Here is a 288,358-nt window from a genome sequence, read left to right on the forward strand (position 1 = left end):
GATCAGGAACAGCTTTATACCAGTAAAACCTCCATCCTGCAGATGGATGTTCAAGCTCACAGCTCAGATTTACTGAGGCTCCAGGACTCAGCCATGATGGAGACACAGAGAGGACAGGTTGACCTGTTGAAAGACATTTTGAGATGGTAGATTACAGTCAACATGTGAGTCTTGTGAAGCATTATTTATCTAAATATGGTTGTCCGCTATCTGAATATATGACACAAATGTTAAGTTACACAGTTAAATAACAGTCATGAGAGGTGAAATATGATGTGACTTACTGAATACAGTCAGTCTGAAGGAATCACTCCACTCTGTTGAAGACTGTTGTCCACTTTTCATTCTACCTTTACACTTGTAGTCTCCAGTGTGGAGTGAAGAATCAGATTTAATCCTGAATTCCTTTAGATTTGGAGGTTTGTATGAACTGGTAGATCTCCATTCATACTCCCACTCAGTGTCTCCTCCATGGATCTCACATCTGAGAGTAATCTCCTCTCCACTGTAGATCTGAGGCCAGTTGGGTTGGAGAGTCACAGTCACCTTGTTTGGAACTGTCCATGTTCAAGAATCATAAATAAAGACACAAAAATCAACATCAACCCACTTTCATAAATCCACACTGGGTGTTTCCACATTTATTATTAATCTAAAACTCTCCAACTCAACCACCAACTCACCATTTCTACTGATCCTGATTGAATCACTGTACTCTGTGTAGTAAACTGGGTCTCCTCTTCCTCCTCTGCACCAGTAGAGTCCTTCCTGTGAGACTCTGGTTTGTCCATTTGAATAGAAACCAGCATGTTGTGTGGTCAGAGGTTCAGAGGACTTCTCATCTCTGTACCAGTAGTATTTCCATCCAGATGATGGCTTCACTGAGCAGGTCAGGGTCACACTGCCTCCTACTGGAATGTCTCTGGTGTCAGCTCTCAGTTGGGCCTTTGGTTTAGTTGCTGTTGAGTTTAGGATAAATTGTCACTGTCTCCAACTTGTGTAAATGACAATTAATCATAGCAAAGTATGTAAATTCAAAGTCTCCATTCATTGGTTTATGTGACCCCACCAGTTAATGTACTTTGAACACAGAATGTAATGTTATTCTCCTGTTACCATTTGTTTAATGAACTTGTAGAATAGAACAGAAAAATATAAAATAATCTCTACTTTTAATGTATTTTTGTTTTCTCAGGTCCTTCATCTGTCTTACTACCTCTACTATCATACTGTGAATGGACATTTGTTGCATCAAAATACTGGATAGATTTTAGACCTTCCCTAGAGCTTGTGTCTAATCTTTACACAACTCATTCTCTGATATCTGGTCATCACAGAGCCAACACTGTTTAACAGTTAAATGTGTGTTTTGTGTAATAAAACTGTAATTGTAATAATTCCTACATTTATTTTAACTGAAGTGATGTTGTTGTCATCCCTATGCTGACTGACCATTCATTCTACAGACTGGCTGCCTTCAGGACAAACTATTTATCAGCTACTGACGATCAGGTGCAACTCATGGTTAGACTGAAGACATGACACACTTTTGACACTTTGAGTGTGACAATATTTTTACCCATAAGGAAATCAATATGCACAACAAACATGACTTACCAGATACTGACAATGTGATGGCTTTACTCCACTCTGTTGAAGAATATGAGTCATCTCTGCGTCTACTCTTACACATGTAGTCTCCACTGCTGGACTCAGAAGCAGTGAAAGTCCAGTATTTATTGTATGTCCAGTGTATAGATGACCTAGGTGTTCTCCATTCATACTTCCACTCAGTGTCTTCACCTCCCTGGACCTCACATGTCAGAGTGATCTCCTCACCTCTGAATATCTGAGGCCAGTTGGGTTGTCGTGTTAAAACAGCCTTGTTGGAAACTGTTTCCACCAGATATGAACAGTTGGGACACAAATAGAAACATGAAATCAACAGAGAAAACTGAACATTGTAGGTTCATCACTAATTCTAATGATAATCATGAATACTTCAAACTAAATAACTGAACTCACAGGTTATCTCAATGGTGACTGAATCACTTTGATCAGTGTAGTAAACTAGTTCTCCTCTTCCTCCTCTGCACCGGTAGATTCCTCCTTGTGATACACTGATAACTCTGTTTTCTCCATCATTTGTTCTGACTTGAACTTCAGAGGTGTCTGTGGTACGTCTGAACCACTCATATTTCCATCCAGCAGAGGTCTCCTCAGAGCAGGTCAGTGTCACTCTGTCTCCTACTGGTATGGTTGTTGGTCCTGCTGTCAGTGTGGCCCTGGGTCTATCTGATGTTGTGAAAAAAATACATTAAATGTAATATTTATGGGATTTGTTTAATATTTTAAAACTTTTTTGAACTCTAAAATATGTAACTGCTCGCCACCCTCAGAATCCCTCAAGTCAAGTTCAGTCACATCTCAGTTTATTTTTCACATGTTTATCAACAATACCTTTTATTTTATATCAAAGATCATACGTGTGGTCATTCTAGATAACAGTATCAGGAACTGAGAAAAGTAGCTCAGGTCCTGGTCAAAGGTTCAAGTTTTACAGTATTCTAATAAATGTTTAGAGTGTAGAAGTAATTAAATGTTCAAATTATTACATAATTAATATGCATATTTCAACAGGAATCATTAATTAGTGTTGTTGATCAAATATCCAGGTCTTACCAGATACAGTTAAAGTGACAGTATTACTACACTTTGTCTGATTTGATCTCTTGTGGAGACCACAGCACTGATATCCACCACTGTGATCTGTAGACAGAGGTTTTAATGTGTATCGTTGATGTGTGTTGCAGGGAATAAATTCTCGTCCATCCTTGTTGATTTTATAATCCCAGTCAGTGTCTCCTCCTTCCTTCATGTCACATATGAAGGTAACAGACTCTCCAGTGAACAAAGGTGACCAGTAGGGGTCAGTAGTCAGCACAGCATCTAGAAGCAACATGAACATACAGTTAGGAATGAAAAACACTTTTAGGAAATATGGTAGACACAATCTGTGTCAGTACATACAGTAAAAAGAAACATGATGCAGTAGGTTGATATTAGTTTTTAGAGAATAATTAAAAACAAAGACAAGAAAGTTCAAACTGTTTAATCACCTTGAGCATGTCCTTTGTAGAGGAGTGTATAGAGCACTACAATAAAGGAGGAAATGTCAGACATTAAGAGACTAAAACAAACTAATATTTAATAAGAAATATTTAATGTGTAACATGAGCATGAAGGATGCATTAAAGGATCACTACTACAAACATAACCAAGTGTTCCTGAGATATGAGAGGAAAACTCTCTGAGGAATCTGAGCCAATGTGATGGCAGTATCTACAGCTCCACATTTGAAATAAAATATAGAGACATGCATCCACCCTCACAACATTCAATAGAGGAAGATATGTTTATGGCTGCAGACCCTCCCACACACTGCAGTGGACCAGGAAATGGATCAGACCATCACCTGTGACGTCATGGGGGGGGGGGGGGGGGGGGGGTCAGTAACATACTCACAGAATAAGCCCAGCTCACAGAGCAAAGTGTGTCCCATCCTCACATCAAGACTTCATCTGATGAAACTGCAGAAAACAAACAAAAAAATATAAATAACGTTCAGATTGTTCTGTCTCAGCTTCCTTCCTTTTGCACAAAGTTAAAACTAACCATAGTCTGACCACAGCCAACCCTCTCATGGCACTGCAGAAATATATAACTATATCAGACTGCATCTCACACAAAGGTCTGTGCATCGCTTTAAATAAACTTAAACATGATAGCAACAGACAACAAGACATGAACAAAACAACTTGAGCATAGAAACATCAAGAGGTCAAAAACAGCCAAGAGGTTTCTGACACCAGAACATCCACATGAAAGAAACACCAAGTAAAAAACTAGAAATGTCAATTTATACACACAGTATACAGGATGGAAGTCACATGAAGGTTCATCTATGTATCCATCTTTCTACATTTATATCTTTGTCTTGACCATTCAGACAAGTTCAACTGCTGCTGACATGCACGGAGTACTTGATTACTCACAGAAAGTGGTGGAAGTGTTAGAGAGGTCACATACAATAAGCTACAGAGAAATAGATTTGAATTTTCTTCCTGCCACAGATATGATCATCCTGTAGACTACTGCTGTCTTACAAAGAGACAGTGATTCTTGATGCTACTGTAAAGGCTGCTGCATAAAGTCATTACAATCACATGTTTGAAAGATACAATAAATACTTTCCCATGTAGAATGAATAGAGGACCTACTGATAACAAGAGGTGTCATACTCACTAAGTTCAGCACAGCAGCTGGAGGGAATCCATGCAGGTTTTAAACTACAATCTGAAAATATGATTATTCTTCATCTTAAATCCCAAAGCTGAGCTTCACCAGTGTAAAGTCTGTCAAACTGAACACTCTCTACATGTCTTCTCCTTCTACTGAAACTCTGGAGTCAAATGTGGCCATGACTTCATTCACAGGAAGTGATAAAAATAGAAATAGTGTTGAGAAAAAGGAGTGAACATGATGATGAAGTCCTTCCCCCTCTCCCAGCTCTGATGCATTACAAGTAGCTGAACCTGTAATCAAATGTGGTTATCATTAAGATGAGAAGTGCAGAAGAACCTGCAGAAGCTAGACTGATTAAACTGATGAACCCCTCTATGAGAAAGTACACCAGAAACAATGACACCATTTACACCAGAAACAACCTGGGAGACTTCTTCTCTTCTTGTTTTCATGCAAATCTTGCCAAATGTTTCCAGAATCACTGTTTTCACTGATTAAATCTAATTTCTCCTGCTTCAGAGAAACATTTACTGTTTGCATTTGAGGCAACAACTCATCTGCAGCATAAGAAGACAAAGATAGAACTGAGAAATGTCTCACTTCCTGTCCAGCTACTGCAAACTTACCTCTTGATGCAAAAAAGACAATGAAATAAAACAGATGTAGAAACTGATAAATCATGATGGAACAGAGAATATGTAGTTTGAATATTGTTACAAAATGTTTTTGCACTCATTGCATCAAATCCTATTCCCTGTTGTGTATTTAACGTTACACCCACTCCACCTGCACCCATACTGCTGATTATCTAAAGGGAGGTGTGTGCAGATACAATATGTGTATGCATGCAAACAAAAACAGTAGACAGAGTAGTTTTCTAAAACGTCTTGGATGAATTGTTGGCCTTCCTGGCCATGTGTTGGCTCCTGAGAACAATAGTTTCAACACAACTCTATCACAGTGGTTGATCTGAGCACACGTCACTTTCACACATCAGTTAGGAAGTGCTGCTCTGTATAAATAATATCAGTGAGAACAAAGAACATGTGAACCATGGGGGAGCACTTTGAATGTGTTTAGAGATATGTGAGGAGGATCTTTAAATCTGAGGCCTTTAGAGACTTTGAATGAAGAAATATCTCTCCAAGAGATTTAGTGATGCTGTCATGTTGTCTGCTTGACAAACTGAATTAATGAATGTTAAGAAAGAAATGTTACTGAACCCTGTTATTCTAGTTTAAAGGCATATTAAATGATGACTGTGCTCTTTGTCTGCATTCCTCATTCCTCTCTGCTGTGAGCTGAAAGCTGATAGTCAACTAGTCATCTACTGAACGGCAGACATTTAGTTTGAAGCACAGGCTGCATTTCCTCTTTTCAAGGTGGCTCAGTTAGAAATGATGAGGTCATTGATTGTCAGTAGATAGAAATAAGCCTGGAGCAGAATGGACAGTTAGTAACTCCATTCTTTCTACTCATGGAGACACCTACAGGTCAGAAAACAATGGGCTCTAACAAAAGTCTTCCAGTCTTCAGCTGAGCTTGTTGCTGCTGACTGTGACCATAGACTGTTCATTGTGACACATGGTGGCAGTGCTGCACACAACAAAAGCACTACAAGTAGAAAGGACAGGAAGAATGCAGTGAGAAGGCCTAGCTCACAATCTCTGTTCCAGTTCATCACAAAGGTGCTCTGTGGGGTTGAGGCCAGAGCTCTGTCTGGGCCAGTCAAGTTCTTCCACATGGAACCATGTCTTTATAGTCCTTGCTTTGTACACTGGGGCACACTCATGTTGGAATAGAAAAGGGCCTTCCCCAAACTGTTGCCACATAGTTGAAAATATATGTGGCAATTGTCCAAAATGTCTTGGTATGCTGAAACATTAAGATTGCCCTTCACTGGAGATAGGGGTCTAACCCAAACCCTAACAAACAGTCCCATATCATTATCCCTCCTCCACCAAACTTCACAGTTGGCACAATGCAGTCAGGCAGGTAACATTTTCCATGCCTAGACTCCTCCATCTGACTGCCACACAGAGAAGCTGTGGAGAAGATTCATCCCTCCACAGAACACGTTTCCACTGCTCCACAGTCTAGTGTCAGTGTGCTTTACACCACTCCATCTGACGCTTGGCATTGGACTTGGTGATGTGAGGCTTGCATGACGCTACCGCTGCACAGTTTATGTGCTTACATTAATACCAGTGGAAGTTTGGATCTCTTCAGCTATGGAATCAGCAGAGCCTAGTTAACTTTTAGGAGCAGGGCCACGACTCAACCACTCTTCCTTTAATATCCGTCAGCTAACTTATACCAGGTTAACTCAGTCAGCACTGTTTGTTTGGGGTCTTTGCTAGTGAATATAACATGTAGCTACATGAATTCAAGATGGTGGCGCGTATAGACGCAGCGACCCGGTGCTCCTCTATAGTTAGCAGCTACACATTGAGAAGGACTTACACCAGACCAAACTTATCAGCCTGAAAATACACTGGACCGTTCCTGGAGAGGATACACCGGACAGAGAGGAGGCGACAGCGCGTTGTGAAAAGCACCAGAAGCGGGGCAAACGAGCCAGCATCAGAGCTAGGCTAACCACGACTCCACATAAACCAGCGGTTCGAAGTGTTTTTCTTGCCAACGTCCGCTCCCTGGTTAACAAGATGGACGAGATTAAACTACGTTAACAATCGAATAGACGGCTGCATCATGGTAATAACAGAGACCTGACTGCATGAGAACATCCCGGACCTGGCTGTGGAGCTAGCAGGCCGTACAATTATTACATTTCAGACTCTGGTAAGACGAGAGGAGGGGGCTTGTGCATCTATATTAACAACAGTTGGTGCACGGACACTGCTGTTATTGAGAGACACTGCTGTCCAGACCTGTAATTTTTACTGTTAAAATGCAGACCTTTTTATCTGCCCAGGGAAATCACTCAAGAGTCCACAGCTGCTGTGTATATCCACTAATGCTAATGTAGCTATGAGCAGGCTGCATGACAGCATCAGCAGAACAAACACCTAGAGGGCTTCTTCATCGTGGCTGGAGACTTTAATCATCTTTCCCTGTTCCTGACACCAGCTTACAAGCCCCTCATTTGCAGGTCTAAGCCACAGTACAAGCCAGTGGAGTGCTGGACTGAGGAGGCAACACCAACATCAGAGCACTACTCCAGGCCAGGGATGCAGCACTGAGGTCAAGAGACAGGTAGGCCATCAGGAAGGCTAGAGCAGACCTGAACAGAGGCACCAAGGCTGCTAAAACAAGGTACAGAAAGCAGATAGAGGCCAATTTCAAGGAAAACAACCCCAGCTCCATGTGGAAAGGCATCCAGCACATTACGGACTACAAACAGTGCTACAACACCCCCTCTCTACCAACACTTCTCTCCCAGACCAGCTCAACGCCTTTTTCTCCTGCTTTGAAGAGGACGGCAGACAGACAGAGGACACACAGCTGACACCATCAGAGCATGACCAGCCCCCCACCATCCAACAACATCATGTACTGCTGGTCCTGCGTGGCATCAACATCAGCAAAGTACCAGGACCGGATGGAGTACCAGGGAAGGTGCTGAACTCATGAGCCCATCAGCTTGCTGCAGTATTCACTAACATCTTTAACCGTTCAGCCTGAAAACTGCCACCATAATCCCTGTGCCCAAATCCTCTGCCATTACAGGGTTGAATGAGTACCAGCCTGTGGTCCTGACACCAGTGATCATGAAATGCATGGAGAGACTGGTGTTACAGCATGTCAAGGCCCACATCCCACCTGGCTTTGACCAACACCAGTTTGCCTACAGGTCCAACAGATCCACAGACGTTGCCATCTCCATCACCCTCCACACTGCTCTCAGCCATAGTGAAAGACCCCAAATATACATCAGGATGCTGCTTGTTGACTTCAGCTCTGGATTTAACTCCATCAGCCCCAACTGCAACTTGGAACCTCCCTCTGTCTGTGGATCAACCTATCATCCTTAATACTGGTGTACCTCAGGGCTGTGTACTGAGTCCAGTCTTGTACACACTGTACACCTTTGTCTGTGTCTCAACCCATGGCTCCAACACCATGGGGGGGGGGGGGGGGGGGGGGGATTATCAACAACAATGACGAGACACCATACAGAGAAGAGGTCCAAGCACTGGTGGCCTGGTGCAACAACATCCACCTCAACCTCAACACCAAGAAGACAAATGAAATGTTCTTTGCACTAGTTTTAATACAGACAGATCACTGAGTTAATAAAGAGGAAGTAGAAAATAAAGCAATCAGCAAAATAAGGTTTTGAATAACAACACACAGTAACATATTCTGTACATGCATTGAACAAATATATTAGTGTAAATAATCACTATTAAAGTCCAGTAGTGTATTTAACACTGAAGCAAACCAACTCAACAACCAACATAGAAACCACAAGTCTGTGGTGTTCAAGCTTTCTGAGAGACAAACCTCTGACACTCTGTTCTTCTCCTTTGAAACATTTTCCTTCATGTATACAATTCAAAGTGAGAAAGTGATGTACTTACACAATAACCCCAGCACACAGAGCAAAGTGTGTCCCATCCTCACATCCAGCTCTGACAACGTGTCACTCTGCTTCAGAGAAAGATTTCAACTTCATACCAGGAAGCAACAACTGCAGCATCTGAAGAGGAAGAAAGAACTGAGAGACAAAAATAAAGTTGCACTTCACACCAATATGAGATCATCCTCACATCCAGCCCTCACTACGTGTCTGTTCTATATCAAGATAGTCTCTGTCTGCTTCCTTCTTTTTTTCAACAAACCTCAGACCTCTGCAGTGGGTTTAAAGCACTGATGCTTCTTGTCCTGTTTCTGATAAACAGTATTGATCTTTGAGCTTTATCTAATTCATGCAAAAAATATTCTACAACAGAGAACAGTTATCAATACTTTGTTGCACTATGCACATAGTCGTATGATTAAGCCTTTAAGAATGATGCATTAGAAAACCGTCTGCTTCAGAAAGTAAAGTAGTAAAACTCTAATTAAAAATATTTTGTGCAGCAATAAATGTACCTCTCTGCTGTGAGCTGAAAGCTGACATCATACAACAAGTCATCTACTGAACGGCAGACATTTAGTTTGAAGCACAGGCTGCATTTCCTCTTTTCAAGGTGGCTCAGTTAGAAATGATGAGGTCATTGATTGTCAGTAGATAGAAATAAGCCTGGAGCAGAATGGACAGTTAGTAACTCCATTCTTTCTACTCATGGAGACACCTACAGGTCAGAAAACAATGTGCTCTAACAAAAGTCTTCCAGTCTTCAGCTGAGCTTGTTGCTGCTGACTGGGACCATAGACTGTTCATTGTGACACATGGTGGCAGTGCTGCACACAACAAAAGCACTACAAGTAGAAAGGACAGTAAGAATGCAGCAAAAGCAGCACAAGAGACACACACTGATGGATACCAAAAACACTTCCAGAAAAATGCCACCAGAAGTGACAACAGCACCACAGAAAGAAGAATCAGAACAAATAATGTGTTGCAGTATTTCTACTGCCGTTGCATCCACAGTGTCTGTACTGATGCAGTGTGTTGTGTAGACATACCTACATACAGTATGTATATAGAGTTACAATGCACACAGATAATTACTGAAAGGATCAGTATTGACCAAATTAACGTTCCAAACTAACCTTTTAATCCTTCTACTCACGTCTTACTCTGTTCCCTTTGCATTTATCTGCATCTGGCCCATCTATAAAATGGGGGTACTGAGTAGAGAGTGTAGACATTCCTCAGTGTTTAACTTTTATTTCTACAGAAACTTAGAGATTAGATACATAGAGGGGAAATCAATTAAACAAAGCACTGAAATAAACCGTGTGTTGCTCAGTTGTGCCGTCCAGTTCACTTGGTAAGGATGGCCTGTAAAGAAACTGATAGTTCCTCTTCACACATAGAGGAGTGATAGCAAGTATTAGGCATCATCACATTTAAACCACAGCTAATGTGTTCACAAGAAGACAAGAGGCGTCATTCACTGTGCTTACATACGTTTGCATTTCCTGCTTTATGCTGGTGCTAAACTGTCAGCCTCAACAGTTGCCTCACAGCAGTGTAGTGTTCTGTTGAATATGTTAAACAGTGGGTGCTGAACAAAATGTCTATATAAAACAAATAAAGATTGAACAGTGATTTAGAAGAACATATTTTTTTTATTGCAGTGAAAACCAAACACAAATATACAGGATATTATGGTGAATTGTGCTGAAAGATTAGAGTCCAACGAACCTTGACCTTGAATAATGACTTGGTGTTGATCTGATACTGAATAAAAGGCTGAGGTAATTACTATTTTTCACTATTAAAATAGTAATTACTATTACTTTAAAAACTCCACATCAGTAAACTGAGTCTCTGAGGAAATGGTAAGACTGAACGAACTGGATGAAGATCGTTTCTGTACAGATTTCAGAAAAGTCAACTGTGTGACTAAACCTGAGTTATCCACTTCCATGGATGGAGGATTGCATGGATCGTGTTGGAGCAGCCACATTTGTTACAAAGTCAGATTTGCTAAAGGGATGCTGGCAAGTATAATGCAGCAGCAACTTTTCAGTGACTGATGAATGTTGTTCTTTGTGGTTTGTCGTATTGTGAAGCATACCTTGATGATATAGTTGTTTGTTCTGACACATGGGATGATCTGCTCACGTTTGTCTCTGCCTGAGGAGTCTCTTCAGCAACATTTAGAGAGGAGACTGACTTTTCATTAGATGTTATCAAAATGACAGAAATATAAAATAAAGAGAAGAAATGATCAATGGCAGCTGTTATTTAGTAAGAGGCAGATATGAACATAAGCAACTTATAAGGGGCTACGGCGCATGCTCTGCTGCGACGACACTGTCATGTCTGCCGGTGTCCTGTCGGCGTCTCGTTTGGTTTGGTTTGTTTGTTTTGTTTTGGCCTTCGTACTGTCTTACGTCTGTTACTATCCAGTCCATTATTATTTAGTTCTTCAGTCACGCACTCAGGATGCCAGATCTGTAAAGGATTTTCTGGATTACATGTACGATCCTGGATCTTCAGTAACTGCTCGGCGCTGCAACCAGATGTTGGCGAAGACACACTACTCACCTATGGCCGACTGGAGCTTCTCCAACTACGCTCTTCTGGCCTCTGCAACGTAAAACCGGCAGTCAATCTTCCCCCAGAACTCCGTCCGAGGAAGAGAGGCAGGCGAGGAGGTGTACGTACCAGGCTGAGGAAGCGTCCCTTCAGACCCCCTCTTCCCTCCATCGTACTAGCAAATGTACGTTCCCTCCGGAATAAAATGGATTTATTACATGCTAAATGCCGGGTGGAGCGGGCCTTCAGAGATGCATGCATCATCGCCCTGACAGACACCTGGCTCGACGGGGATGTCTCGGACTCGGAGGTCAGTCTTGACAACTTTTCCATCCTGCGGGCTGACAGGACCAGCCAATCGGGCAAGGACAGGGGTGGAGGTGTCTGCATCTTCATTAATAAGCGGTGGTGCACAAACATCAAAGTCCACCGCACAGTCTGTACACCTGACGTGGAGATGCTGACGCTGTCACTGCACCCCTTCTACCTCCCGAGGGAATTCCCCGCTGTCAATCATTATCAGCTGTGTCTACGTCCCACCAAGTGCTAATACCAGGGCAGCAGCGGAGCTGGTAGCCGAGGGTGCTAGCTACATGATGGCTAAATATCCCGATGCCCCGGTGTTCGTGGTGGGTGATTTTAACAGCTGTAGACTTGACTGTGTAATGCCATCACTTCACCAGTACGTGGACATTCCCACTAGGATGCACAACACTCTGGACTTATGTTATGGGAATACTTCTGATGCGTTTATTGCTCACGCACACCATCCACTTGGCTACTCCGACCACAATGTTGTTCTCCTACTGCCACACTACAAATCGGAACTGAAACGCAACAAGCCACACATTCACCGTGCCACCCTCTGGTCGGAGGATGCCATTGCACAGCTACAGGGATCACTTGCATGCACTGACTGGGACATTTTCCAGGGCGATTTGGATCACAGGGTGGCAGTGATTACGGACTACATTGACTTTTGTATCTCATGTACCATTCCCATAAGAACTTTCAGGAGATATCCAAACTCCAAACCCTGGATCACCTCTCATATCAAGAACAGCCTAAGGGAAAAGCACAAAGCTTTTCAGCGCGAGGACTGGAATGCTGTCAATTTACTCAACAGACAAATAAAGAATGACATCATCAAGGCCAAACTTCAATACAAGGACAGACTGGAAAAGGAATTCAACAGCATGACCGGTCAGTTACCCAATCATGCTCACTCCGTGTTCACTGACCCCACCACTTTTGCTGGTATACTGAACACCTTCTACACCCGGTTCGACTCCCAAGACCACTCTGCCACATGTGAGGAGCTGCTCAATGCCCTCCCCCCGGACGCACCTGCACACCCTCCATTCACTGCGGAGGATGTACGGCAGCAGCTGAGCAGGTACAAGGCCGGAAAGGCACCCCGGCCTGATAACATCTCAGCCAAGGTGCTGAAGTTGTGCGCCATGGAACTGGCCCCTCCTCTTCACTCCATCTTCTGGGACTCCTACCGGTCAGCATCCATTCCCACTATCTGGAAAACATCAACCATCATCCCGGTACCCAAGAAACCACGCCCCTCCGAACCAAATCATTACCGCCCGGTTGCACTCACCTCCATCATAATGAAATGCCTGGAAAAACTTATCCTCCACATCATCCTGCCAGCTGTCAGACCACACCTGGACCAGTATCAGTTTGCGTACAGGGCCAAGCGGGGGACGGAGGATGCTGTAGCATGTCTCCTCCACCCCCTCCTACAACATCTGGAATCACCTGGCACCTTTGCATCCATCCTCTTCATCGACTTCAGCTCAGCCTTCAACACTATTCAACGCCACCAGATGATCAAGAAGCTCCTCAACCTCAACATATCTCCACTCCTCATCCGCTGGGTTCACAACTTCCTCACCAACAGACCATAGGTTGTAAGGAAAGGGACAGTTACATCATCAACCATCATCACCAACACCGGAGCCCCACAAGGTTGTGTCCTCAGTAGGGCTGAACGATATATTGCATTTGCGATACTATCGCGATTTGATCAAGTGCAATTTTCGAACCGCAAAGGCTGCGATTACGGCTGCGATTATACCCTGTTCACGTTGTAGCGCCCGCAAAATCGGACAGATGAGCCAAAAAACCCTCCAAATCATTCAGCACCTCTGAGTTTTACAAACGAGCGGCAGGCATCAAACCACTTTTCTCCGACAACCCGTCGTCAGAAAGATGTTACTGGAGAGGAGCAACAGATACGAACATCACAGGCACCGGAGGCAGCGGGGAAACACTCTCTCTGGAAAAGTAACGTTTTAGCATGTTAATGTGACAAACTCTGGACTTTCTCTTTTGATCGGGGGTTTGGACCACAAGATCTGTGTCGCTAAGTTTTCTTTCCACCGTGTATGGACCGGAAAACTGGGACTGTAAACTGGATCCAGGTAGTGGAAGCAGCACCAGAACTTCTTCACCTGGGTGAAATACACAGAGGACAGACTTCTTGTCATATCGACGCTTCATTTTTGTTTGGCTTTGTGCCAGATTTTCACGGGTCAAAAGACAGGCGTGGTGGAGACGCTCATGAAAGGTACTAACATAATCCAAAACATTATGCTCATTTTTTGGAGACTCTGACAACCACATTTCCTCAAGGAGCCTAAGGGGACCGCACACTGTATGGACGAAGACCAGATCACAGGGACTGAAACCTAAAGATTCTTGAGGAGTTTCCTGCACAGCGAACAACAGGAGAGGGAGACCCTCATCCCACTCTGTGTTGGACTCCAGACAGAACTTTCACAACATGGATTTAAGTGTTTAGTGGAACCTTTCAAGAGCGCCTTGGGACTCTGGATGGTAAGGGCTTGATTTCACATGTTTAACTTTTATCTCCTTCATCACCTGTGCGAATACTTTAGACATGAAGTTTGTGCCCTGGTCAGTTTGAACAACTTTAGGCAGGCCAGAAGTTGAAAAGAACTTAATAAGAGCTTTCACAACAGGTTTTACTTTGATGGTGCACAGTGGGATGGCCTCAGGATACACATCACAGTCAGAATATACTGATGTCCAGATTTAGTTTTTGGCAGTGGACCCACACAATCTATGCATCAGCAGGAAAAAGATCGGACTGGACACATTTAGACGCATTCTGACTCTCAGTGGTGGGGGACACTGAAGAGCAAAGTTCACCCTCAGCTAATGTAGCCATGAACGACTCAGACAAATCAACAACTTCTCCCAGTTTACGAGCCTGTGCCACAGGAAACACATGTAACACCTGTCTCATGTACCTATGGGGCAGGGCCTGGGTTACTCTTATGATATTCCCTTTTTTAATGCTTTTAAATAAAATATGAATATTTGAATAAAACACCACACAACAAAACTTGAAATGTAAAGACTCTTCTTTAGTTATAAATAAAATTTAAGTTCCAAAATGAATAAAATAAGATGAAATAAACCACCTGAATAATAATGTTTAACAGAGATGGTACCTGCTTTACTATTACTCAGTCTCTTATGTTTAAATCCTCAAACAAGACGAAGCAAGAAAAACAAATGATGGACCCACACACACTCTCACACACACACTTGGTCCACAACAGTCTCTATTAATCACTAAAACCCCTGGTGCAGGCCTGTGTCGTAGCTTGGGTGCGTTGAGGCCTAAAACCAACTGACCGCTTCACTTTTAACAAGCAGAAAATAAAATGGACGTGCAAAATCATGTAGGTCCTCACGGCTCCTGACAGTTAGTGGTGAAAAGGGGGAATGACAATGTCACCGACAGGGCGCAGCAGCGATACACAATCCACACGACCAACACCATCCACAGCTCACACTCGCAGCAGCAATGGACGCAGTTCCTACGTAGTTCACAGGAGCTTCATGCCGTCAAAATGTCCGTCTTTCTTTCCTAATTAGATACACAAGCTAAATACCAAGTCCATATGTTGTTTCAGAGTGATTTAGCAGGAACACAATCCAAGTGAATCGCATACAGCGCTAAACGAAAGCTAACGGCTAGTCACGATTAGCATTAGCAGTTCGGTTTACACTGTTCCGCTTAGTCACAGTTTTAAAACACTCACATGCTCATATTTACCTCTTTGTTGTTCACAAAGTTCTTTGCGTCAGGTAACTGGCTGTTCACCATAAAAACAAGAACCTTGGTCAGTAAATCACTCCAACATTGACTCGGTCACGGTAACTCGTGTTTCTCTTCTTCTCTCCTTCACCTAAACCAACACCATTCCGCTATCTCCCGCCCTCTCACCTCAGGCTGCCCTGTGATTGGTCGGAGTCACCGGAGCTCTAAACATGCCAATACGATTAAAGACATTATTGATTGACAACTCATCAAACAAGTAATAATGAAGTGACCGTAACTATCATGCAATGACTCGTGTCTCACAAGAACTACATAAATGAATTTAACTCTTGTTTTTATATGAAATGACTTATTTTAACATCACTTATTAACATTTTTAAACTGTTCTGTATTTTAACTCTATTTATGAATTTTTACACCCTTCAACAATAATAAACTTTTATGAACTATGAATTCATTCATTCATTCATTTTCTATACCTGGTTATTCCTGTTAAGGGTCGCAGGTCTGCTGGAGCCTATCCCAGCTGTCATTGGGCGAGAGGCCCTGGGGTACACCCTGGAGAGGTCTCCAGTCCATCGCAGGACAAACAACCATTCACATTCACACTCACACCTAGGGCCAATTTAGAATCACCAATTAACCTAATGAGCATGTCTTTGTGTTAACTGTGTGCTCTCAACTTGTATTATGTTTTTGTTTTGTGGAGCAAACATGATAATGCTGTTTTTGTTTTGTTTTGTTTATTGATTGATTTTAGACTATCCTGAGTTGATTGAATGATTGAACAAGACACCTGTGATAATGTGGGTGTGTACCTGTACTGTGATTGGAGTGTTGAATAAATCACCTTGAGTGAGCGCAGCTGTAGCTGTGTGTTCGAAGTCAGTCACGTCGCTGCGTCTACTCTGTTAACACTTTGGATGGTGGGAGGAAGCCGGAGTACCTGGAGAGAACCCACGCAGACACAGGGAGAACATGCAAACTCCACACAGAAAGGCCCAGCCGGCCATGGATTCGAACCGGTGACCTTCTTGCTGTGAGGCATCAGTGCTAACCACCTCTCCACTGTACCGCCTGAACTGTGAATTTCGTTATCAAAATAAATCATTTGATTTAGCAAGGGTTACACACATTTGGCACACATAAGTCAGAAGAGAGAGAGGCAGGGCAGCAGGCAGGCGCAGCAGAAACGGGATCTCCACGACTTCGGGCAGAGGAAACACCTTTCCTCCGACCAAATCGTTACCTAAAATAAAGGAAATGCCACTAATCGGAAACCGCGGGACCACGGCGACTTTCACATGTCCCAACACAAGGGGTGAATGCAAATGAATCATATGTAGGGAGGTATTAAATTCGCTCAGCTTAATTCCCCACACTACCAAATCAGCATTGCACGAAGTCTCTTTCAAGAGCGGTAGGACACTAGCCAGCATGACAATGAATGGCTAACGGTAGGCTACTTTATCTGCTTCCTCCTCCGTCAAGGAAACAAACCCGTGAGATATAAACGGTTTAAAACGGTCGTCAATCTCCACGTCTTCCTCCAGGTCAGGTACAGGCTCACTGTGTGTTACAGGCGGGGACGTGGTGTAAATAAAACCAACACCTGTGGGAGTTTCAGCAGTCTTATATTGTCCCTTTTTCCTGAGAAAAGGACAAGCGGCAATCAAATGACCTGGCTCATGGCAATAAACACACTCATGGCTCCCACTCGCAGCTGGTAATGTGTTTTTACGCGCAAGCTTTGGCGACTGGTTTCTGCGCTCAGGTATCCCATTTGACGCACGCGGTGCCCTCATAGAAAACACGCTTTTAAGAGTCAACATAAACTCGTCCACCAGCACGGCTGCCTTAGTTAGCGAGGACACCTTCTGCTCATTTAAATATACCACGACTCTGTCGTCAAACACTTCTTAAATTCTTCCAACAAGATGAGCTCTCTCATTTCAGCCACCGTTTTAACATTACATGCTTGGCACCATTTATCAAATAACACACTCTTGTCGCGCGCAAATTCAACATATGTCTGGTTGACAGTTTTATCACTGTTTCTAAATGTTTGCCTATAAGCTTCAGGGACAAGCTCGTAAGCCTGCAGCACAGTCCTTTTCAAAACATTATAATCTAGGCTGTCCTCAATGAATAAACTGGCACAGACTTCCTGGGCCTTCCCCACCAGCTTACATTGCAACAAAAGTGACCAGAACTCCTTTGGCCACTTTAATGCAAAAGCTATACGCTCAAAAGTGCCGAAATAGGAGTCCACCTCAGACTCATGAAATGGAGGGACTAGCACAATGTGCTTACTAATGTCAAAAACAGGAGCAGAAACACTCCGGTTAAAAGATACCGGGCTGGAGACTACAGGTGCTGCTCTTTCCAGTTCTAGAGCCCTGACATGGAGATGCATCGCTTGCACTTCAAGTTGTTTATTTCTATTCTCCATCTCCTTTATTTGAAGGGCTAAGTGAAGATCCTCTGTGGACACATTATCAGAAGGATCACAACTAGGCTCAGGCTCCACACCAGACGCGAGCACGCCAGCAACCTCCGCCGCTTTCGCCTCCGTCACCAGTGCGTCACCAACAACCTCAATAACCTGATAGAAACAACAAATTGATTGTCCAGTTAATAATAAACACTCTCAAATAGGATGCTGCTTTCCGAGCACTGTAATGCACTTGTACCCCACAGAAATATTTCTATGGGGTGCAAGTGCAAGTGCACAAAAGCACTTGATACATACCTCCCCTGTCAACCACTGGTGTGGCCTAACTGTGCTCTGGAAGATTCTGTTGCATGATGTGCTCAATATATCTTCCCTGCATTGAGGCATACATTTTGGATACAAACTCTGCTGGTCACAAGTATCTCTTCTGTTGCAGGATGGAATGCTTCACTAAACTAAACCACAGCTCAACGTGGCAGTTTGTATCTCTTGTTTTAGGCTTTTCATCACTTATTTTAATTTCTGTCTTCATGTGTCGTGAGAGATCCCCAAGAAGCAAACCACTCCATAAAGGACAGATCCCCATGTAGTTCTTAAGTAGCACATCGATAACACCAGAACAGTGGTAATGTTTTTTTTGTGCCAACAGCATCATCAGAAAGGACGTCACATTCTGCTTGGTCCCTTTGGAGTTGAAGAACTCGTGTGAAAGGCGACTTTCCAATCATGGTGTTTGCAGTTTTGTCCATGGTGATCTTCTCACCTTCCATCATTTGGTCACTTTCTTCCACCTTAAGGCCCTTGTTTTCCAAAACACACACATCAAGATATCCTTTGCTCTGGTTCACCACTTGTGTGTCCTCCTCTGAATCAAAAAGCACACACATGTGATAACAAACCTCCACAGCCATCTTCATGCTAGTGCAGTTTAGAAGGTAAGCAAAGGCATATTCCTTTATGGCTTTGTTGGTAGTTTTCTTCACCAATGCTTGTAATACAGCCTTCAAAATGTGGCCAGAGCAAAGATGAAGCACTGTAAAGGTTGGAATTTCTCCCCTACCTGTCACAAGTTCTGTGACAGGTAGGGGAGGGATGTCCTTGCCCATGCCGGGCAAAACTAGAGCACAATACAGAACTTTCTGGTTTTGATCTGGTATTTTCTGGACAACACTGCCTGTAGCATCAAGGTAGAGAGTGACAGGTGATGGTTTTTTAGGTGTTCAGTCAGAATGTTAAGTCCACCCTCTGTGTACAAAGCAAATGGATCAATTTGTAGGTGCTGAAGATAACCTTTAAATGATTCATGACTGCTGCTCTCCCAGATTACTTTTTGAGTGAGCATTACTTCCAGCATTACATCATTGTGAAGCCTTGAACTCTTCTTCACTTCAGAGGATATTTTCTTTAAAACATCCTTGGTCATGCTGTGAGTTATGTTTCCAGCTGTTATTTCGTCAACCGGTGTATTTTTCAGCATGGCGTAATGGAAATTGCTGACACCTTTGGTTATAGCTTTTGCTATTTTTCCTCTTTGCAGGTTGAAATCTCCTTTGATTTTTTTCTGTGTGTAACCGCACCAACGCGAATCACTTGAAAACATATTTTTGTATCTGTTGATTTTGGCTTGTTTCTCTTAGAGAAAAGGTAGACAGCTTCACACTCATCAAAAGTGCATTTTGCTTTTGCACTGTAATAGTGACATTTCTTTTTGTGGCTATGACGTTTTTTTAACATGCTGGTATTTAAACGCAAGTGTGCAACATGGGTTCTCTTTCAAAACCTCATGATATAATGTGTCTGCCCATGGAGATCTGAGTTTATTCGTGTCATGTTTGAACTTTTTTCATCCTGGTTTGCAATGTCTGTTGTCAATCTCTTCATCCTGTGCTCCTTCATCATCCACTCAACTGTTACCTTCTTCTGCAGCTGTGTCTCCAGTGTAACTTTTCTCCTCTTCATCCTTCTTACCATGTCTTTCCCTTTCCATGGCTTTTCTTTGCCTGTTCTTGTGTCTCATCTACAATGAAAACAAGTTTTTGCTTAGATAAAGTTAATCATAAGTTGAATTTAGGTTATAACGTGATAAGGTAGTATCATGTTATAGTGTGATGTCGACAAATTTGTTTTTCTGGCATGGTAGCAATAAGCTTCCATACGAGAAAATGAATGAGTAAATGGAAAATGCATTTTCTCCGTAAAATGCGTCGAGGAGCTGTTAGCTGTTGCTGCCATTTCTGAATTATTAAGTACAGTATGACATTATGTACTATTTCAGCAAAATAAGCCTTCACATCTACAAAGAGTTTCATATTAAGTATTTGTTAAGCAGAATTAACCATTTAAAGTACAAGAAGTTTGACATTAAGTAATATTTTATCCGTATAACTGTCCATGGTGCTGAACACTTTGGCAACAGTAAACAATGTGTCCATATAATGCTATATGAACAAAAGACTGCATTGATGTGCTTTACATATATACTGTATGATATTTTATACGTACAATGTAGCTGTATGTCCCTCCCATTCACTTACATTGTAGACACTTGAATAAAACATCAGAAAATTTATGAAATGTATAAATAAGAAAACTAATAGCACATATCAACGTTTTAGCTACATGAGGAGACAGCAAGCAAAAAACACACAGAAGAATGACAAAAAACAAAAAAAATCAAATCAAATAAAATTAGTCCAGCAGCTGGTTAAGATACAGATGTAGGCTATTTTTATTAACACACGGTCATCATGTCAGCTGGTGGATGAGATACACCTTTTGTTTTTACATTTTAAATCTCTCTCTCTCTATATATATATATATATATATATATTTATTACATATTATGATATATTTTATTTTTTATTTTTATATGTAAATATTAGCATCTTAGCTCAATAGCTTCCAGGTCACAGAAAACGATTTTCACAGAAAACGATTATTTCTAAAAACTCCGGCCAAAGTGGAGATTTCTGATAACGCCGGTTATGCGTTGCCGTGTCAACTGGGAGAAACGGGGTTCGGAGAAAACGATGATGTCATCGCCACACCCCTCGAGCCTTCCACCACTTATATCCCGCGAGACGTCTCATAACAACATCAACAACAATGGCGGACTACATGCTCGTGTTCCTGCTGGAGAAGATATTGAGCCTATTAGGGTTACCAGGGCAAAATATCATTTCTCCTTGAGTTTGTTTTCTTCTAAAGCCGATTTGTAAACAGCGCTCAAGCTTTGTGCGCATGCTCCGCCTCTTCCTCTCCGTTTTTGGTGAATTTCTGAAACTGAAACAGCGGCACCTATAGGCCTGGAATATGAAGTAGCGTTTTCAGTCGTACTGAAACGGATCTGTGTGGACGCGGATATTTCTTGAAACGATGCCATCGAAAACGGAGAGGGAAAAGATCGTTTTCGTACGTGTAAACGTGGCCTTAAACACACAGCATCTCTGCTTTAAATATACCACATTTTTATTTTGAAAACAGGAAGTTTGTTACATGCTGTAGCCGTCTTCTATCTCCGTGTGTTTACTCTGCAGTAGGGGTGCACTTGAAATGTTGCAGTGGCTTGCTCGGAATCGCACTGGAGCTGTATTCAAAAAGAGGTTTACCTGGAGAGAATGAATGCCGAATATCCAAATTAAAACTAACTTCGCTGCGCTAAGGAGCATAAGGCTAATAAATCTAGCAGCAGTTAAAAGAGTAAGCCTACGCCAGCGAAGAGAACTCAACACATGTCCACCAATCACTGTCTCGCGGTGAAGTCTGAGAGCAGACGCCACACTCCCCAAGATCCCGACGAAGCTGCACACAAACAGCAAGGCCAACCCTGCTTACAGGTCGCAACTCGCTTCCCATAACCAGAGCATGTTGGACAGAACCCTCGTCAGGTGAACGCCAGACAACGGTGTGAGCAGGTGACCAGTTAAGCAGGTGGCACCACTGAGCAATCAGGCCCAGGTGTTACTAATTGAGGGTGGAGGTGGAGCAGCACTCAACCTGCCACAAGAGGAAATGAGTTTAGGGAATGATTTCTGCATCCTGTATTACTCCAAACTAAAGCTCTAAGGACCTTTTAACACCTATACTTTGTTTACTCTCATCCAAATCAGTTGATCTGATCAGTGTTTCTCCTTAGTTTGGTATCACCACAAATAATGTAAAATGTTGCCTCCACTTATTGGTCAGATGTAGCCATGGTGGGAGCAACTTGGCAACTACTTTCTGTTTGTGTAAAATGGTTTAGTGGGCTGATTCCTTTAAATTGTACCAACTTAGTTGTTATCACAGAATTATCGATACATAGCACGCCACTTCAGCCACTATTTGCTTGTCAGGTCTGTTCACATGTTATTTTACAGTGTTAATGACACTGAGGATGGTTAGAGTCTGAGGTAGGTAGTCCTTCATCAGAGTTCAAAAACACACCAACACAGCTAAATGTATAACACAGTTAGATGATACCAGGACATAATAACAGCAACAAATATGAAATAATAAAGATTAATACGGTAAATAAGGTAACTATATCCATCATGTGTGAGACATTGGGATACTGGATTAAACTTTACAAATGTTGTATTTGTTTAATTCTTGGTTTTATATTTGAGACAAAAGTGAAGAAAAACACATACAAGCAAATAAAATGTCACGACTACAAATACATTGCTGCACAAAGTGGTCTCAACTAACAAGCTTTTAAAATGCTAAATGACCTCCATACAAAAACAAAGCTCATCAAGGATCAATTCATTTCAATGGACAGAACATCACACACTCCTCTCTGTGGACCTGAAAACCACAAGAAGAGAGAAAAGATGATATATTCTGGTGATTACTCAGAATTAAAGACACTTTGACAACATTCACATTGTCTGGTACCTTTATTATCAGGAGCTGTTCCTAGATTTTAACTTGATAATAAACAGTTTCCTCCATGACTGCAGGAGATGGACTTCCTGTGAATGGAGAAACGATAAGGTGGAAATGTTCCAGATTATATTTATTACATTTCAGTCAAGATTATTGAAGAACATTGTTATATATTAATAACAGATAACCCTCCATAGGACAAGCGGTTACAGAAAATGTTAAAAGTTGACCCCCTGGAATAATCCCAGCTTGTGTTTACAGCTGAGGACCAGCAGAGGGTGCCATTAAGTCATTCATTTCTCTTCCTGGTCATGTGTTGCAACCAAAGTCAAAGCAGAGCCCGTCTACGGAGAGCCTTCCCACTCTCTATTAAGTCCCATTGTAACGAATTTTGGTTGCAGTTCCACCAGATTTCCACTGGGGGCGATCGCCATGAGTGCAACATGAATGGGACTCTATGGAGCTAAACGGCTAAATGTGTCTCTTTCACCCGATTGTCGTTGAGAAATCTCAGATTTGATTGTAGGTTTTGCAAGTTCAACATGGGTTATAGGTCAAAAGTTGAATGAACGAGAACTTATGTCCTTTCGTTTTCTTACAGGTTGAGTTGTTGTTGCCCATAACACGCTAGCATTGTGCTAATGAACGCTGATTGGTCAGTGAAGGACTGATTACGACCAGATCCCGCTTGACGGCATCGTGGCATCCGAAGCGGGACCAGAATGTTAAGGCGGACTTTTTCGCCCAAGTTTTTTTTTTTTCGGCCCGGTCTTTTAAAACAACAAAACAGAAACTCTTCTAGCACGATTATTTACCCGTGTCAACTGTGTTGTCCATGCCTCGAGAGAAAAGAAAGTGCAGAGCGCGAAAGCACCAAAGCGGTGACTGAAGAATTGCCGTAAAGCAGTATCTGGTCGTACGATGTGTATGACGTCATTGACATTTTAAAATACTTTTTAAAGCAAAATAAGTGACTCTAAAAAATCTAACACCCAGCAGTGTGTAATTTCTTTGCATCTCCTTTCAAATTCAATATTCAAATTACTGCACAAAAATTTATATCCTGAGAAAAGTGGATTTTGAGGGGTACTGCTCCATAGACCGCCATTCATTCTGCACTCGTCCTGAGAGCGCCCTCATATGGAATCAGAGTGGAACTGCAACAGTTCAGAACCCGGAAGTTCAGTGAGAGTGGAACTTCTCCCCATATTAGACGTTCTCTGGTCAAAGTCAAAGTCAAAGTCAGCTTTATTGTCGATTCTTCACATGTTCCAGACATACAAAGCAATCGAAATTACGTTCCCCTCCATCCCACGGTGAAGACAAGACATGTAGTTAAAAAAGTAACCTAGAGTTAAACATAACTAAAAAAAAGATAGCTAAAAAAGATAAATACAATAAATAGACATTTGAACAAGTTTGTGCAGTAAATGGCATTGTAGTGCAAAGACAGTATGGTCATAGAAGCATAATGGCATTGTAGTGCAAAGACAGTATGGTCATAGAAGCATAATGGCATTGTAGTGCAAAGACAGTATGGTCATAGAAGCATAATGGCATTGTAGTGCAGGACAGTTCTGTCGTAGCAGCATGGGTGTGCAAAACAGTCATTCAGTCATTTGGGGGGGGGGGGGGGGGGGGTCATCTTCTTGACAGCCTGGTGACTGAGGGGAGAGAGTTCAGCATCCTAACAGCCTGGTGGATGAAGCTGTTGCTGAGTCTGGTGGTACGGGAGTGGAGGCTCCTGTACCTCTTCCCAGACGGCAGGAGGCTGAACAGATTGTGAGCTGGATGACTTGCATCGCTCACAATTGTGGTTGCCTTGCGGATGAGGCGGGTGGTGTATATGTCTTTCAGGGAGGGAGGTGGGGCACCAATGATCTTTCCAGCTGTGTTTATTATGCGCTGCAGAGCTTTTTTGTTGTATTCAGTGCAGCTCCCGCCCCACACAGTGATGCAGCTGGAAAGGATGCTCTCAATGGTGTCTCTGTAAAAGGTGTTCATGATGGGTGGTGGGGCATACCCACCTGAGATGATAATATCAGAGCTTCACTCCAACCTGTCTGCTGGATTGTGCAGTATCACAGTGAACTGCTCCATTCATTACAGAAAATGAATGAATGAATTAGATTAGATTACTTTAGATACTTGATACATTAACTCCATAACATTACCAGTGAAATTGAAGGGTTTGAGACACCAACACTGACCAAGATCTCTAACTTCATGAACCTGATGAAGCCTTGTGGAATTTTCATTAATGTTAGTATTTGTATATGATTTGCTATTTATATAAAAATCTATTTTTTATTTATTTTTTCTCTATTTAGTTGGTTTTGTTGATAACAATCTGTTTACTGATCAGGAGCCAAACCAAAGAACGAAAAGATACAGGATTATTCAGTAAATCAGAATGAAGACAACTGACCCCTATGTTCTGCTGGTTTGACTTCAGAATAAACTGTTTCATCAGTGGTTGCAGGAGCAGATATTCCTGTCATGAAAGAGAATCAGTTTAAAATGTTTGACAGTAACAGGCAACGCAATGATTAATATGATTTGCTTCTGTACAAAAGTGTATAATAAACATGTTGCACAGAAGAAAATATAAGAGACAAGATGTTCTAAGTTCTAATATTAGCTAAAGTAGGTTCCAGTGAGTCATATTACTTATTAAGATCAACCTGTTACAACCATCACTGCTGCAGGTGGACGGAGACTTGACTCACCTTTGTCTCTCTTGGCTTTACCTTTATTGTGGAAGAGAACCTGTTCATACATCAGACCGTCATCTGAAACAAAAGCCACACTTCAGGTTTCAACTGTTCAACACAGAAGAAGGATCATTGTCTAGTCAGGACTGTTGGAATGAATCATACCTGCAGATGAACCAATCTTCACAGCAGAGTAAACACAGCTCTCCTCTGGTTTCTGTTTCTTCTCTGTTAAAAGGATCAGATGATATTATCTGTTATTTAGATGCTACTGGTCTAGAAAAGTGTCTCAGCTACTCTTTGTTCTATATCTTGTATGTGGTTGTTTCTACATAAAACACTCACCCTTCTTAGTGATGTTTTTAAGCTCAATCAAAGAATATGTGGCATCCCTGGATTCATCTGAAATATAGTGACATGTTTGAACTTCAGTCATTTACAGAAAATCATCTCATTCTAGTATTTAAAACTGATTCATGTTCAATATGAATCACTGACTAGAAAAAGTGTGTAAATCCTTTAAAATTCAGTTTGTTGTAAAATGTTATCTGATCTTTAAGTTTAAAAACACACAGAGCTTGAACTAATAATAATTGTAATTTTCACACACAAAACAAGGAATGTACTGGTGGAACAGCTCTTAGATTTAATAACTGGTCAAACCTCATCAGCTGCATTAAACTCAAACAAGCCTTAGAGCAGATGTGGATCAGACCTGCACAAAGTTCAGGAGGAACTTTGGAGCATTCGTCCAGAAAGAACTCAGCTTAGTCATATTCTTAGGATTTCTGATGTGAACGACACAGATTGTCTATTGAATTAATTTGATTTCAAAACACTAATGCATAAATGAACATAATTCTAAAGGGTTCACTTCTTTCCTTTCCTCACTACTGAACATACTGTACATCTTTCAGTGTCTTCAGGGCCTTTGATTGATTCATAGAGACAAGCATCACCTACAGAGTAAAATCAAGCCAAGGTTGGATTTAATATCATGATGTGAGTTATGTAATGGTTCAGATCAGATCACAAGAAAAATGGAACTGTTCTCTTTAAAGATTTGTCAGAAACAAAAGTCAGGGTTAAGGCTGACCGTGGAGAGGAGAAGCATATTCACTCTGTTGACCTTCATCCTGGTTGATCATGTGGTCTGTAGCAGAGCTCTGATTTGTGCTCTGAGACCTGGTGAAAGCAAAACATTTGAATACAGTAGATTTAACAAGAATCACTGAAAGTAATTCTAGTACGTTGTAAATGAGACAGAGGAGTGTTGGACCAACCTGATAAAGCAGGAATCTATTCACTAGCAGATACACCGATCAGGCATAACATTATGACCACCTTCTTAATATTGTCTAGGTCTCCCTTGTGCCTCCAGAACAGCTGTGACTCATCAGAGAATGAGTCTTCATCAGTTTGGGATCTAGCGAATTTGGAGGCCAGGTCAACACCTTGTGCTGTTCATGTTTTTTTAGTTGTTCCTAAAGCGTTTTTGTGTGTGTGTGTCTGTGTCAGGCTGCATCCTGCTGGGGACGGCTGCTGCCATCAAGGAGTGTCATTGCTATGGGGTGGGGGTGCCTGGTCTGGTCTGGGTGGGTGCTACATGTCTACGTAACATCCACATGAATGAATGCCAGGTCCAAACGTTTTCCAGCAGAACTTTGAATTGTAACAAGATGGTCAATGTTAGTCACTTCTCCATCATAATGTTGTGGCTGATCGGTGTATGTAGCCATACAGAACTTGTACAGAAAGCCACAGAGGTTAGACTCATAAAAGACATCCTCTATAAGAAAGCTGATCACACCAGAAACCAATTAAAGTGGAACAGTGTGGATTTTATTTATTTTTTAATACAAAACAGAAATATTTTTAAAAATTAATGACACTTCCATGAGTAATTTTACATTGAGAACAACAGGATTAAATGTTAATATAAAAAGAAGCGACACCAAAGTGCTGTGCATCTGTAATATCTGGAAAGCAGAGCACAGCTGCGTCAGCTGTATCAAGCTGCCTAACTCTAAATAAAGCAGAATGTGGTTTAACTGGCTGTCATTCTTGGATCTTGTTTGTCTCTTTTTATAAATGTTAAACATAATCACAACATAGCACAAGTGTGTGTTGTCTGTAACACATTTAAGTAGAATAATTTAGCAGATGATTAACAAACATCCTTTAGGTCAAAGTTAAACCTATACACATACTGGACAGTTCATTAGGAACACCATACAAATCCTAGGTAGGACCTTCCTTTTGTCTCAGTACAGCCTCAATCCTTGGATTCCTCTAAAGGTGGAAACATTGATATGAGATTGTGGTTGATGCTGACATGACTTCATTCCATGGTTTCTTTAGATTTGTTGGCTGCGTATTCTGCTGTGTTCTGTTGAATTCAGATCTAATATAGGTAAGGCTGCTGAAGTCCAAACAACTCATTGTCCAGTTTGGTAAAGAGTGGTAATATCTTTGACCACAGCGCTTCTGTAAACTCCAACCAGTCTGACCATTCTCTTCTGACCTCAAGAGGGTGGTCCAGTCCACAGAAGTGCCCCTGACTAAAAGGTTTGTTAAACCACTTTGAGTAACATCCAGAGCTTGTTGTGGTGAAAATCCCAGGTGAAGTCCGTCTGGCATCAACAATCACACCACTATCAAAGTCACTGAGAACATATCTTGGCCTCATTCTGTTGTTTGACCCAGACGTTAACTGAAGCTCTTTAACTGTATCAGCAGGATTTAATGAGCTGCACTGTTGACACATGACTTACTGTTTGGATAACTGCATGTGATAGTTGGGTCTTTATCTAGTTTGGCTACCAAGTAAATATATACTGAACACATAAAATGGTCTAAAAGACAATGTAATAAAAGCATTAAAAACAAACAGGAGTAAATAAAACACAACATCCATCATATTATACATTTTTAAAATCTAGAATATGTAGAAGATCATTGGCTATATAGTGAGATAATAATTGGAGCTTACTCTTGTAACAGTTCAAAAGCTGCCTACCTTAAAGCTAACAGAGACTCAAGATCCTATATTTCAAACTACTAAGAAAGAACCAAACAAACTAAAGAGACTGTGAAATAAATGTAAATAATAATAATAATAATAATACATTTTATTTAAAAGCGCTTTTCAAGATACTCAAAGACACTTTACATAAAAAGGACATCAAATTAGCAAAACAATGTGAAATATAACATCAAAAACACAATAAACTGAGCTAAACATTAAAAGCAATTTTAAAAAGGTGTGTTTTTGTCAGAGATTTGAAGGTAGGAAGGTCGGTACAGTCGCGGATGTGTTTGGGGAGAAAGTTCCAGAGGGAGGGGGCAGCTGCAGAGAAGGCTCTGTCGCCCCAGGTTCGATGCTTGGTCTTGAGTGGTGGAGTAAGGAGGTTTGCGTCACATGAACGGAGGCTGCGGGATGGATTGTGGCGATGGAGCAGGTCAGTGAGATAGGAAGGGGCCTGGTTATGGAGGGCTTTGTGTGTGAGGAGGAGGATTTTGAACTGAATACGCTGTGGAACTGGGAGCCAGTGGAGTTTCTGGAGGACAGGAGTGATGTGATCACGGGAGCGGGTGTGGGTGAGCAGACGTGCAGCAGAATTTTGGATGTACTGAAGTTTATTTAAAGTTTTGGATGGTGTGCCATAGAGGATGCTGTTGCAGTAGTCAATTCTGGAAGTGATGAAGGCGTGAATGAGGGTTTCAGCAGCAAAGAAGGAGAGTGATGGACGGAGTCGGGCAATGTTCTTGAGGTGGAAGAAGGCAGTTCTGGTGATTTGATTGATGTGATGATCAAAGGAGAGGTTACTGTCAAAGATGACTCCGAGGTTGCGGCTGTTGGGGGATGGAGACAAGGTGGAGTTGTCGATGGTGAGGCGGAAACTGTCTGTGGTGTTGTTGAGGGATTTGGGGCCGATAATGATTAGGTCTGATTTGTCACAATTTAGTTTGAGGAAGTTGATATGCATCCAGGATTTGATGTCAGCGAGGCAATTGGAGAGAGTGGAAAGAGTGGCGGGAGTGATGGAGTTGGTGGAGATATAAAGCTGGACGTCATCAGCATAACAGTGGAAATGGAGACCGTGGTGGCGAATGATGTTGCCAAGGGGGAGCAGGTAAAGTATGAAGAGGAGAGGACCAAGCACCGAACCCTGGGGGACACCTTGGGACAGAGGAACAGTGGAGGAGGTGCAGTTGTTGATGTGGATGAATTGTTGTCGGTCTGAGAGGTATGATTTGAGCCAGGAGAGTGCAGTGCCAGTGATGCCGAGGGAGGACTCAAGGCGGGAGAGGAGAATGGTGTGATTTATGGTGTCGAAAGCTGCAGTGAGGTCCAGGAGGATGAGGATGGTGAGCTGGCCGGAGTCTGCGGAGAGGAGGATGTGTCTAATGTCTATATTGAGTCTATATGAATGCTTCTCTTTGGTGCTGTACATTCAACTCTCTTCAGAGACCTGGAGGACAAAGACAACAACAAAAACAGAGCCAGAGTTATCCAAGAAACAAGAATGCTTCTATGTAATATATCTAAACCAATAGATCATTTGTAGAATACAAACACTTCCAGCTTGTATCCTACATGGTAGCATCACTACCAAGAGCTCATCCTAGTTTGACTTCACAGTAAACCGCTTCCTCGGTTTTTGCAGGAGTTGATTTTCCTGTAAATGGAGAGATGATATATTTAGCACAATTGTCTGATATCCTGATTAAAAGGCAGTATAATAGAGTTAATGTATTCACTAATACAATGAATGATACTCTATGTATGCACTGCCAGTTTATATCAATCACTGAGTAAAAGCTATGATACACTATCCTTCAATAAAAACAGCTGTAGAATTTTACGTACCTTTATTTTTCTTGGCTTTTCCTTTATTGCCGTGGTTCATCTGGGCATAAACCAAATTAGGATCTAAAACAGAACCCAGATCTCAACATATATTTGTTTGTCAGGCATAAAATATACAGCAGCTGGATGAATGGAAGGACTCATAGAATTAGGATTTTCACAACTACTGTGACAGATATTGAAATAAAAATACACACAAATTACACTGACTCTTTGTGTATTATACTGTGCAAAGGAAATAGACAAAATGTGAGAGCAACCCACAAACTGGCAGCAAAATTTGTACAAAGTGCTAAATGACAGACTATCATCTATGATTGTGCCACTTGGTTTATGTGAGACAACATTTAGAAGGTGGAGGAAATCGTTCTACATAAAATCTATTTTGTAATCTGCAACAGCATGACTTTAGCTTCATGGGATATCTCTGAGACACAAACACATGGTAAACAAACTCCAAGAGGCCCTGGGTGTGTGTAAGAGTTGACCATTTCCAAAATAAATTCAAAGATGTGTCTACAGAGACCATCATCTATGATTCCACCGCCTGGTTTGTGTGACTTTTATGGTATATCTCTGAGACTGAAATATAAAAGGAACAGACAGAAAAGGTGTGTGTGCGGTTTGATCATTTCCAACTCTGGTGACATCTAGTGGTAGTGTAGCAGTTAAACAAGGGAACTGATAAACCGACCTTCAGTGATTCACCACCTGGATTTAACTAAGCAAACAGGTACAAGCCTCCTACTGGATAATTACTGCATGGGTGATTATCTTTCAGCTGGCAACAAGTTATTTAAGCCCAACTGATGTAATGAGTAGCTTCTCATTTCTTAAACAACCATGTCTAAAGACACATCCTGTGGTCGTGGAAAAGATGTTAGTCTGTTTGAGAAGGGTCAAATCATTGACATGCACCCATTTACTTGGCGTGGTGACTTTGTTTTGGCCAGACAGTGTATGATGACACATTTCAATAGAGTGCATATGCTCACTTGACAAATCAAGTACTCCAGAATAATATAACAGTCCTGCTCTAAATCCTCCTTCATGACTGTTATAATGGTCATTTTATGTTGAAACATGAAAAAAGGTAGTAATTCAACTGTTTGATCATTTTAGAGGATGTAGTTTGTGGTGCTGTTGAACTGAGTTGAATTAAAAACTAAAGAGCCCTCTGACTACAACGGGTCAAAATAATAGAAACATGTGTCAGTACAACACAATACAACTCCAAAATGAAAACCGTTGAATAAACAGCTCTCAGTTCTCCAAAAAGCTGAAACAAGGGCATCTGGACATGGAGAGTTTCTTGAAGACATTCCACCACTCATCCAAGTAGCTTCTTCAGGTCTAAGACTGGTGGGGAGGTGTGGTTTAAATATGAACATCTGTGGGTGTTGCTCATCACAAACACATATGACTAGTGTCTGTTAAAGACCAGATACTTTCCTGTAGTTACTACAGTCCAGTTGCAGTTGTTTCAGCTTCAGAGGACCTTCAGACAGCTCTGTTATTTTAAACAAATGCTGAAAACCAGAACCTTCATGAAGCTAAAAGGAATGGAAGACTGTTATATTAGAAAACATATGTTTTAACTTTGTGTACCTAATGAACTGGCAAATGAGTATGTGTTGGAACTGACCATACCTGCCCCCTTTGTCTTCACATCATCATAAACAACACTGTCCTCTGGTTCATGATGCTTCCCTGTTAGGATAATCAGAAGAATCCACAAAAGAAAACAATGAATTCATATTTGCAGGCTAAAACATTTCTGAACTATTTATTTGTATTTTCTATGTATCTGGAGTACTCACGCTTCTTTCCAATTTTTTTGAGTTTAATGACAGAGTAGTTAACATCTTCTCCATCTGAAATAAACATAGTTTTCTTTACAGGATTTCATGTCAATCACTTGTATTTAGTCTTTAATAATCATTAGTTACTGACCATGGAGGGGAGATGTGTTTTGTCTGACTCCATGGTTTGTGATGGAATCTGGACTCGACCTGAAACATAATTATTAAATACTGTAAATACACAGAACAGGAAAACACTGCAGTATGTTTAAGAGGAGAAAACAAGGGTGCTGTACTGACCTGGGAAAGCATGAACCTGTGAAAGACACATTAGTTATGAGATTCTTTAGTCATGAGATCAAAATGGAGTTTGTAGTAAATATACTTTAGAATACAGACTCAGAAGAAAAAAGGTCTCACCCTTGGACCGTCTGTATCGATACAACAAGAGCAGGAGAATGATGAGTATGATTCCACAAAGAAGTCCAGTAATCAAAGGCACTGGGGAAGAAGAACTTTGAGCTCCTGGCACAGCTATTAGAAACAGAAACATTAAGTATTAATACTGGACTGTTCATGATATAATTCATCAGATGACTGATGAGTTTAGGCTTTAGCACAGAAAATATCTACGTAAATACAATGTTTGTTTTCAAACTGACATGATGTTTACAAAAAATAAAATGCATTAAATGTTTTCATCCTGCTCACGTTTAACTGCCATCCAACTCTGTGGTGATTGTTTTCCTGAATGTTCACACTTGTAGAAGCCTTCATGTGTCTTTGACACTGCAGAGATATTCAGCTCCCCTCTGGTATCGCTTTGGATGAGTTTGTCATTGTGATAGAAAAACACATCGGAAAGTATTTGTTGTCGTCTCAACCTGCAGCTCAGAGTAACAGGTTCTCCCTCAGTCACAGGATGGACAGGACTCACCAGGATGATACCATAAGAACCTGGAAAACAGTCAAACAATGATTTAGTCAGACTTTTCAAACAGCTGACATACAATGAGGAGAATGGTTTCTATATGCATACATATTATATCAGACATTTGGTTTCTGAATAATTCCAAACTGCAGTATGAATCTTACAACTATCCCTTCCCACCAAATAACCAACAGCTTATTACAATGTCCTTTAGATCACGTTGGACCTGTTGAGCCTCAGAAACTTCTGAACACTCCAAACCTCCACTAAAACAAACCCTCATCGTGGTAAGTACCAATATGTGCTTGGAAAGTATGAATGTGATGATGAGGATGTTTTGTTGCAGCCACAGATGAGAAGTCAAATACGGGCCCATTAGCTACAGAACAAATATGGACATACAGTATTTAATAGGCTACAGTGGTTTTAGTTCAAAACTCAATCAATGCCTCCATTTGGAAAACAGTCAAAGCATTTTAAGTTCCAGTTTCAGAAAGAGCTCTGTATTGAACTAGAAAGGGAAAACTTCAATCAATACCAAGAAGTCTCACGTTGCCCAAGAAGTTTGGTTTTAATCCTGAGCCCTGCAAATGTTTCACACCAACCTAACTAGAATATTTTAGTCAGGTTCCTACTTGACTACAGCGTCTTTACATAATAGGCTGAAGGAACACTTTGGTGGTAGAAATGTTCTGCTTTTTAGTGATTTATTACAGAAATAACAATAAAGAAAGAGAGATTTATTGTGGGACAGTTTGGATAGAAATAGTTTTGTAAGCAGATGATGGGAGTAAAGTAAAGCCTCCAACTAAAAGTAGCATGATGCTTAGTTTACTCTGATTGCATTAAAACAGGACAGACTATGAATAACTGTTGTCTGTTTTGTCACAATTATGTAACATGTCACATAACTGGGTCATCATGATGTGATGTTTTAATCATTTACAAAGAAAAGAAAAGAACTATTCTAACATACCATGTCCAGTGATGTTGACTGCGTTGCTGAACTCTCCTGATCCAGACTCACACCAGTACACTGTATTATTAGACTGGTATCTGGATAATTTACATGTGAATTCTGTCATTCTCTTCCAGTCAGAACAGGACAGGTAGAGGTCCTCAGGGAAGCTCCCCACTCTCCACTCAGTAGAGTTTCCCTCACAGCTCAGAGAGACAGAGTCAGAGGTGAAGTGCTGCACTCTGTCAGGATTCACTGAGAGAGACGCTGCTGAATGGAAATCTGAAAAAGAGTCAAAGCAAGAAGAGTGATATTAATCTGAAAAAGGCCACAATGCAAATATTTATTTGCTTTCATTTTTTAATTGCTGAAAATCAGTGCAAGCATGACAAGGTGCAGTGTTTTGGTCAAACTATGAATAATACCATTGAAGTATATTTGAATTGATATGCAACAAGCAGCAGTCTGTCAAATTAGAAACTGCATACTTTTACCTGACATCTATACTCTGACAATCTGATAAGTAAGAGCAGTAACATGAGCTGATGAAGTATCCAAAGATGAAGAGGAAACATTCAAACACATGCCATTCCTTACCTACTGATACCAGAATATTCAGATTATATTATTAGTATTATTGGACTTTCTTTTTTCCTCTTTCATTAATTTGTTTATTTTCTTCTCCTTTTTCCTCCTGTGCATACATATACTTTCTTCCAGACTCAACATATACCCACACAACACAGCACACCCTGAGACACCACATATAACCTCCTATGTTTTAGAGACGTCCTGGACCAATTTATTTTGTCCCTGTCATGTAAGGATTTGTGTTTGTAGGTTTGTAAAAGTCTTATAACTCTCTTTTTGTGTTTTTCATATTATCCAATTCAATGAAAAGAAAATGTAATGGTAATAAGATAATTAGTTTGATGGTAACAAAAAAGAAAGATCCTGCTGCATTAGGAGAACATAAATGTGAACAGTCAGTGAATTGTAAGCATGTGTTTTAGTTTTCAAGATACTGCATGTAGGTCACAGAGAAAAAATGAAAGGTGACATATAATCTACTTATTGAGAGAACAGATGGAAACAAACTGACCTCCAGACCAGACAAACTGAGGTTGACTGGAATCAGTGTAAAACACTGGGTCTCCTCTTCCAGCTCTACACACATATCCTGCTGTGTGTGTCTGTCCATCAATGATGTAGGAATCTTGTTCAGTTCCATTGATGCTACCAGGAAGCAGCTCATAGTTGTAAGATGGATACTTGTGTGATAGATCAGGAACAGCTTTATACCAGTAAAACCTCCATCCTGCAGATGGATGTTCAAGCTCACAGCTCAGAGTTACTGAGGCTCCAGGACTCAGCCATGATGGAGACACAGAGAGGACAGGTTGACCTGTTGAAAGACATTTTAAACAAGTTATGTCTCATCTCTTAACATAGAATACAACTTCTATGAGAATATTCACTTTAAATTAGAAACTTTGTGAATATCTAAATATCATATTTCACATCTCTTCATAATAACAAAAACATACTTCAATAAGCTGTTATATAATTTGACTTACTATCAGTTACTGTCACTGTGACTGAATGGCTCCACTCTGTTGTTTTATGTTGATCTCTTTTCATTCTGCCCCTACATTCATAGTTTCCACTGTGGGACAGAGAACTAATCCTGAATTCATTTTGACTTGAAGGTTTCCTGGAGCTGCTTGTTCTCCATTCATACTCCCACTCAGTGTCTCCTCCATGGATCTCACATCTGACAGTGATGGTCTCTCCTCTGTATATCTGAGTCCAGTTGGGTTGAAGAGTCACAACAGGTCTGTTTGGATCTGGTCATGTTCAAGAGTTTCCAGTTAGAACATAGAAATACCAACAGAAGGTCGTAGATGTATTTATTTATTTTTTAACTTTCATGTTGAATCATGGGGTACTTGGAGCCAAATGTAGGAAACCACATAAGAACAAATAGGAATACAATCATTCAGCTGCCCTGAACTTCACATCTTAATTTTGTGCTTGAGACCTGTTGTTGTGTGACAACAGCCTTGTTGAACACACTTCTAGATATAGACAATGTAGAAAGACACAACAAACAAAAAACTTCTATAGTTACCAGGTGTTAATGTAACATTAATCATGATGTTATTAATCATGAATGCAGGTCACATGTGGAGTTTGAAAACAAAACACAACACTCACCTGGTTCCTCTATTGTGACAGCATTACTGTCTGCTGTGAAGAACTCTGGGTCTCCTCTTCCTCCTCTGCAGTGATAGATGCCTCCTTCTGAAACACTCTCAGTGGTGGATGATGTTCCAGCTCTTACTGTCTCAGCTCCATCAGACTCTGATCTACGTCTGAACCAGTAGAACTTCCAACCAGAAGAGGATTCCACAGAGCAGGTCAGTGTCACTCTGCCTCCTGCTGCTATGACTCTGTTGTCTACTGTCAGTGAGGCCTGAGCTTGATTTGCTGTTCAGTTTGAAGTCAAACACAACAAGTATATGATCAGGATTAGACACAGAAACAAATGGTTTCACTACATTGTTATAGAAAAGATTTAAAACATTCCAAGATGGCGGCGAGCTGAGTCGTATGTTAACCTGCTGATCAGCTGATCTCCCACAAATCATAGCCATTATATATTCAAGCTTACTCCTGTTTGGTAAATAATACCCAGGGATTATAACTCTGTCTCTTCTCAAAAACTGTTAGGATCCATTCATTTCCACGCTTTTCCATAACAACGTTTTGAGAGTGTGCCTTTACAATTTAGTTCACAGTTTATTGAAAATGCCTTAAAAAGCCAGATGTGTAAATATGGTAGCACCAGAGTTCAGGGTTAGTTATATAGTTATTTTTTCTGGTAGCTCAGTGGTACTGGTCCAGCCTTTAGGGGGGAACAGTTAACAGCTATTTGGAAGTCAACAGATTAAGGGGAATAATATTCAGGTCAAGGGACCTGAAAGGGTTATGTTATTTTCTGTCATTGTATTAGTTGTGGTAATATTGTTCGAGTTTACCCATGTTTGTTTTGTTTTTTCGTTAGTTTTTCATTTCTTTTTTTTTTTTTTTTTTTTACAAATCCTTTAAGATGGTGGGGACATTTAATGCCAGCCACATAAAATGTCCACTGAAATATAAATTAAAATGACATCGTGGAACTACAGGGGGCTACAAAACATTATTAAAGAAGGTTAAACAAGTCATGAATAGGATTAAATCATTGCAGTGTAATATAGCTTTTCTGCAAGAAACCCACCTGATGCATAAAGATGATCTGAAAGTTAGGAGGAGGTGGAGAGGTAATATCTTCTCAGCACCATTTAACTCCCCAAGAGGGGTTATTACTTTGGTTCATGAGTCGATCCCATTACAGGTGAATTAGGTTATTAAAGACAAGTTTGGATGATACCTTATCATTCAGGGAAGTTTACCAAAGGAGCAAATCATTTTGGCAAACATTTAAGCACCAAATACTGATGATCCCGACTTTTTTCAAAGGCGATTTTAACTGTACATTAGATCCACTGTTGGACCAGAGCACTGGAGATGACCAATCTCACCCTCGCAGTCAATCCATAATATCATCTGGATTAATAGAATATTAAATAGAATTAAAGAATGCTCTTATGCTGCTATTCTAATTTCAGATCATGCTCTAAACTCAATAATATATCAGGACTCAAAATTGGTGAGAGACGCTACTACTTGGCGCTGCAAACTAAAATGGTTGGCTGATCCTGGTTTTATCACCTTCCTGGATGAGCAAATCAAAGTCTATTTTAAAATGAATACAACAGAAACATCACCAGCTATAAGATGGGAAGCCTTCAAAGTCTTTATCAGAGGCTCTGAAGCAAAACAGACATTTCAAAGGGATAAAATTCTAGAAACTAGAATAAAGGTACTTGAACCTGAATACTTCCGTTCAAAGTCCCCAGAAGCTCATCAGAACCTTCTACTGCTTAGAGCACAACATAATGAGCTATCCGCATCCAGAGCGATGGCCAGTCTTCTGCGACTTAAACAAACATTCAGGTAGAAAAACCTGGAAAAGTGCTGGCCTGGCGCATCAAGCAGTGACAGACTGAGAGATCTGTCGCCTGTCTGCAGAACGATCAAGGAGAAACTATTGTAGACCCAAGAGAAATAAATGAAAATTTTAGAACATTTTATGAAGGACTGTATAGTTCAGTAATAACTCAGGACAATTCGGAATTAAAAGTCTTCCTAGATAGAATAAATATACCCATTGTACCTGAAGCTCTGAGGGCTGATTGAGAAAAAGATATGACAGTAGCGAAAATATCTGCAGCAATTGATAGTATGAAAACGGGGAAATCTCCAGGGCCCGACGGGCTACCAGTTGAAATTTACGAGAAATTTCAATCTAAACTACCGACTGCACTTTTACAAATGTTTACTGAGTCCTTTCAAAATGGAATCCCGCCGTCCACTTTAAGAGGAGCTTTAATCACCTTGATTCCAAAAGCAGGCAAGCCAAATAATATATGTGAAAGGCCAATTAGCCTAATATATGGGGGGGGGGGGTCTTCGACAGAGTCCAGTGGCCTTATCTGTTTGAAACTCCAGCATGTTTTGGTCTGGGCGTGACTTTTTGTAATTGGATTAGATTACTACTACAAAGAACCATATGCAGAAATTTTAACAAATAATAATATTTCAAAAACTATCAAAATAACTCGAGGTTGGGGGCCCTTTGTCCCCGCTGTTGTTTATCAGGGCTTTGGAACCATTTGCAAGTGCTGTAAGATCACATGATAATATTTCAGGTATAACTAAAGGAGAGCAGGAACACCGTCTGGCTTTGTATGTGGACGATGTAATTATCTGTCTCAACAACACAAACACATCTATCCCTGCCCTGTTACACCTGATCAGGGGATTTGGTAAGATTTCAGGCTATAAGATTAATAAGTCTAAAACATCAATTATGCTATTAAACCTTAAAGAAAGAGAAAACCCACCTACAGTAGCTGCACACATTTAAAGTTGCTGATTGCTTCACATATTTAGGCATTCAAATTAAAAAAATAAAAGATTTAAAACTGTGACCAGACTTGTAACATTAACAGTTATTACACATGTATTCTGGGAAACTCACATCTTTGTCCACATTGTCTCTAAAATATTTATGAATTGATTTAGAAACTACAATAAACTAATTCTAAATAAAAGGAGCAAGTGACACATTGTTAGAAGGGTAGATAATATTTGTTCTACTAGTGCAGTGAATTTGTCATGTGTTAGAACTGTCTGACACATTATTAAAACACTGTAAAACTATAACACTGATCTAAATGAAAGATGTTCAACTTACCTGATACAGTCAGTGTGATGGCATCACTCCACTCTGTTAAAGAGTAGTCCCTTCTGCCTCTACATCTGTATTCTCCACTGTCAGTCTCAGTAGCTCTGTTGATCCTGTATTCTCTGGATGTTGGAGGTTTGTTTAACTTGTCTTGTTTCCATTCATACGTCCACTGAGTTCCTCCACCTCCCTGGATCTCACATCTGAGGGTGATTGTCTCTCCTCTGAATATCTGAGGCCAGTTGGGTTGGAGGATCACAGAGACCTTGATGGAAACTGTTCACATAAAATATCCAGTTAGAAGATTAAAAGATAAATAATCAAACTCTTTTTCTGCTCCGTATTGGCAATTTAATATTCAAAGAAAAAGATTATTAAATGTACAAGAGTACAGTAACTCCAGTAAATAATAATGATAAACTGTAACATCATCAACACCCAAAGGAGACTGACAGAAACATCACATCAACAGTATAACAGTGACTTTTCTTACCATCTCTAATAATAATCCTATTTGTTATCCTTAGCGACAATTAGATTTTTAAAATAAAAAGTAAAAAAACACAACATGAAGTGACACATAAGCAACACAAATCAACACCTAAACTCACAATGTCATGTTGATTTGACATTGTAGTGTTTAACTGCTATTTAAGGAGGTTTTCTATTGGGACGTCCCACTATTTACATTGAACATGGGACTAAGTAATACTGAAGGAAAAAAAGGTAACAAGTAACATAAAGAATAAAATGTAAAATAAATCACATTTTTGTTTGGAATTTCTGAACACAACATGAAGAGATGTTAATGTTGTTCTCTACTGATAAACAGATGAAACATTTAAAGAGTGAATGTTGTTTTATTCGATAATAAATGACTAAACTCACCAGTTTTCATAACAGTGACTTCTCTGCTGTTTCCTGTGTAGTAAACTGGTTCTCCTCTTCCTCCTCTTCCTCCTCTGCAGTGGTACAGACCTCCCTCTGAGACACTAATAACTCTGTTTGGTTCATTTCTTATGAGCTGAGCTTGAGAAGAGTCAGACACACGTCTGAACCAGTCAAACTTCCATCCAGCAGAGGGCTCCACAGAGCATGTCAGAGTTACTCTGCCTCCTACTGGTAGGACTGTTCTTCCTGGTGTCAGAGTGGCTGTGGGTTTAAGAGCTGTTGAGTTTAGAGGAAAACAAAACAAGGAAATAATTTTAAAATAACTCACTCCAGGAATGAACTTGTTAAAAGAACCACATTTTAAACATCCACCAGGTCATTTAAACTTTAAATATTAATCTGTATCTATCTGTAACACATTAGACTGTTACTACAAAACTAGACGACACATTCCCTCTGATTTATACAGTGGGGAAAATAAGTATTTGATACGCTGCCGATTTTGCAAGTTTCCCCCCTTATAAAGAATGGAGAGGTCTGTAATTTTCATCATAGGTACACTTCAACTGTGAGAGACAGAGTCTAAAATAAAAATCCAGAAAATCACATTGTATGATTTTTAAATAATTAATTTGTATTTTATTGCATGAAATAAGAATTTGATCACTTACCAACCAGCAAGGATTCTGGCTCTCACAGAGCTGTTAGTTTGTCTTTAAGAAGCCCTCCTATCCTCCACTCGTTAACTGTATTAATTGCACCAGTTTGAACTTGTTATCTGTATAAAAGACACCTGTCCACACACATAATCGATCACACTCCAACCGCTCCACCATGGCTAAGACCATAGAGCCGTCTAAGGACACCAGAGACAAAATTGTGGACCTGCACAAGGCTGGGATAGGCTACAGGACAATAGGCAAGCAGCTTGGTGATAAGGCAACAACTGTTGGTGCAATTATTAGAAAATGGAAGGGACTCAAGATGACTGTCAGTCTCCCTCGGACTGGGGCTCCATGCAAGATCTCGCCTCGTGGAGTGTCAGTGATCATGAGAAAGGTCAGGGATCAGCCCAGAACTACACAGGAGGACCTGGTCTATGACCTGAAGAGAGCTGGGACCACAGTCTCAATGGTTACCATTAGTAACAGACTACGCTGCCATGGATTAAAATCCTGCAGCACATGCAAGGTCCCCCTGCTCAAGCCAGCACATGTCCAGGCCCATCTGAAGTTTGCCAATGGCCATCTGGATGATCCAGAGGAGGCATGGGAGAAGGTCATGTGACCAAAAGTGAACTTTTTGGTATAAACTCCACTCGCGTGTTTGGAGGAGGAAGAAGGATGAGTACAATCCCGTCAACACCATCCCAACTGTGAAGCATGGGGGTAGAAACATAATGCTTTGGGGTAGTTTTCTGCAAAGGGGACAGGATGACTGCACTGGATTGAGGAGAGGATGGATGGGGCCATGTATTGAGAGATTTTGGGCAACAACCTCCTTCCCTCAGTAAGAGCATTGAAGATGGGTCGTGGCTGAGTCTTCCAGCATGACAATGACCTGAAACACACAGCCAGGGAAACTAAGGAGTGGCTCTGTAAGAAGCATTTCAAGGTCCTGGAGTGGCCTAGTCAGTCTCTAGACTTAAACCCAATACAAAATCTTTGGAGGGAGATGAAACTCCGTGTTGCCCAGCTACAGCCTTGAAACCTGAAAGATCTGGAGGAGATCTGTGAGGAGGAGTGGGCAAAATCCCTGCTGCAATCTGTACTAAATATTAAGTTCTGTTTTTCTAGTGTATCAAATACTTATTTCATACAATATAATGCAAATTAATTATTTAAAAATCATACAATGTGATTTTCTGGATTTTTGTTTTAGATTCTGTCTCTCACAGTTGAAGTGTACCTATGATGAAAATTACAGACCTCTCCATTCTTTATAAGGGGGGAAACTTGCAACATCTGAGGTGTATCATATACTTATTTTCCCCACTGTAATTCACTTAGTGAGGAGCACAAAAATGCATTTTCTTGTCTTTACATTTTCAGTTCCACTACACTGCATGGAGTCTCCTCTAAACATGTTTATTCCTGAGATTCCTGGAGGGACTGGATCAGTGTTGGATGGAGAAGTGGACAGCACATAATAAGTTACTCTGATATTCTTGGTTCTTTCCCAGATTCAATGTGAATGATTTCTGTACATGTTAATGGTTAAACCAAAAACTGCCTCTCAGTTCTGTTGCTACTAGATTAAAAAAGACAGCTACAGTATTGTTGAAAGAAAAAGTGTTTTGTTGATTTATTTACATTAAAACACTGTAAAACTATAACACTGATCTAAATGAAAGATGTTCATCTTACCTGATACAGTCAGTGTGATGGCATCACTCCACTCTGTTAAAGAGTAGTCCCTTCTGCCTCTACATCTGTATTCTCCACTGTCAGTCTCAGTAGCTCTGTTGATCCTGTATTCTCTGGATGTTGGAGGTTTGTTTAACTTGTCTGGTTTCCATTCATACGTCCACTGAGTTCCTCCACCTCCCTGGATCTCACATCTGAGGGTGATTGTCTCTCCTCTGAATATCTGAGGCCAGTTGGGTTGGAGGATCACAGAGACTTTGATGGAAACTGATCAGAGCAGTAGGAGTAAAGAAATATTATTAGTTGTTCATTGCAGTTTTTTCCTTTTGGAACGAAAATCTCTTTTCTAAACTACTAATAAACAGATAAAGAGTGTTTGATGTTTTATTCCTGAACAAATGACTAAACTAGTTCCTGGTGTCAGTTTGATTGTGGGTTTACTTTCTGTTGAGTTTAAAACAAAGACGCCATGACAATGACACTTAATTCATAACAAACCTTGTTAAAATAATCACAGTTTAAAAATCCACTAAGTCATTTAGCTACTAGAACCAAACACAAATCAATAACCCTGAATGAGACACATTAAAACATTTCCCCACAAATACACAATGTGGTTCAAATAAAGAACAGAATCAACAGATAAACCTTCACAGTTATCAGGTGGTACTGTTAAACATGGATCCAAGATGCTTTATTTCAGAACAAAAACACAACACTCACCTGTTTCCTCTATTGTGACAGCATTACTGTCTGCTGTGAAGAACTCTGGGTCTCCTCTTCCTCCTCTGCAGTGATAGATGCCTCCTTCTGAAACACTCTCAGTGGTGGATGATGTTCCAGCTCTTACTGTCTCAGCTCCATCAGACTCTGATCTACGTCTGAACCAGTAGAACTTCCAACCAGAAGAGGTCTCCACAGAGCAGGTCAGTGTCACTCTGCCTCCTACTAGTATGACTCTGTTGTCTACTGTCAGTGAGGCCTGAGGTTGTTTTGCTGTTGTGAAAAAAATACATTAAATGTAATATTTGAGATTTATTTTATATTTTTAAACTCTAAATTCTTCCTCTTCTTCATATTCTAAAATATGTAACTGCTCTCCACCCTGAGAATCTCTCTGTGTTAATTAATGGTTATTTTCTCTGTACTTTCAGATATTTTGAATCATCTGTGATTTGTCTCCATTTCATCAAGGTGTCAGAGCTCCATCAACTTTGGTTTGGAATCTCAAAACAAACACAGTATGACTGCTTCTGTAATAATTAGAACTAAAAAGTTACCTTGACGTGTAATTCTTGATATGTCCAGTTCAGTCACATCTTTTCTCAGTTTATTTTTCACATGTTTATCTACAATACCTTTTATTTTATATCAAAGATCATACGTGTGGTCATTCTAGATAACAGTATCAGGAACTGAGAAAAGTAGCTCAGGTCCTGGTCAAAGGTTCAAGTAGTGATGCACCGATGTAAAAATTCTGGCCGATACCGATAACCGATGTTAATATTGCTGTTATGGCCGATACCGATATTTACCGATGTCGATATATATATATGAAACACATTTTTATGATAATCAAAATCATTAATCATCAATAAATCATTTTTTTCTTTTACTTTTGCATTTTATTTTCAGAAATGACTGATACTGTATTCTGATAACACTGAAAAATATTTAAGGTACAGTAGTAGGCCTAAAAAATGGCCAAAGCCACTTAGCAAAATAAAATGACTGATACTGTTTTCTGTAAACATTGAAAAATCTTTAGTTGAGCAGAGATGTCGTCTGTTTGGTCATTTTTCAAAGTCTTTGAAGAGGATCCTATGCTGTATGTAATGACTCCTCGCTATGCTGTATGTAATGACTGTGAAGGCCGGGTGATGCGAGGGGGAGCTCGTGTCAAATCGTTCAACACAACCAATTTGATCACCCACTTAAAAAACAAGCATCCCGAAGCCTACAAAGAATATGAAAAACTAGCTAATGCTAAGCAGCGGAAGAAAGCTACTGCTATCAGAGCTAGTGAGCGGAGCGCGAGCGAGCGAGGGGCGGAGCGGATGGAATTTTGGTGGAGCGCGGAGAGCTTGTTAATTTAGAGGCCGGAGCGGGCGCTCTGTTCCGCTCCGATACCGCTCACACCACCAGCCTGACGCGTGCCCAAATCCACCCAGAATTCATTTCTTCCTAATAAAACCAAAACCGTTCATTTTCAAAAAAATTGCCATGGCAAGATGGAGTTCGTGAAATATTTTAGAAAGGAAACTGATAGGGTTATTTCTCCCTCTTTTAAATTGGAGCGAGCGTGGAGCGATTTCGCTGCAGCGGGGGAGGACTTTTAGGTGGAGTGGGGAGCGAAATTGAGCGGAGCGGCCTGACGTGAATTTGAGCGGAGGAGCGGCCGACTGAACAGCCACCTGAGCGAGGAGCAGGACATTCGCACCGCTCAGCTCCGCTCACTAGCTCTGCACACACATCAAATACACAGGAATAATTATCGGCCTGTTCACATCGGCTCTATTTTTACACCTGACCGATACCGATGTGTAAAAAAATGACCATATCGGCCGATATTATATCGGCGGCCGATATATCGTGCATCACTAGGTTCAAGTTTTACAGTATTCTAATAAATGTTTAGAGTGTAGAAGTAATTAAATGTTCAAAGTATTACATAATTAATATGCATATTTCAACAGGAATCATTAATTAGTGATGTTGATAAAATATCCAGGTCTTACCAGATACAGTTAAAGTGACATTATTACTACATTTTTGATATATCTGATATAACTTGTGGAGACCACAGCACTGATTTCCACCACTGTCACCTGTAGACAGAAGTTTTAATGTGTGGCGTTGATATGTGAAGTAGGGAATAAATCCTCGTCCATCCTTGTTGATTTTATAACCCCAGTCAATGTCTCCTCCTTCCTTCATGTCACATATGAAGGTAACAGACTCTCCAGTGAACAAAGGTGACCAGCTTAAGGGTCGCGGGTCTGCTGGAGCCTATCCCAGCTGTCATCGGGCAAGACAGGTACTCCCTGGACAGGTCGCCACTCTGTCGCAGGGCTAACACAGAGAGACAGACAACCATTCACACTCACATTCCCACCTACGGCCAATTTAGAATCACCAATTAACCTAATGAGCATGTCTTTGGATGGTGGGAGGAAGCTGGAGTACCTGGAGAGAACCCATGCAGACACAGGGAGAACATGCAAACTCCGACCTTCTCGCTGTGAGGCATCAGTGCCAGTGTTGTAGGTAACGCCTTACAAAGTACAAAGTAACGCGTTAGAAAATAACGCGTTACTTTTTTCATGTAACTTGTAACGTAACGCGTTAGTTTCGTGCATTAAGCAAGCAGTAACTTCGTTATTTTTTTTTTTTTAAAAGTAATCCGTTGCTTTAAGAATTTCTCTGGATAAGGAAAGAAAAATTCTGACTACAGCCTGCTTTTTGTCAGACAGTACTGTGCTGTGTCAGCGAAAGCGCAGTGCTGTAATGATGCGTCTGTGCCCTGCTGACCTACGTTACCTGTATGTGTGTGTGTGTGTGTGTGTGTGTTTTCGAACCGCCGGCAAGATGGCAGAGAGTACAAAGCTTTTGAATCGTGGAAGTACGCACATTATTTTCAATTCGCCAGCGAAAAGGAAAAGAACAACATAACGGTGAAATGCACATTGTGCGTTGGTGAAAAGGTTCTGTCGACCGCAAATAATTCCACTTGCAATTTTAAAAAAACATCTTGTATCCAAGCACCATCTATCACCCTGGTATTGTTATCCTGCAGAGTTAATTTGGTTGGATGAATGACATTATTCATTGTCAGGACTTCTCGGTGCATTTAAAGGAGGCTGTGTGTCGCTGAGTTGCAGCATGTGCGAGGCGCTGCAAACGGCTTTTAATTTTTGGTAACGCATGAGTACTCTGACGCGTTACTTTTATTCATAGGAAACGCGGTAACGTAACAGATTACTTTTAATTGATGGTAACGTTGTAACCTAATTAACTACTTTCCAAAGTAACTATACCCAACACTGATCAGTGCTAACCACATCGCCACTCTGCCGCCTATTTGTTGCATCAAAATACTGGATAGATTTTAGACCTTCCCTAGAGCTTGTGTCTAATCTTTACACAACTCATTCTCTGATATCTGGTCATCACAGAGTCAACACTGTTTTAACAGTTAAATGTGTGTTTTGTGTAATAAAACTGTAATTGTAATAATTCCTACATTTATTTTAACTAATGTTGTTGTCATCCCTATGCTGACTGACCATTCATTCTACAGACTGGCTGCCTTCAGGACGAACTATTTATCAGCTACTGATGATCAGGTGCAACTCATGGTTAGACTGAAGACATGACACACTTCTGACACTGTGTGCGTTAGAATGCCAAAATAATTTTACCCTAACGGAAATCAATACAGACAACAAAAGACATGACTTACCAGATACTGACAATGTGATGGCTTTACTCCACTCCGTTGAAGAATATGAGTCATCGCTGTGTCTACTCTTACACATGTAGTCTCCACTGCTGGACTCAGAAGCAGTGAAAGTCCAGTATTTATTGTATGTCCGGTCTATAGATGACCTGGGTCTTCTCCATTCATACTTCCACTCAGTGTCTTCACCTCCCTGGACCTCACATGTCAGAGTGATCTTCTCACCTCTGAATATCTGAGGCCAGTCGGGTTGTCGTGTTAAAACAGCCTTGTTGGAAACTGTTTCCACCAGATATGAACAGTTGGGACACAAATAGAAACATGAAATCAACAGAGAAAACTGAACATTGTAGGTTTCATCACTAATTCTAATGATAATCATGAAATCATGAATATTTCAAACTAAATAACTGAACTCACAGGTTATCTCAATGGTGACTGGATCACTGTGATCAGTGTAGTAAACTGGTTCTCCTCTTCCTCCTCTGCACCGGTAGATTCCTTCTTGTGATACACTGATAACTCTATTTTCTCCATCATTTGTTCTGACTTGAACATCAGAAGTGTATGTGGTACGTCTGAACCACTCATATTTCCATCCAGCAGAGGTCTCCTCAGAGCAGGTCAGTGTCACTCTGCCTCCTACTGGTATGGTTGTTGGTCCTGCTGTCAGTGTGGCCCTGGGTCTATCTGATGTTGAATAAAAATAACATATTTACATCAGATTGAAGTTATGTTTAGATGTTGTGTTAGCACCCTTCGTCTTGCAATTAATTACTTTTTCTAAATTCAGCGTCTTCACACTTGACAAATTTGAATTTGTGGCTTTATGCCTCATCCAACTGGTCAAGATGTGAAAAACATTTTGCTTTTTAGCATGAAAAATACAGAGATCCTGAAGGTATCAAGTTTAATGTTATCTTCAAAATAGTTTAGACTTGAATGATTAAATGTACACTGAGTTACATAACTGCTAAGCATATATTAACATTGATCATAAGTGAATGTTGTTGGCCAATAAAATATCCAGGTCTTACCAGATACAGTTAAAGTGACAGTATTACTACACTTTGTCTGATGTGATCTCAGGTGGTAACCACAGCACTGATATCCACCACTGTCACCTGTAGACAGAGGTTTTAATGTGTATCGTTGATGTGTGCTGTAGGAAGTAAATTCGCGTCCATCCTCGTTGATTTTATAAACCCAGTCAGTGTCTCCTCCTTCCTTCATGTCACATATGAAGGTAACAGACTCTCCAGTGAACAAAGGTGACCAGTAGGGGTCAGTAGTCAGCACAGCATCTAGAAGCAACATGAACATACAGTTAGGAATGAAAAACACTTTTAGGAAATATGGTAGACACAATCTGTGTCAGTACATACAGTAAAAAGAAACATGATGCAGTAGGTTGAGATTAGTTTTTAGAGAATAATTAAAAACAAAGACAAGAAAGTTCAAACTGTTTAATCACCTTGAGCATGTCCTTTGTAGAGGAGTGTGTAGAGCACTGCAATAAAGGAGGAAATGTCAGACATTAAGAGACTAAAACAAACTCTAATATTTAATAAGAAATATTTAATGTGTAACATGAGCATGAAGGATGCATTAAAGGATCACTACTACAAACATAACCAAGTGTTCCTGAGATATGAGAGGAAAACTCTCTGAGGAATCTGAGCCAATGTGATGGCAGCATCTACAGCTCCACATTTGAAATAAAATATAGAGACATGCATCCACCCTCACAACATTCAATAGAGGAAGATATGTTTATGGCTGCAGACCCTCCCACACACTGCAGTGGACCAGGAAATGGACCAGACCATCACCTGTGATGTCATGGGGGGGGGGGGGGGGGGGTCAGTAACATACTCACAGAATAAGCCCAGCTCACAGAGCAAAGTGTGTCCCATCCTCACATCAAGATTTCATCTGATGAAACTGCAGAAACCACAATAAATAAATAACATTCAGCTTGTTCTGTCTCAGCTTCCTTCCTTTTGCACAAAGTTCAAAACTAACCATAGTCTGACCACAGCCAACCCTCTCATGGCACTGCAGAAATATATAAATATATCAGACTGCATCTCACACAAAGGTCTGTGCATCGCTTTAAATAAACTCAAACATGATAGCAACAGACAACAAGACATGAACAAAACAACTTGAGCATAGAAACATCAAGAGGTCAAGAACAGCCAAGAGGTTTCTGACACCAGAACATCCACATGAAAGAAACACCAAGTAAAAAACTAGAAATGTCAATTTATACACACAGTATACAGGATGGAAGTCACATGAAGGTTCATCTATGTATCCATCTTTCTACATTTATATCTTTGTCTTGACCATTCAGACAAGTTCAACTGCTGCTGACATGCATGGAGTACTTGATTACTCACAGAAAGTGGTGGAAGTGTTAGAGAGGTCACATACAATAAGCTACAGAGAAATAGATTGGAATTTTCTTCCTGCCACAGATATGATCATCCTGTAGACTACTGCTGTCTTACAAAGAGACAGTGATTCTTGATGCTACTGGAAAGGCTGCTGCATAAAGTCATTACAATCACATGTTTGAAAGATACAATAAATACTTTTCCATGTAGAATGAATAGAGGACCTACTGATAACAAGAGGTGTCATACTCACTAAGTTCAGCACAGCAGCTGGAGGGAATCCATGCAGGTTTTAAACTACAATCTGAAAATATGATTATTCTTCATCTTAAATCCCAAAGCTGAGCTTCACCAGTGTAAAGTCTGTCAAACTGAACACTCTCTACATGTCTTCTCCTTCTACTGAAACTCTGGAGTCAAATGTGGCCATGACTTCATTCACAGGAAGTGATCAAAACAGAAATAGTGTTGAGAAAAAGGAGTGAACATGATGATGAAGTCCTTCCCCCTCTCCCAGCTCTGATGCATTAGAAGTAGCTGTAGCTCTAATCAAATGTGGTTATCATTAAGATGAGAAGTGCAGAAGAACCTGTAGAAGCTAGACTGATTAAACTGATGAACCCCTCTATGAGAAAGTACACCAGAAACAATGACACCATTTACACCAGAAACAACCTGGGAGACTTCTTCTCTTCTTGTTTTCATGCAAATCTTGCCAAATGTTTTGAAAACCACTGTTTTCACTGATTAAATCTAATTTCTCCTGCATCAGAGAAACATTTACCGTTTGCATTTGAGGCAACAACTCATCTGCAGCATAAGAAGACAAAGATAGAACTGAGAAATGTCTCACTTCCTGTCCAGCTCCTGCAAACTTACCTCTTGATGCAAAAAAAGACAAAGAAATAAAACAGATGTAGAAACTGATAAATCATGATGGAACAGAGAATATGTAGTTTGAAATTGTCACAAAATACAAAATGTTTTAAACATATTTTTTTTGCACTCATTGCATCAAATCCTATTCCCTGTTGTGTATTTAACGTTACACCCACTCCACCTGCACCCATACTGCTGGTTATCTAAAGGGAGGCGTGTGCAGATACAATATGTGTATGCATGCAAACAAAAACAGTAGACAGAGTAGTTTTCTAAAATGTCTTGGATGAATTGTTGGCCTTCCTGGCCATGTGTTGGCTCCTGAGAACAATAGTTTCAACACAACTCTATCACAGTGGTTGATCTGAGCACACGTCACTTTCACACATCAGTTAGGAAGTGCTGCTCTGTATAAATAATATCAGTGAGAACAAAGAACATGTGAACCATGGGGGAGCACTTTGAATGTGTTTAGAGATATGTGAGGAGGATCTTTGAATCTGAGGCCTTTAGAGACTTTGAATGAAGAAATATCTCTCCAAGAGATTTAGTGATGCTGTCATGTTGTCTGCTTGACAAACTGAATTAATGAATGTTAAGAAATAAATGTTACTGAACCCTGTTATTCTAGTTTAAAGGCATATTAAATGATGACTGTGCTCTTTGTCTGCATTCCTCATTCCTCTCTGCTGTGAGCTGAAAGCTGATAGTCAGCTAGTCATCGACTGAACGGCAGACATTTAGTTTGAAGCACAGGCTGCATTTCCTCTTTTCAAGGTGGCTCAGTGTGTGTGTGTGTATATATATATATATATATATATATATATATATATATATATATACATACATACATCACAAAATTTAAAATCAGCATGGAAATGTACATTAAAAAAAAAAAAATTAGATTAATCGATAATTAATCGTTTTAGAATCGAATTGTTGACCTCTGAATCGGAATCGAATCGAATCGTGAGGTGCCAAGAGATTCCCACCCCTATTGCTTTTAATCAATATGTCATCCCAAATAATCATTTGTATTTGATTTGAATTCCACAGACCTTACAAACGGTGTAAGTCTTGTCCATCTTGCCTCCAACCTCATAGAATCCAAAATGCTGCCATACGGCAGCTTTTAAAGAAGCCGGTGCAAGTCGTATGAGTCTGGCGCTCGCCATTGCAGCCATTTTATCGCCGCTTAAACTTTTTTGCATGTAAACAACTCACACGTGTGTTAAGTGCGCATGCGTGTATAGCAGAGAATCAGCAGGCCAGAGAGTAGTTTTCTGTTGAGCTCCGCAGCAGGCGCACAGAATATTGCAGCGGGCGAACTAATTAAAATTTTTAATTTTAAAATTCCGATTATGAACTTATTTGAATCGAGACAGAATCGTTCAAGATAGAATCGAAATCCATCGGAGAATCGATTTTTTTTCCCACCCCTCAAAAGCAATGAATGTTATTGTTTGTGGCAGTAAGGTGTACTCTCCTCCCTCCTCAGGTTGCGAGGGTGGGGCTTAACCTTTAACTTTAGAGTTTGAATGGAGACGCGGGTTTCTGGATGGCAGCAGTACGCAGCGATACTGTCATTGACCGCAGCATCATGTTTTGCTTTATTTCTTTGTTTTTCCTGTTTTCATAATAAATTTCTTTTTACTGGAGAACATCACAGCTGACTGGATTTTTATGGCTGCGCGTCAGACACACTGCTCATCCACCTTAGGAAAAAAGGAATAGGACAGACGCACAGGACATGCATCTGAAAGTTTTTTGGCCACTACAGTGTGCTTTACACCACTCCATCTGACGCTTGGCATTGGACTTGGTGATGTGAGGCTTGCATGCAGCTGCTGCTCAGTGTATGTACTTACATTAATGCCAGTGGAAGTTTGGATCTCTTCAGCTATGGAATCAGCAGAGCGTTGGTAACTTTTAGGAGCAGGGCCACGACTCAACCACTCTTCCTTTAATATCCATCAGCTAATTTATACCAGGTTAACTCAGTCAGCACTGTTTGTTAGGGGTCTTTGCTAGTGAATATAACATGTAGCTACATGAATTCAAGATGGTGGCGCGTGTAGACGCAGCGACCCGGCGCTCCTCTATAGTTAGCAGCTACACATTGAGAAGGACTTACACCAGACCAAACTTATCAGCCTGAAAAACACTGGACCGTTCCTGGAGAGGATACGCCTGACAGAGAGGAGGCGACAGCGGCGCTGTGAAAAGCGCCAGAAGCGGGGAAAAAGAACCGGCATCAGAGCTAGGCTAACCGCGACTCCGCATAAACCAGCAGTTCCAAGCGTTTTTCTCGTCATCGTCCGCTCCCTGGTTAACAAGATGGACAAGATTAAACTACGGTATGTTAACAACCGGGTAGACAGCTGCATCATGGTAATAACAGAGACCTGGCTGCATGAGAACATCCTGGACCTAGCTGTGGAGCTAGCAGGCCATACAATTTTTGGTTGGTGCACGGACACTGCTGTTACTGAGAGACACTGCTGTCCAGACCTGGATTTTTAACTGTTAAAATGCAGACCTTTTTATCATACCAGGGAAATCACTCAAGTGTCTGTAGCTGCTGTGTATATCCACTAATGCTAACGTAGCTATGAGCAGGCTGCATGACAGCATCAGCAGAACAAACACCTAGAGGGCTTCTTCATCGTGGCTGGAGACTTTAATCACACCACCTTAAAGACTGTGCTCCCCAGATTTTACAAGAATGTGGATATTAAATCAAGGAAGGGCAGAACACTAGACCAGGTCTACACCAGCATTGCGGGAGCCTACAAAGCCCACCCCTCCCCTCACCTCGGACACTCAGACCATCTTTCCCTGTTCCTGACACCAGCTTACAAGCCCCTCATTTGCAGGTCTAAGCCACAGTACAAGCCAGTGGAGTGCTGGACTGAGGAGGCAACACCAACATCAGAGCACTACTCCAGGCCAGGGATGCAGCACTGAGGTCAAGAGACAGGTAGGCCATCAGGAAGGCTAGAGCAGACCTGAACAGAGGCACCAAGGCTGCTAAAACAAGGTACAGAAAGCAGATAGAGGCCACTTTCAAGGAAAACAACCCCAGCTCCATGTGGAAAGGCATCCAGCACATTACGGACTACAAACAGTGCTACAACACCCCCTCTCTACCAACACTTCTCCAACCCTCTCTACCAGCTTAACGCCTTTTTCTCCTGCTTTGAAGAGGACGGCAGACAGACAGAGGACACACAGCTGACACCATCATAGCATGACCAGCCCCCCACCATCCAACAACATCATGTACTGCTGGTCCTGTGCGGCATCGACATCAGCAAAGTACCAGGACCGGATGGAGTACCAGGGAAGGTGCTGAAATCATGAGCCCATCAGCTTGCTGCAGTATTCACTAACATCTTTAACCGTTCAGCCTGAAAACTGCCACCATAATCCCTGTTCCCAAATCCTCTGCCATTACAGGGTTGAATGAGTACCAGCCTGTGGTCCTGACACCAGTTGTCATGAAATGCATGGAGAGACTGGTGTTACAGCATGTCAAGGCCCACATCCCACCTGGCTTTGACCAACACCAGTTTGCCTACAGGTCCAACAGATCCACAGACGTTGCCATCTCCATCACCCTCCACACTGCTCTCAGCCATAGTGAAAGCGTCCAAACATACATCAGCTCGATTATTATTTATTTTTTTGTGATTTTAATATGCAGATGACACATTTCTCAGCGTGACTTAACTAAATCAATGTCAAAACATCCTTGAGGTTAAGAGGGGAAGAAAGAGAGAAATAGAGTGGGTTAGTATTACTATAACTCATGATCAGTGGCGGCTGGTGAATTTTTTGTGATTTTCACATACAAACGAAGCATTCTGGTGCATTCTGACAAAATAATAAAGACACAAGTTAACATTCTCTTCCTGTGTCTGTATGTGTGTTTGTGAGAAAGTGAGAGGACAGCACGTTCGCCAGAGTGTTTATCTAAATAGCCCTATGTTGTTAGAAACTGTTTACCAGGTATTAGGGGTTTGCACGGACGTCACGTTCTGGACGGTAAGCTGCAACACGGTCGCCAAATTGCTTTATGTTACACTTACTCTCGCATCAGCTGTTGTCTAAACAGTCACATTTACCCACATCAAGAATGACTGCCTAACGCACACGACAACATCCGTAATGAATATTCAGGTTAGCTCAGAATTCGAGTAGTAGCCGTATATTGCGGAACTCAGGGCCGAGTACCCAGCTAACAATAAGCCTAGCTAACGTTACTAACGTTGAGGTTACAACCTCCGCTTGTCTTGCTAGCTAACATTAGCCATTTAGCTCGAAGCATAGGCTAACTTTATGCAAGGTCTACGCTCGTCTACGGTCTACAGCCAGACGTCTCAAGGCGTCAAAGGCGAGCTCAGTTGGCTCAAGTTTCTGAAGCAAGTGCTAAGATTCCGATTGGCCCAGAGAAATATGAATTATAAGAATGATCCAATGTTTTCGCAATTCTAGCCCGCATGGCATGCAGATGAAGGGCAGCCTCGGACCAGGTATGAATTGAGCGTGGAAGATAATGCGGCCAGTGGCTGTGCAGAATAGAGGGTGACAATTTTTCGGGACTCGAGTCTCACAGTACGGGAGTCAGTTTCACTGTTGGTAACGTGATAGGGACGGGATAGAGCAAATAATCAACGGGAGCGGGACGGAGCCGAAGATTAAATTAAAAAGTGACGCCGCAACGCGGTGAGTGCACCCAACTTTCTCTCGTGATTTTGCGGGACAGGATTTTTGTTGGGGGGCAGTCACGTGATCGGGATATGACGGGAGTATTTTTGTGGGCTTGGGATGGGAGCGACAATTGATTCCCGTGTCACTAGTGCAAAATCTGATTTGGTGCCAAAACATAAATCATCTTCCATTATTTGGAGGTATTTTGGATTTAAAAACGATGATGTAAACCAGAGCGAGGTGTTGTGCTGGTCGCTTGGCGAAAATTGCGACGAAGCAAGATAGCACAAGAAACATGTTTCACCACATGAAACAACACCATCATGTGCTGCACGAAGAGTGTATTGAGAGAAACACCGGGGACTTCTCAGTCATCCCAAAAGAAGCCCAATCAAAGTTTGATTGCTAATGAGTTCAGTAGCGTTACACCGTATGAGTCGACGCCCACCAGACATAAACACATTACAGACACTATAACATACCACATTGCAAAAGACATGGTACCCGTGTACACAGTCTCGAAAGAGGGCTTTAAAAAAATGGTATCGATATCGAGATATCTGGCATAATTATTGAGATATGAAATTTTGTCCATATCGTTCAGCCCTATTATCAACAACAATGACGAGACACCATACAGAGAGGAGGTCCTAGCACTGGTGGCCTGGTGCAGCGACATCCACCTCAACCTCAACACCAAGAAGACAAAAGAAATGTTCTTTGCACTAGTTTTAATACAGACAGATCATTGAGTTAATAAAGAGGAAGTAGAAAATAAAGCAAAATAATGTTTTTGAATAACAACACACAGTAACATATTCTGTACATGCATTGTACAAATATATTAGTGTAAATAATCACTATTAAAGTCCAGTAGTGTATTTAACTCTGAAGCAAACCAACTCAACAACCAACATAGAAACCACAAGTCTGTGGTGTTCAAGCTTTCTGAGAGACAAACCTCTGACACTCTGTTCTTCTCATTTGAAACATTTTCCTTCATGTATACAATTCAAAGTAAGAAAGTGATGTACTTACACAATAACCCCAGCACACAGAGCAAAGTGTGTCCCATCCTCACATCCAGCACTGACAACGTGTCACTCTGCTTCAGAGAAAGATTTCAACTTCATACCAGGAAGCAACAACTGCAGCACCTGAAGAGGAAGAAAGAACCGTGAGAAAAAAATGAAGTTGCACTTCACACCAATATGACATCATTCTCACATCCAGCCCTCACTATGTGTCTGTCTGTTCTATATCAAGATAGTCTCTGTCTGCTCCTCCTTTTTTTCAACAAACCTCAGACCTCTGCAGTGGGTTTAAAACACTGATGCTTCTTGTCCTGTTTCTGATAAATAGTATTGATCTTTGAGCTTTATCTAATTCATGCAAAAAATATTCTACAACAGAGAACAGTTATCAATACTTTGTTGCGCCATGCACATAGTCGTATGATTAAGCCTTTAAGAATGATGCATTAGAAAACCATCTGCTTCAGAAAGTAAAGTAGTAAAACTCTAATTAAAAATATTTTGTGCAGCAATAAATGTACCTCTCTGCTGTGAGCTGAAAGCTGACATCATACAACAAGTCATCTACTGAACGGCAGACATTTAGTTTGAAGCACAGGCTGCATTTCCTCTTTTCAAGGTGGCTCAGTTAGAAATGATGAGGTCATTGATTGTCAGTAGATAGAAATAAGCCTGGAGCAGAATGGACAGTTAGTAACTCCATTCTTTCTACTCATGGAGACACCTACAGGTCAGAAAACAATGTGCTCTAACAAAAGTCTTCCAGTCTTCAGCTGAGCTTGTTGCTGCTGACTGTGACCATAGACTGTTCATTGTGACACATGGTGGCAGTGCTGCACACAACAAAAGCACGACAAGTAGAAAGGACAGTAAGAATGCAGTGAGAAGGCCTAGCTCACAATCTCTGTTCCAGTTCATCCCAAAGGTGCTCTGTGGGGTTGAGGCCAGAGCTCTGTGTGGGTCAGTCAAGTTCTTCCACATGGAACCATGTCTTTATAGTCCTTGCTTTACACTGGGACACACTCATGTTGGAATAGAAAAGGGCCTTCCCAAAACATTTGCCACATAGTTGAAAATATATGTGGCATTTGTCCAAAATGTCTTGGTATGCTGAAACATTAAGATTGCCCTTCACTGGAGATAGGGGTCTAGCCCAAACCCTAACAAACAGCCCCATACCATTATCCCTCCTCCACCAAACTTCACAGTTGGCACAATGCAGTCAGGCAGGTAACATTTTCCATGCCTAGACTCCTCCATCTGACTGCCACACAGAGAAGCTGTGGAGAAGATTCATCCCTCCACAGAACACGTTTCCACTGCTCCACAGTCTAGTGTCAGTGTGCTTTACACCACTCCATCTGATACTTGGCATTGGACTTGGCGATGTGAGGCTTGCATGCAGCTGCTACACAGTTTATGTGCTTACATTAATGCCAGTGGAAGTTTGGATCTCTTCAGCTATGGAATCAGCAGAGCTATGGTCATTTTTAGGAGCAGGGCCACGACTCAACCACTCTTCCTTTAATATCCGTCAGCTAACTTATACCAGGTTAACTCAGTCAGCACTGTTTGTTTGGGGTCTTTGCTAGTGAATATAACATGGAGCTACATGAATTCAAGATGGTTGCGCATGTAGACGCAGCGATCCGGTGCTCCTCTATAGTTAGCAGCTACACATTGAGAAGGACTTACACCCAGACCAAACTTATCAGCCTAAATTTTCCGGGCAGACCGCACATCAGACTTGGGTAAGACGAGAGGAGGGGGCTTGTGCATCTATATTAACAACAGTTGGTGCACGGACACTGCTGTTATTGAGAGACACTGCTGTCCAGACCTGGATTTTTAACTGTTAAAATGCAGACCTTTTTATCATACCAGGGAAATCACTCAAGTGTCTGTAGCTGCTGTGTATATCCACTAATGCTAACGTAGCAATGAGCAGGCTGCATGACAGCATCAGCAGAACAAACACCTAGAGGGCTTCTTCATCGTGGCTGGAGACTTTAATCACACTGCTCCCCAGATTTTACAAGAATGTGGATATTAAATCAAGGAAGGGCAGAACACCAGACCAGGTCTACACCAACATTGCGGGAGCCTACAAAGCCCGCCCCTCCTCTCACCTCGGACACTCAGACCATCTTTCCCTGTTCCTGACACCAGCTTACAAGCAACTCATTTTCAGGTCTAAGCCACAGCTGGACTGAGGAGGCAACACCAACATCAGAGCACTACTCCAGGCCAGGGATGCAGCACTGAGGTCAAGAGACAGGGAGGCCTACAGGAAGGCTAGAGCAGACCTGAACAGAGGCACCAAGGCTGCTAAAACAAGGTACAGAAAGCAGATAGAGGCCAATTTCAAGGAAAACAATCCCAGCTCCATGTGGAAAGGCATCCAGCACATTACGGACTACAAACAGTGCTACAACACCCCCTCTCTACCAACACCCAGACCAGCTCAACACCTTTATCTCCCTCATTGACACACAGCTGACACCATCAGAGCATGACCAGCCCCCCACCTACAGGTCCAACAGATCCACAGACGTTGCCATCTCCATCACCCTCCACACTGCTCTCAGCCATATTGAAAGCCTCCAAACATACATCAGGATGCTGCTTGTTGACTTCAGCTCGGGATTTAACTCCATCAGCCCCAACTGCAACTTGGAACCTCCCGCTGTCTGTGGATTAAGGACTTCCTGATTAACAGACCCCATCATGTCAGGATAGGCACCCCCACATCCTCCACTATCATCCTTAATAAGATAAGATAAGATAAGATAAGATAGGACTTTATTCATCCCCGTGGGGAAATTAGGGTGTTACAGCGGCAGGAAACAACAGTGCAAGATGCAAAAAAGGATAGAAAAAAATAGAATACAGCAGACAAATATGTTATGTACAAAAAATATTTACATACTGCATCAGGTAAAAATGACAGTGACTAGTCAGAAGTTGAAACAACCAACTTGTGTAGATTGAGGGTTGAAGTGTTAAGGAGGTTAAACATATATATATTGACATTGACATTCATGAATATCATGAGTAAAACAACAAACTCCAATGGGAGTTGTATTACCAAGTATTGCAACTAGAAAGATGTGAGATAATGGTTGTGTATACTGTGTGTTCCTCAGGGCTCTGTTCCGAGTCCAGTCTTGTACACACTGCACACCTATGTCTGCGTCGCCACCCATGGCTCCAACACCCTCATCAAATTTGCGTACGATACACCCGTTGTGGGGCTGATCAGCAACAATGATGAGGCACCATACAGAGAGGTGGTCCAAGCACTGGTGGCCTGGTGCAGCGAAAAACTTTTACCACTGCACAACAGAGAGTGTCCTGACCTACGGATGTACAGTGTGGTATGCCATCCGGGCCACAAAGATCCAGGATGACCCCACCCACCTAGGACACTCTCTTTTCACCAGCCTTCCCTCTGTCAGACACAGAGTCATGCGAGACCGCACAAACAGACTTAAGCACAGCTTTTTCCCCATGGCTGTGAAAAGACTGCTGCTGGAACCAACAAATCATCCCTCTAACACAAACTGATCATTGAGTTAATAAAGAGGAAGTAGAAAATAAACCAATCAGCAAAATACATATTCTGTACATGCATAGAACAAATATATTAGAGTAAATAATCACTATTAAAGTCCAGTAGTGTATTTAACTCTGAAGCAAAGCAACTCAACAACCAACATAGAAACCACAAGTATGTGGTGTTCAAGCTTTCTGAGAGACAAACCTCTGACACTCTGTTCTTCTCATTTGAAACATTTTCCTTCATGTATACAATTCAAAGTGAGAAAGTGATGTACTTACACAATAACCCCAGCACACAGAGCAAAGTGTGTCCCATCCTCACATCCAGCACTGACAACGTGTCACTCTGCTTCAGAGAAAGATTTCAACTTCATACCAGGAAGCAACAACTGCAGCATCTGAAGAGGAAGAAAGAACTGTGAGACAAAAATAAAGTTGCACTTCACACCTATATGACATCATCCTCACATCCATCCTCACATCTGTTCTATATCAAGATAGTCTCTGTCTGCTCCTTTTTCAACAAACCTCAGACCTCTGCAGTGGGTTTAACACACTGATGCTTCCTGTCCTGAACTGAGTAGTATTGATCATTGAGCTTTATCTAATGCATGCAAAAATATTCTACAGCAGAGAACAGTTATCAATACTTTGTTGTACTATGCACATAGTCGTATGATGCAGTCAATAAATATAAAACAATAACAATTAAGAATGATGCATTAGAAAAACCTTCAGAAAGTAAAGTAGTAAAACTATAATTAAAATATTTTGTGCAGCAATAAACCTTCCTCTCTGCTGTGAGCTGAAAGCTGATAGTCAGCTAGTCATCTACTGAACGGCAGACATTTAGTTTGAAGCACAGGCTGCATTTCCTCTTTTCAAGGTGGCTCAGTTAGAAATGATGAGGTCATTGATTGTCAGTAGATAGAATATTCTGTCCTGGCTGACAGTTAGCGAACAAAATGAGAGACCCAGTAGATGTGACTGAGGTTGCTTTACTGAATCTTCTCAGATATTTTTTGTAAAACTGAAATACAAATGAAATATACAACATGTTACAGTACAGAAATAAACACTCATTACATTAAACATACACCATTATCACATAAATGCACCCATATAAAAGCAATCATAATCCAGAAATGCGATAAAGATGCAAATTAACCCATACAAAACAAATGAAGCTCAACAATGAACTCAATTAGCCAAAGCAGCCTAACTAGCCTCTTGCTAACGGTTAGCTTCGCGATTAACGTTAGCATAGTTAGCACGGTTTTCGTAACTTAAACATAAATGCCTCAAACACCACCTTAAAGATCACAGTGCTGTGAAACAACTAAAATAAATGAAGTGTGTTTTTACTTACAGTTGGTTCCACTACAAGGCTCAGACAACTAACTCTCTGTGGTGTGGAGTACGTGTAACCGATGCATTCACGATGGGTCTGGTACTTAAAACTGCAATAACTCAAAATCACCACCAGGGGGACACTTAACCTTTTTTCAGTCACTGACAGGAGTCAGAACACTCCCCGCTTGGTATAAATATGTTATACCACTATTTACTCTTTTTTTTGTGGCATAAGTAAAACAACATCGCTAATAGGTCTAAGATACTCCTTAATTACCCCTTGGCTAAGAGTCTTCACTATGACCTTACGGACTTTGTCGTCCAAGCTGGCAATGGCCTTAATTATCCGTCCAAGAGGCCACTCGTTACGTTTTGCTTGAACGTCCTTTATCAAAACAATGTCCCCTTCCCGGAGGTCAGGTTTCTCCGAGGTCCACTTCCTCCGTGGTTGAAGTGTTGCCAGATAATCCAATCTCCACCTTTTCCAGAAGGAGTCTGCCAAGCTCTGGACCTGGCGCCACTGTACCTTGCATGGATGGTCCAATTCGAAGTCTCCTGGAGGTGCAGGAGTAACACTTGCCTTCTGGGTAAGCAGAGTTGCAGGTGAGAGCATTTCAGGTATGTCAGCATCGTAAGAGACTGGAACCAGTGGTCGCGCATTCATAATGGCCATAACCTCGGCCATCAAGGTTGATAGGACTTCGTGAGAGAGTCTGGTAGCACCATCTTTCACTAGCAGTCCATCTAGGATGCGTCTTGCCACTCCTATTAGCCTTTCCCAAGCTCCTCCCATGTGCGAGGAATGAGGCGCATTAAAGGTCCATGTACATCCCTGCTCCTGCAGATAGTTCTTGATCTCAGGGTCATCTGTGTTAACTTGAAGTTCTCTACATGCACCAATGAAATTTGTTCCTCTGTCTGACCTTAGGTGTCTGACAGGTCCACGTATGGATAAAAAGCGCCTCAAGGCGTTGATGAAGCTCGAGGTTGAAATGGATTCTAAGACTTCAAGGTGCACAGCTCTTGTACTTAGACAAGCAAAAATGACAGCCCACCTCTTGCTCTCAGCAGCTCCACCTCGTGTCCGCCGAGTGATGACAGTCCACGGGCCAAAAACGTCAAGCCCTACATGAGTAAAGGGTGGGTCCGTTGCCAACCTGTCAGCCGGCAGATCAGACATCTTTTGTACTTCTCTCTTGCCTCTCAACTTCTTACAGATGACACATTTGAATATGATGCTAGTGATGAGTCTCCTCCCTCCTACTATCCAGACACCGGCGGTGCGTAACGCACCCTCTGTGAAGTGGCGACCTTGGTGGGCTACTTTATCATGATAGTGTCGAACCAGGAGAGTTGTCACATGATGGCCTGCTGGTAGGATGAGTGGATGTTTCTCTTGGTCTTGCAAATCTGCCGTGTATCCGACCTCCAACTCTAATCAAACCGCTCTTGTCGATGAAGGGATCCAGCTTTGCAAGGGGACTTTGGCAGCGCACTTTGGTACCCTGCGTTAAGCATTTTAGCTCCTCCTTATACACATCCTCCTGTACAGCTTTGAAGATATCCACCTTCGCTTGAGAACGCTCTGGGCTGAGCAGCTGACTGCATTGGTGCCAGCCCTTACAACTATCAGTCTTAGCCTGTCTTGAGAATGACTTGACAACATGAATGAGAGTTGCTACACCTCTTACTAGACTCTTCCAAGCAGAGAAGCGTTCAAATCTTGATGATCCAAGAGACTGCTCTGTGATCTTGGTTACAAGAGACGTGACTTGGGGCCGAATGTCTTTGTCTTTGTTTGGGTCTACAAGCTCAAATATTTCTGCTTCACCATTTTGATCTGTGTTTAACTGACTGAGAAAAGGGGGGCCAAGCAGCCAACTGGATGTGGACAGGTACGCTGCTGGAATTGGCCTGGTTCCCTGGTCTGCAGGATTTTGGTCAGTCAACACATACTGCCACTGTTTTGGTTCAGTGGAGCCTCGAATGCGAGCTACTCGGTTAGCTACATAGGTATAGAACCTTCGTGAACTGTTGTGGATATAGCCCAGCACGATGCGACTGTCTGTGAAGAACCTGACTGCTTGAAACTCTACATCTATTTCAGTTTGGATAACTTCTGCCAGCTCGACTGCCAAGACTGCCGCGCACAACTCCAGGCGAGGTACAGTATGCATGGGGTAGGGTGCTAACTTTGATTTTCCCATTACAAACCCTACATGCCACTTTCCATCAAAGTCCAAGGCCCGCAGGTAGGCAACAGCAGCTATCGCCATAGTTGAAGCGTCTGCAAAGACACATAGTTCTATCCATTTCACACATGACATGGAGACTGGAATGTATGCTCTCGGAATGCAAACCTGTTCAAGCTCAGCTAAGGAATCAGTCCATGCCTTCCACTGTGTTTCTTTCTCCAGTGGGAGAGGTGCGTCCCACTCATGCTGCTCTGAGGAAATGTCTCTTACCAGTGCCTTGCCTTGGATCGTGATGGGAGAAGCGAATCCAAGGGGATCGTAAAGACTGTTAACAGTGGACAGCATGCCTCTCCGAGTGAATGGTTTAACATCTCTCGACACTCTGAAGGTGAAACTGTCAGTTTGGAGTTCCCAGCTTAAACCCAAACTCCGCTGGAGGGGCAAAGGGTCTGCTCCCAAATCTAGATCTTTAAAGTCACTTGCTCGTTCTCCCATAGGGAAGGCCTCCATGACCCTTGTGCTATTCGAAGCTATCTTGTGAAGTCTTAAGTTGGACTCAGCTAGCAGGGCCTTAGTTCGCTGCAGGAGATCAATAGCCTCGTCCTCCTTGGTCACTGAGACGAGTCCATCGTCAACATAAAAATTTCTGACGACAAACTGTTTTGCATCACTCCCATGTTCAGTTTCTCCATGCTCAGCAGCTTTCCTCAATCCATATGTTGCTACCGCTGGAGACGGGCTGTTTCCGAAAACGTGCACAGTCATCCAGTAGTCAATGATCTCCTTGTCTGGATTATTATCTTTGTACCACAGAAACCGAAGGTAATTGCGATGGTCCTCTTTGACCTTGAACCCATAGAACATCTGTTCTACATCGGCTGTGACAGCTATTTGCTCCCTTCTGAATCTTAGTAGAACACCAATTAGTGTGTTGTAGAGGGTAGGTCCACTGAGAAGCATATCATTCAATGACGTATTTTTGTACTCTGCACTGGAATCAAAAACAACTCTTATTTTTCCAGGTTTCTGGGGGTGGTATACCCCAAAAGTCGGCAAATACCAACACTCTTCCCCTGGCTCTAGTTGAGGAGCTTGCTCTGCCTGGCGGTTGTCAATGACCTTCTGCATAAAGTCAAAGTGCTCTTTCATCTCAGGTCTTTTCCTGAATGAGCGCTGGAGAGAAGCTAGTCTTTGGTAGGCTTGTTCTCTATTGTTTGGAAGGGGCTTACGGGGTGAACGAAAGGGTAGCGGTGCCACCCAGTGGTTTTCATTGTCCATATACATTTCCTTTTCCATTATACTCAGAAAATTGTTGTCATCCACTGACATGGCTGGTTTGTCATCTTCAGGTGTTTTCTGAAACACACTTTCCCCCAGACCATCTCTGCATGTCTCCTGAAAGATAGCTTCAGTGTGAGATGGTGTTTGCAGACTGCGCTGGGTCAGACCTTTTACTCTCTCCTTTATATGGATATTGTTGGTGCATGGCTTGAGGAAAGATGAGCGTCCATTTTGAAGGACATGTGTCTTACAGGTGTTGTCTTGTGGGCACCACCTAAGCATAACTCCCCAACTATGACCCAGCCAAGGTCAAGACGCTGGGCGTATGGTGAGTTGTGAGGCCCATTACGCTGTTCACGTACCTTGTGCAAGCTCAGAATATCCCTGCCTAGCAGTAGCAGGATGGGAGCACTAGCGTCAAGTGGAGGGATCTTATCAGCCAGTGGTCTGAGGTGAGGAAAATATTGGGTGCACTCAGGAGTTGGGATCTCTGACCTGTCATCAGGCAGGTAGTTACACTCCAACAAGGTGGGAAGTGTCACCTTGGTTTTCCCGTCAAGTGACTCCACTATGATGTTACTCGCTTTCCTCCCTGCAGTCTCCACTGTGCCAGAGCATGTTTTTAGAGTGTAGGGGGATGCACTGCTGTTAATGTCCAGTAGACTGAAGAACTCTGATTTTACTAAAGACCGGTTGCTTTGGTCATCGAGTACTGCATACACTCTGTGAGACTTATTTGGATGGTCGGCGTGGGAAACCTTGACCAAGCAGATTTTTGAACAGGATGTAGGCTTGGGGGCACCGCCGCATATCTCGGTACACTTTGAAGTGACTGTAGGGGGTGCAAGATCTTCACTCTCCCCGCTTTGCTTGTCCTGAGGTGAGTGTTCAGCCTGTCCGCCAAACGACCATGGAGCTGGACCAGGATGCATCGCTGAGGTATGTTTGTCACTTTCACACTCTATGCATTTAAGTGTGGTCTTACAATCTTTAGCTATGTGCTTGGTGCTAGCACAACATCGAAAGCAGATTGAATGCTCCTTTAAGTATGTTTTCCTGTCATCAAGATGCTTTCCTCTAAACCCACGACATTTTGACAGCGGGTGAGGTTTGTTATGTATAGGACATTGTTTGTCCGGTTCATTTTGCTTCACAGCAGTGCTAGGCTGAGGTGCACTAACTGCGGCAGTGACATCAGTTTTCCTAACTGTTACAGCTGATTTTGGTAAGTATTTTGGTACTTTTTCAACCTTGGACTGACTGGAGGCAGAGGAGAGGTTAAATGCAAAACTGGGGTCGTTGCGGCTCTTAGCCTGTGAACATACAAAGTCAACAAAAAAGCTGAATGGTGGGAAAGGGACACGATACTCCTCTTTATATCTGGATCCCTGTGTGATCCAGCGTTCCCTCAGAGAGAAAAGAAGTTTTTTTCGACTATTGGATTCACACCCCTCGCCGTATCTAGATACATGAGTCCAGGCAAGAATCCCTCAGCCTTTGCCGCTTCTAGCTCTTTTAACAAGTCACCCAACTCCCTGAGTTTGTGCGTGTCTTTGTTGAAAATAGCTGGGAAAGTATCTAATTTTTTCATTAGAGCATTTTCGATCACCTCTGGGCTTCCATATGTTTCCTCCAAGCGCCCCCACACCATAAACACACCTGCTCTGGGATTATTTACATGTACTGACCTTATCCGCTTGGCTTGAGCTGATGACTCGAACCTCGTCTCCGGCTGAGACTGACGTTCTTCCTTGTCGTTGTCACTCATCTTGCGATGTTCCTGCGTACTGTTCACAGTTGTTCAATTGCCTTTTCCCGCTGAGTGGTCAACTTTTTACTATTCTGTCCTGGCCGACAGATAGCGAACAAAATGAGAGACCCAGTAGATGTGACTGAGGTTGCTTTACTGAATCTTCTCAGATATTTTTTGTAAAACTGAAATACAAATGAAATATACAACATGTTACAGTACAGAAATAAACACTCATTACATTACATTAAACATACACCATTATCACATAAATGCACCCATATAAAAGCAATCATAATCCAGAAATGCGATAAAGATGCAAATTAACCCATACAAAACAAATGAAGCTCAACAATGAACTCAATTAGCCAAAGCAGCCTAACTAGCCTCTTGCTAACGGTTAGCTTCGCGATTAACGTTAGCATAGTTAGCACGGTTTTCGTAACTTAAACATAAATGCCTCAAACACCACCTTAAAGATCACAGTGCTGTGAAACAACTAAAATAAATGAAGTGTGTTTTTACTTACAGTTGGTTCCACTACAAGGCTCAGACAACTAACTCTCTGTGGTGTGGAGTACGTGTAACCGATGCATTCACGATGGGTCTGGTACTTAAAACTGCAATAACTCAAAATCACCACCAGGGGGACACTTAACCTTTTTTCAGTCACTGACAGGAGTCAGAACATAGAAATAAGCCTGTAGCAGAATGGACAGTTAGTAACTCCATTCTTTCTACTCATGGAGACACCTACAGGTCAGAAAACAATGTGCTCTAACAAAAGTCTTCCAGTCTTCAGCTGAGCTTGTTGCTGCTGACTGTGACCATAGACTGTTCATTGTGACACATGGTGGCAGTGCTGCACACAACAAAAGCACGACAAGTAGAAAGGACAGTAAGAATGCAGCAAAAGCAGCACAAGAGACACACATTGATGGATACCAAAAACACTTCCAGGAAACTGCCACCGGAAGTGACAACAGCACCACCGAGAGAAGACGAAAAAAAACAAAATAGCCTGGCAGCCATGTTAAAGAGCTTTTCCCTTTTCCCTGCTCCCCCCTTGATTGTATGTATAACTCAAATGCTTGGTGTGGACTAACTATTTTACTGGAGGACATTTACTGGACCCCATGCAATGTAACAGGATCACTTTGAGTTTTATCTGCTCTTGGAATACTGTGATGCTCAGAAGATGAGTCGTACAGTTTTGTGTTTGTTACCAAGTGTTGTTACTGAGCGTAAATGAATATATCCTGAAATGTTGTGCATCATTCTAATCTCAAAAAAATCAAGCTTTCCAATGATGTATAACCAGTGTTGGCACATAGACAGAGGGCTGAGTTAATCCCCAGTTAGACAAAGTTAAGACACAGGAACCAGGCACCATGTTGATAAAAGTCTGCTCTGTTCAGGCTCAGAGACAAATTAAACCAGTGATATCTGTAATCCTCACCATTCACTGACTTGATCTGCACCGTTCAAAGAGAAAAAGTCAGAAAAGTACTTACAGGATAAGGCCAGCACACAGAGCAGAGTCTGTCCCATCTTCACATCCAGCTCTGCTTCACTGTGCTGCACTGCTCATGTCAAACTGTTCTAAGAGAAAGAAATGCAAAGTGATGAGACAAGTTACACTTCTTTTTTTTTTTTTTTGTCTTTCATAGTACAGCCTCTCTGTGCTTCCTTCCTCCTAGTTCACCTAAATCCACAGACTTTGATGTGAGCAGGAGCATGCGCTTGGTGCCTCCTTTCAATGAAAAGGATATAAAAAGAAGTGGAAGTGGCCAAAAGACTTGTGGACATTGTTGTTGCAGTGCATTCTTATTGGTAAAGACCGGGAGTTTTACTCAACACTTCCAGCAGAGGAAAGTCTTGATTCTGGGAAAGTAAAAGCAACGATTCTTAGAGTGTATGAACTGGTGACAGAAGCATATCGTCAGAAGCTCCGTAGGTTAAAGAAGTCGGTCTTTATGAAGAAGTTTAACAATTAACTCCCAGAGAGGGTGTGTGGCACATTGTCCTGTATTGAAAAGCGACCAGTAAAAAAAGTAGTTCTGGTAAATACATTTGATAACACTTTAGACAAACCTGTGGAGTCTGAAGAGCTGGCCACTGATTTAACAGCTCCATGTGTTATGGATGGTGTTGTCTTGTTACCTGGTAATGATCATAAAGTCCCAGTGAAGAGTTTGTTAGATTTGGCTGCCTCTCAGTCTTTCATTTTGGAGGGAGCTTTACCCTTTGATAATGGATCTGCTGTAGGTTCTGATGTGCCAGTGGTAGGTTTTGGTATGAACGATGTTGGTGTTCTGTTGCATAAAGTCCTTGTGGAATCAGTCTTGGTGTCAGGTGAAGTGGCTGTGGGAGTTCGTCCCAGTTTTCCGATTAAGGGGATTGACTTTCTAATAGGGGGGATGACTTAGCTGGTGGAAAGGTTGTGGCTACGCCTGAAGTGACTCTGATCCCTGTTAGACAGTCTCCAGATGAGCTTGCGTAGAAGTTTCCAACAGTTTTTGCAGCTTGTGCTGTGACTTGATCTATGCGTAAACTGGACCAGGACCAGGTTGAGTTGAGTGACAGTTTTCTTTCTGATTCTAGTGTTGGTTACTTGTGTTCTTCAGGAGTGGTAGAGGATGTCAGTTCAAAGAGTGTTACTGAATTGGAGCACCTGTCTTTGTCTGGTGAACAGCTGATTGCTGAGTGAAAAGGTGATGCTAGCTTATCTGCTTTACTCAAAGCTCCAGTAGTGGGAGATGGTGCTCAGTCTTTGTCAGTGGGTTATTTTGTGAGATCCAGATCCACAACTAAAGCCTGAAGCTGAGACATGTGAAGCTGATGTGTCCCCTGTGATGCTGTCTGGTGCTGAAGTTACCTCCCCTTGTGTGAGCCTGGCAGTAGAGAGGGGTTCAGAGGAGCTGTCTGGTGCTGGAATGAGTGGCTGTGGTTTGTCCGTGGCCTTGACTCAAAGAAATTTCAGATATTTTGAACAATCCCTCAGGTTACTTGGGTCATCTTTCTGATGAGCAGCGTTCTGATCTGGTAGAGTTAATTGAGTCTAGTAAATCCTTGTTTGCTGATATCCCAGACTCATTTGCTAATGCACGATATCAACGTGGGTGACTCCCAGCCAATCAAACAGCATCCATATCAGGTTAACCCTGACTAACTAATCATCGTTTTAAGCAGCAGGTAGAGTACATGATGCAGCATGACATTGCTGAGCCCAGCTGTAGTGTTTGGAGTTCTCCATGTTTGCTTGTTGAGAAAAGTAACGGTGAAGATCGTTTCTGTACAGATTTCAGAAAAGTCAACTGTGTGACAAAACCAGTTATCCACTTCCATGGATGGAGGATTGCATGGATCGTGTTGGAGCAGCCACATTTGTTACAAAGTCAGATTTGCTAAAGGGATGCTGGCAAGTATAATGCAGCAGCAACTTTTCAGCGACTGATGAATGTTGTTCTTTGTGGTTTGTCGTATTGTGAAGCATACCTTGATGATATAGTTGTTTGTTCTGACACATGGGATGATCTGCTCACGTTTGTCTCTGCCTGAGGAGTCTCTTCAGCAACATTTAGAGAGGAGACTGACTTTTCATTAGATGTTATCAAAATGACAGAAATATAAAATAAAGAGAAGAAATGATCAATGACAGCTGTTATTTAGTAAGAGGCAGATATGAAAATAATACTGAGCAGTATAAAACATTTGAGTCATCTACTCTAAATTGAGTCTATTGAAGAGTGCTGAAGTAAAAACTCTTCAAAAAACTTCTCCTCTGTCCTTGTTAGCGTTCCATACTAATACATAAAATAAGGATGTACTCACAGAATAACCCCAGCACGCTGCACAAAGTGTGTCTCATCCTGATCCAGCTCTAAAACACTGAAACTGCATCAAATGAAGACGACTGTTGATGATTAAATGACACTTCACACAGAAATGAATCCAGCAGCTCTAAAATTCTGGGTTTGACTTGTCTGGAAGCTTTTAGTCTACAATGCTGCAATATGCCAAACTACTAACACATAACTCAGTGTTTCCTCTATGTTGATTTTGGAGCGGTGGCCCGCCACGGTTTAATTTTCTGCCACAGCTGTATCAGAAATGGGGCAGACACACAATAGTCGCGGTTGCCTTTTAAATGATCCTGCCGACATAATGCACCCCCCCGTTGGCTGCCGCTCACATTGCAATTTAACAAGTAGAACTATTCAGAGGTTATTGGGGCTGTCCAGTTTAACTCCACATAGCCTACTGTTGTGTTGATGTAGCTTTTTGTCAAAACGTTAGCTTTCTTCTGAGTCGACTATTAAACTTGACAGCTCCACCAAAAACGTCACCGCGGTGGGTCCGTTTTAATTGACAACGTTCAACTTGTCAGTTCTGTCAGCTCACGTCCTGATATCAAAACATCTGGAAACAACAGTAAGTGAGTCACTTATATAATACCAATTGGAAATAGTCTATAGATGTAGTAATAGACGTAATGATGTTAAAGTAAATAGTTGTGTTGTATTAGCCTACACAGAAAAGTTTAGGTTTTAATGAATTAGGCTACACACACGCACAAAGGCCGCACGACCAAAACGTTGTTACCCCTGCTGCTAAATGTGAAAATAAATTAGCAAAAAGAAACGATTGTGAAGTGCGATGAATTAGGCTACAGAATGCTTAGCCTATATGTCAAGATCAAATTAAGCAGACAGTGTAGCCTACACGTGAGTGTCCTACCCTAATCTATAGGCAAGGATAGCCTAGCCTACTGACAATTTACAATAAGTTGTTACGTATTTGGCAGTAGCCTAGCCTATTTATGCCATTTACAACATATTTTATGAGTGGAAGGGGTCTCTTTAAGTAGCCTAACCTTGTTTCTTTAGTTGAAATAAGACGAAAATATGTGCAATATTACATTAGCTATTAGACAGTAGACCATTAAATTAACCTTCTCCGTAATATAGTGAACTCCGTTTCCGAATCATAACGCTGTTATTCATTACTTTATTTTCAGATGAGTTTGTTAAAATATTTCTTCAAGAAAAGGAAGACGCCTGATGATGAAGATAACCAGGTAAGTTCACATTACCTAAACAGTGTTTAAGGGAAAGAGCTTAGACTATATTACCCATTTAGACTATAGCCTACGTGTGCACTGGAGGGTAGCGCTGCACTTCAAAGCGCTAGTTGGGAAAAGTAAAAAAAAAAAAAAAACCTCTGTGCAGGAACGTCATAGTAGATAGGTCTACATATAATTTGCATTGAGTCTTTCGCTCAGATTCCCACAATGCTTTGTTTTTTTTCTGGAGAAAGCACTAGTGGTGGCTTCTATAACATTGTACAATGTTATACTGGTTGCCTGATGAAATATTAGACAGGTGACAGGAGCAGACAGGCAGGAGTAGTGCAGGTGGTGGATAGAGGAGGAGACCAGAGTGAAGCACAAGACCAGAGTGAAGTGCAAGTGCAGAGTGAAGAAGAAGAGCACAATGTAACAGGAGAGAGGGCAGAAAGAGAGGAGAGTGGAGGAGAAGATGGCGGCAATAAAAAGAAAACTAAGCACAGGCTCTCAGGCTGGGATCCTGCATGGGTAGACATACCAAGGTTCCACCCATGGCTCTACCACACAGATCATGGCAAGTACTCAGCAGTACACCATATCAGGCATGTGATTTTCAGTGTAGTGTTGTAAAACAATACAAAAACAATGACAGTTTTGTCTTTTCTTACAGGAATGTTTTGCCGCTTATGTCGGCAGCATAAGCAGGCCCCCAAACAAGGTGTTTCCAAACGGCCATTTATAGAAGCAGGTTGTCAACTCTACAGAGTTGACTACTTAGATAAACATATGGCAACGGAGCACCACAAGCAATGTGTAATATCTCATGCCTTATTGGCACAAGGTAATCTTAATCATTTTAGTCATTTTAATCAATAAATCCAAATAAGTCCAAATAAGTCCAAAATAGTCTGTTTTTGTTGTTGTTGTTGCAACATCCATCAATGATAACAGATATTTTACCTGCTATGCATAGGTTCTTCAGTTCTAGTTGCTTTAGACCCCGTCATAATACTTGAACATGAGGCAATAATTGGGGGCTTCAAATGCCTATATCACCTAACTAAAAGAGAACAAGCACACCATACAAACTATCCAGCTCTGCTGGGGTGTGACTATTTTGAAAAGCTAAAGGTGAATATTTATCACACTACTGTTTTATTCATATCTACATTTCATATCTACAAATAAGCTACGTATCTTAAAAACTCATCTTTGTATAATTTAATTTACTTTTAGATTGGAAAAAAGACCAACTACCGGTCTCACCTCCTTATTGATGAGATGCTGGAAATATTGGCCAGAGTGGTTGAAGAACCAATTCTGAAAGAGATTCAGTCCTCTGTGGCTATCGGGTTGGAGGTAGACGAGAGCACAGATGTTTCTGTTAAAAGGCAACTGGATCTGCACATTCGGTATCAGTCAATTAAGAGGACATTAATTAACAACTGGACTGGAGTAAACCATATATGTTTGTGATATCTTTTGTATGTCTTTTGATTTTTATTTTTCAGATATATGGACAATGAAGGGCAGCTCTTCAGCCAGTTCCTAGACCTGGTCAATGTCAATGATGGAAAGGCTGTAACCATTGTGGCAGCAATAAAGGAAGTGCGGCACAAAAAGAATGTGCCAACTCAAAAACTATATGGGTTAGGAACAGATGGAGCTGCTGTAATGACTGGTAAAGTTAACAAAGAGTTATTTTAGTTGCATGAATTTGTTTCAGTTGGCTTGAATATGAATTGGTTATTGCATGCCTTATTGGTTTGACTACTTTCTTTCTGTTTTCTTGTAACAGGAAGGTCGAATGGTGTAGTGAAGCAGCTCCAGGATGAGTTCCCCTGGTTGATGCCAGTTGCTTGTGCTGCCCATCGCCTCGCCCTGGCTTCTAAGGATGCCTCATCTGAGGTTCCCTACATGTCTACTTTTAGGGACCATTTACAGCAGCTCCATCAATACTTTCAGAACAGTGCCAACAGAACAGCTGTTCTGAAAGCTGCATCACAGTCTTTAGGTCTTGAGGACTTAAAAGTAAAGGTGAGAGAAAATACTTTCCGCTTTTAACAACAATTCTGGTCATTACTGTGTACTCCGATGTGTAATCCAATGTGTGCTATTATTAATTTTTACATCACTACTAAAATATTTTTCAGCAAGTAAAGGATACACGCTGGCTATCACAGCACCTGGCAATTATTACATAGCAAAAGAACCTCAGTGTTGTCATGACTGCCTTGGCTGAGGTCCATAAGTGCCCAGTAGCCAAGGGCCTCTATAGTTTTTGCTGCACATACCGCTTTGTGGCTTCAGTATACCTACAGGCCGATGTACTACCACACTTAGCCCGGCTCTCTAGGATTTTCCAGAAAGAGATGGTCAACTTCCTGGCCATCAAAGAGCAGGTACTTTTAACATGCATCTCATAATTATAAAGCAGTACAACTAAATTGTAGGCTGTTAAATAAGTGCACATTACATTAAAAAACTGCTGAGTATTGTGCAACTGCCTTTACCAGGTTCCAGTAACTATGGCATGCGTGAAGAACATCAAAGATGCAGGTGATGCCCAGCCCCCTGGCTCATTCTTGGCCCAACTGCATAGTGACCTTGACAACCCTGCAGGATTGAGTGCATTTCACATCACTGATGAGGCGGAAAGGGAGAGAAGAGGCAGAGGCAAGGTGGAGCCCACAAGGGAGGTTCTTTGGTCCCGGTACATTTATTTCGATTGGCTGTAGGATCAGTCTAAGAAAAATGATGTAAAATGAGAGTCTTAGTTTAATTGAAATGTTATTACCACAGGGAGTCAATCAATAAAACAATCATTTCCTTTGTGCCATGTTTAGGTAATGGAACCTTATCTTGATGGCCTTCAGGACAGCCTTGACAGAAGGTTCCAAAACCTCAATATCATGGGAGCCTTTCACGTGTTGGGGCCCCAAGCAGTCAAAGAGGATGCTTCTGTCAACTCGGAAAACATCAAGACCCTGTCCACCAGGCCTGCCCCCACTGCTAAAAAAATCCTAGAGGAAACACTGTAACTAATGAGTTTAAAGTTTCTCAGCTTGATATCCCTCCAGCAGACACTACTGCACAGATGTCTTGTATTCATATTTCAGCAAACACTGAGAAATGTACAGATTAAATAAAGATGAAAAGCATTGGGGAGGTCACATGTCTTCAAGAAACTCTAGACAGAGTATCAGCCATTCCGTTTTCTGAGCCCTTTTCATGAACAATATGAAGGTTGAAATCCTGCAGAACAAGAGACCAGTGCATAAGCCGCTGGTTGGAGTTGCGCATATAGGCAAGAAACACAAAGGGATTATGGTCAGTGAACACTTGGACAGGCTGTGAACTGGATCCAAGATAAACTTCAAAATACTGCAAAGCAAGCAGGAGGGTGAGAGCTTCCTTCTCTATGGTGCTGTAGTTGAGCTGGTGCTTACTAAACTTTTTAGAGAAATAACAGACAGGGTGGTCAATAGCCTGATCATCTTCCTGCAGGAGTACAGCACCTGCACCACACACGCTAGCGTCTACCTCTAATTTGAAGGGCCTCGTGAAGCTGGGCGCAGCGAGGACAGGTGCACAACACAGTAAGGCCTTGGCAGATTCAAAAGCAGCCTGGCAAGCAGGGGACCAAACTAAACTTTTCAATGGGCTAACTAGACCAGTGAGAGGAGCTACCACATCTGAAAAGTTTCTACAGAAACCTCAATAATAACCACACATCCCCAGGAACCGGAGCAGCGCTTTCTTGGACTGTGGGACTGGAAAATCAATAATCGCCTGCACCTTTTCAGCTAACGGGCGCACCTGTCCCTGTCCTACCTGTTTACCTAAATAGGTTACAGTAGCCGTGGAGGGTGAGGGAGGCTTCAATCAAAGCAATAATATCTGCATGACGAGTCGAATCGGACAGATGAGCCTAAAAACCCTCCAAATCATTCAGTACCTCTGAGTTTTGCAAACGAGCGGCAGGCATCAAACCACTTTTCTCCGACAACCCGTCGTCAGAAAGATGTTACTGGAGAGGAGCAACAGATACGAACATCACAGGCACCGGAGGCAGCGGGGAAACACTCTCTCTGGAAAAGTAACGTTTTAGCATGTTAATGTGACAAACTCTGGACTTTCTCTTTTGATCGGGGGTTTGGACCACAAGATCTGTGTCGCTAAGTTTTCTTTCCACCGTGTATGGACCGGAAAACTGGCACTGTAAACTGGATCCAGGTAGTGGAAGCAGCACCAGAACTTCTTCACCTGGGTGAAATACACAGAGGACAGACTTCTTGTCATATCGACGCTTCATTTTTGTTTGGCTTTGTGCCAGATTTTCACGGGTCAAAAGACAGGCGTGGTGGAGACGCTCACGAAAGGTGCTAACATAATCCAAAACATTATGCTCAATTTTTGGCGACTCTGACAACCACATTTCCTCAAGGAGCCTAAGGGGACCGCACACTGTATGGACGAAGACCAGATCACAGGGACTGAAACCTAAAGATTCTTGAGGAGTTTCCTGCACAGTGAACAACAGGAGAGGGAGACCCTCATCCCACTCTGTGTTGGACTCCAGACAGAACTGTCACAACATGGATTTAAGTGTTTAGTGGAACCTCTCAAGAGCCCTTGGGACTCTGGATGGTAAGGGCTTGATTTCACATGTTTAACTTTTAGCTCGTCAAAAGTTATAAAGAACTTAATAAGAGCTTTCACAACAGGTTTTACTTTGATGGTGCACAGTGGGATGGCCTCAGGATACACATCACAGTCAGAATATACTGATGTCCAGATTTAGTTTTTGGCAGTGGACCCACACAATCTATGCATCAGCAGGAAAAAGATCAGACTGGACACATTTAGACGCATTCTGACTCTCAGTGGTGGGGGACACTGAAGAGCAAAGTTCACCCTCAGCTAATGTAGCCATGAACGACTCAGACAAATCAACAACTTCTCCCAGTTTACGAGCCTGTGCCACAGGAAACACATGTAACACCTGTCTCATGTACCTATGGGGCAGGGCCTGGGTTACTCTTATGATATTCCCTTTTTTAATGCTTTTAAATAAAATATGAATATTTGAATAAAACACCACACAACAAAACTTGAAATGTAAAGACTCTTCTTTAGTTATAAATAAAATTTAAGTTCTAAAATGAATAAAATAAGATGAAATAAACCACCTGAATAATAATGTTTAACAGAGATGGTACCTGGTTTACTATTACTCAGTCTCTTATGTTTAAATCCTCAAACAAGACGAAGCAAGAAAAACAAATGATGGACCCACACACACTCTCACACACACACTTGGTCCACAACAGTCTCTATTAATCACTAAAACCCCTGGTGCAGGCCTGTGTCGTAGCTTGGGTGCGTTGAGGCCTAAAACCAACTGACCGCTTCACTTTTAACAAGCAGAAAATAAAATGGACGTGCAAAATCATGTAGGTCCTCACGGCTCCTGACAGTTAGTGGTGAAAAGGGGGAATGACAATGTCACCGACAGGGCGCAGCAGCGATACACAATCCACACGACCAACACCATCCACAGCTCACACTCGCAGCAGCAATGGACGCAGTTCCTACGTAGTTCACAGGAGCTTCATGCCGTCAAAATGTCCGTCTTTCTTTCCTAATTAGATACACAAGCTAAATACCAAGTCCATATGTTGTTTCAGAGTGATTTAGCATGAACACAATGCAAGTGAATCGCATACAGCGCTAAACGAAAGCTAACGGCTAGTCACGATTAGCATTAGCAGTTCAGTTTACACTGTTCCGCTTAGTCACAGTTTTAAAACACTCACATGCTCATATTTACCTCTTTGTTGTTCACAAAGTTCTTTGCGTCAGGTAACTGGCTGTTCACCATAAAAACAAGAACCTTGGTCAGTAAATCACTCCAACATTGACTCGGTCACGGTAACTCGTGTTTCTCTTCTTCTCCTCTCCTTCACCTAAACCAACACCATTCCGCTATCTCCCGCCCTCTCACCTCAGGCTGCCCTGTGATTGGTCGGAGTCACCGGAGCTCTAAACATGCCAATACTATTAAAGACATTATTGATTGACAACTCATCAAACAAGTAATAATGAAGTGACCGTATCGTGCAATGACTCGTATCACACAAGAACTACATAAATGAATTGAACTCTTGTTTTTAAATGAAATGACTTATTTTAACTTATTTTAACATCACTTTTTAACATTTTTAAACTGTTCTGTATTTTAACTCTATGAATTTTTACACCCTTCAACAACCTAACAGTGCTTTATCTGCTTCCTCCCCCGTCAAGGAAACAAACCTGTGAGATACAAACGGTTTAAAACGGTCGTCAATCTCCACGTCTTCCTCCAGGTCAGGTACAGGCTCACTGTGTGTTACAGGCGGGGACGCGGTGTAAATAAAACCAACACCTGTGGGAGTTTTAGCAGTCTTATATTGTCCCTTTTTCCTGAGAAAAGGACAAGCGGCAATGAAATGACCTGGCTCATGGCAATAAAAACAGTCGCGGTTCCCACTCGCGACTGATAGCTAATGTGTTTTTACGCGCAAGCTTTGGCGACCGGTTTCTGCGCTCAGGTGTCCGACGCACGCGGTGCCGTTTAAGAGTCAACATAAACACGGCTGCCTTAGTTAGCGAGGACACCTTCTGCTCATTTAAATATAGCCTACCACGATTCTGTCCGTCAAACACTTCTTAAATTCTTCCAACAAAATGAGCTCTCTCATTTCAGCCACCGTTTTAACATTACATGCTTGGCACCATTTATCAAATAACACACTCTTGTCGCGCGCAAATTCAACATATGTCTGGTTGGCAGTTTTATCACTATTTCTAAATTTTTGCCTATAAGCTTCAGGGACAAGCTCGCAAGCCTGCAGCACAGTCATTTTCAAAACATTATAATCTAAACTGTCCTCAGTGGATAAACTGGCACAGACTTCCTGGGCCTTCCCCACCAGCTTACATTGCAACAAAAGTGACCAGAACTCCTTCGGCCACTTTAATGCAAAAGCTATTCGCTCAAAAGTGCCGAAATAGGAGTCCACCTCAGACTCATGAAATGGAGGGACTAGCACAATGTGCTTACTAATGTCAAAAACAGGAGCAGAAACACTCCGGTTAAAAGATACCGGGCTGGAGACTACAGGTGCTGCTCTTTCCAGTTCTAGAGCCCTGACACAGAGATGCATCGCTTGCACTTCAAGCTGTTTATTTCTATTCTCCATCTCCTTTATTTGAAGGGCTAAGCAGGATCCTCTGTGGACACATTACCAGAAGGATCACAACTAGGCTCAGGCTCCACACCAGAAGCGAGCACGCCAGCAACCTCCGCCGCTTTCGCCTCCATCACCGGTACGTCACCAACAGCCTCAGCTGCAGCAGCTGACTTGGGCAGCACACCTTGCTTCACCAACTTCTCACACACCTCGTGTTTGAGCTCTGCTTTCCGAGCACTTAATGCACTTGTACCTCACAGAAATATTTCTATGGGGTGCAAGTGCAAGTGCACAAAAGCACTTGATCCATACCTCCCCTGTCAACCACTGGTGTGGCCTAACTGTGCACAGCTCTGAGTGGTGGATAAGGAGGTTCTGCTCCTTCATCTGTGAGGGAATAACTGCAACAACCACCTCACTGTCCCTTTTTCCCATAGAAGGGTTAACTGCAAATGAGGATTAAAAAAGTGGCGGTGCAAAGCCCTATTGTGTCTGACAGGATTATTAGTATGACCCTATAATAATTAATAATTACTTTTCAAATATAACAATACATATACAAACCACACCTGTGCGTCTTTGTCTCTGTGATCCTGTTTGACTGTTACTGTCTTCATCTTGCTCTTGGGTTTAGTTAGTTTTTTTGGTGAAGTACTTTGATTTTGACTTGGACCGTCCAGCAGAGCTATCTCACTTGTTCCAGTGTTCAGTAGGGTCATCATCTGACTTGCCTGAACTTGTATTGAGTTTGTCCAAAATATGCTCTGGAAGATTCTGTTGCATGATGTGCTCAATATATCTTCCCTGCATTGAGGCATACATTTTGGATACAAACTCTGCTGGTCACAAGTATCTCTTCTGTTGCAGGATGGAATGCTTCACTAAACTAAACCACAGCTCAACGTGGCAGTTTGTATCTCTTGTTTTAGGCTTTTCATCACTTATTTTAATTTCTGTCTTCATGTGCCGTGAGAGATCCAAGACTGAGAGATCCCCAAGAAGCAAACCACTCCATAAAGGAAAGATCCCCATGTAGTTCTTAAGTAGCACATCGATAACACCAGAACAGTGGTACTGTTTTTTTTGTGCCAACAGCATCATCAGAAAGGACGTCACATTCTGCTTGGTCCCTTTGGAGTTGAAGAACTCGTGTGAAAGGCGACTTTCCAATCATGGTGTTTGCAGTTTTGTCCATGGTGATCTTCTCACCTTCCATCATTTGGTCACTTTCTTCAACCTTAAGGCCCTTGTTTTCCAAAACACACACATCAAGATATCCTTTGCTCTGGTTCACCACTTGTGTGTCCTCCTCTGAATCAAAAAGCACACACATGATAAAAAACCTCCACAGCCATCTTCATGCTAGTGCAGTTTAGAAGGTAAGCAAAGGTGTATAAGGCATATTCCTTTATGCCTTTGTTGGTGGTTTTCTTCACCAGTGCTTGTAATACAGCCTTCAAAATGTGGGCAGAGCAAAGATGAAGCACTGTAAAGGTTGGAATTTCTTTGGTTTGTCCCATTCTGGTTTCATATGGTCTGTCACAATAGACAGAAACATTTTCTTTGTTGAATGCAATAAGTACACTGTTAATCATAGCCCAGCTCTGATCTGTCTCAACCTGTGCTATTTGTTTTTTTGTTTTGTTTGATATTTTTCTTTTACATTCCATAAGCCAGTGTGATATGGCAGGAACCGGGCAAAACTAGAACACAATACAGAACTTTCTTGTTTTGATCTGGTATTTTCTGGACAACACTGCCTGTAGCATCAAGGTAGAGAGTGACAGGTGATGGTTTTTTAGGTGTTCAGTCAGAATGTTAAGTCCACCCTCTGTGTACAAAGCAAATGGATCAATTTGTAGGTGCTGAAGATAAGCTTTAAATGATTTATGACTGCTGCTCTCCCAGATTACTTTTTGAGTGAGCATTAGTTCCAGCATTACATCATTGTGAAGCCTTGAACTCTTCTTCACTTCAGATTATATTTTCTTTAAAACATCCTTGGTCATGCTGTGAGTTATGTTGCCAGCTGTTATTTTGTCAACTGGTGTATTTTTCAGCATGGCGTAATGGAAATTGCTTACACCTTTGGTTATAGCTTTTGCTATTTTTCCTCTTTGCAGGTTGAAACCTCCTTTTATGTTTTCTGTGTGTAACCGCACCAACGCGAATCACTTGAAAACATATTTTTGTATCTGTTGATTTTGGCTTGTTTCTCTTAGAGAAAAGGTAGACAGCTTCACACTCATCAAAAGTGCATTTTGCTTTTGCACTGAAATAGTGACATTTCTTTTTGTGGCTATGACGTTTTTTTAACATGCTGGTATTTAAACGCAAGTGTGCAACATGGGTTCTCTTTCAACAACTCATGATATAATGTGTCTGCCCATGGAGATCTGAGTTTATTCATGTCATGTTTGAACTTTTTTCGTCCTGGTTTTCAGTGTCTGTTGTCAATCTCTTCTCCTCTTCACTCTTTTTACCATCTGTCTTTCCCTTTCCATGGCTTTTCTTTGCCTGTTCTTGTGTGTCATCGACAATGAAAACAAGTTTTTGCTGAAATAAAGTTAATCATAAGTTGATTTTAGGTTATAACATGATAAGGTAGTATCATGTTATAGTGTGATGTCGACAAGTTTGTTTTTCTGGCATGGTAGCTTCCATACGAGAAAATGAATGAGTAAATAGAAAATGCATTTTCTCTGTAAAATACGTCGAGGAGCTGTTAGCTGTTGCTGCCGTTTCTGAATTATTAAGTACAGTATGACATTATGTACTATTTCAGCAAAATAAGCCTTTACATCTACAAACAGTTTCATATTAAGTGTTTGTTAAGCAGAATTAACCATTTAAAGTACAAGAAGTTTGACATTAAGTAATATTTTATCTGTATAACTGTCCGTGGTGCTGAACACCTTGGCAACAGTAAACAATATGTCCATATAACGCTATGGATGTGCTTTACGTATGGACTGTATGATGTTCTATACGTATGATGTGGATGTATGTTCCTCCCATTCACTTACATTGTAGACACTTGAATAAAAAAAGAATATCAGAAAATTTATGAAATGTATAAATAAGAAAACTAATAGCACATATCAACGTTTTAGTTACATTAAAAAAATGTGGGAGGAAAGACGCACAGAAGAATGACAAAAAATAAAATAAAATAAAATAAAATACAATTAGTCTGGTGGCTGGGTAAGATACAGATGTAGGCTATTTTTATTAACATGTAATGGTCCTCATGTTGGCTGGTGGATGAGATACACCTCTTGTTTTTACATTTTAAATCTCTAAATATACATATATTTTAATTTTTATAAGTAAATATTAGGATTTTAGCTCAGTAGCTTCCAGGTCGTGAACTTTCATTCATTCATTCATTCATTCATCTTCTATACCCGTTTAGTCCTGTTAAGGGTCACGGGGGTCTGCTGGAGCCTATCCCAGCAGTCATCGGGCGAGAGGCAGGGGTACACTCTGGACAGGTCGCCAGTCCATAGCAGGGCCACACACAGAGACCATTCACACTCACATGCACACCTAGGGCCACCAATTAACCTAATGAGCATGTCTTTGGATGGTGGGAGGAAGCCGGAGTACCCGGAGAGAACCCACGCAGACACAGGGAGAACATGCAAACTCCACACAGAAAAGCCCAGTCGGCCCATGGATTCGAACCGGTGACCTTCTTGCTGTGAGGCATCAGTGCTAACCACCTCGCTACTGTGCCGCCTGTCATGTGAACAATTGACTCCAAATCGGTGTGGGATCATACACCTCCTTTTTTTACATTTGAAATCTCTAAACATTTTTTATTAATTTTTACATGTAAATTTTCACATCATAGCTCAATAGCTTCCAGGTCATGTGATCAATTGACACAAAATCAATGTTGGATCCTGTTACTACACTTGCTGCATGAGACACGCAGTACCTTCTAAATAGTTTGAAACACACAGTATCTATGCTTTAAATATCCCACATTGTTATTCTGAAAGCAGGAAGTCGGTACACGCTGTAGCCGTCTTCTATCTCCGTGTGTTTACCGTATAGTCTGCAGTAAGGGTGCACTTGAAATGTTGGAGTGGCTTGCTCGGAGTCGCACTGTACGCATAGCGACAAAGAGGTTTACCCAGAGCGAATGTATGTCGATCCTCGTGATGGAGAAACCGAAGCTTTGTGAACCACTGAATCAATCTGAAGCAATTGTGTTGAAATGGTTCAGTGTTTCGAAGCATTTGATACAATTAAGTGTGGCAACATCTGCTGGATAAAATTATACATAGCATTGGCATGAAACGGGGCAAAGGATCGTGAAACAGAAAGGCACTGTTGTGTTTTTTTAACATTAAAGGAACCGTATGTAAGAAATGTATTTCAATTAATCATAAAATGGCCCTGATATGTCACTAGACATGAAGAAATCATGTTCATTTCAAATACTTATATCACTGACAACAGTGGTCCGGCCAGGATATTGTCATTTAAAAGTGAAAGTTGCAGCCCTCAACTGATGTTGTTGTTGTGATGTTGTGTTTTGGCCTGAGGCGCCACCCTCAAGCTATCTACTAATCACGAAGTCAGTAGAGTTTCGTCATCCGGGTTGCCAGCTCTGCTCTAGTTACCACAGCTGCATTTACGAACGTGTCGGATAAAACATGTATAACGTTACTAAACCTAAAAGACCTCGTTATGAATCCGAAATACGTCGTGACAAAGTCCGGAATGGCATGGAATTGACCCTCGACTTTTGGATGCTATATTCTACCATGTTTGTTGGTATAGGCTAAAAGCCCCGTGCTTCCGTACATATAGACATTTTCCATGGTCGCCCGTGCTAAATGCGTTCATAAAAAGCTTTATATCGCACCACTAGCAGGGTATGAAAACAATCTATGTTCCGACTGAAATGTGGTATTACAGTACATCTTTACGAAATATTTGGCTAATCGCCATTAGTAAATTTTTGCGATACATAATTACTTCGCAAAACATCTCTCGTGAAGCATAAACTTTATTAACATAAAACTTACTGTGTAGGACTCGTCACTTGCCATTGGAAGCTCCTTGTAGCAGCCTACGTTCCTGCTGGATCCTGCAGCTCAGCTGGCAACCTCAAGTCAGGGGGAAGGCTGAGGGGATACACCGTTCTACAGTATTTTGAAAGTGATTGCAGTACCAGTTTTGGCCACAATCCTACATACGGTTCCTTTAAAGGATCAGTATGTGCATCTTGAAATGCTTGATTTTTTTTCATTCATTCATTCATTTTCTATACCCGTTTAGTCCTGTTAAGGGTCACGGGGGTCTGCTGGAGCCTATCCCAGCTGTCATCGGGCGAGAGGCAGGGGTACACCCTGGACAGGTCGCCAGTCCATTGCAGGGCTAACACAGAGACAGACAACCATTCACACTCACATTCCCACCTACAGCCAATTTAGAATAACAAATTAACCTAATGAGCATGTCTTTGGATGGTGGGAGGAAGCTGGAGTACCCGGAGAGAACCCACGCAGACACAGGGAGAACATGCAAACTCCACACAGAAAGGCCGGCCGGCCAATGGATTCGAACCGGTGACCTTCTTGCTGTGAGGAATCAGTGCTAACCACCTCGCCACTGTGCCGCCTGATTTTTTTTTTTCATTTATAGAAAATAATAATATACTTGTATGAGTTTGTCATCATATAATACTGTATGTTTTAGATATATGCTTTTATAAGATTGATAGAAATACAAAAATGTATTTACAAAATAAAGTTAAAAAAAGTCTACTGTGCAATGACAGTAGTTGTACAAAATGCTTTTGAAACTGGGAAGGGGATTTAGGTGGTTCACAGATTTTTATTTAAAAACAAGATCATTTCAGCAGACTTGGGTTTTAGTCTGTTCCTCTTCTTACTTATAACCTCTCCAGCTTTGGAGAAGACCCTTTCACATGGGACAGAAGTTGCAGGCATGTGTAAATACTGTCTGGCAAGCTTGTACAGATTGGGATAAAGTGCCACCCTTTGCTGCCAGTATTTCAAGGGGTCTTCTCCCCTGGAGAGGTAGGGCTCAGATAAATATCGCTGAACCTCAACTGTTGCCTCTGCCGAGGCATTCTGAACTCTGAGTTGCACCTGCAAGAAATCAGAACAGAAGAAGGTGAAATCCATTGTATGCGTTTTTGTCTCAAAGAAGGTTTTTATACAGAGTAATGTAACCAACCAACTCGTCAGTCCAGCAGTTCCCACAGGTTGTCAGGGTCAGCCTCTTGTGTTGAGGGACCAGGGACTTGTTCCATTGTGGACTGTAAAACAAATGGAAATACATCCAGTTGTTTGATAGAGCATATATACAAGCAATGATCAAATAAAGAGAAAGCTATTACCTGTGATGTTGAGGGTGAGAAATGCATGGATCTCCTCAGTTCTGCACATTCTGCAGTTACTTTGGCAACTGCCTCCTGTGCGCTGGTCTGGTTGCCAAATGCTATCGTTTTGAAACGTGGCTCAAGGATAGTTGCCATTGCCAGGACCCGATTTTTTTCAACGCTGCACCTTGCCAATAAAAAGTGCAGCAGATTTTGTCTCAGAAGCAGTGCGCATGCATGGAGTGATGTAGACTTCTATGTCATTTTATGCTGTATCATGCGAATGATTGGTATGACCTTCGATGCTGACACCTTCTTCTCTACTGAAATTTCAGTGGTAGCCAGAGACAGTGGCCCCAGAACCTCCAGGCATTCAGCCACAGCCTCGTAGTCCACACAGCTTAGTGGCACCACATCTGTCGTTAGTGATGCAAGTACTGCTGCTACTGGCTCACGCTGCTCATGTAGACGCTCTAACATGAGGAAAGTGGAATTCCACCTGGTGTCTACCTCTTGAATCAACTTGATGTGGTTTTTCAAGTTGATCCTGAACCGCTGTGAGTTTTTCTTTGGCCTTGTGCTGGTCTTAAAGAAATGAACAACTTTTCTGGCTCGCATACGGATCTCTGATAGTTCTGGTGTTGCCTCCAATGCCTTTTTTGCCACCAAATTTAGACTATGTGCAAAACAAGGAATGTTGCGTATTTTAAGAAGCCTAGCACTAGCCACCATATTTGCTGCACTGTCAGTGACCAGACAGTGGATCTTGTTTTTACTTCCCCATTCGTCAATTAATAGTTCTGTGGCATTCTTGAGGTTTTCAGCTGTGTGGGACTGAGGGAATTTAGTGACACCTAACAGAACAGATGACAATTTCTGGTCCTCATTTATATAATGACATGTGACCCCAAGGAAGGCATCCATATTTATAGATGTCCACATGTCTGCTGTCAAGCTGACTGCCACAGTCTTTTCCAGCTCTGCTCTAGTTTTCTCCTTGGCTTCTTTGTATTTTGTCTCCACCATGGCTCTCAATGCTTGTCTTGTGGGCAGGACACATGTCGGGTCAAGCTTGTGAATAAAGGCTTTAAAGCCTTTATCTTCAACCACAGAAAATGGCTGCCAGTCCTGCACAATCATGTCTACCAAGGCATCATCCAGTTCAGCTTGTCGCCCTTTAAACCAGAAAATAGAAATAGTTATTCACACAACTTTTTAAAATATATTATTGTTGTTTTTGTATATTTTACATTTAATCTTGGTCTGTCTTTTTAAGACATGCTAGTTGCCATAGACTTACCATGTCCAGTTACTCCAGGAGCAGCAGGAGCAGCTGAATTGGGTGTAGTCTCGGGGTGTTTTGAGCGCAGGTGCCTCAGCATTGAAGAGGTGTTGCTATTAAAGGCCAGCTCTTGAGCACAGATCAGACACTTGACCTTTGTTGGGGTAATAATGTCAAAGTGCTCCCACACATAAGATCTGGCTCTTTTAGGTGGCCTTGCCTCCATTATCCCTATCTCTCCTTTCCTCACTGTCAAACACTCAGACTATCACACACTCACACAACTAACTAACGTTTCTATGTACGTACGTATATATGTGTGCCAATGTGCGTATGCAAGTTAATCTAATGTTATACTACTTCACTCTCCCTCGTTCTAAATCAATGAAACTAACATATGCAACTCTCCTCCTCTCAAAAACCCACAACCATCTGAGGGATTGTGCCCATTTATAAGCATCGTGAGTTTGACAATCCCGCCCCGCATTCAAACCTGGAGTGACACGTTGCCGATGACGGTCGATACGCGTGTGACGTAATGAAGCTTCATTTGGGGAGTCACGTGATTTTTCGACTGATGAAGCGAGGCATCGAAACATCTTGTCGCGATACTTCTGCGTCGAGCTTTCTGCTTCGAGCGTAACATCTCTAGTCGAAAAAACTTAAAACTAAGTTGACTGCGGTAAGGAGCATAAGGCTAATAAATCTAGCAGAAGTTAAAAGAGTAAGGCTACGGGAGCAAAGAGAACTCAACAGAGAGGTGAAGGCAGAGAGCAGACGCCACACTCCCCAAGACCCCGACGAAGCTGCACACAAACAGCACGGCCAACCCTGCTTAGAGGTCGCAACTCGCTTCCCACAACCAGAGCATGTTGGACAGAACCCTCGTCAGGTGAACGCCAGACAACGGTGTGAGCAGGTGACCAGTTAAGCAGGTGGCACCACTGAGCAATCAGGCCCAGGTGTTACTAATTGAGGGTGGAGGTGGAGCAGCACTCAACCTGCCACAAGAGGAAATGAGTTTAGGGAATGATTTCTGCATCCTGTATTACTCCAGACTAAAGCTCTAAGGACCTTTTAACACCTATACTTTGTTTCCTCTCATCCAAATCAGTTGATCTGAACAGTGTTTCTCCTTAGTTTGGTATCACCACAAATCATGTAAAATGTTGCCTCCACTTATTGGTCAGATGCAGCCATGGTGGGAGCAACTGAGCAACTGCTGGATAAGATCCTGTGTTCTGCACCAGTGCATATTTATCTGTGAGATAAACTTTGTGGTTCAACAGAGTGATAGCAGAGTTGGAAGTGTCTGTGAGCTTGTTCATACTCCTACTCAACACCAAAAACACTGTCATTGTTATTAAGAGGTTCCAATTTAACTGACGTACTAAGACGTTGTGTTATTTTCTGTTTGTGTAAAATGGTTTAGTGGGCTGATTCCTTTAAATTGTACCAACTTAGTTGTTATCACAGAATTATCGATACATAGCACGCCACTTCAGCCACTATTTGCTTGTCAGGTCTGTTCACATGTTATTTTACAGTGTTAATAACACTGAGGATGGTTAGAGTCTGAGGTAGGTAGTCCTTCATCAGAGTTCAAAAACACACCAACACAACTAAATGTATAACACAGTTAGATGATACCAGGACATAATAACAGAAACAAATATGAAATAATAAAGATTAATACGGTAAATGAGGTACTATATCCATCATGTGTGAGACAGTGGGATACTGGATTAAACTTTGCAAATGTTGTATTTGTTTAATTCTTGGTTTCATATTTGAGACAAAAGTGAAACACATACAAGCAAATAAAATGTCACGGCTACAAATACATTGCTGCACAAAGTGGTCTCAACTACCAAGCTTTTAAAATGCTAAATGACCTCCATACAAAAACAAAGCTCATCAAGGATCAATTCATTTCAATGGACAAAACATCACACACTCCTCTCTGTGGATCTGAAAACCACAAGAAGAGAGAAAAGATGATTTATTCAGGTGATTACTCAGAATTAAAGACACTTTGACAACATTCACATTGTCTGGTACCTTTATTATCAGGAGCTGTTCCTAGATTTTGACTTGAGAATAAACAGTTTCCTCCATGACTGCAGGAGATGGACTTCCTGTGAATGGAGAAATGATAAGGTGGAAATGTTCCAGATTATATTTATTACATTTCAGTTAAGATTATTGAAGAACATTATTATCTATTAATAACAGATAACCCTCCATGGCAGTTACAGAAAATGAATGAATGAATGTTAAAAGTTGACCCCCTGGAATAATCCCAGTTTGTGTTTACAGCTGAGGACCAGCAGAGGGTGCCATTAAGTCATTCATTTCTCTTCCTGGTCATGTGTTGCAACCAAAGATGATAATATCAGAGCTTCACTCCAACCTGTCTGCTGGATTGTGCAGTATCACAGTGAACTGCTCCATTCATTACAGAAAATGAATGAATGAATTAGATTAGATTACTTTAGATACTTGATACATTAACTCCATAACATTACCAGTGAAATTGAAGGGTTTGAGACACCAACACTGACCAAGATCTCTAACTTCATGAACCTGATGAAGCCTTGTGGAATTTTCATAAATGTTAGTATTTGCATATGATTTGTTTTTTATATAAAAATCTAGTTTTTATTTTTTCTCTATGTAGTTGGTTTTGTTGATAACAATCTGTTTACTGATCAGGAGCCAAACCAAAGAAGGAAAAGATACAGGATTATTCAGTAAATCAGAATGAAGACAACTGACCCCTATGTTTTGCTGGTTTGACTTCAGAATGAACTGTTTCATCAGCGGTTGCAGGAGCAGATATTCCTGTCATGAAAGAGATCAGTTTAAAATGTTTGACAGTAACAGGCAACGCAATGATTAATATGATTTGCTTCTGTACAAAAGTGTATAATAAACATGTTGCACAGAAGAAAATATAAGAGACAAGATGTTCTAAGTCCTAATATTAGCTAAAGTAGGTTCCAGTGAGTCACATTACTTATTAAGATCAACCTGTTACAACAATCACTGCTGCAGGTGGACGGAGACTTGACTCACCTTTGTCTCTCTTGGCTTTACCTTTATTGTGGAAGAGAACCTGTTCATACATCAGACCGTCATCTGAAACAAAAGCCACACTTCAGGTTTCAACTGTACAACACAGAAGAAGGATCATTGTCTAGTCAGGACTAAAGTGTCTCAGCTACTGTTTGTTCTATATCTTGTATGTGGTTGTTTCTACATAAAACACTCACCCTTCTTAGTGATGTTTTTAAGCTCAATCAAAGAATATGTGGCATCCCTGGATTCATCTGAAATGTAGTGACATGTTTGAACTTCAGTCATTTACAGAAAATCATCTCATTCTAGTATTTAAAACTGATTCATGTTAAATATGAATCACTAACTAGAAAAAGTGTTTAAATCCTTTCAAATTTAGTGCGTTGTAAAATGTTATCTGATCTTTAAGTTTAATAAATAAATAATAATTGTAATTTTCACACACAAAACATGGAATGTGTCTTCAGGGCCTTTGATTGATTCATAGAAACAAGCATCACCTACAGAGTAAAATCAAGCCAAGGTTGGATTTAATATCATTATGTGAGTTATGTAATAGTTCAGATCAGATCACAAGAAAAATGGAACTGTTCTCATTAAAGATTTGTCAGAAACAAAAGTCAGGGTTAAGGCTGACCGTGGAGAGGAGAAGGATATTCACTCTGTTGACCTTCATCCTGGTTGATCATGTGGTCTGTAGCAGAGCTCTGATTTGTGCTCTGAGACCTGGTGAAAGCAAAACATTTGAATACAGTAGATTTAATAAGAATCACTGAAAGTAATTCTAGTACGTTGAAAATGAGACAGAGGAGTGTTGGACCAACCTGATAAAGCAGGAATCTATTCACTAGCAGATACACTGATCAGGCATAACATTATAACCACCTTCCTAATATTGTCTAGGTCTCCCTTGTGCCTCCAAAACATTTGTGACTCATCAGGAAATGAGTCTTCATCAGTTTGGAGACTGAATTTGGAGGCCAGGTCAACACCTTGTGCTGTTCTTCATGTTTTTGAGTTGTTCCTAAAGCGTTTTTGTGTGTGTCTGTGTCAGGCTGCATCCTGCTGGGGATGGCTGCTGCCATCAAGGAGTGTCATTGCTATGGGGTGGGGGTGCCTGGTCTGGTCTAGGTGGGTGCTACATGTCTAAGTAACATCCACATGAATGCCAGGTCCAAATGTTTCCCAGCAGGACACTGAATGTCACAAGATGGTCAATGTTATTCACTTCTCCTTTCAGTGATCATAATGTTGTGGGTGATCGGTGTATGTAGTCATACAGAACTTGTACAGAAAGACACAGAGGTTAGACTCATAAAAGACACCCTCTATAAGAAAGCTGATCACACCAGAAACCAATTAAAGTGGATTTTATTTATTTTTTTAATACAAAACAGAAATATTTTATAAACATAATGACACTTCCATGAGTAATTTTTCATTGAGAACAACAGGATTAAATGTTATATAAAAAGAAGCAACACCAAAGCACTGTGCATCTGTAATATTTGAAAGCAGAGCACAGCTGCGTCAGCTGTATCAAGCTGCCTAACTCTAAATAAAGCAGAATGTGGTTTAACTGGCCGTCTTTCTTGCATCTTGTTTGTCTCTTTTTTCATAAATGTTAAACAAAATCACAACATAGCACAAGTGTGTGTTGTCTGTAACACATTTAAGTAGAATAATTTAGCAGATGATTAACAAACATCCTTTAGGTCAAAGTTAAAGCTATACACATACTGGACAGTTCATTAGGAACACCATACAAATCCTAGGTAGGACCTTCCTTTGGTCTCAGTACAGCCTCAATCCTTGGATTCCTCAAAAGGTGGAAACATTGATATGAGATTGTGGTTGATGCTGACATGACTTCATTCCATGGTTTCTTTAGATTTGTTGGCTGCGTATTCTGCTGTGTTCTGTTGAATTCAGATCTAATATAGGTAAGGCTGCTGAAGTCCAAACAACTCATTGTCCAGTTTGGTAAAGAGTGGTAATATCTTTGTGACCACAGCGCTTCTGTAAACTCCAACCAGTCTGACCATTCTCTTCTGACCTCAAGAGGGTGGTCCAGTCCACAGAAGTGCCCCTGACTAAAAGGTTTGTTAAACCACTTTGAGTAACATCCAGAGCTTGTTGTGGTGAAAATCCCAGGTGAAGTCTGTCTGGCATCAACAATCACGCCACTATCAGAGTCACTGAGAACATATCTTGGCCTCATTCTGTTGTTTGACCCAGACGTTAACTGAAGCTCTTTAACTGTATCAGCAGGATTTAATGAGCTGCACTGTTGACACATGACTTACTGTTTGGATAACTGCATGTGATAGTTGGGTCTTCATCTAGTTTGGCTATCAAGTAAATATATACTGAACACATAAAATGGTCTAAAAGACAATGTAATAAAAGCATTAAAAACAAACAGGAGTAAATAAAATACAACATCCATCATATTATACATTTTTAAAATCTAGAATATGTAGAAGATCATTGGCTATATAGTGAGATAATAATTGGAGCTTAATCTTGTAACAGTTCAAAAGCTGCCTACCTTAAAGCTAACAGAGACTCAAGATCCTATATTTCAAACTATTAAAAAAGAAGCAAACAAACTAAAGAGACTGTGAAATAAATGTAAATAATGTCTATATTGAGTCTATATGAATGCTTCTCTTTGGTGCTGTTCATTCAACTCTCTTCAGAGACCTGGAGGACAAAGACAACAACAAAAACAGAGCCAGAGTTATCCAAGAAACAAGAATGCTTCTATGTAATATATCTAAAGCAACAGATCATTTGTAGAATATAAACACTTCCAGCTTGTATCCTACATGGTAGCATCACTACCAAGAGCTCATCCTAGTTTGACTTCAGAGTAAACCGCTTCCTCAGTTGATGCAGGAGTTGATTTTCCTGTCAATGGAGAGATGATATATTTAGCACAACTGTCTGATATCCTGATTAAAAGGCAGTATAATAGAGTTAATGTATTCACTAATACAATGAATGATACTCTATGGATACACTGCCAGTTTATATCAGTCACTGAGTAAAAGCTATGATACACTATCCTTCAATAAAAACAGCTGTAGAATTTTACGTACCTTTATTTTTCTTGGCTTTTCCTTTCTTGCCGTGGTTCATCTGGGCATAAACCAAATTAGGATCTAAAACAGAACCCAGATCTCAACATATATTTGTTTGTCAGGCATAAAATATACAGCAGCTGGATGAATGGAAGGACTCATAGAATTAGGATTTTCACAACTACTGTGACAGATATTGAAATAAAAATACACACAAATTACACTGACTCTTTGTGTATTATACTGTGCAAAGGAAATAGACAAAATGTGAGAGCAACCCACAAACTGGAAGCAAAATTTGTACGAAGTGCTAAATAACAGACTATCATCTATGATTGTGCCACTTGGTTTATGTGAGACAACATTTAGAAGGTGGACGAAATCGTTCTACATAAAATCTATTTTGTAATCTGCAACAGCATGACTTTAGCTTCATGGGATATCTCTGAGACACAAACACATGGTAAACAAACTCCAAGAGGCCCTGGGTGTGTGTTAGAGTTGACCATTTCTAACTCTGGTGACATCTAGTGATAGTGTAGTAGTAGGACACTGATAAACTGACACATAACTACCTATGTAGTGATATGACAACACATTTCACTACTGAGCATATTTGTTGGACTGTACCTTCGCCTCTTTTCATCACATCATCATAAACAACACTGTCCTCTGGTTCATGATGCTTCCCTGTTAGGATAATCAGAAGAATCCACATAAGAAAACAATGAATTCATATTTGCAGGCTAAAACATTTCTGAACTATTTATTTGTATTTTCTATGTATCTGGAGTACTCACGCTTCTTTCCAGTTTTTTTGAGTTTAATGACAGAGTAGTTAACATCTTCTCCATCTGAAATAAACATAGTTTTCTTTACAGGATTTCATGTCAATCACTTGTATTTAGTCTCCTTAAACCACCCAGTTTAACTTTTCTAACAGCTTTTCTACTGGGAAACATATACTTTACCATTTGGAGCATCTTCTTTCGCTGTTTCATAGATGCAAGCATCACCTATAAAACCAATTAAGAAAGTCAACATCAGAGTATCTGAATGTCACGCTGGGATACAAGTATCCTATTTTTTTGTATCATTTCTGTTGAGACAGTTTGTCCAACTGGCTCATTTTTAAACTTAATGGTCTTGTAGAGTTTGACTTCTGGCTTCTAGATGAAAGACTGACCGTGGAGAAGAGAGGAGTAAACTTGACGTTGATGTTCATCCTGGTTGACCGTCTGGTCTGTAGCAGAGCCTTGTTACAAAAGGAAAAATAAAGACACATGACATTGGACGTATGCTGTGAATCTGTGGATTGAATCAATGAAAGAGTAAAACATGTGATATAACAAGGTCTCACCCTTGGACCGTCTGTATCGATACAACAAGAGCAGGAGAATGATGAGTATGATTCCACAAAGAAGTCCAGTAATCAAAGGCACTGGGGAAGAAGAACTTTGAGCTCCTGGCACAGCTATTAGAAACAGAAACATTAAGTATTAATACTGGACTGTTCATGATATAATTCATCAGATGACTGATGAGTTTAGGCTTTAGCACAGAAAATATCAACATAAATACAATGTTTATTTTCAAACTGACATAATCTTTACAAAAAATAAAATGCATTAAATGTTTTCATCCTGCTCACGTTTAACAGCCATCCAACTCTGTGGTGATTGTTTTCCTGAATGTTCACACTTGTAGAAGCCTTCATGTGTCTTTGACACTGCAGAGATATTCAGCTCCCCTCTGGTATCATTTTGGATGAGTTTGTCATTGTGATAGAAAAACACATTGGAAAGTATTTGTTGTCGTCTCAACCTGCAGCTCAGAGTAACAGGTTCTCCCTCAGTCACAGGATGGACAGGACTCACCAGGATGATACCATAAGAACCTGGAAAACAGTCAAACAATGATTTAGTCAGACTTTTCAAACAGCTGACATACAATGAGGAGAATGGTTTCTATATGCATACATATTATATCAGACATTTGATTTCTGAATAATTCCAAACTGCGGTATGAATCTTACAACTATCCCTTCCCACCAAATAACCAACAGCTTATTACAATGTCCTTTAGATCACGTTGGACCTGTTGAGCCTCAGAAACTTCTGAACACTCCAAACCTCCACTAAAACAAAGCCTCATCGTGGTAAGTACCAATATGTGCTTGGAAAGTATGAATGTGATGATGAGGATGTTTTGTTGCAGCCACAGATGAGAAGTCAAATACGGGCCCATTAGCTACAGAACAAATATGGACATACAGTATTTAATAGGCTACAGTGGTTTTAGTTCAAAACTCAATCAATGCCTCCATTTGGAAAACAGTCAAAGAATTTTAAGTTCCAGTTTCAGAAAGAGCTCTGTATTGAACTAGAAAGGGAAAACTTCAATCAATACCAAGAAGTCTCACGTTGCCCAAGAAGTTTGGTTTTAATCCTGAGCCCTGCAAATGTTTCACACCAACCTAACTAGAATATTTTAGTCAGGTTCCTACTTGACTACAGCGTCTTTACATAATAGGCTGAAGGAACACTTTGGTGGTAGAAATGTTCTGCTTTTTAGTGATTTATTACAGAAATAACAAGAAAGAAAGAGAGATTTATTGTGGGACAGTTTGGATAGAAATAGTTTTGTAAGCAGATGATGGGAGTAAAGTAAAGCCTCCAACTAAAAGTAGCATGATGCTTAGTTTACTCTGATTGCATTAAAACAGGACAGACTATGAATAACTGTTGTCTGTTTTGTCACAATTACGTAACATGTCACATAACTGGGTCATCATGATGTGATGTTTTAATCATTTACAAAGAAAAGAAAAGAACTATTCTAACATACCATGTCCAGTGATGTTGACTGCGTTGCTGAACTCTCCTGATCCAGACTCACACCAGTACACTGTATTATTAGACTGGTATCTGGATAATTCACATGGGAATTCTGTCTTTCTCTTCCAGTCAGAACAGGACAGGTAGCGGTCCTCAGGGAAGCTCCCCACTCTCCACTCAGTAGAGTTTCCCTCACAGCTCAGAGAGACAGAGTCAGAGGTGAAGTGCTGCGCTCTGTCAGGATTCACTGAGAGAGACGCTGCTGAATGGAAATCTGAAAAAGAGTCAAAGCAAGAAGAGTGATATTAATCTGAAAAGGCCACAATGCAAATATTTATTTGCTTTCATTCTTTAATTGCTGAAACTTAGTGCAAGCATGACAAGGTGCAGTGTTTTGGTCAAACTATGAATAATACCATTGAAGTATATTTGAATTGATATGCAACAAGCAGCAGTCTGTAAAATTAGAAACTGCATACTTTTACCTGACATCTGTACTCTGACAATCTGATAAGTAAGAGCAGTAACATGAGCTGATGAAGTATCCAAAGATGAAGAGGAAACATTCAAACACATGCCATTCCTTACCTACTGATACCAGAATATTCAGATTATATTATTAGTATTAGTGGACTTTCTTTTTTCCTCTTTCATTTATTTCTTTATTTTCTTCTCCTTTTTCCTCCTGTGCATACATATACTTTCTTCCAGACTCAACATATACCCACACAACACAGTACACCCTGAGACGCCACATATAACCTCCTATGTTTTAGAGACGTCCTGTACCAATTTATTTTGTCCCTGTCATGTAAGGTTTTGTGTTTGTAGGTTTGTAAAAGTCTTATAACTGTCTTTTTTCATATTATCCAATTTGTTGAAAAGAAAATGTAATGGTAATAAGATAATTAGTTTGATGGTAGCAAAAAAGAAAGATCCTGCTGCATTAGGAGAACATAAATGTGAACAGTCAATGAATTGTAAGCATGTGTTTTAGTTTTCAAGATACTGCATGTAGGTCACAGAGAAAAAATGAAAGGTGACATATAATCTACTTATTGAGAGAACAGATGGAAACAAACTGACCTCCAGACCAGACAAACTGAGGTTGACTGGAATCAGTGTAAAACATTGGGTCTCCTCTTCCAGCTCTACACACATATCCTGCTGTGTGTGTCTGTCCATCAATGATGTAGGAATCTTGTTCAGTTCCATTGATGCTACCAGGAAGCAGCTCATAGTTGTAAGATGGATACTTGTGTGATAGATCAGGAACAGCTTTATACCAGTAAAACCTCCATCCTGCAGATGGATGTTCAAGCTCACAGCTCAGATTTACTGAGGCTCCAGGACTCAGCCATGATGGAGACACAGAGAGGACAGGTTGACCTGTTGAAAGACATTTTGAGATGGTAGATTACAGTCAACATGTGAGTCTTGTGAAGCATTATTTATCTAAATATGGTTGTCCGCTATCTGAATATATGACACAAATGTTAAGTTACACAGTTAAATAACAGTCATGAGAGGTGAAATATGATGTGACTTACTGATGACTACAGTCAGTCTGAAGGAATCACTCCACTCTGTTGAAGACTGTTGTTCACTTTTCATTCTGCCTTTACACTTGTAGTCTCCAGTGTGGAGTGAAGAATCAGATTTAATCCTGAATTCCTTTAGATTTGGAGGTTTGTATGAACTGGTAGATCTCCATTCATACTCCCACTCAGTGTCTCCTCCATGGATCTCACATCTGAGAGTAATCTCCTCTCCACTGTAGATCTGAGGCCAGTTGGGTTGGAGAGTCACAGTCACCTTGTTTGGAACTGTCCATGTTCAAGAATCATAAATAAAGACACAAAAATCAACATCAACCTACTTTCATAAATCCACACTGGGTGTTTCCACATTTATTATTAATCTAAAACTCTCCAACTCAACCACCAACTCACCATTTCTACTGATCCTGATTGAATCACTGTACTCTGTGTAGTAAACTGGGTCTCCTCTTCCTCCTCTGCACCAGTAGAGTCCTTCCTGTGAGACTCTGGTTTGTCCATTTGAATAGAAACCAGCATGTTGTGTGGTCAGAGGTTCAGAGGACTTCTCATCTCTGTACCAGTAGTATTTCCATCCAGATGATGGCTTCACTGAGCAGGTCAGGGTCACACTGCCTCCTACTGGAATGTCTCTGGTGTCAGCTCTCAGTTGGGCCTTTGGTTTAGTTGCTGTTGAGTTTAGGATAAATTGTCACTGTCTCCAACTTGTGTAAATGACAATTAATCATAGCAAAGTATGTAAATTCAAAGTCTCCATTCATTGGTTTATGTGACCCCACCAGTTAATGTACTTTGAACACAGAATGTAATGTTATTCTCCTGTTACCATTTGTTTAATGAACTTGTAGAATAGAACAGAAAAATATAAAATAATCTCTACTTTTAATGTATTTTTGTTTTCTCAGGTCCTTCATCTGTCTTACTACCTCTACTATCATACTGTGAATGGACATTTGTTGCATCAAAATACTGGATAGATTTTAGACCTTCCCTAGAGCTTGTGTCTAATCTTTACACAACTCATTCTCTGATATCTGGTCATCACAGAGCCAACACTGTTTAACAGTTAAATGTGTGTTTTGTGTAATAAAACTGTAATTGTAATAATTCCTACATTTATTTTAACTGAAGTGATGTTGTTGTCATCCCTATGCTGACTGACCATTCATTCTACAGACTGGCTGCCTTCAGGACAAACTATTTATCAGCTACTGACGATCAGGTGCAACTCATGGTTAGACTGAAGACATGACACACTTTTGACACTTTGAGTGTGACAATATTTTTACCCATAAGGAAATCAATATGCACAACAAACATGACTTACCAGATACTGACAATGTGATGGCTTTACTCCACTCTGTTGAAGAATATGAGTCATCTCTGTGTCTACTCTTACACATGTAGTCTCCACTGCTGGACTCAGAAGCAGTGAAAGTCCAGTATTTATTGTATGTCCAGTGTATAGATGACCTAGGTGTTCTCCATTCATACTTCCACTCAGTGTCTTCACCTCCCTGGACCTCACATGTCAGAGTGATCTCCTCACCTCTGAATATCTGAGGCCAGTTGGGTTGTCGTGTTAAAACAGCCTTGTTGGAAACTGTTTCCACCAGATATGAACAGTTGGGACACAAACAGAAACATGAAATCAACAGAGAAAACTGAACATTGTAGGTTCATCACTAATTCTAATGATAATCATGAATACTTCAAACTAAATAACTGAACTCACAGGTTATCTCAATGGTGACTGAATCACTTTGATCAGTGTAGTAAACTAGTTCTCCTCTTCCTCCTCTGCACCGGTAGATTCCTCCTTGTGATACACTGATAACTCTGTTTTCTCCATCATTTGTTCTGACTTGAACTTCAGAGGTGTCTGTGGTACGTCTGAACCACTCATATTTCCATCCAGCAGAGGTCTCCTCAGAGCAGGTCAGTGTCACTCTGTCTCCTACTGGTATGGTTGTTGGTCCTGCTGTCAGTGTGACCCTGGGTCGTCCATCTGATGTTGTGAAAAAAATACATTAAATGTAATATTTATGGGATTTGTTTAATATTTTAAAACTTTTTTGAACTCTAAAATATGTAACTGCTCGCCACCCTCAGAATCCCTCAAGTCAAGTTCAGTCACATCTCAGTTTATTTTTCACATGTTTATCAACAATACCTTTTATTTTATATCAAAGATCATACGTGTGGTCATTCTAGATAACAGTATCAGGAACTGAGAAAAGTAGCTCAGGTCCTGGTCAAAGGTTCAAGTTTTACAGTATTCTAATAAATGTTTAGAGTGTAGAAGTAATTAAATGTTCAAATTATTACATAATTAATATACATATTTCAACAGGAATCATTAATTAGTGTTGTTGATCAAATATCCAGGTCTTACCAGATACAGTTAAAGTGACAGTATTACTACACTTTGTCTGATTTGATCTCTTGTGGAGACCACAGCACTGATATCCACCACTGTGATCTGTAGACAGAGGTTTTAATGTGTATCGTTGATGTGTGTTGCAGGGAATAAATTCTCGTCCATCCTTGTTGATTTTATAATCCCAGTCAGTGTCTCCTCCTTCCTTCATGTCACATATGAAGGTAACAGACTCTCCAGTGAACAAAGGTGACCAGTAGGGGTCAGTAGTCAGCACAGCATCTAGAAGCAACATGAACATACAGTTAGGAATGAAAAACACTTTTAGGAAATATGGTAGACACAATCTGTGTCAGTACATACAGTAAAAAGAAACATGATGCAGTAGGTTGATATTAGTTTTTAGAGAATAATTAAAAACAAAGACAAGAAAGTTCAAACTGTTTAATCACCTTGAGCATGTCCTTTGTAGAGGAGTGTATAGAGCACTACAATAAAGGAGGAAATGTCAGACATTAAGAGACTAAAACAAACTAATATTTAATAAGAAATATTTAATGTGTAACATGAGCATGAAGGATGCATTAAAGGATCACTACTACAAACATAACCAAGTGTTCCTGAGATATGAGAGGAAAACTCTCTGAGGAATCTGAGCCAGTGTGATGGCAGTATCTATAGCTCCACATTTGAAATAAAATATAGAGACATGCATCCACCCTCACAACATTCAATAGAGGAAGATATGTTTATGGCTGCAGACCCTCCCACACACTGCAGTGGACCAGGAAATGGATCAGACCATCACCTGTGACGTCATGGGGGGGGGGGGGTCAGTAACATACTCACAGAATAAGCCCAGCTCACAGAGCAAAGTGTGTCCCATCCTCACATCAAGACTTCATCTGATGAAACTGCAGAAAACAAACAAAAAAATATAAATAACGTTCAGATTGTTCTGTCTCAGCTTCCTTCCTTTTGCACAAAGTTAAAACTAACCATAGTCTGACCACAGCCAACCCTCTCATGGCACTGCAGAAATATATAACTATATCAGACTGCATCTCACACAAAGGTCTGTGCATCGCTTTAAATAAACTTAAACATGATAGCAACAGACAACAAGACATGAACAAAACAACTTGAGCATAGAAACATCAAGAGGTCAAGAACAGCCAAGAGGTTTCTGACACCAGAACATCCACATGAAAGAAACACCAAGTAAAAAACTAGAAATGTCAATTTATACACACAGTATACAGGATGGAAGTCACATGAAGGTTCATCTATGTATCCATCTTTCTACATTTATATCTTTGTCTTGACCATTCAGACAAGTTCAACTGCTGCTGACATGCACGGAGTACTTGATTACTCACAGAAAGTGGTGGAAGTGTTAGAGAGGTCACATACAATAAGCTACAGAGAAATAGATTTGAATTTTCTTCCTGCCACAGATATGATCATCCTGTAGACTACTGCTGTCTTACAAAGAGACAGTGATTCTTGATGCTACTGTAAAGGCTGCTGCATAAAGTCATTACAATCACATGTTTGAAAGATACAATAAATACTTTCCCATGTAGAATGAATAGAGGACCTACTGATAACAAGAGGTGTCATACTCACTAAGTTCAGCACAGCAGCTGGAGGGAATCCATGCAGGTTTTAAACTACAATCTGAAAATATGATTATTCTTCATCTTAAATCCCAAAGCTGAGCTTCACCAGTGTAAAGTCTGTCAAACTGAACACTCTCTACATGTCTTCTCCTTCTACTGAAACTCTGGAGTCAAATGTGGCCATGACTTCATTCACAGGAAGTGATAAAAATAGAAATAGTGTTGAGAAAAAGGAGTGAACATGATGATGAAGTCCTTCCCCCTCTCCCAGCTCTGATGCATTACAAGTAGCTGAACCTGTAATCAAATGTGGTTATCATTAAGATGAGAAGTGCAGAAGAACCTGCAGAAGCTAGACTGATTAAACTGATGAACCCCTCTATGAGAAAGTACACCAGAAACAATGACACCATTTACACCAGAAACAACCTGGGAGACTTCTTCTCTTCTTGTTTTCATGCAAATCTTGCCAAATGTTTCCAGAATCACTGTTTTCACTGATTAAATCTAATTTCTCCTGCTTCAGAGAAACATTTACCGTTTGCATTTGAGGCAACAACTCATCTGCAGCATAAGAAGACAAAGATAGAACTGAGAAATGTCTCACTTCCTGTCCAGCTACTGCAAACTTACCTCTTGATGCAAAAAAGACAATGAAATAAAACAGATGTAGAAACTGATAAATCATGATGGAACAGAGAATATGTAGTTTGAATATTGTTACAAAATGTTTTTGCACTCATTGCATCAAATCCTATTCCCTGTTGTGTATTTAACGTTACACCCACTCCACCTGCACCCATACTGCTGATTATCTAAAGGGAGGTGTGTGCAGATACAATATGTGTATGCATGCAAACAAAAACAGTAGACAGAGTAGTTTTCTAAAACGTCTTGGATGAATTGTTGGCCTTCCTGGCCATGTGTTGGCTCCTGAGAACAATAGTTTCAACACAACTCTATCACAGTGGTTGATCTGAGCACACGTCACTTTCACACATCAGTTAGGAAGTGCTGCTCTGTATAAATAATATCAGTGAGAACAAAGAACATGTGAACCATGGGGGAGCACTTTGAATGTGTTTAGAGATATGTGAGGAGGATCTTTAAATCTGAGGCCTTTAGAGACTTTGAATGAAGAAATATCTCTCCAAGAGATTTAGTGATGCTGTCATGTTGTCTGCTTGACAAACTGAATTAATGAATGTTAAGAAATAAATGTTACTGAACCCTGTTATTCTAGTTTAAAGGCATATTAAATGATGACTGTGCTCTTTGTCTGCATTCCTCATTCCTCTCTGCTGTGAGCTGAAAGCTGATAGTCAACTAGTCATCTACTGAACGGCAGACATTTAGTTTGAAGCACAGGCTGCATTTCCTCTTTTCAAGGTGGCTCAGTTAGAAATGATGAGGTCATTGATTGTCAGTAGATAGAAATAAGCCTGGAGCAGAATGGACAGTTAGTAACTCCATTCTTTCTACTCATGGAGACACCTACAGGTCAGAAAACAATGGGCTCTAACAAAAGTCTTCCAGTCTTCAGCTGAGCTTGTTGCTGCTGACTGTGACCATAGACTGTTCATTGTGACACATGGTGGCAGTGCTGCACACAACAAAAGCACTACAAGTAGAAAGGACAGGAAGAATGCAGTGAGAAGGCCTAGCTCACAATCTCTGTTCCAGTTCATCACAAAGGTGCTCTGTGGGGTTGAGGCCAGAGCTCTGTCTGGGCCAGTCAAGTTCTTCCACATGGAACCATGTCTTTATAGTCCTTGCTTTGTACACTGGGGCACACTCATGTTGGAATAGAAAAGGGCCTTCCCCAAACTGTTGCCACATAGTTGAAAATATATGTGGCAATTGTCCAAAATGTCTTGGTATGCTGAAACATTAAGATTGCCCTTCACTGGAGATAGGGGTCTAGCCCAAACCCTAACAAACAGCCCCATATCATTATCCCTCCTCCACCAAACTTCACAGTTGGCACAATGCAGTCAGGCAGGTAACATTTTCCATGCCTAGACTCCTCCATCTGACTGCCACACAGAGAAGCTGTGGAGAAGATTCATCCCTCCACAGAACACGTTTCCACTGCTCCACAGTCTAGTGTCAGTGTGCTTTACACCACTCCATCTGACGCTTGGCATTGGACTTGGTGATGTGAGGCTTGCATGACGCTACCGCTGCACAGTTTATGTGCTTACATTAATACCAGTGGAAGTTTGGATCTCTTCAGCTATGGAATCAGCAGAGCCTAGTTAACTTTTAGGAGCAGGGCCACGACTCAACCACTCTTCCTTTAATATCCGTCAGCTAACTTATACCAGGTTAACTCAGTCAGCACTGTTTGTTTGGGGTCTTTGCTAGTGAATATAACATGTAGCTACATGAATTCAAGATGGTGGCGCGTATAGACGCAGCGACCCGGTGCTCCTCTATAGTTAGCAGCTACACATTGAGAAGGACTTACACCAGACCAAACTTATCAGCCTGAAAATACACTGGACCGTTCCTGGAGAGGATACGCCGGACAGAGAGGAGGCGACAGCGCGTTGTGAAAAGCACCAGAAGCGGGGCAAATGAGCCAGCATCAGAGCTAGGCTAACCACGACTCCACATAAACCAGCGGTTCGAAGTGTTTTTCTTGCCAACGTCCGCTCCCTGGTTAACAAGATGGACGAGATTAAACTACGTTAACAATCGAATAGACGGCTGCATCATGGTAATAACAGAGACCTGGCTGCATGAGAACATCCCGGACCTGGCTGTGGAGCTAGCAGGCCGTACAATTATTACATTTCAGACTCTGGTAAGACGAGAGGAGGGGGCTTGTGCATCTATATTAACAACAGTTGGTGCACGGACACTGCTGTTATTGAGAGACACTGCTGTCCAGACCTGTAATTTTTACTGTTAAAATGCAGACCTTTTTATCTGCCCAGGGAAATCACTCAAGAGTCCACAGCTGCTGTGTATATCCACTAATGCTAATGTAGCTATGAGCAGGCTGCATGACAGCATCAGCAGAACAAACACCTAGAGGGCTTCTTCATCGTGGCTGGAGACTTTAATCATCTTTCCCTGTTCCTGACACCAGCTTACAAGCCCCTCATTTGCAGGTCTAAGCCACAGTACAAGCCAGTGGAGTGCTGGACTGAGGAGGCAACACCAACATCAGAGCACTACTCCAGGCCAGGGATGCAGCACTGAGGTCAAGAGACAGGGAGGCCATCAGGAAGGCTAGAGCAGACCTGAACAGAGGCACCAAGGCTGCTAAAACAAGGTACAGAAAGCAGATAGAGGCCAATTTCAAGGAAAACAACCCCAGCTCCATGTGGAAAGGCATCCAGCACATTACGGACTACAAACAGTGCTACAACACCCCCTCTCTACCAACACTTCTCTCCCAGACCAGCTCAACGCCTTTTTCTCCTGCTTTGAAGAGGACGGCAGACAGACAGAGGACACACAGCTGACACCATCAGAGCATGACCAGCCCCCCACCATCCAACAACATCATGTACTGCTGGTCCTGCGTGGCATCAACATCAGCAAAGTACCAGGACCGGATGGAGTACCAGGGAAGGTGCTGAACTCATGAGCCCATCAGCTTGCTGCAGTATTCACTAACATCTTTAACCGTTCAGCCTGAAAACTGCCACCATAATTCCTGTGCCCAAATCCTCTGCCATTACAGGGTTGAATGAGTACCAGCCTGTGGTCCTGACACCAGTGATCATGAAATGCATGGAGAGACTGGTGTTACAGCATGTCAAGGCCCACATCCCACCTGGCTTTGACCAACACCAGTTTGCCTACAGGTCCAACAGATCCACAGACGTTGCCATCTCCATCACCCTCCACACTGCTCTCAGCCATAGTGAAAGCCTCCAAACATACATCAGGATGCTGCTTGTTGACTTCAGCTCTGGATTTAACTCCATCAGCCCCAACTGCAACTTGGAACCTCCCTCTGTCTGTGGATCAACCTATCATCCTTAATACTGGTGTTCCTCAGGGCTGTGTACTGAGTCCAGTCTTGTACACACTGTACACCTTTGTCTGTGTCTCAACCCATGGCTCCAACACCATGGGGGGGGGGGGGGGGATTATCAACAACAATGACGAGACACCATACAGAGAAGAGGTCCAAGCACTGGTGGCCTGGTGCAGCGACATCCACCTCAACCTCAACACCAAGAAGACAAATGAAATGTTCTTTGCACTAGTTTTAATACAGACAGATCATTGAGTTAATAAAGAGGAAGTAGAAAAGAAAGCAATCAGCAAAATAAGGTTTTGAATAACAACACACAGTAACATATTCTGTACATGCATTGAACAAATATATTAGTGTAAATAATCACTATTAAAGTCCAGTAGTGTATTTAACACTGAAGCAAACCAACTCAACAACCAACATAGAAACCACAAGTCTGTGGTGTTCAAGCTTTCTGAGAGACAAACCTCTGACACTCTGTTCTTCTCCTTTGAAACATTTTCCTTCATGTATACAATTCAAAGTGAGAAAGTGATGTACTTACACAATAACCCCAGCACACAGAGCAAAGTGTGTCCCGTCCTCACATCCAGCTCTGACAACGTGTCACTCTGCTTCAGAGAAAGATTTCAACTTCATACCAGGAAGCAACAACTGCAGCATCTGAAGAGGAAGAAAGAACTGAGAGACAAAAATAAAGTTGCACTTCACATCAATATGAGATCATCCTCACATCCAGCCCTCACTACGTGTCTGTTCTATATCAAGATAGTCTCTGTCTGCTTCCTTCTTTTTTTCAACAAACCTCAGACCTCTGCAGTGGGTTTAAAGCACTGATGCTTCTTGTCCTGTTTCTGATAAACAGTATTGATCTTTCAGCTTTATCTAATTCATGCAAAAAATATTCTACAACAGAGAACAGTTATCAATACTTTGTTGCACTATGCACATAGTCGTATGATTAAGCCTTTAAGAATGATGCATTAGAAAACCGTCTGCTTCAGAAAGTAAAGTAGTAAAACTCTAATTAAAAATATTTTGTGCAGCAATAAATGTACCTCTCTGCTGTGAGCTGAAAGCTGACATCATACAACAAGTCATCTACTGAACGGCAGACATTTAGTTTGAAGCACAGGCTGCATTTCCTCTTTTCAAGGTGGCTCAGTTAGAAATGATGAGGTCATTGATTGTCAGTAGATAGAAATAAGCCTGGAGCAGAATGGACAGTTAGTAACTCCATTCTTTCTACTCATGGAGACACCTACAGGTCAGAAAACAATGTGCTCTAACAAAAGTCTTCCAGTCTTCAGCTGAGCTTGTTGCTGCTGACTGGGACCATAGACTGTTCATTGTGACACATGGTGGCAGTGCTGCACACAACAAAAGCACTACAAGTAGAAAGGACAGTAAGAATGCAGCAAAAGCAGCACAAGAGACACACATTGATGGATACCAAAAACACTTCCAGAAAACTGCCACCAGAAGTGACAACAGCACCACAGAAAGAAGAATCAGAACAAATAATGTGTTGCAGTATTTCTACTGCCGTTGCATCCACAGTGTCTGTACTGATGCAGTGTGTTGTGTAGACATACCTACATACAGTATGTATATAGAGTTACAATGCACACAGATAATTACTGAAAGGATCAGTATTGACCAAATTAACGTTCCAAACTAACCTTTTAATCCTTCTACTCACGTCTTACTCTGTTCCCTTTGCATTTATCTGCATCTGGCCCATCTATAAAATGGGGGTACTGAGTAGAGAGTGTAGACATTCCTCAGTGTTTAACTTTTATTTCTACAGAAACTTAGAGATTAGATACATAGAGGGGAAATCAATTAAACAAAGCACTGAAATAAACCGTGTGTTGCTCAGTTGTGCCGTCCAGTTCACTTGGTAAGGATGGCCTGTAAAGAAACTGATAGTTCCTCTTCACACATAGAGGTGTGATAGCAAGTATTAGGCATCATCACATTTAAACCACAGCTAATGTGTTCACAAGAAGACAAGAGGCGTCATTCACTGTGCTTACATACGTTTGCATTTCCTGCTTTATGCTGGTGCTAAACTGTCAGCCTCAACAGTTGCCTCACAGCAGTGTAGTGTTCTGTTGAATATGTTAAACAGTGGGTGCTGAACAAAATGTCTATATAAAACAAATAAAGATTGAACAGTGATTTAGAAGAACATGTTTTTTTTATTGCAGTGAAAACCAAACACAAATATACAGGATATTATGGTGAATTGTGCTGAAAGATTAGAGTCCAACGAACCTTGCCGGTTGACCTTGAATAATGACTTGGTGTTGATCTGATACTGAATAAAAGGCTGAGGTAATCACTATTTTTCACTATTAAAATAGTAATTACTATTAGTTTAAAAACTCCCGATCAGTAAACTGAGTCTCTGAGGAAATGGTAAGACTGAACGAACTGGATGAAGATCGTTTCTGTACAGATTTCAGAAAAGTCGACTGTGTGACAAAACCTGAGTTATCCACTTCCATGGATGGAGGATTGCATGGATCGTGTTGGAGCAGCCACATTTGTTACAAAGTCAGATTTGGTAAAGGGATGCTGGCAAGTATAATGCAGCAGCAACTTTTCAGTGACTGATGAATGTTGTTCTTTGTGGTTTGTCGTATTGTGAAGCATACCTTGATGATATAGTTGTTTGTTCTGACACATGGGATGATCTGCTCACGTTTGTCTCTGCCTGAGGAGTCTCTTCAGCAACATTTAGAGAGGAGACTGACTTTTCATTAGATGTTATCAAAATGACAGAAATATAAAATAAAGAGAAGAAATGATCAATGACAGCTGTTATTTAGTAAGAGGCAGGTATGAATATAATACTGAGCAGTATAAAACATTTGAGTCATCTACTCTAAACTGAGTCTATTGAAGAGTGTAGAAGTAAAAACTCTACAAAAAGCTTCTCCTCTGTCCTTGTTAGCGTTCCATACTAATACATAAAATAAGGATGTACTCACAGAATAACCCCAGCACGCTGCACAAAGTGTGTCTCATCCTGATCCAGCTCTAAAACACTGAAACTGCATCAAATGAAGACGACTGTTGATGATAAAATGACACTTCACACAGAAATGAATCCAACAGCTCTAAAATTCTGGGTTTGAGTTGTCTGGAAGCTTTTGGTCTACAATGCTGCAATATGCCAAACTACTAACACATAAGTAATGAGTTTAAAGTTGAAAGTTTCTCAGCTTGATATCCCTCCAGCAGACACTACTGCACAGATGTCTTGTATTCATATTTCAGCAAACACTGAGAAATGTACAGATTAAATAAATAGCCATTACGTTTTCTGAGCTCTTTTTAACAATATGAAGGTTGAAATCCTGCAGAAGAAGAGACCAACACATAAGCCGCTGGTTGGAGTTGCGCATATGGGCAAGAAACACAAAGGGATTATGGTCAGTGAACACTTGGACAGGCTGTGAACTGGACCCAAGATAAACTTCAAAATGCTGCAAAGCAAGCAGGAGGGTGAGAGCTTCCTTCTCTATGGTGCTGTAGTTGAGCTGGTGCTTACTAAACTTTTTAGAGAAATAACAGACAGGGTGGTCAATAGCCTGATCATCTTCCTGCAGGAGTACAGCACCTGCACCACACACGCTAGCGTCTACCTCTAATTTGAAGGGCCTCGTGAAGCTGGGCTCAGTGAGGACAGGTGCACAACACAGTAAGGCCTTGGCAGATTCAAAAGCAGCCTGGCAAGCAGGGGACCAAACTAAACTTTTCAACGGGCTAACTAGACCAGTGAGAGGAGCTACCACATCTGAAAAGTTTCTACAGAAACCTCGATAATAACCACACATCCCCAGGAACCGGAGCAGCGCTTTCTTGAACTGAGGGAAAATCAATAATCGCCTGCACCTTTTCAGCTAACGGGCGCACCTGTCCCTGTCCTACCTGTTTACCTAAATAGGTTACAGTAGCTGTGGAGGGTGAGGGAGGCCTCACGGAGACGGCTGATAACGAGGGACAGTGTGTGGAGATGGTCAGACCAGGTGGAGGAGTAGACAACCACGTCATCTAAATAGACGCTGAAACGTGACAGGAGCGTTACGCAATCCAAATGGCAAAATGTGTATTGGAGGAAAGTGTCGGGGGTGACAAAAGCAGGTATTTTGGAGGCCGTGAGGTTAAAGGAACTTGCCAGTAACCTTTTAACAGGTCCAGCTTTGTCACAAATGTGGCAATCGATCAATGCAATCCTCCATCCTAGGAAGTGGATAAGAGTCAGGTTTGGTGACAGAGTTTACTTTTAGGTAATCGTTACAAAAGCGAGGAGTGTTGTCAGGCTTCGGGACCAAAACACAGGGAGAAGTCCACGCACTCGTACTGAGAACAGCTAAACCATGTTCAACAAGATAGTTCACCTCTTGCTGCATCATGGCTGTTTAGTGGGACTGACTCCATATGCATGCTGCTTAATGGGTTTGTGTCCCTCCACGTCAATGTCATGGCACAGGACAGAGGTTTGACGGGGATGATCAGAGAAAAGAAACAAGTTATCTTCAATCAAAGCAATAATATCTGCACGAGCCGAATCGGACAGATGAGCCAAAAAACCCTCCAAATCATTCAGTACCTCTGAGTTTTGCAAACGAGCGGCAGGCATCAAACCACTTTTCTCCGACAACCCGTCGTCAGAAAGATGTTACTGGAGAGGAGCAACAGATACGAACATCACAGGCACCGGAGGCAGCGGGGAAACACTCTCTCTGGAAAAGTAACGTTTTAGCATGTTAATGTGACAAACTCTGGACTTTCTCTTTTGATCGGGGGTTTGGACCACAAGATCTGTGTCGCTAAGTTTTCTTTCCACCGTGTGTGGACCGGAAAACTGGGACTGTAAACTGGATCCAGATAGTGGAAGCAGCACCAGAACTTCTTCACCTGGGTGAAATACACAGAGGACAGACTTCTTGTCATATCGACGCTTCATTTTTGTTTGGCTTTGTGCCAGATTTTCACGGGTCAAAAGACAGGCGTGGTGGAGACGCTCACGAAAGGTACTAACATAATCTAAAACATTATGCTCAATTTTTGGAGACTCTGACAACCACATTTCCTCAAGGAGCCTCAGGGGACCACACACTGTATGGACGAAGACCAGATCACAGGGACTGAAACCTAAAGATTCTTGAGGAGTTTCCTGCACAGCGAACAACAGGAGAGGGAGACCCTCATCCCACTCTGTGTTGGACTAAGCAGAAAATAAAATGTACGTGCAAAATCATGTAGGTACTCACGGCTCCTGACAGTTAGTGGTGAAAAGGGGGAATGACAATGTCACCGACAGGGCGCAGCAGCGATACACAATCCACACGACCAACACCATCCACAGCTCACACTCGCAGCAGGAATGGACGCAGTTCCTACGTAGTTCACAGGAGCTTCATGCCGTCAAAATGTCCGTCTTTCTTTCCTAATTAGATACACAAGCTAAATACCAAGTCCATATGTTGTTTCAGAGTGATTTAGCATGAACACAAGTGAATCGCATACAGCGCTAAACGAAAGCTAACGGCTAGTCACGATTAGCATTAGCAGTTCGGTTTACACTGTTCCGCTTAGTCACAGTTTTAAAACACTCACATGCTCATATTTACCTCTTTGTTGTTCACAAAGTTCTTTGCGTCAGGTAACTGGCTGTTCACCATAAAAACAAGAACCTTGGTCAGTAAATCACTCCAACATTGACTCGGTCACGGTAACTCGTGTTTCTCTTCTTCTCCTCTGCTTCACCTAAACCAACACCATTCCGCTATCTCCCGCCCTCTCACCTCAGGCTGCCCTGTGATTGGTCGGAGTCACCGGAGCTCTAAACATGCCAATACTATTAAAGACATTATTGATTGACAACTCATCAAACAAGTAATAATGAAGTGACCGTAACTATCATGCAATGACTCGTATCTCACAAGCACTACATAAATGAATTTAACTCTTGTTTTTATATGAAATGACTTATTTTAACTTATTTTAACATCACTTATTAACATTTTTAAACTGTTCTGTATTTTAACTCTATTTATGAATTTTTACACCCTTCAACAATAATAAACTTTTATGAACTATGAATTCATTCATTCATTCATTCAGTTTCTATACCCGGTTATTCCTGTTAAGAGTCACAGGGGTCTGCTGGAGCCTATCCCAGCTGTCATTGGGCGAGAGGCAGGGGTACACCCTGGACCCTGGACACCCAGTCCATCGCAGGGCTAACACAGAGACAAACAACCATTCACACTCATATTCACACCTACGGCCAATTTAGAATCACCAATTAACCTAGTGAGCATGTCTTTGGATGGTGGGAGGAAGCCGGAGTACCCGGAGAGAACCCACGCAGACACAGGGAGAACATGCAAACTCCACACAGAAAGGCCCAGCCGGCCATGGATTCGAACCAGTGACCTTCTTGATGTGAGGCATCAGTGCTAACCACCTCTCCACTGTACCGCCTGAACTATGAATTTCGTTATCAAAATAAATCATTTGATTTAACAAGGGTTACACACATTTGGCACACATAAGTCAGAAGAGACAGAGGCAGGGCAGCAGGCAGGCGCAGCAGAAACGGGATCTCCAACGACTTCGGGCAGAGGAAACACCTTTCCTCCGACCAAATCGTTACCTAAAATAAAGGAAATGCCACTAATCGGAAACCGCGAGACCATGGTGACTTTCACATGTCCCGACACAAGGGGTGAATGCAAATGAATCATATGTAGGGAAGTATTAAATTCACTCAGTATAATTCCCCACACTACCAAATCAGCACTGCATGAAGTCTCTTTCGGGAGCGGTAGGACAGTAGCCAGCATGACAATGAATGGCGGCGGTATCGCGGAGAATGGTTAGCGGTACTTTATCTGCTTCCTCCCCCGTCAAGGAAACAAACCCGTGAGATACAAACGGTTTAAAAAGGTCGTCAATCTCCACGTCTTCCTCCAGGTCAGGTACAGGCTCACTGTGTGTTACAGGCGGGGACGCAGTGTAAATAAAACCAACACCTGTGGGAGTTTTAACAGTCTTATATTGTCCCTTTTTCCTGAGGATCGGACAGGCGGCAATCAAATGACCTGGCTCATGGCAATAAAGACACTCGTGGCTCCCACTCGCAGCTGGTAATGTGTTTTTACGCGCAAGCTTTGGCGACTGGTTTCTGCGCTCAGGTATCCCATTTGACGCACGCGGTGCCGTCATAGAAAACACGCTTTTAAGAGTCAACATAAACTCGTCCACCAGCACGGCTGCCTCAGTTAGCGAGGACACCTTCTGCTCATTTAAATATACCACGATTCTGTCTGGCAAACACTTCTTAAATTCTTCCAACAAAATGAGCTCTCTCATTTCAGCCACCATTTTAACATTACATGCTTGGCACCATTTATCAAATAACACACTCTTGTCGTGCGCAAATTCAGCATACGTCTGGTTGACAGTTTTATCACTATTTCTAAATTTTTGCCTATAAGCTTCAGGGACAAGCTCGTAAGCCTGCAGCACAGTCCTTTTCAAAACATTATAATCTAAACTGTCCTCAATGGATAAACTGGCACAGACTTCCTGGGCCTTCCCCACCAGCTTACATTGCAACAAAAGTGACCAGAACTCCTTCGGCCACTTTAATGCAAAAGCTATACGCTCAAAAGTGCCGAAATAGGAGTCCACCTCAGACTCATGAAATGGAGGGACTAGCACAATGTGCTTACTAATGTCAAAAACAGGAGCAGAAACACTCCGGTTAAAAGATACCGGGCTGGAGACTACAGGTGCTGCTCTTTCCAGTTCTAGAGCCCTGACACGGAGATGCATCGCTTGCACTTCAAGGTGTTTATTTCTATTCTCCATCTCCTTTATTTGAAGGGCTAAGCGAAGATCCTCTGTGGACACATTACCAGAGGATCACAACTAGGCTCAGGCTCCACACCAGAAGCGAGCACGCCAGCAACCTCCGCCGCTTTCGCCTCCGTCACCGGTGCGTCACCAACAGCCTCAGCCGCAGCGGCTGACTTGGGCAGCACACCTTGCTCCACCAACTTCTCACACACCTCGTGTTGGAGCTCTGCTTTCCGAGAACTGTAATGCACTTGTACCCCACAGAAATATTTCTATGGGGTGCAAGTGCAAGTGCACAAAAGCACTTGATCCATACCTCCCCTGTCAACCACTGGTGTGGCCTTAATGTGCACAGCTCTGAGTGGTGGATAAGGAGGTTCTGCTCCTTCATCTGTGAGGGAATAACTGCAACAACCACCTCACTGTCCTTTTTTCCCATAGTAGGGTTAACTGCAAATGAGAATTAAAAAAGTGACGGTGCAAAGCCCTATTGTGTCTGACAGGATTATTAGTATGACCCTATAATAATTAATAATTACTTTTCACATATAACAATACATATACAAACCACACCTGTGCGTCTTTGTCTCTGTGATCCTGTTTGACTGTTACTGTCTTCATCTTGCTCTTGGGTTTAGTTAGTTTTTTTGGTGGAGTGAAGTACTTTGATTTTGACTTGGACCGTCCAGCAGAGCTATCTCACTTGTTCCAGTGTTCAGTAGGGTCATCATCTGACTTGCTTGAACTTCTATTGAGTTTGTCCAAAATATGCTCTGGAAGATTCTGTTGCATGATGTGCTCAATATATCTTCCCTGCATTGAGGCATACATTTTGGATACAAACTCTGCTGGTCACAAGTATCTCTTCCTTTGCAGGATGGAATGCTTCACTAAACTAAACCACAGCTCAACGTGGCAGTTTGTATCTCTTGTTTTAGGCTTTTCATCACTTATTTTAATTTCTGTCTTCATGAGCCGTGAGAGATCCCCAAGAAGCAAACCACTCCATAAAGGAAAGATCCCCATGTAGTTCTTAAGTAGCACATCGATAACACCAGAACAGTGGTACTGTTTTTTTTTTGTGCCAACAGCATCATCAGAAAGGACGTCACATTCTGCTTGGTCCCTTTGGAGTTGAAGAACTCGTGTGAAAGGCGACTTTCCAATCATGGTGTTTGCAGTTTTGTCCATGGTGATCTTCTCACCTTCCATCATTTGGTCACTTTCTTCCACCTTAAGGCCCTTGTTTTCCAAAACACACACATCAAGATATCCTCTGCTCTGGTTCACCACTTGTGTGTCCTCCTCTGAATCAAAAAGCACACACATGTGATAAAAAACCTCCCCAGCCATCTTCATGCTAGTGCAGTTTAGAAGGTAAGCTAAGGTGTATAAGGCATATTCCTTTATGGCTTTGTTGGTGGTTTTCTTCACCAGTGCTTGTAATACAGCCTTCAAAATGTGGGCAGAGCAAAGATGAAGATGAATTTCTTTGGTTTGTCCCATTCTGATTTCGTATGGTCTGTCAAGGTAAACAGAAACATTTTCTTTGTTGAATGCAATAAGTACACTGTTAATCATAGCCCAGCTCTGATCTGTCTCAACCTGTGCTATTTGTTTTTTTGTTTTGTTTGATATTTTTCTTTTACATTCCATAAGCCAGTGTGATATGGCAGGAGCTGAATGGCTGTTTGACACAAGTTCTGTGACAGGTAGGGGAGGGCTGTCCTTGCCCATGCCGGGCAAAACTAGAGCACAATACAGAACTTTCTTGTTTTGATCTGGTATTTTCTGGACAACACTGCCTGTAGCATCAAGGTAGAGAGTGACAGGTGATGGTTTTTTAGGTGTTCAGTCAGAATGTTAAGTCCACCCTCTGTGTACAAAGCAAATGGATCAATTTGTAGGTGCTGAAGATAACCTTTAAATGATGCATGACTGCTGCTCTCCCAGATTACTTTTTGAGTGAGCATTAGTTCCAACATTACATCATTGTGAAGCCTTGAACTCTTTTTCACCTCAGAGGATATTTTCTGTAAAACATCCTTGGTCATGCTGTGAGTTATGCTGCCAGCTGTTATTTCGTCAACCGGTGTATTTTTTCTTTGGTTATAGCTTTTGCTATTTTTCCTCTTTGCAGGTTGAAATCTTCTGTTTTTTTCTGTGTGTAACCGCACCAACGCGAATCACTTGAAAACATATTTTTGTATCTGTTGATTTTGGCTTGTTTCTCTTGGAGAAAAGGTAGACAGCTTCACACTCATCAAAAGTGCATTTTGCTTTTTCACTGTAATAGTGACATTTCTTTTTGTGGCTATGACGTTTTTTAACACGCTGGTATTTATTTATGCAACATGGGTTCTCTTTCAACAACTCATGATATAATGTGTCTGCCCATGGAGATCTGAGTTTATTCATGTCATGTTTGAACTTTTTTCATCCTGGTTTGCAATGTCCGTTGTCAATCTCTTCATCCTGTGCTCCTTCATCATCCACTCAACTGTTACCTTCTTCTGCAGCTGTGTCTCCAGTGTAACTCTTCTCCTCTTCATCCTTCTTACCATGTCGTTCCCTTTCCATGGCTTTTCTTTGCCTGTTCTTGTGTCTCATCTACAATGAAAACAAGTTTTTGCTTAGATAAAGTTAATCATAAGTTGTTTTTTTAGGTCATAAATGATAAGGTAGTATCATGTTATAGTGTGAGGTCGACAAGTTTGTTTTTCTGGCATGGTAGCAATACGCTTCCATACGAGAATATGAATGAGTAAATAGAAAATGCTTCGAGGAGCTGGTGGCTGTTGCTGCCGTTTCTGAATTATTAAGTACATGCAGTATGACATTATGTACTATTTCAGCAAAATAAGCCTTTACATCTACAAAGAGTTTCATATTAAGTATTAAGTATTATGTTATTATTTAAGCAGAATTAACCTTTTAAAGTACAAGAAGTTTGACATTAAGTAATATTTTATCCGTATAACTGTCCATGGTGCTGAACACCTTGGCAACAACAATGTCCATATAACACTATATGAACAAAAGACTGTATGGATGTGCTTTACATATGTACTGTATTGATGTGCTTTACATATGTACTGTATGATGTTTTATACGTACAATGTAGGTGTATGTTCCTCCCATTCACTTACATTGTAGACACTTGAATAAAAAAAGAATATCAGAAAATTTATGAAATGTATAAATAAGAAAACTAATAGCACATATCGGCGCTTTAGCTACATGAGGAGACAGCAAGCAAAAAACGCACAGAAGAATGACAAAAAAATAAATAAATAAAATTAGTCCAGTGGCTGGTTAAGATACAGATGTAGGCTATTTTTATTAAAGGAGTCCTGGAACACATTTTTTGACCATTAGGAATTGATCTTTGAGCCTAAATAATGGCATATGTAAATGTGTGGGGCTGAAAACGCCAGGAGCACTGCTAGAGAGCCTAATACAAGGTCATAAATAAGCCCTGCATTGAAACAGTTTGTTTTTCCCGCCCACTCAGCAAGTTCATGAATAATGAAATGAGCTGCGTGCTGATTGGCCAGTTTACCCAAAGGCTGATTGGCCCACATATCCTGAAAGCTGATTGGGTGACAACAGGTGATCGATTGCATTGCCACAAATGGTCCACAAACGGGGAAAAAACAGGGAAAAACATATCCTTAACCATAACTGGCCATTTGTCATACAATCTAGTCACAAAAACGCAAGACGTCAAACTGATAGCCGTAGAGATAGCTAGCCAAATCATATACAGATAGCTACTATGGCTAATAGCTGATACATTAGTCATTAACGACACACAAAACACACGAAATCCTAGCGTGATACTTACGGATGTCTGCTGTGGTGTCAAAATCGTTGGCACTGAGCCTGGGTTTAATTTCAGGCGCTGTGCAAAGCCGGCTTGATACTTTTTTTAAAATATATTTTTGGGGGGCTTTTTGTTGCCTTTATTATAGAGACAGCTGAAGATAGACAGGAAAGGGGGGCAGAGAGAGAGAGAGGAGATAACACGCAGCTAAGAGCCACAGGTCGGACTCGAACCCTGGGTTGCTGCAGCAAGGACTCAGCCTCGGCACATGGGTCGCCAGCTCTACCCACTGAGCTATCCCGGCGACCCAGCTGGCTTGATACTGTCCGAGGTTGGAGAAACACTCCGGGGTGAAGTGGGCAGAACAAACTACCAACCTCGGGTTGAAGCTCTGTGGAACGCGGTTGTAAATGAACATCAACCATTCCCGCTGACAGTTGAGTTCTTGGGGAAGTCTGTGTAGAGTCTTGACCTGCCCCAAACATCCTGGAACATTACACGCATAGTCCGACATACCGTATCCCTCTTGACAGAAACTGCGGTTAGCTGTCGCTGGGGCTAGCTAGCTAACGCCTCCGCCCTTACAGTGGGCTGGAACATGCAAATGAGAGAGGGTGTATCCAAAAGGGCTGGGCGCCTATTACGTAATATCGGAGCTCTGTTCAGATTTGCCCATTTCAACACGGCCATTTCTAATTTTGAATTTGCATACGAAAGCAGGCTGGAGAAGGCGGTGAAGTTTTTGGTGTGGTCCTTAGACACCACTCGGAGCCTAAATTCAACAGGAACAACGTAAATGTGGTTTTGAATTCTAGGACTCCTTTAACACACGGTCCTCATGTCAGATGGTGGATGAGATACACCTCTTGTTTTTACACCTCTAAATACATTTTTAATATTTATATGTAAATATTAGCATCTTAGCTCAATAGCTTCCAGGTCATGTGATCTATTGACTCCAAATCAATATGGGATCTTAGTGCTCCACTGGCTGCATGAGATACACCTCTTGTTTTACCCAGTACCTTCTAAATAGGTTAAAACACACATCTCTATGCTTTAAACATACCACATTTTTATTTTGAAAACAGGAAGTTTGTTACACGCTGCAGCCGTCTTCCATCTCCGTGTGTTTACTGTATAGTCTGCAGTAAGGGTGCACTTGAAATGTCGGAGTGGCTTGCTCGGAGTCGCACTGTACGCATAGCGACAAAGAGGTTTACCTGGAGCAAATGTTTGTCAAATATCCAACTTAAAACTAAGTTCACTGCGGTAAGGAGCATAAGGCTAATAAATCTAGCAGAAGTTAAAAGAGTAAGGCTATGCAGGCGAAGAGAACTCAACATACGTCCACTAGTCACTATCTCGCGGTGAAGGCAGAGAGAAGATGCCACACTCCCCAAGAAGCTGCACACAAACAGGACGGCCAACCCTGCTTACAGGTCGCAAATCACTTCCCACAACCAGAGCATGTCAGAACCCTCGTCAGGTGAACGCCAGACAACGGTGTGAGCAGGTGACCAGTTAAGCAGGTGGCACCACTGAGCAATCAGGCCCAGGTGTTACTAATTGAGGGTGGAGGTGGAGCAGCACTCAACCTGCCACAAGAGGAAATGAGTTTAGGGAATGATTTCTGCATCCTGTATTACTCCAAACTAAAGCTCTAAGGACGTTTTAACACCTATACTTTGTTTCCTCTCATCCAAATCAGTTGATCTGATCAGTGTTTCTCCTTAGTTTGGTATCACCACAAATCATGTAAAATGTTGCCTCCACTTATTGGTCAGATGTAGCCATGGTGGGAGCAACTGAGCAACTACTGGATAAGATCCTGTGTTCTGCACCAGTGCATATTTATCTGTGAGATAAACTTTGTGGTTCAATTTAAAACAGAGTGATAGCAGAGTTGGAAGTGTCTGTGAGCTTGTTCATACTCCTACTCAACACCAAAAACACTGTCATTGTTATTAAGAGGTTCCAGTTTAACTGACGTACTAAGACGTGTTATTTTCTGTTTGTGTAAAATGGTTAAGTGGGCTGATTCCTTTAAATTGTACCAACTTAGTTGTTATCACAGAATTATCGATACACAGCACGCCACTTCAGCCACTATTTGCTTGTCAGGTGTGTTCACATGTTATTTTACAGTGTTAATGACACTGAGGATGGTTAGAGTCTGAGGTAGGTAGTCCTTCATCAGAGTTCAAAAACACACCAAAACAACTAAATGTATAACACAGTTAGATGATACCAGGACATAATAACAGACAAAAATATGAAATAATAAAGATTAATACGGTAAATAAGGTAACTATATCCATCATGTGTGAGACATTGGGATACTGGATTAAACTTTGCAAATGTTGTATTTGTTTAATTCTTGTTTTTTCTGTTTGAGACAAAAGTGAAGAAAAACACATACAAGCAAATAAAATGTCACAGCTACAAATACATTGCTGCACAAAGTGGTCTCAACTAACAAGCTTTTAAAATGCTAAATGACCTCCATACAAAAACAAAGATCATCAAGGATCAATTCATTTCAATGGACAAAACATCACACACTCCTCTCTGTGGACCTGAAAACCACAAGAAGAGAGAAAAGATGATTTATTCAGGTGATTACTCAGAATTAAAGACACTTTGACAACATTCACATTGTCTGGTACCTTTATTATCAGGAGCTGTTCCTAGATTTTGACTTGAGAATAAACAGTTTCCTCCATGACTGCAGGAGATGGACTTCCTGTGAATGGAGAAACGATAAGGTGGAAATGTTCCAGATTATATTTGTTACATTTCAGTTAAGATTATTGAAGAACATTATTATCTATTAATAACAGATAACCTCCACAGGACAAGCAGTTACAGAAAATGAATGAATGAATGTTAAAAGTTGACCCTCTGGTATAATCCCAGCTTGTGTTTACAGCTGAGGACCAGCAGAGGGTGCCATTAAGTCATTCATTTCTCTTCCTGGTCATGTGTTGCAACCAAAGATGATAATATCAGAGCTTCACTCCAACCTGTCTGCTGGATTGTGCAGTATCACAGTGAACTGCTCCATTCATTACACAAAATGAATGAATGAATTAGATTAGATTACTTTAGATACTTGATACATTAACTCCATAACATTACCAGTGAAATTGAAGGGTTTGAGACACCAACACTGACCAAGATATCTAACTTCATGAACCTGATGAAGCCTTGTGGAATTTTCATAAATGTTAGTATTTATTATTTAAACAAAAATATAGTTTTTATTTTTTTCTCTATTTAGTTGGTTTTGTTGATAACAATCTGTTTACTGATCAGGAGCCAAACCAAAGAAGGAAAAGATACAGGATTATTCAGCAAATCAGAATGAAGATAATTGACCCCTATGTTTTGCTGGTTTGACTTCAGAATAAACTGTTTCATCAGCGGTTGCAGGAGCAGATATTCCTGTCATGAAAGAGATCAGTTTAAAATGTTTGATAGTAACAGGCAACGCAATGATTAATATGATTTGCTTCTGTACAAAAGTGTATATAAAACATGTTGCACAGAAGAAAATATAAGAGACAAGATGTTCTAAGTTCTAATCTATCTATAAATCAAGAAGCGTCTGTCCGTCTGTCTGTCTGTGGCACGCATATCTCGCGAACCGTTGGCCCGATTGATTTGAAACTGGGCAGATGTCTCGCTACTGGCACGAAGATGTGCACTGCTAAGTTTGACGTTGTTTGGATAAGAAATGTAAAATATATCAGTAAAATAGGTTTTCTCCGCTCTAATCCAGTTGCCTGATGACAGTTCTGGCTCAAACGCTAGATGGTAACCATGGCAACGGAGACTCAACGTTATTTTACAGTTTATTCATCGCAACAGCAAGACAGACAAAACTGATTTGATCATCTATCTATAAATCAAGAATTTCTTTTAACTTATTTGGTGAGTTGGTGTGTGTGTGTGTGTGTGTGTGTGTGTGTGTGTGTGTGTGTGTGTGTGTGTGTGTCTGTCTGTCTGTCTGTCTGTGGCACGCTGATTTGAAACTGGGCAGGTGTCTCGCTACGGGCACGAAGATGTGCACTGCTAATACAATTAAAACCACCAGTAAAAACATTACAATTAATGTCTTTGTGGGGAGGAGACATGGGTCACGACAATGGTCACAACTGAAAAATCTCCTTCAGCTCCCACTATAGGAATACATACTTCCGAGGGGCACTGCACTAGTATTAGCTAAAGTAGGTTCCAGTGAGTCACATTACTTATTAAGATCAACCTGTTACAACCATCACTGCTGCAGGTGGACGGAGACTTGAATCACCTTTGTCTCTCTTGGCTTTACCTTTATTGTGGAAGAGAACCTGTTCATACATCAGACCGTCATCTGAAACAAAAGCCACACTTCAGGTTTCAACTGTACAACACAGAAGAAGGATCATTGTCTAGTCAGGACTGTTGGAATGAATCATACCTGCAGATGAACCAATCTTCACAGCAGAGTAAACACAGCTGTCCTCTGGTTGCTGTTTCTTCTCTGTTAAAAGGATCAGATGATATTATCTGTTATTTAGATGCTACTGGTCTAGAAAAGTGTCTCAGCTACTGTTTGTTCTATATCTTGTATGTGGTTGTTTCTACATAAAACACTCACCCTTCTTAGTGATGTTTTTAAGCTCAATCAAAGAATATGTGGCATCCCTGGATTCATCTGAAATATAGTGACATGTTTGAACTTCAGTCATTTACAGAAAATCATCTCATTCTAGTATTTAAAACTGATTCATGTTAAATATGAATCACTAACTAGAAAAAGTGTGTAAATCCTTTAAAATTCAGTTTGTTGTAAAATGTTATCTGATCTTTAAGTTTAAAAACACACAGAGCTTGAACTAATAATAATTGTAATTTTCACACACAAAACATGGAATGTACTGGTGGAAAAGCTCTTAGATTTAATAACTGGTCAAACCTCATCAGCTGCATTAAACTCAAATAAGTCTTAGAGCAGATGTGGATCAGACCTGCACAAAGTTCAGGAGGAACTTTGGAGCATTCGTCCTGAAATAACTCAGCTTAGTCATATTCTTAGGATTTCTGATGTGAACGACACAGATTGTCTATTGAATTAATTTTATTTCAAAACACTAATGCATAAATGAACATCATTCTAAAGGGTTCACTTCTTTCCTTTCCTCACAACTGAACATACTGTACCATTTTCAGTGTCTTCAGGGCCTTTGATTGATTCATAGAGAAGCATCACCTACAGAGTAAAATCAAGCCAAGGTTGGATTTAATATCATGATGTGAGTTATGTAATGGTTCAGATCAGATCACAAGAAAAATGGAACTGTTCTCATTAAAGATTTGTCAGAAACAAAAGTCAGGGTTAAGGCTGACCGTGGAGAGGAGAAGGATATTCACTCTGCTGACCTTCATCCTGGTTGATCATGTGGTCTGTAGCAGAGCTCTGATTTGTCCTCTGAGACCTGGTGAAAGCAAAACATTTGAATACAGTAGATTTAATAAGAATCACTGAAAGTAATTCTAGTACGTTGAAAATGAGACAGAGGAGTGTTGGACCAACCTGATAAAGCAGGAATCTATTCACTTGCAGATACACCGATCAGGCATAACATTATGACCACCTTGTTAATATTGTCTAGGTCTCCCTTGTGCCTCCAAAACAGCTGTGACTCATCAGAGAATGAGTCTTCATCAGTTTGGGATCTAGTGAATTTGGAGGCCAGGTCAACACCTTGTGCTGTTCTTCATGTTTTTTTTAGTTGTTCCTAAAGTGTTTGTGTGTGTGCCTGTGTCAGGCTGCATCCTGCTGGGGATGGCTGCTGCCATCAAGGAGTGTCATTGCTATGGGGTGGGGGTGTCTGGTCTGGTCTAGGTGGGTGCTACATGTCTAAGTAACATCCACGTGAATGACAGGTCCAAACGTTTCCCAGCAGAATATTGAATTGTCACAAGATGGTCGATGTTATTCTCCTGTCAGTGATCATAATGTTGTGGCTGATTGGTGTATGTATGCAAAAGTTTACCGCACGCACATCCAAGAAGCGATAAAAACTGGGTGCTGGACAGACAAGCAAACGTCAGAAAAGAGAACAAAAAGTCCGCACACCAGAAAAATGCTCCTCAGTTCTTTTAATGGTATATCACCACGTGTAACGTTTCGGGCCCTAGCCCTTCATCAGACATGAAACATGTGGGAAGACACACCTCCATATATACATCCATCTTTGGACATGTGATCAATAATGTAAAAATAATCAATTAAGTAAAAATGGCATTATATCATAGAATATACATATACATTTATAGCTATTTTTCGATCATATTCTTCACACTTATACATTATTTAGACTATATCTGTAGAATAAAGGTCAGACAAGAAAAGGTCTGCAATGTGTAAAACATCTAAGAAATTTTAGAGATGCCTCTACCACTATATATGAAGTAGTGATACTATGGAAAAAACAAACAAAAAATAAAATAAAAAATTAAGGACAAATATAAATGAGTCAACATGAATCAGAAAAAAGTCAAAATAATCAAAATAAAGACAGAAATAGTAAAGAATACCACAAAAAAATGTGCAACACCAGTTGAGGTCAATCCACTGTAATGGAAACATGACAACAATTGTTACATAAAGTCAACAACACAACCACAATATTTACAAAATTTACAAAGATTTACAAAGATATTACAGAAATGGCCGCAAGTCAAAGTCTTCATTCAACCCTTTTGGAGCTAAAGTGTCCAGGGTGTAGATCCAAAATGCTTCTCTTTTAAGTAGCAGGCGGTTAACATCTCCTCCACGGATGGGCTGTTTTATCAGTTCAATGCCACAATATCTAAGAGTGGATACATTATGGCCGGCTTGTGTAAAATGCACCGCTACTGGGCTTTTGGTGTCATGGTGGCGAATGTTTGATCTACACTATATTACCAAAAGTATTCGCTCACCCATTCAAATGATCAGAATCAGGTGTTCTAATCACTTGGCCTGGCCCCAGGTGTATAAATTCAAGCACTCAGGCATGCAGACTGTGAAACAAGACATTTGTGAAAGAATGGGCCGCTCTCAGGAGCTCAGTGAATTCCAGCGTGGAACTGTCATAGGATGCCACTTGTGCAACAAATCCAGTCGTGAAATTTCCTCGCTCCTAAATATTCCACAGTCAACTGTCAGCTCTATTATAACAAAATGGAAGCGTTTGGGAAAAACAGCAACTCAGCCACGAAGTGGTAGGCCACGTAAAGTGACGGAGAGGGGTCAGCGGATGCTGAAGCGCATAGTGCAAAGAGGTCGCCGACTTTCTGCACAGTCAATTGCTACAGAGCTACAAACTTCATGTGACCTTCAGATTAGCCCAAGTACAGTACGCAGAGAGCTTCATGGAATGGGTTTCCATGGCCGAGCAGCTGCAGCCAAGCCACACATCACCAAGTGCAATGCAAGGCGTCGGATGCAATGGTGTAAAGCACGCCGCCACTGGCCTCTAGAGCAGTGGAGACGCGTTCTCTGGAGTGATGAATCACGCTTTTCCATCTGGCAATCTGATGGACGAGTCTGGGTTTGGAGGTTGCCAGGAGAACGGTACATTTCAGATTGCATTGTGCCAACTGTGAAATTTGGTGGAGGAGGAATTATGGTATGGGGTTGTTTTTCAGGAGCTGGGCTTGGCCCCTTAGTTCCAGTGAAAGGAACATTGAATGCTTCAGGATACCAAAACATTTTGGACAATTCCATGCTCCCAACCTTGTGGGAACAGTTTGGAGCGGGCCCCTTCCTCTTCCAACATGACTGTGCACCAGTGCACAAAGCAAGGTCCATAAAGACGTGGATGACAGAGTCTGGTGTGGATGAACTTGACTGGCCTGCACAGAGTCCTGACCTGAACCCGATAGAACACCTTTGGGATGAATTAGAGCGGAGACTGAGAGCCAGGCCTTCTCGACCAACATCAGTGTGTGACCTCACCAATGCGCTTTTGGAAGAATGGTCAAAAATTCCTATAAACACTCTCCTCAACCTTGTGGACAGTCTTCCCAGAAGAGTTGAAGCTGTAATAGCTGCAAAAGGTGGACCGACATCATATTGAATTCTATGAGTTAGGAATGGGATGGCACTTCAGTTCATAGAATGAGTAAAGGCAGGTGAGCGAATACTTTTGGTAATATAGTGTATGTTCTGAGATTCTTGTCTTCAGTGCTCTGGTCGTTTTTCCAACATAGCCCAGGCCGCACGGACACTTAAGCAAATAAATGACATTATTAGTGTTACAGGTGATCACACTTTTGATACCATAAGATTTTCCTGTACGTGGGTGATTGAATGTGGTAGTTTTATGTGTGAAATTGCATTGAGGGCAGTTGCCACATCTGTAATTCCCAACGGGAATAGACTGTAAAAAATGTGGGGAAATCAGAGGTGGGAGATGAGCTCGCACCAACATATTTTTTAGATTGGGTGCTCTCTTGTACACAATGCGAGGTGGTGTGGTAAAACATTTAAGTGCTGAATCAGAGTCAATAATGTGCCAATGTCTCTTAATGATGGATTCAAACTCCCTGCCAAGAGGTGAGTATTGGACAATACAATTTATTCTAGATTCAGATGTTCTGGATCTGGTGTTGCTGAGATAATCAGTTTGGGTCACATTGTCAAAGCGACTACGTGCTTGTGTAATCCATTCCTATTTATATTGTCTCTGTTGAAAACGTTGTTCTAGGTCAGCTGCCTGGGCTTGGAAATCACCATCAGAACTACAGATCCGGCGAACTCTACTAAACTGAGACAAGGGCAGACTCTTCTTAAGTTGAATAGGGTGAAAAGATTGACCATGAAGAATAGAGTTTCTGTCAGTGCTTTTGCGGTACAGGTTAGAGCCAAGTCTATTAGAGTCTCTGTACACAAGGATGTCTAAAAAGTTCATCCTGTGCATGTTATATTCCACTGTGAATTTCAAATGTTGACTGCTAGTGTTGATGAACTCATGGAATTGTTTTAGTTGAGCCTCAGAGCCTGTCCAAATGAAAAAAATGTCATCAATATACCTCCTCCAGCTGGAAATCGAGGGTAGGTATGGGTTGCATAGTGGATTGAGGATGATTTCCTTTTCAAGGAGTCCGCAGTATAGAGATGCAAAACTTGGGGCCATTTTTGCTCCCATGCTGGTACCTGACACCTGGAGGTAAAAGTCAGAGCCAAAGAAAAAATAGTTAGATGTAAGAACAATTTCAATGAGCTCCACGATGCAGGAGGTACTTGGAGTGCAGCTTGGACGCTGATTTAAAAAGAATTCTACTGCCTTAAGCCCTCCTTCAAAGGGTACGTTGGTATAAAGAGACTCAATGTCCATGGTCACTAAGAAGCAGGGGTCATCTATTAATTGGATGGATTGAATCAATTTGATGAACTCCATAGAGTCTTTGACATAGGATGGGAGAGAGGTAACAAGTGGTTGGAGAAAATAATCCACAAATGCTGCGATTTTTTCTGTTAAGGAGCCAATGGCTGCTACAATGGGCCGTCCCGGAGGTGTATCAATGTAGATTTTATGGATTTTGGGGAGAGTGTATAGGACTGGAGTGACAGGAAAGTCTACTATCATAAAGGCGTGTTCTTGTTTTGTAATTTCTCCCATTTCCAGGAGGGAATCCAACTTCTTCCTGATGCGCTGTTTGAACTCCTGTGTGGGATTACGATTTAATTTGTGATAGAAAGTGGCATTACTCAATTGTCTCTGAATTTCACCCTCATATGCTGCCTGGTCTAAGATGACAATAGCACCACCCTTATCAGCGCTCTGGATCACCACTGACTTGTCATTTTTTATGGTGTTCAGTTCCATCCTCTGGTCCTTAGTCAAGTTATTGGCCACCTTATATTCCCTCTTTTTACCCAATAGGAGGGAAACATCCTTCTCCACTAGTCTGCAGTATGTGTCTATGGATGCATTTCTTTTGTGGGGGGGAATAAAGGTGCTTTTACCTCTAAAAGGGGTCCTTGGTCCAGCAGGAAGCCTGGGGCTTGGTTCACTCTCACTATCTCTTTTTGTCACCACAAGTGAGTCACCTGGGTCCTCACTGTTTTCTGTCACAGTAACAGCAGAGTTAGACTTAGCAGGAAATTCATTTTGGCTACTGAAGAATTCCTTAAGCCTTAAAGTCCGAAAAAATTTATGAAAGTCTACAATTGTATCAAAGTCTTGACAATGTGTAGTGGGAACAAAAGAGAGTCCTTTACTTAAAGCAGTCACGCAAATGTCAGATAGTGGTTTATAGATTAATCACATTTTGTACCTGCGTGTCTGTGTTTTGCGGGGCCGAAGTTCGGGAGGCGTTTTTCCCTCGCCTGCATTTTTTCTTTCTCCTGTGTGTGGAGGTTTGGGTTCGTTTCTTCTCTCGTTGTCTAAAAAAGAACCACTTGTCTGAGAGTAGGCACTGGATTCGGAGTCATAATCCCGGTCGGTGTTTGACTGGTTGATATCAGTGATATCACGTATATCACGGATATGCATATCCAGGACATGAGATATCTGACATTGTTGATATCATCATCATAACATAACATCATTATTGTTTTGCTTATTACCAACAAGAACAACAGTAATAGCTCATCAGGCTTTATGGGGTTAAGTTTTTGCTGGGTGGAATCCTTTCAGAAGAGCCAATAGGAAACCTCAATGCATGTGCTGTCCCCACCTCCCCATAAGCATTTTATTTCACTAGTTCTACTAGTGAACATTTAGACCCTTACTAGTACTACTAGTAGGCCAAAAACACCTTACTAGTACTACTAGTGGACACTTTTGCCCTTACTAGTAGTACTAGTAAGGTCCAAAATAACCCAACTAGTGCTACTAGTGGTTGCTGTGGCTCTTACTAGTAGTACTAGTTGACAATTTGGGCCTTACTAGTACTACTAGTAACAGCGACAAAGCCCACTAGTAGTACTAGTGAGAGCCGCAATGTCCACTAGTAGTACTAGTGATGTCGAAAGAGACATAGGCCTACTAGTATTACTAGTAGACATTTTGAACCTCACTAGTAGTACTAGTAAGATCAAAAACATCTTACTAGTGCTACTAGTGGACATTTTGGCTCTCACTAGTACTACTAGTGGGCATTCTTGCTGTTACTAGTAGTACTAGTAAGGTAAAATATACCTTACTAGTACTACTAGTGGACATTTTGTACTTACTAGTAGTACTAGTGAGGTCAAAAATGCCTTACTATTGCTACTAGTGGGCATTTTGGTGCTACTAGTAGGGTCCAGGAGGCTACTAGTGCGTGACACATGCCTACTAGTAGGGCGTAGTAGTGTTACTAGTGCAGCACAGTAGTTTACATGTAGGGTTTGATTGAGCACTAGTAGGCCAAAAGTGGCACTAGCAGTGTAAAAAACGTTACTAGTAAGACACAGTCGTTCTACTAGTGTGCCCTAGTAGTTCTACTAGTGCGCAAAATCGTCTTACTAGTGAGGACAAAAAGCTTACTAGTACATGGACCTTAAGTCCGATATCAAGGATATTGAATAAATGCTCAAACGGCTTTCCATAGGAGAACTCAAAAGTTGCAGAGGCGTTCGGATTCTTTGTTGATCGAAAAATAGCTATAAATGTATATGTATATTCTATGATATAATGCCATTTTTACTTAATTGATTATTTTTACATAATTGATCACATGTCCAAAGATGGATGTATATATGGAGGTGTGTCTTCCCACATCTTTCATGTCTGATGAAGGGCTAGGGCCCGAAACGTTACACGTGGTGATATACCATTACAAGAACTGAGGAGCATTTTTCTGGTGTGCGGACTTTTTGTTCTCTTTTCTGATCGGTGTATGTAGCCATACAGAACTTGTACAGAAAAGCACAGAGGTTAGACTCATAAAAGACATCCTCTATAAGAAAACTGATCACACCAGAAACTGATTAAAGTGGATTTTATTTTATTTTTTAATACAAAACAGAAATATTTTAAAAAAATTATGACACATCCATGAGTAATTTTTCATTGAGAACAACATGATTAAATGTTAATATAAAAAGAAGCAACACCAAAGCGCTGTGCATCTGTAATATCTGGAAAGCAGAGCACAGCTGCGTCAACTGCATCAGTGCTGCCTAACTCTAAATAAAGCAGAATGTGGTTTAACTGGCCGTCATTCTTGGATCTTGTTTGTCTTTTTTCATAAATGTTAAACATAATCACAACATAGCACAAGTGTGTGTTGCCTGTAACACATTTAAGTAGAATAATTTAGCAGATGATTAACAAACATCCTTTAGGTCAAAGTTAAACCTATACACATACTGGACAGTTCATTAGGAACACCATACAAATCCTAGGTAGGACCTTCCTTTTGTCTCAGTACAGCCTCAATCCTTGGATTCCTCAAAAGGTGGAAACATTGATATGAGATTGTGGTTGATGCTGACATGACTTCATTCCATGGTTTCTTTAGATTTGTTGGCTGCGTATTCTGCTGTGTTCTGTTGAATTCAGATCTAATATAGGTAAGGCAGCTGAAGTTTGGTAAAGAGTGGTAATATCTTTGTGACCACAGCGCTTCTGTAAACTCCAACCAGTCTGACCATTCTCTTCTGACCTCAAGAGGGCGGTCCAGTCCACAGAAGTGCCCCTGACTAAAAGGTTTGTTGCACCACTTTGAGTAACATCCAGAGCTTGTTGTGGTGAAAATCCCAGGTGAAGTCTGTCTGGCATCAACAATCACGCCACTATCAAAGTCACTGAGAACATATCTTGGCCTCATTCTGTTGTTTGACCCAGACGTTAACTGAAGCTCTTTAACTGTATCAGCAGGATTTAATGAGCTGCACTGTTGACACATGACTTACTGTTTGGATAACTGCATGTGATAGTTGGGTCTTTATCTAGTTTGGCTATCAAGTAAATATATACTGAACACATAAAATGGTCTAAAAGACAATGTAATAAAAGCATTAAAAACAAACAGGAGTAAATAAAATACAACATCCATCATATTATACATTTTTAAAATCTAGAATATGTAGAAGATCATTGGCTATATAGTGAGATAATAATTGGAACAGTTCAAAAGATGCCTACCTTAAAGCTAACAGAGACTCAAGATCCTATATTTCAAACTATTAAAAAAGAACCAAACAAACTAAAGAGACTGTGAAATAAATGTAAATAATGTCTATACTGAGTCTATATGAATGCTTCTCTTTGGTGCTGTTCATTCAACTCTCTTCAGAGACCTGGAGGACAAAGACAACAACAAAAACAGAGCCAGAGTTATCCAAGAAACAAGAAGCTTCTATGTAATATATCTAAACCAACAGATCATTTGTAGAATATAAACACTTCCAGCTTGTATCCTACATGGTAGCATCACTACCAAGAGCTCATCCTAGTTTGACTTCAGAGTAAACCACTTCCTTGGTTGTTGCAGGAGTTGATTTTCCTGTAAATGGAGAGATGATATATTTAGCACAACTGTCTGATATCCTGATTAAAAGGCAGTATAATAGAGTTAATGTATTCACTAATACAATGATACATACTCTATGTATGCACTGCTAGTTTATATCAGTCACTGAGTAAAAGCTATGATACACTATCCTTCAGTAAAAACAGCTGTAGAATTTTACATACCTTTATTTTTCTTGGCTTTTCCTTTATTGCCGTGGTTCACCTGGGCATAAACCAAATTCGGATCTAAAACAGAACCCAGATCTCAACATATATTTGTTTGTCAGGCATAAAATATACAGCAGCTGGATGAATGGAAGGACTCATAGAATTAGGATTTTGTGACAGATATTGAAATAAAAATACACACAAATTACACTGACTCAAAGGAAATAGACAAAATGTGAGAGCAACCCACAAACTGGTAGCAAAATTTGTACAAAGTGCCTAATAACAGACTATCATCTATGATAGTGCCACTTGGTTTATGTGACACAACATTTAGAAGGTGGAGGAAATCGTTCTACATAAAATCTATTTTGTAATCTGCAACAGCATGACTTTAGCTTCATGGGATATCTCTGAGACACAAACACATGGTAAACAAACTCCAAGAGGCCCTGGGTGTGTGTAAGAGTTGACCATTTCCAACTCTGGTGACATCTAGTGATAGTGTAGTAGTAGGATACTGATAAACTGACACATAACTACCTATGTAGTGATATGACAACACATTTCACTACTGAGCATATTTGTTGGACTGTACCTTCACCTCTTTTCATCACATCATCATAAACAACACTGTCCTCTGGTTCATGATGCTTCCCTGTTAGGATAATCAGAAGAATCCACAAAAGAAAACAATGAATTCATATTTGCAGGCAAAAACATTTCTGAACTATTTATTTGTATTTTCTATGTATCTGGAGTACTCACGCTTCTTTCCAATTTTTTTGAGTTTAATGACAGAGTAGTTAACATCTTCTCCATCTGAAATAAACATAGTTTTCTTTACAGGATTTCATGTCAATCACTTGTATTTAGTCTCCTTAAACCACCCAGTTTAACCTTTCTAACAGCTTTTATACTGGGAAACATATACTTTACCATTTGGAGCATCTTCTTTCGCTGTTTCATAGATGCAAGCATCACCTATAAAACCAATTAAGAAAGTCAACATCAGAGTATCTGAATGTCACGCTAGGATACAAGTATCCTATTTTTTTGTATCATTTCTGTTGAGACTGTTTGTCCAGCTGGATCATTTTTAAAGTTAATAGTCATGTAGAGTTTGACTTCTGGCTTCTAGATGAAAGACTGACCGTGGAGAAGAGAGTTGTAAACTTGATGTTGATGTTCATCCTGGTTGACCGTCTGGTCTGTAGCAGAGCCTTGTTACAAAAGGAAAAAGAAAGACACATGACATTGGACGTATGCTGTGAATCTGTGGACTGAATCAATGAAAGAGTCAAACATGTGATATAACAAGGTCTCACCCTTGGACCGTCTGTATCGATACAACAAGAGCAGGAGAATGATGAGTATGATTCCACAAAGAAGTCCAGTAATCAAAGGCACTGGGGAAGAAGAACTCTGAGCTCCTGGCACAGCTATTAGAAACAGAAACATTAAGTATTAATACTGGACTGTTCATGATATAATTCATCAGATGACTGATGAGTTTAGGCTTTAGCACAGAAAATATCAACATACAATGTGTATTTTCAAACTGACATAATGTTTACAAAAAATAAAATGCATTAAATGTTTTCGTCCTGCTCACGTTTAACTGCCATCCAACTCTGTGGTGATTGTTCTCCTGAATGTTCACACTTGTAGAAGCCTTCATGTGTCTTTGACACTGCAGGGATGATCAGCTCCCCTCTGGTATCATTTTGGATGAGTTTGTCATTGTGATAGAAAAACACATTGGAAAGTATTTGTTGTTGTCTCAACCTGCAGCTCAGAGTAACAGGTTTTCCCTCAGTCACAGGATGGACAGGACTCACCAGGATGATACCATAAGAACCTGGAAAACAGTCAAACAATGATTTAGTCAGACTTTTCAAACAGCTGACATACAATGAGGAGAATGGTTTCTATATGCATACATATTATATCAGACATTTGGTTTCTGAATAATTCCAAACTGCAGTATGAATCTTACAACTATCCCTTCACACCAAATAACCAACAGCTTATTACAATGTCCTTTAGATCACGTTGGACCTGTTGAGCCTCAGAAACTTCTGAACACTCCAAACCTCCACTAAAACAAACCCTCATCGTGGTAAGTACCAATATGTGCTTGGAAAGTATGAATGTGATGATGAGGATGTTTTGTTGCAGCCACAGATGAGAAGTCAAATACGGGCCCATTAGCTACAGAACAAATATGGACATACAGTATTTAATAGGCTACAGTGGTTTTAGTTCAAAACTCAATCAATGCCTCCATTTGGAAAACAGTCAAAGCATTTTAAGTTCCAGTTTCAGAAAGAGCTCTGTATTGAACTAGAAAGAGAAAACTTCAATCAATACCAAGAAGTCTCACGTTGCCCAAGAAGTTTGGTTTTAATCCTGAGCCCTGCAAATGTTTCACACCAACCTAACTAGAATATTTTAGTCAGGTTCCTACTTGACTACAGCGTCTTTACATAATAGGCTGAAGGAACACTTTGGTGGTAGAAATGTTCTGCTTTTTAGTGATTTATTACAGAAATACCAATAAAGAAAGAGAAATTTATTGTGGGACAGTTTGGATAGAAATAGTTTTGTAAGCAGATGATGGGAGTAAAGTAAAGCCTCCAACTAAAAGTAGCATGATGCTTAGTTTACTCTGATTGCATTAAAACAGGACAGACTATGAATAACTGTTGTCTGTTTTGTCACAATTATGTAACATGTCACATAACTGGGTCATCATGATGTGATGTTTTAATCATTTACAAACAAAAGAAAAGAACTATTCTAACATACCATGTCCAGTGATGTTGACTGCGTTGCTGAACTCTCCTGATCCAGACTCACACCAGTACACTGCATTATTAGACTGGTATCTGGATAATTGACATGTGAATTCTGTCATTCTCTTCCAGTCAGAACAGGACAGGTAGCGGACAGGGAAGCTCCTCACTCTCCACTCAGTAGAGTTTCCCTCACAGCTCAGAGAGACAGAGTCATAGGTGAAGTGCTGCACTCTGTCAGGATTCACTGAGAGAGATGCTGCTGAATGGAAATCTGAAAAAGAGTCAAAGCAAGAAGAGTGATATTAATCTGAAAAAGGCCACAATGCAAATATTTATTTGCTTTCATTTTTTAATTGATGTAAATTAGTGCAAGCATGACAAGGTGCAGTGTTTTGGTCAAACTATGAATAATACCATTGAAGTATATTTGAATTGATATGCAACAAGCAGCAGTCTGTAAAATTAGAAACTGCATACTTTTACCTGACATCTGTACTCTGACAATCTGATAAGTAAGAGCAGTAACATGAGCTGATGAAGTATCCAAAGATGAAGAGGAAAGATTCAAACACATGCCATTCCTTACCTACTGATACCAGAATATTCAGATTATATTATTAGTATTATTGGACTTTCTTTTTTCCTCTTTCATTTATTTGTTTATTTTCTTCTCCTTTTTCCTCCTGTGCATACATATACTTTCTTCCAGACTCAACATATACCCACACAACACAGCACACCCTGAGACACCACATATAACCTCCTATGTTTTATAGACGTCCTGGACCAATTTATTTTGTTCCTGTCATGTAAGGTTTTGTGTTCAAAGTCTTGTAACTCTCTTTTTGTGTTTTTCATATTATCCGAAAAGAAAATGTAATGGTAATAAGATAATTAGTTTGATGGTAGTAAAAAAGAAAGATCCTGCTGCATTAGGAGAACATAAATGTGCACAGTCAATGAATTGTAAGCATGTGTTTTAGTTTTCAAGATACTGCATGTAGGTCACAGAGAAAAAATGAAAGGTGACATATAATCTACTTATTGAGAGAACAGATGGAAACAAACTGACCTCCAGACCAGACAAACTGAGGTTGACTGGAATCAGTGTAAAACACTGGGTCTCCTCTTCCAGCTCTACACACATATCCTGCTGTGTGTGTCTGTCCATCAATGATGTAGGAATCTTGTTCAGTTCCATTGATGCTACCAGGAAGCAGCTCATAGTTGTAAGATGGATACTTGTGTGATAGATCAGGAACAGCTTTATACCAGTAAAACCTCCATCCTGCAGATGGATGTTCAAGCTCACAGCTCAGATTTACTGAGGCTCCAGGACTCAGCCATGATGGAGACACAGAGAGAGAGACAGGTTGACCTGCTGAAAGACATTTTATCAGAATGAAAACATGTTACTATGTACTGATGGTAGATTACATTCAACATTTGTGTCCTGCATAGTTGTCATTTCTCTATAAATGGTTGCCTGCCATCTTTCAATATATACTACATACATTAGATTATTAGACATAATCCCTCCGGTGAGACCTCTCCGACATCTCCAACCGGGAGCGACATGGCGGATATATTAATGTCAATTGATGGGAAACTGGCTAACTTTGATGCCCGGTTGGGCCTGCTGGAGGCTCTTCACCGGGAAATCCAGGCGCTGCGTGAGTCTCTGGAATTCAGCCAAAAACAGGTTGAATCTCTGGCCGTGGAGAATAACACGCTCCGTGAGTCCGTGAAATCCCTCACCGAAGGAGTAACACGGGTCACGGAGGAAAACAAGAAAAGTAAAGAAGCTATTCTAGACCTGCAGGGTAGGAGCATGAGGGATAACCTGGTTTTCGCAGGTCTCCAAGAGCAACCCGAAGAGGATGCCGAGGCAACCGTGAAAAAGTTTATGCAAACACAACTGAAGCTCCCTGAAGATAAGGTAAAGTCTACTCAATTTCATAGAGTTCATCGTTTGGGTGCCAGAAAACCAGGACAAAATAGGCCATGTCCAATAGTTGCCAAATTCGTGCTCCATAAAGAAAAAGAAGAGGTGAAGCGATGCGGAAGAGAGCTCCGGGGGACCAATTTCAGCATGAATGATCAGTTCCCCAAAGAAATTCTGGAGCGTCGCAAGATCTTGTTCCCCATCAGGAGAAGATTCCTGGAGGAAGGTGCCCGCGCTGTCATCTCGGTGGACAAACTTTATGTAAATGGGCAGCTACACCGTGACCGGAACACCACCCCTTGGCTCTACTAAACTAGATATGTATTCGCCTTTCTCACGCAGGTTACATTAGAAAGATTTGTTAGTCTGATTCTTTGGTCCAATACACAAGGCCTATGGTGACATTTATTGTCAATAACACTGTCAGTCTCTAGTCTATGCCTATCTATCTAGTCTATTTTTTTTTTTTTTTTCTTTATGGTTTCCGTATACACTTCTTTTTCTCTTTCTTTCTCTTCTCTCTCTTGCACTACTTTCTTTCTATCTCTGCACACTCTCCCCCACTTTCTTTCCCCAGGCTGCCACCTCACTATCTCAAACAATATACACACAGAAACATACCAGTCTCTGTATAAGATCCACATACACAGACACATAACACACATAGGGTCACACAAACACAGAGAGACACAGACACACACTCATACCATGCACTCTTTCACTTTCACTCACTCACACACACACACCCACACACACATCTATAGCATCCAACACGCATCACCACTATGAGCATGAGTATGATTAGATTTATCACGTGGAATGTGCACGGAGCTGGGACCAGAGAGAAGAGACTAAAAATTCACAATAGATTACAAGACTTAAATGCTGATATTGTGTTCCTACAGGAGATTCATATGACAAAAACATCAGTGGATGTCCTCTCTACAGCTCAGTTTCCCCATATTTTCTCAGCCTGCTATAACTCTAGACAGAGAGGTGTTGCCATTCTGATTAACAGGAAAATAAAATTCACAGTAATCAACATGGATGCAGATCCTGAAGGGAGATTTATAATAGTTAAACTATCAGTTCAGAATATGAAACTGTGCTTAGTTAAATTGTATGGTCCAAATGTTGACAACTCATCCTTTTATCACTCCGTTTTCACATCACTCTCCGAGCACACAGACACCGCAATGATCATTGGAGGGGACTTCAACATGGTACTGGACCCCACAGTTGATAGGTTCAGTAATGCAGGTAACTATCGGAACTGGCAATCAGCTAACATAGTTAAACAATACAAAGAGGACCTGGGTCTTTGTGATGTGTGGCGCTCTTACCACCCCACTCTTAAAGAATATACCTTCTTTTCTTCAGTTCATCACTCATGCTCTAGACTAGATTACTTCCTGGTTAGCAGCTCTTTAGTAAGCGAGATCTATGATACTCAGATTCATCCCATAACGGTGAGTGACCATGCTCCAGTTTCCTTCAACTTGAGGAATAAATTAATCACACCGCCCTCTAAAAACTGGAGGTTTAATACCGCATTGCTTAAAGACCCAGACTTTATCGGCTATTTTAACAGAGAATGGTCCAACTATTTAGAAAACAACGACACACCAGGCGTCTCAGCAGGCATTCTATGGGAAGCAGGGAAGGCAGTGATGCGAGGAAAAATAATTTCTTTTGCATCACATAAAAAAAAGAAAGAAAAGGCAAATATATCGGAATTAGAAGTAAGAATTAAAGCATTAGAGGATGCCTACAACGCATTACCGGAAGAACAGACGCTTAAGCAAATAAGGAAAGCTAGACTTGAATTAAATGAAATAATCAATAAGAAAACACAGTTTATAGTACAACGATTACGCTTGGAGAAGTTTGAACACAGTGACAAATCTGGAAAATTTTTAGCCAACCAATTAAAAATTAACAAAGAAAAATCAACAATTCAATCAGTTAGAGACCCAGCAGGTAATATCACACATGAGCCCAACGTAATAAATTACACTTTTAGAAACTTCTATAGAACACTATATTCATCTCAACTAGACCCATCAGACAGTGACATCCAGCAATTCCTGAACAACATTAACCTTCCAAAACTAAATGAAGAACAAGTAATGGCTCTAGATTCTCCCCTCACAGTGGAAGAGTTACATGAAGCCCTTAAACACATGTCCTGCAATAAAGCTCCCGGACCAGATGGCTTCCCAGTAGAATTCTATAAAGAATTTTGGACACTACTGGCGCCAACATTTTTCAGAATGGTTGCACAAATTAAAGAAGTAAACTATCTAACACCAACCATGAATTCTGCAAGTATCATCGTACTGTTAAAACCAGGCAAAGACCCTACATTGCCATCTAGTTACCGCCCTATATCACTGATAAATGCTGACCTCAAAATAATATGTAAAGCTTTAGCTGGAAGGTTAGAGAAAATAACTCCTCTTATAATTCACCCTGACCAAACAGGCTTTATAAAAGGCAGAAATTCCTCTACTAACATGCGCAGATTACTCAATTTAATAGACTATTCCAACATTAATAACCTAGAAACATTTATAGTATCTCTGGACGCGGAAAAAGCCTTCGACAGAGTTAACTGGAAATTTCTACTAGCTACTTTAAGTAAATTTGGTTTTGGTCCATCCTTTATTAACTGGATTAGAATCTTATACGACTCTCCTAATGCAAGAGTCAGAACAAATGATCAAACGTCGCCTAGCTTTAATCTGCAGAGAGGCACCAGACAGGGTTGTCCTCTTTCCCCATCACTCTTTGCCATCTTTATTGAACCTTTAGCAATGGCCATCAGACAAAATCAGAATATTAAAGGTATTGGGTCTAAAAAGATAGAACATAAGATAAGTCTTTATGCCGATGACATTTTATTATTCCTTCAGAACTCACGTACATCTCTCTCCAAAACATTCTCATTAATTAATAAGTTCTCATCTCTGTCGGACTACTCTATCAATTGGTCAAAAAGTATAATCCTACCAATTAACTGTAGTTTTCAAGGGACACCCAATATGGCATTACAGTCGGGTAACATTAGATATCTTGGTATAAACATCTCTTCCAGATTGTCAGATTTAATTAAGTTAAATCACAACCAATTACTGAAGACCATTGAAGACGATCTCGCTCGGTGGAAATCCTTACCCATTTCTCTCATGGGGAGAGTTGCCACCATAAAAATGAAGATCTTGTCTAAAATCAACTACCTATTCTCTATGGTCCCTACAAAACCTTCTTATATGTGGTTTAGATCACTAGATTCCCATATTTCCCAATTTCTCTGGAAGAATAAACCCTCTCGAATCAGCTTGAAAACTTTACAGAAAACTAAAGACAGGGGTGGACTAGATTTACCTAACTTCAATCACTATTTCCTAGCAAATAAGTTACAGTATATCTCAAAATGGCTTAAACCCAGTACATTAGATGAAACATGGATGGACATAGAGCAAACACTTTGTGACAATCTGGAAATTTCTAACTTACCATTTTTTAGCTCAAATATTAGGTCTCATAAGTGCTTTAAGAGCATTAACATCAGCACTTGTTTGACAGCCTGGTGGGAATTTCTAAAAAAAACTAACTCTTCAATGACACCATGTCGGCTCACCTCTATATGGAACAATCCCGATATCTTACTAAACAAAAATATGATTAATTTTACCCAGTGGAAAAATAAAGGAATTAAACACTTAGAGCATTTAATTCATAATAGCAACTTTTTACCTTTACAAGCACTCTCTTCACAGTACGGGATTAGCAGTAACAGATATCTAGAATATGAACAAATCAAATCCATAATAAGCACAAAATTTCCCCTCAATCAAACCAGCCTGGAACTTCCACAAAGTTTCACAGAACTCAGTAGTATTGGTGCTCCAAAGCTATTATCAAAAATATATAGATTAATTACCAAAATAGATGACTCAATTTCCCTACCAACAGGAAAATGGGAGTCAGATCTACACATCAATCCCAATAACCAGTTCTGGTCAGAAATACTCTTAATCAACTTTAATATGACCAACAGCCTAAATCTGCAACTTATACAATACAAAATCCTCCATAGAACTTATTATACAGGTCAAAGGATGTTCAAGATGGGTCTTAACCAATCAAATATCTGCACGCAGTGCACAAGTAACTTACCAGATAACTACATACATGCTCTGTGGCTCTGTGACCCTGTTAAAAAATTCTGGATCAAGGTTTGTGAGGACTTATCAACATGGCTTAAGTGTAACATACCCACCTGCCCCAAACTATGTATCCTAGGTGATCTAAGTGACATCGATATAGAGATTAACAAGGCACACATGGTCCTCACCACATTATCCATAGCAAAGAAAACTATCCTCTTGAACTGGAAGACTAAAAACAATCTAAGTATCAACCACTTTAAAAATCTCCTGTCGGATCATATCAGTATGGAGTCCATGTCTGAGAAGCATGTCATCCCAGGGCGCAGCAAACGAGGGCACTTAGATGCCCCCCCCCCGCTGAGCCCCCCATGGTGTGCATGCCCCCAAAGCCCTACATGTGTGAGTGAGTTAAGCTGGAGGAGGGGAGGGGTCCGGGGATGTAGACATGTATGTATAGGCTGATTAGAGGGGGGAGCGTGTGTTTAGGGAAGTATGGTGTGTGTACTTCGGGGTGGGGGGGGGGGCGCTGCCTTGTCCCGCTGGTGCCGGTCGGGTGGGCGACGGGGGCTCCCCTGGCCCTGGCGGGGCCCCGTGCCCCAATCCTCCTCCCGGTTTGGGTCTCTCGGCCAATGTGCTGCAGCTATGGTTGGGCTGGGTTGCTTTGGGGGGTGTTGAGATATGGGGCGGACGGGGGCAGAGGCCCACTGGGACGCTTCAGGGCCCTCTAGCAGCAGTCGGTGTGGGCTCGGGTCGTGGGGGAGGCCACTCCTGTCCCGTGCCGGCCTCCGGGAACAGGGGAACCTTAATGCTGGTAGCGGCTCGTCTTCTGGGGGAGGTCATCCGACCCCAGACACACATCCCCGGACCCCTCCCCTCCTCCAGCTTAACTCACTCACACATGTAGGGCTTTGGGGGCATGCACACCATGGGGGGCTCAGCGGGGGGGGGGGGGCATCTAAGTGCCCTCGTTTGCTGCGCCCTGGGATGACATGCTTCTCAGTTTTTTTTTTTTTGTTTTTTTTTTGTCCTGTCCAGCATCGAAGCAAGCAGAATAATGATCTGTTCTTTATATTGTGCTGAGCAGATTTTGATTTGCCAAGGGGAGCTTTATGAATGATAAGGCTCCTCTTGATAATCTCAGTTAAACTTTATTTTATTTTTTATACATGTTGGTGGATGGACCTTTACATAATATTGCTGAACCTGACACGGAGAGAGAAAGAGAAGGAAAGATAGAGTGGACAGGAGTTGAGAGAAAAAGGGGGGGGGGGGGGGGATGGAGAGAAAAAGAGGGATACACCAAGCAGCAACTGCTACACCTGTTGAGAAACACAACAAAGAACATCACCCGGTCTCGGCCGGAGAGCAAGCTGACAATCCTAAAACGCACACAAAAGAGAAAGATTACGCTGGGGTAGACAACAACCATGGCACAAAAGTTTCATACACTCGTGTTTAAGTCTACACATACATGTTTGTATAACACAGCAGATAACTAAACCACAGTAGTCCTTAATGTTCACGGTTTGTATACACGGTTTAAATGTTCACCAGAGGATGCAGTGACTGTGTCACCATGCAGAATGAGGATGAAGAGTGTTTAAAGATGGCTGTGATGGTGCAACCGTTCCCCCAAGGAGAGCAGACAATGGACAGGAAGTCCCAGGACCCCAACCACCAGCAGCAACCCCAGGGTGCGTGTCCCCACCACCACACCACAGAGGGACATGCCTCCATCCAGCCGGTGGCATAGGAGGCCCCCGGCCAGAACCCCCCCCCCAGCTGCGGCGAGCAGGCCCCGGCGGCCCAAGATAGGCAGCCACCAACCTCGCCAGGCAACCAGCCACCCGGGACAGGCACGGAGTAGGGTCCACGGCCCCACGAGCCCGAGGGCAGCACCCCCCACCCCCACCAGACACGCGGCCCAGCCGACGCCCACAAGGACCAGGCCGCCCCAGACGGCCGCCCGGGACGGGCCAGCACCCGCCCCCAAGCCACGCGCCCAGGGACCCCGGCAGCACCCACCCCCGCCCCCCCTCCCTTCCTCCCACCCACCCAACCCTCCCCTGCCACCTACTTGCACACCCACTCACTCATACACTTCCACCCATCCCACTCAGCCCTCCTCTCATTTCCTCACTCATTCACACCCTCCACCAGGTTCTCCCACTCATTCCGTGCACTCACCTTACTCACCTCCCCCCTCCCTCATTCTAACACGCTCTCCCCCTGTGACTCACCCAGTCGAACACAAACAACACAAACCACAAACAAACCGTGACCGCCAGTCGGCAGCCACACCCATCCCCCAGACCTCCAGGGCCCTACAACCCCCCGCCAGCAACGGCCAGACAAGCACCCAGGGACCCCCCCATCCCGACAGGGCCCCACCCCACCGTACTCCCCCCCCAAGCAGTCCCCCCAACCACGGCACGCTGCCACCACACCTGGACCACCACCCTGCCAGAACGAGGTCCCCACCGGATCAGGCAGATCCCCAGCGATACAGCCGGCAGGTACCGCAGGCCCATGGGAGAGCTGCCAGCCCCCCCACCGCCACCCCGGCGCACCAAGGGAACAGGGGAACAAGACGACCCAGTCACCCCCCCACCCCCACCGATGGGTATTTGTGAGATGTGAGTTGTTTGCGATTAAAATTGGGAGGTAGTGACCACACTGCGCTGGAGGCGAGGCCACACAAGCGGTCCTATCCTCCTGAACGGCCCCGCCCACCAGACACTGCATAGCCCACCCCCCATGAGTGATTGTGTGCTGTCAGTGTTCCATATGTTTAATGACTAAGTGTGATTAAAACTGAGAAGCATGTCATCCCAGGGCGCAGCAAACGAGGGCACTTAGATGCCCCCCCTCGCTGTGCCCCCCATGGTGTGCATGCCCCCAAAGCCCTACATGTGTGAGTGAGTTAAGCTGGAGGATGGGAGGGGTCCCGGGAATGTGTGTCTGGGGTCAGATGAACCTCCCCCAGAAGACGAGCCGCTACCAGCATTAGGGTTCCCCCGTTCCCGGAGGCCGGCACGGGACAGGAGCGGCCACCCCCACGGCCAGAGCCCACACCGACTGCAGCTAGAGGGCCCTGAACCGCCCCAGTGGGCCTCTGCCCCCGTCAGCCCCATAGCAGCAGCACATCGGCCGAGAGACCCAACCCGGAGGAGGATCGGGGCACGGGGCCCCGCTAGGACCAGAGGAGCCCCCGTCGCCCACCCGACCGGCACCAGCGGGACAGGGCAGCGCCCCCCCCCCCCCGAAGCACACACACCATACCTCCCTAAACACACGCTCCCCCCATGCACACCAACCCACCTGCGCCTCACACAGCCCCCACCCAAACACACCCACACACCCGCCCACACACACCTTGCTCTCGCCCACCTATCCGCATACACCTCATACAGCCCCCCCAAACACACATGCACCCAAACGCACACATAGCTCTCGCACACCAATCCGCATGCACCTCATACACCCCCCGCCCCCCCCAAACACACACACATACACACACCCGTACACACAACTCTCGCACACCAATCCCCATGTACCCCCCCCCAACCCCCCCCTTCTCTAATCCCCACCCTTCTGGGTACGGTCTGGGCCCCGGGGCAGCGACCGGACACACGGGCGTGCGCCGGCCCACCCTGGATGCCGCACGTCCGGGCCAGCCCCGCCCCCCAAGCGCCGGCCAAGCCCCCCGCCCAGGGAGGGAAGGGGAGCCACCCCCGAACCACGGGGCCCAAGGCCGCCCCCCGCCCCGCCCAGGTCAGCCTGGCCCCCCAGTCAAGGCCGATGACCGTCCCGATCACGGCCCCACCAGCAGCGTGCCCGCCACAGCCAACAGGGGGGCCCAACCGCAGGCCCCCACAGCCCCCAGCAGGGCAGAACGCATATCCCCCCCTCCTGCTAGGTGACGTAGTTAATCAGCGGGGCCCAGAGAGAGTAGAAGTCAGCCGATTGGAATTTGTTAGATGCGGACATGGACTCCAGACTGATATGATCCGACAGGAGATTTTTAAAGTGGTTGATACTTAGATTGTTTTTAGTCTTCCAGTTCAAGAGGATAGTTTTCTTCGCTATGGATAATGTGGTGAGGACCATGTGGGCCTTGTTAATCTCTATATCGATGTCACTTAGATCACCTAGGATACATAGTTTGGGGCAAGTGGGTATGTTACACTTAAGCCATGTTGATAAGTCCTCACAAACCTTGATCCAGAATTTTTTAACAGGGTCACAGAGCCACAGAGCATGTATGTAGTTATCTGGTGAGTTACTTGTGCACTGCATGCAGATATTTGATTGGTTAAGACCCATCTTGAACATCCTTTGACCTGTATAATGAGTTCTATGGAGGATTTTGTATTGTATAAGTTGCAGATTTAGGCTGTTGGTCATATTAAAGTTGATTAAGAGTATTTCTGACCAGAACTGGTTTTTGGGATTAATGTGTAGATCTGACTCCCATTTTCCTGTTGGTAGGGAAATTGAGTCATCTATTTTGGTAATTAATCTATATATTTTTGATAATAGCTTTGGAGCACCAATACTACTGAATTCTGTGAAACTTTGTGGAAGTTCCAGGCTGGTTTGATTGAGGGGAAATTTTGTACTTATTATGGATTTGATTTGTTGATATTCTAAATATCTGTTACTGCTAATCCCGTACTGTGAAGAGAGTGCTTGTAAAGGTAAAAAGTTGCTATTATGAATTAAATGCTCTAAGTGTTTAATTCCTTTATTTTTCCACTGGGTAAAATTAATCATATTTTTGTTTAGTAAGATATCGGGATTGTTCCATATAGGGGTGAGCCGACATGGTGTCATTGAAGAGTTAGTTTTTTTTAGAAATTCCCACCAGGCTGTCAAACAACCCTTAGCAAAAAGTAGTATACTTGAAGTTCATTTTATTAAGTATACTTGAGTATAAGTATAAGTATAGTAAGTATACTACAGACCATGTACTTGTAGTGTACTAGAAAGTATACTAATTTAATACTTCTTCCGGCTAAATTGGAACGTTTTAAGTATATAAAAGTATACTTTAAGTTTACTTATAAAAGTATACTTTAAGTATACTTTTATAAACTAAAATGTAGACTAGAAGTATATAACTAGTACACTAGTAGTATATAGATGAGTGTACTTGTAGTGTACTAGAAAGTATACTAATTTAATACTTCTTCTGGCTAAATTGGAACGTTTTAAGTACACTTTAAGTATACTTTTATGAACTAAAATGTGGACTAGAAGTATATACCTAGTGCACTAGCAGTATATAAATGAGTGTACTTGTGGTATACTTAGAGTATACTTTTATAAACTAAAACATGGACTAGAAGTATATAACTAGTACACTAGTAGTATATTGAAGAGTGTACTTGTGGTATACTTAAAGTATACTTGTATAAACTAAAATGTGGACTAGAAGTATATACCTAGTACACTAGTAGTATATTGAAGCGTGTACTTGTGGTATATTTAAAGTATACTTTTATAAACTAAAATGTGGACTAGAAGTATATACCTAGTACACTAGTAGTATATTGAAGAGTGTACTTGTGGTATACTTGAAAGTGTACTTTTGTAAACTTAAAATGACCTTATAAAGTATACTTAAAGTATACTTTTATAAACTTAAAAATGTTCCAATTTAGTCTGAAGAAGTATTAAATTAGTATACTTTCTAGTACACTACAAGTACATGGTCTGTAGTATACTTCTTATACGTATACTTATACTCAAGCATACTTAATAAAATGAACTTCAAGTATACTACTTTTTACTAAGGGTAAGTATGAACTTAGAATTACTAAAACTTTTTAAATTTTTTTTGGTATTTTACTAGTTTACTTGTCGTTATACTACAAGTATAGGCCTACTTGTAAGTTTGCTTAGCATATCACTTGTAGCACACTATTTATATACTTGAAATATACTTCTTAAAGTATTCTTAAAGTTAACCCATACCATGTGTACACTAGACTGCAGTGTATTTACAAAATCACAAGACAGAACGTTGAGAACAAGTTTGATATATTTATAGAACACTTTATAACATACCATACAGTGTATTTACAAATACATGCTTAAATCATTAAAGATGTGCATTTCAAAAACAAAGAGCTTCTATGAAATCGAGTCCTTCTTTGCTGTTCACATTTACATGTAAAAATGTAAACAAAACAGTGTCTCCAACGGAGAACTGAAGTCCTTCCTTGTCAAAAGAAAAAGGTAAAAGAAAAGTGCACGTCTTTGGAACCAAAAATAATAAATACCTTGACAGAAACAAAAACGTTACTTTTATAACTTCTTTTCAGCTACTTGCTTGGCATAGCTTATACTGTTGCATTTCTTTCTTCTGATTGGTCTCACATCTTGCATGGTGGTGTCAGGAAACTTGGCCTGGACATGGACTGTTAGTGAAAGAACACAAAACATTACTTCAGTGTTATTTTTATTCACCACCCACAATTAATACAATTGTTAAAGAGGCATGAAGGATGGTTTATCAGGTACATTTCTGAACTTAAATGCAATCAGGAAAAAAAACTCTATAGAGGGAATGCACATACATCACACCTGAATCAGCTAGACCAGGGATGGGCAACTTAAATGATGGAGGGGGCCACAATTTTTCATCAACACTACCAGAGGGCCACATAGGACCGCACACTTAACCATATATGACATAGGTCGGCAATAGGCGGCCCGCGGGCCAGATGTGGCCCGCAAGCAAAGACATCTGGCCCGTGAGATTGTTTGAACTAGAGAAAGAAAATAAAAATATAAAATATACTTTTTAAAAATTGGACTGCCAGTCTCAAAAATGCTCTTTATTTGGAAACTTCATTTTCCAGAACAGAAAAATTTCCTCAATCTAAATGCGTATTTGTTTAACTGGATACGAGAGTGAATACGCACATCAGCGAGGTGCAGCGCGAACGCTCAACATGCAAAAACAAATGAAGTCAGTGGACAGTGCCTGGTGCTGAAACTCCAAACTCGTCTCTAAAACACAAGTTGTCATTCAAACAACGGACAGGCTTCATATTATTGTGAAAATTAAAACACGACTTTCTTCAAACAAGCCAGACATCAAACATAGGCATTTACGTACATAGAACTGTGAAAAGTAAAACACGAATTTCAAACGTAGCGTGCGTGTTATTTAGGCTAGGCCTTTCTATGACTGTGGTGGCACCAAAAATGTAAACTTATAACAATGCATTGCACTGTCAAATCGGAGCAAATCAGAGCAAAAAATCTGAATCCACTCGACCATGGGCTGGAGTGCTCGGCCCCTGAAACGACAGAGCAGACGTGCTACATTTACTGTAGGCCTGAATTATGCCTAGCCTACAACGAGACATTCATTAAAAATAGGCTACAGTTCAGATTTTAGACACAATAGCTGGTTTAGATTACTCACCTAGTGTGAAAAGTGGCATCTCCCGCTGGCCACTATTTTCTGGATATCTGGTGAAATAGACGTCACTTTAATCCTCAGGCAGTTCTCGAGATTTTGGTGAGTCAGTCTATTCCTCTCGTGCGTTTTTATTGCATTCATAGCTGAGAAGGACGACTCACATACGTAGGTGGAAGGGAACATTGTCAGAATGTAAAGTGCGACTTTCTTGAGGTTGCTGTATTCCTCGGAGCATAGTAGGCCAATCCAAAAGGCACTCACGGACTCCGCACTTCTGAGCGCATCTCGCACAACTGAGGTGGTTTGGAAGTCAATAATTTCCATTTCCAGCGCAGCCTGATCTAAAGAGGGGATAATTTCTTTCGCCAGAGAAGAGAAGTTGTCGGCTGGTTTTACTGCAGGGTCACGTATAAAGTCAATGATGTCTTTTGGGATGGAGTAGTCATCAAACCGAGAAGTGAAGTTGGCTCGTAGCCTCTTGATGAAGTCAACCATCAGCTCCGTCACTTCTCCTGCTGTCTTCTTCAGTGTGCTGAAATGTAGGAGCCTGCCGGCAGATATGTCTGCCTCAAGTATCTCAAGCTTCCTCGTGAATGACTCCAGTTTTTCAACCATGTCCACGATGGTTTTGTCTCTCCCCTGTAGCTGAAGGTTAAGCAGGTTTAGGTGGCCAAATATGTCAGATAAAAACGCTACATTGGACATGAACTTTTCATCTTCCAGCAGGATAAGATGGTCAGCTGCTGCCTTGCTCTTGCTCATTCCAAGGAACGCTTTGATCTCATTCAGTAGCGCACAGAAGCGATCCAGTGCTTTCCCCTTGCTTAACCAGCGCACATCATTGTGAAGCAGCAAGTCATCGTGGGCGGCATCTGCTGACTCAGCCACAAGTTGTCGGAAAAGCCTATGCTGGGTGCTTGATGTACCTCTGACAAAATTAATGACTTTCATCACTTTGTCCATAACATTCTTTAGCTCGCCATTCAGTCTGGCACAGAGGACACTTTGGTGGATGAGGCAGTGCAGCCCGTGCATTTGGGGGGCGAGTTCTTTCAGCCTGCTCACCAGACCTCTGTGCTTTCCCACCATAGCAGGAGCCCCGTCTGTCACGATTAGGTTAACCCTCTCAAATGATAATGAATGCAACTGAAACAACTCTTCCAGTTTCGCAAATATAGCATCTCCAGTGGTGTGCCCTTCTAATGGAATTAGAGACAGCAGCTCTTCCTTGAAATCCTTCTCATCAAAGTATCTCACATAAACGCACAACTGGGCTACATCTGTGTTGTCAGTGCTCTCATCAATGGCTAAGGAAAAGTAGTTTGCGTGACTGACACCGTCGACAATTGCACCCTGCACCGCATCAGACAGCGCTTCTATGCGGCGGGCAGCGGACCTCGCAGAGAGCGACATCTGTTTCACTGACGCGATCACATCATCCATCGACTTGTTGGTATCAAGTTCCTCCAAAACTGTCACCATCATCTCCTTGAAGACCTCTGCGTCAGTGAATGGCTTGGCGTGCTTTGCGAGCACCCAGGACGCTTTCAGAGATGCACTAGTTACCTTCTGTTGGGATGTGAGGCCTCGCACCAGGATCCTGTTGCTGTGTGCATAAGCACCTTTCAGGGCTTCGATTTTGCGCTTTCGTGCCTCTGTCTTCTGAGGGAATGCAACCTTGAAATTAGCATGCTTCGTTTCGTGGTGCCGTCTAATATTGTACTCTTTGCATGCAGAGACACCCTCGTTACAGATCAGGCATGTGGGCTTTGCATTAACAAAACTGGGGAGGATGAAGGCATAGTTCTCTGTCCATTCATCATGAAAGATCCTGTTCTCGCTGTCAACTTTTCTCTTGCGATGTTTTGATAGTGCCATTTTTTCGGACAGCTAACAGCAACAAGTGGAAATGTTTTTTTAACAAACAGGCATATAATTAATAGCGCCCCCAATGGTCAGTCCACAAATTTAACCTACATCAGCCCGCTTGAATGTCTCAGTGCGTCTGCTCCGTCATTTCAAGATCGCCTATCATTTTCATTATCACCCCTCCTCCCCTATTAATTCATTATATTAGCCATTGTTTTGGTTGTGGCCCGCCATGTAATGGCTTGGAAAATATTTGGCCCGAGGCCAAACTTAATTGCCGACCTCTGATATATGATAAAACTGCCATTTTAAATATGTTTGTGTGTGTGTGTGTGTATATATATATATATGCTTTTAAATTCTGTGAACAGATAATCTTCTTCCCATTTCACCTGAAACACACACACGATTTTCTCGATCAAGTTTTCTCTCTCCTCCGCTCTTAACCACGGCTCAACGTCTCTTCTTCATTGGTGGAGAAGACCCGATGGAAGCGTGTACGAGGCGGCGTCTGCATTAGAGGCGCCATCTAGTGGCCAACTGTGTCATTACAACTGATTCAGTGCCGCAGAAGACATATTTTTATAATTATCAAAAATTAATCTAAAGGCCACTTCGTGTGAGGTCGCGGGCCGTGTGCGGCCCCCGGGCCGACAGTTGCCCATCCCTGATCTAGACTGAATATGACAGAGTGGTAACTGATGGAAAACAATGAGCAGCATGCCGGTGGTGACGTCACGTGCAAACAACTGGGCTATGACAAAGTGACAGATTAAATCAATGCTATCAAGGTAACTGGGAAGAAATAAAATGCAACAACTTACCACCAAACATTAAAACCTTTGCTGGGAAAAAGGCTGGACCGTCTGACTTTTCTCTGCCTGTAATGTTCCACTTCACCTCCATGTCGTTTTCTCCTTCTTTCCTTGTTGAGAACGGGACCGTTGGTTTTTCTTTGGAGAACAAGATCGTTACCTGCAGCGGTGGACGCCAATTTGAAACTAGGCTCCCATTGGCTGCCAGGTAGGGAGGCGGGAACATTGACCGGAAGTGCAAAGCGCGACCGTACAGTTTATGTGCGCGACACTGTGACAGCGAGAGCTGGAGAAGCTTCTGAATTAGCTCATTAGAGCTAACATGGAGAAACGTCGTAGACCTTATAAAGACATTTGGAGGATTACACAGCAGAGATTCCAAGGACTACCAAGTACAGATGGAAAGTAAAAGTAAGTAACAGATAATGAATTAAGACTGTTATGATTTCATGATGTCTAAGATCAGAACACAGCAGCTAGCTTGCTGCTTACAGTGCAGCAGAGCTTTATGTTCAACACAGTTGGTAGAATATTCCATTTCATTACTTTCCACAGGCTGCTGGTGATGTGAGGTCAGCTCCAAGATTATCATGTGTCTAACTTTATATTAAATGACCGTTTCCAGTTGCATATTTATGTTGAACTGGTTTGATATGTAAAAAAATCATTATCAGTTGAAAATGTCAGACTAAAATGTAATGTTTTATTTTAGTTTATTTGGGGACTATATAAATTACTAGTTGCATTAATTTGTAATACATTTAGTTGAGCAACTTTGATTGAATTCATCAATTTGTAGCCTAGTTTTGAATATGTATATATTGTAGAAATATTTATAGTAATTTAAGGTGAAATGTTGAATCTGGTTTTATTTTCAAAGGTAATTGCTACCCATGCACTATGTACAGTCTCATTTGGAGGCATCTTCCCAAAAAATGTTGGGATGATTTTATGTTAAAAATGCACTCAGTATGGGGAATGAAATGACTTGAGTAATTATTGACATTCATATGTGAACACCCCACCTTTCCAGGACAGGACAGAACTCCAGGACAACACACAAGATGACATGAGTCGATCTATTGTTTCCCACAGAGAAGTTAGAGATGATTCAACAGTAGGCGCTCCTCCACACCCAGGCTTTTGGATACTGCCTTTCAACAGGTAAATACACAATGACACAGTTTGTCCAAGTTATTACAGACATCAAATCTTGAAATATGTCAGGACATCTTCTGTTGCCAGGATACATTCCCCCATGTATCTGGTAACTTTCTTATCCTGCTTGATTCAACTTTAAGAATCTTCCCTAAACTGTGCTGTCAGCTCTCCTGGTAGGTATAATCATTACCACATGTCATATGCCACGTCACTGATTTATATAATATTCATCAGAGGGCTTCCAGTGACACCCTGAAAAAGTGTCAACAGTGCATGTAGTTTACTGTACATGTAGTTAGAGGTTTGCTGTAATAGTTGAGTGCATTCATACCATCTAACAGACAGTTTATCTTAATTGTGGTACATTTTGACCTATCCTCTAGTCTAACCCAAGTGTAGACGAATGACAACATTGTCATGCCAAGGCAAAGGCTACAGCAAACCACCTGCACAATTTCAGTCATCGTTTTATTAACTACATTTTTCATTCTCTTTCCTTGGTTCACATGTAGAATGATAATAAAGATAACCAAATCAACACAGAAGAACACTGGAGTAACACTTCCAACAGTGAAGAAGATGATGAAGTCAACACTGAGAACCCTACCACAAGCAAACTGAATGTGGACATTTCAGACTAAAGAAGAGATACAACAGTGCTGTATGCTTGAAAGATGATATGTTTAGTTTAATTAATGACTTGGTTATTTTTAAACAAATGTCTTGACATCAAATTTCTGCTTTTTGTTCATGTGCCAAACTATGTTGTGTTTTAGTTGAGGTACTTACTGAATCACACAGGCCTGTATGTAAAGATTCACAGTACAAAGTACTTTATATATGAGGATAAAAAAACGAAACTGTTAATGCTGTGTGGCCTGACATGATTAAAACTAAATGTGTTCTTGTTGAAACAGATGATGATGTGTACATAATACCATTGTCAAACTCTTATGAAAGGGACTAGAACTTGATCAATAAAGTCAAGTCAATGTTTCTGTTGTTGTGTATGTTTTTAAGGAACATAAAGATAATGCTAGTGAGCACACATACTATTTACTGTAAACTTTTAAAGTCCAGCACTATATGATCTTGAGTTTCTAACGGGGGTAGTACCACAAATAAATTGTGTAGTGGAAAAACCTTTTGATTCTGCTAAATTAAATATATGCACAAGTCAATGACTTGATTTTATTATATACTTGGACTAAGATATACTAAGTATTAGTACTTTGTGGCAGAAAGTAGTAAAAAGTATACCAAAGTACAAGTATAAGCTTTAGTCTCAAAGTATAAGTGTAAGTCTTAGTATATATATACTTAGTCTTAGACTTTCCTTTATACTTTTCAGTATAAGTCAAGTATACTTCACTATACTATTCTTAAGTATATGAAATATATAAAAAGTAAACTTCAAGTATACTACCTCAATTTTAGTATAAAATAAGTATACTTGTAGTACACTTGAATAAACTTCTTTTTACTAAGGGAAGTGCTGATGTTAATGCTCTTAAAGCACTTATGAGACCTAATATTTGAGCTAAAAAATGGTAAGTTAGAAATTTCCAGATTGTCACAAAGTGTTTGCTCTGTGTCCATCCATGTTTCATCTAATGTACTGGGTTTAAGCCATTTTGAGATATACTGTAACTTATTTGCTAGGAAATAGTGATTGAAGTTAGGTAAATCTAGTCCACCCCTGTCTTTAGTTTTCTGTAAGGTTTTCAAGCTGATTCGAGAGGGTTTATTCTTCCAGAGAAATTGTGTAATATGGGAATCTAGTGATCTAAACCACATATTAGAAGGTTTTGTAGGGACCATAGAGAATACGTAGTTGATTTTAGGCAAGATCTTCATTTTTATGGTGGCAATTCTCCCCATGAGAGAAATGGGTAAGGATTTCCACCGAGCGAGATCGTCTTCAATGGTCTTCAGTAATTGGTTATGATTTAACTTAATTAAATCTGACAATCTGGAAGAGATGTTTATACCAAGATATCTAATGTTACCCGACTGTAATGCCATATTGGGTGTCCCTTGAAAACTACAGTTAATTGGTAGGATTATACTTTTTGACCAATTGATAGAGTAGTCCGACAGAGATGAGAACTTATTGATTAATGAGAATGTTTTGGAGAGAGATGTACGTGAGTTCTGAAGGAATAATAAAATGTCATCGGCATAAAGACTTATCTTATGTTCTATCTTTTTAGACCCAATACCTTTAATATTCTGATTTTGTCTGATGGCCATTGCTAAAGGTTCAATAAAGATGGCAAAGAGTGATGGGGAAAGAGGACAACCCTGTCTGGTGCCTCTCTGCAGATTAAAGCTAGGCGACGTGTGATCATTTGTTCTGACTCTTGCATTAGGAGAGTCGTATAAGATTCTAATCCAGTTAATAAAGGATGGACCAAAACCAAATTTACTTAAAGTAGCTAGTAGAAATTTCCAGTTAACTCTGTCGAAGGCTTTTTCTGCGTCCAGAGATACTATAAATGTTTCTAGGTTATTAATGTTGGAATAGTCTATTAAATTGAGTAATCTGCGCATGTTAGTAGAGGAATTTCTGCCCTTTATAAAGCCTGTTTGGTCAGGGTGAATTATAAGAGGAGTTATTTTCTCTAACCTTCCAGCTAAAGCTTTACATATTATTTTGAGGTCAGCATTTATCAGTGATATAGGGCGGTAACTAGATGGCAATGTGGGGTCTTTGCCTGGTTTTAACAGTACGATGATACCTGCAGAATTCATGGTTGGTGTTAGATAGTTTACTTCTTTAATTTGTGCAACCATTTTGAAAAATGTTGGCGCCAGTAGTGTCCAAAATTCTTTATAGAATTCTACTGGGAAGCCATCTGGTCCGGGAGCTTTATTGCAGGACATGTGTTTAAGGGCTTCATGTAACTCTTCCACTGTGAGGGGAGAATCTAGAGCCATTACTTGTTCTTCATTTAGTTTTGGAAGGTTAATGTTGTTCAGGAATTTCTGGATGTCACTGTCTGATGGGTCTAATTGGGATGAATATAGGGTTCTATAAAAGTCTCTAAAAGTGTCATTTATTGCGTTGGGCTCATGTGTGATATTACCTGCTGGGTCTCTAACTGATTGAATTGTTGATTTTTCTTTGTTAATTTTTAATTGGTTGGCTAAAAATTTTCCAGATTTGTCACTGTGTTCAAACTTCTCCAAGCGTAATCGTTGTACTATAAACTGTGTTTTCTTATTGATTATTTCATTTAATTCAAGTTTAGCTTTCCTTATTTGCTTAAGCGTCTGTTCTTCCGGTGATGCGTTGTAGGCATCCTCTAATGCTTTAATTCTTACTTCTAATTCCAATATATTTGCCTTTTCTTTCTTTTTTTTATGTGAGGCAAAAGAAATTATTTTTCCTCGCATCACTGCCTTCCCTGCTTCCCATAGAGTGCCTGCTGAGACGCCTGGTGTGTCGTTGTTTTCTAAATAGTTGTTTTCTAAACTGCTTCTCAGTTTTAATCACACCTAGTCATTAAACATATGGAACACTGACAGCACACAATCACTCATGGGGGGTGGGCTATGCAGTGTCTGGTGGGCGGGGCCGTTCAGGAGGATAGGACCGCTTGTGTGGCCTCGCCTCCAGCGCAGTGTGGTCGCTACCTCCCAATTTTAATCGCAAACAACACACATCTTACAAATACCTATAGTTGGGGGTGGGGGGGGTGATTGGGTCATCCTGTTTTCCTGTTCCCTGCCGGGGTCGAGGGGGGGGGGGCTGGCGGCTTTCCCATGGGCCTGCGGTACCTGCCCGCTGTATCGCTGGGGATCTGCTGGATCCGGTGGGGACCTCGTTCTGGTAGGGTGGAAGGGGGCGGTGGTGGAGCTTGACCTGGGGGGGCGGGCGGGGGATAGCCGGGGATAGTTACCACGGACCCACCTCTTGGTGGCCTGGTCCCGGTATTGTGGTAGCGTGCGGTGGTTGGGGGACTACTTGGGGGGGGGGGGGGGGGGGGCTCTGTCTTGGTGCTTGTCTGGCCGGTGCTGGCGGGGGGTTGTAGGGCCCTGGGGGATGGGTGTGGCTGAGAGTAAGCTGAGTGCACGGAATGAGTGGGAGAACCTGGTGGAGGGAGCGAATGAGGGAGGAAATGAGAGGAGGGATGAGTGGGATGGATGGAAGTGTATGAGTGAGTGGGTGTGCAAGTAGCTGGCGGGGGAGGGCTGGGTGGGTGGAGGGAAGGGAGGGGGGGAGGGGGTGGGTGCTGCCGGGGTCCCTGGGCGTGAGGCCTGGGCGCGGGGGCGGGTGCTGGCCCATCCCGGGCGGCTGTCTGGGGCGGCCTGGTCCTTGTGGGCGTCGGCTGGGCCTCGTGTCTGGTGGGGGTGGGGGGTGCTGCCCTCGGGCTCGGGGGGCCGTGGACCCTGCTTCGTGCCTGTCCCGGGTGGCCGGTTGCCTGGGGAGGTCGGTGGCTGCCTCTCTTGGGCCGCCGGGGCCTGCTCGCCGTGGCTTGGGGGGGGGTTCTGGCCGGGGTCCTCCTATGCCACCATCTGGATGGAGGCATGTCCCTCTGTGGTGAGGTGATGGGGACACGCACCCTGGGGTTGCTGCTGGTGGTCAGGGTCCTGGGGCTTCCTGTCTATCCTCTGCTCTCCCTGGGGGAACGGTTGCACCATCACAGCCATCTTTAAACACTCTTCACCCTCATTCTGCATGGTGACACAGTCACTGCATCCTCTGGTGAACATTTAAACCGTGTATACAAACCGTGAACATTAAGGACTACTGTGGTTTAGTTATCTGCTGTGTTATACAAACATGTATGTGTAGACTTAAACACGAGTGTATGAAACTTTTGTGCCATGGTTGCTATGTACTCCAATGTAATCTTTCTCTGTAATCTTTCTCTTTTGTGTGCCTTTCAGTATTGTCAGCTTGCTCTCCGGCCGAGGCCGGGCGATGTTCTTTGTTGTGTTTCTCAACAGGTGTAGCAGTTGCTGCGTGGCGTATCGCTTTTTTTTTTTTTTTTTTTCTCTCCACCCCCCCCTTTCAACTCTATCTATCTTCTCTTCACTTTCTCTCTCCCTGTCAGGTTCGGCAATATTATGTAAAGGTCCATCCATCAACATGTATACATAATAAAATAAAATTTAAATAAGTTTAACTTCGATTATCAAGAGGAGCCTTATCATCCATAAAGCTCCCCTTGGCAAAACAAAATTTGCTCAGCACAATATAATGAACAGACCATTATTCTGCTTGTTTCGATGCTGGACATGACAAAAAAAAAAAAAAAAAAAAAAAAAAGATTATTAGACATTTTTATAAATAACAGTCATGACTGGTGAAAGTGACTTTGTTGAATATATGAATGTAATTAATATGAACCATCAAACATACAGGACAACAAACATTTCAAAGACAGAACAGAACAACTGAAATTTGGTTGGTTCTGTTCGGGCCATGGACAATAATTGTGCAAACTTTTTCATACAAAACAACACCATCATTCCTATATGAGTTGTAAATTAACTCTATGGAGGTTAAATTCAGGCAAATCCATTTATCAGCTACTGACTATCAGGTGGAACTCTGTCTGACTGTAGATGTAATACACATGTCATACTTTGGACAATAAAGAAGTTGGACAGATCACAAAAGAAGCATGACTTACCAGATACTGACAATGTGATGGCTTTACTCCACTCTGTTGAAGAATATGAGTCATCTCTGTGTCTACTCTTACACATGTAGTCTCCACTGCTGGACTCAGAAACAGTGAAAGTCCAGTATTTATCGTATGTCCAGTGTATAGATGACCTGGGTCTACTCCATTCATACTTCCACTCAGTGGCTTCTCCTCCCTGGACCTCACATGTCAGAGTGATCTTCTCACCTCTGAATATCTGAGGCCAGTTGGGTTGTCGTGTTATAACAGCCTTGTTGGAAACTGTTTCCACCAGATATGAACAGTTGGGACACAAACAGAAACATGAAATCAACAGAGAAAACTGAACACTGTAGGTTTCATCCCTAATTCTAATGATAATCATGAAATCATGAATATTTCAAACTAAATAACTGAACTCACAGGTTATCTCAATGGTGACTGGATCACTGGGATCAGTGTAGTAAACTGGTTCTCCTCTTCCTCCTCTGCACCGGTAGATTCCTCCTTGTGATACACTGATAACTCTGTTTTCTCCATCATTTGTTCTGACTTGAACTTCTTCAGAGGTGTCTGTGGTACGTCTGAACCACTCATATTTCCATCCAGCAGAGGTCTCCACAGAGCAGTTCAGTGTCACTCTGCCTCCTACTGGTATGGTTGTTGGTCCTGCTGTCAGTGTGGCCCTGGGTCTATCTGATGTTGTGAAAAAAATACATTAAATGTAATATTTATGGGATTTGTTTTATGTTTTGAAACTGTAAATTCTTCCTCTTTTTGTTCAAATTTGAAAGTATGTAAATGCTCTCCACCCTGAGAATCCCTCTATGTTAATTAATGGTTATTTTCTCTGTACTTTCAGATATTTTGAATCATCTGTGATTTGTGTCCATTTCATCAAGGTGTCAGAGCTCCATCAACTTGGTTTGGAATCTCGAAATAAACACAGTATGACTGCTTCTGTAATAATTAGAACTAAAAAGTTACCTTGACGTGTAATTCTTGATATGTCCAGTTCAGCCACATCTTTTCTCAGTTTATTTTTCACATGTTTATCTACAATACCTTTTATTTGACAGAGCTTTTTGGATCACCACCCATAACAAAATGCCAAAAATCCAGTAGTGCAAAGGGTCTTCACCAGTAAAAACAGAACCAACAGGAGGCAACAATATTGTGAGACACATATTGTGAGAGATGTCACACATTGTTTTGTTTTGTGTGTATGGCTTTTGGGAAGATCAGTGACACAAGTACATTTATTACTGGAATGTCTGATTGGAGGCATATGCACCAGCGCACAGAAAAGCACGAAAAGAGTAGTGCACACCGAATCTGTGCCAAAGCTTTTTTACTAAGGTGCTCAACAAAAGCAGATATCAGCAGCATGTTTGCTGGTAATCAGTTGTCTGCTCATAGAGAACCAGTCAGAAAGAGACGTCAGGTATTGGAGCGTGTTGTGGATGTGGTGAAAGTGTTATGGAAGAGGGGGCTGAGCTACAGGCATACAGAGAGAATGAGGCAATTGTAGCTGATACAATTGGGCACCTCATTCAAGGCTGCATTTCAAGTAATGTACAGAAAGTTGGAATGTTCTTCATTCAGCTAGACGCAACACAGGACATAACCTCTCAAGATTAGTGTTCAGTCATTTTAAGATATGTTCCTGACACTATGCACGAGAGGCTTGTTGCCTTAGTGAAGTTATTATTTTCAGCAGTGATGACCTCTGATATCCATGTCTGGTGCTATGCACATGTACTTAATCTTGTGCTGTCTGACACAACATAAACTGTCACTGAAAGTTGACCACTGTTCAGTCTGCTGAACGACATTGCTGTCTTCATCAAGGACACCTTTCTCCAACTGGGGAGGCAAGGTGGTGGTCCAAATATGATGCTCTCAAAAAAATGTTTGGACATTTGGGGAAACCACAGAATGGTTTGTTCACAGATGCAGTCCTGACACAATCAGCCACAGAAGACACAGATTATGAAAAAGCAAATGTACGTGCCAAAGCACGTGGTTTTAAAGAGGGCCTCTTGAAATATGAGACCATATTAACAGCTTAGATATCCCTGAGAATATCTGAGCAAACAACAGCCCTGTCTAAATACCTCCAGACAGAAGGCATGGATATCCTTTCGGCCCATCGTATGGTGATTGCTACACAAGAGGGCCGGAGATTATATGGGCATGAAAGCAGCTGCGGACACTTTTGTGCAATGGACAAATGAGAATATTGAGAAAAGAGAGGAAGAAACGGATGTTGAAGTTGAGAGTGCATTGAGTCAGAAAAGAGCCGGAGAAATGGCTCAAGATAAGCCTCTAATGGATGCTGACAGAGCATGTGAAGTCAATGTCCGCAATAGCTCTCGAAGTCTTGAGCAGATGTCTGATGAAATTCGTCACTAGTGCAACAGTGGACAATCTCCCATCAGAGCTAAAATGTTTAGTTGGACAGTGGAACAGACTGAAAGCACCCCATCTTGAGGATTACATGAGCAGAACAGTGGAAGATAGAGCTGAAGGACAAGAAGAGGAAACAGATATTGTGGATAAAACCTGTGCCTCCTGTAAAAAATGCCCGCTGTGCTGCTACCAGATTCTCCAGCTGCTCAACATGCTCTCAGATGCCTATCATCTCCTTGGGCTTGCTTATAAGTTCTTGCTGACCCTTTCCCTGACCCAGGTGGCCTGTGCAAAAACATTCTCTACCCTCAAGTTCATCAAAAGCAGCCTTAGGAGAAACCTGTCAGTAAGCAAGCTGGAGGCGTTTATGTTGATGGCCACTGAGAAAGACATCCTGATGGCATTGGACACAGACACAGTCATAGATAAGGTGGCTGAGAAGAGTGAATTACTGAGAAAGCTTCTCTTGTGAGTAGGGCTGAACGATATATCGTTATCGTATCTATATCTAGATATGAACATTCAAGATATTAATATCGAAAAAGCAACGATATAAACGACATACACAGCGGGGAAATTAAAAAGAAAGAAAGTAAAGTGAGCGTGGAAGATAATGCGGCCGGTGGCGGTGCAGAATAGAGGGTGACAATTTTTCGGGACTCCCGCGGGTCACTGTATTCCCGTGGGAGTCTCGCAGTACGGGAGTCAGTTTCACTGTTGGTAACGTGATCGGGACGGGATAGAGCAAATAATCAACGGGAGCGGGACGGAGCCAGAGATTTAATTAAAAAGTGACGCTGCAATGCGGTGAGTGCGCCTAACTTTAGACAACAACATAGAGAGCTGGACGGGATTTGGGAGTCTTTCTCTCGTGATTTTGCGGGACAGGATTTTTGTTGGGGGGCAGTCACGTGATCGGGATATGACGGGAGTATTTTTGAGGGCTTGGGATGGGAGCGACAATTGATTCCTGTGTCACTAGTGCAAAATCTGATTTGTTGCCAAACATAAATTCAATTCAATTTTCAATTCAATTTTATTTATATAGCGTCAATAACAATACAAATCGCCTCAAGACGCTTTACAAAAACCCGGCCTGAAACCCCCAGAGCAAGCCTGAAGGCAACGGTGGCAAGGAAAAACTCCCTTTTAACAGGAAGAAACCTTGAGCAGAACCCAGCTCATATGGAGGGACCCATCTGCCTAAGGCCAGCCGGGTAGAGACAGAAGAAAGAGAGAAGAGAATAGCAAAGAGAGAGGAGAAGAGAACAGCAAGATAAACATACATCTGTCATAGATACACATATCTGACTAAAGCGTACATGTTGAATCTTATGATACAAACTGATGATGTTACATGACAGTTTGAAAATGTAAGAGGAATCATAGGCAGGTTGGGGAATTGTTCATTCAGGTAGGAGTGGATAACTGCAGGATTCCATGAAGACTGGGCAGGCTGATGAGACCACAACAACAGATGGAGTATGGCGCTCCACAGGAAACACACAACTCCAGGCCAGAGATACTCACAAGAAGAGGGAGGAAGGGAGGGGAGGGGAGGGGAGGGGAAGGGAGGGGGGGAGGGACACACAGCAGTAAACATTCTATATAGTAATAGCACAGAATAGCATGACTAGTAGTAGATAGGAAATTAGAGGGCAAGAGCTCTGTGCCAGAGAAAAGAAAGTGGAGGATGCGAGAAAGGAGAGAGAAGAAAGAAGGAGGACATGTGTTTGGTGCATCGTCCCCCAGCAGCCTATGCCTATAGCAGCATAACTAAGGGATGGTTTAGTCCAACCCTAACTATAAGCTTGATCAAAAAGGAAAGTCTTAAGCCTGACCTTAAAAATAGAGAGAGTGTCTGCCTCCCGAACCCAAACTGGGAGCTGGTTCCACAGGAGAGGAGCCCGATAGCTAAAAGCTCTACCTCCCATTCTACTTTTTGAAATTCTAGGAACCACAAGTAGGCCTGCACTTTCAGACCGAAGTGATCTGTTGGGATGATATGGTATAATGAGGTCTTTGAGATACAATGGAGCTAGGCCTTTAAGGGCCTTGTATGTAAGGAGGAGGATTTTAAATTCTATTCTAGACTTTAAAGGGAGCCATTGAAGAGAAGCTAAAACTGGAGTAATATGATCTCTCTTGCTAATTCCTGTCAATGCTCTTGCTGCGGCATTTTGAATCAATTGGAGGCTTTTTAAAGAGCTATATGGACAGCCAGACAGTAATGAATTTTGAATCAATTGGAGGCTTTTTAAAGAGCTATATGGACAGCCAGACAGGAATGAATTACTTATAGTTAATCCAGTCTGGACGACACAAATGCATGAACTAGTTTTTCAGCATCACTCTGAGACAGGATGTTCCTAATTTTGACGATATTATGCAGGTGAAAGAAGGCAGTCCTAGTCACTTGCTTTATGTGACATTTAAAGGACATATCCTCATCAAATATAACACCAAGGTTTTTCACAGTAGTACTGGAGGCCAAGGTAATGCCATCCAAAGACACCACATGATTAGATAATGAATCTCTGAGATGCTTAGGACCGAATACAATAACTTCTGTTTTGTCTGAGTTTAAGAGTAGGAAATTATAGGTCATCCAAGCCTTTATGTCTTTAAGACATGCTTGGAGTTTACCCAGCTGATTAGTTTCATCTGATTTCATAGATAAATATAGCTGGGTGTCATCTGCATAGCAATGAAAGTTTATGCCATGTTTTCTAATAATCTTGCCTAATGGCAACATGTATAACGTGAAGAGTATTGGTCCTAGCACAGAACCCTGAGGAACTCCGTAACTTACTTTTGTATAAGTTGAAGAATCATTGTTGACATGGACAAACTGGAATCTGTCAGACAGATAGGATTCAAACCAGTCTAATGCAGTTCCTTTAATATTGATCTCACTTCCAAGTCTCTGTAGTAAAATATTATGATCAATAGTGTCAAATGCAGCACTAAGAGCTAGCAGAACAAGTATAGAGACAAGTCCACTGTCTGAAGCCATGAGGAGATCATTGGTAACTTTAACCAGAGCTGTTTCTGTACTATGATGAACTCTAAAACCTGACTGAAACTCTTCAAACAGACCATTCCTGTTTAAGTGGTCACACAACTGATTAGCAACAACTTTTTCTAGAATTTTGGAAATAAAAGGAAGGTTGGAGATTGGTCTATAGTTGGCTAAAACATCTGGATCTAGAGTGGCTTTCTTGAGTAAGGGCTTAATTACAGCAATCTTAAAAGACTGAGGCACATATCCTGTTAATAAAGATAAATTTATCTGGTTCAATATGGAGGTGTTAATTAATGGAAAAACTTCTTTGAGCAATTTAGTTGGGATTGGATCTAGAAGACAGGTTGATGGTTTAGATGCTGTAATTGCTGAAGAGAGCTCAAGAAGATCTACTGGTGAGAAGGATTCCAGATATTGATAACGTCTTACATAAGTTTCTAATGTCACTGTACTTCCATCTTTGACAGCTGTTGGAAGGATGCCTTGAATGTTTTCTCTAATGCCAACAATTTTATTAGTAAAGAAGCTCATGAAGTCATTACTACTGAGGGCTAAAGGAATAGATGGCTCAACACGGCTGTGGCTCTTTGTCAGCCTGGCTACAGTGCTGCAAAGAAATCTGGGGTTGTTCTTGTTTTCTTCTATTAATGATGAATAATATGCTGTTCTAATACTACTGAGAGCTTTTTTATAAGTTGTTAAACTATCTTTCCAGGCTATGCGAGCTTCTTCAGAATTAGTGGAATGCCAAATTCTTTCTAGCTTTCGGACTGCCTGTTTCAAACAGCGCAACTGTGAATTATACCATGGAGCTAGCCTCCTCCGATTCATGACCTTCTTTTTCAGAGGAGCAACTAAGTTTAGAGTTGAACTAAGCGATGCTGCAGTGCCATCGACAAAATAATCTATTAGTGCAGGGGTTAAATTGTGGTTGCTTTTGTTCACAACATTGCCACATGGCACTGAGGTAAATAAAGAAGGAATTAATTCTTTATATCTAGTTACAGCATTGTCAGATAAACATCTACTGTAATGAAATGTCTTTTCAGTTCCTGTGTAATCCATTATTGCAAATTCAAAAGTTATGAGGAAATGATCAGACAAAAGAGGGTTATGAGTAAATACTGTTAAACCTTCAGTTTCTATGCCATATGTTAGGACAAGATCTAAGGTGTGATTAAAACTGTGAGTTGATCTATTTACATTCTGAGAAAAGCCAATTGAATCTAATAATGATGTAAATGAGGAGCTAAGGCTGTCACTGACAACATCAACATGGATGTTAAAGTCACCTACTATAATGACTTGATCTGTTCTAAGAACTAAATCACATAAAAACTCAGAGAATTCAGTTAAAAACTCAGAGTAAGGAGCAGGTGGGCGATACACCACAACAAAAAGAATTGTTTTTTGTGTTTTCCGGTCTGGATGCGGAAGACTAAGAGTAAGGCTTTCAAATGAATTAAAGCTCTCCTTAGGTCTAGGATTAATAGATAAATCAGAGTGGAAGATTGCTGCCACTCCTCCTCCTCTACCTGTGCTTCTAGGAATATGATAATTACTATGACTGGGTGGCGTAGACTCATTTAAACTAACATATTCATCATCCTGTAGCCACGTTTCAGTCAAACTAAATAGATCAATCTGATGATCAGTTATCAGATCATTCACTAAAAGAGATTTGGATGAGAGAGATCTAACATTTAAAAGACCACATTTCATTTTCCTATTCTTCTGTTCTACCAATAAACTTGTACTGATTTGAATAAGGTTCCTATGAGAAACTCCTCTTTTGTTATTTTTTGGTTTAAATAATCTGGGAGCAGACAGAACATCTATAGAGTTTAGAGAGTTTAGGGTGTGAGACAGTCCTAGAGAAGCGGCAGAGAAGTGTGTAAGACTACAACTCCGCCTCCTGGTCTGAACTCTGGGTTGTCATGGTTTCGGGGGGTTAATAAAATCGTCCATATTCCTAGAGATAAGCGCAGCACCCGCTAAAGTGGGGTGTATGCCATCTCGCCTAATCAGACCAGGCTTTCCCCAGAAAGTGTGCCAATTGTCAATGAAGGCCACGTTGTTTGCTGGACACCACCCAGATAACCAGCGATGGAATGACGACGTGCGACTAAACATGTCATCATTGGTCAGATTGGGCAGGGGACCAGAGAAAACTACGGAGTCCGACATAGTTTTAGCAAACTTACACACCGATTCCACATTAAGTTTTGTGACCTCCGATTGACGTAACCGGGTGTCGTTACTGCCGACGTGAATAACAATTTTACTGTATTTAACCTTAGCCTTAGCCAGCAGTTTGAGGTAAGATTTAGTGTCGCCCGCTCTGGCCCCTGGAATGCATCTAACTATGGTCGCTGGTTTCTCTATCTTCACGTTCTGCAAAATAGAGTCGCCAATCACCAGAGTTGGTTTCTCAGCGGGCGTGTCGCTGAGTGGGGAAAATCGGTTGGAGACGTGAAGGGGTTGGTGGTGATCCACGGGCCGAGTGGGACTATGCTTCCTTCGAACCCTCACCCAGCCGCCCTGGTTTCCCGGCTGCTCGGGAGCTGTCGGGGGACAGCTAACTGGAGCTATGCTAACAGGAGCTACTCTTGGTTGGTCCGCACCAGCTACAGGGCCCTGGCTAGCTGCTGGTTTGTTTTCAATGGTCCGGAACCGTGCTTCCAATTCGGAAAGCCTCGCCTCCAGTGCTACGAATAAACTACATTTGTTACACATATCATTACCGCTAAAGGAGGCAGAGGAGTAACTAAACATGTGGCATGAGATGCAGGAGAGAGAAGGGGAAGCAGAGGGAGAAGCCATGGTTAAATCGCTAACGTTAGCAGACAAAGTTGGTTAGAAGAGAGATTGTGTGTGGTTCAAAAAGTAGCTATAGAGGACAGGTGGTTGAAGATACGTAAGAATTCCCCGCTATAAACAGAACGTTTTTTGGAATTTGAGCGAAGCTAACACTCTGTAAACAGCAATACCACACGGTGCAGAAGCAGGAAATGACGCAATACGCTTACTCACGTGACGCTATTTCTCCGTGCAACAAAAATATTTTGGGTTGGCTTCCATTATTTCAAGGTATTTTGGATTTAAAAATGATGATGTAAACCAGAGCGAGGTGTTGTGCTGGTCGCTTGGCGAAAATTGCGACGAAGCAAGATAACACAAGAAACATGTTTCACCACATGAAACAACACCATCACGAGAGGAACTTCTTGAACTGATCATCATTGATTATGAAAATATCATTGCAATGTAACCGTTGTCTTCTGATTCCTACAAGCCTGAACCTCTCCTCTCTGACAGGACTCCAACACTCTAACGTCTTTCAAATAATTCATCATAGGAATCTGTCAATTGCATCCTTTTTTACTTGGTGAGCTCACAGCAGTCCAATGCTACCTTATTCTGGAAGACTGAACAGATCAAGTAGTTACTAATCATAGCTACTTCTGATAACAACTGATAATGTGTATGGTTGATTATGACTATTCTCTCTCTCTCTCTCTCTCTCTCTCTCTCTCTCTCTCTCTCTCTCTCTTAAACATACACAGAGTTCAAGAGTTCATTCACTATCCCTGCCAATCATTAAAACACTGTAAAACACTAATATAAATGAAAGATGTTCATCTTACCTGATACAGTCAGTGTGATGGCATCACTCCACTCTGTTAAAGAGTTGTCCCTTCTGCCTCTACATCTGTATTCTCCACTGTCAGTCTCAGTAGCTCTGTTGATCCTGTATTCTCTGGATGTTGGAGGTTTGTTTAACTCATCTTGTTCCCATTCATACGTCCACTGAGTTCCTCCACCTCCCTGGATCTCACATCTGAGGGTGATTGTCTCTCCTCTGAATATCTGAGGCCGGTTGGGTTGGAGGGTCACAGAGACCTTGATGGAAACTGTTCACATAAAAATATCCAGTTACAGTACTGATAGAAACATTTATTCTAACAATATTTCATATTTGTCTACTATTTCTGATAATACTAATACATTATATGGTTACTAGTTCTTTGATTTTCATTTGTTTTGGTTTACAACTCCAAAAAATAGAAATATAAAAACATTAATATACAATAATAGTAATTTCATAGTATATAGATATTTACATTTTATTTTAAAACAAATCTTCTTTGCACCTAGTGATATTATTTTAGTAAAAACCAAAAGCTCCACTGTTTCAATACTGAACTGACAGAAGGTGAAAGAAGGTTAAATCATGGAGCTGAATGGTAATGAAGGACAACAATACAAAACACACGGAGAACATGTTCTATATGTTAATAATAATATTTAAAACTGAAAAGAAATATTTATATGATATAAGTCTTGTTTTTAATCTCTGTATAGAAGATGAAGAGCTGTTAAACTTCTAATTCTTTACCATCATCACAGCAGTAGGAGCTACTATGATATGATCATTATTTATTAGTGCTCATTTTTCTGATGGTACCTGAACGTCTCGTTTCTACGCTACTGATCAACAGATGAAACATATAAAGAGTGAATGTTGTTTTATTCCAGAATAAATGACTAAACTCACCAGTTTCCATAACAGTGACTTCACTGCTGTTTCCTGTGTAGTAGACTGGTTCTCCTCTTCCTCCTCTTCCTCCTCTTCCTCCTCTGCAGTGGTACAGACCTTCCTCTGAGACACTAATAACTCTGTTTGGTTCATCTATTATGAGCTGAGCTTGAGAAGAGTCAGACACACGTCTGAACCAGTCAAACTTCCATCCAGCAGAGGGCTCCACAGAGCAGGTCAGAGTTACTCTGCCTCCTACTGGTATGATTGGACTTCCTGGTGTCAGAGTGGCTGTGGGTTTAAGTGCTGTTGAGTTTAGAGGAAAACAAAAGGAAATCATTTGAATGTAGCTTGTCAACTTGTTAAAACAATCACCCTTTAAACATCAACTGGGTCATTTAGTTACGGGAACTTCAGTTAAATTAGTAACCCTTCTGGTTTATTATTCAGGTATTGGGAGGGGAGGGGTAGGGTGGGGTGTGGTGGTTAGCACTGATGCCTCACAGCAAGAAGGTTCTGGGTGGAGGTGGGTGATATACAAAAACTATGTTGTCATCTCAGTCCATTTTCAGTTCCACTACACTGCATGGAGTCTCCTCTAAACATGTTTATTCCTGAGATTCCTGGAGGGACTGGATCAGTGTTGGATGGAGAAGTGGACAGCACATAATACGTTACTCTGATATTCTTGGTTCTTTCCCAGATTCATTGTAAATGATTTCATTCATTCATCTTCTGTAACCGCTTATTCCTGTGAAGGGTCCAGTGAGGCAGGGGTACACCCTGGACAGGTGTCCAGTCTATCTCAGGGCTAACACAGAGAGACAGTCAACCATTCACATTCACATTCACACCTATGGCCAATTTAGAATCACCAATTAACCTAATGAGCATGTCTTTGGACGGTGGGAGGAAGCCGGAGTACCCGGAGAGAACCCACGCAGACACAGGGAGAACATGCAAACTCCACACAGAAAGGCCCAGCCAGCCCATGGATTCGAACCCGGGACCTTCTTGCTGTGAGGCATCAGTGCTAACCACCTCGCCACTGTGCCGCCCATAAATGATTTCTGTACATGTTAATGGATAAACCAAAAGCTGCCTCTCAGTTCTGTTGATTAAAAAAAGACAGCTACAGTATTGCTGAAAGAAAAAGTGATTCATTTACATTAAAACACTGTAAAACTATAACACTGACCTAAATGAAAGATGTTCATCTTACCTGATACAGTCAGTGTGATGGCATCACTCCACTCTGTTAAAGAGTAGTCCCTTCTGCCTCTACATCTGTATTCTCCACTGTCAGTCTCAGTAGCTCTGTTGATCCTGTATTCTCTGGATGTTGGAGGTTTGTTTGACTCATCTTGTTTCCATTCATACGTCCACTGAGTTTCTCCACCTCCCTGGATCTCACATCTGAGGGTGATTGTCTCTCCTCTGAATATGTGAGGCCAGTTGGGTTGGAGGGTCACTGTGGCCTTACTTGGAGCTGTTCACCACAAAAATAAGCAGTTTGAGTAAAAAAACTGAATAAACAGAAAATTACATTTGTTTTAGTCATAACTTCAATGACTATTATATAAATATATGCTGTTCCCAGTATTTGTAATGGAACTCAATAGCTACAAAATAAAAATAAATATTTGGTTTAGAAAAAACTGCTGCAGTGGCAAGAAATATCATCAGGCTTCATCTAGTGTTGAACTGTTGAACCTCAGTTGTTTATATAAAAGATACATTAACCAGAGTCAGGACAATTAGTTCATGCAACTGGTGTGAATATGTCATCAGTAGCTCCATAAATCTCAGTCAGGTTCATTCATTCTTCCTCTGGTTATGTGGGTTCTCAGTCACCTTGTTGGCTTGAGACTCAATGATGGGGCCCAAACATTTCAACCTTTACTGACTCTATTGTGTCTGTGTGTTGATTCAGCAGATTTAATAGTTGCTTCTTGTCATGATGATGTGTTAGATGATGATGTTTCAAACATTCTGTGTTACAAATATAAAAGTAGGCTCCCACATTATACATTCATTCATTACTGTTTGAAGTATTTGTTCCATAATGGATCTCCTCCTCCCATCAGGCATTTAGCTTAAAGCCTCCATGTTGTTTTACTCCTAATAACATGCTTATAAACCACTCCATAGATTTCAAGTTGTCAGGTAGGACTGTATTGATCATTCTTGTCTGTGAGCTTCCCTGTACATTAGGTTTAGAAGCACTGTCTGCGGTTAACAGGAACAGATGAATGAATGAGGAGAAAGGTCACAAAACATTCAGAGACAACACATTATTGTATTTCTCTTAACATATACAAACAGCACTGTCCAGAGTAGATAAGTATAAGCTCATTTCACTCTCTTAATCAATAATCTTGCCATTTCCTAATTTTCTTCTCCCAGATGAATCTTATACTCATGGTTGATGCACTGTCAACGTGTTAAGTCACTTCACATCTTGAAGTATTTGGTTACCTGTCAATGATGTGATATAATGAGGACTTCAGCAACTCAAAGAGGTAACACAAAAAAAGACACTATGTTTGTCAGTATACATGAGAGTATCCAAAAAAAGAGATATCATCTGCATTACATGTCAGACTGTTGTAACTGACGGTACCCGTGTCTGGCTGACTGGGGGGTTGTCTGGTTTCTTCATCATCCCCCTCTTCGGGGTAACTCCAAGGATCTGTTAATAGGAACAGATAAATGAGTTAAAAGAAAGGTCAAAACAAACTCTACAGTCTATATAGGAATAACACAGTATTTATTTCTCTAAATGTGTACAAACAAACAATAAAAACAAATATGGATAGAGCTTTTAACACTGTAGCAACAATCAATATGACTTAGGGTAGGGTAAGTCTGTCATACAGGGTAAGTCCCAAAGTCATATTAATTGTTCCAACATCACTATTTTTGCGTAGGATGCAAGGAACACCCACTATATGCACTGGCAGATTGGTGTATACCCAATACAAAACAGTGCTGTCCACCAGTCAGCCACAACATTAAAACCACCAACCCATGAAGTGAACACTGATGATCTCATTACAATGTAACGTTCTTCAGGGAAACCTGGGTCCTGGCATTTATGTGGATGTTAGTTTGATATGTACCACCACCTGAGCAATGTTAATACATACATTATACACTATATTTAAAAAAAAAAAAAAAAAAAAGGGTGAACAGACCTTCCTCATCTTGAGCGTTTCCATAGAAGAGGGTACTGATCACTAAAATAAAGATAAACATGAAACATTAAAATATATTTAAAAACACATAAATCAGAAAAACAAATGACAAAGAAATAATGTTTCCAATCCATATATCCATATACATATCTTTAGCTATATACATATACATATATATATATACTGTGCACTTAACAAAAACATTAACAGCACTGTGCTTAACCTCTTAACATTCCTGTAATTTTTGGGTAACACCTAAAAAGGCATACCCCAAGTAAATGTAAACCTGTTGTTGAACCATGTTAACCAAGATCCTGTATTGATGACGGGAGAGTCTGACCACTGCACAAAGCCTTCTCATGCTCCCTGAACCACTCTTCCACAATTTGAGCCCGATGAATCCTGGCATTGTCATCTTGGAATATACCCGTGCCATCAGGGAAGAAAACATCCACTGATGGAATAACCTGGTCATTCAGTATATTCAGGTAGTCAGCTGACCTCATTCTTTGGTCACATAATGTTGCTGAACCTAGACCTGACCAACTGCAGCAACCCCAGATCATAGCACTGCCCCCACAGGCTTGTACAGTAGACACTAGGCATGATGGGTGCATCACTTCATCTGCCTCTCTTCTTACCCTGATGCCCCCATCACTCTGGAACAGGGTAAATCTGGACTCATCAGACCACATGACCTTCTTCCATTGCTCCAGAGACCAATCTTTATGCTCCCTAGCAAACTGAAGCCCTTCTTTCGGTTCTTAAGGCTACACAGCTGTTCAGTCCCAATCCCTTGAGTTCCCTTCACATTGTACGTGTGGAAATGCTCTTACCTTTACCATTAAACATAGCCCTGAGTTCTACTGTTGTTTTTCCTTGATTTGATTTCATCAAATTTTTAAGTAATCACCGTTTAAGTTCCCCACTATCCTTCCAAGTCTTTAGTGCAGGTTGGCATTCAGAAACACCTGATGACTCAGCCTGGATGTCAAGTTTTCGCTTATTTCATCACTTCTTCCCGAGATGCTTGCATTTGATTCCACTAATCTTTGTAAAACAGCTTACTCCATTTAAGCCGCTCATTTTTATGTACTTAAATCTGATTTTATAATATTGCACTGTATGTTTTATTCTTATGATGTTTTATGTATGTAACACCCGTCTCATGTACCTATGGGGCAGGGCCTGGGTTAGTCTTATGATATTCCCTTTTTTTATGCTTTTAAATAAAATATAACTATTTGAACAAAACACCACACAACAAAACTTGAAATGTGAAAACTCTTCTTTAGTTATAATTAAAATTAAGTTCCAAAATGAATAAAAGAAAATGAAATAAACCACTTGGGTATTAATATTTAACAGAAATGGGACCTGGTTTTAGTATTACTCAGTCTCTTATGTTCAAAATCCTCAAATAATATTAAGCAAGAAAAACAAATGATGGACCCACACACACTCTCTCACACACACTTGGTCCACAACAGTCTCTATTAATCACTAAAACCCCTGGTGCAGGCCTGTGTCGTAGCTTGGGTGCGTTGAGGCCTAAAACCAACTGACCGCTTCACTTTTAATAAGCAGAAAATAAAATGGACGTGCAAAATCATGTAGGTACTCACTGTATTATTTCTGTGTTATTGACAGTTAATTGTCTAAATAACCACAACAGTTTGGTCGGTCTCAGTGGGGCGAACGTATGCCTCCATCTTTATTGCCTGTGTACAACTACCTCTGGCGCACCTTGCTTACGTCATCACAAATAGACAGTGATTACAACAGACATGCTCAGAATACTACATCTCCTTTCTTTCAAAAAAAAAAACAAGTACTCAAATAGCTGTAGCTGCCAACAATATTATAATAATATTACTCCAAACATTTTTTAGACATAGGTCAGCTACCTAAAGGAAGTTATTCCCACCAATGCGTATAGGCAGGATATAGCTGAAACAGAACATACCAGCAGTAAATTTTTTTTTTTTTTTCACATTTCTGTAAACATCAACAATACCATATGTCACATTTGCATGGTTAACTCTGACATTTTTAACTGCAGTATCAAAATAAACACTTCCAACATCAACAATGTGACACATTTCAACTTTGTTTTGTTTACAGGTCTAGTCTGTCTCTGGGTTTCACTATGCGTCCTGACTTAGTAGTGGCAAAATGCAGGGGTTCTTTGAGGCCTGTTTGGCCCACAGTGTCCTGTTGCATAGACACTGGCTCAGCATTTTCAGGATCAGGGTCACAAGCTGGTGCTTCTCGAACTGTGTTGTTCTCAGTCTCCAGAAGGTGACGTTTGTTGCGTCTGAGCACATGACCTTCACCTGTGAGGATGTTGTATGACCTCTGTGTGCCTGCTGAATCTATGACTGTCGCAGGCTCCCATTTTCCACTTGGCAGCTGGAAACGGATTGTGGCTCCTGCTGGCGGATCAGGCCGTGTCTTTGCGGTCCTGTCGTAGTACAGTTTCTGTCGTTTTTGGCAGGTTTCCCTCCTGCCGCGAACTGTGCTGCGGCAGACAAGCTCTGGTTCAAGTTGTGTGTCAGTGGTCGGGAGGATCGAACGCAGACGCCTGCTCATCAACAACTGTGCTGGCGATTTCAGTCCATCAACCGGGGTGTTTCTGTATTCCAACAGACTCAGGTAGGGGTCTGTCCGCTGTGCGTGTGCTTTGTCCATGAGGGCTTTAGCTGTTTGGACAGTCCTTTCAGCTAACCCATTGCTCTGTGGGTATAGTGGGCTACTTGTGACATGCTCAAAGTCCCATGCACGAGCAAAGTCTTTGAACTCCTGCGAGCTGTAACAATGTCCATTGTCACTGATTAGTGTCTGCGGTACTCCAAACCTAGCAAACATGGCTTTGAGTTTTTTGATGACTGTGTTGGATGTGAGGCTGGTGATTTTTTCCACCTCGAAAAATCTGCTGTAGTAGTCGACAGCAACGATGTAGTCAGTGTTGTTCCACATGAACATGTAACCCATTTGAAAAATCAGGTCACTAATCCTGTGTATGTCATTTAGACACTATTATTGTATTTCCTGTAGGGGGCAGTGTTCCCAGTGAAGGTCAGTTATTGCGGGAAGTCTGCACCTGTGTGCAATGCCACTTCCTGTAGAAAAAAAACGTGAAGGATACGCTAAGCAGCAGACACGAGGTAGACGGTGGAGAGAAACGTTAAGCAGACAGCAGCAGATAGAGAGCGGATAGCTTGAAACGGACATCTCTAAACAGACCCCGGTAGTCACAGACAGGTCCAGCTTTCCTACCGACAAGCTGTGAGCCGAAGAGGATTACCTTTGTACTTGATGACACTCCGGTGAGTTAGCTGGCTGTTAGCGGATAGTTAGCTGGCTGTTAGCTAGCTGCTCTGACGGAAAAAGGCATATATTTTGTTATTAATTTGGTATATGCTGGTCTATAATGTTCGTAATATATTTTCCAGTGTTTACCATGACTTTTGTCAGGCATGCAAACTCCTCACCTTTCGGCGAAATTCGCCGTTTTCAATCCAAATTGGGTGACTTATGTGATTCGTGCAAATCCGAGGAGAAAATATTTGGGGGGGGGGGGGGGGGGGGGGGGGTAGCCTACTCGTTGACTTTTATTTTAATATATTTTAATAATATAATAATATAATGTTCTATATACCGTAAATCCTCTAATATTGGCCTGTATTCCATTAGCGGCCGGGTCTCCAACATTTGCCGGTCTCGCTGTCAGCGGAGGTAAATAAAGGCCGGTCATCTCGGCGGGTCAGGGTTTCGGCGGCACGGTGTGGGAGGATCCCCTCAGCGGGACCTCTCCCCGGCGTCGGCCGGCCCCCGCCGGGCGCATTTCCTCCGTGGCGGTGCGCCGCGACCGGCTCTGGGTCGACCTGGAAGTGCTCGGGGCGAAGGTGGCTCGTCGGCTCCGGCCGCGAGCTTTACAGCGACCCCCCGCATCTCACTTGGGGTCCCTGGGGTCGTGGAATCAGTGCTCACTGCGCCCTCTCTCCGTGCGGGGAGGGACGGGTCCCACTCGCTCCCGGCGCGACTGCCGACCGGCAGCGGACTCACTGTCCTCAGTGCGCTCCGACCGCGTCGCGCCGCTCATTTGTTGTTAATATTCTGTATGCATACCATGTTATGGTAACGGTACGTTTTCAATAAATGAACCTAGTATTTTATAGGTTCAAATAGACACAAAATCTTGTTTTTATTCATTCTACTCGTAGTTCGTTTTGCTCAAATAGAAATTAAGGCCTGCCTCTAATTCTGGCCTCCTTCCAATAAAGGCCTGGACCGCGATGTGCTTGAGTAAAATAAAGGCCCAGCAGTGAAATATGCCCTTCAGGCCCGAGGAAAAACAGCCATTGAGCTGTTCAGGCTCAATGGCTCAAAAGTTTTTTTTTTGGTAAAAATTAGTGAATTTGTAGTCTGTTGTCTTTGTAAATCTCTGTTTACCAAGGGGGGGGGGGGGGGGGGGGGGGGGGGTGTTCGTGGCCATTTCCCTCTTCACACTCTTCTCACCTTTTTGACCCCTGACCAGTTTGCATGCCTGTTTTGTGCACCTTAAATGGTAATTTTAAGCTTGAGAAAAGATCGCTAGTTTTAATGCTAACGCGAATCGCTAACACGAATCGCGACCATGATATGCTAATTGCTAGCAAACGCTAGCGATTAGCTAGCTAATTGTTTGTTTATATTTAGCTCTTGCTAACGGCTAGGTTAAAGCTAAATTACCTATTTTGCATTGAGAAGATGTATTTCATTTATTTTTATGCTGTATGCATTCCTCATTTTGTGCTTTTAGCCACTACAATGGTTTACAGTGCCACTAAGGTGTGGTATATTTCATTTGTGGTTGAAAAATTTACATAAATTGGGTATAAAAATTGTATTACATTTTATGCTAAAAAGTTAAATATTAAAAAGGTGAATTAAATAGCTAAAATTGATAGTTTAAGTCAAATAGAGGTTAAAAGAGATACATAAATTATGTGTTTGTTAAATATTGTACTGTTGTGTATGGTAATTCATAAACAATCGGTTACATTTATGGTTAAAACTAATTGTTATAATTCATAATAATTAATTTTGCTATGCTTGGTGATACACATTTCATGCATAGAACTGAGGAAGATGTTGAGATCTCATGAGAAATGGACAGAATCAGATGAAGAATCTTACACCTTTGCACTTTCTGTGTAGGTTGGTTTTTTATTTTTTGTACTGCTAGTCTGATCAACTGTCAGAGAAAGAGAAATAGAAACAGACGACTTAGATGGCGAGCCCAGCCCAGCGATTCTGAGAGAGAGAGAGAGAGAGAGAGTTGGAGATGCGGCGTGGCCAACCGCGGAACCTTCCTCGACGACTCCAGATCATCTGAATTACATATTCAGAGAACAGATAAGACACACACACTTCTCACCTACCTGGATAATAGAACTGAGTACTCAATAAGTGAGTGGACATAAAAAACAGAAACATTTGGATTCCTTTTCATAAGTGAACTCACCAGAATCGACTTCAACGGACTTTTCTTTTGTTTTATTTTATTTTCCTGGCGCCTTATTATTTTGATAAATTTACAGCCAAGCTGTCACTGTTAATTAACTGTTGTGTGTTGACATTAAAGTGTCACCTGTTCATAAACACCCACTCCTCTTTGAGTAATTTCCTGGTGTAACTCCTACCGTGCCTAGAGTGATGTGAGTATCTATTTACCTAAAAAAAAGTTAGGACCAAAGGTGCTACAAACAAAACTTGGCGAGCCAGCCAGGAGGAGTTTATGGTTGAACAGTTGACATTTCTTTTGCTTTTACTGACAAAAAGTGAACTGCATATTTAGAAAACAGTATTTGTTGTAAGTGCTATTATGGATGTTATTGTGGCTGAAAATGTGAAAATACCTAATTCTGTCTTAGTAGACGGTTTAACTGGTGAAGCAATAGACAATGAGGTCATTGATTACTTAGGGCAGTGCGGTCCTATTGAAAGGATAATCAAGGTGACCAGTTCAGAAACTCGGTTTAAAGACACGGCTATTGTGGAGTTTAAGTCAGGTGAGACCATTCAGTTTCTGCAGAGCACTTTGCCCTGCAGGAGACCCACTAGTAACCCAAATGTTGCTAACTACATTCAGTGCCTCTCTGACTTGTATGCAGCTGATAGAGGTTCAACCTTGACACACACTTATTTAGCCGAGTTGAAGGATGTTGCTAAGCTAAGTGGGGCTGACTTCGAAAAGGTTTTGTTGGAAGAGTTGGCCAGAATTCGTGAGTCTACCAAACCCCAGACACCTGAACGAGGTCTGTCTAAAACTGATCATGGACCTCAGTTGACCAGTGACGTAACCTCAGCAGAGGTAGTGACTAACCCGACCCAAACTCCAGTTAAAGTGGTCACTGACTCGACTCATTCCCAAGAACATGACTCCCTTTCACTCATTGTAGGTGCAGAGGCACTACCCTCACCTAAGAAACCAGGCTTATACTTACCCTCTGAACAACTCAGCTCTCCTGAAATCCAAAAGGTAGTAGTCGAACATGTCATCAGGAATAGTGATGTAGTTTCCCAAAACCATGGCCACACCAAGCTAAGGTGTTTTTCTGGGAAAACTCCCTGTCCCAACCTAGAGTCTGACTATGACACATGGCGTAATAATGTTGATTTCTATCTCGCTGATCCTTCCATGTCTGACAAACTCACTGTTAGGAAAATAGTAGAGAGCCTTCTTCCCCCTGCAGCCAATGTTGTTAAACATCTTGGGCCTAACTCCAGTCCCCATGACTATCTTAGTTTACTCGACTCAGCATATGGCACAGTTGATGATGGAGACGAGCTTTTTGCTAAGTTTCTGAACACAAATCAAAACTCAGGTGAAAAACCTTCCATCTACCTGCAGCGGCTGCAGGCAGTCTTGAATAAAGTGGTTAAGCGAGGTGGCATTGCTGCTGCGGACTCAGAACGCCAGCTCCTCAAGCAATTCTGTAGGGGTTGTTGGAATAACGGTTTAATTACGAGTCTGCAGTTGGAGCAAAGGAAAACCAATCCCCCCTCATTCTCAGAGCTGCTCCTTCTGTTACGCACAGATGAAGACCGTCAAGCTGCTAAGTCAAACCGAATGAAGCAACACCTAGGCTTTTCTAAGACCAAAGTCCAATCAAACCCCCTTTCTGTTATTGACTGTACCCCTGATGATACTGACATGGCAGCTGCAGCCTCTGTGACCCCTCCCATTGACACAAATAAATTAGAACAACAAATTGCCAAGTTACAAGCTCAGGTAGCATCTCTTAAAACATCTTTGAGTAGCAACCCAGCTCAGATTCCCACTAAACCAAATAAGAAAACAAAACCCAAACCAAAGACCCCAGCTGAGCCAAAAGCCCCATCCCCAGATGACTCTACCCCTGAGAGGCAACCCCGGCCAGGCTATTGCTTCAAGTGTGGGCAGGATGGCCATATTGCGCCTTCTTGCAGCAATGAGCCAGACCCTGAACAAGTTGAACTGAAACGGAAAGAATTCAGGCAGAAACAACTAGCCTGGGAACAACGAAACAAACATCATTTAAACTAACCTCAGTTCCTGTAGAGGGACTGACAGGAACTGAAACCAAGCGACCATGTCCCAAAACTGATCCATCCGACCAAGCATCCATTCACTCTCAAAACCAGGAATATCGCATCAAGCTTCCAAGAGGACTTATTGGGAACAAGTGTACTGTTAACATCACAGTGTCAGGAGTTGAATGTAACTGTCTCCTTGACACTGGGTCTCAAGTAACCACAGTATCCACATCTTTCTACAACAGTCATTTGTCAGAACATCCCATTCAACCAATTGATGGTCTTGACGTTGAAGGTGCTAGTGGTGCGACTGTTCTTTACTTGGGTTATATTCCCATTGTCCTTAAGTTTCCAAAGAACTTTGTCGAAACTGAGCCTGAAGTCTCTACTTTAGCATTGGTTGTTCCAGACATACGCACCAACGGTGAACTTCCTGTACTTATAGGGACAAATGCACTTGATGTCATGTATGACGAGCACTGTCATGACAAAGATCCCAATGAGCTATCTCCTGTTTATGGTTTTAGACAAATCCTTCATACTCTGAAGCTCAGAAAGGAAGTAAGCTCCACTGGGAGAGTTGGCTTGGTAACCCTGAAAGGCAGAGAACAGAGAGTGATACCTGCACAAGGGAGAATGTTACTGGAGGGTTATGCTAAGAGAAACAGTGCAGGTGAATGTGTCCTTGTCGAACAGCCTAGCACATCTACATTACCCGGTGGCATTTTTGTAGAGTGTTGTCTTATTAACATGCCCAAGGAACGTCCTTTTAAGTTACCTGTGTGGGTAAGGAATGAAAATGAACATGACGTAACACTTCCTCGTAGTTGTGTTATTGCTGAACTTCATGCTCCTGCATCAGTTCATGACAACTTACCTGCTTCCCACGAGAACACTAACATTGTTAGGTGTTGTGCTGTTTCTCCTCAATCAGTTTCAGAACCCACCGAATCAGGTCTTGTATTTGACTTTGGTGAGTCCCCTCTTCCCCAAGAGTGGAAGGAAAAGATAACGCAGAGCTTGAACACTTACTCTGATGTTTTCGCTCAGCATGATCTAGATTTCGGACACACATCCAAGGTCAAACATCACATACACTTAAAAGATGAAACACCTTTCAAACAGAAATCTAGACCAATACACCCTAATGATTATGAAGCTGTAAGGAAACATCTGCAAACACTTCTGGCAGCAGGAGTGATCCGCGAATCGGAATCACCCTACTCTTCGCCAATCGTTGTGGTTCGGAAAAAGAACGGGGATGTCCGACTTTGCATCGACTATCGAAAGTTGAACTCCCTGACGATACGGGATGCTTATGCACTTCCACATCTTGAAGAGTCTTTTTCAGCCCTTGCCGGATCCAAATGGTTCTCGGTAATGGACTTAAAATCTGGTTATTACCAGATAGAAATGGAGGAATGTGACAAGCCTAAAACTGCTTTTGTGTGCCCTCTGGGGTTCTACGAGTTCAATCGTATGCCCCAGGGTATCACTAATGCCCCCAGCACCTTTCAGCGCGTAATGGAGCGCTGTATGGGTAGTCTTAACCTGAAAGAAGTGCTGGTTTTCTTGGATGATGTCATCGTGTTTTCAAGCACCATAGAGGAACATGAAAAACGACTTTTGCATGTTCTCCAGCAACTGCGGGAATATGGCCTGAAGTTGTCCCTATCAAAGTGTCGTTTTTTCCAGAGCTCTGTGCGCTACTTAGGGCACGTTGTCTCCAACAAAGGTGTTGAGACCGACCCTGAGAAGGTCAGTGCCCTTCGCACTTGGCCAAGGCCCAACACACTCAGTGAGCTCAAATCATTCCTTGGATTCGCAGGGTACTACCGCCGGTTCGTCAAGGACTATTCTAGGATAGTAAAGCCCTTGAACAACCTTACCAGTGGTTATCCACCATGTAGAAAAGGCAGAAAGGCAGCTCCTTCCTCTGCCGGATACTTGAACACCAAAGAGCCCTTTGCTGATCGATGGACGCCAGCTTGTCAAGAAGCGTTTCAGACGATTATAGACAAGCTCACTTCTGCACCTATCCTTGGATTTGCAAATCCAAAACTTCCTTATTTCCTGCACACCGATGCAAGTACTTCTGGACTAGGTGCTGCTCTTTATCAAGAGAAAGATGGTGAACTGCGTGTTATAGCGTACGCCAGTAGAGGGCTCTCTCCCAGTGAGAAACGCTACCCAGCCCACAAATTAGAGTTCTTGGCTCTGAAGTGGTCTGTAGTAGAGAAATTTCATGACTATCTTTATGGGAATGTGTTCACGGTTGTAACAGATAACAACCCATTGACATATATCTTGAAGTCTGCCAAACTCGATGCTGCCAGCTATCGGTGGTTGGCTGCTCTTTCCACTTTTGACTTTAACATCAAATATAGGGCTGGGAAGAGTAACCAAGATGCAGACGGTCTCTCCAGACGACCTCATGATGATCTGCCAGATGATGATGCATCTCTTGAGGAGACAGAGCGAATGAAGCAGTTTGCTTCTCATCATCTTTCTTCTTCCCCCGAGCAACTCGACTTACCATCTGACATAGTCACTGCTTTGTGTAGTCGTCACCTCCTTGGTAAAGTTGATGGTAACTTTCCTTCTGTCACTTTAGTGGAGTCATTGGCTTTGCACGCAGATGCAGTACCAGATGCCTATGGAGAAGTGGAGGCAATAGGTTGTTCCATCATACCTACATTCAGTGAAACAGATCTCCAAAATCATCAGAGGTCTGACCCAGTCATTGGGAAGGTCATCAACCTGCTAGAATCTGGGAATGTCGCAAATCCCAAATCCATCCCTGATTCATTGGAGCTCAAGCTAATGCTTAAAGAATGGAAGCGGTTAGAGCTGAGAAATAGCCTTCTTTACAGAACACGCCAGTCAGATGGCGACATCACTTACCAGTTTGTAGTTCCTATGTCTCTCCGGCCTTCTATTCTGTCTTGGCTTCACGAAGATATGGGACATCTTGGTCTGGACAGAACTCTTGACCTTATTCGTTTGAGGTTTTATTGGCCAAAGATGGCTATGGATGTACAAAACAAAATCAAATCATGTGGACGTTGTGTAAGGAGGAAAACACCACCTGAGAAATCCGCTCCTCTTGTAAACATTCAAACATCTCGTCCCATGGAACTAGTCTGCATAGACTATTTGTCCTTAGAACCTGACAGTAAGAACACCAAAGACATCTTAGTCATAACTGATCACTTCACGAAATACGCTGTTGCCATGCCAACAAAGGATCAGAAAGCAACAACAGTAGCCAAGTGCCTTTGGGAGCAGTTTTTGATACATTACGGCTTCCCAGAGCGAATCTTGAGTGACCAGGGTAGGGACTTTGAGTCCCAGCTTATCCACGAGCTCTGTGCTCTTGCTGGTATCAAAAAGGTACGCACAAGTCCATACCACCCCCGAGGGAATCCTGTTGAAAGGTTCAACAGAACACTCTTAGGCATGTTAGGAACCCTCAAAGAAAAAGAGAAGGTTCATTGGCGTGATTACGTCAAGCCGCTAACTCATGCCTACAACTGTACAAAAAACGATGTGACGGGTTTTAGTCCCTATGAGTTGATGTTTGGGCGCCGACCTAGGCTACCCGTAGATATTGCGTTTGGTTTACCTGTCCAGGGTGCAACTCACAAAAGTCACTCTCAATATGTGAAGAACCTGAAAACTCGTCTTGAAGAGAGCTACCAGATTGTAGTCAAAAATTCTGCAAAAGTGGCTGAACGGAACAAATGTAGATTTGACAAGGTAGTAAGGGAATCAACACTCCAAGAAGGTGATCATGTGCTAGTCAGGAACCTGCGGTTAAGGAACAAACACAAACTTGCAGATAAGTGGGAGTTAACTGTATACAAAGTCTTGAGCAGAAAAGGAGACTTACCTGTTTATACAGTGCAGCCCATCGATGGTAATGGTCCCACTCGAACATTACACAGGGATCACTTGTTGTCTTGTGGTACTCTGATAGATGAGGAGGAACTTGAGCAAGTCACCCCAAAGATATGTCGTCCCAGAACAAGGAGCCGACAGTCTCAGTCTCAATCCCAAGAGGATCACTCAGAGTCTGAGGATGACTCATGTGATTGTCCTCAATTATCTGTCATTCCTGAGAAAAGGTTTATTCAGGTCTATGAGCTTCCTACGGGACAGCATCCCCCTGTTAATCCAGCTCCAGAGGGTGATTGTGCATCAGCCAACCCCACAAATTTCCCACCCCAGGATTAGGGCTGCAGCTATCGATTCTAGGGCTGAAACGATTCGTCGAGTTACTCGATTAACTCGATTACAAAAAAATGCTCGAGGCAAAAACTCTGCCTCGAAGCCTCGTTAAATTCCTATGACGCGCACTATACGCGCAGGGATCTGAGTTTTCCACACGGACCGTTGTTTTGGAAGCACGGAAGCATTTATGCGAGGCACACCAGTAGCGCGTGATATATTTTGAATTTATTTGGCACGGACCGTGCTTCCAAAACAACGGTCCGTGTGGAAAACTCAGATCCCTGCGCGTATAGTGCGCGTCATAGGAATTTAACGAGGCTTCGAGGCAGAGTTTTTGCCTCGAGCATTTTTTTGTAATCGAGTTAATCGAGTAACTCGACGAATCGTTTCAGCCCTAGAATCGATAGCTGCAGCCCTACCCAGGATGAACCTGTTGCTGGCAACTCATCTGTATCACCTGCAGAGACAGGTGGAAAGCTTCCCAACTTAGTTTTGGAAGAGCCAGAGATTGTAGCAGAGCAAGTCCTGATGGAAGAGAATGTCACTGAACCAGACCTAAACAGAGGAAACATGGCTATTGCTGACAGTGAAAGAAGTTTTGTATGTCAAGAGGAACTCGAACTAAACTCAAAGCCAACTGGAGATACTGTTGACGGAGATACTGTTGACCAAGACATTGTTGACCAGGACACTGTTGACCAAGACATTGCTGACCAAGAGAAGAATGAGAAAGATGGACAATTGACTGACACGGACATTGTTGATCCAGACTTGACCATGCGTAGGTCTGAAAGGTTGAGAAGACCCCCCAAACGTTTTCACTATGATGAGTTAGGGAAACCTTTAATCTCCTTTGCCAAGAGCCTCTTGGAGAGTTTTAATAGAGCCCTTGATACTATAGGAGATGACAGTTCCCTTGTAGTCCAGAGAACTAAGCATGAAGGGACTCATGCTGATTTGAGAAGGGAGGGTGTAACCCATTTGAAAAATCAGGTCACTAATCCTGTGTATGTCATTTAGACACTATTATTGTATTTCCTGTAGGGGGCAGTGTTCCCAGTGAAGGTCAGTTATTGCGGGAAGTCTGCACCTGTGTGCAATGCCACTTCCTGTAGAAAAAAAACGTGAAGGATACGCTAAGCAGCAGACACGAGGTAGACGGTGGAGAGAAACGTTAAGCAGACAGCAGCAGATAGAGAGTGGATAGCTTGAAACGGGCATCTCTAAACAGACCCCGGTAGTCACAGACAGGTCCAGCTTTCCTACCGACAAGCTGTGAGCCGAGGAGGATTACCTTTGTACTTGATGACACTCCGGTGAGTTAGCTGGCTGTTAGCGGATAGTTAGCTGGCTGTTAGCTAGCTGCTCTGACGGAAAAAGGCATATATTTTGTTATTAATTTGGTATATGCTGGTCTATAATGTTCGTAATATATTTTCCAGTGTTTACCATGACTTTTGTGCACCTTAAATGGTAATTTTAAGCTTGAGAAAAGATCGCTAGTTTTAATGCTAACGCGAATCGCTAACACGAATCGCGACCATGATATGCTAATTGCTAGCAAACGCTAGCGATTAGCTAGCTAATTGTTTGTTTATATTTAGCTCTTGCTAACGGCTAGGTTAAAGCTAAATTACCTATTTTGCATTGAGAAGATGTATTTCATTTATTTTTATGCTGTATGCATTCCTCATTTTGTGCTTTTAGCCACTACAATGGTTTACAGTGCCACTAAGGTGTGGTATATTTCATTTGTGGTTGAAAAATTTACATAAATTGGGTATAAAAATTGTATTACATTTTATGCTAAAAAGTTAAATATTAAAAAGGTGAATTAAATAGCTAAAATTGATAGTTTAAGTCAAATAGAGGTTAAAAGAGATACATAAATTATGTGTTTGTTAAATATTGTACTGTTGTGTATGGTAATTCATAAACAATCGGTTACATTTATGGTTAAAACTAATTGTTATAATTCATAATAATTAATTTTGCTATGCTTGGTGATACACATTTCATGCATAGAACTGAGGAAGATGTTGAGATCTCATGAGAAATGGACAGAATCAGATGAAGAATCTTACACCTTTGCACTTTCTGTGTAGGTTGGTTTTTTATTTTTTGTACTGCTAGTCTGATCAACTGTCAGAGAAAGAGAAATAGAAACAGACGACTTAGATGGCGAGCCCAGCCCAGCGATTCTGAGAGAGAGAGAGAGAGTTGGAGATGCGGCGTGGCCAACCGCGGAACCTTCCTCGACGACTCCAGATCATCTGAATTACATATTCAGAGAACAGATAAGACACACACACTTCTCACCTACCTGGATAATAGAACTGAGTACTCAATAAGTGAGTGGACATAAAAAACAGAAACATTTGGATTCCTTTTCATAAGTGAACTCACCAGAATCGACTTCAACGGACTTTTCTTTTGTTTTATTTTATTTTCCTGGCGCCTTATTATTTTGATAAATTTACAGCCAAGCTGTCACTGTTAATTAACTGTTGTGTGTTGACATTAAAGTGTCACCTGTTCATAAACACCCACTCCTCTTTGAGTAATTTCCTGGTGTAACTCCTACCGAGCCTAGAGTGATGTGAGTATCTATTTACCTAAAAAAAAGTTAGGACCAAAGGTGCTACAAACAGATCTGTGGCGACCACTTGCCAAGGTCGCTCTGGAATAGGATGCGATATCATCGGCTCCTTTTGAACGGAGTTGCGTCGCTCCATGCAGATGTTGCAGGATTCCACCAACGCCTCTATCTGTTTTCCCATTCCAGGCCAGAAAAGTACGTCTCTTGCTCGTTGCTTACATTTTTCGATCCCTAAGTGTCCTGTGTGAATGCGTGAAAGCATTTCTGCCCTGAGTGAGTGGGGCACGATGATCTTTTCTCCTTTTAGCAGGATGCCATTTGTTTCTGATATCTCGTCCCTGTGGTTCCAGTACACTGAAATTGCAGGTGGACATTTCCTGTGCGACTCAGGCCACCCTGAGGTGATGATTCGCCTCAACATTGAGAGCTGCTTCATCTTGTGCTGTGGCGGCTCTGATCTCTGCCATTTTGTTGTCACTAACTGGCGCGTTGCTGACCACAGTATGTATTTGCAAGTCCATACCTTCACTCAGTGAGCTCTCACTGCACTCGATGGGCTTTCTGGAAAGTGTGTCTGCAACTGGTATTTGTTTTCCAGGCTTGTGTATAATGATGATGTCATACCGCTGTAGTTGCAGTATCATTCGTTGCAGTCGTGGGGGAGCCGCTGCCAGAGGCTTTCGCATGATTGACTCCAGTGGTTTGTGGTCTGACTCGATAACCACCTGTCGACCGTAGAGGTACTGATGAAACCGTTTGCATCCAAACAGCACCGCATACAGCTCCTTTTCTATCTGAGCATAGTTTTCTTCAGTCTCAGTCAGTGCTTTGGATGCGTATGCGACTGGTTTCTCTTCTTGGAGTAGCACTGCTCCTAATCCACATTTTGATGCGTCAACCTGCAGCTTCACGTCCTTTGTGTGGTCAAAGTAGGTGAGTACAGGGCCAGGTTCCTGTGTCAACAGGTCTTTCACTCGCTGAAAAGCAATGTCATGATTTGAGTCCCACACAAACTCATTACTCTCTTTTAACAGTTGTCGGAGGGGAGCTGTTGCCTCGGAGAGTCCGGGGGCAAATCTGGAGAGGTAAGTGACCATGCCTAGTATGGTCTCCAGCTCTGCCTTGCTGTGTGGCGAAGCCATTTCTCTGATCGCCTTGACCTTGTTGGGGTCAGGTCGGATACCTTCTCGTGTCAGTCTGTGACCAAAATAGCTCACCTCAGGCACACATATGACGCTCTTGTCCTCATTGAGCTTTATCCCTCTCTCTCTCGTCCTCTCCAACATGGCACGCAGGTTTGCATCGTGCTCCTCCTTGGTGCGGCCATATACCAGGATGTCGTCCACGATGGCTGCAATGCCCTGAAGCCCTTTGTAAGCCTCATCCACCTTCTTTGAAACTCATCCTGTGCAGAAATGATTCCGAAAGGGAGTCGCTTGAACCTGTACCTGCCGTAGATGGTGTTGAAGGTGGTCAACATGGATGATTCATGGCTTAGTTTGATTGTCCAGTAGCCGGATCTGGCATCTAGTACGCTGAAGTATTGTGCTCCAGCTAGTCTCGGTGTGATGTCGTCTAGAGTGGGAAGCGGATAGTGTGGTCTCTGTATGGCTTTGTTTAGGGGGCGGGGATCAAGGCACACCCTAAGCCTTCCAGTTTTAGGCTTTTCCACTGCCACTAAAGCATTCACCCACTCAGTCGGCTCTGTCACTTTTTGGATGATGTCCATTTTCTCCATTTCATCCAGTTCATCCTTCAGCCTGCCGCGGAGAGCGTATGGGATGTGGCGAGGCGGACACACTACTGGTGTAGCTGAAGGCTTGAGGTGAAGGACACATTCTCCAGGAAATAGTCCGATGCCCTTGAACACATCGGCAAACTCTGTTGTGATGCTTGTGTGTGTTCCTGGCTGTACTTCAATTATGTGTACCAGTTTAACTATGTTTAGGTCTAGACACGCTCTCAGACCCAAGACCGGGGGAGCATTTTTAACATATACTATGTCAAAATCTAACATGGCTGGTTCATTTCTGTATCTGCATGTTAGCCTGCAAGCTCCTTTGACTTTAAGCCTCTGTCTTCCATATCCTGAGATGTCACTGTCTGGTGGGCCTAGCGTTACGCTTCCAAACAGTCTGCGGAATGTGTTTGCTGGTATCACATTAGCTTGGGCACCTGTGTCAGCTTTGAATTTTAATTTTTGCCTCGCTTTGCCAATTTCTACTTCTGCAAATGCCTGTTCTCTGGCTGTGTTTGCATGTAGTTTTGTTATAGTGTCAATATACAGTTCAGGTGATGTCTGCTCTGTGCAGTCTGAGACGGCATGTACTTTTTTGGGCTTAAATTGTGCCTGTCTCTGTGGTGTTTGTGTCCTGCAAACTTTAGCAAAATGGTTAAATTTCTTGCATTTGTTACATTGACGTCCTTTCGCTGGACAGTCTTCTGTGCGGCTGTGCTCTCGTCCACATGCACCACACTCTCTGCTCCTGTTAACGTCTGTCCAGATGGTCGTTTGGCGTCCATGGCGTGTTTTCTCCGTTTTGGTTGTCCTGCTAACTGCATGCACGGACTGACTGGCCATATTAGCAACAGGGCTAACTATTGTCTTTAATTGTTGCTGTGATAGCTCATGTGAACGAGCAATGTCAATAGCTTTCTCTAGCGTGAGGTCTGGACCGTGGCACAGTAGCTTTTCGCGCACTCTTGGTGAGTTTATGGCAAAAACAATACGGTCTCTAATCATCTCATCGCTATTAGGGTAATTGCAGTCTTTCACTAGCAGCCTTAGCTCAGTCACAAACTGGTCAAAACTCTCATTTTCTCCATGTTTCTTTTCGTGAAACTTATATCGTGCAAAAATGGGGTTTGCTTTTGGCGTCACATAGGCTTCAAACCTGTCGTAGTATGTCTTCAGCAGTTTCCTTTCATCCGTTGTAAGAGTCCATGTGTTAAATACATCACGGCCCTTCTCACCGATCCAAAGTAGCAAATAGCTGCATTTCTCCTCCTCTTCTTTAGCGCAGAGGGGACCGGAAAACATCAGCTCAACATGCTGGCGAAACTTTCTCCAGGTATCGGGAAGGTTAGACGAGTCCCAATCCATCCGTGGCGTGGGGACACCTGTACTCTCCATCTTCCATCGGCAGGTCGATGCGTACTTTTATCTGACACCATGTATTATTTCTGTGTTATTGACAGTTAATTGTCTAAATAACCACAACAGTTTGGTCGGTCTCAGTGGGGCGAACGTATGCCTCCATCTTTATTGCCTGTGTACAACTGCCTCTGGCGCACCTTGCTTACGTCATCACAAATAGACAGTGATTACAACAGACATGCTCAGAATACTACACTCACGGCTCCTGACAGTTAGTGGTGAAAAGGGGGAATGACAATGTCACCGACAGGGCGCAGCAGCGATACACAATCCACACTACACGACCAACACCATCCACAGCTCACACTCGCAGCAAGAATGGACGCAGTTCCTACATAGTTCATAGTAGTTTCGCTTCCCTCCTTAATGCTGTCAAAATGTCCGTCTTTCTTTCCTAATTAGATACAAAAGCTAAATACCAAGTCCATATGTTGTTTCAGAGTGATTTAGCATGAACAAAATGCAAGTGAATCAAATACAGCGCTAGGCGAGAGCTAATGGCTAGTTACGATTAGCATTAACAGTTCGGTTTACACTGTACCGCTTAGTCACAGTTTCAAAACACTCACATGCTCATATTTACCTCTTTGTTGTTCACAAAGGTAACTGGCCGTTCACCATAAAAACAAGAACCTTGGTCAGTAAATCACTCCAACATTGACTCGGTCACGGTAACTCATGTTTCTTCTCTTCTGTCTCTCCTTCACCAAAACCAACACCATTCCGCTATCTCCCGCCCTCTCACCTCAGGCTGCCCTGTGATTGGTCGGAGTCACCGGAGCTCTAAACATGCCAATACTATTAAAGAAATTATTGATTGACAACTCATCAAACAAGTAATAATGAAGTGACCTTAATAAAATAAAATCTATCTATCTATCTATCTATCTATCATGCAATGACTCGTATCTCACAAAAACTCTTGTTTTTACATGAAATGACTTATTTTAACTTATTTTAACATCACTTTTTAACATTTTTAAACTGTTCTGTATTTTAACTCTATGAATTTTTATACCCTTCGATAATAATTAACTTTTATGAAAATAAATCAATCAGCAAGGGCTACATGTATCACTATTTAATGTAAGATGACCTTGAGTGCTTTTAAAGGCACCCACAAAAAAAAAAAAAAATGTATGTTTCAGTTTAGGCTTGTTAACATAAGTTTATCACATGTGTGTCATTGAATACTTGTTGACTATAGTATAGACTAACTGCCAGCTATGTAAAGTTAGTCAGCTGACATTAGTGGTGTTGTTTCTCTTTGTTGGTGCTGTAGGACCACCTACACACACATACACACACCTACAGGCCTACTGTATTGCTAAGAATGATCATTAAAGAAGAAAGAGCAACAGTACAGTCTCCAGTCTTGTGTCCTGACCAACACTCAGTGGTGAGCGTCAAGCATTCTTCTTCTACTTCTTCTGATGTTGGACGAGAAGGCCTAGCTCAAAATCTCCTTTCCAGTTCATATCAAAGGTGCTCGATGGGGTTGGGGTTAGAGCTCCATGTGGACCAGTCAAGTTCTTCCACATGGAACCATGACTTTATAGTCCTTGCTTTGTGCACTGGGACACACTCATGTTACTACACTACTCATGTTAAAAGGGCCTTCCCCAAACTGTTGCCACATAGTTGGAAGTATAGCATTGTCCAAAATGTCTTGGTATGCTGAAACATTAAGATTGCCCTTCACTGGAGATAGGGGTCTAGCCCAAACCCTAACAAACAGCCCCATACCATTATCCCTCCTCCACCAAACTTCACAGTTGGCACAATGCAGTCAGACAGGTAACGTTTTCCTAGCCTAGACTCCCCCATCTGACTGCCACACAGAGAAGCTGTGGAGAAGATTCATCCCTCCACAGAACACGTTTCCACTGCTCCACAGTCTACTGTCAGTGTGCTTTACACCACTCCATCTGACACTTCGCATTGGACTTGGTGATGTGAGGCTTGCATGGAGCTGCAAGGCCATGGAAACCCATTTCATGAAGGTAGCACCACACAGTTTATGGCTCTACCTTCAGCTATGGAATCAGCAGAGTGTTGGTAACTTCTACACTCCATGCACCTTATCTGTCATTGACCCAACTCTGCGATTTTACATGGTCTTCTGCTTCGTGGCTGAGTTGCTGTTGTTCCTAAACGCTTCCACCTTCTAATAATATCACTTACAGTTGAGCTAGAATATCCAGCAGGGATGAAATTTCAGGAACCATCCTATTACCATCCTATCACAGTAGCACACTTGAAGTCACTGAGCTCTTCAGAACAACACATTGATTGAAACACCTGAATTCAAGAATTAAAATGTGTGGCCAAATACTTTTGTCCATATAGTAGAACAGATCACCTGCCAAAACCCTGCCTACATGAACGAAGCTAAATAGTTGGTGAAAAGTCTCTGGTACTCACAGGTCAACAACAGCACAGACAGAAAAGTGTGTCCCATCCTCACATCCAGCACTGACACTCTGTTGATCTGACTGAGAAATACTTCCTGTTTCTATCAAGAGAAACTTGAAACTGCAGTCTATGAAAAGAAACAGTGAACTGTGTGGGCAAAAAGAAGATGCATGTCAGTATGAGATCACTAGGGTTCTGCTAATGTTTTATTTCTGTCTGGTTAGTCCAGGGGTGTCAAACTCATTTTAGTTGAGGGGCCACATACAGCCCAGTTTGATCTGAAGGGGGCCGGACCAGTGACAAAATAGCGCGTTAACCTATAAATAACCAAAACTCCAAATGTTTCCCTTTGTTGTTGTGCAAAGAAGTACAAGTACGTTATGAAAATTCATTTATTCATTCATCTTCTGTAATCGCTTATTTCTGTTAAGGGTTGCGGGGTCTGCTGGAGCCTATTCCAGCTGTCATCGGGTGAGAGGTGGGGGCACACCCTGGACAGGTCTTCAGTCCATCGCAGGGCTACATTATGAAAATGTTTACATTTAAAGAACTGTACTGTTACAAAACATGTAATCAACAATCCAACATTTCTTAAGAAAAAGAAGTGCAACTGTTGCACATGTGCAGTTCCAGGTCTTAGTGTTGTGTTATGTCCACAATTCTTAGTAAAACTGTCGGAAACCTAAGAATATCAGTTACAGTTATTGGAAAAATTGTAGTCAATGTCTTCACGTAATTTTGGCACTTTTCAAATTCATCCAGTGGGCCAGATTAGACCCTCAAGTGGGACGGTTTTGGCCCACGGGCCGTATGTTTGACACCTGTGGGTTAGTCCATCCCACTTCCTTCTGTCTTCAACAAAACTCAAACCACGACACTGGGTTTGATCACAGAACACTCTGACACTTCCTGTCCTCTTACTGCGAATACAAACTCAGTTCACACTTGATTCTATAAAACTGACAACCATAAGTACTTAGCGGAAATACTTATTTCCAGTTTGCATCACATTTTACATTGTGTGTATATTTGTTCATGTTATATTGAATACGTCCAGTGCACTGTTCCTTTATTGTGAAGTAGTGTGAATGTGTCTGTTTTAAGGTTCAGGAGCAGGGCCACGACTCAACCACTCTTCCTTTAATATCCATCAAGCTAACTTATACCAGGTTAACTCATTCAGCACTGTTTGTTTGGGCTCTTTGCTAGTGAATATAACATGGAGCTACATTCACACACAGCTGGTAATAAATGAAGTAGGAATGTATTTAATTCAGTGGACAAATCATCTCTCTCCATGAAAACATTACAAACATGTTGTTTGCAGTGTAACAGAAGAAGAGCAGCTAAAAGACTCTTTAAGAAACTCACACAAACTGATGATGCAATTAATAAAGAGGAAGTTGAAGAAAGCAAATGACAAAATAAGAAAAACAACAATACACAGTAACATATTCTGTACATGCATTGTACAAATATATCAGTGTAAATAACCACTATTAAAGTCCAGTAGTGTATTTAACTCTGAAGCAAACCAACTCAACAACCAACATAGAAACCACAAGTCTGTGGTGTTCAAGCTTTCTGAGAGACAAACCTCTGACACTCTGTTCTTCTCATTTGAAACATTTTCCTTCATGTATACAATTCAAAGTGAGAAAGTGATGTACTTACACAATAACCCCAGCACACAGAGCAAAGTGTGTCCCATCCTCACATCCAGCACTGACAACGTGTCACTCTGCTTCAGAGAAAGATTTCAACTTCATACCAGGAAGCAACAACTGCAGCATCTGAAGAGGAAGAAAGAACTGAGAGAAATAAAGAAGTTACACTTCATATCACTCTGAGATCATCCTCACATCCAGCCCTCACTATGTGTCAACCTGCTCTGTATCAAGATAGTCTCTGTCAGCTTCCTTCTTTTTTCAACAAACTCAGACCACTGCTCTGGGTTTAACATGTTGACCTTTCCTGCCCAGCAACAGAAAATACACAGTACGTTAACTCTTGATGGTAAAGAAAATATAGAACTAGTCAAACTGTGAGGCCGTAGACAATAAGTACTGTAAGTGATATTTGTATGTTGATTTATATCATTTTACGTCTGTCTCTTTTCTGATCAATAGTATCTGCATAGCTTTATCTAATGCATGCAAACAATATTCTTCAATCTACAACAGAGAACAGTTATCAAGACTTTGTTGCACTACGCACATAGTCGTATGATGCAGTCAATAAATATAAAACAGTTTGTTCAGCAATAAACCTTCCTCTCTGCTGTGAGCTGAAAGCTGATAGTCAGCTAGTCATCTACTGAACGGCAGACATTTAGTTTGAAGCACAGGCTGCATTTCCTCTTTTCAAGGTGGCTCAGTTAGAAATGATGAGGTCATTGATTGTCAGTAGATAGAAATAAGCCTGTAGCAGAATGGACAGTTAGTAACTCCATTCTTTCTACTCATGGAGACACCTACTGGTCAGAAAACAATGTGCTCTAACAAAAGTCTTCCAGTCTTCAGCTGAGCTTGTTGCTGCTGACTGTGACCATAGACTGTTCATTGTGACACATGGTGGCAGTGCTGCACACAAGAAAAGCACTACAAGTAGAAAGGACAGTAAGAATGCAGTGAGAAGGCCTGGCTCGCAATCTCTGTTCCAGTTCATCACAAAGGTGCTCTGTGTGGGCCAGTCAAGTTCTTCCACATGGAGCCATGTCTTTATAAACCTTGCTTTGTGCACTGGGACACACTCATGTTGGAATAGAAAATGGCCTTGTGCAAACTGTTGCCACAAAGTTGGAAGTATAGCTTTGTCCAAAAATTGTCCAAAATGTCTTGGTATGCTGAAACTTTAACCCTTGTAATGTGTTAGAAAGCTGCCCACGTCTTTTGTGTTAGCGGGTCAAAATTGACCCATGACTTAACCCAGCCCCAATCTTGTCAAAGAACAATGTTTATCAACTAGTTTTGTTTTTCACCTCATATCTAACTTGTTTTGCATTCACATCCATGTAAGCATTGTAATAAATGTTATTTTTTGGCCCAATAGACCTTTTATCTTAGAATACACCACTCGTTTTCATTTGAAAAAATATTTAAATTCACTTCTTATCTTTCTTATAGTGAAGACAATGGATAATTATTCTTTCTGACTGTCATAGATTAATATTAGAACATACCACCAAAAATAAATTACATGTGGAGTTTTTTTTTTTTTACTTAATATTATTAACCATAGTGACATCTGTTGTGTTACGGGTCAAAACTGACCCGTACATATTTATGTTAGGATAGAGGTAAAGAAAAATAAATGTTTTTTTCACAAAACCAAACTTTATTTTGCTCAAAACTGCAAATGCAAATAGAGGCCCTGGTTTGTATATGTATGGCAAGTGCTCTACCCGTTTGTCCCAAACATCTCTAATGGGAGCAAGTTTGTAATTTATACTGGGACCAGCTGTCATCTCCCGATTGTCAAAGTGGATAATTTTTGACAACACATGAAAGGTCTGAAGTGACATGGTAGCACTGAAAATACTCCGGCCTGACACAGCATCCCATAAGATGGCTGTAGTCTGATGACAGGATCTATACACCCCAGCAAGAAGCAACTGCCCCACGTAAGCATCCAGGTGTGTTTGTTGTTCCCAATCCAGCTGTTGCACAACACCCTTCTCCCTTCAATGTTTGTCATCTCAAGCAAGATGTTCTCAACATACGGTGGTAAACAGCTCAAACTTTGTCTTATTGTCATTCTGACAATATTCTCAGTTGATACTCTGCCTTACATAAGGGATTGATGACCATGAAATGTCACCTTTTTTTTTTTATTATTTGAAGACCTCTCTCTGAGCATCTGTGTCATCCCTTCTCTTCATCAGATTTGTCTTCTTCTTCATGATCATAGGGTGGTGTGTGGTGGGGAGAGTGTAAATTGAGCCTAAGTTGATCCACACAGCAAACTAAAACTTTTTTTATGATGCATGGCTGCGTGCAACTACCAATATTCTTGGCGGGTCATATCTGACCCGTAACACCACAGATGTCACTTTTTTTTAGAGGCTTTCAGAATTTACTAAAATGGTGAAAAATTCTGTTGTTGTGTTAAGATAGCTGTTCCTGAGGATATCATGAAGTCTTGTTCCAATAAAAACAATAAAAACAAGGAAATTGTACTTTTTACATATTTTAACTGGTAAACGGGTCAAATTTGACACTAACACAATATAACGGTTGCCCTTCACTGGAGATAGGGGTCTAGCTCAAACCCTAAAAAACAGCCCCATATCATTATCCCTCCTCCACCAAACTTCACAGTTGGCACCATGCAGTCAGGCAGGTAATGTTTTCCAAGCCTATACTCCTCCATCTGACTGCCACACAGAGAAGCTGTGGAGAAGATTCATCCCTCCACAGAACACGTTTCCACTGCTCCACAGTCTAGTGTCAGTGTGCTTTACACCACTCCATCTGACGCTTGGCATTGGACTCGGTGATGTGAGGCTTGCATGCAGCTGCTAGGCCATGGAAACCCATTTCATGAAGGTAGCACCACACAGTTTTTGTGTTTACATTAATGCCAGTGGAAGTTTGGAACTCTTCAGTTATGGAATCAGCAGAGTGTTGGTAACTTTTAGGCTCCATGCACCTTATCAGTCGTTGACCAGCTCTGTGATTTTACATGGTCTTCTGCTTCGTGGCTGAGTTGCTGTTGTTCCTAAACGCTTCCACCTTCTAATAATATCACTTACAGTTGACCTAGAATATCCAGCAGGGATAAAATTTCAGGGACCGTCCTATTACCATCCTATCACAGTAGCACACTTGAAGTCACTGAGCTCTTCAGAACAACACATTTTGTGTCACAAGTGTTTGTAAATAGAGACTGCATGGCTAGGTGATTGGTTTTATACACCTGCGACAACGAGTCTGATTGAAACACCTGAATTCAAGAATTAACACGTGTGGTCAAATACTTTTGTCCATATAGTAGAACCGATCACCTGCCAAAACCCTGCCTACATGAACGAAGCTAAATAGTTGGTGAAAAGTCTCTGGTACTCACAGGTCAACAACAGCACAGACAGAAAAACTGCAGTCTATGAAGAGAAACAGTGAACTGTGTGGACAAAAGAAGATTCATGCCAGTATGAGATCACTAGGGTTCTGCTAATGTTTTATTTCTGTCTGGTTAGTCCATCCCACTTCCTTCTGTCTTCAACAAAACAGTGTTGTTTTCGTCAACGATGACGATGACGAAATTATTTCGTTGACGAACCTTTTTTTCATGACGATAACGAGACGCTGACGAGCTAAACATGGCTCTCTCCTGACGAAAACATGACGAGACATTTGTAAGCTTTCGTTGACGAGACGAGACTGGACGAAAATATTAGTGGGTCCGTTAGTGGGTACTGAATCCAACCTTCTGGAATTTCATAAATACGTGAATTCCATTAATCATAATATAAAAATGACATTAGAATACAGTCAAAGAGAAATATAATTTTTGGATTTATTAATCAGCAAAGAGGATAATGGAGACTTGCATTCATCTATTTTTAGAAAAAGCACTGATCGTAACACTATTCTGAGAGCTGACAGCTTTCATTCACCACACCTGATAAATAACATTCCTTATGAACAGTTCCTTTGTCTTAAAAGAATTTGTGACACACAAGATGACTTTCAATCTGAATCTGTGGAGATGGCTAAACGTTTTGAGGAAAGGGGATACAAGACAGAGGTGGTTCAACAGGCCAAACTGAGGGCCGACCAATGTAACAGAAATGACCTACTAATAAAAAGACGGAAACCCAAGAGCAATCATCAAGTCTATTTTTCCACCAGATACAGTAAGGCAGCTTTGAAAATTAAAAACATAATTAAGAGCAATTGGGCCATACTTCAAGTTGACCCCTCACTGAAGGAGGTATTTCGTGATCCTCCCTCATTCTGCTTGAAACGAGCACCCAGATTGAGAGATAAATTGGTGCATAGTCACCTTACAGTTCAAAAGAAAGAACACTGGCCACGTAAAATTAAAGGGAATCACAGGTGTGGGAACTGTAACCATTGTGGAAATGTGGTTAAAACTGCTACTTTTGTGGATGTGTTTTCCAATACAAGTTTTACTGTCAATGCCTTTGCCAATTGTAACACTACCTTTGTAGTCTACAGATTAGAGTGTGAGTGTGGCTGCTTCTATATGGGCAGAACTAAAAGAAGGCTGAAGGACAGAGTGGCTGAACACAAGAACGCCATAAGGACAAAAAACCCTGCTTATCCCATGGCGGTCCATTACCAGCAGGCAGGTCATCCCTCGTCTTCCTCCCTCAAAGTGATGTTGATAGAGGTAGTCCCCAAACCCCTGAGGGGTGGAGACCATCTAAGGACCCTTCTCCAAAGAGAAACCTTTTGGATTAGTAAGCTCAAGGCTACCTCTTTCCCTGGCCTCAATGAGGAATGTGACTTTTCCACCTTTCTATGAAGTTTGGACATTTTTGTGTGCTTTTATTGAAATCTATTTCTCTCTCTCCCTCTCTCTCTCTAGTGATATCTCTTTGTCTATGTTTTGTCTATTAATTGTGTTTTGGTAACCTACTAGTTGGTCACATGGTGTGTGACATAATGGGAAGGCTCCACCCACTGAACACCCAAGGGTGTCCATTTTAAGCTGTGGTCTACTTCCTGTTTCTATGCCCTGATGAAGGCCAATATGGCCGCAACGCGTAGGCTCATGTGCTTTTAATCAGTCCTTGCCATGTTAAATTAAAGGCTTTTTTTGATACTTTTTCAACTTCAGAGTGCCTCTGTAATTTCTTTTTTTTTGGATTATTACTTCACCCATCGCAGAAGAGCACCTCAGCTAGAAACTTTTTGAAGTCTCCTGAGCGCCATCAGCCCCTTTGTGTCATATTAGTGGGTGTTTTCGTCAACGATGACGATGACGAAATTATTTCGTTGACGCCCCTTTTTTTCATGACAATATATTGTGGGTGGTCTGTCAGACGTTCAAAATGCATGACATTTCTGCCCATTGTCTGTCAAAAGCTAAAAAGTGTCAGCAATGGTGCTACATCCTATCCTTGTTTGGTCACACCCACCACATGGCGTCACGCCAGCATCTGTGCACATTCTGCACAACACGCCTGCTGTCACAGTCATACTAAATGATGGACCTTAGTGGCAGTGGCAAGGGCCTTGGTGGTCAGAAACGACGAGATGATCTATGGCAGGGGTGCTACGTCGATCGACCGGTAGATCGCGAAGGTAGTGGGGGTAGATCGCGTGCCACTGAAAACTTTTTTAGATGTTAGTCTAAAACATTTATCTGTTGCAACTCCAAAACAAACAGCAAGACAAACGTTCATCTTTATTTATTTTTACTTTATATTTGCAACATGCCCTCAGTTCAGCGGCACACATCCACAGCCACACACAACTTCAACAACTCAAGACTACCGTCTTTCTTAAAGAGACAGCGCTATTTTTGTAAAGGTGCAGTGCACCAGTTTTTCTTGATAAAAATAAAAACAAAGATGGATAGAGCTTTTAACACTGTAGCACCTGTTACGTTTTCTGTTCCTTCAGCCATCTTAGGAGGGAAATAATTAACACCAGCTCTTCTTTTCGTTCTCTTTTATTCACATCTCTTCTTAGTAACACACATGGCGGAAGAAAAAGTTCATAATAACAACAAAAAACGCGCCCACAACATCTCATTGGCCCAAGAGGCTCACGTGACCTCCACCGAACGTACAGCTTCAAAATAAAAGCATAAAACAACAATAAATGAGAACACAAAACCCAACACCCCCACTTGTTCTCATCATCATAACCCGATGTTATCATTCCAATACATTTAGTTTCCAAAGAACCATGTTTTGAACTTGATTATTTTTGGTTTCGCTACAGGCTTTGTCAGTATGTCGGCAACCATTTCCTCTGATGGGCAATAGACAATACTTATTTTACCTTCACAGAGTGTGTTACGTATGAAGTGATATTTCACATCAATGTGTTTAGACCTCTGTCTGTTCACTGGGTTCTTACATAGTGCTATGGCACCCTGGTTGTCACCATGAATCTCAGCACAACTGTGTATTCTATTATCCATGCCATTTAATAGCTGAGTAAGGTATATGCTCTCCTGAGTAGTAGCAGCTAGACCTATGTACTCGGCCTCACATGTGGACAATGCCACTGTGGGCTGTTTCTTTGTTTTCCATGAAATGGCGGGACCCTGTTTTGTCAGGCTGAAACAGTACCCTGTAGTGCTCCGTCTATCTTCCACAGAGGATGCCCAGTCAGCATCACTGAAGCCAATAAGATTCAAACCTCCCTCATTTTTCTTGTAACATAGTTCATAGTCAACAGTGCCCTTTAGATACCTTAGAACTAGGGCCGGGACTTTAACGCGTTAATTAAGATTAATTAATTACACAAAAATAACGCGTTAATTTTTTTTAACGCATTTTAATCACACTTATTTTTGCACCGCGGAACGTTTCTCACTGGATGAGTTTCGGCGGACCGATTATACTGGAGCACCAACTAGCGTTCATTACCAGTGTCCTCAACAAGCAGCGGGTGCTGCCGTGAGCCCCTCTCCCGTCCCAAAGCACTCACAGGCGGTCAGTCTCACAGTAGCCCCGCGTAGCAGCGGTCAGAGCAGAGAGGGAGAACCACGCCACCGCGTCCAGACTGCAAACGAATGACGCATGCGCAAAGCTGCCGCTGATCGCGCCCTGGTTTACAGAGCGGGATGTAAATGTTTCTTCACTGTCACACTAAAATAAATAATAAAATAATAATCCATTTAGATTGTTAATTTTGTCAAGTAAAAACCGTTTATACAAAAAATGTTAAAAATATTCTAGTTATGGCAAAAAATGCTCATGTTCTTCTGTGCCTGTGACTTGTAGGCTAGAAACTAAACCAAACTTAAGAAAACTAAAAAAAAAAAAACTAAAAAAAAACTTAAGTTACTGTGCCAGAGTGTCTCTTTAGAGTCATTTTGCCAATACCAAGCCCGGATAAAGGAGGCGCGTTAATAATACAGCGTCCATCACAATTACATCCAAAAGGTAAATTATGCAAATTAGCCGATGACGTCATTTAGCGACTTCTAGCGACTTTTAGGACAGCCAATAGCTACTTTCCTTTCCTGAGGAGTTGGCAACACTGTTCATTACTTCAGACAACAACAAACCACAGTGAACATCAAAGAAGAAGCTGATGAGACCGCTTTGGTTGGCCCCGTGGATGGGAAATTTTGTCATTATTCAATGGTATACTAAAAATCCATATGAAAAAAATTACTTCTCACTGTTCTCAGGTCAGATATTTATATGCGATTAAAATGCGATTAATTTCGATTAATTAATTACAAAGCCTCTAATTAATTAGATTAATTTTTTTAATCGAGTCCCGGCCCTACTTAGAACATGTTTAGCAGCCACTAAGTCCTCTGCTTTTGGATTTGCTAAAGTTTGAGAGAGCTTGCTCACAATCCAGCTGATATCTGGTCTTGTACTAGTCATAGCATAAATCAGGCTGCCAACAATCTCCCGATATCCTCTGGGGTCTACAAACTCACTGTTCTTTTCCTCCTCACTTTTGATACCACCCTCTCTTGGTTCACTTGGGGTAGATCTGGGTTTACACTCTGACATTCCAAATCTTTCAAGCATTTTTAGAATGTATTGTTTTTGATTCATTGTAATCTTGTCTTTCTTCTGGTCAAACTGTATGCCCAAGAAATATGAAATTTTCCCCAGATCCTTCATGTTGAATTGTGATCTCATAGTGTTTTTGAAGCTGTTGAGTAGGTCGCCATTGCTGGCTGCAATGATTAAATCATCTACCCATATGATCACAATGATTGTCTCACTTCCTATCTGTTTCTTGTACACACAGTGGTCAGATAGGTTCCTCTCAAAGTTGTCTTGTTCTAGGTGGTCATTTAGAAGTTTGTACCAATTCCTTCCAGATTGTTTCAGACCATAAAGGGATTTCTTTAACTTACACACAAGTTTTTCTCCGGTTTCCGATGTGTTTTCAAAACCCTCAGGTTGTTCTAAGTAAATCTCTTCCTCTATTGGAGCATGTAAGTATGCTGTTTTCACATCCATCTGATGTACAATGAGATCATTCTGGACAGCAATTTGCATAAGGGCTCGCACTGAACAAATGTTTGCTGTTGGGGCAAATGTTTCATTATAGTCTATTCCCTCTGTCTGGTTGTAGCCTTTAGCAATATACCTGGCTTTGAAAACATTTCCCTTTTCTGTGTTTTCCTTTAAGGCATAGACCCATTTTCCCCCCACTGTATTCCTACCCTCAGGTAATGTAGTCAGTTCAAAGGTTTCGTTTTCTTTAAGTGAGTCCATTTCTTCCTTCATGGCTTGTTGCCATGCTGGTGCCTCCAGTGACATCTGGGCTTCTCTATAGGTTTGGGGGACTCCGCACACTGCCCTGAAACAATAATCAACACTAGCATGGGTTACATCTTTATCTTTAATGTCCGATGTGTATTCCTTTAGGTATTTTGGAGCTTTTCTTTCTCTTATTGGGTAGCGGGGGTTTTGGTCACAACTAGGCTCTGAACCTAAGCTGTTTTTGTTTTCACCCAGAACAACTTCCTCATTTGTAGTTTCATCATTTTGTACATTTTCATTCTTGTCTGTGTCATCATCATTATTGTTTAAGATCTGATTCTCTTTGCTATCTTCTTTCTGTAGCAATTCAGAGTCACTCTTTTCAATTTCTGACTTTTGGTCTCTGAAGCTGTTGGTTTCTGGTTCATATTCATCAGTCTGGGTTTGTTGATCAACACTGTTCATTTTGATGAATTTCACCAGTCTGTGTTTGGACACCTTTCTTGTTTGAGGGTTGTAAACCAGATACGCTGGACTGTTCTTACTGTACCCCACAAATATTCCCTTTTTACATTTGGGATCAAGTTTCTTCTGATCATGACTATATGCATAACAATCTGATCCAAAAACCCACATTTTTGATAGGTTTGGCTTTCTTCCTGTTAGCATAAAGTATGGGGTGTTTTTAGTTCTCTCATTGTAACATCTGTTACGGATATGGGCTGCACTTTGAATAGCATAAGGCCACAATGCTTTTGGTAACCCCTTTTCTATTAACATGCATCTCCCCATTTCAAACAAGGTCCTCCACTGTCTTTCAGCTGTTCCGTTCTGATGTGGAGAGTAAGGGGATGATGTCTCGAGTCTTATACCTTTTTCTCTTAAAAGGGCCTGAAAGGCCTCACTTGTGTACTCTGTACCATTATCTGATCTGATACATTTGACACTACCATAAGGTGCACTGTCTGCAAGATACTTCTTTGTGGCCAATGTTGTATCACTCTTATTTTTAAGGAAGTAAACAAGCCACTGCCCCTGAAAAATCATCTGTGAATGAGATGACATATCTATGCCCATCTTGACCAGTTGGCTCTATTGGACCTGCTAAGTCAGTATGTACTAACTCGAGGGGTGCACAAGCTTTTGCATCAGCATTTCTACTTCTACTGTTGGTGAATTTTCCCTCAGTACAAACATTACAGTCGATCTTAGTTTCCCCCGTGATTTTCATGCCTAATACAACATGAGGTAGTTTCATCACATCATCAATGTTACAGTGTCCCAGTATTTCATGCCATGTTTTGGCATCACACGTTAAATTCACTTTGTCCTTAGACATTATGTCATTGACTGAGTAATCAACCCATTTTTCATTGTTATTTACCGTTTCAATGTAGTACAGTCTTTCCAGTTCCTCGATGCGGAAGACAGTCCCATCTTTGGTTGTCAGTTCATTCTTCCCCTTTTGGAAAACCACTTTGGCCCTTTCAGCTGTTACTGCCTCTACTGAGAGGATGCTCTGAGGATACGATGGTATGAACAGGGCCCTCTTCAGTGTTACCATGACGTTTCTCCCCTTCTGGTCCCGTAGCATCACCTCTGCATCTCCTCGCTTGAGAGCTACGTTGTTCTCCCTGGTGCCATCTGCAAGCTCCATAAAATGCTGTTGTGGATTAAAGGTCCTGTCAAATCTTGTAAACTTACTTTCCTCTGTTATGATGTGGGATGTTGCTCCACAGTCCACCATCAGTCCATTTTCTTTGATGTTATCTGGGAGGAGCTCTTGACTAATCTTGAATACGTAGGTTTGTTCTTCGTCATGACCTTCTTGTTTCTCTGCAGATTGTTTTGCATCATCTTTGTGCATATTTTTCCTCCTGCACGTCTCATCGCTGTGTGTTGAGCTTTTGTGGTAGCTGCACCACTTCGCGGCTCCTTTTTGGCGGCAGTCTCGTGCAAAATGACCACGTTTTCCACATCCGTAGCACGTCATGGACGACACGTCCACTTTCATTACATTGTCTGACTTTATTTTTTCAAACTTCTCTGTTTCTTCATAGCTTCTTAGTTTACTTTTGAACTCAATAAAAGTCATCTCTTGACTGCTCTGTGTTGTGTGTACAACAAATGGCTTATATGACTCTGGGAGTCCTTTCAAAATCATGGCGATTATAAGCCCGTCACTAATTGTTTCTTTTGCAATTCGAAGTGACGTTACAACTTTTTCAGTCCGGATGATATAGTCTGTCACAGTTTCTTCTGGCTCCTTTCTAAGCGACGTTAATTCTGTGTACAAAGCAATTATCCTGGGTTTACCTTGACTGGCGTAGTGGTTCCGTAATATTTGTAGTGCTTTTCTGCCGTCGTCTGTGGCTTCTCTCATCACCAACGACAGGCTGCGGTCGTCGAGGAACTGTATTAGCTCTGCGTAGCATTGTGCATTACTCTCTGCGTCGACGTTATCGGTGCCGACAAGCACGTCTTTCAGACCGAGTAGTCTCATGTGGCCGAGGAACTTTACCTCCCAAAGTTCGTATTTCTCTTCATCTCGGTCGAAAACTAGTCTCTGTTGCCATCCTCCTGTACTGCGCCTGGGCCCATAACCTGTTACGTTTTCTGTTCCTTCAGCCATCTTAGGAGGGAAATAATTAACACCAGCTCTTCTTTTCGTTCTCTTTTATTCACATCTCTTCTTAGTAACACACATGGCGGAAGAAAAAGTTCATAATAGGCGCGTTCGACTTCATGCAGATCTGTGCAGATCTGACTTGACGTGATGCATGCTGGGTCGAACAAGTTCATTTTAACCAATCATATTCGAGGTCTATGAGCAGAACAACCCAGCATGCATCACATCAAGTCAGATCTGCACAGATCTGCATGAAGTCAAACGCGCCTAATAACAACAAAAAACGCGCCCACAACATCTCATTGGCCCAAGAGGCTCACGTGACCTCCACCGAACGTACAGCTTCAAAATAAAAGCATAAAACAACAATAAATGAGAACACAAAACCCAACAGCACCAATTAATATGACTAGGCCTATATATATACTGTTACCATTTTATCTGTGTGTAATGCATAATCCTTATAGTAGATCAGAAAGTATTTGCTGTTGGGTGGAAAACTTGTCTGTCTAAAACTAGGGATGGCTCGATCCAACTTTTTCATGTCCGATACCGATACCGATACTGCAATTTGGAGTATCTGCCGATACCGATATCAATCCGATACCTTCCTTTCTCCTCTGTTAAGTTGTTTATGATATAGTTTGTATAGATGTACTTTGCTTAATATGGACATCTAAAAACACCATGGTCAAACTGCAACAAATATTCTACTCCCCTAAGGGAAGAAATAAAACAGGCCACAATGTGCCTCAAGCCATAAGCACGTTATTTAAACTTCAAATCAGTGCAAACTGCAAACTTGAATGTTTCTTCTTTCACATGTAACCTCTGGGGTTGAACTGTATGTAAAACACCCATATCAAACTAGATATAGAATGGACTTAGTTTGAATGTTCCATTGAAGACTATAGGACAGGTGTGCCCACACTTCTTTGGCTTGCAAGCTGCTTTTACAATGACCAAGTCAAAGTGATCTACCTGTGTATCCTAAGTCATATTAATTGGTGCTACAGTGTTAAAAGCCCTATCCATCTTTGTTTTTATTTTTATCAAGAAAAATTGGTGCACTGCACCTTTAGAAAAATAGCGCTGTCTCTTTAAGAAAGACGGTAGTCTTGAGTTGTTGTGGTTGAAGTTGTGCGTGGATGTGTGCAGTGCCATCGAGAGAGAGAGTTGCGACACTCCCATAGACCTCCGTTGTAAAAAATGGCGGCGCTTTTAACCGCCTACTTCCGGGATTTGAAAGTCGGATTAGTTCCAAACACTGTCATTTGGGCGTTCGACCTCATTCACTTACATTGCTGCGTATCTTGTTGTTCCAGAGCTAAGCTGCTGAAATATCGACCTCTTTTGAATTGTCAACTGTCTATATTGTGTCAGAGGCCCTTTCCGATGCTTATACTGGTCTTCATTTGTATATGCACAGCGTAATTATTTATATTTTATCTTGGTTGTTTCAACCAATTTTGTAGCATTGCCTGCTAGCTAATTAGCCAGCGCGACTTCCCCTGCTGTGAAGGTAGTTCGGTAATGAATCGCTACCACCTTTATAGCAACTTTTATCTAATTGAATTTTGGGATATACTAACTTTTAATTATGTGACGTGTTGGCTGTAATTAATTTGTTGTACTGTTGTACTGTCCCAATTATCTGTACTTCACACACAAGCAATAGAAAGGAAAGCAAATAACATCACATCAGATCCCAGCCATCCCTTGCATAAGTCTTTCCAGTTACTGCCATCAGGCCGCCGCTACAGAGTCCCCTCTTTCAAGAAAAACACTTACAGAAACTCATTTATTCCCACTGCCATCAAAATTTTAAACGAACAATAATAACCCCCTACTTGCCCCCCTCCCCCTCCTTCCTTCTTTTAGATGGTCATCGCATCATGGATTATTTATTTATTTATTTATTACATATTGACTGATTGCACTAGTCACTTTCCACTATTTCAAGTCTGCTGTTTCTTTGTGGTTAGTCTGTATGTGGTGTTTGTGTTCTGTTGTTCATGTTGACCCATGCTGAAGACAATTTTCTGACATGTCAGATAATAAAGTTTTTCTGATTCTGATTCTGATTCTGATTCCATGTTCACTTGGCTTCTGTACAATTTGCCCAGCGCTACTTGCTGATGCTTGATGAAATGCTGATAGATTGCTATCCCATATGTCAAGGCATTGTCGTGACTCGTGATTTGAGCGAGGGTTATTTAATTAGGAATGACGGGAATTTTAGGACTGGCGAGTTTGGCGTTGTGGTCCTGGGGGTGGCCACTCATCAGAAGAAGTGAGCTAGCTTCTAGAATTCTGAACGGACTGCCATGGCAGACCTCTTTGCGTTATCACGAAGGTAGGCTAATAGCTGAATCGGAATTTATAAGCAAAATCACGGCAATCAATAGCCTAATACAGCCCAGTTGTGCTCAAATGAATATCATGAGACGTCTACCATCAGATGAATGATATGGAAAAGTTAAGTTAGAGCCTCTAAAGCCAGTGCTACTACCCATGCGAACATGAACACTAAGCTTTTCCCTCCATGTAGCCTAAAACTTATCTAAGTAAGTTTTTCGTTGTCACCCTGCCTCTCCAAATGCAAAACTGACATTAACAAAAATGCAATAATGTAATAACAGCTGAAAAAGTACTTGGGTGTGTGTTTTATTTTATATTTACCGTTCAAAAATGCAATCGCTGCTGTCTGTCCCATAGAAGAACATGACAGCCAGCGCATGTTTTGGAACTAATTGGGTTTACATGAACCACGTGACAGCTATAGCGGCGACATCAAAGAGTGTCGCAACTCTCTCTCTCGATGGCACTGGATGTGTGCCGCTGAACTGAGGGTATGTTGCAAATATAAAGTAAAATAAATAAAGATGAACGTTTGTCTTGCTGTTTGTTTTGGAGGTGCAACAGTTAATTGTTAAGCCAGACTAACATCTAAAACATTTTATTTTTTCCAATGGCACGCGATATACCCGCACCGGTCGATCGCGATCAACGTAATGCGCACCCCTACTAAGTGACTGCTAACTTTAAATAACTGTCACAAACACTTGCGTCCAGTGCTGCTGCCACCCCTTCAGACACTCGCGTTGCACAAGTTGCATTCGGCTGTTTTACTTTTCTCTTCCTTGCTGCAAAGTAACTCCACACAGCTGACATGATAAGAGCGCTAGGCTAATTCACTGTCACGAGGTTCTGTTTACACACGCTTGCAGCAGCTGCTCTCTGTTTACGGCATGTGGCGCAAAATTAAGTTGAGCATTTGGGTTTAGGTATCGGATCGGACGGGCTATAATTATTTTTTACGATATCCGATCCTGAAATTTTGACCAATATCGGGCTGATACCGATCCTAAGTATCGGATCAGGCCATCCCTATCTAAAACCATTCCTTTGTTATTATTGGTGAAAATACTTTCTTTTTTTTCTTTTAACTAAAATTTACTAAAACTAGACTAAAACCTTTTTGAGTTTTCGTCGACTATGAACTAGACTAAAACCATCACATATTGAAATGACAAAAATGTGACTAAAACTAATAAGCATTTTCGTCCAAAAGACTAAGACTATGACTAAATCTAAAATGGCTGCCAAAAACAACACTGCAACAAAACTCAAACCACTACACTGGGTTTGACCACAGAACACTCTGACACTTCCTGTCCTCCTACTGCAAATACAAACTCAGTTCACACTTGATTCTATAAAACTGACAACCATAAGTACTTAGTGGAAATACTTATTTCCAGTTTGAATCACATTTTACATTGTGTGTATATTTGTTCATGTTATATTGAATACGTCCAGTGCACTGTTCCTTTATTGTGAAGAAGTGTGTATGTGTCTGTTTTAAGGTTCAGGAGCAGGGCCACGACTCAACCACTCTTCCTTTAATATCCGTCAAGCTAACTTATACCAGGTTAACTCAGTCAGCACTGTTTGTTTGGGCTCTTTGCTAGTGATTATAACATGTAGCTACATTCACACACAGCTAGTAATAAATGAAGTAGGAATGTATTTAATTCAGTGGACAAATCATCTCTCTCCATGAAAATATTACAAACATGTTGTTTGCAGTGTAACAGAAGAAGAGCGGCTAAAAGACTCTTTAAGAAACTCACACAAACTGATGATGCAATTAATAAAGAGGAAGTAGAAGAAAGCAAATGACAAAATAAGAAAAACAACAATACACAGTAACATATTCTGTACATGCATTGAACAAATATATTAGTGTAAATAATCACTATTAAAGTCCAGTAGTGTATTTAACTCTGAAGCAAACCAACTCAACAACCAACATAGAAACCACAAGTCTGTGGTGTTCAAGCTTTCTGCGAGACAAACCTCTGACACTCTGTTCTTCTCATTTGAAGCATTTTCCTTCATGTACACAATTCAAAGTGAGAAAGTGATGTACTTACACAATAACCCCAGCACACAGAGCAAAGTGTGTCCCATCCTCACATCCAGCACTGACAACGTGTCACTCTGCTTCAGAGAAAGATTTCAACTTCATACCAGGAAGCAACAACTGCAGCATCTGAAGAGGAAGAAAGAACTGAGAGAAAAAAAGAAGTTACACTTCACATCACTCTGAGATCATCCTCACATCCAGCCCTCACTATGTGTCAACCTGCTCTGTGTCAAGATAGTCTCTGTCAGCTTCCTTCTTTTTTCAACAAACCTCAGACCACTGCTCTGGGTTTAACATGTTGACGCTTCCTGTCCAACTACTGCTAATACAAACTACGTTAACTCTTGATGATAAAGAAAATACAGAACTAGTCAAACTGTGAGGCCGTAGACAATAAGTACTGTAAGTGATATTTGTATGTTGATTTATCTCATTTTACGTCTGTCTCGTTTCTGATCAATAGTATCTGCATAGCTTTATCTAATGCATGCAAACAATATTCTTCAATCTACAACAGAGAACAGTTATCAAGACTTTGTTGCACTATGCACATAGTCGTATGATGCAGTGAATAAATATAAAACCGTTTGTTTAGCAACAAACCTTCCTCTCTGCTGTGAGCTGAAAGCTGATAGTCAGCTAGTCATCTACTGAACGGCAGACATTTAGTTTGAACCACAGGCTGCATTTCCTCTTTTCAAGGTGGCTCAGTTAGAAATGATGAGGTCATTGATTGTCAGTAGATAGAAATAAGCCTGTAGCAGAATGGACAGTTAGTAACTCCATTCTTTCTACTCATGGAGACACCTACTGGTCAGAAAACAATGTGCTCTAACAAAAGTCTTCCAGTCTTCAGCTGAGCTTGTTGCTGCTGACTGTGACCATAGACTGTTCATTGTGACACATGGTGGCAGTGCTGCACACAACAAAAGCACTACAAGTAGAAAGGACAGTAAGAATGCAGCAAAAGCAGCACAAGAGACACACATTGATGGATACCAAAAACACTTCCAGGAAACTGCCACCGGAAGTGACAACAGCACCACCGAAAGAAGCCGGAAAAACAATAGCCAGGCAGCCATGTTAAAGAATTTTTCCCTTTCCTGTGATTGTTCATGAGAGAACTAAGAGTTACCTGGTCTGGTTTTTGTCGTGGGTTTTGTGTTGACACTCTGGGTTTAAGTTAATGAAGAAACGTGACTATCGTTCATGTCGCTGTGTTTTATTATCTCCTTAACTTCCTCAGCAGTGATGTGTGTATTTCTCGCTGCCGTGTCTGTGATCTCCGCCTTGTTAAAGGCGCAGGGTGAATTTCTGCAGCTGTAAAGTTGTTTATCCGTAGCTGGTTGGTGTTCATGAATGTTGTTATTGTAGTCCTTAATTGCTCGTTGAATTTCGGACAAGTGTGTCGCTGGTGGGCGCTCGTTTCTATGCACCGCGTAGGCAGCAGAGGGCGGTGTTAGATCATGTAGCCTACCTCATGTTTATATTAATAAGCGCTTGGCTGTTAGGTGATGATTATGGATATATACACTGGAGATAATTGTGCATAGACTTATGTTTAATGTCCATATGAAAGACATGTAATAAAATATCATGGTAGGGATAATATTGTTTATTATTGTTTCAGAACGGTACACGGGTGTGTCAGAATAAAGCCCCACTGCCTTGAAGAGATGCTGGTCTTCTCTCCTTCTTGTGTTCTTACCGACACACCATCTTGGATGCTGTTCTCACCCTAAAGAATCAGCTCTTAGTCCCTTATCTCCTTAACATTAATGGACATGAATTACTGATGAGACTAAATAGAACTAAAGTAGAATATACATTATGTTACAGTATATAGATAGATGGTGTATTTAACCTGCAGATTGACTACATCAATGCAACAACAATAGATCTAATAATCAGACAGTATCATCAGTGTTGACATTGATTCAGACATTAAATCCAGATGATGTCATTCTTTCATATGATCTTCATCAATGACTGTGTGTCTGATGTCTGGATGGCAGCAGTTGAAGAAATGTTGTCAAACACATGTTTACAGATGAATGTTGTTTTTCAGGTTGTTGTCCAGACTTCTCTTGTTTCATTGATGATGCTCCTCTCTTTATGGACCTGAAATGAAACAACAAACTAAATGAAACCAGATCTGATGGTGATGAAGAGGAGACTGAGCTTTCTATGATCTTTCTTCTCTTAATACTTGATGCATTAACTCTGTAACATCATCAGTGAAATTTAAGGGTGTGAGACACCAACACTGACTTCCATTTGAACAACATAAAGACCTTTAATTTTATTAATCTAATGCCTTTTGGTATATATACAGTGAATAAACACAGAATGGGAATAGCTCACTTTTGTTCAGGTTCAGTTTGTAAACTGAAATCTTACCAAACTGTTGGAACAGATTGAGGATTGTGGGAATAGTAGTCGTGACACTGTTCCTTGTCTTCCCTGCTTTTACCAGGTATAGAATGATTAGACATAAATCTATGGCCAAGGGCTCAATAGCCAAAACAAAAAGAAAGGGTCTGAGGGGGGATCCCTGACTAGTTCCAAGATATAGCTCAAAGGGCTCAGAGTCCATGTTATTTGTCAAAACCATAGCTGAGGGCCTAGAATACAGCAGTGTGATCCAAGATACAAAGGTTGCCCCAAATCCAAACTTCCCCAAGTTCTCCAAAAGGTAGCCCCATTCTACTCTGTCGAATGTCTTCTCTGCATCCATGGAGATGAAACAGCTCAGCAAGGGGACCTTCGCTAATATTTTATAATCTGTATTTAACAACGAAATTGGTCTGTAAGATCCACAGTCCTAAGGATCTTTGTTCAGTTTTACCAGTAACGTTATACAAGCCTGGTTTAGGGTGGAAATCTAAGAATGTGAGACACCAACACTGACTTTACCATGAACCTCATCAAGACCTCTTATTTCATGAAAATCATGTGTATTAAATGATGATGTGATACGTCTTCATTTATTAATTTGCAAATGAAACAGCTAAACAGCTAAAAGCTAAACATTTAACTTGTCGCTGAGTCTGGATTCACATTCTAGTAGTCAGAACTCTTCCCTGGATCACCACATTTTCCTGTAAAGATTACACAGAAAAAAAAATAAATCTTTTACAATACATTCATTCATTCATCTTCTGTAACCGCTTGTTCCTGTTAAGGGTCGCAGAGTCTGCTGGAGCCTATCCCAGCTGTCATCGGGTGAGACGCGGGGTACACCCTGGACAGGTTGGCAGTCTAACGCAGGGCTAACACAGAGAGACAAATCATTCACACTCACACCTACAATGGGAGGAAGCTAGAGTACCTGGAGAGAACCCACGCAGACACAGGGAGAACATGCAGACTCCACACAGAAAGTCGGCCCATGGATTTGAACCCTTCTTGCTGTGAGGCGTCAGTGCTAACCACCTCGCCACTGTGCCGCCTTCTTCTGTTCGGAGGTCACTAAACTTAATGTGGAATCGGTGTGTAAGCTTGCAAAAACTATGTCGAAACTATGTAGTTTTCTCTGGACCTCTGCCCAATCTGACCAATGATGACATTGCATTGTTTAGTTGCATGTCGTCATTCCATCGCTGGTTATCTAGGTGATGTCCAGTAAACAACGTGGCCTTCATTGATAATTGGAACACTTTCTGGGGAATGCCTGGTCTGATTAAACGATGGCATCTCTGAGTTTTTAAGCGATGGCGTCGCTTAATCAGCATCTGCTAAAGTGGCATTCACCTCACTTTAGCAGGTGCTGCTCACATCTCTGGGAATATGGCCGATTTTATTAACGCCCCGAAACCATGACAACCCAGAGTTCAGACCAGGAGGCAGAGTTGCAGTCTTACACACTTCTCTGCCACTTCTCTAGGACTGTCTCAGACTCAAAACTCTCTAAACTCCATAGATGTTCCGTCTGCTCCCAGATTATTTAAATCAAAAAACAACAAAAGAGGAGTTATTCATAGGAACCTTATACAAATCAATACAAATTCACTGGTAGAACAGAAGAATAAGAAAATTTTATGTGGTCTTTTAAATGTCAGATCTCTCTTATCTAAATCTCTTTTAGTAAATGGTTTGATAACTGGTCATCAGATTGATCTATTTAGTTTGACTGAAACGTGGCTACAGGATGATGAATATGTTAGTTTAAATGAGTCTACTCCACCCAGTCATAGTAATTATCACATTCCTCAAAGCACAGGTAGAGGAGGAGGAGTGGCAGCAATCTTCCACTCTGATTTATCTATTAATCCTAGACCTAAGCAGAGCTTTAATTCATTTGAAAGCCTTACTCTTAGTCTTCCCCATCCAGACTGGAAAACACAAAAACCATTTCTTTTTGTTGTGGTGTATCGCCCACCTGCTCCTTACTCTGAGTTTTTAACTGAATTCTCTGAGTTTTTATGTGATTTAGTTCTTAGAACAGATAAAGTCATTATAGTAGGTAACTTTAACATCCATGTTGATGTTGTCAGTGACAGCCTTAGCTCCTCATTTACATCATTATTAGATTCAATTGGCTTTTCTCAGAATGTAAACGGATCAACTCACTGTTTTAATCACACCTTAGATCTTGTCCTAACATATGGCATAGAAACTGAAGGTTTAACAGTATTAACTCATAACCTTCTTTTGTCCGATCATTTCCTCATAACATTTTTACGATAAGGAGTTAATATCGTCATTATTTACCTCAGTGCCATGTGGCAATGATGTGGACGACAGCAACCACGATTTAACTCATACACAAATAGATTATTTTGTTGATGGCACTGCAGCATCACTTAGTACAACTCTAAGCTTAGTTGCCCCTCTGAAAAAGAAGGTCATGAATCAGAGGAGGCTAGCTCCCTGGTATAATTCACAGTTGCGCTGTTCAAAACAGGCAGTCCGAAAGCTGGAAAGAATTTGGCATTCCACTAATTCTGAAGAAGCTTGCATAGCCTGGAACGATAGTTTAACAACTTATAAAAAAGCTCTCGGTAATATTAGAACAGCATATTATTCATCATTAATAGAAGAAAACAAGAACAACCCCAGATTTCTTTTCAGCACTGTAGCCAGGCTGACAAAGAGCCACAGCTCTGTTGAGCCATCTATTCCTTTAGCCCTCAGTAGTAATGATTTCATGAGCTTCTTTACGAATAAAATTGTTGGCATTAGAGAAAACATTCAAGGCATCCTTCCAACAGCTGTCAAACATGTAAGTACAGTGGCATTAGAAATTTCTGTAAGACCTTGTCAATATCTGGAATCCTTCTCCCCAGTAGATCTTCTTGAGCTCTCTTCAACAATTACAGCATCTAAACCATCAACCTGTCTTCTAGATCCAATCCCAACTAAATTGCTCAAAGAAGTTTTTCCATTAATTAACACCTCCATATTGAACCAGATAAATGTATCTTTATTAACAGGATATGTACCTCAGTCTTTTAAGATTGCTGTAATTAAACCCTTTCTTAAAAGCCACTCTAGATCCAGATGTTTTAGCCAACTATAGACCAATTTCCAACCTTCCTTTTATTTCTAAAATTCTAGAAAAAGTTGTTTCTAATCAATTGTGTGACCATTTAAACAGGAATGGTCTGTTTGAAGAGTTTCAGTCAGGTTTTAGAGTTCATCACAGAACAGAAACAGCTCTGGTTAAAGTTACCAACTATCTCCTCATGGCTTCAGACAGTGGACTTGTCTCTATACTTGTTCTGCTAGATCTTAGTGCTGCATTTGACACTATTGATCATAATATTTTACTACAGAGACTTGAAAGTGAGATCAAGACTAAAGGAACTGCATTAGACTGGTTTGAATCCTATCTGTCTGACTGATTCCATCATATCTTAAAGACCTCATTGTACCACATCATCCCAACAGATCACTTCGGTCTCAAAGTGCAGGCCTACTTGTGGTTCCTAGAATTTCAAAAAATACAATAGAAGGTAGAGCTTTCAGCTATCAGGCTCCTCTCCTGTGGAACCAACTCCCAGTTTGGGTTCGGGACGCAGACACCCTCTCTACTTTTAAGGTCAGGCTTAAGACTTTCCTTTTTGATCAAGCTTCTAATTAGGGCTGGACTGAACCATCCCTTAGTTATGCTGCAATAGGCCGAGGCTGCTGGGGGACGATGCACTGAGCACATGTCCTCTTCTCTCTTCGCTCTCTGGCACCAAGCTCTTGTCCTCTAACTTCCTATCTACTACTAGTCATGCAGTTCTGTGCTATTATTGTATAGCATGTTAACTACTGTGTGTCCCTCTCCCACCTCATCCTCCATCTTAGCGTCTTGAGACAATTTGTACTGTTATTGACGCTATATAAATAAAATTGAATTGAATTGAATTGAATTAGGGGGGCTCAGTGGTGTGGTGGTTAGCACTGACACCTCAAGAAGTTTCTGGGTTTGAATCCTTGGGCCGACGGGGGCCTTTCTGTGTGGAGTTTGCATGTTCTCATCTCCGGCTACGGCTTCCACCCACTGTCCACAGACATGCCTGTTAGGCTAATTGGTGATTCTAAATTGGCAGTGTGAGTGTGAATGGTCGTCTGTCTCTCTGTGTTAGCCCTGTGATGATGCCCCCTGCGACCCTGCATAGGACAAGTGGTTACAAAAAATGAATGAATGAATGAATGTTAAAAGTTGACCCCCTGGAATAATCCCAGCTTGTGTTTACAGCTGAGGACCAGCAGAGGTTGCCATTAAGTCATTCATTTCTCTTCCTGGTCATGTGTTGCAACCAAAGATGATAATATCAGAGCTTCACTCCAACCTGTCTGCTGGATTGTGCAGTATCACAGTGAACTGCTCCATTCATTACACAAAATGAATGAATGAATTAGATTAGATTACTTTAGATACTTGATACATTAACTCCATAACATTACCAGTGAAATTGAAGGGTTTGAGACACCAACACTGACCAAGATCTCTAACTTCATGAACCTGATGAAGCCTTGTGGAATTTTCATAAATGTTAGTATTTGCTATTTATATAAAAATCTAGTTTTTATTTTTTTCTCTATTTAGTTGGTTTTGTTGATAACAATCTGTTTACTGATCAGGAGCCAAACCAAAGAACGAAAAAATACAGGATTACTCAGCAAATCAGAATGAAGACAATTTACCCCTATGTTTTGCTGGTTTGACTTCAGAATAAACTGTTTCATCAGCGGTTGCAGGAGCAGATATTCCTGTCATGAAAGAGATCAGTTTAAAATGTTTGACAGTAACAGGCAACGCAATGATTAATGTCATTTGCTTCTGTTCAAAAGTGTACAATAAACATGTTGCACAGAAGAAAATATAAGAGACAAGATGTTCTAAGTTCTAATATTAGCTAAAGTAGGTTCCAGTGAGTCACATTACTTATTAAGATCAACCTGTTACAACAATCACTGCTGCAGGTGGACGGAGACTTGACTCACCTTTGTCTCTCTTGGCTTTACCTTTATTGTGGAAGAGAACCTGTTCATACATCAGACCGTCATCTGAAACAAAAGCCACACTTCAGGTTTCAACTGTACAACACAGAAGAAGGATCATTGTCTAGTCAGGACTGTTGGAATGAATCATACCTGCAGATGAACCAATCTTCACAGCAGAGTAAACACAGCTCTCCTCTGGTTTCTGTTTCTTCTCTGTTAAAAGGATCAGATGATATTATCTGTTATTTAGATGCTACTGGTCTAGAAAAGTGTCTCAGCTACTGTTTGTTCCCTTCTTAGTGATGTTTTTAAGCTCAATCAAAGAATATGTGACATCCCTGGATTCATCTGAAATATAGTGACATGTTTGAACTTCAGTCATTTACAGAAAATCATCTCATTCTAGTATTTAAAATTGCACAAAGTTCAGGAGGAACTTTGGAGCATTCGTCCAGAAACAACTCAGCTTAGTCATATTCTTAGGATTTCTGGTGTGAACGACACAGATTGTCTATTGAATTTTTATTTAAAAACACGAATGCATAAATGAACATAATCCTAAAGGGTTCATTTCTTTCCTTTCCTCACAACTGAACATACTGTACCATTTTCAGTGTCTTCAGGGCCTTTGATTGATTCATAGAGACAAGCATCACCTACAGAGTAAAATCAAGCCAAGGTTGGATTTAATATCATGATGTGAGTTATGTAATGGTTCAGATCAGATCACAAGAAAAATGGAACTGTTCTCATTAAAGATTTGTCAGAAACAAAAGTCAGGGTTAAGGCTGACCGTGGAGAGGAGAAGGATATTCACTCTGTTGACCTTCATCCTGGTTGATCATGTGGTCTGTAGCAGAGCTCTGATTTGTGCTCTGAGACCTGGTGAAAGCAAAACATTTGAATACAGTAGATTTAATAAGAATCACTGAAAGTAATTCTAGTACGTTGAAAATGAGACAGAGGAGTGTTGGACCAACCTGATAAAGCAGGAATCTGTGAAAAGAGACATGATTTTAAACTAATTGTTCTGTTGCTTTCACAGTACTCATAGAGTAATCAGATTACATCAGTGATGTTGATCATTAGACTATAATCAATCTAATATCAGGAGGAAATGTTCTCACCCTTTGACTGTTTGTAGAGACACAACAGCAGCAGAAGAAGAATCAGTGAAATTCCACAAACCAGTCCAATGATCAATGGAACAAGAAATGAAGCGCTTTCAGACCTGGACACTGCTGGAAATAAATGATGAGATTCAGTTAAATGTAGCATGTAAAAAATGTCATCAGCACAATTTACAAAGATCCCTTGTACTATCAATAATAACTGAACAGATTCCTCACATGTTACAGCCATCCAACTCTGTGGTGATTGTTTTCCTGAGGACTGACACTTGTAGAAGCCTTCATCTGACTTTGACACTGCAGGGATGATCAGCTCCCCTCTGGTATCACTTTGGATGAGTTTGTCATTTTGATAGAAAAACACATTAGAAAGAACATTTTGTGTCTTCAACTTGCAGCCAAGAGTAACAGAATCTCCCTCAGTCACAGGATGGACAGGGCTCACCAGGATAATATCATCAGCTGGAAAACAGTCAACCAACATGACATTTAATGTAGAGATCAGCAGATGCAGGGTGATGACAGTAACATGTGATTAAAACTCACTCTGTCCAGTGATGTTGACTGCGTTGCTGAAAGCTGATCCAGACTCACACCAGTACACTGCATTACTGTCCCCTAACCTATTAACATTACATGTTGATCCAGTCATTGTCCCCCAGGTAGAACAGTGTGACAGGAAGCCATCATCAGTAAACCTCATCCTCCTCACTCTCCACTCAGTAGAGTTTCCCTCACAGCTCAGAGAGACAGAGTCAGAGGTGAAGTGCTGCACTCTGTCAGGATTCACTGAGAGAGACGCTGCTGAACGGAAATCTGAAAAATGAACCATGATGAAGAGTCAGACAACATGAAATCTATTGTACATATAATATCTTCCTATTGAAAACATACCAGACCCAGCTGGACAAATACTTCAAAGTGAGTTTAAGTCCTGAATTTAAAGTTAAGAGAGAAACTTAAAAGAATGTAAGATAGTCTTTTTTAAGACACCTTTTACTGTAAGCAGACCAGTAAACCCTGGGTTAATAAAAAGGTAAAGAAATCCATAATCAAACATAGAAACTGACCTCCAGACCAGACAAACTGAGGTTGACTGGAATCAGTGTAAAACACTGGGTCTCCTCTTCCAGCTCTACACACATATCCTGCTGTGTGTGTCTGTCCATCAATGATGTAGGAATCTTGTTCAGTTCCATTGATGCTACCAGGAAGCAGCTCATAGTTGTAAGATGGATACTTGTGTGATAGATCAGGAACAGCTTTATACCAGTAAAACCTCCATCCTGCAGATGGATGTTCAAGCTCACAGCTCAGAGTTACTGAGGCTCCAGGACTCAGCCATGATGGAGACACAGAGAGGACAAGTTTATCTGCTGAAAGAGATTTTTTCAGAATGAAAACATGTTACTAGTGATAGTAGATTACATTCAACATGTGTGTCTTGTAAAGTTGTCATTATTTATCTAAATATGTTTGTCTGCTATCTCTAAATATATGATACAAATGCAGCCAATCTGAAGGAATCACTCCACTCTGTTGAAGACTGTTGTTCACTTTTCATTCTGCCTTTACACTTGTAGTCTCCAAGTGTGGAGTGAAGAATCAGATTTAATCCTGAATTCATTTAGATTTGGAGGTTTGTATGAACTGGTAGATCTCCATTCATACTCCCACTCAGTGTCTCCTACTAATGTACTTTGAACACAGAATGTAATGTTAATCTCCTGTTACCATTTGTTTAATGAACTTATAAAATAGAACCGAAAAATATAAAAATAATAATTACTACTTTTTATGTATTTTTGTTTCGTCAGGCCCTTCGTCTGTCTTACTTCCTTTACTATCATACTGTGAATGGACATTTGTTGCATCAAAATACTGGATAGATTTTAGACCTTCCCTAGAGCTTGTGTCTAATCTTTACACAACTCATTCTCTGATATCTGGTCATCACAGAGTCAACACTTTTTTAACAGTTAAATGTGTGTTTTGTCTAATAAAACTGTAATTGTAATAATTCTCATATTTATTTTAACTAAAGTGATGTTGTTGTCATCCCTATGCTGACTGACCATTCATTCTACAGACTGGCTGCCTTCAGGACGAACTATTTATCAGCTACTGACGATCAGGTGCAACTCATGGTTAGACTGAAGACATGACACACTTCTGACACATTTTAATGTGTTCTATGCAAGGACCAAAATATTTTGTTGTATAAGGAAATCAGAACAGACAACAACAGACATGACTTACCAGATACTGACAATGTGATGGCTTTACTCCACTCTGTTGAAGAATATGAGTCATCTCTGCGTCTACTCTTACACATGTAGTCTCCACTGCTGGACTCAGAAGCAGTGAAAGTCCAGTATTTATTGTATGTCCAGTATATATATGACCAGGGTGTTCTCCATTCATACTTCCACTCAGTGTCTTCACCTCCCTGGACCTCACATGTCAGAGTGATCTTCTCACCTCTGAATATCTGAGGCCAGTTGGGTTGTCGTGTTATAACAGCCTTGTTGGAAACTGTTTCCACCAGATATGAACAGTTGGGACACAAATAGAAACATGAAATCAACAGAGAAAACTGAACATTGTAGGTTCATCACTATTTATAATGATAATCATGAAATAATGAATATTTCAAACTAAATAACTGAACTCACAGGTTATCTCAATGGTGACTGGATCACTGGGATCAGTGTAGTAAACTGGTTCTCCTCTTCCTCCTCTGCACCGGTAGATTCCTCCTTGTGATACACTGATAACTCTGTTTTCTCCATCATTTGATCTGACCTGAACTTCAGAGGTGTCTGTGGTACGTCTGAACCACTTATATTTCCATCCAGCAGAGGTCTTCACAGAGCAGTTCAGTGTCACTCTGCCTCCTACTGGTACGATTGTTGGTCCTGCTGTCAGTGTGGCCCTGGGTTTATCTGATGTTATAAAAAAATACATTAAACGTAATATTTATATAGTATTGTTTCTTTTAAATCTTTGGCTGTAAATTCCTCCTCTTCCCAAAATTTGAAAAAGAGGCAACATCTCTCCACCTTGAGAATCCCTCTTATTCCTATGTTTCCTGCCATTCCTTTCATTTTATATGAAAGATCATACATGTGGTAATTCTGGAAAACAGTATCAGGGACTAGACGCATTGAAAAAAGTTTCAAGAGAAACACAGAAGTTCTGGTCAAAGCTTGACATTATTGTAAAAACTGTTTAGTAGGTATGTTTAATATGCATATTTCAACAGGAATCATTAATTAGTGTTGTTGATAAAATATCCAGGTCTTACCAGATACAGTTAAAGTGACAGTATTACTACACTTTGTCTGACGTGATCTCTTGTGGAGACCACAGCACTGATATCCACCACTGTAACCTGTAGACAGAAGTTTTAATGTGTATCGTTGATGTGTGTTGTAGGGAATAAATTCTCGTCCATCCTTGTAGAGTATATAATCCCAGTCAGTGTCTCCTCCTTTCTTCATGTCACATATGAAGGTAACAGACTCTCCAGTGAACAAAGGTGACCAGTAGGGGTCAATAGTCAGCACAGCATCTAGAAGCAACATGAACATACAGTTAGGAATGAAAAACACTTTTAGGAAATATGGTAGACACAATCTGTGTCAGTACATACAGTAAAAAGAAACATGATGCAGTAGGTTGAGATTAGTTTTTAGAGAATAATTAAAAACAAAGACAAGAAAGTTCAAACTGTTTAATCACCTTGAGCATGTCCTTTGCAGAGGAGTGTATAGAGCACTGCAATGAAGGTTGACATTTCAGACACTGTCAGAAAAAATGTCTTGTATCAAATATTTAATTAAAAAACTTTCAGGGTTTCATCAGTATCAATTGAGATTAGTTAATATAAAGCATTAACATGAAAAGTCAATGAGTGTATCATCACTGGCTAACAAGTCTATCTAAGATAAATTTAAACACACCATGAGCTCATTTACTGGCAGATCCTGTCTAAAAAGGCCTTCAAAAGCTCCTCCTTCGTTCAAACTGTATTGAAACTAGAAATTCAGACTGTAGAAATGGCTGATATAGCTCACTAAAATTATTGATACATATGACTGTAACAGAAAAAGCCATGAACTCACAGAATAAGCCAAGCTCACAGAGTAAAGTGCGTTCCATCGTCTCACCCAGCTGACACTTCTGAGAAATTCTTTGCATGAAGACGAGTGAAACTGCAGAAACCACAAACTGTGGGGAACCAGAAGTTACATCTCATATAAATACTGGACGAATATATATACTTTTTTTTCACTTCTTCCTTCCTTCTTGGCTGAACTAATGCAACCAAGCAGCATGCACTGACACTTCCTCTTTTGCTACTGCGTAAACATATTTGACTCTTAAGCAAAGGTTTGTCTGTGGTCTTAAAAATAAATGTCCTAAATTACCATAGCAACAGGTGATAAGATCATTGGAGACAACTTGAACACAGAAACATCAAAGAGAGGTTTCCAAAATCAGAATAGACACATGAAAACCCATCCAAAGTGTCCTTTCTGTAGATCCTTCCTGTTTTACTGTTTATTTAATTTGATTGTGAAATCTCTCTTGCGCAAAACACACTGCACAGTACGTCAGATGAGCCATCTCAAAGATAAATTGTGTATTAGTCTTTTTTTTTTTTTTAGACAGTTTTTTAATACTTAATCTGGACTGTTCTAGCTGAAGTCGTGCTTTAGCTTTAAACTGTTTTGTTGAGCTTAGTTTTAACTAATACAAGAACAACTGACTAAAGGACTTGATGTTCATGTGTTGGAGATTGATTCAGACCTTTCAGAACTTTTTTCCCTCTGTTCTACTTCTGAAAAAATACATACACATAAAATACAAATACATATACAATTTTCTGTGTCTTGGTCATTTAAAAAAGTTCAACATCCACTGGTGTATTGTGCAAGCAAAGTGTTGAGGCGCTATGAAATACATTTTAATGTCCTTCCTGCTGCAGATATGATCATCCTGTAGACTACTGCTGCTTTGCAGAGGGTCAGTAACTCTTGATGCTATCATAAATGGTGCGACGTAAAAACCCTGATATCAAAACATTCAATGGATACATTTTTCTATTTACCTCACTGTGGTCATACTCACTCAGATCATTTCACAAAGCAGTTGTGGGTAATCCATGCACATCAAAAATCATGTTTTTACCATGAATTGAAACTCAGTTTTCAAGTGCAGTCATCACTTCGCCCACGGGAAGTGAGTAAAGTTGTGAAACAAAAGAGAACACGACAAATATTCCCCCTCTTCAAACTACGGTGCACAAGCAGCTCTGACTGAATGAGTTTTCGAGGGAGCTGTGGAGCAGTGGTTAGAGACAGGGGTGCAGATCCGATGTCAGGATTTGGGGGGGGGGGGGGGGGTATTTTTTATTGGGAGGGACAATTCATGTTTTTCAGAAATGGGGGGGGGGGGGGGGGGGGGGCATCTATATTTTTTTTAAATATAAAAAATATAAAAAACAGAAATATTTTTTAAGAAAAGATGACACTTCCATGAGTACTTTGTCTGTAACACATTTAAGTATAATAATTTAGCAGATGATTAACAAACATCCTTTAGGTCAAAGTTAAACCTATACACTGGACAGTTCATTAGGAACACCATACAAATCCTAGGTAGGACCTTCCTTTTGTCTCAGTACAGCCTCAATCCTTGGATTCCTCAAAAGGTGGAAACATTGATATGAGATTGTGGTTGATGCTGACATGACTTCATTTCATGGTTTCTTTAGATTTGTTGGCTGCGTATTCTGCTGTGTTCTGTTGAATTCAGATCTAATATAGGTAAGGCTGCTCAAGTCCAAACAACTCATTGTCCAGTTTGGTAAAGAGTGGTAATATCTTTGTGACCACAGCGAGTTGTGACTAAAAGGTTTGTTGCACCACTTTGAGTAACATCCAGAGCTTGTTGTAGCGAAAATCCCAGGTGAAGTCCGTCTGGCATCAACAATCACGCCACTATCAAAGTCACTGAGAACATATCTTGGCCTCAGTCTGTTGTTTGACCCAGACGTTAACTGAAGCTCTTTAACTGTATCAGCAGGATTTAATGAGCTGCACTGTTGACACATGACTTACTGTTTGGATAGTTACATGTGATACTTGGGTCTTTATCTAGTAAATACACTGCCTGTGTATAAAGTCACCACCTGGATTTAACTAAGCAAATAGGTACAAGCCTCCTATTGGATAATTACTGCATGGGTGATTATCTTTCAGGTGGCAACAAGTTATTTAACCCCAACTGATGCAATGAGTAGCTTCTCATTTCTTAAACAACCATGTCTGAAGACACATCCTGTGGTCATGGAAAAATGTTACTGCGTTTGAGTAGGGTTAAATCATTGACATGCATCAAGCAGGATAGTGGGGAACCATCGTCTTCCAGGAAGAAATGTGATCGGGAAAAAAAATCCTGATTGATCAAAACAAAGAATCACAACAGTAGAACTCAGGGCTATGTTTAATAATGAAAGTAAGAGCGTTTCCACACATAGAATGTGAAGGGAACTCAAGGGATTGGGACTGAACAGCTGTGTAGCCTGAAGAAAACCACTAATCAGTGAGGCTAACTGGAAAAATAAGGCTTCAATTTGCTAGGGAGCATAAAGATTGAACTCCGGAGCAATGGAAGAAGGTCATGTGGTCTGATGAGTCCAGATTTACCCTGTTCCAGAGTGATGGGGGCATCAGGGTAGGAAGAGAGGCAGATGAAGTGATGCACCCATCATGTACAAGCCTGTGGGTGCAGTGCTATGATCTGGGGTTGCTGTAGTTGCTCAGGTCTAGGTTCAGCAACATTATGTGACCAAAGAATGAGGTCAGCTGACTACCTGAATATACTGAATGACCAGGTTATTCCATCAATGGATTTTTACTTCACCGATGGCACGGGCATATTCCAAGACGACAATGCCAGGATTCACGGGGCTCAAATTGTGAAAGAGTGATTCAGGGAGCATGAGACATCATTTTTACACATGGATTGGCCACCACAGAGTCCACACCTTAACCCCATTGGGAGTCTTTGGGATGTGCGGGAGAAGGCTTTGTGCAGTGGTCAGACTCTCCCATCATCAATACAAGATCTTGGAGAAAAATGAATGCAACACTGGATGGAAATAAATCTGGTGACATTGAAGAAGCTTATCTAAACAATGCCACAGAGAATGAGTGCTGTAATCAAAGCAAAAGGCGGTCCAATGAAATACTGGAGTGTGTGACTTTATTTTTTTGCAGCCAGGAGGTGTATATACTGTACGCATAAAATGGTCTAAAAGACAATGTAATAAAAACATTAAAAACAAACAGGAGTAAATAAAGTACAACATCCATCATATTATACATGTAAATATTTTAAAATGCCTATCTTAAAGCTAACAGAGACTCAAGATCCTATATATAAACTTGTGCCTGTTCTGATTAAAAAAGAAGCAAACAAACTAAAGAGACTGTGAAATAAATGTAAATAATGTCTATATTGAGTCTATATGAATGCTTCTCTTTGGTGCTGTTCATTCAACTCTCTTCAGAGACCTGGAGGACAAAGACAACAACAAAAACAGAGCCAGAGTTATCCAAGAAACAAGAATGCTTCTATGTAATATATCTAAACCAACAGATCATTTGTAGAATATAAACACTTCCAGCTTGTATCCTACATGGTAGCATCACTACCAAGAGCTCATCCTAGTTTGACTTCAGAGTAAACCGCTTCCTCGGTTGATGCAGGAGTTGATTTTCCTGTAAATGGAGAGATGATATATTTAGCACAACTGTCTGATATCCTGATTAAAAGGCAGTATAATAGAGTTAATGTATTCACTAATACAATGAATGATACTCTATGTATGCACTGCCAGTTTATATCAATCACTGAGTAAAAGCTATGATACACTATCCTTCAATAAAAACAGCTGTAGAATTTTACGTACCTTTATTTTTCTTGGCTTTTCCTTTCTTGCCGTGGTTCATCTGGGCATAAACCAAATTAGGATCTAAAACAGAACCCAGATCTCAACATATATTTGTTTGTCAGGCATAAAATATACAGCAGCTGGATGAATGGAAGGACTCATAGAATTAGGATTTTCACAACTGCTGTGACAGATATTGAAATAAAACACACAAATTACACTGATTCTTTGTGTATTATACTGTGCAAAGGAAATAGACAAAATGTGAGAGCAACCCTCAAACTGGTAGCAAAATTTGCACAAAGTGCTAAATAACAGACTATCATCTATGATTGTGCCACTTGGTTTATGTGACACAACATTTAGAAGGTGGAGGAAATCGTTCCACATAAAATCTATTTTGTAATCTGCAACAGCATGACTGTAGCTTCATGGGATATCTCTGAGACACAAACACATGGTAAACAAACTCCAAGAGGCCCTGGGTGTGTGTAAGAGTTGACCATTTCCAACTCTGGTGACATCTAGTGATAGTGTAGTAGTAGGACACTGATAAACTCACACATAACTACCTATGTAGTGATATGACATTTCACTACTGAGCATATTTGTTGGACTGTACCTTCACCTCTTTTCATCACGTCAGCATAAACAACACTGTCCTCTGGTTTATGGCGCTGCCCTGTTAAGACAAAACAACACAAAATAATAAAATGAATTAATGTTTACAGACAACAAACAATAAAAACAGCTTAGGAACAACTCAAAAAAACATGAAGAACAGCACAAGGTTTTGACCTGGCCTCTAAATTCACTAGATACCAAACTGATCAAGTACCTGTGGGATGCACTGGAATAAGCCTGATCCACAGAGGCCTGTCTCCTCAACCCATTGGACTCAAAAGCCCCCACTGACAACATTATGTTGCCAAACACCACAAGACACCCTCAGAATGCCCGTATCTATTCTTTGAGGAGTCACTGTTTTGGAGGCACAAGGAGACCTACACAATATTAGCAAGGTGGTCATAATGTTATGCCTGATCCGTGTATATCGGAATCCAGAGCTCAAGATACATTTGTTCACTAAACATGTAATATAGAGCAGCTGAACAGAGGGACTCACAGAATTAGGTTCTTCACAACTATAGTGACAGATAAATACAATTAATATCCAGAAACACACAATTTAGTTGTCACCATTTTGACTCTTCGTATATTATATTGTGCAAAAAAAGTCAACATAAATGTGTGTGTAAACACAAATTGGCTTCAAAAATTGTACAGGACAAAGGGCCAAAGACTGTCCTTGAAAACAATCATCTATGACTGGGCCAGTTGGTTTATGTGAGACAACATTTAAAAGGTGGATGATACATTTCTACGTACAATCTATTTAGTAATATGCAACAGCATGACTTTAGCTTCATGGGATATCTCTGAGAAGAAACAAACTCAAATAGGTCCTGTATGTATGTAAGATTTGACCATTTCCAACTCCAACTGGAAGTATTGCACTGACAAATAGATCAATAACTGCCTACAATGTGGTGATATGATGACTAGATTTCAGAACTGATGAAATTTCAGAACAGAGCATATTTGTTGGAACTGACTGTACCTTCACCTCTTTTCATCACGTTAGCATAAACACTGTCCTCTGGTTCATGATGCTGCCCTGTTAAAATAATCCACAAAAGAATAATGAATGTTTACAGGCTAAAAACCATAAAAACTGTTTTTAGAAGCCAGATCTAAAGATATATTTGTTCATCAGATGTGTTCATTATAGCAGCTGGATGATCAGATTAGCTGTCGTCACCACACTGACTCTCCAGCTTATGAGAGTCAGTCTTTTGTTATTCTTCTGTTTATATTATATTGTGCAAAACAGATATGTAGAAATGCACATGAAACCTACAAACTGGAAAAAAGACACAAAATAATTTCAAAGATGTGTCTACAGAGACCATCATCTATGATTGCACCGCCTGGTTTGTGTGAGTTTTATGGTATATCTCTGAGACTGAAATATAAAAGGAACAAACAGAAAAAGTGTGTGTACAGTTTGACCATTTGTAACTCTGGTGACATCTAGTGGTAGTGTAGCAGTTAAACAAGGGAACTGATAAACTGACCTACAGTGATGACACATTTCAATAGAGTGCATATGCTCACTTGACAAATCAAGTACTCCAGAATAATATAACAGTCCTGCTCTAAATCCTCCTTAATGACTGTTATAATGGTAATTTACATTGAAACAGGAAAACAGCTCTCAGTTCTCCAAAAAGCTGAAACAAGGGCATCTGGACATGGAGAGTTTCTTGAAGACATTCCACCACTCATCCAAGTAGCTTCTTCAGTTCTAAGACTGGTGGGGAGGTGTGGTTTAAATATGAACATCTGTGGGTGTTGCTCATCACAAACACATATGACTAGTGTCTGTTAAAGACCAGATACTTTCCTGTAGTTACTACAGTCCAGTTGCAGATGTTTCAGCTTCAGAGAACCTTCAGACAGCTCTGTTATTTTAAACAAATGCTGAATACCAGAACCTTCATGAAGCTAAAAGGAATGGAAGACTGTTATATTAGAAAACATTTGTTTTGACTTTGTGTACCTAATGAACTGGCAAATGAGTATGTGTTGGAACTGACCATACCTGCCCCCTTTGTCTTCACATCATCATAAACAACACTGTCCTCTGGTTCATGATGCTTCCCTGTTAGGATAATCAGAAGAATCCACAAAAGAAAACAATGAATTCATATTTGCAGGCTAAAACATTTCTGAACTATTTATTTGTATTTTCTATGTATCTGGAGTACTCACGCTTCTTTCCAATTTTTTTGAGTTTAATGACAGAGTAGTTAACATCTTCTCCATCTGAAATAAACATAGTTTTCTTTACAGGATTTCATGTCAATCACTTGTATTTAGTCTCCTTAAACCACCCAGTTTAACCTTTCTAACAGCTTTTCTACTGGTAAATATATACTTTACCATTTGGAGCGTCGTGTCTGACCGTTTCATAGAGGCAAGCATCACCTATAAAACCAATTAAGAAAGTCAACATCAGAGTATCTGAATGTCACGCTAGGATACAAGTATCCTATTTTTTGTTACATTTTATTTGTTGGTTGTTTTTTGAGATGATGAAGATAAGTTGAAAGACAAGAAATACTAAAAAGTAATGTTTTACACAGAACAACAACATGTCATCTATATATTCAGTGAAGCTGAGCGTGAGAAATGTTACACGAGTTGCAGAAACAAAAACATATATGTGACAAAAAGTTAGTGAAAAATCGAAATAATAATAATAATCATTAGTTACTGACCATGGAGGGGAGATGTGTTTTGTCTGACTCCATGATTTGTGATGGAATCTGAACTCGACCTGAAACATAATTATTAAATACTGTAAATACACAGAACAGGAAAACACTGCAGTATGTTTAAGAGGAGAAAACAAGGGTGCTGTACTGACCTGGGAAAGCATGAATCTGTGAAAGACACATTAGTTATGAGATTCTTTAGTCATGAGATCAAAATGGAGTTTGTAGTAAATATACTTTAGAATACAGACTCAGAAGGAGAAAGGTCTCACCCTTGGACCGTCTGTATCGATACAACAAGAGCAGCAGAATGATGAGTATGATTCCACAAAGAAGTCCAGTAATCAAAGGCACTGGGGAAGAAGAACTTTGAGCTCCTGGCACAGCTATTAGAAACAGAAACATTAAGTATTAATACTGGACTGTTCATGATATAATTCATCAGATGACTGATGAGTTTAGGCTTTAGCACAGAAAATATCAACATAAATACAATGTTTGTTTTCAAACTGACATAATGTTTACAAAAAATAAAATGCATTAAATGTTTTCATCCTGCTCACGTTTAACTGCCATCCAACTCTGTGGTGATTGTTTTCCTGAATGTTCACACTTGTAGAAGCCTTCATGTGTCTTTGACACTGCAGAGATATTCAGCTCCCCTCTGGTATCATTTTGGATGAGTTTGTCATTGTGATAGAAAAACACATTGGAAAGTATTTGTTGTTGTCTCAACCTGCAGCTCAGAGTAACAGGTTCTCCCTCAGTCACAGGATGGACAGGACTCACCAGGATGATACCATAAGAACCTGGAAAACAGTCAAACAATGATTTAGTCAGACTTTTCAAACAGCTGACATACAATGAGGAGAATGGTTTCTATATGCATACATATTATATCAGACATTTGGTTTCTGAATAATTCCAAACTGCAGTATGAATCTTACAACTATCCCTTCCCACCAAATAACCAACAGCTTATTACAATGTCCTTTAGATCACGTTGGACCTGTTGAGCCTCAGAAACTTCTGAACACTCCAAACCTCCACTAAAACAAACCCTCATCGTGGTAAGTACCAATATGTGCTTGGAAAGTATGAATGTGATGATGAGGATGTTTTGTTGCAGCCACAGATGAGAAGTCAAATACGGGCCCATTAGCTACAGAACAAATATGGACATACAGTATTTAATAGGCTACAGTGGTTTTAGTTCAAAACTCAATCAATGCCTCCATTTGGAAAACAGTCAAAGCATTTTAAGTTCCAGTTTCAGAAAGAGCTCTGTATTGAACTAGAAAGGGAAAACTTCAATCAATACCAAGAAGTCTCACGTTGCCCAAGAAGTTTGGTTTTAATCCTGAGCCCTGCAAATGTTTCACACCAACCTAACTAGAATATTTTAGTCAGGTTCCTACTTGACTACAGCGTCTTTACATAATAGGCTGAAGGAACACTTTGGTGGTAGAAATGTTCTGCTTTTTAGTGATTTATTACAGAAATAACAATAAAGAAAGAGAGATTTATTGTGGGACAGTTTGGATAGAAATAGTTTTGTAAGCAGATGATGGGAGTTTTTTTCCCTCCCTTACAGTTTATTTTTCTTTTTTTATTGTTATATTTTTCATTTGTTATTATATATTTATTACCCATTCTACCTCTGCAATAACATGTAAATATATAATAAAAAATAAAGGTAAAGGATTTTACGTCCACCAGACACTCTTCCAGCTCACCTCTACTCAGCTGCTCATTGCCTCCACCCTTTTGTATGTTATCTAGTTTTTATCTCCCAACTGCTGCTGAAGTATCTCAGATGGTTCATAAGTCCAAACCATCAACCTGTCAGTTAGTTCCTCTTCCAACCCATCTGGTAAAAGCATGCTCTTCCCTTCTTTGTCCTCTCTAGTAACCAACATTATACGTTCCTCCCTGATGTCTGTCCGTTTTGCATCATCTCTCAAAACTGCTGCAATTACCCCATACTCAAAAAACCTGGTGCTGACCCCAATAACCTAAATAACTTTCAGCCCATCTGAAACTTGCCATTTCTCTGGTTCTCTGGTTGAATGGTTCACATCATATCTCCCACCGCAGTGAATTTGTCCACTGAACTTCTCCAATTATGCACACCCTCACGTAATTTCAGATTCTCCTCAGCCACCCGACTTATTTCATCACCTGCCCGGCTGTCTACCATGGGTTCTAGGGCATTCAGTTGCCTTTGAAACGTTCTCCCACCTGACATTAAAAACATAGACATAGACATTTCAAATCCAGACTCAAAACACATCTTTTTAAAATAGCTTACTCCATCTAACCCACTCATTGTTGTGTACTTTAATCTACTATTGCATTGTATGTTTTATTCTGATGATGTTTTATGTATTGTTGTTTTATGTAAGGTGACCTTGAGTGTTTTAAAGGCACCCACAAATAAAATGTGTTGTTATTATTATTATTACACTGCCTGGCCAAAAAAAAAAGTCACCACCTGGATATAACTAAGCAAATAGGTATGAGCTTCTTATTGGATAATTACTGCATGTGCGATTATTTCTCAGTTGGGAACAAGTTATTTAACCCCAACTGATGCAATGAGTAGCTTCTCATTTCTTAAACAACCATGTTGAAAGACACATCCCAAAAGAATTCTTATTGAAGCAGGATGCTTGTGCTCTACATAAACCTGCCAGGATAGATTTTGCTAGAAACAGAGTATTTGTACTACAACTCCTGAATCAATTTCAAGTGGATTTATGTGATATGCAAGCTTTATCAGACTACAGTGATGGGTATAATTATCTATTAACGTCATTGATGTTTTTTCAAAGAAGGCCTATGCTAGAACTCTGAAGACAAAGGAGCTGCTTAAAAGTTATAACGAGAGCTATCATAAAAGTACAAGAAAGAGGGACATTTCCCCTTCGTCGCAAAAACACTTGGAAGATGAATTTAAAAGAGGGCAATGTGGTGAGGATTTCCAAAATCCGGCGAGTGTTTGACAAAAAGTATGAGCAGAGTTACACGGACGGGCTGTTCACCGTATCACAGTGTCCTAATATGTTAACATTTTATTATCCTTAACAATGACTGTGTGTACTGCCTGGCCAAAAGTCACCACCGAAAAAAAAGGTCACACACTCTAATATTCTGTTGGACCGCCTTTAGCTTTGATTACAGCACGCATTCTCTGTGGCATTGTTTCGATAAGCTTCTGCAATGTAGATTTCTTTCCATCCAGTGTTGCATTCATTTTATTACCAAGATCTTGTATTGATGATGGGAGAGTCTGACCACTGTACAAAGCCTTCTCCAGCACGTCCCAAAGATTCTTAATGGGGTTGTGGTCAATCTATGTGTGAAAATGATGTCTAATGCTCCCTGAACCACTCTTTCACAATCTGAGCCCCATGAATCCTGGCATTGTCATCTTGGAATATGCCCGTGCCATCAGAGAAGAAAAACTCCATTGATGGAATAACCTGGTCATTCAGTATATTCAGGTAGTCAGCTGACCTCATTCTTTGGTCACATAATGTTGCTGAACCTAGACCTGACCAATTGCAGCAACCCCAGATCATAGCACTGCCCCCACAGGCTTGTACAGTAGGCACTAGGCATGATGGGTGCATCAGTTCATCTGCCTCTCTTCTTACCCTGATGTGATGGTTCCCCACTATCCTTCCAGTTTTGAATAATGCGTTGGACAGTTCTTAACCCAATTTTAGTAGTTTCCACAATCTCCTTAGATGTTTTCTCTGCTTGATGCATGCCAATGATTTGACCCTTCTCAAACTTTTTTGGCCAGGCAGTGTAGTAAACATAATACCCATTAAACTTCAGCATGTTCATTTTGACACTGGGGCCATGTTAGGGACCATGTGTCTGGACCAAAAGTAGAACTTAAACCCACCACAAACAGATGAAGAAACCTTTCATACCAGCAGGTAGCAGTAAAGATGAAACAAGAAGAGCTACTATAAGCTCAGGGGCTAGGAAGCTAGGAAGAGCTGCAAACCGTCGTACAGAGCTAATAATCCCAAGAAAAATCCACTTTGCATTAACATTATTAAAAATATTAAAAAAAATTTTTTTTTTTTTTTTTTACAAAATAATTTGTGATGCCATCACAAACACTGACATATAAAGGTTTAAAAATCAGAAATTAATCATACTTTTGGTATTTAGGACTGAAGTTGATTAAAAGATGTATGCAGAAAAAAAATATTAACATGTGCTATTTGTGTGCCATTTTTGAATTTGACACGTTTGTTCCTTCATGGTAACAATGTAACAATTTAGGTTACACGGTGTAAAAATAGAGTATTATGGGATTTGTTTTTGAAATACCAAAATTTGTTTAAAAAAAATACACACCTTTGCCAAATATCGTAGTAACAAGCATAACCAATGCTAAGTAATCAAAAAATAAACTTGAAAGATACACCTTTGTCCCTATCAGGGCATTTCTGTTCCTTCCCGACAACTTGTATGATCTCTGTTATCAGTGTACATTAAGTTTAACATCTTACTGTCTTTCCTTTGGACTGACTACTGTATAACTGAGGCAACACTATGTCAATCACATGGATTTAATTCACAATTAATATTAAAACACCAAAACAAAGTGGTTAAAGTAAAATAATAAAAGTAACCTCAGCACATGAAGGATCAACGACAGAGAAAAATACACTTCACTTTTGTTGGACCTCAAACAGACAGCATGTACTATTGTTGGGCCAGAGTGTTATTCAGATCTGTCTCATAACATAAACTTATGTTGGAATTCCAATCAACAACTCATCAAATAACAACAATAATCAAAATGACCTCATTAGTAGAGAATGGTAACATTTACTCTTGTTCAACATTAAGCAGACCTACTACTATTAAGTAGGGATGGCTCGATCCGATACTTAGGATCGGTATCGGCCCGATATTGGTCAAAATTTCAGGATCGAATATCGAAAAAAATAACTATAGCCCGTCCGATCCGATACCTAAACCCAAATGCTCAACTTAACTTTGCGCTACATGCCGTAAACAGAGAGCAGCTGCTGCAAGCGTGTGTAAACAGAACCTCCTGACAGTGAATTAGCCTAGCGCTCTTATCATGTCAGCTGTGTGGAGTTACTTTGCACGCAAGGAAGAGAAAAGTAAAACAGCCGAAGGCAACTTGTGCAACGCGAGTATCTCAAGGGGTGGCAGCAGCACTGGACGCAAGTGTTTGTGACAGTTATTTAAAGTTAGCAGTCACTTAAAGCAGCTATATGTCCTGTGCAGATCTGACTTGACGTGATGCATGCTGGGTTGTTCTGCTCAAAGACCTCTAATATGATTGGTTAAAATGAACTTGTTCAACCCAGCATGCATCACGTCAAGTCAGATCTGCACAGATCTGCATGAAGTCGAACACGCCTAATAGCAGGGGTGCCCATTACGTCGGTCGCGATCGACCGGTGCGGGTAGATCGCGTGCCATTGGAAAAAATAAAATGTTTTAGATGTTAGTCTGGCTTAACAATTATCTGTTGCAGCTCCAAAACAAACGGCAAGACAAACGTTCATCTTTGTTTATTTCTACTTTATATTTGCAACATGTCCTCAGTTCAGCGGCACACATCCACAGCCACGCACAACTTCAACTACAACAACTCAAGACTACCCTCTTTCTTAAAGAGACAGCGCTATTTTTCTAAAGGTGCAGTGCACCAATTTTTCTTGATAAAAATAAAAACAAAGATGGATAGAGCTTTTAACACTGTAGCAACAATCAGTATGACATAGGATAGGTAGATCACTTCGACTTGGTCATTGTAAAAGCAGCTTGCAAGCCAAAGAAGTGTGGGCACACCTGTCCTATAGTCTTCAATGGAACATTGAAACTAAGTCCATTCTATATCTAGTTTGATATGGGTGTTTTACATACAGTTCAACCCCAGAGGTTACATGTGAAAGAGGAAACATTCAAGTTTGCAGTTTGCACTGATTTGAAGTTTAAATAAAGAGCTTATGGCTTGAGGCACATCGTGGGCTATTTTATTTCTTCCCTTAGGGGAGCAGAATATTTGTTGCACAGTTTGACCATTGTGTTTTTAGATGTCCATATTAAGCAAAGTACATCTATACAAACTATATGTATCATAAACAACTTAACAGAGGAGAAAAGAAGGTATCGGATTGATATCGGTATCGGCAGATACTCCAAATTGCAGTATCGGTATCGGACATGAAAAAGTTGGATCGAGCCATCCCTACTATTAAGCAGTTTACATATTCAAAAACATTTACTCAAAGATAATAAATGTCAAACACAATATAGAAAGTGATGTAACCGAAGAACAAATGGTGTGTGTTTGGGTGGACTTGAACATAAGCAAAGTAAGAACAAAAAACATTGTGAGTGGGAGATTTGAGCCTCTCCTATATATGTGTGACTGAGTTCTAACATGTTCAGAACTGAATTATATGGGATTCAGTCTTCCTGGACTTTGAATCATTGATGAATGAGATTTTAACTTGGTATATTTATATAGAAATTATTTTATCATAGAGGAGTAAATATGTTCTGAATTTCTCTGGTTTTCTCTTTTGACTGAGTCTCTTTTGACTCAGCAACAACCATGTTTTTACAGTCATGAAATGAAATGATTCTGATGAATATAAACAACATCCTTATCCTCCTCTTATCCTGCTCAATAAACTTCATCAAGATTTTTTAATCATTATTATTTTTTTGTCCCTTCACTACAGCTCTCTCAGGGTACATTAAGATTAATTGTGAAGATCATGTCAACATGTTACAGTCTTCCTTTGGACTGACTACTGTATGTATAATTGAGTAACTGAGCTTGGCTTTGGACTCCTCAATGTCAACCATATGGATTTAATTCACATACAGTAATTTAGAACAAAAAAAACACTGTGGACCGGGAAATTGAGCCTCTCCATGTGTGGCTGAGTTCTAACATGTTCAGAACTACAATATGTGGGATTCAGTCTTCCTGAAGTTTCTCATCTTAAAAAGCAGAGGTCAGTCTTCCTCAGAGTATGCTTCCTCAGTTCAGATCATTATTTAAATCTCATTGTTGTCATTCCCCCAAATTAACAGTGGACGATTGAACTTCACAGCTCTCCTCTCTGTCGACATTCATGTTCTCATAATCAGGATGAGAGGTTAACTGATGAGGAGAGAGGAAATAATGAGATTAAAAGAGCTTCATTCATTAAATATTAACATGTTTTTACAGTAATTAGCTTTACTCATCTAATTTAAAATCCATTTGGTAACACTTTTTGAAAACAAAAGCATTGCCAGTGCATTCAAATAATGTTTTGTCATAAACATATTATAATCACCTCTATCATCTCTACAGAGTAATTCTGTTCAGCCTTTGAGCTCACAGTTTTCGTCTTCCTGGATTGAAAACCATCAAAAACAAATTCAGTATTTAAGAAAATCAAATTTATGTTTCTCAAATCTACAGAAGACATAAAAGAGCAGTGATGGAACTGATGGATTTTTATTCTTTTACCTCATCCACAGAATCAAGATGAGCAGTGGAATCAACATCAGGACAACCAGGGTCAACCTGATGATATTCATCAGTTTTGGGGGAATCAGAAAAGATAAAGAGGGAAGCTCTGAAGCATCTGGAGGACAATGGAGACAAGTCTTTAATGTTATTTTGGAAGCCTTTTTTAGCCACGTTAAAGAAAACGAATTGAGAAGAAGAAATCACAACTACTTGTATATTACACAAAACATGAATGTAACACCTCCGTTGAAGACGAGTTAAATTACTAGAGGTCACTGGGCTATTTTATTGCCTGAAATGTGACTATTAATCCTGAAAGGGTTAAACGGTCTATGGCTTTGATAAAGCAAGGCGATGGTAGGCCCATCAATGAGTTAGTGATAGATCAAACAGAAGACTGCTGGAGCACTTGGCCCAAGCACTTAGCTGCCGCTTCAGCCTGGCCGCTGGAAATTACCAATTGTAACGTGGGTGGCTTGGGTGGGTGGCTGAATGAACTATGGTAAAGCCAACATAGTGTGCCGGACTGTTAGCATGCTGCCTGTAGGGCTGATCCTTAACGGGATATTTTAATGGGTGAAATAGACCTATTATTATTTATTTCATTTTATTTTTTCTTCGTTTCTCCATTTTCCTTATGTTGCATTGAATTTAGTCTTTAGGTTCAGATGTTGTTATTTTCCGTTTCTTTATTGATATTATCAGTTATCTTGTTTACCTGATACAGGTCAGTTTTTTTTCTGTTTAGTTTGATTTATGTAATGATACCCATTATTTGATCATTCTGTCTGGTAAACTATTTAAAATATAATTTTTGATCACGGTTTATGATTTTGTTTGCTGTTTTGCTCATTTGTTAGATTCAGTATGTGTTGTGTAAGCCCCATTCATTTTATGTTATTTTTCCTTTTATTTGCTGTGAGCCCAAGGTGGTGGTGCCCTGGTGGTGGTCCCCCTGTTTTTGTGTGTGCGAGTGCAGCCCCTCTATTTTCTGTTTTCATGGTGTGTGCTTGGTGTCTTTTTGGGGTGCCTTATTTAATTGTGGGATTCCTTCACTCTCAGTATCCCGAGCCCCACTGGTAAGCCACGGCACTGATCGGCGCCTTTTCAGTTACATCAGTTGTGTGCCTGACGTGTTTTTTTAAAAGAAAAGACTTGATCTCACTGATATTTTGTAATAAACGCATTTTTAACAATCTATGGAACACTTCTTCAGCTCCCTTAATACACCTTACCTGTGTGCCTCGTGTTGGGTATTAAAACTATTTCCTTGGGCGCAATTCCCAAGGTGGCATTGTCGGTGGTTCTGAAGATTTGGCTTAATCAAGTTTATCCCAAAGTCGCCACACAACACCAGATGGAAATAAATCTTGTGACATTGCAGAAGGTTATCGAAACAATGCCACAGCGAATGAGTGCTGTAATCAAAGCTAAAGGCGGTCCAACAAAATATTAGCATGTGTGACCTTTTTTTGGTGGTGACGTTTGGCCAGGCAGTACACATTCCACGTCATTGTTAAGTACATTAAAATGCTAACATATTAGGACATTCCGATACGGTGAACAGCTCGTCCATGTAACTCTGCTCATACTTTTTGTCAAACACTCCACGGATTTTGGAAATCCTCACCACATTGCCCTCTTTCAAATTCAAAGTGTTCTTCCAAGTGTTTTTGCGATGAAGGGGAAATGTCCCATACGAGTTTTGAAATACCACAAGCGTGTTCTCGGTTGTGACATCGTTCAGCTTCATTCTTATACTTTTATGATAGCTCTCGTTATAACTCGTTAATGCAGTTCCTGCAAAACATCTACATATCGACGTGTGTTTCTGGCCGTAAAGTACCTCCACATTCTAGTCTTTAGCGTACGGTTGAACCTCTCGATGACGCAAGCTTTGAGATCGCTGTTGGTGGCAAAGTGGCTAATACCGTACTTCTTCATCAGAGCTTTAAAAGTCTTGTTAAAGAATTCTTTACCCGCGTCCGTCTGTAATTTCTCAGGCACTTTGCTCTCCTTTAACACCGAGGCAAACACCTTAGTCACTTCACTTCCCCATTTTGTCTTCAGTGTTCTAGCTAGACCTAATATGAAACAAAATTAAAAACAAAAAATAATTATACCCGTCATTGTAGGCTGATAAAGCTTGCATATCACATAAATCTGCTTGAAACTGATTCAGGAGTTGTAGTACAAATACTCTGTTTCTAATTATGTAGACTGTAGAGTATAAGCATCCTGCTTCGATAAAAATGATTTTACTTGATCGGTTTTTATTTTAACCCCACCTTCTTTCTCTTCCAGGTCGCTGCTCGTGCGGTCGACCGGTGGTCAGCTGAGCAGTTTTATTCTCTTGTTTTATAGTTCTTACTTGTTTTTTTTTTTCATCCTACACGGGTCTTCCACCCTCCCTGTCTTGGACAAGTGTATGTCTGCCTGCCGTAACTTTTTCCAGCGCTAACTTACCACAGAGTAGGGACTTTTATCCTGTTTCCCGATACGCAACCAGGGCGCACTCGACCCTTAGCCTTTAGCCTAGCGCACTTAGCAGTTAGCTTTTTGTTTTCTACCGCACGGCAACCACCGGATGTCCTACATTTTCTTCTTTTCTTTCTCTTGGATTATCTCTGCATGGATATCCGCGGACTAGTCTGGATAGGGATATGCTTGCAGTGGCTGCTTTTCTGCGAGGTCACCACAAACAACGCATACACCAGAGACTTCTTATACAGATCAGACTACAGTCACAGCACACCGTCATCACGGACAACTTTCCAGAGGAAATACTCCGCGTGAACTCATCCAACCTACGTGACTCTAACAACAGAAAGGTAACCAGAAGGGGAAGAAAGAAGGGTGGTGTTAAAGCCAGGCTCAAACGGGAGACATGTAAACAACGAGTGCTCCCGTCCATCATTTTAGCCAATGTGTGCTCCCTCCGCAACAAGATCGACGAGCTGCAGGCCAGCGTCAACCACCTACATGAATATAGAACTGATTCTATTCTTGCACTAACTGAATCATGGTTAAATAAGAACGACACTGATGACACGCTGCACACCGACGGCTTTGCCCCACCACTCCGGCTGGATCGGGACAGCAAACGCACCGGCAAACAACATGGCGGCGGTGTGTGTCTGTATGTAAACAACAGCTGGTGTTCCACGATCGTGGAGAGAGAGAGACTATGCACCGCAGACATCAAGCTCCTGGCTGTTTCCCTGAGACCGTTCTACCTGCCCAGAGAATTCCCACAACTTTTCTTCATTCTGGTTTACATCCACCCCAGAGCCAACGCAGCTACAGCGACTGAGTATATTACCAGCACGCTCAATAAAATAGAACAGCTATCACCGGACTCCCCTAAGTTCATCCTGGGAGACTTCAACCACTGCTCTCCAGACAAGTCTCTCAAAGGTTTCCAGCAATATATAACATGCACCACTTGTCAGGGGAAGACTTTGGACAAATGTTATGGTTCTGTGCCAGACGCATACAGAGCTCTGCTGATCACCACACCATCCTTCTTGCTCCAGAATATACACCAGTCATCAGGAGGACGAAGAAGATTGTTAAGAACATCAAACAGTGGACAGTGGAAAGCATTCAAACTCTACAGGGATGCTTTGAAACTACAGACTGGGACAGTCTTCTCTCCCCCTCCAACAACGACATCAACGAGCAAGTAGACACTGTTTCATCATACATCTCCTTCTGTGTCGACAACATCATCCCATCAAAAACAGTCACCATCTACACCAACAACAAACCCTGGATCGCCAAAGAGCTCAAGCAGATCCTCAACAAAAAGAAGAGGGGTTTCTTCACGGGCTCTGAACTGGAAAAGAAGGAGGTCAACAGGGAGGTCAAGCGGGCCATTAAGGCTGCCAAGCTGAAGTACAAGAACAAAGTGGAGCAGAAATTCATCAGAGGGAATCTACGCTCAGCTTGGCAGGGCCTCAAAACCATGGTCTCCGCTAACACTGCTGCTACCATCCCCAGAACCATCCAGGTGGAAGGCTGCAGCCCCACATCCCTCCCTGACGACCTCAACTCCTTCTACACCAGATTCGAAACAGACAACACCATCCAGCTCAAGAGTGTTACATCTACACTCAACCCTGGCGACTCTGCATTCACCTTCAACTCACAGGACGTGGTGAGAGCTCTCAGGGGAACCAGAGAGAGCATCTCACCTGGCTCAGACAACATCAGTGGCCGGGTCCTGAGGCACTGCGCTCAGCAGCTAGGAGACGTGTTCCAGACCCTGTCCAGAGCTGCATGGACAGCAGCACCGTCCCTCGTCTTTGGAAACACTCCACTGTCATCCCCATCCCCAAAAAAAGTAAATCAAAAGCCCTGAATGACCTTCGACCCGTAGCTCTCACGTCCCTAGTGATGAAAGCCATGGAGAGGATCATAAAACACCACATCATCAGAACAACGGACTCCCTGATTGACCCATTCCAGTTTGCATGTTGCGCAGGCAGAGGCGTTGATGATGCAAAGACATTCATTATGGACTGTCTCCACAAACACCTGGAGCACCCCGACACCGATGACTGCAGATCCACACAGCCCAACTGCCACCTGGTCAAGTACGCTGACGACACAGTTCTCCTGTCTCTGCTGTCGGGACCTTCACATCACCACGGACCAGCTCTTCAGGAGCTCATAGAGTGGTGCGACAGCTCACACCTGGGACTGAATGTCAGTAAAACCAAGGAGATGGTGGTGACTTATTCCAAGAAGCAGAGGGACCTGACTTCAACAGCTACCACCATCATCCATGGGAAACCAGTGGAGCTGGTCGAGGAGTTCAGATATCTGGGCACCATCTTTGACAACCTGCTGAGATTCTCCTCCAACACCGAAGAGACTCTCAGAAGGTGCCAGCAACGTCTCTACCTCCTGAGGAAACTCAGCTCATTTGGAGTCAGCAGAGACATTCTACAGACTTTTTATTACAGTTTTATTGAGAGCATCATCACCTTCTCAATAACCTGCTGGTTCCACTCCATCAGCCTCTAAAACAGAAACCGACTGCAGAGGACTGTTTCGGTCTGCTCTAAGATCATCAGCCTGCCCATAAGAACTCTATCACACATTCATGACCAACAGACACTCAACTTGGCAGTAAAAATCACCAAAGACCCCTCACACGTCCTCCACTCAGCATTTCAGTGGCTCCCCTCTGGACGACGGCTCCGCTGCCCCGCCTGCAGAACTCAGAGGAGAAAAGCCACCTTCGTCCCCAAAGCCATCCTCCTTCTCAACTCCTCCCCACAATCTCTCTAACTCTTCTCCAGCTCACACGCCGCCATAGTACAGTCAACCTCCCCCTCCCCCACACCCCCATACTCACATACCAGAGACTCTATGGTATGTTTTTATTTATTACCCATTTTATTTATTACCCATTCTACCTCGGCTATAACTGGCATATACTCCCTGTAACTACTGTTTACTGTTTACGTTTGCACTTTAGTCACTTTACTTATACAGTCTGTTTACATTCTCTATGGATATTTTGGACAGTCATAACATTTACGTCATGGTAACTTGTATATATTTTGTATTTTGTATCCTGTTCTGTTTCTGTCTCTTTTGCACCTTAAAATGTCTGTACTTGCACGTTAAGCTGCTCACCTGTGCCTTAAATTGCCCCCCGGGGACAAATAAAGTTTTCTGAATCTGAATTCATCCTGTACAGCTCAATGAAGACATTCCTCTCCAAAAGTATCCAGATGGAGGTAAGAAGGTATAATAGAGCTTGTTCATCAGGCGGTCTTCCTTTTTCTCTATCTTTCACCCTCGAACATTAAAGAATGACAGAAACCTCTTTTTTAATTTTTCCTTTTTACCTTCATAGTTTATGGTCAACAGGTGATGGAGTCAGTGTTTCCGTTATCAGGTAATTACATTTTGGCAAAGAAATTTCAAGTGAGGATGACTCAGCTCCTGCAACAGCCCCGCTCATTGATGCCACAAGTGCGCAACGAGACACCACCGCTATAATGACAGCGCTCCGCGATTATGGAGGCTTGAACTTCTCAACAGCCTGCGAAGTTCTCATCAGAGATTTCAGCAAAATCTACCCAGAGTGGGCTAAACTGGATCCCCGTCTCCAGTGTGCCAGCACAGAGAGGTTTCTCTCTGCAGAGTAGCGGTGGAAAAAAGATTCGGATCATATAACCAGCCATCAAAGATGACTCAAGAATGATGAATCTAGAGTCTATTTAACTGACTCAGTTGAGTCCTACCACATTTGATTGATATATAATCAATAAACAGCACCATTCAAACATCTTACATCTCACTGGGCAGAGAAACAACCCGACTTGACAGCTGCTCACTGACTTATGCACTATACACAGAGAAACTAAACATAACCAACTGATAAATGGCAGTAACTGTAATAATCCATTCTTAGGCGTTTACTATGCTTTATTTGGGTCATTTGGGCCATTTTGGATCAAGTGACTCAAGTGACTCGCACAACGTTGTCGTTGTACCCGGCTCCTATCAGTGAGTGACTCAGAATGATCTGAATCCCTCGAAAGATCCAGGTTTAACACTACTACTGCAGAACCGAATTAAAACAGCGCTGCAGCAAAAAAATTGAGCTGCTGTACACTTCACTGCAGCGAAAAAGCATAAAAAGTAAAATAAATACACTACCGGTCAAAAGAACAGCCTAATTTTTCCATTTATTTATTGCAATTCAAGTCGTGCAAGTGCAATGAATAGCTTCAAATGGCACAAAGGTAAGTACTGAACACCCAAAGGTTAAAAAAAAGGTTTGGTTACCCAAAACTGAAAAATAATGTACATTTCAGAATTATACAAAAAGGCCTCTTTCAGGGAACATGAAGTGGGTTAACAATTTAAAGCTGTTCTGCAGTAATGAAGATTGAATCAGCCTTGAAAGCTGGTGCTACTAATTCCTACAGGTGTTCCAACTTTTCTTGATTACTTACAACCTCTGTGTTGGAACACACTGTGGTACCAGACCCTCATGAGCATCAGGTGAACAGTATTGTACTGTAAAAAGTAGTGTGTTGCTACAAAAATGGTGAGAAAAGGCAATTAACAATGGAAGAGAGACAGACCATCATAACACTTAAAAATGTAGGTCTTTCCTACAGAGAAATTGCAAAGAAAGTCAAGGTGTCAGTGAGTAGTTTTCTTCACCATGAAAAGGCACTCAGTAACTGGGGGAAACTCTGACAGGAAGAGGTCTGGCAGACCCAAAGCCACAACTGAATCAGAGGACAAGTGTCTGAGAGTAAACAGCTTGCGTGATAGGCGGCTCACAGGACAACAGCTTCAAGCACAGCTTAATAGTGGTCGTAGTAAGCAAGTCTCAGTTTCAACAGTGAAGAGAAGACTTCGAGCTGCAGGTTTGACAGGACGAGTTGCAGCAAGAAAGCTATTGCTAAGATGTCAGAATAAGACAAAGAGGCTCGCCTGGGCCATGAAACACTGCCAATGGTCTACTGAAGACTGGAAGAAGGTATTATGGACTGATGAATCAAACTTTCAAATCTTCGGTTCATCACGCAGAATCTTTGCACGCCGTCGAGTAGGCGAGAGGATGGTTCCAAAGTGTGTGACATCAACTGTCAAACATGGAGGAAGAAGTGTGATGGTCTGGGGCTGTGTTGCTGGATCCAGGGTTGGTGACTTGTACAGAGTGAGAGGCACCCTGAACCAAAAAGGTCGACCGCAGCATTCTGCAATGCCATGCAATACCCTCCGGTATGCGCCTTTTTGTTACCAATTGTTAAAGTTGGTCAGAGGTTCATCCTACAGCAAGATAATGACCCAAAACACAAGTCCAAGCTATGCCAGAACTACCTCAGGAAAAAAGCTTGAATGGTAAGCTTGAAAACGTGGAGAGGCCAGCACAGTCTCCAGACTTAAACATCTTTAAATACACAAATACATCTGCTCCGCTACATGGTTTTCTATTATCTGTCATATCTGTGTGGGGAGTTGGCAAATTGTCGCCCCCTGCAGCTGCAGGCGCCCCTGCTTGCTGAGAAGGTGCCGTGCTCGGAGGGGGTCTCGCCTGGGGCGTAATTCAATGTAGAACCGCCACTGTTGATGAGTCAAAAGTTTAGAATACATGGTACTGTATATACTTGGTCTATAAATTGATTCCATGATTTCTTTTTCAACTCAAATTGCTTATTTGTTCTATGCTTTCATTCCAGAGTGCAATGAGACACTGAAAATGAATTATTTTCAGTAAAACAATGGAAAAATTAGGGTGTTCTAAAACTTTTGACCTGTAGTGTAAATAAAAATTGATTTTTCTTTGTTCATGTTAAAAAAGCGCAGGCTAGTGCAATATTTATTTTAGAAGTTACGCACGTGAGACAGTTGACGGCCTTTAAAACAATTATAAACTGACATGCTTTGATATTCTTATATAGCCTGCATATCATTTAGCATTTTAAGCTCAATAAATTATTTGACCGGAATTTCAAACATTTGTCCGGTGCCAATTTTTTCTAGCGGAAACCCTGGATGGAGTTAAATTTTGGCTGAATCACTGGTGACATGTTTGATCACATAGCGTAATGTATTCATCATGGAGCTTTCAGACATTAATGTTACAGTTTTTTGCACAAACTCTTCCCCTCGAACTTCTGTAGACTGAGCTCGTACTAAATCCATCACGTTTTCTAGTCTATCAACTTTGGAAGATTTAGTGCTGCTGTTGATTTTAATGTTTTTATCATCATTCACGTCACCTTCAGGCTTGCTCTGGAGGTTTCAGGCCAGGTTTTCTAAAGCATCTTGAGACAATTTGTATTATTGACACTATATAAATAAAATTGAATTGAACTGAATTCACTTTGTTGGCACTAGCCTGTTCTAAAACAGCCGATAGCATATATCTCACCCTCACAGCCCTAAACAGTTCTATGTTAAGAAGCTACTGTACACCAAATTTCCCTTGGGATAAGTAAAGTATCTATCTATCTATCTATCTATCTATCGATCTATGATGCTCACAGGTGTCTCACTAATGATTGTGGAGGTGTAAGCTCTCTTGCTCATTTTAATTTTCAAATCTGGTCTACTCAATCAATGATGCTCAATCAATGATAGACTGAAACTATGTTTAGCTAACGTTAACTTTTCACGCTTTTCACAAGTCTGTTAAACATGCCATGGCTTGTCCTGGGAAGACTGCACGTATGTAGCGTGTGTTTCTGAGTAGAGTGTCTGTCCGTGTGTGGGTGCGTATGTGTGTGATGGTACCCATTAGGGGTGTAACGGTATTTGTATTTGCCCTGCAGTGTCACGGTATGGGCGTCACGGTTCGGTGCACGCAGTGGCGAATACGTCTGAGTGAGTAGCCTATTAAATAAAAGAAAAGGCAGAGTCCTCACTTCAATCCAGGTGATGGTAATGAGCCTACAAGCTGCCAGCAAACGTGATAAGCCTACAGAAGAAGAAAAACAGACGAAGAAGAAAAGTAATGGAGAGTGTGGAGCATGGATGTACTAAGAGAAGTGTGGAGTTGGAAGAGCCGCCGGCTTCATTTAAATGTGGGAACACTTTGGTTTCCTGGTGCAACATAACAGCGATGGCATGTAAGTGGTGGACCGGACAAAGACTGTCTGCATGACAAAGGTGCGGTACGTCGCTGGAAACATACCAAACATGCTAACGCACATAAGATGACATCACCCTGATATGTCTGTCACTGGTGCGAGGAAAAAAAAGAATGCGTGTGCAACAAGTTAGTATAGTTAGTTTCTTATAATGAAGTTACCAAAGTTGCCAGTTGCTACCTGACTACCTCAGTTTATCCCGACAAGAAATTGTGCTTTTTCTTTTCCTCTGTATGAGCAAAAGGAATAAATGGTACGAGAACCCTCCTAATGCATTTCCTTTATGTTTTATTCTATTTTTTACTTTTATAACAGGAGGTGGTTTTTAGTTTTTTCAGTCTATTGGTGTCTGTTCAAAATAAATGAAAAAAGCTAGTTTTTTTTTCCCGTTGTACCGAACCCGTACCGAACCGTGACCCCCACACCAAGGTACGTACCAAACCGTGACTTGTGTGTACCGTTACACCCCTAGAACCCCCATATGGATCGAGTCAGTCACGCCACGAACAAAATACTGACACAAATAGTGCGTGTTTCACCTTTCACCTCATAAATAACGAACTGAGTTCTTACAGTTTCACATGGCTTCTACGTAGTCCCATGCTCGCAATCGTCATGCTGCTCACTTGTGCCTTAATTTGCCCCCTGGGGACAAATAAAGTTTTCTGAATCTGAATTTGAAAGTAAAGCCTACAACTAAAAGTAGCATGATGCTTATTGTAATGAAGACTAGAGCTTTCCATGAGATAAGAATGTGTTTACATTATCAACAGAATAATTGTTGTCTATTTTGTCACAATTACTTTACATGTCATATAAACGGGTCATAGGACAAACACTCATGGATGTTTCAATAATTTAAATATGAGAAGAAAAGAAAAGAACTATTATAACATACCATGCACAGTGATGTTGACTGCGTTGCTGAACTCTCCTGATCCAGACTCACACCAGTACACTGCATTATTAGACTGGTATCTGGATAATTTACATGGGAATTCTGTCATTCTCTTCCAGTCAGAACAGGACAGGTAGAGGTCCTCAGGGAAGCTCCTCACTCTCCACTCAGTAGAGTTTCCCTCACAGCTCAGAGAGACAGAGTCAGAGGTGAAGTGCTGCACTCTGTCAGGATTCACTGAGAGAGACGCTGCTGAATGGAAATCTGAAAAAGAGTCAAAGCAAGAAGAGTGATATTAATCTGAAAAAGGCCACAATGCAAATATTTATTTGCTTTCATTTTTTAATTCCTGAAAATTAGTGCAAGCATGACAAGGTGCAGTGTTTTGGGCCACCTCTGCCCCCTACTGAGTTCACCCTCCTGTGTAAAGTTGCCCTCGACTGACCAATATACATCCACTATACGATCTATTCAGGAACTGTCTGCAACCACACCTGGGGACAGAGTATATCTGTTCTCTGACCCTGCATTCTGGGTCAGTCTCCGGTCTCGGACCCACTCTGTGTCGGTAGGCTCACTATGACCTGGAACTCCAATAAACTTGCACCACTTCAGCAAACTTGGAACTAGACTCTGATTGTTTTTTTTCTTCAACACCTGACATCTGTACTCTGACAATCTGATAAGTAAGAGCAGTAACATGAGCTGATGAAGTATCCAGAGATGAAGAGGAAACATTCAAACACATGCCATTCCTTACCTACTGATACCAGAATATTCATATTAGTATTATTGGACTTTCTTTTTTCCTCTTTCATTTATTTTGTTTATTTTCTTCTCCTTTTTCCTCCTGTGCATACATATACTTTCTTCCAGACTCAACATTCAATTCAATTTTATTTATATAGCGTCAATAACTATACAAATCGTCTCAAGACGCTTTACAAAAACCCGGCCTGAAACCCCCAGAGCAAGCCTGAAGGCAACGGTGGCAAGGAAAAACTCCCTTTTAACGGGAAGAAACCTCGAGCAGAACCCAGCTCATATGGAGGGACCCATCTGCCTAAGGCCAGCCGGGTACAGACAGAAGAAAGAGAGAAGAGAACAGCAAAGAGAGAAGAGAAGAGAACAGCAAGATAAACATACATCTGTCATAGATACACATATCTGACTAAAGTGTACATGTGGAATCTTATGATACAAACTGATGATGTTACATGACAGTTTGAAAATGTAAGAGGAATCATAGGCAGGTTGGAGAATTGTTCATTCAGGTAGGAGTGGATAACTGCAGGATTCCATGAAGACTGGGCAGGCTGATGAGACTACGACAACAGATGTAGTATGGAGCTCTACAGGAAACGCACAACTCCAGGCCAGAGATACTCACAAGAAGGGGGGGGGGGGGGGGGGGACACACACAGCAGTAAACATTCTACATAGTAATAGCACAGAATTGTATGACTAGTAGTAGATAGGAAATTAGAGGGCAAGAGCTCTGTGCCAGAGAAAAGAAAGTGGAGGATGCGAGAGGGGAGAGAGAAGAAAGAAGGAGGACATGTGTTTGGTGCATCGTCCCCCAGCAGCCTAGGCCTATAGCAGCATAACTAAGGGATGGTTTAGTCCAGCCCTAACTATAAGCCTGATCAAAAAGGAAAGTCTTAAGCCTGACCTTAAAAATAGAGAGAGTGTCTGCCTCCCGAACCCAAACTGGGAGCTGGTTCCACAGGAGAGGAGCCTGATAGCTGAAAGCTCTACCTCCCATTCTACTTTTTGAAATTCTAGGAACCACAAGTAGGCCTGCACTTTCAGACCGAAGTGATCTGCTGGGATGATATGGTACAATAAGGTCTTTAAGATACGATGGAGCTAGGCCTTTAAGGGCCTTGTATGTAAGGAGGAGGATTTTAAATTCTATTCTAGACTTTAAAGGGAGCCAGTGAAGAGAAGCTAAAACTGGAGTAATATGATCTCTCTTGCTAATTCCTGTCAATGCTCTTGCTGTGGCATTTTGAATCAACTGGAGGCTTTTTAAAGAGCTATTTGGACAGCCAGACAGTAATGAATTACAATAATCCAGTCTGGACGACACAAATGCATGAACTAGTTTTTCAGCATCACTCTGAGACAGGATGTTCCTAATTTTGACGATATTACGCAGGTGAAAGAAGGCAGTCCTGGTCACTTGCTTTATGTGACATTTAAAGGACATATCCTCATCAAATATAACACCAAGGTTTTTTACAGTAGTACTGGAGGCCTATAGGCATATACCCAACATAAACACAGCACACCCTGAGACACCACATATAACCTCCTATGTTTTAGAGACGTCCTGTACCAATTTATTTTGTCCCTGTCATGTAAGGATTTGTGTTCAATTAAAAATAAAAGTTTCAAAGTCTTGTAACTCTCTTTTTGTGTTTTTCACATTATATGTTTGTTGAAAAGAAACTGGAATGGTAATAAGATAATTATTTTGATAGGAGCAAAAAAGAAAGCTCCTGCTGCATGAGGAGAACATAAATGTGAACAGTCAATGAATTGTAAGCATGTGTTTTAGTTTTCAAGATACTGCATGTAGGTCACAGAGAAAAAATGAAAGGTGACATACTTATTGAGAGAACAGATGGAAACAAACTGACCTCCAGACCAGACAAACTGAGGTTCACTGTAATCGGTAAAATTCACTGGGTCTCCTCTTCCAGCTCTACACACATATCCTGCTGTGTGTGTCTGTCCATCAATGATGTAGGAATCTTGTTCAGTTCCATTGATGCTACCAGGAAGCAGCTCATAGTTGTAAGATGGATACTTGTGTGATAGATCAGGAACAGCTTTATACCAGTAAAACCTCCATCCTGCAGATGGATGTTCAAGCTCACAGCTCAGATTTAATGAGGCTCCAGGACTCAGCCATGATGGAGACACAGAGAGGACAGGTTTAACTGTTGAAAGAGATTTTAAACATGTTATGTTTCATCTCTTAACATAGAATACAACTTCTATAAAAAATATTCACTTTAAATTAGAACCTCAGCATGGCCTGAGGTTGATTTTCTGTTCAGTTTGAAGTGAAAAACCAAACCAGTGCATGATCAGGATTAGATACAGACTAAGTTTTACTTCATTGCCTTGCTAAACAAAGCTCCTAAAACTGAGACCATACTTGTAACACTGACAATTATTATAGATGATTTCACATAAATGACATCTTTGTCCACCTTAATGTTTTAAACATTCATATTTTTTTGGAAACTATAATAAAAATATACTGTAGGAGCATGTGACACATTAGAAAACAGGGGCACACAGATCACAGCAGGTTGTGTTTGTATTATTAGTGCACAGTGACAGACATGATCTGTGACATGGTTTCCAGGCTCAACTTCACTGGTGGTAGTTTTCTATAATCTTGTGTTTCAATACAAATGCCGGGGTTTCTTGTTAACAATCTGATGTGTACAGCACATGGAGAGTTCCTCAAACCTAAACATCCCACATGTGTCACTGTCACTGATTACTGTGTATTTTAAAAGCTGCTTTTCAGCTCTTTTGTTAACAAACCAAAAACATAGATGCCAACAATATTGTTAAAAAAACTGTTTGTTGCCTTATTTAGATTAAAATGCAAAAATTAATTAAACTGATCTAAATGAAAGATGTTCATCTTACCTGATACAGTCAGTGTGATGGCATCACTCCACTCTGTTAAAGAGTAGTCCCTTCTGCCTCTACATCTGTATTCTCCATTGTCAGTCTCAGTAGCTCTGTTGATCCTGTATTCCCTGGATGTTGGAGGTTTATTTAACTTGTCTGGTTTCCATTCATACGTCCACCGACTTCCTTCACCTCCCTGGATCTCACATCTGATGGTGATTGTCTCTCCTCTGAATATCTGAGGCCTGTTGGGTTGGAGGGTCACTGTGGGAGCTGTTCAGCACAACAAAACACTCAGTTTGAGTAAAAAACTAAATAAACAGGAAAAATACAATTGTTTTAGTCATAACTTCAGTACTTATTATATAAATATATGCTGTTCCCAGTATTCATAATGAAACTAATTAGCTAAATAAAAATGAAATATTTGGTTTAGATAAAACTGCTGCAGTGGCTAGAAATATCATCAGGCTCCATCGAGTTTTGAACTGTTGAACCTCAGTTGTTTATATGAAAGCGACATTAACTCAGTGGTTCCCAAACTTTCTCTGCTCGGTTCCCCTTTGGTACATGAGAAAATCTTCACCAGTAAATAAAGAATGAGAAGAAGACGGTTTTAAATCAACAGAAGAAGAAGACGGTTTGTAGATGGCAAGATGGCAACAACAAGAAAAACTAATAATTCAACGTTTTCTAAGTGGTTATACTCGCACTATTTTGAATTTTATGGGGTGCCGTTTGTAAAGCGGCTCATGCTGAAAATAACAGCAACATTTTGTCACATTTAACTTCAAACAATGTTTAAAAAACTGGTGTGAATTTTTGAGAGTCACTTTTTTGCACATTTACAAGAATATTTGTCAACTTAGAGATATTTTAAATATTTAAATCTAAATGCTAAATCTAAATCTAAATGCTAAATCTAAATCTAAATGTTAAATTTAAATCTAAATCTAAATCTTAAATCTAAATGTAAATCTAAATCTTAAATCTAAATGTTAAATCTAAATCTAAATGTTAAATCTAAATCTAAATGTTAAATCTAAATGTTAAATCTAAATCTAAATCTAAATCTCAAATCTAAATGTTAAATCTAAATCTAAATTTAAATGTTAAATCTAAATATTTCGGGTGAAACTAAATATTTAGCTAATATGCAAATTCAAATGCCGGTAACCGGAAGTAGCAAAATAAAAGCTCGAGGAGATCAGAGTGTGTTTATAGTGGCAAATAACGAATAAAACCCATCTTATCCGGGGAAATGGACTCTTGGACGTGGATTATCGTGATAATAACATACCTGCCAACTTTTCAAAAAACCTTGGAGTGAGATTTTGTCGTGGGTGACCAAAATTATGCCGTGCACGCAGTCACACAAATTGGTGGCTCAGATATAAGATAATTGGAATTAATTTGATGTTGTACCCTGCATTCTGGTGGTTTGTGGGGAGGTCCAAAGCTGTTGATAGGGGCAGCCCAGTGAAGATGGACAATATTGGTTACATTCTGTGAAGCAGACATAGCTGAAGGTCCACCCCCAGGAGATTTTGGATTAAGTAGATGTGGTTTCCAGCATTCTAGTGGATTTTTGGGCGGTCTGCTAAAGATGTGCAATACCCGAACTTATTCTGATTCATGTTCGGCATCATGACTTGTAGGTCTTAGTCTGTAGACTTGAGCCGAACATTCAACCAGAAAACTATCGGTGTGCCTAAATGACAATAAAGCCTTATTCATAGATCAGTGTTTAAGATTTGACCTAGGTAGGTTGATTGATATTTTGATTAAAATGGTATTAAACTAATTACTAACTAAAACCTAACCTATGTTGTGAATAATTGTATTCTTAAGAGCACTTAATGATTTATGTTCAGCCAAAAACGAGACAAGATTAGTTAGGGAGGGACATTATTCTTCATTCAAAGTCTCCCACCACATGGTCCATCAGAGACAAATAAAGTGCAACAAATAAAGTGCTTAAACAGTACAACTTTTTCAAGCAATACAACAGATGAATGCATTACAAAAATAGCTAAAATGAGGCATAATCAGTATCAGATGCAGATCAGAAGCTGGGTAAAGTCCTTGTCTGTGATCTGTGTGCATGGTTATACTGGCCTAGTCTCAGCTCAGATTCTCTTCTTTATCAGACTTCTCAAAGTAGTTTCTGGTTTCTCCTGCTGTCTTGGCGGTCTCTGTGTCTCTTCTTCTGTCTACTTCGGGGTGCAGGCATAGATAGGGGTGCACTGCAGGTGTACCGCAGCGCAAAGGTTCAGGGGCGCTCATCAGCGCCATCTACCGTCGTGGAGTTTGAAAAGGAACGGAAGCGTCTCGGACCAAGATCGGATTTTTTATTTTATTTTTTTTGCGTGAGAAATTGGATGTGTGGCATGAGTGCGTGTGAAAACAGGCAAAACCGTGTGTCACACGGCGAAAGCGTGAGAGTTGGCAGCTCTGTAATAACTACCTAAAATAACAAACACGTTTGGAGAAACTTTATTTGAAGAGTACTTTGAGTTTTTAGTGTCACTTTTATGAAGGGTGTGGTACACTGTACTGTACTGTCTGCCATGGTCGCTCTGCAAACATGGCAATGAATGAATCGGCGTTAGCGGAGAACATTGGCAGAGCCATTCTGGCGGCGATACAAAGTCTTTCCACAGCGACAGCAACCGCCACAGGGCCACCACAGGCCACCTTGGTAAGTACGTTTTTTCCAAATCACGTAGCATTGGATTCTTGTCAAGGCTACCCTGCAAACATTTCATCAACCTGGGGGTTGACGGTAGGTCTAAGGGGCGACCTCTAGCGTGAAACGAGTTTAAAATAGGTCTAGGTTGCACCTTGACCACAAACCAACTAGATGAAAAAATTAAATGTATACAACCAATCGGGTGAGAGTCCTTCTAGCCAATCAGAGGTGAAAAGGGCGGGACCTTCTACTTCAAACCTGGCAGCGGAACACGACTGCAGAGAAGAGAGAATGGCGGAAGCATCAGCTGGCAGCGAAAGAGGAAACGGTCGAGAAATTGCGCGAAAATCAAATGGAACAGATGATCTATTTGAGGCGGTTGAGCACGACTGCTCTGTGAATGGATCAGAGATAGGCAGTTGGGGAGACATGGACTTTGATGACGGGAGAGAGGAAGACAACGAGGTGGAGAGGAGAGGATACGAGGATGTAAACCGAGGCAATCGAGCAAATAGGAAAAAGAGATTAAGAAGGGATCGTGATGAGAGCTATGAGAGTGAGGAAGGAGGGCTTGAACAAGTGCAAAGGCCGAGGCAGGAGAAGTTTATTGCTATAATAAGGTTTAATGAAAAGGGACAAGAAAACATGACGAAAATAAATCCATTCTTGTTAACAACAGCTCTGGCCAGTAAGATAGGGGAGATACAATATGCAAAGGTGCTAAATGATGGGAATCTGTTGGTGAGGAGTAACAGTGAAGAACAAACTGAAAAAGCATTAAAATTAAAAGAGATAGGGAAAAACAAGGTGGTAAGCACTAGGAGAGTGGGAGCACAAAATGGTGGAGGATGTAAAGGAGTGATAACGGGGGTGCCTATGAGTGTAGGAATGGAGGAGATTAAGAAATATATCAAAGCGAGAAGTATGCTGTAACGCGAGATACGGCGAGACTCGACGAGACTTGGCAGTATCCAACATGGTGCGCTACTGAAAACAAACAAATGCCGAACTAAAGAAAAGAACAGAAATTGATAAATAACATAAAAAGGTAAGAAAGAAAGTTAGTCTAAAACCACAATAAACCGGCAAACCTGGATCGCAGTGAAGAGGATTGGACCAGCCTGACGAGCTTCATTGACGAGAGCTATCAGCGGATCGTCATGGGGAAATCTAAAAGGAGCCGCCAAGATAATCCCTCCGGTGAGACCTCTCCGACATCTCCAACCGGGAGCGACATGGCAGATATATTAATGTCAATTGATGGGAAACTGGCTAACTTTGATGCCCGGTTGGGTCTGCTGGAGGCTCTTCACCGGGAAATCCAGGCGCTGCGTGAGTCTCTGGAATTCAGCCAAAAACAGGTTGAATCTCTGGCCGTGGAGAATAACACGCTCCATGAGTCCGTGAAATCCCTCACCGAAGGAGTAACACGGGTCACGGAGGAAAACAAAAAAATTAAAGAAGCTATTCTAGACCTGCAGAGTAGGAGCATGAGGGATAACCTGGTTTTCGCAGGTCTCCAAGAGCAACCTGAAGAGGATGCCGAGGCAACCGTGAAAAAGTTTATGCAAACACAACTGAAGCTCCCTGAAGATAAGGTAAAGTCTATTCAATTTCATAGAGTTCATCGTTTGGGTGCTAGAAAACCAGGACAAAATAGGCCACGTCCAATAGTTGCCAAATTCGTGCTTCATAAAGTAAAAGAAGAGGTGAAGCGATGCGGAAGAGAGCTCCGGGGGACCAATTTCAGCATGAATGATCAGTTCCCCAAAGAAATTCTGGAGCGTCGTAAGATCTTGTTCCCCATCAGGAGAAGATTCCTGGAGGAAGGTGCCCGCGCTGTCATCTCGGTGGACAAACTTTATATAAATGGGCAGCTACACCGTGACCGGAACACCACCCCTTGGCTCTACTAAACTAGATATGTATTCGCCTTTCTCACGCAGGTTACATTAGAAAGATTTGTTAGTCTGATTCTTTGGTCCAATACACAAGGCCTATGGTGACATTTATTGTCAATAACACTGTCAGTCTCTAGTCTATGCCTATCTATCTAGTCTTTTTTTTTTTTTTTTCTTTATGGTTTCCGTATACACTTCTTTTTCTCTTTCTTTCTCTTCTCTCTCTTGCACTACTTTCTTTCTATCTCTGCACACTCTCCCCCACTTTCTTTCCCCAGGCTGCCACCTCACTATCTCAAACAATATACACATAGAAACATACCAGTCTCTGTATAAGATCCACATACACAGACACATAACACACATAGGGTCACACAAACACAGAGAGATACAGACACACACTCATACCATGCACTCTTTCACTTTCACTCACTCACACACACACACCCACACACACATCTATAGCATCCAACACGCACCACCACTATGAGTATGATTAGATTTATCACGTGGAATGTGCACGGAGCCGGGACCAGAGAGAAGAGACTAAAAATTCACAATAGATTACAAGACTTAAATGCTGATATTGTGTTCCTACAGGAGATTCATATGACAAAAACATCAGTGGATGTCCTCTCTACAGCTCAGTTTCCTTATATTTTCTCAGCCTGTTATAACTCTAGACAGAGAGGTGTAGCCATTCTGATTAACAGGAAAATAAAATTCACAGTAATCAACATGGATGCAGATCCTGAAGGGAGATTTATAATAGTTAAACTATCAGTTCAGAATATGAAACTGTGCTTAGTTAATTTATACGGTCCAAATGTTGACAACTCATCCTTTTATCACTCCGTTTTCACATCACTCTCCGAGCACACAGACACCGCAATGATCATTGGAGGGGACTTCAACATGGTACTGGACCCCACAGTTGATAGGTTCAGTAATGCAGGTAACTATCGGAGCTGGCAATCAGCTAACATAGTTAAACAATACATAGAGGACCTGGGTCTTTGCGACGTGTGGCGCTCTTACCACCCCACTCTTAAAGAATATACCTTCTTCTCTTCAGTTCATCACTCATACTCTAGACTAGATTACTTCCTGGTTAGCAGCTCTTTAGTAAGCGAGATCTATGATACTCAGATTCATCCCATAACGGTGAGTGACCATGCTCCAGTTTCCTTCAACTTGAGGAATAAATTAATCACACCGCCCTCTAAAAACTGGAGGTTTAATACCGCATTGCTTAAAGACCCGGACTTTATTGGCTATTTTAACAGAGAATGGTCCAACTATTTAGAAAACAACGACACACCAGGCGTCTCAGCAGGCACTCTATGGGAAGCAGGGAAGGCAGTGATGCGAGGAAAAATAATTTCTTTTGCCTCACATAAAAAAAAGAAAGAAAAGGCAAATATATTGGAATTAGAAGTAAGAATTAAAGCATTAGAGGATGCCTACAACGCATCACCGGAAGAACAGACGCTTAAGCAAATAAGGAAAGCTAAACTTGAATTAAATGAAATAATCAATAAAAAAACACAGTTTATAGTACAACGACTACGCTTGGAGAAGTTTGAACACAGTGACAAATCTGGAAAATTTTTAGCCAACCAATTAAAAATTAACAAAGAAAAATCAACAATTCAATCAGTTAGAGACCCAGCAGGTAATATCACACATGAGCCCAACGCAATAAATGACACTTTTAGAGACTTTTATAGAAACCTATATTCATCCCAATTAGACCCATCAGACAGTGACATCCAGAAATTCCTGAACAACATTAACCTTCCAAAACTAAATGAAGAACAAGTAATGGCTCTAGATTCTCCCCTCACAGTGGAAGAGTTACATGAAGCCCTTAAACACATGTCCTGCAATAAAGCTCCCGGACCAGATGGCTTCCCAGTAGAATTCTATAAAGAATTTTGGACACTACTGGCGCCAACATTTTTCAAAATGGTTGCACAAATTAAAGAAGTAAACTATCTAACACCAACCATGAATTCTGCAGGTATCATCGTACTGTTAAAACCAGGCAAAGACCCCACATTGCCATCTAGTTACCGCCCTATATCACTGATAAATGCTGACCTCAAAATAATATGTAAAGCTTTAGCTGGAAGGTTAGAGAAAATAACTCCTCTTATAATTCACCCTGACCAAACAGGCTTTATAAAGGGCAGAAATTCCTCTACTAACATGCGCAGATTACTCAATTTAATAGACTATTCCAACATTAATAACCTAGAAACATTTATAGTATCTCTGGACGCAGAAAAAGCCTTCGACAGAGTTAACTGGAAATTTCTACTAGCTACTTTAAGTAAATTTGGTTTTGGTCCATCCTTTATTAACTGGATTAGAATCTTATACGACTCTCCTAATGCAAGAGTCAGAACAAATGATCACACGTCGCCTAGCTTTAATCTGCAGAGAGGCACCAGACAGGGTTGTCCTCTTTCCCCATCACTCTTTGCCATCTTTATTGAACCTTTAGCAATGGCCATCAGACAAAATCAGAATATTAAAGGTATTGGGTCTAAAAAGATAGAACATAAGATAAGTCTTTATGCCGATGACATTTTATTATTCCTTCAGAACTCACGTACATCTCTCTCCAAAACATTCTCATTAATCAAGAAGTTCTCATCTCTGTCGGACTACTCTATCAATTGGTCAAAAAGTATAATCCTACCAATTAACTGTAGTTTTCAAGGGACACCCAATATGGCATTACAGTCGGGTAACATTAAATATCTTGGTATAAACATCTCTTCCAGATTGTCAGATTTAATTAAGTTAAATCATAACCAATTACTGAAGACCATTGAAGACGATCTCGCTCGGTGGAAATCCTTACCCATTTCTCTCATGGGGAGAATTGCCACCATAAAAATGAAGATCTTGCCTAAAATCAACTACGTATTCTCTATGGTCCCTACAAAACCTTCTTATATGTGGTTTAGATCACTAGATTCCCATATTACCCAATTTCTCTGGAAGAATAAACCCTCTCGAATCAGCTTGAAAACCTTACAGAAAACTAAAGACAGGGGTGGACTAGATTTACCTAACTTCAATCACTATTTCCTAGCAAATACGTTACAGTATATCTCAAAATGGCTTAAACCCAGTACATTAGATGAAACATGGATGGACATAGAGCAAACACTTTGTGACAATCTGGAAATTTCTAACTTACCATTTTTTAGCTCAAATATTAGGTCTCATAAGTGCTTTAAGAGCATTAACATCAGCACTTGTTTGACAGCCTGGTGGGAATTTCTAAAAAAAACTAACTCTTCAATGACACCATGTCGGCTCACCCCTATATGGAACAATCCCGATATCTTACTAAACAAAAATATGATTAATTTTACCCAGTGGAAAAATAACGGAATTAAACACTTAGAGCATTTAATTCATAATAGCAACTTTTTACCTTTACAAGCACTCTCTTCACAGTACGGGATTAGCAGTAACAGATATTTAGAATATCAACAAATCAAATCCATAATAAGTACAAAATTTCCCCTCAATCAAACCAGCCTGGAACTTCCACAAAGTTTCACAGAATTCAGTAGTATTGGTGCTCCAAAGCTATTATCAAAAATATATAGATTAATTACCAAAATAGATGACTCAATTTCCCTACCAACAGGAAAATGGGAGTCAGATCTACACATTAATCCCAATAACCAGTTCTGGTCAGAAATACTCTTAATCAACTTTAATATGACCAACAGCCTAAATCTGCAACTTATACAATACAAAATCCTCCATAGAACTCATTATACAGGTCAAAGGATGTTCAAGATGGGTCTTAACCAATCAAATATCTGCACGCAGTGCACAAGTAACTCACCAGATAACTACATACATGCTCTGTGGCTCTGTGACCCTGTTAAAAAATTCTGGATCAAGGTTTGTGAGGACTTATCAACATGGCTTAAGTGTAACATACCCACTTGCCCCAAACTATGTATCCTAGGTGATCTAAGTGACATCGATATAGAGATTAACAAGGCCCACATGGTCCTCACCACATTATCCATAGCGAAGAAAACTATCCTCTTGAACTGGAAGACTAAAAACAATGTAAGTATCAACCACTTTAAAAATCTCCTGTCGGATCATATCAGTCTGGAGTCCATGTCCGCATCTAACAAATTCCAATCGGCTGACTTCTACTCTCTCTGGGCCCCGCTGATTAACTACGTCACCTAGCAGGAGGGGGGGATGTGCGTTCTGCCCTGCTGGGGGCTGTGGGGGCCTGCGGTTGGGCCCCCCTGTTGGCTGTGGCGGGCACGCTGCTGGTGGGGCCGTGATCGGGACGGTCATCGGCCTTGACTGGGGGGCCGGGCTGACCTGGGCGGGGCGGGGGGGGGGCCTTGGGCCCCGTGGTTCGGGGGTGGCTCCCCTTCCCTCCCTGGGCGGGGGGCTTGGCCGGCGCTTGGGGGGCGGGGCTGGCCCGGACGTGCGGCATCCAGGGTGGGCCGGCGCACGCCCGTGTGTCCGGTCGCTGCCCCGGGGCCCAGACCGCACCCAGAAGGGTGGGGATTAGAGAAGGGGGGGGTTGGGGGGAGGAAGGCGGGTGGGGGGGGGGGGGGGGGGTACATGGGGATTGGTGTGCGAGAGTTGTGTGTACGGGTGTGTGTATGTGTGTGTGTTTGGGGGGGGGCGGGGGGTGTATGAGGTGCATGCGGATTGGTGTGCGAGAGCTATGTGTGCGTGTGGGTGCGTGTGTGTTTGGGGGGGCTGTATGAGGTGTATGCGGATAGGTGGGCGAGAGCAAGGTTGTGTGGGCGGGTGTGTGGGTGTGTTTGGGTGGGGGCTGTGTGAGGCGCAGGTGGGTTGGTGTGCATGGGGGAGCGTGTGTTTAGGGAGGTATGGTGTGTGTGCTTCGGGGGGGGGGGGGGTGCGCTGCCCTGTCCCGCTGGTGCCGGTCGGTGTGGGCGACGGGGGCTCCTCTGGTCCTAGCGGGGCCCCGTGCCCCGATCCTCCTCCGGGTTGGGTCTCTCGGCCGATGTGCTGCTGCTATGGGGCTGACGGGGGCAGAGGCCCACTGGGGCGGTTCAGGGCCCTCTAGCTGCAGTCGGTGTGGGCTCTGGCCGTGGGGGTGGCCGCTCCTGTCCCGTGCCGGCCTCCGGGAACGGGGGAAACCCTAATGCTGGTAGCGGCTCGTCTTCTGGGGGAGGTTCATCTGACCCCAGACACACATTCCCGGACTCCTCCCATCCTCCAGCCTAACTCACTCACACATGTAGGGCTTTGGGGGCATGCACACCATGGGGGGGGGCAGCGAGGGGGGGCATCTAAGTGCCTCGTTTGCTGCAGCCTGGGATGACATGCTTCTCAGTTTTAATCACACTTAGTCATTAAACGTATGGAACACTGACAGCACACAATCACCCATGGGGGGTGGGCTATGCAGTGTCTGGTGGGCGGGGCCGTTCAGGAGGATAGGACCGCTTGTGTGGCCTCGCCTCCAGCGCAGTGTGGTCACTACCTCCCAATTTTAATCGCAAACAACTCACATCTCACAATACCCATAGGTGGGGGTGGGGGGGTGACTGGGTCGTCTTGTTCCCCTGTTCCCTGGGTGCGCCGGGGTGGCGGTGGGGGGGCTGGCAGCTCTCCCATGGGCCTGCGGTACCTGCCGGCTGTATCGCTGGGGATCTGCCTGATCCGGTGGGGACCTCGTTCTGGCAGGGTGGTGGTCCTGGTGTGGTGGCAGCGTGCCGTGGTTGGGGGGACTGCTTTGGGGGGGGAGTACGGTGGGGTGGGGCCCTGTCGGGATGGGGGGGTCCCTGGGTGCTTGTCTGGCCGTTGCCGGCCGGGGGGGTGTAGGGCCCTGGAGATCTGGGGGATGGGTGTGGCTGCCGACTGGCGGTCACGGTTTGTTTGTGGTTTGTGTTGTTGTGTTCGACTGGGTGAGTCACAGGGGGAGAGCGTGTTAGAATGAGGGAGGGGGGAGGTGAGTAAGGTGAGTGCTACGGAATGAGTGGGAGAACCTGGTGGAGGGTGTGAATGAGTGAGGAAATGAGAGGAGGGCTGAGTGGGATGGATGGAAGTGTATGAGTGAGTGGGTGTGCAAGTAGGTGGCAGGGGAGGGTTGGGTGGGTGGGAGGAAGGGAGGGGGGGGCGGGGGTGGGTGCTGCCGGGGTCCCTGGGCGCGTGGCTTGGGGCGTGGGGCGGGTGCTTGGCCCGTCCCGGCGGCCGTCTGGGGCGGCCTGGTCCTTGTGGGCGTCGGCTGGGCCGCGTGTCTGGTGGGGGTGGGGGGTGCTGCCCTCGGGCTCGTGGGGCCGTGGACCCTGCTCCGTGCCTGTCCCGGGTGGCTGGTTGCCTAGGCGAGGTTGGTGGCTGCCTATCTTGGGCCGCCGGGGCCTGCTCGCCGCAGCTGGGGGGGGGGCTCTGGCCGGGGGCCTCCTATGCCACCAGCTGGATGGAGGCATGTCCCTCTGTGGTGTGGTGGTGGGGACACGCACCCTGGGGTTGCTGCTGGTGGTTGGGATCCTGGGACTTCCTGTCCATTGTCTGCTCTCCTTGGGGGAACGGTTGCACCATCACAGCCATCTTTAAACACTCTTCATCCTCATTCTGCATGGTGACACAGTCACTGCATCCTCTGGTGAACATTTAAACCGTGTATACAAACCGTGAACATTAAGGACTACTGTGGTTTAGTTATCTGCTGTGTTATACAAACATGTATGTGTAGACTTAAACACGAGTGTATAAAACTTTTGTGCCATGGTTGTTGTCTACCCCAGTGTAATCTTTCTCTTTTGTGTGCCTTTTAGGATTGTCAGCTTGCTCTCCGGCCGAGACCGGGTGATGTTCTTTGTTGTGTTTCTCAACAGTGTAGCAGTTGCTGCTTGGTGTATCCCTCTTTTTCTCTCCACCCCCCCCCCCCCCCCCCCCTTTTTCTCTCACTCCTGTCCACTCTATCTTTCTTTCTCTTTCTCTCTCCGTGTCAGGTTCAGCAATATTATGTAAAGGTCCATCCACCAACATGTATAAAAAATAAAATAAAGTTTAACTGAGATTATCAAGAGGAGCCTTATCATTCATAAAGCTCCCCTTGGCAAATCAAAATCTGCTCAGCACAATATGAAGAACAGATCATTATTCTGCTTGCCTCGATGCTGGACAGGACAAAAAAAAGAAAATATCAAAGGTGGAAAGGTAAAGGAAGCACAAAGGCTGAAAACAATTAAAGAAGGAGTGAAAAAAGAAAGAGAAACAGTGATGATTGAGTTTGAAGGAGAGAATATGCCCAAGAGAGTGCTCCTGGGGTTTGTGAGTTTCCCAGTGAGAGTGTATGTGCCAAAACCATTAAGATGTTTTAAGTGTCAAAGGTTTGGACACACAGCCATGAACTGTAAAGAGAAGAGGAGGTGTGCAAGATGTGGGGGTGACCATGAATATGGGAAATGTGGAACAGGGGTGCAGCCCAAATGCTGTAGCTGTGGAGGAGCTCATAGTGTGGCATGCGGTGGGTGTGAGGTTATGAGAAGGGAAACAAACATCTAGAAAGTAAGAGTGGAAAGAAGAATCACATATGCAGAGGCTGTGAGTGTGTCAAGAGCACAGAACAGAGATACAAATGAGCAAGGGGCTATGGGAGTTCAAGAGTCACAACAAAGGGCAAGTGACAAGATATATGTGGACAAAAGGGACTTGGTGACATTCATTGCAGGAGTGGTCAATAGTACAGCCGAAGTAAAATCAAAAAATGTTAAAATTCAGCTCATTGTCAAAGCAGCAGTGAGTCACTTAGGATTAATTGGACTGACATGGGAAGAAGTGAGGGAGAACCTTACAAATCAGTCGAGCCAGGAAGCATCATGGGTGGGTTGATATTACTTATGGTAATTCTTTTACAATGGAATGCTAGGAGTTTACTGGCCAGTGGCCAGGAATTCAAGCAATTCATCAAGGAAATGGCTGTAAAACCGGATATAGTATGTGTTCAGGAAACCTGGTTAAAACCAAATTTAGACTTTGTGGTACATGGGTATACAGTGATAAGGAGAGACAGAAATCATGGGGGAGGAGGAGGGTGTGCTACATTTGTCAAGCAAGGTATTCCCTACAGGGTGCTGTAAGGGGGATGGTCAGGAATACATAGTGGTGGAAGTGTGGGAGAGGAGGGAGAAGGTGGTTATAATTAACTATTATAACCCATGCAAAAGGCTGGAGTTAGGTCGACTATTGGAGATATCAGGACAAGACAGACAAAAGATAATTTGGTGTGCAGATTTTAATGCTCACAGTACAGTGTGGGGGGGGGGCTCGCAAACAGACGCAAATGGGAAAATAGTTGAAGAGTTGATGGATGAAAGAAATTTGGTATGTATGAATGATGGGAGAGGAACTAGGGTGAACATAACTGCAGGTACTGAGTCAGCATTAGACATCACTTTAGTGTCTTGTTCCATTGCTGGAGTTAGTAACTGGGAGGTATGGACAGATTCAACTGTAGGTAGTGATCACTACCCAGTGTCATGTTCAGCAGGAGAGAGAGCGGAAGCAAATGCTAGTGCACAAATACCGAAGTGGGTTTTTGCAAAGGCAAAATGGGATTTGTTCTAAGAGGTAAGTGAGGAAACAATGGCAAGAATTGACATTTCTGGAGATATAGGAGGAGATAAATGATCAGGTAACATCAGGAATTATTAAAGCAGCGGAGAGAGCTATTCCTAGGAGTAAAAATCGGATGAAAAGGAAACAGGTACCATGGTGGACAGAGGAATGTCATCAGGCTGTTAAAAATAGAAACAGAGCATTTAAACAACTTAAAAGAACCCATAACATACAACATTTAATCCAGTATATGAAAGTACAGGCAGTAGTGAGAAGAACAGTACGCCAGGCTAAGAGGACAAGTTGGAGAAAGTTTTGTGAAAAAATAGGAAGAACTACACCTGTGGGAGAGGTAGGGGAATGATAAAGAAGATGGGGGGAGACAGAAGGGTATGGGATTACCCGGCCAGTCATGACATCTGGGGAGGAAACCGCAGTCTCTGACAGAGATAAGGCAGAAATCATGGCAAAGTCATTTACAAAGATACACCGTACAGGAAATCTATCAGAAGAGGGGAGGAGGAGAAGAGAAAGAACAATGAACCAGTATCCAGGTGTGTTAGACAGGAGGGAAGAAACAGGTGAAGCAATTGATGAACCATTTACATTGGCAGAAATGACGAGGGCTATAAATAAATCAAAACCAACCTCTCCTGGGAAAGATATGATATGCTATGTGATGTTAAAACACCTAGGGGAAGGAGCGTTAACAAAGTTGCTGCAGCTTTATAACAAAATATGGAAAGAGGGAAGGTTACCAAGTGCATGGAAAGAGGCAGTAGTGATCCCTATAAGAAAACCTGGTAAGGATCCTTCACAACCCACTGGATATAGGCCAATAGCGCTAACATCAAATTTGTGTAAAATAATGGAAAGGATGATAACAGAGAGGTTATCGTATGATCTTGAGAAGAGAGAAATGTTGGCAAGTTATCAAAGTGGTTTTAGAAAAGGAAGAAACACAATCGATGCAGTGATTAGGCTTGAAACTGAGATAAGAAAGGCACAGGCAAATAAAGAGTCATTAGTTGCAGTGTTCTTTGATATTGAAAAAACTTATGACATGATGTGGAAGGAAGGATTGTTAATAAAGCTGTGCAAAGTGGGTGTAAGAGGGAGAGTTTTTAATTGGATAAAGGATTTTCTCTGTGGAAGGAAAATACAGGTACGAGTTGGATCAGACTTATCAAAACAGTACGAAGTTGAGAATGGGACGCCTCAAGGTAGTGTGATAAGTCCATTACTCTTCACTATTATGATAAATGATGTGTTCTCTAAAATACCAGAAGATATAGGTAGGTCACTTTTTGCAAATGATGGGGCCTTGTGGAAAAGAGGAAGGAATGTGGAGCATGTATTTGGCAAAGTGCAAGGGGCTGTTGATGAAGTGGTGGACTGGGGTTATGATTGGGGATGAGTAGTGTTTGATTCACGGCTAACATGGGCAGGTCATATTGGTAGAATTGAAGAAAAATGCAAAAAAGTAATAAACGTGTTGAGATGTTTGACAGGTAGGGAATGGGGAGCTAGTTGTTCGGCACTGAAGAGAATATATGTGGCTCTGATAAGATCTGTGTTTGATTATGGCAGTATTGCATATGGATCAGCTGCCAGGTCGCATCTTAAGAAATTGGATGTGATTCAGGCACAGGCACTAAGAGTTTGCATTGGGGCTTTTAGAACATCGCCAGTACCTGCTTTACAGGTAGAAATGGGAGAAAGGCCGCTGGGGTTGAGAAGGAAGCAGCTGATGGTCAATTATTGGGCGAATTTGCAGGGACACACTGATTCTCACCTGACAAAAAAGGAGTGCTGGGAGAATGGGAAGAGTCAGAGGGAAAAGTTTGGGCGGGTAGGGAATGATGGGGCAAAAGAACTGGGAGTATTAGAAGTGAGGATAAGCCCTACAGTAGTATATCCAGCGATACCTCCATGGCTGTTTGGATGGCCAAGAATAGACTGGTATTTGTTAGAGAGGGAAAGAAAAGAAAAAGGTCAAATAGACTTGGTGAGTGCATTTAAATACCACGTAATGGGAGAATATAGTGATTTTATGCTCATTTATACAGATGGAGCTAAAGAACCTGAGACAGGAGTGACAGGATTTGGGGTGGCTGTACCAGCAAAGGGAATTGGAATAAATAGAAGAACAACAAATATGTTAGGGGTCTACACGGTGGAGATGCTGGCAGTGCTGGTAGCATTAAGATGGGTGGAAGAGGCAAGACACAACAAGGTACTGATTTGCTCAGATTCTTCAGCAGTTTTGGCAAGTTTGAAATCATTTCATTCCAATAGCCGTCAAGACATTTTATATCAAGTTCTTCAATCAATCACAAGAATAGGGAACAGAGGAGGTGAGGTTAGATTTATGTGGGTACCAGCACATGAAGGGGTGAGGGGGAATGAGAGGGCGGATGAACTAGCTAAGAGGGCGTTAAGAAAAAGAAAAATAGAAATGGAAGTAAGTATTAGCAAGGCAGAGGTTAAGAATGTAGTTTGGGGGAAAATCAATCAAATGTGGCAAGAGAGGTGGGACAGAGAGGGCAAAGGGAGGCATTTATATAACATACAAAACAGCATCAGGATTAATAGGGCAGGTATGGGGCACAGGAGAGAAGAAGTGGTGATGATGAGGTTAAGGCTAGGGCACTGTACACTGAATAAGTCACTTAAACTGGTAGGGAAACATCAAACAGGATTGTGTGAGAGGTGTCAGGAAGAGGAGGAGTCGGTGGAACACGTACTTTTGAGGTGTAGAGCATATGAGGCACAGAGAGAGGTGATGAGGGATAGTTTGAGGGAGTTAGGGAATCAGGATTTTAACTTAAAGGGAATATTGGACATGGGTGAAAGGGCACGAGTCAGGGTAGTGGTTAAATTTTTAAGGGACACTGGGCTTTTTTATAGAATATAAAGTAGGGTAGGAAGTGTGTAACCAAATGGGGTAAATGTGTGGGTGAGTGTGTGTTTTGGTGGCCTACTGGTCCACACTCCAGAACAGAAGGGGGCGGTAATGCACCTATAGTTGGATGCCAACCGCCGTAAAACAAGAAGAAGAAGAAGAAGAAGACTGCAGAGAAGCAAGCACGGCACGTACGGAACAGTTTTCCCGGTAAGTTCGTTGACATAAAACATTAGAGACGGTTTATATGTGTTCATATCATAGACTGTAGGTTCATATGCAACTTTCTGTGTTTTAAAAAGTGGCATTGACCGACCGTGCGTTATGTGTTTAACTGTCGGGTGGATTTCAAGCTAGCTGCTCACTCGGCTAACATGACAGGCCTCTTCAGTGTGCTTTCTGTCTAATATTCTGATATTTTTGGACTATTGGAGTTTAGAAATCCAGACATAAATCAGTGAAGCACTTATACAGACCAGCTGACATGGAGGTGTCCAGAAAATGCATTTATTCAGGGATGTCCAACAGGGACAGGGATGTCCAAATTACTGTGCCTCGCTTTTTCTTTTACTAACCAGTTTATCCTCCGCACACTCCGCAGACGTTATTGCGCCCTCCTCTGTGCATAAAAGAGGAGGGGCGGGGGCGCGGGGAGTAGTAGTGTAAAACTACTACTCCCAATGAGGTGATATAATGATGACTTTAGCAACTGAAAGTGGTAACAAAAAAAGACACTATGGTAGTAGTCAGGATATCATTTGCACTACATGTCAGACTGTTGTAACTAATGGTACCAGTGGCTGACTCTTTGGTATCCTCATCAGCACCCCTCTTCTGTTAAAATGATCACATGCATCAACAGACAACCCATTTGTATAACGTCAACGACCTCTTTAATGAATAAACAATTTGGTCCAAGCGTGGGTATAACACCTGCTCTGGTGATCTGCTAACACTCAGGCACTAATAATCTGCTCAGTTTATAAAATGATTTTCTAAAATGAACTGCTACATCACAAAAAGGAGGATGTGGATACAGAGAAGAGTGATAGAGGAGACGATGAATACCACATAAATTCTTCACAGCACTAAAACAAAGATCAGATATATGATCCATCTTACCTGATACAGTCAGTCTGATGGCATCACTCCACTCTGTATAAGAGTAGTCCCTTCTGCCTCTACATCTGTATTCTCCACTGTCAGTCTCATTAGCTATGTTGATCCTGTATTCTCTGGATGTTGGAGGTTTGTTTAACTTGTCTGGTTTCCATTCATACGTCCACTGAGTTCCTCCACCTCCCTGGATCTCACATCTGATGGTGATTGTCTCTCCTCTGAATATCTGAGGCCAGTTGGGTTGGAGGGTCACTGTGGGAGCTGTTCAGCACAAAAAAATATTCAGTTTGAGTAAAAAACTAAAACAGAAAATACAACTGTTTCAGTCATAACTTCAATGCTTATTATATAAATATATGCTGTTCCCAGTATTCGTAATGAAACTCCACAGCTACAAAATAAAAATGAAATATTTGGTTTAGAAAAAACTGCTTCAGTGGCAAGAAATATCATCAGGCTCCATCTAGTGTTGAACTGTTGAACCTCAGTTGTTTATATGAAAGATACATTAACCAGAGTCAGGACAATTAGTTCATGCAACTGGTGTGAATATGTCATCAGTAGCTCCATAAATCTCAGTCAGGTTCATTCATTCTTCCTCTGGTTATGTGGGTTCTCAGTCACCTTGTTGTCATCATCATATCACCAATGAGGTGATTAATGATGACTTTAGCAACTGAAAGTGGTAACAAAAAAAGACACTATGGTAGTAGTCAGGATATCATTTGCACTACATGTCAGACTGTTGTAACTAATGGTACCAGTGGCTGACTCTTTGGTATCCTCATCAGCACCCTCTTATGTTAAAATGATCACATGCATCAACAGACAACCCATTTGTATAACGTCAAGGACCTCTTTAATGAATAAACAATCTGGCCCAAGCATTGGTATAACACCTGCTCTGGTGATCTGCTAACACTCAGACACTAATAATCTGCTCCGTTTGTAAAATGATTTTATAAAATGAACTGCTACATCACAAAAAGGAGGATGTGGATACAGAGAAGAGTGATAGAGGAGACGATGAATACCAGATAAATTCTTCACAGCACTAAAACAAAGATCAGATATGATCCAACTCACCTGATACAGTCAGTGTGATGGCATCACTCCAGTCTGCTGAAGAGTAGGACCTTCTCACTCTACATCTGTATTCTCCACTGTCAGTCTGAGTAGCTCTGTTGATCTTGTATTCTCTGGATGTTTGAGATTTCTGTACCTCATCTTGTTTCCATTCATACGTCCACCGACTTCCTTCACCTCCCTGGATCTCACATGTGAGGGTGATTGTCTCTCCTCTGAATATCTGAGGCCAGTTGGGTTGGAGGGTCACTTTGGGAGCTGTTCAGCACAACAAAATACTCAGTTTGAGTAAAAAACTAAATAAACAGAAAAATACAACTGTTTTAGTCATAATTTCAGTGCTTATTATATAAATATATGCTGTTCCCAGTATTCGTAATGAAACTCAATAGCTACAAAATAAAAATGAAATATTTGGTTTAGAAAAAACTGCTTCAGTGGCAAGAAATATCATCAGGCTCCATCTATGTTGAACTGTTGAACCTCAGTTGTTTATATGAAAGATACATTAACCAGAGTCAGGACAATTAGTTCATGCAGCTGGTGTGAATATGTCATCAGTAGCTCCATAAATCTCAGTCAGGTTCATTCATTCTTCCTCTGGTTATGTGGGTTCTCAGTCACCTTGTTGTCATCATCATATCACCAATGAGGTGATATGATGATGACTTTAGCAACTGAAAGTGGTAACAAAAAAAGACACTATGGTAGTAGTCAGGATATCATTTGCACTACATGTCAGACTGTTGTAACTAATGGTACCAGTGGCTGACTCTTTGGTATCCTCATCAGCACCCTCTTCTGTTAAAATGATCACATGCATCAACAGACAACCCATTTGTATAACGTCAACGACCTCTTTAATGAATAAACAATTTGGCCCAAGCATTGGTATAACACCTGCTCTGGTGATCTGCTAACACTCAGAAACTAATAATCTGCTCAGTTTGTAAAATGATTTTATAAAATGAACTGCTACATCACAAAAAGGAGGATGTGGATACAGAGAAGAGTGATAGAGGAGACGATGAATACCAGATAAATTCTTCACAGCACTAAAACAAAGATCAGATATGATCCAACTCACCTGATACAGTCAGTGTGATGGCATCACTCCACTCTGTTGAACGGTGGCCCCCTGTGCCTCTACAACTGTATTCTCCACTGTCAGTCTCAGTAGCTCTGTAGATCTGTAGATACTCTGTAGATCCTCTGGATCTTTGACGTTTGTTTAACTTTTCTTGTTTCCATTCATACGTCCACTGACTTCCTCCACCTCCCTGGATCTCACATCTGAGGGTTATTGTCTCTCCTCTGAATATCTGAGGCCAATTGGGTTGGAGGGTCACTGTGGGAGCTGTTCAGCACAAAAAAAATACTCAGTTTGAGTAAAGAACAGAATAAATAGAAAAATACAATTGTTTCAGTCATAACTTCAATGCTTATTATATAAATATATGCTGTTCCCAGTATTCGTAATGAAACTCAATAGCTACAAAATAAAAATGAAATATTTGGTTTAGAAAAAACTGCTTCAGTGGCAAGAAATATCATCAGGCTCCATATAGTGTTGAACTGTTGAACCTCAGTTGTTTATATGAAAGATACATTAACCAGAGTCAGGACAATTAGTTCATGCAACTGGTGTGAATATGTCATCAGTAGCTCCATAAATCTCAGTCAGGTTCATTCATTCTTCCTCTGGTTATGTGGGTTCTCAGTCACCTTGTTGTCATCATCATATCACCAATGAGGTGATTAATGATGACTTTAGCAACTGAAAGTGGTAACAAAAAAAGACACTATGGTAGTAGTCAGGATATCATTTGCACTACATGTCAGACTGTTGTAACTAATGGTACCAGTGGCTGACTCTTTGGTATCCTCATCAGCACCCTCTTCTGTTAAAATGATCACATGCATCAACAGACAACCCATTTGTATAACGTCAACGACCTCTTTAATGAATAAACAATTTGGCCCAAGCATTGGTATAACACCTGCTCTGGTGATCTGCTAACACTCAGAAACTAATAATCTGCTCAGTTTGTAAAATGATTTTATAAAATGAACTGCTACATCACAAAAAGGAGGATGTGGATACAGAGAAGAGTGATAGAGGAGACGATGAATACCAGATAAATTCTTCACAGCACTAAAACAAAGATCAGATATGATCCAACTCACCTGATACAGTCAGTGTGATGGCATCACTCCACTCTGTTGAACGGTGGCCCCCTGTGCCTCTACAACTGTATTCTCCACTGTCAGTCTCAGTAGCTCTGTAGATCTGTAGATACTCTGTAGATCCTCTGGATCTTTGACGTTTGTTTAACTTTTCTTGTTTCCATTCATACGTCCACTGACTTCCTCCACCTCCCTGGATCTCACATCTGAGGGTTATTGTCTCTCCTCTGAATATCTGAGGCCAATTGGGTTGGAGGGTCACTGTGGGAGCTGTTCAGCACAAAAAAAATACTCAGTTTGAGTAAAGAACAGAATAAATAGAAAAATACAATTGTTTCAGTCATAACTTCAATGCTTATTATATAAATATATGCTGTTCCCAGTATTCGTAATGAAACTCAATAGCTACAAAATAAAAATGAAATATTTGGTTTAGAAAAAACTGCTTCAGTGGCAAGAAATATCATCAGGCTCCATATAGTGTTGAACTGTTGAACCTCAGTTGTTTATATGAAAGATACATTAACCAGAGTCAGGACAATTAGTTCATGCAACTGGTGTGAATATGTCATCAGTAGCTCCATAAATCTCAGTCAGGTTCATTCATTCTTCCTCTGGTTATGTGGGTTCTCAGTCACCTTGTTGTCATCATCATATCACCAATGAGGTGATTAATGATGACTTTAGCAACTGAAAGTGGTAACAAAAAAAGACACTATGGTAGTAGTCAGGATATCATTTGCACTACATGTCAGACTGTTGTAACTAATGGTACCAGTGGCTGACTCTTTGGTATCCTCATCAGCACCCTCTTCTGTTAAAATGATCACATGCATCAACAGACAACCCATTTGTATAACGTCAACGACCTCTTTAATGAATAAACAATTTGGCCCAAGCATTGGTATAACACCTGCTCTGGTGATCTGCTAACACTCAGAAACTAATAATCTGCTCAGTTTGTAAAATGATTTTATAAAATGAACTGCTACATCACAAAAAGGAGGATGTGGATACAGAGAAGAGTGATAGAGGAGACGATGAATACCAGATAAATTCTTCACAGCACTAAAACAAAGATCAGATATGATCCAACTCACCTGATACAGTCAGTGTGATGGCATCACTCCACTCTGTTGAACGGTGGCCCCCTGTGCCTCTACAACTGTATTCTCCACTGTCAGTCTCAGTAGCTCTGTAGATCTGTAGATACTCTGTAGATCCTCTGGATCTTTGACGTTTGTTTAACTTTTCTTGTTTCCATTCATACGTCCACTGACTTCCTCCACCTCCCTGGATCTCACATCTGAGGGTTATTGTCTCTCCTCTGAATATCTGAGGCCAATTGGGTTGGAGGGTCACTGTGGGAGCTGTTCAGCACAAAAAAAATACTCAGTTTGAGTAAAGAACAGAATAAATAGAAAAATACAATTGTTTCAGTCATAACTTCAATGCTTATTATATAAATATATGCTGTTCCCAGTATTCGTAATGAAACTCAATAGCTACAAAATAAAAATGAAATATTTGGTTTAGAAAAAACTGCTTCAGTGGCAAGAAATATCATCAGGCTCCATATAGTGTTGAACTGTTGAACCTCAGTTGTTTATATGAAACATACATTAACCAGAGTCAGGACAATTAGTTCATGCAACTGGTGTGAATATGTCATCAGTAGCTCCATAAATCTCAGTCAGGTTCATTCATTCTTCCTCTGGTTATGTGGGTTCTCAGTCACCTTGTTGTCATCATCATATCACCAATGAGGTGATTAATGATGACTTTAGCAACTGAAAGTGGTAACAAAAAAAGACACTATGGTAGTAGTCAGGATATCATTTGCACTACATGTCAGACTGTTGTAACTAATGGTACCAGTGGCTGACTCTTTGGTATCCTCATCAGCACCCTCTTCTGTTAAAATGATCACATGCATCAACAGACAACCCATTTGTATAACGTCAATGACCTCTTTAATGAATAAACAATCTGGCCCAAGCATTGGTATAACACCTGCTCTGGTGATCTGCTAACACTCAGACACTAATAATCTGCTCCGTTTGTAAAATGATTTTCTAAAATGAACTGCTACATCACAAAAAGGAGGATGTGGATACAGAGAAGAGTGATAGAGGAGACGATGAATACCAGATAAATTCTTCACAGCACTAAAACAAAGATCAGATATGATCCAACTCACCTGATACAGTCAGTGTGATGGCATTACTCCAGTCTGCTGAAGAGTAGGACCTTCTCACTCTACATCTGTATTCTCCACTGTCAGTCTGAGTAGCTCTGTTGATCTTGTATTCTCTGGATGTTTGAGATTTCTGTACCTCATCTTGTTTCCATTCATACGTCCACCGACTTCCTTCACCTCCCTGGATCTCACATGTGAGGGTGATTGTCTCTCCTCTGAATATCTGAGGCCAGTTGGGTTGGAGGGTCACTTTGGGAGCTGTTCAGCACAACAAAATACTCAGTTTGAATAAAAAACTAAATAAACAGAAAAATACAACTGTTTTAGTCATAATTTCAGTGCTTATTATATAAATATATGCTGTTCCCAGTATTCGTAATGAAACTCAATAGCTACAAAATAAAAATGAAATATTTGGTTTAGAAAAAACTGCTTCAGTGGCAAGAAATATCATCAGGCTCCATCTATGTTGAACTTTTGAACCTCAGTTGTTTATATGAAAGATACATTAACCAGAGTCAGGACAATTAGTTCATGCAACTGGTGTGAATATGTCATCAGTAGCTCCATAAATCTCAGTCAGGTTCATTCATTCTTCCTCTGGTTATGTGGGTTCTCAGTCACCTTGTTGTCATCATCATATCACCAATGAGGTGATTAATGATGACTTTAGCAACTGAAAGTGGTAACAAAAAAAGACACTATGGTAGTAGTCAGGATATCATTTGCACTACATGTCAGACTGTTGTAACTAATGGTACCAGTGGCTGACTCTTTGGTATCCTCATCAGCACCCTCTTCTGTTAAAATGATCACATGCATCAACAGACAACCCATTTGTATAACGTCAAGGACCTCTTTAATGAATAAACAATTTGGCCCAAGCGTGGGTATAACACCTGCTCTGGTGATCTGCTAACACTCAGGCACTAATGATCTACTCAGTTTATAAAATGATTTTATAAAATGAACTGCTACATCACAAAAAGGAGGATGTGGATACAGAGAAGAGTGATAGAGGAGACGATGAATACCAGATAAATTCTTCACAGCACTAAAACAAAGATCAGATATGATTCAACTCACCTGATACAGTCAGTGTGATGGCATCACTCCAGTCTGCTGAAGAGTAGGACCTTCTGACTCTACATCTGTATTCTCCACTGTCAGTCTGAGTAGCTCTGTTGATCTTGTATTCTCTGGATGTTTGAGATTTCTGTACCTCATCTTGTTTCCATTCATACGTCCACCGACTTCCTTCACCTCCCTGGATCTCACATGTGAGGGTGATTGTCTCTCCTCTGAATATCTGAGGCCAGTTGGGTTGGAGGGTCACTTTGGGAGCTGTTCAGCACAACAAAATACTCAGTTTGAATAAAAAACTAAATAAACAGAAAAATACAACTGTTTCAGTCATAACTTCAATGCTTATTATCTAAATATATGATGTTCACAGTATTCGTAATGAAACTCAATAGCTACAAAATAAAAATGAAATATCTGGTTTAGAAAAAACTACTTCAGTGGCTAGAAATATCATCAGGCTCCATCTAGTGTTGAACTGTTGAATCTCAGTTGTTTATATGAAAGATACATTAACCAGAGTCAGGACAATTAGTTCATGCAACTGGTGTGAATATGTCATCAGTAGCTCCATAAATCTCAGTCAGGTTCATTCATTCTTCCTCTGGTTATGTGGGTTCTCAGTCACCTTGTTGTCATCATCATATCACCAATGAGGTGATATAATGATGACTTTAGCAACTGAAAGTGGTAACAAAAAAAGACACTATGGTAGTAGTCAGGATATCATTTGCACTACATGTCAGACTGTTGTAACTAATGGTACCAGTGGCTGACTCTTTGGTATCCTCATCAGCACCCTCTTCTGTTAAAATGATCACATGCATCAACAGACAACCCATTTGTATAACGTCAATGACCTCTTTAATGAATAAATAATTTGGCCCAAGTGTGGGTATAACACCTGCTCTGGTGATCTGCTAACACTCAGGCACTAATGATCTACTCAGTTTATAAAATGATTTTATAAAATGAACTGCTACATCACAAAAAGGAGGATGTGGATACAGAGAAGAGTGATAGAGGAGACGATGAATACCAGATAAATTCTTCACAGCACTAAAATAAAGATCAGATATGATCCAACTCACCTGATACAGTCAGTGTGATGGCATTACTCCAGTCTGTTAAATAGCTGCCCCTTCTGCCTCTACAACTGTATTCTCCACTGTCACTCTCAGTAGCTCTGTTGATCATGTATTCTCTGGATGTTGGAGGTTTGTTTAACTTGTCTGGTTTCCATTCATACGTCCACTGAGTTCCTCCACCTCCCTGGATCTCACATGTGAGGGTGATTGTCTCTCCTCTGAATATCTGAGGCCAGCTGGGTTGGAGGGTCACTTTGGGAGCTATCCACCACAAAAAAATACTCAGTTTGAGTAAAACAAAAAAAAACAAATAAGCAGAAAAATACAATTGTTTTAGTCATAACTTCAATGCTTATTAGATAAATATATGCTGTTCCCAGTATTCATAATGAAACTCAATAGCTACAAAATAAAAATGAAATATTTGGTTTAGAAAAAACTGCTTCAGTGGCAAGAAATATCATCAGGCTCCATCTAGTGTTGAACTGTTGAACCTCAGTTGTTTATATGAAAGATACTAGGGGTGTGCATCTCTCCAATATAAGACGATTCGATACGTATCTAGATACATGGGGTACGAAACGATTCAGGAACGATACATTTTAAAAACAAACGATTCGATTCGATAGGATTTGATCCAATCCGATCCGATTCGGTACGATTCAGTGCAATATGATGTTATCCGATGAGTCTGTGCAAATTCTCATTTGTCCAGGTCAAAGGCATCTCTAGGCAATTGATTTAGGTCAACTGGACTTTTGTCTGTGAAGACGTTTCGCTCCTTATCCAAGTGGCTTCATATATATATATATATATATATATATATATATATATATATATATATATATATATATATATATATATATGTCATATATATGCACAGACAGTGGTTGATTGACAACCTGCACTATTAGCTTACCAGAGAGAGAAACACGTCAGCTAGTAAACTCCTACTGAACAATAACAACAACAGTAAAAGTTAGGTGCTGTTGCTAATGACTGTAATGTGTTGGTGCTGAGTGATGAAGTAAATAGATCGTTTGGTAACTTATAGGAGCCACGCCCCTCAGGTGGTCAGACAAACCTGAGGTGTGTGCGCGCTGCGTGAGGGAAGGAGCGGTAAACGAGAGAGGTGGATCATACCACTGGGGGCGGGGGGACTTAATTCCCTCGTTATAATATTAAGTTTAAACCACATGTTTTCTTTGATTGTGCTATTTGTTTTGGCATCGCATCATAGACAAACCATTTTAAAATAAAACAGCCAAATTTTCTTTTTGGGACAAAGTTTAGGGGTGTTTGAGCACCCCTAAAAACGGGATAGTCACGCTTGCGAGCCTCCTGTACTTCAGTGCTGTTTTACACTCCGTGCATATTGCAACGGTTTTATCTAGTGTTCCGTTCTTCTTATAAAATCCAAATCTCTTCCAAACTTTGGATTTAAGACTTGGCGGTGCATCATAAATCGTATCTGTGTCGCACATTTTGTCTTTCCCTCGTAAATTGAACGCTAGTCTACGTTACTGTGTAGAGATTTTTGCGGGAAAGAGAGAGAGAAAGAGAAGCAAGCGGGGCTTCCAGCTGTATTGCTGATAAACCGATTGATAACTTTGTAATCGGGCCATCGACCGGTTCGTGGTAAATTTAGATCGGTCCAGGAGCTTGTGTATCGATGCACTCACATCTTTTAAATCAAAACCGATTTCCGATTCATATCGGTAATTTGTTACACCCCTAAAAGATACATTAACCAGAGTCAGGACAATTAGTTCATGCAACTGGTGTGAATATGTCATCAGTAGCTCCATAAATCTCAGTCAGGTTCATTCATTCTTCCTCTGGTTATGTGGGTTCTCAGTCACCTTGTTGTCATCATCATATCACCAATGAGGTGATTAATGATGACTTTAGCAACTGAAAGTGGTAACAAAAAAAGACACTATGGTAGTAGTCAGGATATCATTTGCACTACATGTCAGACTGTTGTAACTAATGGTACCAGTGGCTGACTCTTTGGTATCCTCATCAGCACCCTCTTCTAAAGCCCTTAAACAGGCAACGTGCACCAGGGGATACACACTCTTTCACATCCTGCAGGGTGTGTGCTGGGAGGTTTTCACTAATCATGTTAGCATGTATCAAAAGTCTTGTCTAGTATTACCATCTAGATCACATGATTTGGTTCAGGCTATCTTTCATCGTTTCGTCAGCCTGATCAGAAAACATCATGGCCGCCAGTAGTGGAGAACCTGCTTCCTTCGGGGTAAGTAATCATATATTAGTCATACTTATTTTCAGTAAAACAATATAAATTCCTAAAGTTAATTAGGACATTTGTCTAAACATTCTGATGAAGAAAAAAATGTCCCAACTGTGTTTGTGGTGTTATTTAGCAGCTTTTGAAATGTATGTATCCCCTGAGATACGTTGCCAGATTAGGGTATAAAAATTTGGTCAGTGTGCATTATTCAAAATTTTGTTTCAAACTGAAAGGCATGTTAATAATTACTGCAATACCAGATATTATCATGCACAGCTGTGCCCATTAAAACAGTAAAACTGTATTTTACTTTAAAATTTTATTTTCAAGCAGGGCATCTTGACTAGGTCCTTTTATGGGAAAAGAAAGGAAAGCACAGGAATGAGAGTGATAGAGGAGATCCCTGCAAGTTTTTCTGACTCTGAGTCAAACAGTGATGAAGATCAGGAAGTAATTTTCAGCCAGCATGAGATAGAGGCAATGAATGAAGGCAGTTCTGATGAGGAGGAGGATGAAAGTTATGATGAGGAGGATGAAGAGCTGGATCGCAGTACAAAGTCCAAACGAGCCAAGGGATTCAGGTGACAGTAGTTCTATTTAGGGACACTTATATGTGCAATCCATACAAATGTATGTATGTAGTAGTTGATGTACGGTGAAAAAACACAAAATTTCTGTATGGTTGTGAGAACAAGCTGAGAGGAAAAAAGGTAGCATTGCTAATGCTAATGCTAATGCTAATGCTAGCAGACAGAAAACAGAGTCTCGTTGTGATATTTACTGAAAGTAGCATGCTACTAACCAGCTAAATTCAGTCCATACTTGCTAATAATACCACTTTGTACAAATAACATAACACAGTTATGTATTTATGTATATATTTTTTGTTTTTTACAGCTGACGAAAGAAACGGTTTGAGCACCAGTCAACAGCAGCTGCCAGTGAATTCAGCACACCTGATGAGCTGTCTTCTCCACATAGCTAATTTGCCCAATTTTTTGATGATGATCTCTTCGAACATATTGCTGAACAGACAAATCTGTACAGCTGTCAATTAATTGGAGCTAGCATTAACACCAATGTGGATGAGATTAAGTCATTTGTTGGCATTAAGCTAATCATGGGAGTGGTAAGAATGCCATCTATGGATGATTATTGGGCAGGAGACACACGTTATGCCAAAATAGCTGATGTGATGTCAGTAAAAAGAAATGATCACATGCATCAACAGACAACCCATTTGTATAACGTCAAGGACCTCTTTAATGAATAAGCAATTTGGTCCTAGCGTGGGTATAACACCTGCTCTGGTGATCTGCTAACACTCAGACACTAATGATCTGCTCAGTTTATAAAATGATTTTATAAAACGAACTGCTACATCACAAAAAGGAGGATGTGGATACAGAGAAGAGTGATAGAGGAGACGATGAATACCAGATAAATTCTTCACAGCACTAAAACAAAGATCAGATATGATCCAACTCACCTGATACAGTCAGTGTGATGGCATCACTCCAGTCTGCTGAAGAGTTGTCACTTGTGCCTCTACATCTGTATTCGCCACTGTCAGTCTCAGTAGCTCTGTTGATCCTGTATTCTCTGGATGTTGGAGGTTTGTTTAACTTGTCTGGTTTCCATTCATACGTCCACTGAGTTCCTCCACCTCCCTGGATCTCACATGTGAGGGTGATTGTCTCTCCTCCGAATATCTGAGACCAGTTGGGTTGAAGGATCACTGTGGCCTTGCTGGGAGCTGTTCACCACAAAACAAAATAGTCAGTTTGAATAAAAAAACAGAATAAAAAAAAAAATATAGTTGATTTAGTTATAACTTCGATGCTTATTATGTAAATATATGCTGTTCCCAGTATTCATAATGGAACTCATTAGCTACAAAATAAAAATGAAATATCTCTACTCTCTGCTACATCACAAAAAGGAGGATGTGGATACAGAGAAGAGTGATAGAGGAGATGAATACCAGATAAATTCTTCACAGTACCTTATATAAAATGAGAGAAAACAAAGAAAAACCATTATTCACCTTGAGCGTTTCCGTGGAAGACTGTACTGAGCACTAAAACGAAGATTAGATATGATCAAGTCAAAACCACAATGCACTTAGCCAGTTACAAAAATAAGCTGGAGACAGCTGTTGACAACCAGCAGCTTTTTGAGATGATACTGTAGACTGTACGCTAGGTGTGAAACAGAAAACAACAAAACACAACTAACAAAAAACGTTAAAACAAGAAGTATAAGAATAACACAATTCAAAACCCAAATACATACCATCTTTAACCACATACACCCCAGCCAGCATGTTGCTCAATAATCACATTAATAATATTTAGTTTTTTTCAAGTCTGCTCCATTCAAGCTCTTTGAAAAGAAAGAGTAAACTTGCAACACATTGAGAAACATATTACTGGATCGATTTGAAGAGAATTAAGGAATTTACTTACAGAATAAGCCCAGCGCAAAGAGCACAGTACGCCTCATGCTGACATCGAGCCCTGCTGCGCCCTGCTCCACTGATAATGTGAAACTGTTCTACCTATTAATAACAGCGAAGAACGAGAGAAGAAAAGAGAAGTTGCGTTCGACATAAATATGAATTCACCAGTTTTCTCCAACTTCTTCTTCGGAGTAAAGCCTCTCTGCACTTCCTTCCCTTTTACACAGCTACCGTGAACTCGACCACAGCAGTTGTTTGACACCCTACATTTCCTGTCCACAGCAGATATTATTAGCTTGTTTCTTATGCAAAAGTTGATGCCTGGTCCAGTTAAAACAAGACATTTAGACATGGCAAACAATAATCATTGCACATGCATGAAACCTAAGTCCAAGACAACATTTTAATGTGGCAGTTTGCATGTTATGTGCTCACTGCTCAACTGGTATTTACGTCTTGCAACAGATTATTACTGAAATGGTCAGGAATTCCTTCCTCACTAATGCCAGTAAATTTAATTCCAGCATTTTCTTGTCATGACTGTCATGAAAGCCACGCTGTCATCTTCCCATGCTGTTTCTGTCACCCATACAGCATCTGCATCTATGCCCATTACTCTATAATCCTTTCTCATCATTGTCATCGTCTCTACGTCACTGACCCTGAATGGCTGCCTGTGTGTGTGCTTTTGGGCCCTCCATGTTGTGCTTCATAACAGAACTGGAACTAGACATCATGACAGAGATTGGAATAAAAAATTGATTTTTATCTGAAAATACGTGCATGTCTTCAGTTTAAATCAAAAAATTAGAGAAACAGTAAACGATAAAACAGAAGTAACTAAAGTGCAATGCATACTTGAACCTCAACACAGGCTCTAAAGTCATACGTTGTGGTGGGATACTGGTTTTAAAGCTTGGTTTGTGACCCCAAACACAGGAAATGGCTGACTGACTGCATGCCTGAAGTGATGCTGCTGTTTGTTTCGCAAGCAAAAGTAACCAAGACGACGACAACTTTGCATAAAGTGAACACCGAATACTTCTACAGAGCTAAAGCTCAAACTTTTTAGCTGCATGCAGAATTTGAAGTATTGTAATGAATGCAGTATGAAAAAGAAATGTATTTCTGCTGTGACTTCACATGCTACCAAGGTGCATGGAGGAGGAAAAGAAATCATAGAAAGGTCGAGACCCCAGCAGCACTTGTAGTATATGGAATAACTTTATTAGACCGGTGCGTTTCAGCTCATGGCCTTCATCAGGGACCCTGATAATGAATGCAATATGACTGAATTCATTCTAAAACGATACTCCTGCTTGCTTGTGGTTTAAGGGTAGCTATATTTCTGCAAAAGTAAAATTAAAAGTGTTAATTTAGCACACTCTTTGTGGCAATAAAACAGATGCTAGCCAAATTTTAGGATTTGTTATAAATCCAGTGTTATTACAGTATATTTAGTTATTCTGTTTACTTGGAAAGTAGGGCATGAAAAGAAACTGATAAGCCAACTTGCCATGTTCCTCTTCACACACAAAGAGGTGTGAAAGCAAGAATCAGGCATCATCACATTCAAAGCACAGTCAGCATGTTCACAAGACGGCAAGGGGTGCTTGTACCACTGTGCAAATCGTGCTGTCAGTTTTACTTTACTTACCCTTTAAACAGTTAATGTAGAAATTAAAGCACAATTTTTATATTTCGTTGTTGCTTTTAGCAGAATGATGACAGGTGGCGACATGAGGAAGTGAATGGTCAGTGTGAAAAAATTTCCCCCTCGCTTTGCATCTTGACCGCTCCATCTCTGCAATCAGTCTGGGGTAAGACACGTAGTCTGAGAGGCAACCACATTTGGCCTGTAGTATTCCATTTCCTCATTTTGGTACTGCAGGCCGTTGATGTGAAGAGATAAACAGATAAGAATGCAGCTGAATGGGAAGTTAATGTTCTGTGAGTTGCTGCACACTAACCAGGGCACTGGTGGTGTAGCATTCGACTAGTACAACGGATTTTTCAGAATAGTCCATCCGAATCAGTCGTCACTCCCAAGAACAGGAGGATCTGCTGGAAATGCCTCATTTGTTCTTCTACCCCTAATAACCCCAGAAATGTTTAGTTCCCTTGACCTGGAAGTTATTTCAGTGTTGGCTGCGGTCAAGCTACACGCTTCCACAGTGATGTGCATCACTCTTTAGACCAACTAACGTAGCCGCATGTTGAACACTGGAGCCCACATTAGCAAATCTGCTCCACGTGTTCTCACGGCCTGTCAAGACAGCTGGTTTTCACACATCGTAACGGCGTGGTTATAGAGTTTCACCTGGTCTTATCACTGATAGTAGGTTACTCTTTATAAAACGTATTTTAATGGCTGGCATTCACTGTCCAGATCAGTTCCCGCGCCTAAATCTGTACTTTATAACAGAGCAGTGCAGCTTATAGCATCTTCAGGAGCTGCAAACGTGACAGATCTAATATCTACAGGGGTGACATTTCTAGTAGAAGCGGTTGGAAGACGTCTGTCAGATGATACTACAGATTAAGGCAAGGATGAAGCCAACACTGATAAACCAATTCCTTAGAAGCTGGGTCCATTCTGGGTCCAAAATATTCTTTCACCTGTCCCGATGATAGCTGCCGGTTCATCTTTATTTTAGTGTGTGTCCTCGTTGTAAATGTGTTGCCTTACCTCTCTCTGAGGGTCACAGGCCTGCAGAAAAAGGCATCTCCCTTGACAAACTTTCCATCTTTGTTGAGGAAGTGGAGAGGATGAAGACAGTGTGGCATCGCCAACACACCCTCATCATGAAGAGCAGACAATGTGAAGGGATATACAGGTGTTCCCTGTAGAATACATAAACACTGGTTCAGGATATTGTTTTTTAATTCTGTACTTGAAATAAAGATGTGCTATGTCCTTCTGTAGACCCACTGGCCTTGCAATGGTAGTGCATGTGCTTCAGTCTGCCATACCTATGAAATCATCACTCTCTTGATGAATATGAAAATTTGTTTTCTATTTTTGCCTATCTCAAGTAGAGTGTCCTTCACTTCTGGGTGTTGTGTAGGTTTTTTTTTTTACCCTGGAAAGAATCAAGTGATCCTTCGTCACTGATGTCTTCTGGCCACTAGAGAGAGGAGTTCAGGCGACACCAATTCTTCCTGCTATCTCTCTGAATATGTTTGTTTTGTTTCAGGAGACTGTTTTACTCGCATTAAAATATGTAAACCTAACTGTATGCATATTTCTGTCTATGGACCACACTTTAGATAGTAAACACTCAGACACCTGCAATTTGAGTTATATTAAATATGACCTTTTTAATGAAGTGACCTCTGAAGGCGACATGTTGAAATTCTATGAGGAAGCAAGAATGTGGTGATGACACTTAGTCTATGTGACTGATGGAAGATAGCATTAGTGAAAGGCAGGATCATGCTGTGGGTGGCACAGTGGTATGGTGGTTAGCAGGGACGTGCACAGGAATTTTGAGGGGCAGTTGCTCTGACCTGAAAAAAGGGCACCCCCCCCCCCCCCAAAAAAAAAAAAAAAAAAAACTCACGGGCTATATGAAGGACTGAGAATAACAGGGTCTTTATTAAAATATATATACACAAAGAGTTAAAACACTGAAATACAGCACTCAATCACCTTAACTACTACTAATAATAACACAGAAAAACATGACTTGAGTCATGAAAATCCCTACATCAATATCCCTATCAATATCCTATCAAGTCACTGATACTGTAGGTTTCTCCAAATTTACATACTAAACATGAAAACTTACAATACCAAAAATAGTGATAGGATTTAACCATTTTGAATAAAATAATTAATGTGATGCATTACTTCCATCATTCATTCTTCTTGCTAAAACGAAATGTGAGAAACTAACTATCAGCAGACATGTAGCTTAGTTTGTCTAATGCCTAAAAAATAGCCTAGGCTATGTGATAACGGGCTGCTTGTCTGCAAGCTATCTGTCTGATTATTTAGGCAAAACGTGGCAAACTCAGAATATAATAATTACCGTATTTTCCGGACTATAAGGCACACCTGAATATAAGCCGCACCAGCTAAATTTGGGGGAAAAGACAGATTGTGCCATAAACCGCACCCGACTATAAGCCGCACCCGACTATAAACCGCTGGTGTTTTAATGTTTAATTACCGTAAGGGTTTCTTACCCACGGAGGGGATTGTCGGGACAGAAATGACTGTTTGGAAACGCAAAGCGTCCCATTTATTTACTTTTGACAAACATAAATCTTTCGATCAATCAAACAAAAAATCAATTGATCAAACTTTCACATCTTTGACATTACAAGCAGCATTCGTGCAGTGCACAAATAATACAACGGTGCGCTCCTAGCGCACTTCCTGCAGTCATAGTACCGTAGTAGTGCAGTATAACAAAAAACAAAGCTTACAACGCTTGACGAGGCAATAACGTTAAATGGGTAAATTTAATTTGTTTGTAAAAGTGCTTGCCTGTAACACGGCTGCAAAAGTGCAGTAACCCGGCTGCTCAACTAAATAACCAGCATCTTATTACATCGTTTTCGAACACAGCAGTAAAGGTGCAGTAACACGGCCGTTTACTGTATCAAAATAACCAGCCTACTATACCAGAAAAGTCAGTTCTTAATCCTCGTGTCATCGTCCATGACATGATAGTGCGGCCCTGGTGACCGTCCGCCGTTATATAAGCCGCAGGGTCCAAAGCAAGTGACAAAAGTAGCGGCTTATAGTCCGGAAATTACGGTAATGTGATGCATTACTTCCATCATTCATTCTTCTTGCTAAAACGAAATGTGAGAAACTAACTATCAGCAGACATGTAGTTAATTTGCCTAAGGCCTAAAAAATAGCCTAGGCTGTGTGATAACGGGCTGCTTGTCTGCAAGCTATCTGTCTGCTAAACGTGGCAAACTCAGCCTGGATTTATGAAGATTTTAATTCATTTAATAAAACTTGATGATGATGATCGTTCGTTTGTTATACATCACAAACTCACCTTCTCCGACAACGTTGAGTCGTCTCACCCGACAACCCTATCTTTTACTGTCTATGCGACAACCTCGACGTGCTCCTACTAGGGCCGCTGCCGGTCGCGTGCAGCGCTGCAGCCACGTAAACAGAGTTTGCCCCTACTGACTTTCACTTTCGGTGTCCGAATGGAAGTGAATGAGGCTTTGCGATTATTTATTTTTTTATCTAGGCCTACGTGAAATTCTGCATCCATTGTACAATTTTTATTTTTTTCCCCCTCAGAAGGGCAACGTGAGTCGAGAAGGACATATGGGCAGTTGCCCGAGCAACCTGAGCAACCCCCCTGTGCACGTCCCTGGTGGTTAGCACTGATGCCTCACAGCAAGCAGGCTGGCTGACTGGGCCTTCCTGTGTGGAGTTTGCTTGTTCTCCCTGTGTCTGCGTGGGTTCTCTCCAGGTACTCCGACTTCCTCCCACCGTCCAAAGACATGCTCATTATGTTCATTTGTGATTCTAAATTGGCTGTAGGTGTGAATGTGAATGGTTGTCTGTCTCTTTGTGTTAGCCCTGCGATGGACTGGAGACCTGTCAAGGGTGTACCCCGCCTTTCGCCCAGTGACAGCTAGGACTCCAGCAGACCCTGCAACCCTTAACGGGAACAAGCAGTTACAGAAGATGAATGAATGAAATATATTTATTTATAAATTAAATAAACATAGCCACTACCTTAAAAGATGTTGGCTAGTGGGCGTTCAGTACGCTAGATGGTAAATGTGATCTTTTTTCAAGTGAGTATGATGAGCAAAACATCATCCTGTCACCTATTTGTCTAACATCAGCTACTAGATGCCATAAGTCTTCATTAACTCTCACCAATGGGCATGTTACAGCGTTACATACTTTTTTTACTTATGGCTTGAATCGGGACCAGAGAAACCAATTTCGTTCCTTCCCATGTACCAACATGTGTTGTAATGACAATAAAGAATCCTTGAATCCTTACATCAACTGTTTTCATTTGCTCCCAATAATCCTGCTTTAGTAGTGTTGTAGAATCTTTAGAACTGAATGCAACACTGTCAAATCAAATCTCTGTCTTCTCCACTTGCCTCACAGGCTCAGCTCAGCTCTCCCAAAGAGTCGAGACAACCAAACCAGTGACAAGGTTACGTCACTGGTCACGTGACCAAAACACGCCTTGGCACAGTGGTTTGGTACAACCATATACATACATATTCAGGAAACCGATAGGAACCAAAAACAACGTCTGTAACATTCTGAGTAGTTAATGTTACAGACGTTGTTTTTGGTTCCTATCGGTTCCCTGATACGTTCGTGTGTGAATGTGTAAATGACAGGCATTAACTTACAGCACTTCGTAGAAGACGCTTAATAAAGTTCACTCCGTTGACTCGTATTTTTTCGCGGGACAGAGCTGCCTCCTCCAATATGGCGGCGACGTTGACGTATCGCAACAACGGGCCAACCCGCTCAATGAGGCGTCTACTGCGCATGTGTCGGAGCCTCGGGTGTCAGAGGACCAACACCAACTGTGAGAGTTTCTGCAAACTGTTTTGGTTTTACATAACCACACTAGGGATGGGCGGATGAAGCCTTGTGAAGCATTTGGGTCTTCTTCCTGATTGCACTGAAAAAACATTCGAAGCTTCAAAGCCACAAACACAGACACTACCAGGGACATCTAGCGGTCAGCTGCAAGCCACGAACTTCCCAAATGATTCACACATCTCAGTGATTCCAGTTAAAAATTATTCTTCAGAGAGTCATTGTCCACACTTGAAAGTGTTACAACATTTTCAAACGTCAATTTAATTGTAAAATGTTAAATGCCCTGTTACTGCTTATTACTTGAAAAACGATTCTGTTTATTTTTTTGCCGTGAGATTAGAGGTATTTCAACATCAGTGTTTCGAAGGTTTCTGAGAGGTTCTTATGCAGCCGGGAGGCAACGCCGTGCATTTTACGTCTCCTTATAATGAATGAAGCCGCTCAAACCTCAAACGACTCGAATCAGTCACCTCACTTCCGGTGTTTCATTGTGACGTATGAAGCCTCAAACGGCATCGGTCATGTGATCATGGAGCTTTGACACGACCCTCGACACAGTGTTTTCGAACTCGTCCGCTTCAATAGAGTGAAACAGGCTTCGGAGCCTCGGTGTCAAATGTCAGATCTCTAGTTTTACATGTATTTTTGCATTTAATCACGTGTGTGCGAGGTACTGATGTCTGGTCTCACTTCAGAATGATGACAGAGCCAAGAAGGACAGCGAATGCAAAGTGTGTCCCCGTCAGCTGCTTGTAGATATGATGCCTCTTACTGACCACTCTGGGTATTACATCAGAATAAAAATGCATCCCTGAAGTAGTGAATGAAGACTTTAAAACTGAAGACATTTCTTACCCATTTAAAGATAGTTACACAAAAAATACATACAACTAAAGCCAAAAATGGGGGAAAAAAATACCTCATTATTGCACACAAGCTTTATTCTACATTATGATCTGAACATTCACTTTCTCGCATAAACTACCTCAGAAAAACATCTTGTGTCCCCTGTAATAAAAAACAATGTCAGTAAAAACACATAATATGCTTTAGTGAGAGGTTAAATTACAATCACAAGGAAAAGGTGCGTCACTGTAGAGCCACAAGCAGAAATTAGGATTATCTGTCTAAAAAAAATCCGTTAAGGAAATCGGATATGGAGCTAGGCATGAGTCCACTTGTTAAACTGGATTATCAGTCTGAAATATAACATGTCAGGGTTTCCCCCCTTAATCAAGATATATTGTTGCGTATGTATGGTGTTGTATGTTAAGTGTTAATGGTACGGAGTTAACAAGTCCTTCATTCTACTCCTGGCTCAGTGAGCATAAAATACTAAGAATAAAAAAAGACAATCTTTGTTGTTCACATGCATAAATGATATTATAGCAGTTGGTGACTTTTTGATGGTCAAGCTGAGTTCATTGTTGAAGTTGTTGAGCATTAGAAATTACAGTTTTATAACAGAAAGTGAAGGAGAAATAACATAGTTAGGGAAGATAAATACAATTATACATCCATCCATTACCATCATAATTATCTTTCACTTATCCATGAGTCTTTTATCAGTCCATATTATCTTTCATCCATCCATTTATCTGTACTTCAATCTATCATCCATACATCCGTGTATCTGTTCCCGTACTCATTTCAGCTTTCCTACACTGCTTTCTTCATCTCTCTGGCTTCTAAACATACTTTTACCCTTCATAGCTTCTGGCACCAACCCTACACTGTGTCAATCTTCATGGGCTCCTGTGTCTGCATCTTTACTTCTGTTGCTTTTGTCAACCACATCGCATTTGGCTCCATGCATCCAGCCTCTATTGTCTTGGGCGGCTGGTTTGGCGGAGCTCTGTGACATCCACGTTCTCATCAAACTTGTGGGGTGTCTAGGCTCAGATTGCGGCTGTGGCTGTAAAATAATACATACGTTTTTAGTTGCATTATAAATAACATGACCCCCTAACACTAGAACATTTCAAACTGAAGAGCATCATACTGACACCAAGCCATTCTAATATTACATTACATATTGTCATACAAAGACCAGTTTTAACTTGCCTACCTGTTGGTGATTGCATGATGGTGAACAGAGCCTCTTAACCACACAGGCAGTACATCCACAAAGAAACAAACACACCACAACAAGCCTTACCACCACTGGCAATATTTGTGTCTGAGCTGTATGTTCAAGAATAGATTGATAGAAACCTGAAACACATTGAAAACAGGTATTTGGTTGTCTTTTTTTCCGGTGTAACAGTGAATTTGTACAAAACAGTTATATTTCAAAATTACACTACTCCACTTCAGTGGATCATAAATCAGAAACATAATACTTACACATCTCTAGGCCTCCAGACACATTATTTTTGCTGACATGGTTCTCGCCACTGCAGACAACAGTGGAGTTGTCGGTAAAGATGGTAATGTTGACCTTGCAAAATGATTTCTGAACATCTCTGCAGCTGTCTCCATCACACATGGCCCACAGCCAGTCATCCTGGATGGAGCAGTTCACTGTGATACTGCACAATCCAGCAGACTGGTTGAAGTGAAGCTCTGATATTATCATCTTTGGTTTGGGAACAGTTTCTGCAACACATGACCAGGAAGATAAATTAATGACTTAATGGCACCCTCTGCTGGTTCTCAGCTGTAAACACAAGCTGGGATTATTCCAGGGGTCAACTTTTTACATTCACTCGTTCATTCATTCATTCATCTTCTGTAACCGCTTATCCTCTGGAGGGGGGCTGGAGCCTATCCCAGTTATCATCGGGCGAGAGGTGGGGTACACCCTGGACAGGTCTCCAGTCTATCTCAGGGCTAACACAGAGACAGACAACCATTCACACTCACATGCACACCTATGGCCAATTTAGAATCACCAATTAACCTAATGAGCATGTCTTTGGACGGTGGGAGGAAGGCAAAGTACACAGGGAAAACATGCAAACTCCATACAGAAAGGCCTAGTTGCCTAGCAGATTCAACTTTTAACATATATATAGTGTATATAACGAGGAACTAATACTTTTTGACTTGAGTTGACACTGTGGTGAAGGTACTAAGATATTTTTTTATGCTTTTGGTTTGAGACGTGTTTTAGAAAACATGGTAAGGTAAATGCTGCTAAACTCAAAAATGTAGGAACATTTCAATCAGATCCATGCACAGAGTGAAGACAAAGCACTGCAGAGCACCTACCTTCAACAATGACTTGGTGTCTCTCTGATATTGTATTATAAGCAGAGTTAAAAAAAGAGAATTCATAGATGCCAGCATCTGTGTCCGTCAGCTTATAAATACACAAGGACTGGTTTCCAGGAGTAGACACTTTGCTGGCATACTTGGGATTGATGACTCTATCAGAAGCAACCATTATTCCTCCAAGCTTCCACATTGCAGCATTATACGGTGGTGGGTTTCGAACACGTAGACACACTGAGCTGTTTCTCAGTTGATAATATGTCACTGATGAGTCCTCTGCCATGACTCCTGATAAGAAACATTCAAACAAGACTAAATGTTCAAAATGCATTATTACACCTTCAAAAAGCCTGAACATATATTGAGATGATTGTGATATGTGGATGCTAAATTGAATATTTTTTCTTTTCTTTTTTAAATGTCATGACAAGTGAACATGTCGAAGTTTTCAATTACCTAAGAGCATCTTGGTAATTTGGTTAAAGCTCCAAGGGTAAAACATTTCCTGTGTTCACTTATAAAGTAATGCTTTAGGAGAAGATGACTGATAGGTTGTGTGGTTCTACTGATGCAGCAGAGCACAACAAACCGTGACCGTCACTCTACCTGCAACTATGCCTATGCTTGGTTTGTGTGATGAATGCTGCACACTGTGATCAGGTTGTGAGTGGTCCTTTTGTTTCCAGAAGGTGATCTACTTCCGTCTT

The 288,358-nt window shown here is 41.3% G+C and overlaps 3 protein-coding genes and 1 long non-coding RNA gene across 5 annotated transcripts; 1 reads left to right on the forward strand and 3 right to left on the reverse strand.

Annotated features, from left to right (window-relative positions):
• Positions 1-291: 291 nt before the first annotated feature.
• LOC311491127 (Fc receptor-like protein 5) lies at positions 292-53,597 on the reverse strand (the record flags this gene model as incomplete). The annotated part of the gene is made up of 7 exons (XM_084548989.1): positions 292-959; positions 1,618-1,893; positions 2,026-2,295; positions 39,498-39,764; positions 43,469-43,741; positions 48,329-48,508; positions 53,378-53,597. The coding sequence occupies 7 exons, from the start codon at positions 53,595-53,597 to the stop codon at positions 613-615; spliced, it is 1,833 nt and encodes a 610-aa protein (XP_084405115.1). The 3' UTR covers positions 292-612.
• A 43,149-nt stretch (positions 53,598-96,746) lies between these two features.
• On the reverse strand, positions 96,747-217,585 carry LOC311486591 (low affinity immunoglobulin gamma Fc region receptor III-A-like; the record flags this gene model as incomplete). Its single annotated transcript, XM_084542495.1, has 4 exons — positions 96,747-97,154; positions 97,281-97,556; positions 165,179-165,445; positions 217,510-217,585. 4 exons carry the CDS (start codon positions 217,583-217,585, stop codon positions 96,838-96,840), a joined length of 936 nt encoding a protein of 311 aa, XP_084398621.1. The 3' UTR covers positions 96,747-96,837.
• On the forward strand, positions 148,827-151,667 carry LOC311486621. Its single transcript, XR_014699004.1, has 3 exons — positions 148,827-149,705; positions 150,328-150,458; positions 150,968-151,667. It is a non-coding gene; the product is annotated as an uncharacterized lncRNA (long non-coding RNA).
• A 4,489-nt stretch (positions 217,586-222,074) lies between the features above and the next one.
• On the reverse strand, positions 222,075-226,308 carry LOC311486602 (uncharacterized protein). Of its 2 annotated transcripts, none has more exons than XM_084542507.1 (6): positions 226,052-226,308; positions 225,882-225,941; positions 224,844-224,894; positions 223,839-223,898; positions 223,235-223,297; positions 222,075-223,043 (listed from the first exon to the last, which is right to left on the reverse strand). In XM_084542507.1, the coding sequence occupies exons 1-6, from the start codon at positions 226,116-226,118 to the stop codon at positions 222,985-222,987; spliced, it is 360 nt and encodes a 119-aa protein (XP_084398633.1). In that variant the 5' UTR covers positions 226,119-226,308; the 3' UTR covers positions 222,075-222,984. The 2 variants fall into 2 exon arrangements, with proteins under 2 accessions (XP_084398633.1, XP_084398632.1); XM_084542506.1 differs by having other exon boundaries at positions 223,845-223,898; positions 224,838-224,894.
• Positions 226,309-288,358: the final 62,050 nt, after the last annotated feature.

Source organism: Chelon labrosus (genome assembly GCF_963514085.1).
Source record: "Chelon labrosus genome assembly, chromosome: 1".
Lineage (NCBI taxonomy): Eukaryota > Metazoa > Chordata > Actinopteri > Mugiliformes > Mugilidae > Chelon > Chelon labrosus.

Excerpts from the sequence above, each read along its gene's own strand:
- LOC311486602 (XM_084542507.1), bottom strand. The coding sequence starts at position 226,118 with ATGTTTATTTCAGATGGAGAAGATGTTAACTACTCTGTCATTAAACTC. Across the intron at positions 225,942-226,051 it reads CAAAAAAATTGGAAAGAAGC|GGAAGCATCATGAACCAGAG; the intron begins GTGAGTACTCCA and ends TTATCCTAACAG. Across the intron at positions 223,044-223,234 it reads AAAAGCCAAGAAAAATAAAG|GAAAATCAACTCCTGCATCA; the intron begins GTACGTAAAATT and ends CTCCATTTACAG.